The sequence below is a fragment of the Lycorma delicatula genome, chromosome 2 (assembly GCF_047948215.1).
Source record: "Lycorma delicatula isolate Av1 chromosome 2, ASM4794821v1, whole genome shotgun sequence".
Taxonomy (NCBI): domain Eukaryota; kingdom Metazoa; phylum Arthropoda; class Insecta; order Hemiptera; family Fulgoridae; genus Lycorma; species Lycorma delicatula.
Genome location: NC_134456.1, coordinates 25,783,111 through 26,071,468, shown reverse-complemented (window position 1 = coordinate 26,071,468; position 288,358 = coordinate 25,783,111). Strand labels below are relative to the sequence as shown.

The following is a 288,358-nucleotide window of genomic DNA, read 5'->3' as shown; positions in this document are numbered from 1 at the left end:
TATCTAAGAGTCATTTGTATGAATAAATGCATTAAGCTTTTTTATAAAACAAGAATTTAAAAGAAACTAATCACTTTAAATGGAATTTTGTTTCCACAAGATTTGGGCAACTGTACAAGAGCAAGATTTTTTCAAAGCTAATGTGCCATTGTATCAGTGATGTGACATGTCGTTTTAACACTTATGCTAGACAGCAGTGTTCAACTTACAGAAAAAAAACACAGAAAAATAGTTAATTAAAATTTTAGGTCCCTAAATATCATGAATCAGAAAAAAATTAACATTTAGTCTCAAATACCAGCAAATGTTATTAAAAACTAATTTTCATATATTCAAACCAAAACACTGATTTTGATTTCACTTAACTTCTGTCATTTATCATAAAACAAAAATAAGTAAACTACCCTGATGGTATTATCATTTTCAGACTTTGTTATCTATCCAGTGGCTAGAAAATAAGTCTACAGGCTGAAGTCACTATCAGATAGACCCAGCATTTCTAATCTCCACTCAAAAGAAAAGAGACACAAACAAGACTAACCAAGCATTGTTTGTTAATTTTTTTAATCTTAATCCCCAAAAAATAATCTTTTATCCATTATTTTGCTTTTTTAAAATTTTACAAGTATACAGTAACTCTGCGCAGGACTGCGTTCAAGAATTATAGAGAAAATTAGCATAAATATTTTGGAATTATAATACCAGAATGTATATGCATATAAGCTTGTCAAATACATAACCTCCTCTTGTAAAGAGAAAAAGATAAAAAAAAAGAAAATAAATCACTAATAATAATTCATCAAATATTTTACTAAAATCAATTTTGTAACAATCTTGAACCACACAACCTAAACAAAAAATAAATAATAAATACTACGCTAGTGTTAAAATAATGTTTGCTCTAATTAAGTATAATATAAAACAAAGAATTTTTATTTTCTTAATTAATAAGAGACAAATAGCGCTATACTGAAATAATAGTTATATCACCTAAGGTAATAACAGTATATAATAAAATAAAGTTTCAGTGCCATAAACTTAATGAATCACATGTATGTAACAGCATTTATTTTTATGTGTGTTTTTTGTGTTTAAGTGAATATAGTATCTGAGATAAAAAATTTGATTACTTTAAGTTTAAAACAAAGGAGTATGGTAATTGCAAATTTTATGCATATATATATATATATAAGATGCAACTGAAAGTAAACAAATATATACATAAATTTTACAACAAAAGAATTGTATCTCTTAAAATTTGTTTAAATCTCAATTGCTGATTGTTTTCCTCTGATGTGGGAGTTTGTTTCATGTAGTAGTATTACAATGAAATACTGCAAAATAAAACACAATCACGAAATTAATCCGTTTAATTTCATGAAATGAATTAAGAAAATTTTTGTTTAATATTAAAGTAAGATACACAGATTTTGACCAATTGCAACAAAACAGATGTAAGATTAGAAAGTAAATTATCAACCTAATTGTGTTCCAAATTAATTAACAATGCAATTGTAGTTGGGATTACATATTCCAACAACAGAGGGAAACAGTCCATCTTATCATATATGATTTATTTTAAATGTTAACCTTTGTGCTGATTAAGTTATTATTAGTAATATACTGTACAACCAGTGGCACTAAATATGATTATTTTCATTCAATAAGATCTTTATAGTTTCAGGTCTATCTTCAATTGTATTTAATTATTTTTTGTATTAAAAAAAAACTACACATAAGTAGTGTATATTCTGCCATTTCATATTGCATTCGTGATTTTTTTTTTTTGTATGCAGACAGCATGCAAGTAAGATTACTGATTTCTTTTTCTAACACAATTATAATTTTTAAAAATTTACTTAATTTAACAATATGGTAATCAACACTTAATAAATACAATAATGTAACATAAAATAATGGCAGTAACAATACAATATGTAAGACTACAATAAAAAATAAATATTATGAAAATAAAAAAAAGTGGTAATCAGAAGACGTTCATGGACTAGATACCTATAAATTTAAAATATAATTATTTTCCATCTGGAAAGTTCTTTGATCTTTAATGATGCTGCCTTGAATTATTTGGTTGAGTCCTTCTATCTTATTACACTATTTTAAATGAGTTCTTATCACTTTATTTGTAATTTTCTTTTATCTGAAATAATTAAAAATTAATTTTGGATTGCGATCATGTAACTGATGTCTAAAGGGTAATGATAGTGTGTGTACGTTTCATCTGAAGATTCTAAGTTTAATTCTGGGTAAGCTTGGTATTTTTCAACAGGTATGAAATCCATTTCCTATCATTGTTTATAATTGTAATTGGGCAACAGGATGTTGTTACTCAAGAAAATAAATAAATGTTTATAACATATTTAAATATTGTTTAAATTATCACAATGATCACAAAATGGTTTGAAATTAATTAACTTTGAAACAGTAGTAATGACATTATGCTCCTTATTGCATACACTACAACATTATAATGATAAAATATATAATTAGTCTACAAATAAGAAAATATGTGGAATACTTATTTGACAAAAGCTTTTTAAAAACTTTTTTCCATAAACAATCCTAAATGGTCTCTTTTGTAATGCTAATGGCCTGTTAAGAAGTGGGCAGCATTATCTTCAGAAATATTTAAATTCCCTAATTCAAGAATGGGAAGACAGTTCTTTTTAATGGTGGATCTAAAAAAAATTATTGTCTAATGTTTAAGTAAATATAAACCATTGCTTGTTTTCCAACAAGAATTTTTCATCATATTACAAAAAAAAGAATTTATCTGATTCTCATTATAACTCTAACACTGTTTAAATCATGAGTATGGGATGTTTTAAAATTAATTTGAAACAGCAGTAATATGCTCCCAATTATAAAAAAATATTTTATAACCTCATGTACATCAAAGTTTATGAAGGATTTTACATAAGTTGATAACCAATGTTATAAACTATAAAATCAATATAAAAATATGAATATAACATTTTTTCTGGATTTTTCAACATTTATATATTTTCAATAAATTCAGGACTTGCTATTTTATTATTTTTATTTAAATGCTTCCAGATTTTAAAATAATCATTTTAACTATTTTTATTTAATCAATACTGTCTGTCTTTCTACATTAAACTTGCAATCAATTTTTCATATGCTTCTATTATTCAATCGACTTGAAATTTTTCATATGAAAACATTCATGGTAACTACATGATTATTACCGATATCAATTAATTAACAATTAGTAACATTATAATGAAATTTAATGTGGAATAGAATACACATTAAAAAGAGGGCATTTGATGCAGTGAAAGTGAAATAGAATTACATTTATGTCAAATTATGAACATTTATTGACCTATCTTTATTAAAAGATGATATTATGTGCAAATTCAGAATGGATCAATCATCAAATACTGATGGTTTTAAGTTGGCTGCCCCAGCAGCATAGTTGGAATGGACATATAAATTTATTATTTATTTCTAATATTTCTATATTAATCTCAATAGATCCATATATAATGATATAATTGGAAACATTTGAAAAATCCTTTTATTTATTTTTGTATCCCATAAATGTTCTTTTTAAAAATCTTTGTTTTCACCAGTTACAGATTATTTATTAAATAATACCAATTAATAGTTTTACCAATATAAATGTATTTATGATCATTACAATTAATTCCAATAATAACCAATAAACAAATTAACAGAATGTTTAAATTTTAATAAAATTACATTGTAAGATAAATCTATTAATAAAATTAAATGAAACGATTATAAACAGATAAACAGGTAAATTTTGATCATGATTAACTGACATACCTGTTTTAATAGCTAGTTTAACTGTGACCAATATTTAATTCAGTTTATTATGGCAACTATCAGTTGTTACCTGTAATGACAGCAATCTGATATAGTATTTATTACTATTGATGAATGAATCTTCATATATTTAAAAGTTATTACATAAAATGTTAAGCTTTTATTAGCTTGCTAATAATAATAATAATAATAATATATATATATAAGGTAATAAGAAGTTCTGTGTTCATTATGTGTATTAATAAGAAAACTGTATTAATCATAAAAACAAAGCTGATATATGTATATGAGCGATGATGATTTTAATAACATGGTAGAAAATTATTTTTCAATTCTTTGATAACCTTTTCTGACAAAAGATGTTGTGTTTTGTTTATATCCTATGCAAAATTTGCAATATTTGGGTCATGTTCCACAACATTTTTGATTAAACATTTAATTTAAGATTACAATGAAAAAAACTAGACAAAGATAAAAGGGCGAACAACATTATTATAAAAAAACATGCTGGATACCTACATAAATACTACATTAATAAATATAAACAAAGACCGGAAAAAATTACTAAGCAAAATCTGATGAAATAATTTTGAATAATGGCTACAATATTTACAGATTAATTTATAATCAGACTCATGAAAAACCAAATGATATTGCACTAGTAGCAATATGTTTTAAAACTAGTAATTCTGTGGTCAGTACATCAAAATATTTTGGATTGACTTTAAAAAAATTATATTTTATAACAAAACTAAATTAAGTCAAAACAGAATTACTAATAATTGATAGTGACCTATGGTTTAACCTAGCCAAAAATGATTTTACTGTAAAAGCAATATAGAAATGTTTGTTTTTATGAAACCAGACTTCACTGACTAATTGAAAGACAATATCCAGCCTATGTTTTTTTTTTAATTACTTTTTTACCTATTTTTTTCTGTAAATAAAAATATAAAAACATCCAAAGGGATGATGGTAAAATGAAAAATCATTTATTGAAAATCATACTACTACATCATGTAATACTTGTTCACTGTAGTACTGTACAGTAGTATGTAGAAGAGTGGTCTTAGAGAGAAACATTGGGTTTGAAGATGAGGTAAAAAGTGAAAGTATATTATATATATATACACATGTGTGTGTGTGTGTGTGTGTGTATATGCGGGGAGAGGGGTGTGAAACAGTATCTTATTACATGAAGGATCTTATGCAAAACCCAGATGTTTAATAGTATGTAGCCTCATATACTAATTAGTAATATCATGAGTAAGTCATGTCGAGAATGGAAGAGAAGCCACCTGTTCTTTCTGTTAAGAGTCGCTCAGTGAAAGAAAGTGAACCTTTCCTTTATCTGTTGCTTAAAAAAGACAACATATATTTTATAAAAAGTAATAACACATGCACTGTTCTACCTAATAACAAGGAACTTTCCAGGGATAATTTCACACATCATAAATATCTGAACTAAACATATGTAATAATAGGTCCATGGATATGTGTTAAGAAAGTTATATTTTGAGCTACTGTCAATACAACATTACTAATATTACATAAATCTAAAAGTAAAATATTTACAACCACCAGAGAGCAGAATAGATAAGAATTATCTTAGCTTATGTAATTTTAAATTTTACATTTACATTTATAATATTTATTAACTACATAACACAATTTAGTACACAGATAGCAGAACCTAACATGTTTCTAAATCTGACTGTTCCCTGAAATTGAATATCACAACTTTCTGTGGTTTATTAAATTCATGGGGTAACAAATTACAGTCTGCATCAGGCTGAATATAAAATAAACTATTCATTTTCTGATTGTAACTACATACAAACTTTGGTTCTGTTTCATATAATCTCAATCCTGTTTTCCAATTCCAGACCTCAAAAAAATTACTATAAGAAACAACTAAAAGATTGTTAGAAACTGGTTTAATTAAAATAAATTTATTATCATGTAATATTAATTTTCTTATCTTAACATTTTTCAATGGATCCCATACTGCTATTACATTTGAAGAAACAGTTAAAATTATAATATCATTAACTAAAAAACAATTAAAATAACAATAAGGTAAATTTAATGTTGATATTAAATTTCCATCTTCTGTTTTCCATACTTTAAGATAAATAACAGAAGATGCCATTGGGTCTTGAACACATACTCCAGCAGTAACTATATAATGATCACCAACAATCAAACGTGGTTGTAACATTAATCTTTGTTCTTCATTTGTAATATGCAGCAAATCCATTATCCAATAATGACTTTTCAGATCATAGATTTTTATAACATATCGTCTATCAATGAGCGTCACTAAATATATCCTAGGTAACTGTATTTTAACTGCAAATACACAGTCTACATAATCAGGTATGATAACTGTTTGCCTATTCCAAGTATTTAAGCACCAAACAAATAAAACTTCACCCTGAAAGACAGCAAGTGTTGTATTATTTAATTCTACTAATACGTAAGAATTCATTTCTTTTTCCCTAAGATGAAAGGCTTTTATAATGTTAGAGTATTCTTCAAACAAGTCATCCACACAATCACATTCAGACAGTCTTCTGTTATTAAAAAAGAAAATTTTTGACAAGTTAAAATTATTATTGCTATTTTTATGATATATCTGAACAATACTTCCAGACTCATATATTAAGAAGTTACCATTAACTCTCAAACAAAAACCATCCGTTTTACAAGTTATTGTTTCTAGTTCTTGTTCCATTTTTGGGATATCACAAATATTCCATATTCTAATTCTACATTTACCAGGAATAAGCATAGTTGTACCACATAATTGAACTTGTTCAATAGCACCATCATCTTCAACTGTATGGCAAACAAACTGCATATTTTGCCAATTGTGGATAGACCAATAATATTCCCGCCAAGATTGAATAGTGGTTTCACTGGTAAAATGTTCTTTAGTTTGTGCATTTAAACCTTTTCTCACACATAAATGACGCCATAATGATTCTTCATTTACAACCTTTTGCCATGTTTTACTAACCTTACTGCATTTCTTAATCTCTTCACCAGATAAATACAGTAAAATTTCTTCAATTACTTCCACTGGCAAAACAGACATAAAATCCATGTCCTTTTAAAACTTTTGAACGAGTATGTCAGATAAAACATAAAAATACTTTTATTTTATAAATTACGAAACACACTACTTTTATTTGCAAATCCGTTTTAAAGTTTTCTAATTAGCTCATGATAACAGCAAAAAACATCGTCTAAAACTGCTCCCAACCTTAATATGTTTCACAAATTCGATTAACACTAAAGAAGCAAAAGTTTACCTTTATTAATAATGATCATCCAGTTTGTGAATTAAACTAACTATCTTTGTTGAAGCTTGCTCTTAACGGTAGAAAGAATTAAAACGCACAATGATATAAAAATAAAATCATTTCAACAGGTTAAAACAACGAGGTTATCAGAATTATGACAGATGAACTAACAGCTGATTTTGCTACAGCTGATAGTCTGCGCACGCGTAGAAAGGAAAATGATCTTATTACAAGCAACTTTTTTTTAACCTGCGGGATCACCGTTTGATTTTGCTTTAGAGTATGAGAAGAAATGGAGCTTTTGTAGCATGTGAAAATACCATGCCTAACCGGGATTCGAACCCGGGACCTCCGGAAGAAAGGCCGAGACTACTACTCGCGCCAAGGAGGCCGGAATTACTAATAACAATAAGAAATTCATTTTATGCATTTTTATTTCTAATGTGTTCGTTGCGATCTGTTCAACTAATGAACAATAAACAACCCTCTACGGCCCAAAGAGACGAAGAGGATGATTTGTGTGACATGTAAATGAGGTGAATGTCGCATTGTCTATCAATCTTGACCAGGCCGACCAATCTTGAGACGTGTTAATCAAGTTTTACCAAGATTTGAGCCTTCGACTTCGAAAATCAGTTGATAAACAACTGATTTGCAACGAGTTAACCTCTAGACTAGTGTGGTAGACGTTTCACGCAAAAAAGATAGTTTAATCGTACAGGTATAAAAATTTAACGTTTGTTAATTTTAAGTTTTCACTTTTTACTACTAATGGTCGTAGTAAACAACGGAGAATATTTTGTACTTCTTAATTTATTTTTAAGTTGTGTTATTGACAGTAATTAAAAGACGTTTTAGAAGTTCACTGTAATTACACCCCTGGGAAGAGAGTGTAATAAATTATCAAACTTGAATAACTATTTGTACCATCTATTTGATCTGTTGGAAAAACAATTGTTCTTTATAGTGTCTTCAAATTAGATGCATAATATTTTTTAATTAATAAACATTTTTGTTAGAATCTTGAAATTATAAAAGAAATCACAATTTTAAGTTTAATTGATTCTAAAGTACGCAGATTGCTTCACGATTAAATAGGATTAAAATTCACCATTAGGATTAAAATAAAATTATTCAGGTGTCATATCTGTAAAAGAAGAGTAAATTTCACTTAGGTTGGAGAAATGAAAACCTGTATTATCATTTTAACAGATGCTTTATTATTAAAGTTGTTACTTTAACCACACCCCCTTTTTTTGTCTAATAAATTTTTTTATGTAATGAAGAGTCATTAAAATGCTATTTGAACATTTATCAAAATTCTTTTTTTATCCAAAAAATATAATTCATTATAATCATTGTTAATCCCAAACCAGTTTCAGAAAGCAGGGACGTTTTGTTTGTAAATTAAAAATATTTCGCAAGATGTAATAAAATTATTAAACAGGGGTTTTACTTTTGCATATTTGAAGTAACAATCATTTTTTTTTTTTTACCAATACTCGATTAATATTTTGGTTGAATAAAAAAACATATCTTGCGAGATACGTTTTGGTTCTAAATAAATTCTGAAAAAATTTGAGTATAAGTGCTGGAAAGAAATTGTTTATTTTTTTGAAAAAGAACATTCAGATTTGGGTATTGAAATTTTACTGTTTTGAGTTTGTAGAATGCTTCACAAAACAGAAAGGTTGTGTTTGAAAAGTTTCTTCTACAACCATTACAAAAAAGTGAGGTTTTTTTACCAGTAGGGTGAATATAGCATTTATTTGTTCTAAAATTTATGATTAAAACACTATTATTAATTTTAATTAAAATGGTTTACAAAGGTGGTTGTGAAGGAAAATTAGAATTTCCACATAACCTGCTCAATCTGTTTGAGAATAGTAAGGCACTTTATAGTGCTCACCTTTGTAATATTGGCACTGTATTTAATGCTTGTTTTAATTGACTACTCATTCTAATAGATGGTTGCTTGCCAATTTGAATTTTCCTGTACCTGCCCTTGTCCTTTACTATTCTGTTATTAATTGAAATGAAGCTATGTAAGTATCATATTTGTGTCATTAAAACACATTTTCCAGTTCCAACAAAACCTATTTACTGAGAGCTACTTTTGAATAACATTACGTAGCTAACATTGCATAAATTACTAATATTATGTACAACAATTTTTCATGAAACTTTCAATTTTAAAATGACTGCTGCTGTTTTATTAAAATAGAAATTGAGAGGCTCAGTAGAAAAGTTTTATTGCCAAGCTATCAACATGTGGCCACCCCCTCAGCTGTTGATGGTTCCCTTCATTTCCATTCTTCTCTCAATGACTACACATTATCTAACATTTGTCTCATTCATTCATTATCTTAGATATTCTTCTATTAACTAACATTTGTATCTTTCTTAGTGCACTATCAAGTTCTTGTTTTTAAATTAACTCATTTTTTTATTCTTTTCTCCCCATTCATCTAGTTTAAGAAAAAAAATTAGCCCAATGACAGGGGGGGTGATTTTCAATAAAGTTTTTTAATAAATTTAATTATATATAATCATTAATTGAATTTTTAGGTTTTCTGTCTTACATTGCCTGATTTTTTTTCTAAAATTTCAAAGAAGGAGCATGATTAACCCTATGTAGCTGTAAAAAAAAAAAGTACCTTCCAACACCTAATTTTTTCTCAATCTTAATAATAGTGAATTAAAAACAAAGCATCCCACTCCATTGCATCGTCAAAGGAATGAACATTGAATTGAAATCTGAATACTTTGAAAATTGGAAAAATCCACATTTTTTCCTCCGCAATTTTGGATTATAATGTAGTAAACAGTTGTTTACGCTATTTTTCTCCTCTTGGATGAGAGCTTTAAAATGCAGATGAGAGCTTTAATGTGAATGTACCTGGTGATTTTTGTTGCTACTTAAAAATTTGAAACTGCAACACTTACTCTATGTCCAAAGTATTTAAAAATGTCATTATAATCATCAAAAGGTAAGTAATAAACAAACTGTCCTTACCATTTCAAGTCTTCTTCTGATTCAGAAGGAAACTCTAATCCTTCCTAAGATTTTGATTTGTAACTTGTTAACAAGTAACAAGATCAAAAATTTGAATGTAAATTTGTATTTAGAAAAATAAATGTACATGTACATTTACATGTACATTATATATGTGTATTATGTAATACACATGTGTGTATTACATAATATTACATATACATTATCATACTTTTGTTGTATAAGAATATTACATATACTTGTATTATTCCTCCCTGTAATGGAGGTAACAGGGAAGTTTCATGAAACAGATAAGTTTCATGTAGTAAAATGAGAGTTTGATTCCTTTTATTTACTAGTCTCTCTAGTTTAAATGTTACTGATATTAAATGACTTGAATCAAGTTTTTTTAATTTTATGATTTTTCATAGCTAATTAGTGGTGCCTTTTTTGATTTGAGTTACTGGAGTGCTGTTCATAATGATGTTCTTAAATATGTTTTATTAGGATTAACATATATTTCATTTGTTACTTACCATTTTATTGCTAATCAAACATTCTATGATGATGGTACCTTGAAAATGTGATCGTTGACTACATAAAAATAAAAATTATGATATTTACATAAAATAAGTTTAATGAATATTCTATACCAATTTATAATATTATGTTTAAATTGGAAAATGAAGAGTTATGGGAAAAATAAGAATTCAACTACAGAATTGATTTAATATTTTTATTATATTTAAACAGAAGTTTTAAAATATATATTTTTTCAATATTAACAACTTATGAGCAATTAATTTGTTTTTAAAGATTAGTCATTAGAGATTAATCACGTTTTTGTAACAGTAAATATTTATTTGTAAAGCTCAATTGGGAATGTTTTTCTTAAAACATTTGATACAATTTAAAATGTTTTAGAACAAAGATAATTGTTACATTAATTTTTATTGCTCATCGAATTTATACTAAAGATCAGTTAAAAATAAATGCATGGTATTTTTATAACAAGAAGTGCTGGACATATTGCCATTAAGTTAATATTAGTAGAAACCTACAAATGAAAGACATGTTTGGCAAATTTAATAATGCTCTAAAAATTTGCACAAACAAATATTCTATACAAGAGCATAAATTTTTTCTTCATTACAATTCAGTTTTATGAATTCTACAAAAGTAAAATATTTACTGCTTTATTATTAAAACTAAACAGGAGTAGCTCATTTTCTATTGTGTAAGATTGTGTGAACACTGGTAGTTGAGTGCTATGCTAATTAATATTGTTACTTAATTGGGATCTGGGATATCTACAAATAGGATGCTGTGTTGGTCATTGTGCATTATTTTGATTAAAAAGATGTTTAATTTTTAAGTGTTTGTTGTATCTATCTACTAAATAACTTTATCTGTATAGATAATAATAACTTCTATGATGGAAGAAGAAAGAGGGCATCTAAAAATTATTGCATTATTGAGTTATGTACTTTGTTATTGTTTTGCAAAAACAAAGTTGGAAATTAATGTCTTCTAAATGAATTTAAACATGTACAGCAATAATTAATTATTAGAAAAATAAAATTTGTACTTTTGCATTAACATTATTTATTATAATTGTTATACAATCATCTGGCCGTCTGCATGTACATTGAAAATATACTATTATTTGTTAATAGTTATTTTAATAATTTGTCAATTGATACAGCTGCTTCATTAAAACATTGTTCTGGAGTTTTTTGTGCATCAATCTGAAAAAAATAGAAGTTTATTTAAATTAATTATATGATTAAATAACCCAAAGTTTCAGAGATGGTGGCTACAAAATTAACTGAATCTGACAATTAAACATTCAATTTAATTTTCTAACACTGCCTGCCAATAGTAGTAGTAGATGAAATATTATTACAGTGATACAGTTCATGTAAAGTATATTTTACTGGAATCATGTAAAATAATTATGTAAAACTGGACAAGTGCCTCAAATTCTTACGCACCATTATAAAAAACATATTATAAAAAAATTAATTCAGAAAAAAACAGTGCCAGATGAATGTCAGAATTACACTATTGGTTTAATCTCCATAAGTTCAAAATACTAATTTAGATTTTAGGCAAAGAAGACTTGGGTTTTACTTAAGTATCCTAGATTTTAGTTCCGATTTCAGAATAGAAAATGAAGTCCGATAGGCAGAGTTGAACTTCAGTAAAGAAACAGTTGCCATATTGGCTGAGAAAAAGGCTAACATTACAGAAAAATCAAGCCATGGCTGCTGAGACAATTCTTATGATACCAATGCAAGGAAATCTGTAGAAATACTAGGTCTACATATTGATGAAAATATTATTAAATGATGTAACTGCATCGATTATATTAATAAACAATTATCAGTGGCTACATGCTTTAACACATGTGTGATTTCGTGCGCCCGTAAGGGTACACAAATTGTTTTTTAAATTACATCATGTACTTGTAGGGGCGCACTCTGCCCATTAGTAATGTCTTGTCATGCACCCAATGGGGTTACACACATATTCACAGGTTTCTTATAGCATTTATTTTTAGTCTTGACTATACTGTAGGTGTTTAAAATCATACAACAGCATATTAGAAGTGTCATGAAAAGAACTATATGATACAAGTTTACAACTATTTTATTCTGGTAAATATATATATTATTCAGGTAATATTATATTCAGGTGCCTGCACAACTAGTGTTGTTCCTAGTGGCAGGCTCTAGGAATAACAGAGCATCTGTACCCGTGCAGGTGCATGACATCCAGGAGTTATATGTCATAACAAAGGTACATTGTATACCCAACAGAGTACACACAAAAAAAGTAAAAAACACATATGATTGGCGTTATTGAAATTATGCTTGTCTCATGTATATGTTATCAAATATAAACTAAAAAATTAAAAAGAAAATTTCCGGATTTTTATAAGTATATGTAAATAACTACAGCAAATAAAAAACCTATGTATTTTGGCAGCCGTCGTGAATGTATTAATATGCAGTGCTTATCACAAGTTAACAGATATCAATACTATGCTGACTATCTTGACTATTTCCAAGTATTATATTTTTGGCTTATTGATTCATTAATTTGTATAATTGTATGTGCTAGAAAACAACATTTCAAACTCAAAATGTTATGAATTCCCATTATAATTCTAGAGCCTTATGTACACAGATTTTTATAAAGTACAACAATAGTAACTTTTACATCTATTGTATGAGCTGTTTCACTATGTTCTGCATTACACACAATATTAGAGGAAAGAATTCATTAAGAAATCCTTCATACAGTGTAGAGGTTGAAATTGCATAAGACAGCCTTTTTATATGTAAAAACATTTTCTAAGCTTTATTATTGCTTTATATAGTAAAACTGTACTGCAGAATAAATTGGGAACCATCTCAGCTGCACGGTTTCTATCCCACATAATATGAATTTGGGGTGGGATTATGTGGTATGGGATATGGTTGTAACTATTAATTTTGTATTTATTATTTAGATGTGTACTAATGATTAAACGTAAATTTAAATTAATTAAAAATATTTAATTATGCAATTACTCTTAATGTAATTGTATATAAATATATTGGCTATTCACTTGAATGCAGTTACGACAGAACTCTGATTAATGTAAATAAAATTTTGTCAATAGAACCATCCCTTGGATAGTAAATTTAGTAATGCAAATAATGAGATAATATTTTAACTGTTTAATGCAAGAGTAACATTAACATAAAGGAAAATAGTAAAAACCAGCACACACACACACACACACACACACACACACACACACACACACACACACATATATACACACTTACTTGTAACATAACCTAAGAGAGAGAGAGAGAGAGAAAGAGATAGAGAGATACACACACACACACACACACACACACACACACACACACACACACACACAGACACACATATATACACACTTACTTGTAACATAACCTAAGAGAGAGAGAGAGAGAGAAAGAGATAGAGAGAGATACACACACACACATACATACACACACATACACACACACATACACATACATACACATACATACACACACACAAATACATACACATACATACATACACACACACACACATACACATACATACACATACACACACACACACACACACATACACATATATAATTACACATTTTGATATAGTATGCTAAAAACAATTTTAATGATTCTAGCATTAGTACTTGTATATTATGGTTCTGAATATCAAATTGATGGGACCATAAAATACAATGCTACTTTACTTTCATGTTTTAGATTGTGAATTGTATAGCTGCATCTCTTTCAGACTGTCAAAATAAAAATTGATTTACAAACAAAAATTTGAATACATACCGTAAGCATTTTGGCAGAATAATTCTTCACTATTGGGTCATTGTGATCATGGAATGTTTGTAATCGTTTTTTTATGGTTTCTTCGTTGTCATCTGCACGACCTGAAGTTTTACCTCGGTTGAGAAGCCTGGCTATCATTACATCATCTTTTGCATCAAGATAAATCACTAAATCGCATGGTTTTATCTGGAAAATTATAATAAAAAGATTGATTTTTCTAATTTGGTTGCTTTCTACAGGGCTAAAGTAAAAAATCTGAAAAAGTCTGAAATTTCAATGTTTCAGTAAAATATGAGCATAGTAGATAGTACTTATATACCTATATATATATATTCTCCTCAGAGATGAGGCTCTGGGGCTCCCAAGGCTCCCAACTTTTCAAAATAAATAATGAGCTGTAATATCATTGACTGTAATATCATTGCCTATAAACACGAATCATTTTACCAATATTTAGAAAATAAAAACTAACATATTCAGTATTCACACTTTTATATGAATGTGCAACGTTTGGTAAGCAATAAAAAAACAGTTTGTAAAAAGTAACAATATTAATCTCCATCAAACCAGACAGCAGAACTGTTTTTGCATTTCTGGTAAACAGTAATTTGGCTTATGAGAAAGGGGCTTCCCATTTTTAAAAGATTGATTTAAAAGGTCCTTCAATGTATTAAGAAAAATTAAAAGTTTGGTTTTAATAATACTTTTTGCTCAATATTTAAAACATTTCTCTATTAATTAAATAGAAGAATCATGTTTTAACATATTCATATTTATTATGTCTGAAATAATTTCATTAATTCATTCTGAGTTATACAATTAATTTGCTATTATTTCTTATATTTATATTTTTAATTATTAATACTCACTTAAAATAAACTGCATTTATTTTATCTTAATAGTTAATGTGAATTTTGTGATGTTCTTCTAATCAAGCTTTTACCATGGTTTCCCTTGATCCACTCAGGCAAAATACTTTTTTATATTTGTGGGCATAATTTACCTATCCATTGATGTAATGTTTAAAATTTATTATCCTGTATCAATTAGAATAAAATGTTTACTTATTTAAATAACTAAATTTTAAATACATTTATTTACTTTTATTTAGCGGTGGAGTTTTAGATGCATTCTTCCTTTGTGTCATTTTGTAGCAGTTTTTATCAAAACTTTTTTTATTTTCTTTCTTATATGGTCTAAAACTCCTTCAGAAAATTTATTCAGTTTTTTTTTTTACTGAATTTAAAATACTACAACATTCAGTCTTTTGAAACTCATAGTTGAATAAAAAATATCAAGACTAATTTTTAATTAAATACAATTTTTTAAATATCAGAGCAAAACATTTTTCCTGTTTTAAACATTGTCATGGATTATTACTACTTTAAATGTCCAGAAGAAAAAATGACTGAACTTTTATAATTGATATGAAAAAAATTAATTACGGTGTGCTCAGCCTTGGGAGAGAGTAGTGCTGTACAGCTGTAGTGAGAGTATAGCTGTTGAAAAATAATAACACAATTTGTTTGATGACCTAACAGAAGGCTTTACATATCAGTTTAACCTTGCTTAAAATATTACGCACTGAAATTATTCTTGTCCATGCCTATTCTCATTTCAATTTTTGGTTGAGCTTCATCACCTTCTGACTCTGATGTACTATTAGATGATGAAATGATTTGTAAGGCTCTCTATAGCTGTTATGCAATGGAGAGAATATCAAAACTGAAAATAAAATTTTCTATATATTTAAAAAACAAACAAATGTTTTATTTGTATGGAATATTAAGAATTGGCTTAATTATCTTAATAATCTTTAAGAGTGTTTTTAAATTTATGTTTAATGAACTATTTCCAGGATGAAACATGTTTTTTAATTAATGAGCCTTCTATCATTTATAGCTTTGCAATTCTTGAGTATATAAAATTGGTTGGTCTGCTTCTACTATTTTTAATAACTGGGAATCTAATAACTAATAATTAGAAAATCACAAATAATAATAATTATCACTAATTAACAGAATAATAAAAGAACTCATTCATCAATTAATGAAATTAATTCAATTACCAAGAAAAATTATCTTTTCTGTAAAATGTCAAGAAATCATTTTTCATTTCATTCTTTTGTCTTGTTTCTTTTTGCTTTGTTTAAACTTTGTCTTTTTTTCTTTAAACACATGCTAGACATGACAATGATTCCATACAGCATTCGTAGATTAATGATCTTTGTTTTGATAACATCATGTTTTGAATGTTTGCGTCATATGTTAATTAACTATTAACAATTTTATTAGTTTGTATTGTGAGTCACACATTTACTTCCATTCAGTGCCATGAATTTTATTAGTAAAGTGAAACAAGTTGCAAATGAAAAGATGCTCTCACTCTTACAGGAATACTGTATTGTACACAACCCTCTCATATGTCATGTGGTCATGACATGATTTTGCATTTGGATGCGTGTGATCGATGGACATGCCCCCTGAATGGTTGTATGGAGGAAATTTTTTTCTTGTTGGATCTAGATTACTGTTCCACAAAATTATGATTTTTATTTACTGCTGGGCTAAGAGGCTAACAACCATCAAATTTAGCCAGGATAATTGATGAGATAAACAATAATAAAAAAATTTGGTTGGTGCAACTATATGTGTGAGGCTTTTGTTTCTAAAGTATTACAAAACAATCCCTTAGTAATGGTCATGGACCCAGTTTAACAGTTGAAATTGATGAGAGCTTGTTCTCATATTGGAAACATAATATTGGCCAGGTCCCACCTCAGCAGTGGGGTTTCAGTGGTTTCTGCTGTGAAACCAAAGAATTTTTTCTGGTTGCTGTTCAGAGCAGAAGTGCAGAAACATTTCTAGCTCTCATGGTGAATTATTTTTGGCCAGGATGAGTAATTATATTTCATATGAGTGGCAGCGTACCATGGCATTTGAAACTTACTTGATAATTGTCAACACCAAACACTCAGAAAATTTCATTACCCGGAAACAGGAATACACACTCTTAAAGTACACGGATGTCCGCTAAACAACAGAATAAAATGACTGTGGCACCACTAGTTGAATCTTATCTCATTGAGTTTATGTGGAACCAGTGTTACCAAGATTTGTTTCAACAAGTCCTGAGAGATATTGCCACTTACTGCCTTCACAATGACATCTAAGAGCGATTTTGCATCTTTTTGTTTGTTAATCATATAATTTTGTAATTAATGAAAAAAATTTCTAGACACTTCAACAGAAAATATCTAAAAATTACAGTAATGTTTTACATTGTAAAAAAATATGAGTCCAGAAAATATGAATAAACATCACTATATATATATATATATATATATATATATATAAAATAAATAAAGTAAATAACTTACATGTTTTTCAAATTCTACACCTTGTTGGGCTTGTCTAGGGTAACCATCTATTAGAAATCCTTTTGATGTTTTTAGTTCTGATAACATTTTTTCAGCAATAAGCCCAAGAACAACTTCCTGAAAAAACCAATCAAATAGACTCATTCATTTATATTGGAACAGAATATACTTTGACAGTATATAATTTTGTTCTAAAAAATACATTATAAAGTTTAGATTTAAAAAAATAATTTGAATCTAAATGAATGCACATCATTAAATTTTTTGTTTTCATAGGTGACTATTTTGATACTTTATATGCCCATTATGATTTTGCAGAAAAAAGTCTTATCTGCAGGACTTGCGTTCATACCTATCAGATGGATAATGCATTCAATTTTTATGAATATGCATCTTCTATGTATATATATAAAATCGAATGTGTGTTTGAGCTGTATGCGTAATCTATACCATTCATCTGATAACGATGAAAGTTTGGTGAGTTGTGTGCACCCCCTTAAGGTTTCTGAATTAGTTTGGATCCCGCTAGATGGCGTTGGGGTTGAGATATTTGGAAAAATTGTATTTATGAACCATTTTAGCTCATATTAAGAATATATTAGTTACATGAAAAGAAAAAATTTTGCAAAAAACTATACCCGCTAGGTGGCGCCAATGTCAAAATATTTATGAAACAAATATACAAAAAGACTCTATAAGACTTCTTCTATAAATATATTATTTAATTCTTCTATAAAAGGCAATGTTTGTATGCGTGTCACTATAGACTAAAAAACTACTGGACTGATTTACATGCGGGTTTTTGAAAAATGGTCCATGTTGTCCAGAAAAGGTTTAAAGCTATTGAAATCCTCGATCTAACCAGTAGAAAGAAAGTTGGGGTATTTTGAACAGATCACTGTGTTTAGAGAGTATTTTATACAGGAAGAACAACATTGTGTGGCAGTAGACCAGTACTGCTTGTTACTCCGACCTGCCACTTTCATCATAGCCAGATATCCTTGTGTTTTTGAAAAGAAATCCCCCCCTTAAGCTATGCTTTATAATGTATTCAGTTAAAAACTTAGTGTTTCTAAAATTTAAAGTTTTTAACTGATATAAACAAAAACCCCATAGTTTTTTCTAAACATGTCTCCTTGAATGACTGGGAAGTAAAAAAATTACTTATTTAGAAAATAAACCGCTTACAACATAGTTATAACTTAACAGTAATGACTAAATAAATAAAAGTTAGAAATATAAAATAGGATGATCATTTATGTTCAGTAAATTTGGGGCTGAAATATATTTTATTGATGAGAGATATTTTGCTGTAAAATATAAAGTAAACAACTAGGAGATGACTATAATATGCATACATTTTACACCAATGAATACATTTCTGTTAATGCAAATGTAATCAACACTCTTTACTCCCTTGTACAAAATAAAGGAAGCAAATGAAAAATTTCAGTTTTCAAATTGCAATGGAAATATCCATTTTGACCATCCCTGAAACCATTTTGACTAGTTTCAGTGTGAAATCTGTACGTATTATGTATCTCTCATACAATACAATTAGCCATAGAATGTTGAAATTTTGGATTTAGCACTATTGTAACGTCTAGTTGTGCACCTCCCCTTTTGATTCCAATCAACTGTGTGAGAAGTGTCCAAAAAAGCCCAAAATCCAAATTTTTTTGGATTTTTTCTCCTGCAGTAATCAGCCCTCATTGAGAAATTTTCAATGATATATCATAAGTAGTACTTATTTTCATTGGCTCCAGAGTTATAGCCAAATAAAATATGAATTAATGATATATTTGGATTGTACAAGGAGAAGGCACATCGGTTTGAATCAGACTTAATTTCCTTTTTCTTTTTACATTTTTTTTTTTTTTTAATTTAAATTTATTAATTTATTATAATTATTAACCTTTGATTATAAAAAAATGTGTATATGTAATTTAATGGGCATACAAGGTAGTCGTGTAGTGTCCACATCAGATTTTCTTTTTGTAGAAAAATGTATATTTAAAATTTATAAAAAACTAATAAAAAATCTCGCACATGCACATAACAAAGAAATATAGAAAAATTTCAAGGCATTAATTGTTAGTTATTGAAATTACTGTTAGTTAATTACATTAGTTATTGAAAATTACTGACCATTGGCACTAATTCACCCTTTGTCATAATTACTTTAAGAGCTGCTCCTCTTACAGAACCAGATTCAACATCTGCTCTTAAGAGATCCCCTGATGAAATGTGAGTAAAACCATACTTTGCTACTAATTTATCACAAATTGTTCCTTTTCCTGATCCAGGTCCACCTGAAATTTTTTAAAACTAACAGAGTAAAATCCACTTTCTAAATATGTCAAATTGTGTTTCCAGTTTTTGAGATATTATGCAGCCAGCTTCTTCATCAGTAGTGTTGCATATGAAACTATTTCCTATTAATTAATTTACTTTACCTGAGAAAATGATTATTAAAAAATATTTTATTAGCTTCAAATAATACTCAAAAGATAATTAAAATAATGTATTCATGTTCATTTCTTTATACTAATACATAGATAAAACTGAGCATGAAAATAGGTTAAGTACAAAAAATGTTCAGAACAGTAATTAAAAATACAACTCATGAATTTTTTCTTTTATTTATTTAATAATTAAATTAAATAGTATAAGCAGGTTAAATTGTGTAGTGAATGTCAAAGAGTTTGTAATTGACTGAAATTCTGTGAAAAATGAGTAGAGCATTTCTACTGAAATTTCATTCAGATCTGTTGTGACATAATTGAATGTGTATTATTTTTCTGTTTGTAATTTTTCCTCAGGAATTCTGCAAGTTCTGCGGATTAATACAGGTTCAGAATGTAACCTTTCCTTCAGATCCATTTGTCTGCCTAAACATGACAGTCACAAATAATCAGATTTTCGTATTTATATTTAACAGAAGGGTTGTATTTTAAATAAGGTGAGCATTTTAAATAAGGTATTTTAAATAATATCTTAATTTCCTATTAAAGAAACTAATAAGAAACCTCATGTATTGTGATCAGTTTTGGTCCAGATATTGTGTTAGATATGTATGCAGGCCACATTATATAATGTCTTCATCACATAGCTTTGAGATCTTGTGATCATTAATAAATCAGATTTAGTTACAATGAGATCAGTTTTGATGAAAGAATACAATCACTATGACATTCAAATTTCTTTGAATAAGGGATGATTGAATCAAGAGTGATATTGTGACAAATAGGCTAAGCTTGTGACAAACATGTCAATTGATGGATTTATAATCTAACATTTTAATACTTATATTTTTACTGAAATTAATTCACCTCAGAAGCTTACAAAAGAAGCTTGTATGTAGGAAAGTGAAAATGGAAATTTGTAGCTTATGAAAAATGCTATGCTTGACTGGGATTTGAACCTTAGATCTCGCAGATGAAAGGTCAAGATACTACCTTTCTGCCACGGAGATGAGTAAAACATTTTTAATTTGAAGAAATTAAAAAAATTAAATTCATCCATCTGTGTATCTCATAATAACGTGCAAACTTGAAATTAAAAAATCAGATCAGATTATAAAATGAATGTATTCTAAACTTTGATAAAAAAATAAATATATATTATTTAAATACTTTACATGAGTTGGTCTGGATATTGGATGAACAGGTTGTATACTAAATGGGATTGTAGTGTTTATTAGTGTAATTTTATTAGCTACAAAAAATTGTTTAAAATTTTTTTTAAAGGACATTACAATTTTTATGATTGTTTTTTATAACTTGAGGTATTTTTAGGAGAGCCAGATTGCAATTGTGCCAATATTCACACACCATGTTAAAAAGTGATTTTTCAGAAGTATAAATAGAAAAGATTTTATTTTACTGTACAAAAATTTATGTGTAGTATAAACAAAAAATAAACTACATTGTTTCACAACTTTCTTTTAGAATAAAATTATAAAACTTAGTTTAAATTATTAGAATTTATATATTTATTGCGGATATTCTGTTTGGTAAAATATCTCAGTCTAATTAGGGGATAAAAAATGATGTATCAGTGATAAAGAGCACGTGTCAAATAGGCTAACCGAAAGCTCATAAATTATTCCTTGTTAAGGATTAATTTCTACTTGCAGCTGAAATCAATCTCACACTAACTTATAAATCAAGCAATTGGCAAATAAAAATTTAAGCTAAGGTCTTTAAAACATTTTATTTAAAGAGTTGAGTTGTAAGGCTACTTTAAAATAAAAATTTATACAGAGGTCACATACAATGTATATATTTTGTAATATGGTTATTAATAAAAATATTTTGGCTAAAGTTTATAGCTAAACTATGATTCTTTTCTGTCTGTGCTAAAATAGAACTGCAGTGTGTAATTTCATTATAATTTAATTGTATATTTTTTCAACTGAAATCATTTATTTTTTATTCAACTAAGCCATAAAAATATTTAAGGATTAAATCCTTGAACCCTGAAAATTATAATATTCGTGACTCAATTTTGCATATATTACATGAATTATAACCATCTTATGAAGGGGATTTGTTCTTTAGTAGCAGGGATCTCCTTCTTCCCATGAAAAAGGGATAACAAGATGCTGAAATACAGAGTGATTTTTTAGTCCTGTTACCCAATTTTAAATGTAATTTAAGAAAGGGAAATTTAGGTGGAATAAAAAAATGTATTAGCTACTTACAAAAGAGATTTAATAAAAAGCTATTACATAATTGTTAAAGAATTGCTCAAAATGCCTACCCCTTGCGGTTATACACGCACGGACTCTTTTCAGCATATTAGCAGAAACCTTTTTAAGAGTTGCATTGGAAATGTTCATGATTAAGTCTGTAATATTGACTAGGTTCATCAATAGTGTGAGGATTGTTTTTGAAGGCCTTGGACTTAATATAGCCCCACAAAAAGTAGTCAGGAGATGTGAGGTCTGGGGACCTTGGAGGCCATAAGCCCTTGCTTATTATTCGATCATCAAAGAGCTCTTGCAGAAAATCTATGGCTTCTCAAGACGTAGCGCCGTCTTGCTGAAACCAGCAATACAGTTCTTGAGGTTCCAGGAGGGACACAAATTGGCGCACAGTATTCCTGTATACGTCACCATTTACTATCTGTTCGAAGAATATGGGTTCGACTATACGATGACGAGATATCGCACACACCATACACCAATTTTTTCAGGATGCAGAGATTTGTCTTGTAAAAAGTTAGGATTTTCAACCGCCCAAATTCGACAGTTTTGACTGTTAACATAACCATCGAGATGGATGCAAGCTTCATCACTAAAGAACTCTGTTTAAAAATTCGATTCAGTTATCATTTACATGAGACCTAAAACAAAGGCAATATTGCAATCGTTTGTTTAAATCTGGAGGCTGAAGCTCTTGGACTAATCGTATGCGATACGGATAGAATTTCAAATTTTTAGCAGCTTTCTGAACACTCGAATATGACAAACCAACTTGCGTGGAAAGTTTTCATAAACTTTTCCGTGGAGAATTGAGCAATCTTGTTTTCACATTCTCTAAAACGTCATTTGTCAAGCGAGTTGGTCGACCACTACGTTTTCTGTCGCAAACACTACCTGTCTCTCAAAATCGGTTTGCTAGCCTAGAAATTGACATTTTTTCTGGCGGAGGAACGCCAACAAATTTAATTTGAAATGATTCTTTTACACTGGCATACGAGAAAAATTTTGTAGCAAAATATTGTTCAAGAATGAAAACTCGTTGTTCTATGGTAAAAGACATTCTGTTCGTATCAACTCACACTGCTCTATCTATACCGGTTGAATAGCGCTACCAACTTCATGTCAAAAAACAAGATTTCCCTTTCCTAGAAAAAAATTACCAGACATTATCAATTCGGTAACAGGACTAAAAAATGACCTGTAGATGCTAAAACGTTGAAATATTCTGATGCATAATTCACAATAATATACTAGTGAGTTGAGAATGTTATTGTTAGTAAAAATATAATAATCTCAAAATCAAATCCATCTGTAATAAATAATAAAATGTAAATTACATATGTAAGATTAATTTATTTTTAAATGGGTTTCTTCCATAGAGAATGAAATGCTTATGCTTCTTCTAAAATTAGCTAATTGTCTTTTATCAGTTAATTACATTTGAAAAGAAAAGTGGTCCAACAAAAGTTGCCCTGGGCAAGGCAGTGAATGGTAAACAGCATTACTTGCAGCCTGATAATATTACAACAACTAAGAATCTTACAGAGAAGTATCTTGGAAACAAAGAATTGCAATTTATTAAATACCAAAATTAAAAACTGAAGTTTGTGTACAAACTCCCAAATAAAGATTTAACACAGTAAACATTACACAGTCAATCAGTTTTCTAGAGAATAGGTGACCCCAAGATTTTGTAGCTCATGCTGTTTAAAGTCATTTTGTAGCTTATGCTGATAAGAGATAGAACAAATTCTGGCAGGTCTAATCACTCCTTTGTATTACAAAATTACAAAGGAAGTAAAAATATTACAGTTCAAAAACTATTTTTTTATTTTAAGTAACTTATTTTAATGTCTAATCATATTTAATTTAAAAGTTAATACATACCTAATATCCAAATAATTGGTATTTTAGCCTGTTTCAGGGCAGATGTATCTGGTATTTTGAAATCCTGTTGCAAAGAACATAATATAATTTTTAATTATTTAAAAATAAACAAATTTTTGAAGTGATCTTTATTAATTTTAGAAATTAAAGTTTTACATTGAAGTAAAACTCAATAAAAATAAATAGATTATAAAGAAATGATACTGCTACAAAAAACAAAAAAACAAAAATAATACTATTAACTATCTGGGGAAATTTTGTTAATTAGGTAATAAAATTAATAAGCATAGTTTCAGTAAATAAGACATCAAAAGCAGACTACACAAGCTAAGAGTGTCAATGCAGAAAAAGCCAGCTACTATCAAATACAGATTTAGGATTACAAGAAATTTAAAAACATGTATAAACATAGTGCTTGATGGCAGTGAAATATGCACAGCAATTAAATTAGACTGGAAAAGAATAAAGTAGCATTAGCAAAATATGTTAAACATTAAATGGTTTCAAAATGGATGGGTTTTATGATTAATTGAAGAAAAAAAACAATGACTATTTCATATTAGAAGAATGAAGTTAGTAAGTTGTACATTAAAGCACAGCCTGGGGGTTAGTTAGTTATTTAAAAGTGGAAGAATGTAGAAGATAAAAAATATGAAGAAAAAATTAAAATAGATAAACAAAACAATTGACAGTTTAAGATTGGCAAATACTACAAATTGTTAACAGATGATTAACATAAAATAGAAAGGAATGTTCAAGAATATATAAAATAATAATACAAAGATAAATAATATATACAAGGATAAAATTCTATCCGCATGCTTTCCCCCAATTATTTGTTATTTATACTACTTTCATTCCTTATTGTGAAATGTCATTACATAACTACTGGATTTTTTTGTTGAAGGCTGACTTGAAACGCAAGTGTTTATAGTCATTGTGACAACTGTACTTCTATTAATTGGTAGTTTGTTTTGTCTGATCTCAGGTATACATTGGGTTGTATGTTTCTGGTTTTAATTATTGGATGTCTATGATTATATTAATTTAAGATCATTGTATTTGTGCTATTTAAAATTTCATTTTTAGCATTTCTAACATAAATTCTAGTCTTGCTCCAAGCATACATACAACCCAGGATACCTCTGAAATTAAAACACAAAAGGAAGTAGCAGAAATAATGGTACACCACCAGCACCACAAACAATAGAAAAATATTGGTAAAACTACTGAACACTTAAGCTTTATTTGTTGGGTTTATTTAAAAAAAGATAATTCCTTATTCACATTTTGCACAAATTTGTTATTCACTATAAATATATTTACATTATGGAGAAACACTTTTAAAAAGTACTGTGATACAAAGTCACAAATTAGTACAATTATATACAGAAAGTTACATCAGAACCTTTTGTACACTATTTTAGTAGTTCTTCAATTTGATGCTAAAATCACTAAACTTAGATAACTTACTCTGGAGTAGGTCACGTGGAACTGGTTGTCAGAAAAACAGTCTTCTCTTGCATTTTTCTTTTACATCTTTTTCTTAAAAACTTTTCAGAATCTAGTGGTACTTTCTTATCAACTGGTTGTCAAGTCCTTTATATATTTATTTATATCGTGAAGCATTCATTGTAGCAGCTTGACTAACCCCCTAGTTGATGCCAAGATAGTTATAACACTTTAGACTTCTCTTTGAACTTTGCAGACAGAATAAATTTGTAATAACTGAGTCTTTTCTTCTGAATCTGGCAGAAAGCTCCATGCAAGTGATAAATTTACCCTGCACTTCAAAAGCATAAAACTCTCATTTATTTCCTGCTTAGCATCTAAAGATAACATCTAGAAACAGGTGTTATATTGTCAAATGCAATATGAATGAAGATGAAGAGATGGTGTGCTGGATGGTCATTTATAAGCAATTCATACAAAAGGTTCTAGTGGAGATTCCATTACAGCAGCCTCTAACTTGCAAGTGCCTCCGTAATTTAAATGATGGACATTTTGCATATATTCTTGGTGGAAGTTGAATAATCGTCACTGTTAACTCATTCCAGTTATATGACATTAAGTTATGATTGGTTTCACACACCCCTCTACACATCCATTAAGCATCATAAATAAGATAGGAAAACAAACTAATGAGATAAGACCTTTCATCAGGTCTTTATGAGGTATCGATACCCCATCAACTTTGATGTTCTTCACAGACATATTCTAAATCTACATCAAACTTTTCAAGACACCAACACTGTTAAAACACATCACTAATATTTAAATGAAAAAAAACAAAAAAACCTGCTATTTATTAACACCTGGTAATGCTAACAAACATTGCTTACCATGACTAACACAAACAAAGACTATACTAACATCATTTAAAGCTTTATCAATATTAATTGGCTCTAAAACATCACTAATCAACACTTCGTCTTCAGGGCAAACCTGAAACTGAACGTTTCACATCTAAGCTACTATATATAGAGTGGTGATGCAGCTAATGAATTTTTAATTACTCTCCCACTCCTACAGAATGTCATTAACTTGCCATTAATCAATCAGGTGATAGAGGGTGATTGGCTGATATGTAACTTTTTATACTAACAACAGGTGTCACAAAATGTATTGTAATTTACAGCTCTAGATAAACATCAGAGAGAACAAAGAAAAATATTATGTAAGGAATAAATCATTCTAACTAAATAAATCATTAATTTTAGAATATATCAACTTTTTTTAAATTTCTCCTGGATGACATGTCACTCCGTTTCACGCCTTCAGATGCAAGATTTGGAAAAAGCAGGCATTTGAATTTAGATATTTGTATAAGGAATATTTTAAAAACAGGCTCAAGTTGATATCTTTTTTAGAAGCTGAGAAAATTGAAAATACCAAAGTATCATTTTACTCCCTTAGAAGTTGAATTTTGCAAAAATACTTTCTTAGCACACCTCTACTAAATAAAACAGACATACCTTCAAAATTTTGTGTCTCTAACTTTAGGCTAGGTATTGATAAGTGAATGAATCAGTCGGTCAGGATATCTTTGTTTATAGGTGTGTATATATAGAGCATATATATATATATATATATATATATATTATATATATATGCATATGTACATATGCGCACGTGTTTGTATATGTACTTGTGCATGTGTGTTAAATTGTGTTTTAAAATCAAACTATGTTCCGTTCAATATCATGTGCAATACTATGCTATGATGTGTAACTCATTTATAATGTTAATTAATTAAAAATTTATTGTGCATATTATTTTTATAATTTTTAGATATTTTATTGATTTAAATAAATTATATAATTTTGTAATAATTTTCTATTATACGTACATTACATACACACACATTAATATAATATTCACAGTTGTATTGATAAACATTTGAAATTTGGATATCTTCAACACATTTTATTGCTCATAATAAAGAAATGTGTTCTCTTTATAATAGAAATTAATGCAATGAAAAATAAGCACATTAAATTGTATTAAAACAGATAACTGATATCATGTATTAATTTTTTTTTATGGAGTTGTTTAACTTTTATAGAAGCATCATTAGTTTTTGCATAAAAAACCCTAAAACTTGTCACTACAAATTTATTTAGACTTTGCAGTTTAATTTTATGAAATATACTTGAACAAGTTTAAATGTAATGCAAAAATTTTAATACCTTTTCCGTTATTACTTCCTAAAGAAAGTAAATAGATATCTTTGGATTGTAAAGTTTGCAAATTGTAATAAATGTACAGCAAAGTAAATATTATAAATAATAAGCAAATATACTGTACTATATACATTACTAAAATATAATAATTGTGCTATGTACCATATGCAATTAAGATTCAGAAAAAATTAGCCAGAATAACTATTTTTAAACATTTTAATTATAAAAACCTAAGATTAAATTGAATTCGGTAAAGGGCTAATAATTAATATTTAGGGCTAATATAATATTTAATTTTAAAATCTTTTTAAACTTTTAAAACTGATGATGCTTCTATGAATTTTTTAATTAAATTACATGTAATAATAAGCTGTTACTGTTATAAGATGTGCAACTGTTACTGACCAAGGTAGCCATGCTGTTTGTTATCAAATAGCCCACTTGATGAAAGCAAAAGAAGCCAGCGGTAGAATTTGTTGACTAACTGACCCGCCTCTCACAACCACGATCTGCTGTTCACCAAAATAACTTTTTACTTGCTGGCCACGGCCCGTAAAACGTCAGGTCACACATAATATCACCTCAGTCTGTCTATTTTTACAACTTTCATTGTTTATTATACAATGTATTTTAAAAATGTATGGTTTAGAATGTCAATAATTTTATGCTATATTAATTTTACTATTTTAAATTTTTTAAATAATAAAATTAAAAATAATATTAAAAAAGTATCTTTATTAAATATATTTGAAATAATAACTGATAATTCTATTTAGATAATATGATACAATGAAATTTAAGAAAAAATTCTAGAATTAAAATTTATTCAATTCCACCAGTAGTAATAGTAAATTTGGTTGTAAAAAATATACTAAGTAATTAGTACAATCTGTTATCCCCTGAATACACATTCATTCAGGATGAGACGGAAATAATTTGGGAACTGATTTTAGAGCTTGAAATAGTAAAAAGGTTCATACAAACATATTTTTAGATAATGACATGTATGAGTGTAAATGAAGTGTAGTTTTGTAGTCTCAGTTCAACCATTCCTGAGATTGGTGAAATGAGGTCATACCCAAATTTTTAAGGCGTTATATAAGGGGGTAAGAAACTAGATGGCTTCTTATGTTTTTTGACCTGAAAAAGTGATAGAACAGGTCCCAGAACTAAATCTTCCTTAATTTTCATGATATCCAAAGTAGAACAGAAAAATTTGATATCGAAAAACACGTTTATTAGGTTTGAAGTACAATAACTGTAAAATAACCTATAGATTTAATTCTGAGAAAATTGATGTAATACAATCTATGAAAAAAAAAAAAACTTTTATTATTAAAAACAAAACAGAACAAAAAACAGAAAAATGTTATGAATTTACATAAATTAAAAACAGCTGTTTTTAGTACATTAAATTTAGACCTTAAAAAAGTAATTTGTAGAATTTTTTTTAATAATTATCTTTAGAATGGTACCACTTCCCAGCGCTCATGTTTCATTTGCGCTTTGTTTGTTTACTAACCTTTTTCATGAAAATCAAGACAGTTTTAAGTAAGTATGAAAAATTTACTGGTAAATGTACTGAACATAGAGGACTGGCAAATTTGTTACCTAGATCACCGAACTTTACTCCCTTAGATTCCTGTAAGATTACTGATTAAGGGGATGGATGAAATGCGAGGTATTTAAGTAAAAGCATGTGATGAACTGAGTGCAAAAATTGTGAAATTATAGAGATAAGCAGCATTTTAGTGCTGCTTCCTATAGAAACTTCCTCAAGAAACACGAACGTATTAACTTGGCGACAGAAAATGTAAGGAAATGAGTTGCCTCGATGTCAGTGGTGGAATTTTTGAATACTTACTGTAAATTAGTACAGAATAAACCAGTGAGTATTTTTTAAAAACTATTTAATTTTTAAAAGGTCTAAATTTATTGTACTAATATAATAACAGCTGTTTTTATTTTTTACAATTTCATAACATCTTTTTGTTATGTTTTGCTTTTAATAATAAAAAGTTGACTTTTTTGTTTTTCATAACTTTATTACATTCATTCATTGTTTCTATATTAAATTCTGTATAAGTTTTGATATTAAAATTTATGCATCTATTGATCATTTAACAAAGGTTCTGTACTTCAAACCTAAAAAACGTGTTTTTCATCTCAAATTTTTTCTGATACAGTTCTGGTACCTGTATTATATAACACGTTAAAAATTTCATTAGGGGAACTGAAGTTTGGTGAAATTTTTCACTAGTCTACTCGTTTTTTGGCCATATGTCTAGTTATATGTTCTTTGAATATATATATAAGCTTTTTTTAACATATGTTTGTATGAACTTTTCCCCTTATTTCAAGCAGTTTCCAAATTATTTCCCTTTCCTCCTGAATCACTGTATTTTTTTAAATAATCAAAGCTTTGTCTCCTGGTAAAGCTGTTGATATATTTGCTCATTATCCCTAACTGGAGTTCAACTCATGCAGAGTACTCTAAATTCAGGGAGCATGCAGCTCATCTGTATGACTGGCAATTGATCTACTTAATAAAATTGACATTTCCAGTACTGCAGGTAGCTTAGAGTCCATGGAAACTCTACTCTGGGCAGCCCCTTGTCATTTTTTTTTGCCATACTATATTCACATGGTGTACTATGTAATGGTAAGCATTTTGTTCACACATTCTCAATTATCATAAATGATTGAGTGTTAGAAGATTAATTTCTTTACCAACTCATGCTAAAGAAATATGGTCCTCCCAAAAAAAATTATGAAATGGAAGTAAAAAAAAAAAGTTATTTTGGAGACTATAGAAAAAAATAGAGAATTGAGGTAATAAAAAAAGTGAAATTTGCAAGTTGGACTTACATGAATGTATGATGAAAGTAGAATTACAAGCAAATTCAGTGTAATAATTGTAGGGTACTGCAAGGGTAATATTCAATTTCAGAAAATATTTGGATCGACTTGTATAATTCAATTAATAGTTTATTGCAATTATACTTATTTAATAATTATAATATCGTTTTCATTAATATTTAAAAATCAAATCTATGTAAACAGTACTGACATAGTTTCAGGACTAAAATTATCTCTCAAGGACTAAATAATAAAAATAACACTGACAGCTAAAACTTTTAATATCATGAGAGAAGTGCCAAAATCTAGACCTAGATAACTGGAAAAAAAGTACTGGTGAGGGTAAGGAGAAATAAAGCAAATAGAGGATTAATTGTTTTTTTTTTTCATGGTTTTCATTAATCGATTAATTTCTTAATATAGTTGTACTCAATTATTTTATATGTATGTTTACTATTGGCTTTAAAATATTGAATTAGGGCATACATTTCTAAATGACCGTTTGTCATTATGCTTGTATATTATATTGAAAGTTACCTTTGCATGTTTTTAGGTTTAAAATGCAAAAGCCAATTTTGAATTTCAAGAGGCGATACCTATTATTAGTAACTTTTAAGATCAAAAGAAATTTTCAGTTTTGGACCTTTAATATATTCACAATTTTTATTTTTTATATACATTTTAAATGCCATGTAAAATTTAAAATCCATTACTAATTTAAAAATTTTTAAATAAATGTTTATTTTTATTTAATTTAATATGTTTTCAAATTTCTTGTGTTTGTTAATTTCTTATTATTGCTCATGTTATGGTTAACAACAAAATTTGTCCACTTGTCCTATTTCTATAAGGCGATTTACGAAGATTGAATCTGCTGCGTATAGTTTATGCATTATTTTCTTTGTGGATGGTGTGTGCTGTCCATCTGATGTATTTATCACTATAGTTTAATTTGGTTATTCCTATGTTGATGTATTTATCAGTGTGAGTTTTGTTACTTGTGCCATATTATCTTTTATATTTATTTGTTATAATTATGAATTTTCTTTTCTTAACATAATTAAGAAATATTTAAGCATTTTATACATATCGGCAGGTTAGATTTAATAATTTGGAAACAAAAATAAATTTTTTCCGTAGTAATTCATTTCTCATTGTTTCATTCCTTTCTTAAAAAAAAACTGTAAAAAATTTAGTATCCACAAAATTGGGATTTTCGAAGGATGTACTATGAAAAATTATTAATTGAGAATGTTATTAGTTAAAAAAAACTAAAACAACAATTTCTATTGAAATTGTAAAATCTTGTCAATTTATATAAAATTTTCTAAAAATTAATATTTGAGCATAGTCATGTTATAAGCAATCAATATATAACCAGAATACTAGCACTCTGGAGTTTTCAAATTTTTTTGTGAAAGGGGTATACTTTATGAAAATTCATATTAAAAAAAATATACTGAATTAAAACAAAAGTAATAAAAAAATAAATAAAAAATATGTATTATTTAGAATAATTTTTTACTTAATAAAGACAAAAGACAATGCCAAATATATATTGGAATTTTTCCCATCTGAACGTTTCATTAACGGCAATTAGACAGCGTTTTAGTTATTGCTTTCATTAGAACAATTTCATCATTTTGTTTAGCAATTAAGTGTAACTTTTTTATCATACAGGAGTTAAACTGATGTGTTAAAAATTACACATTAATTATTTTTTTTTTACAAGTTGGTAAATAAATGAGTTGGAGCATGAAACCACTTTGAATAATTTATCATATTTAAAACTTTACTACGATATACATTTAAATGGTAAATATTAGATTTTCCAATAAAGTTTAATCAGTAAATTACGGATCAAAACAGAGTAAAACTGGATTTCTTCCAAGGGCCATTAGGAAAGTTCTCCACCTGAAATAGAGATGCTGCAAGTATAACCAAATAATTATGATATTTGTCACGTGTGATTAGGTGGTCTACTACTAAGTTTCAGGCGTGTCTGTTTAGTTATTTGTTTGTGGCGATCGAGCAAAAGCAATTAAGTTTTAACAGTTTCTGAAGAATGGAAAAAATTGAAGTTAAAGTTGTTATAAAAGTACTTTGTTTTAAAAGGTTTAATCCCGACAAACAAAAGGAGTACCGTCATCGGGGAGTGTTACACGCTTACGTCTAGACCGATTGAAGGGTGCTACTATTCAGACTAAACTTCCACTTCCGGCCAAATAGAAAAGTGCTCTTTCATCACAATAATTTGCCTACCCACACATCTCAGGTTGTTGCTACAAAACTCCATAACTACGCAACGTTTCTTGAATCTATTGATTCCATTCCGATAAACAAAACGAAGCACGTTCAGCTGAACAGTTGACGTCTTGGTTTATTACTGAACAACGCCCAACGAACCCACAGGGCAACCAATTTAACGCCGAAAGAACAGTATGCACCACAATTCTAAAGTATATTGCACAGCTACTTTCCGAACGCTCTTTAAATATATATATATATGTACTAGCAGACCCGGCAATGCTTCGCTATTGCTAGATTTGAGTATATCTGTAATTGTTGGATATTTGTGTTAAAATGAATAGATTAAATGAACACAATTGAAAGTTTGATAAAACATTAAAACTGAACATATCGTAATTTCGCAAAATTTCAATTTTTCCCGTTCCCCTTTCCCTTTCTTCGTGCGTAAATCGGTCCAGACTACAGCGGTTCTTTAGTCTACAGCAGACACACATACGGTCATTGCCTTATATAAAGTCTGTATATTTGTTTGTTTCGTAAATATCTCGACGCCGGCGTCACCTAGCGGGTATAGTTTTTGCAGAAATTTTTCTTTTCACGTAACTAATATATATGCTGAATATCAGCCAAATCGGACCATAAATACAATTTTTCGAAATATCTCAACCCCAGTGCCACCTAGCGGGTCCAAACTAATTCAAAAACCTTCGAGGGCGTGCGCCTAACAATTCACCGAAGTTTCATTGCAATCGGATGAACGGTTTAATGAAGGCATAAGAGACATACATGCCATACATGCCTTCTTATGAAGGCATAAGAGACATACAGACAGACAAACATTCATTTTTATATGTATAGATTGTACGTTGTGTGTGCGCGCGCGCGAGCGAGTGTTGTGTGTAATCTATCTCTCTCTGTGTATGTGTGTAATTTTTAATACTTGAACTATAGAGTTATTAATTCGTAATTGTTGAAATAATTTATAAATTTTCGTGACGTGAATATATTTGTTAAACGATTAATTACAATACAAAGTATATTAGCTGCCATGCCGTCTAAGTATCGCGTCGGGTAAAATGCAACAAGCAGAGGGGTTAGCGTGTTAAAAAGCAATATTAGTATTAGTAAACACACGATACGTGTGCAGTTGTTTACTTATTTCTTTTCTTTACATTATAGAGAAGTATAATATTTACATCATTTTTAATACATTTTAATAAGGAACTTAAACATCGGTTAGAAAACAGTTCGGTTAAATGATTTATGGAAGCTTTTTACAGCCTTTCAGCCCGTTAACATTTTATTTAAAAAGGAATGCAAATTTAAAATAAAATATATATTAAAATATTTATTTAAACATATAAACAACTGTACGAGTATCGCTCCTTAATAGCGCTTTTATTTGAAACTCGTGCAGTCGACATTCTTGGCTTTGATTCAACTTAGGGTCCAAAAGAAGTGAAAGTTTTTATGGGATGCCACCACCAAATCATAGTCAAAATTTTTCATTTGATCATTTTTTGACCTAAATTTAAATTTATTAAAATATTAATAAATAACACAATTTCATATGATTTCGAATAATTTTTGTCTAAAATATTTTTAGACACGGACACATTGTTCTTAATTGAACGAAGTTTATTGTTGACTGTAGCATTCCATTCACTTTACCACTCATCATAAACCACAGTCTTCATAAAACGGACAAGATCGTTCGAAACAACGCGGTTAGTGAAAGGAGGGGGGCTGCAAACAAACCTCTTTTGCCGCACAAAGGTAGACAAAGTACTTCGACATAGACTATTATAATTAAACGTTGCATAATACGTATAATTATCCGTATAAAAATGTAATAATTATTATGAAATGTGAGGAAATACATCATTTCTGATGTATTTCTGAAGTTTTGAGAAAAGTATTTGATATTTATTAAAATCCCATTCCCGCAATTCTATCGAAATTTTCGGTATTTCTCTTGATTTTTATTATATTTTTTAGTTTTTAACACCATGATCTCTATTAAAAATAAAAAATAAAAATAGTCTCAAAAGTTGTAAACAATTTTTGCCACATGTGTATAAATTTAGATGTTTTAAGTGATTTTCAAATTTATTTTAATTATTATTAATACGTTGTTACCGCTAAGATTTTCGACTTAAGATATGTATATATAATCTTTCATTTTACAAATATTTTTTCACGCATAATTTTGTCTCTGTTTATACATTTTAATATGGTTTGTAAGTACTATGCCTTTTCTTTTGAATTACATTTGATCAAGGGAATTCGATGAATACGCATCCCCTGTGACTGTAGAACAGATTAATGTTTCTCCTGTTTTGAATGCAGTAAGATCCTGCTTTAACGAACTTTTTTGCACTCATCTGTTTGTATGGTAGTGACACACGGTTCCGGCCAAACACGATTTAGGATTTTTTAATGAAATTTTGCAGTATGATTCCTTGTTATTAAGCTGAACGAGTATTTGTAAAGATGTCGGGTAAAATTTTCCGAATAATGTGACGGCTGCTATTTTTCTTAAACAGGGACATGAAGAGTTGTGTTGGAGGGGAAAAGGGAAAGTTCCAATTTCCTAGCCACCAGATCGTATTCTTTTCACTCGTGACGTTATTACCTTTTGACGATCACATATCGCGTAATTTTTTTTTTACGATTACAAAGTTTGAAGCTTGATGGGAATACGAAATTGACATTTTGTAGCGTATGAAAAATGCCATGCCTCACCGAAATTCGAACCCGGGACCTTCGGATGAAAGGCCGATACGCTACCAGGTTTGTCTCATTATTAACGTAAAATATGTATAAGAATTTTAAATCTAATAATGATAATTTCGATCTAATAATAGAATAAAAACCACTCAGGTGCGTTTTAGTAATTAATTTTTCAGATATAAATTGAAGGATAGAATATTTTATGGCTGATAAGATAATGTTATGAAAGATCTTTTAAAAAATGTTCGTATGTTCCTAAAAAGGTACGCTTACCATTATCATTACTTTCTTTGATATTTGTGTTTCTAAATGCTTTTAAAGCGACTTTTCAAAATTTATGCTTTTACATTTCATATATGTATATCCATCAACCAAAATATACCGATCGGACTTATAGACGGCAAATTATTCATCGCAAATTACGTTAGCAGTTTGTTTCTTGTTAGGTATTTTTAACCCAGCAAATTTTTTTTAAAGAAAAGAATAAGCCTTGTGCATAAAATTAAACCGCCGAAAAAACTGAGAATGAGTATTTTTTTAATTTAAAACAACAAACTGAACCTAATCATATAATAAAACCATTTTAAAAAAGTTTACTTCAAACGGTTTCAATTTCTAGAATAAACTAAGTAAATAAATGCGAAAGTTTGTGACGGTTTTATCAATTTGTAACTGCATCACGCGAGAACCAACGGACCATTGCTTTTAACATTTTCAGCAGCGGCGGATCCAGGGGTGACGATCGCACTCGACCCAACCGGTGATCTATTTTAAAATAAATTTTTTAGATCCTTTTAAAGCCTTGAGTTTTGAAATTAGAAGAATAATATGGTTGAATATACTATTGATTCTTCAAAAAATAAGCTTTGAGAGTGTTGAAAATCTTTGAGACGCATAAAATCGTGGTTGAGGTCAACTATGACTGAAAATCGATTAGTTGGTTTGGCTCTTATGAATATTCATCATGATGTAAAAATAAGCGTGGAAAATGTAAATTGACCGTTTCTCGAAAACTGGAAATCGACGCTTACAATTTGAGTTGTAATTTTATCTGTACTTTAATTTTAACGTTTACTATATTTCTTTTGTATTCATTTAAAATTACATTTATAATAATTTTACGTATTGTATTTATGAATAAATTAGTTAAATTTATTAAAAATTGTTGTGTTCCTTGATATTAGGCCATGTGTTTTTTTTAGTTTTAAATATAATTACCTCCCCCCCCCCCCCCTTATGAAGCTTCTAGAGCCGCCGCTGATTTTCAGGATCGATTCGTATTATTCTAGAGAAGGTTTTAAGCTTTAGTTAAATTTATTAAAAATTGTTGTGTTCCTTGATATTAGGCCATGTGTTTTTTTAGTTTTAAATATAATTACCCCCCCCCCCCCCTTATGAAGCTTCTAGAGCCGCCGCTGATTTTCAGGATCGATTCGTATTATTCTAGAGAAGGTTTTAAGCTTTAAATCGAGGCCCTGGGTCCCCTCGGAACGAACTTGAGTATTTTTCTCTTGAACGACGACCGAATACCGTTTTTGATTTTGTTCTTCGACGTAAAAATAATAGACTATGCGTTTTATAACATATCAGATTTTCATTTCTACCTTGACCTCTTTCCGAGATATAGGGTATTTTAAGGTAATGGAAAGGGGAACCAAAAGGGATATGTACGTCTACAGCAGGAGTTAGAGCTTCTGGGTGAAGAACGAGAGAAACTTTGGTGGAAAAAAAAACTTTTCACTCTTTAATTGTTATTTATCAGTATTATTCTCATAGTCATGAGGATAACGAAAACAGCAAAAGAACAAGACTGACTGGATGGAAGGGCGAGCGATGCGAAACCGGCTTAAAAATTAATATTATTAGCCAACTCATTTTGGATTTGCATTATAAAATCTTTATTTTAATTTTAAATAAGGATAGGCTTATGAAAAAAAAATGAATGTTGATTTAAATAAGAAAAAGAATGAAAGGAAACGACATAAAAAGACTTATCTTTCGTGCGGTTTTTAGAATGCCGAAATATTTATTACGTACGTACTATAAGTTTACTATTAAATTTTTTTTGCGCGAAAATACTGTAAATATCAGGATAATATCGGCGTAAACATTATTATATTATAATGGATCCAATAGAAAGCAAAAAATATCTTTAAATAATCTACGTAGACTAAGAGATTTTGCGTTAAAAAATGTAGAAAAATATTGTAACGGAACCACCGCCACAGGAAGTTCCTCGAATAGTAAAAGAATCATTGAATTCATGAAATCATGAAAAGTTAGCTTTGAAGGCGTAATAAGAAAATACATGCGGCTTAATCGAACTTTCTCCTTTTTAAAACTGGTTTCAGATTCATACATGGACTTAAGACTTAAAAGGAAGAAATTCTTCAATGTATTTTGTCAGAGATTATTAACAAAGGAAGTGGAAAGGCAAAAAGTAGACTGTTTTAAAATTTGAATTTTATTAAAATAAAGAAAACCTCTTAAATTTATAATACAAACTCGGTGTGTAAAAGACTTTCCTTTCAAAATCTTTTTTTATCAAGAAAAACAATAACATATTAACTATTACTGATTTTTTGGAATAATTAAATAATTCAACATATATTTAATACGTTCAGTATTTACGTTGAACCAATAAAAAAAGTTCATTGTAGTAAAAATATTTTCTTATCACTTTCTCATACACATTTATTTACTCGTCGTTAATTTTACGTGATGAAAGTAATTTTTTTATCTACATTAATTAATCTTAAATAAATCTGCATACTGTCTGTATAAAAGTAAAAATTTTATGAATTTTTTAAAAGTTTTTTATTGAGATTAAAGAGCAGTACGTGATTCACCCTATTCCGCTCCCTGTTTAAAATTTCATCTTTTATTAACTTCAGATCCGCATATCTTATTATTGACGTTTTTTCTAAAGCGATTATTATTAACCCATCTCATACGCCCTTTTATACTTTATTATTTGATAGAATAAGGGGAATCGATGCCTAATCAATTTTTTAATTAGATTTAGTTTATAAGTTTTAAGTTCAAGCAGTCCTCGTTTAAAGAACATTCATTTTATTAAAGTCCTTGGGATATTAAAAAAAAATTAATAATCGATGCCAACATGAGATTTATTTAAAGAAAACTGACTATCAGCAAAAGTTTTTATATAAACTGTTGAGTTTTTATATAAAGAACCTTTCTATATGAACAGTGTTAGTGAAAGCAAAGAAGTATGCAAAAATAATTCAATTTTTTTTCATTAATAAGTCTTTTTCTACATGGAGCAAGTTTTGAACATTTTTGTACTTGTAACTAATAAAAATTTAAAATAAATTATACTTCAGTATTATTATTTTCTATTAATTATACAAAGCGATATAATTTATTCAGCGTATTTTAGATATTAATAACAAAAATAACAAAAGCACTGTTAATTACATGCACGTTTTATGTTGAACAAGGCATTTCAAACAGTTTTGTTTACAAAACTTATTACCTTTAAACAAATTTCACATGAACACCTTTTTTAGCGTAAAATGTCACTAAAATATGAAGTTGTGAATTTCTTCTTCTGGATGATTACCTAATACAGTTTTTGATTTCGTTTTTTGGCGTAAAAATAATAGACATTTTATGAAGCATATCTAGAGTTATACCATTAATTACTCTGAAACGTTTTTCTTAATCGATCCACAGAGACGAGAGCTCTACCAGCACCTTTTTTGTGTACTACACTTTCTGTATCCTTAAAACTGCCGATATCAACGTTTAATAGTCTTTTATTAGGAGAATCAGGGACGTGTACTCTAAATGAAAACGTCTGCGAACTATAATAACAGATCCGATTCTATGAAACCGTAGTACTCGCATTGATTTCTCCTGCATGGAGCCTACTGACGATCCCACTGTCGTTACATCGCGCCGGTGTGTTCATTCAAGGTAACTCTAGATTTATACTAAAGTTTGAAAAAAAAATTAACGAGCGCTATATTGCTTTATTAATTTTTATTAACCTCTAAAATGCGCTGAATAATTTTTGTTCACTCTGTACATTATTATACTGCAGTCCAATCATAAATTGAAATTCCATTATTATTTAAATAAAATGCTGAATAATTGTTGGGTTTTTATTTATCATTTTTAATTTATTTTAATAATTGATACTTAAGTGACACTTTCGTAAAAACAGTTTTTCTTGGATATCGCATAGTAAGTAATAATATCACGGTTGTCTTTTATTTTACGTCAACTTTCATTTTATATTTAAAAATATTACAATAAGTCAAATTAAAATAAATATTTTTCTGAATAAATTTCTATTTTACGGAGTTAAAGCTCGTAACTATCAGAGAAAACTATTTGGGCAATCTATATTTTATTAATACGATTGCAGATATGCTATACAAATAGCAAATGAGTAACTAGTGTTGGAAGATATTAAATGATCATCATTGGAGCATAAAGCCTACGGTGGGGAAGGTTTCTATACAGAATATAGAGGTGCACTCTAGTAAATGAAATGCCAGTGGAATTTACAAAAATTAACCGATATAAACTAGAACTGGTTACTGTTACAATTAGTACATGTGAAGCTGATTATTAGATAACGTCGGTTTTTGGCCGGAGAAGCAGATGGTCTGGATAGTAATACTGCTGGATACCTGACCTGAAATGACAATTTTTTTCATAACTCTAAAATTTTTCTCTCGTAGGGGGAATTGAAGAACCTTATAAATTTCGAGAGCAACCCGAGTATCTGTTTATTTCAAATTCATCTACTTATATGCCTGATAACAACGCAGAAATAAAAAAATTTTTAACGGACTTAATTTAATCGTACATTTCAACGCTAATTTGCGAGATGATGTAATCATTTTTCGTCAAATTTAAAACACCTGAGTTATGTTAGAGTAACCGAAGCAATAATCCAAATGAGTGTTGAATATCACCGCTTAGTGACATTGATGTTAGTTTTTTATATTTCATTTCACACTGTAAATAATCTAGGCGATCTACTCGTTTAAAATTCAGTTAAGTTACAGGTCGTTGATGTAACATTTCAAAGATTGGTAAATAGAAAACCTTTCTGCAGCTGCATATCACACAGTTGCTGAGACTTCAAGTAAAAAAAATTTGAGCGGTGTATGTTCTAGGAAAAATAAAATATGTAATACGGTTAGATTTTTTTACTGATATAAAAATTTTGTAATTGCTACGTGAATTTAAAATGACTACAGATTTGGAAAGCAAAATCCATGTTTTGTAGATAATCTTTTGCTATTTAATCTAAACAAAGTGATGAAGTGAAAACGTGAAAAAGTAGAAACAGTTTTAAGGAATCTGTAGAAAAATCTTCAATTTAGGTACATAAATACATTTCTCATATAAAAATTTCAATTTCGGATAATACAGTTTATAGATGAGATTCTTTATCTTTAATGAAGACCCGAGTGAAGCAACGAAGATTAATAATGATTCGGAATTTGATTAAATTTCCAGCGGGATGAACTACGCTCTTTCCTCTAAAGCCTTTCTGCACTTAGAATTTTAACCTATTGTGATTTGTAAAGTCATTGTCTCAAGAATTTCGTATTTCTGTTTCCGCGAACATTTTTAAAGAAAACGTTAGTAAGCCGAATACGCGTTCCATAGATGCGATTCGATGCACTGCGAAACAGGAAGTTGTTATTTAAAGGCAGGACCTTTATTATTTAAAAGCAATGTACAAATTGCAAAACAAAAGTAAATGCACCTAACTCGTTTGTGGTAAAAAATGTACGATTATGCATTTCTTGTGGGATAATACAATGTTGTCGTACATTACATCGAGGAGTGTTTTTAATATGTACATGAAGATTCTTTAAAAAGTTACTCAAGCTTGATAGCCTGCAAAAGTATTGCACGTAAATAATTTATTTACTCCGTGTATACGTGTATAACAAGTAAAATTCGTTCGTTTTGTGTTGATAAATATAAGACGTAGTTGTTGGTTTGTTTTGATTTTTTTAATGATGAGATATATGGAGATGTTTCATATGTTGTATCGTAGGAATACGTGCACTAACACGTATTGTTCATCAAAGATTAGAAAGCTAAGTTGACGTACAGAGTGGGGATGGATTGCTGAGCCGGCGATCGGCTTCTTTCTTCCTACGACCTCCTGCTACGATACACTAACCCTCCAATATATTATTAGCAATGCCGACTCTATTTAGAAAAAAATATTACTATTATGAATCTACGTGTTTAAAGCTTTCTAAACTTTGTAAAAGTAAATAATATGAAACCTATGTAAAATTATTCCCGGAGGCCAAACAGGAAAAAAGGGTAAATTCTAAGTAAAAATAATTAGTATGAATATACTAGATATATTGTGGAATATCATATAAACTTAACGTAAATATTTTATTTTATTTTTTTTAGTTGTAATTAAAGATACATTAAATAATAAGTAGCGAGCCTTTTGCGCACGAAGTTTAGATCATAACCTAAACATCATCACCGAACAGTTTAAACCAGTTGGAGAAAGCCGGTTACAAAAAGAAGCTCGACCTTTGGTTAGCATATGAACTGACTTAGAAACGTTTATTCGATCGAATTTCTGTCTGCGAATCTGCTGAAATCTAACGAAATCCTAATAACCTAACGAAATGTTTTTGAAGCGGCTTATCACGAGTGACGAAAAGCGGATAATCTACGACAACAGTGTGCGAAAAATATCGTGGTCGAAGCGAGGAGAAGCTCTACATCAGTCCGCACTGATGCACCGTCAGACTATCATTCGTTTCTACAGAAGTATCTGACTGGTGTCAGTTTCAAAAGAGGCCTGTGAAAACCACTTGTAACAATTTTTTCATCAGAAACCACTAAAGTTCTGTAGTTCACAAAAATTCTATTATGGCCTTGCCGGAAAAATGGCAGAGAAATCATCGAAAATAGTAGTGCATATTTGGTCTCATTATGTTATATTCTAATAACAATAAACGTGTTCTCAATTTTAGCTTCTAAAAATTCATACTTTGTAGAGAGCCTGATATTTATATTATAATATCAGACTATGTTTTTATTTTATTAGGTTCAATTATTTGATTTAATTTTATTTTTGTTACTAATATTTTTAAATTTTATTTTATTTAATCTAATTATTACAAAGAAAATTACCGTATTTATTTTAAGACTAACTAATTAATGCTAGCCAGCCAGGGAAACTGACCGACTGTGACTAGCCTGAACTCTGTTGTATTCGTTATCCTCATGGTTGTGAGAATAATACTGATAAATAACAATTAAAGTATATAGACACTTACAAATACACTTACACTTTACAAATACTTGATAAATAAACTAAAATTAAAAAACACAATACTAGTAATTATAGTAACTGAAGTACACTTTTCCGAGAAAAAATTCATCTCCAAAGGGGCTAAGGACCTCGATCTATAACTTAAATCCTCTTGGTATAATACGAAAATATCTTTACAATTTTAAAGCAATCGGTCTGGTTGTCTTTGCTTGATGCTGTTGCAAACGGACAGTCAGAATCCGCCACAAACTTTGGTATTTGTATATTAGATATATGCCTGGCATTTGTATATCTTAATTATACAAACGGTAATAAAAGTTAACTATTAACAGCGAGAATTTTCTTTGAAATTCCACCATAAGAGATTATTAGAAAGTAGAACTTATCTGACTTTTCCCAGCCCTACATTCAATCCGCTTTTTAACTCTATTCTATTTACTATTTGTAGAATTTTCTACAACATATCTCTTTTAACATGTATAACATATTTCTTATGCAGCTTAACTTTTTTAACATAGCAAGATATGCAACTTATTGTCTTTTTAAAATTTATGTTTCCGTTGAGACCATTTGCCTCAAGTCGAGTTGCAAAACTTTGTTTTGCAAAGTTACTTAGTAGTTGTCCTGATAACTTAAGTATTATTAGGTCAATTTTGATTAAAAATATCATATAAACTCTAATTTTTATTGTTTACCGTATAGCGGGCGGCGTATAGCACATTGCGTGCGAGGGAGATAGACTGATAGGACAAAACAGTTTTTCTTTTGCCTGTTTAGCCTCCGGGAATTACCGTTCAGAGGATGAATGTAAATGAAGTGTAGTCTTGTACAGTCTCAGTTCGACCATTCCTGAGATGTGTGGTTTATTGAAATCCAATCGTCAAAGAACACCGTTATCCACGATATAGTATTTCAATCCGTATAAAAGTAACAGCCTTTACTAAGATTAGAATGCTGGAAACTCTTGACTTCTAAATCAGCTGTTTTGGGAAGACACTACATCACAAGCGTTCACCACTAGATCAATCCGGTGAGCTGGTTGGAACAGTTAGATAGCCATTCCTCTACGAAAACATCTCGTAAGGAGCTGTAAAAGATGTTTTCTGTATGTTACTGCATTCTTTGTACTTATACGGAGTGTATACTCACACAGTACACAGTACATGTCAGAGTTCTTCAGGATAGTTAATAGCGCGGTAAGCCAGCCGTCAGCCTAGGTGCACAGCAATACGCCGGCCGCTATACTACGTGATTTAAAGTTTGCGTACAGTATTAAGATTTGCTTATGATTATTATAAAAAAATCAGTTATATTTACCTTAAAGAAACGTTCGGTAAGCTTCCTGCATTTTCATTTACTGTTGGTTATATTCATAGTTTACTTGACATAAAAGTGAAAGATCAAAAAATAGAAAGCTTACAATTTAGTTTCTCATTTCTATAAACAACTGTCCATTTTACAAAAAATTTTACGTATTTATGTTATGTATTTGTGTATGTATATGTGTGTTGTGTATTGTGTATTGTGTATATACAAGTATACGTGTATACTGTATATACATTATATGTGTATTTTGGAGTGTAAAATTTTTTTGTTTGTGTGTGCTTTATGTTTTTGTTTGTAGTGTTGTAGTTAAGAAAACTTGTGTGAGATTCTTAATCGTCAGCTGTTACGTCAAAAAATAATTTTAAATAAATGTTAAAAATTAAGGATAAAATGACTTCAAAATTAAAAAAGATATACTAAAAGAAATTGTTGTTATATTTTATCAATTATAATATAATTTGGGACCGTTTTGTAATTTTTAGACTAGAAACGAAGGATAACTGTTGTACATATTTCTATTTTAAAGTTCTTAAAACTGAAGAAGAAGAAGAAACGTATACTAGTACCATTATCTATTTTTTTTGTTCCACGTGGCTTTTATGTTAATCGATAAGTTTACGAGATTTTATTTTTTTATAACCACCTTCAAGTAAAAATATGAGACTTTCAATTCAAGCCGTAAGCATTTTAAAGCTTTACTTCTTATCCAAGGCATTGATTTAGAGATTATTTTATTATTTTGTAGACAAAATTCCCCTGATCCAATTTTACTTAAGTAGAAAATTTATTGTTTGAATAAATGTATAGAATAGATAGACGATTTCAATTTTTTAAATTGTTGTTTAATATTGGACTGTTATAGCGGATTGATGTAACAGTTCAATATTAGGAATCGGGTGATGTTTTTTATGGCCATCATCCTATGTTTAAGGGGGTGGTATTAAAAAATATTTTTACTTGTCAACTAAAGTATGAACAAATTCCAAGAAGATTTGTAAAGGTGGCGTAACCAATGTTGATGCTTTGAGCCACGACAGCGACAGCCGCACTTCAAATCATTCTACTATCCTTTTAGCATAACATTTTCTTCAATACGTTACAGCGAATCGGCCGTCGTAACATGTATTGAAATGTTAATATTGGATCTCAGAACACATTTTTTTTTTTGAAATTTTCTTCACTTCATATGTAGCTAATATTTTGAACATTATTACATTTATAAATTTAATTAAATTAAATTTTTTATGCATATATGTCAAATTTAATTGGTTCACTGAAAAATGATTAATTAATATTCGACCATTTTCTGGGAAAAAAATATTATGCATTTTTCAAAATGGTAAACGTGACAAGAATTACAGAAGCGCTATGTGAAGCTGGGAGTTGTACAATAGAAGGATTATACACAAAAAAAGTATAACATGCAAATCAAAATGTGTTTACCTTTATTGAGTACTGACTGGTGTTCCTTTTTATTTTCAAACAGATATTCAAAAGTTAATGCAATATAACGGTTAAATACACTAAATAATGGAATCGGAAATTACAACAGAAACAAATTATTTTTAAGTGTTAAAAATAATAATAGTGTATTAAAAAATAACTATTTTAATTAAAGAGGGTGAACGCCATTCATTTTTCAAGAAATATTAGAATTTCTCAGGTTACTGTCATCAGAATCATCACGTCACTTTTACTATCTTCTTGTAAAAAAATAATAAACGATTTCATAGTATTGTCAACAATGTGTTCTTGTCGCATATATTCAGCTTCTGTTTCCTTAACTTTATCGCAATACATCTTCCAATTTTTTTTCATTCATGTAGGCCGCTCTATTTTCAAATATCCTTTGAAAGTCACTGATATCAAAGGTTTTGTTATGACTTGCTACTATCCTTTGAGTAAACCATCTAAAATGTTAAGTTTTCTATTTCTGACCAAACCATCTCGATAGGATTTAAATCCGAGTGGTACGGAGGTAGTCGGAGAACTTCGTGACTTTTTTTTGTAAAAGTTCGTCAAACACGCAGACAAAATTTTCCTGTTTACTTTTACCAATTCGTACAACTGTAGTTTCAGCATAGAGGAAAAATGGGAAACAGAATGCTTCTGCAACCATTTTATCATATCGTCTTTTCTTGAATTGGAAATTGGTGATTTTTCTAAATCGGTATCGTGATAGGGTGCGTTGTCAGAGATTGCCGAAGAATTATCGGGAAAGTTTGGAATTAATATCTCTTCTGTCCATTTTAAGTAATTTTCCGCTTTCACTTGACCTCTGTAATCGCTATTTTTGAGACTTACTTGCCAATTTTGTAAGGCGTTTGGTATAAAATCCATTTTTCCTCCGTCGTGCACTATAATATGTATGCTGCCTTTTGAATAAGGACCTTCCAGTCCGTCACCTGAATCACTATACTACGGATTATTTGTAATCTGAAAAGATATTATATATGTGAATCCTCGAGGTGGTACACTATCGGCCTATTTTCGGTTCTGAATATTTTTACGGCAGTCAGATACTGAATACGCTTAAACCTTATGTCAAGTCGTTCAGTGAGAACCTTCCTTTTATTTTGGGATTTTCTCCACCTAAAGCCCAATTCTTTTATTATTATTCTCAAACTCGTCTCTTTTTCTGAATAACCAATCACATCTTTAAGCGCTACTATTATTTTTACCGTCAGCAGTTTATGAATTTCGTTAAATTCGTTTTCAGTTCGTCTCACCATACACTTGTCAAAATCATCTAGTCCCGTTATAGGATTTTCAAGGGGTTTTTATTTTATTGGAGGAGAGAAAGAATTCTGACGGATTTTTGGCTAATTTTTCTAGCAACCGCTTTTTCTATTTTCTTACTCTTTGGACTTGGGATCGCGACACCCCACACGCAGCTGCTGTACATTCCTCACATTTTTTAACGGGAATTAGGTGTTTATCTTTTCCAACTTCGAAAATCGATCACCTTCTTGTTTCATAAACTCATAGATACTATTTATTATTTCCCCGGCCTGCCGTCTTAGTTTTTTGTTTTTACGGTAGACTTAATTTCACTCGTAATTATAAAACACTAAAAATACACAACCGATTATAGAACGTGACTACCTTTTCGCAATCAAAACTCGAATATAAAGGAACGGAAGTCACACAAATGCTCTTACAGGATCAACAAATACAGGACTTGGATTATATTCAAGCATTCAGTAACGTAGGCTTAAGGGTAATTATTTTTACACTGGCCTGGCTGTATTTGAAAACCATGAGCACATAGTAAAAATTATAGCAATGTTGTTTCTTGATATAATTCTAAGAAAGGCGACTCATTTCCTGAATTATAATACTTGGCTTATCCGTGTTTATTTTTACGATAAATAAAATCACGATAGATTATAAACTATGTTTATTATAATGCTAGCTGATTTATCATTTAGCGTTTGCCTGCTGACGTAATAATATTGGTTGAGAATAGGCCTAACATTTTTATAACATTTAAAAATGTACTATAATATTTCTTTTTACGGCAAAATACTTAATCATTTATTAAGTATAAACTGCAGAATAAGAAAATATTTAAAAGTAATCCATAATACATAACATCCAATAACAAAAAATAATAAGTTGTATTTACATGAAAACAATTTGCTTCTGCGCGTGAAAACTAAACTTAATGTTTTCGGTTTGGATAACAGGCACCTTTTAGCCGTCGCGTCGTAGTCCAAGCTTCAACCTTCAAGATTCATTACGGTACCTATACGAAAAGTTAAACTAAGAAATAATTATTCTTGTATTCCAGACTCCCTTCTTTTAGTTCTGATTGTGCTCTCCTGATTAAGTGATCCTTTTATATTAAAATTTTACTTTTAACTTAGCAGATTTATCAGTTCTGTTTTAAGTTTGCATTATTTAATAGATTTTTTAAAAGGGATTCATACTGCCCGCATTGCGGACAGAATGAATATTCGGTGGGTTTACAAATGTATTTTCTATTTTTTGTATTTCAAACTTAACATTGCAAATTTGCCATTTTTTTAGTCGTGAAATTTCTTATTGTTTTTTGCTTTTAATGAAAATCCATGTTATCCACTTTATTATAATACAAACCAATCCAGTTAATTACTGGAAGCGCCCCTCTTCAGTAGGTTTTATAATAAAGCACGGTCATCCGATGCTATGCTGTTTGCGATTGTTTTAAAAATTAAAAAAAAAAATTTAGTGAAATATTTATAACTTCTATAATCGTGACAAGTTTTCGTTAATCTTACAATAAAAAAAAGAGAAAGAAAAAAGGTATTTCTGCCGAGTATAAAATGAAAGACAATCACTAGTCTGTATAGGCGCGATGTTTTTCATTGACACTGTTGTTTAAATAGAGAAGATTTTAATTATTAGGTAGTCTGAATGAATATTAATGCTTATCTGTGAATCAATGAATCAGATTGTTCGAATGTTTGTATATGTACACTGACTGATGCTTGTCTAATTTGCGATAACAGCTTGGGGCACTCGCATTCTAATTATTGAACTTTGAGAAAAGTTACCGGGGTAAATTTATCCAGATAACTTCCTTATTAGATGGGTAGTGAGATTTAAACCAAGAAAGCGTGTCGTACTTTACAGTGAAATTATTCACTTTGTATTATTTTTAGTCGCTGACGAAATCAGTCTCTTTAAGATGGGTAGCTATGAGCTATATGTAATTTCCATATGTTAATTCATTTCCATATGTGTAAATATGAGACGCATTCAGTTTTATTCTTGTACTCGGATAAACTATTCTAGAGATATAATTGATTTATTGAAAAATTGTATTACTTTAAATGTTAGATTTTTATCTTTTAGAAGATTAGGCGTAAGTTTTTCAAGAAAACCCCATAATTGGCCGAATGGTGCCGTATTATTCAAGCGCACATTTATCTTTTTGCATGTAATTTGAGCATATTAAGTAATTTTTGTGCAGAAATATTGTGAATCACCGATTAAGTTGCATTCTGTACAGATAGTTGCACAGTTTCTGCGAATGATATTTAATAGATAGTGAAAATTATATTTTTATTTATCAAAATAGAGAGTAAAAGGTCAATCCGTAACCCTTCTGTTGAAACCTTTTTCTATTTACACGCACAGGATGCATTTTAAAGAATTGCAATGGAAGAAATAAAATTTATAATATTTTTTTTTTATAGTAGAACTTCACAACGGTAGTAATATTTTATAACTGTGAGAATTATACAGAATGATTCAGGAGGAAAAGGAAATAATTTGGGAACCGATTCTAATACTTGAAATAAGGAAAAAAGTTGGTACAAACATATATCCGAAAACGCTGTGTTATCGAGTTTCGGCTAGCGAAAAATTTCTCCCGAATTTCATTCCCCCGGTGAAATATCATATTGAAAAGTATAAAGCATTATATAAGTGATAAACTTAATTGTTTCTGATGTTTTTTGACCTGAGAAATCGAATAAAGCAGGTCTCAAAACTAAATCTCTCGTAGTTTTCATAATATCCAACGTAAAATAGAAGATTCGGTGACTTTTTTTTAGGTTTAAAGTGCAATAACTTTGTTAAATGACTAATGCGTAAATTTTATCATCAGAACTTATGGAGAATTTAATTTTGAGAAAATTGATGTAAAATAATCTATGAAACAAAAAAAAAATCAATTTTATTATTAAAAACAAAAACAGAACAAATGTTATGAATATGTAAAAATTAAAAAAGATATTTTTAATACAAAAAATTTAGACCTTTGAAAAATTTGGTCGGTAACACTAACTGTATGCTTCGAAATTAATTTGAATACTATTCATTGTTCTCATAAAACTGTGCTTATGTGTTAATAATAAACTTTAGGCGGTTTAGTTGTTTTTCACATTATTTTAACTGGGATTAATTATTTTTGAGAATCAGGTTATGTAATTAGTATTTTTGTGTCTGTTGAACTCTAAACTGTTCCTACATTTTTGTAACTGAAACTGAATTTAAATAAATTGATGTGGACACTACATGACTTCCTTGTACGTCTATTAAATTACATATACACTTTTTTGCTGCACTTCATTTAAACATACTCTAATTCTTTAAAAAAGTGGTCAGGTACACAATCGCATTGTGGTGGACACCACCTTTCATCACATTTTTTTGTGGTGCCCGTATCAGCATTTTATATTACTTTATATATCAATTTTGTTTCGCGTCGCTCAAATAGTTATGTAGTGTAAGTGAGCACACATCGGTTCGAATCCGACTTCATATACGTGTATTTTTTTTAATTTAAATATACTGACTTATTTATTAATAATTATTAATCTCTGTAAAAAATGTTGAATTAAAATGAAAGCTACATAAAATTTTATTTCACAAATAACTTCTGATTTTTTTCATATATTTTTTTTTATTATTGAATTATTATTTATTGTAAACATTTTCTTTACAATCAGAGGATAATAATTAATTATTAATAAATCAATATTTTAAATTAAAAAAAAATTAAAAAGGTTATTAATATATATATATATATATGAAGTTGGATTCGAACCGATGTGCCTTCCCATTGTAAGACCAAATATTTCATTAATTAAAATGTTATTTGGTTATAACTCTGGAACTGATGAAAATAAGTACATTTATGATATATCGTTGAAAAACTCTCAATGAGGGCTTATTACTGCAGTTAAGAAAACGTCCAAAATCCAAATTTTTGGGATTTTGAGATTTTTTGGACACTTTTGGTCCAGTCGATTGCAATAAAAAAGGTAGGTCCACAACTAGATGTTACAACAGTCTTAAATCCAAAATTTCAACATCCTACGGCTAATCGTTTTTGTGTTATGCGAGATACGTACGTACAGACGTCATGCCAAAATTAGTCAAAATGGATTCAGGGATGGTCAAAATGAATATTTCCGTTGAATTTTGAAAAACGAAATTTTTCCTTTACTTCATTCAAGGAAGTAAAAATGAAATTTCCTTTTGAATTCTTTGTTTTGAAAAATGCCGCGTTTCTTCATTCATACAGAATACACTGTTATGATTTTTGTGACGGAAGTGCTCCCTAGCTACGTTTGAAGAATATCGATGTAGCTATCCTGGACGAGTAGTTCCACCGTAAAGTATATTTTGTGGAATTTTTCATAATCTTCGTGGGAATGGTACACCTCTCAGCGCTCATGTTGCATCTGAACGTTAATCGGTACATGGTGATGAAAAGTAAAACATTTTTCAAGTGATACAGTTTAGTCCTACAACGAGCACGCGAAGAATTTCTACTCGAATCAAAATTCCAAAAAGTACAGTATGGAAAACGACGATTTAAAGTACTTTTAATTTACTTAAGAAAATATTCATTGTGCTCTACAGTATTAATTTATAATAAATAATTATTCGAAAATTCCACGATTGATATCGATGCACTTTTCAACTCTTTCCTTATATTTTCTGTCGTCAACCTAACGATAATTTCGCGTTCCTTGATGAGAGCAGCAAGATTGAAAATGCGAGCGATCAGTTCATCGCGTGCGATCAGTTCATCAGATGTATATCTCAGATTTCATCTACCTCCATAAACAATAATCTAAGGGAATAAGGTCTGGTAATCTAGGTGGCCAATTTACCGGCCCTCTACGTCCAGTCCACATACATACTAGTAAATTTTTTTTCTAAGAATTGTCTTATATCATTCGTGAAATGTGTTACCGCTCTATTAAGTTGATAGTAGATTTCAATTCATTTCGGCACTGAGAAATTTTTAATCACTGTAAAAAATTGTTTAAAAATTTCAGATAATTTCTTCCCGTGATACGTTTTGTTCTAATATGAAAGGACCTATTAATTACAGTTGTGTTTAATTTTTATAAATTCATAACATTTTTCTGTTACGTTTTGTTGTTTTATATTTAATAATAAAAGTTATTTTCTTGTTTTTGTTTTCCATGGACTTTCTTACATCAATTTTCTTAGAATAAAATTCTGCACAAGTTTTAACGATAAAATTTACACATTTAAAAGTCATTTAACAAAATTATTGTACTTTAAACCTAACAAAAACTTGTTTTTTGTCACCAAACTTTCCTGTTTTATGTTGGATATCATGAAAACGACCGGAGATACAGTTCTGGGATCTGTTTTATTCGTTTTTTAAGGTCAAAAATACATAAGAAACTATCAAGTTCACCCCTTATATTACGTCTTGAAAATTTCAGTGTGACCTCATTTTACCGGGGGAGCTGAAATTCGGGCAAATGTTTCGTTAACCGTAACTTGATAACAAACCTTATTTCAAGCGTTTGAATCGGTTCTCAAATTATTTCCCTTTCCTCCTGAATTACTTTGTATATCAATGAAATTTTGTTCATGTACAACAAGCAGTTGATTTATTAATTTAATTAAACTTGAGGGGAACTTGACCTCGTACGCTTTTGCATACTAATGCTAAAGCTAATGTATATTAAATTATTTTGGTGTTTCTTCTAGATGCATCCTTTTCATAAACTATTTTTTTTTCCAAAATTTATTATCTTTGTTTACCTACTCGTTACCGTAAATCAGTTACTAAAACTATTACTATAAATTACCAGGTTTTAGCCCACTCTCTATAGGACTTTCCACGTAATGTTACGTTCATTGAAATATTACATTTTTTATAAACTACCGCTTTAAAAGATTAACATTCAAAAACAGTTTTTTTTTGAATGAGAAATATTTGCCGTAGTGCACTTTTGAAAAAGAATTTGATCAGCCAGAGTCGTAAAAGTGGTTTTATGTTTTCATTATAGCGCTGGTTTGTTACTTTTGTGTTTTAACGTGGTCTTTAAAGAAAAAAAAAATACTCTAGATATTTGGTGTAGAAAGAAAAATTAATAAAAAAAATGACATTAGAACTTTAAATCAAAACTTTTTCTGCGTGAATAACAATATCGTTTTTTTTTTGTCCAGTCATTTGACTGGTTTGATGCAGCTTTCCAAGATTCCCTATCTAGTGCTAGTCGTTTCATTTCAGTATACCCTCTACATCCTACATCCCTAACAATTTGTTTTACATATTCCAATCTTCATCTATTTGCCGCAATAGCTCTTCATTTGTCACTTTATCCACCCATCTGATTTTTAACATTTTCCTATAGCACCACATTTCAAAAGCTTCTAATCTTTTCTTCTCAGATACTCCGATTGTCCAAGTTTCACTTCCATATAAAGCGACACTCCAAACATACACTTTCAAAAATCTTTTCCTGACATTTAAATTAATATTTGATGTAAACAAATTATATTTCTTACTGAAGGCTCGTTTAGCTTGTGCTATTCGGCATTTTATATCGCTCCTGCTTCGTCCATCTTTAGTAATTCTACTTCCCAAATAACAAAATTCTTCTACCTCCATAATCTTTTCTCTTCCTATTTTTAGATTAAGTGTTCCATTTACATTATTTCTACTACATTTCATACTTTCGTTCTGTTCTTGTTTATTTTCATGCGGTATTTTTTGCGCAGTAATTCATCCATGCCGTTCATTGTTTCTTCTAAATCCTTTTTACTCTCGGCTAGAATTACTATATCATCAGCAAATCGTAGCATCTTTATCTTTTCACCTTGTACTGTTACTCCGAATCTAAATTGTTCTTTAACATCATTAACTGCTAGTTCCATGTAAAGATTAAAAAGTAACGGAGATAGGGAACATCCTTGTCGGACTCCCTTTCTTATTACGGCTTCTTTAACAATATCGTTAAAGTTTCGAAAATGTAAACATAGATGCGCGGAATTTCTGCGCATATCTAGTTCTAGATGCGCGGTACCTGGACTTCCTGAAGTAGTGTTGACATTGCTAACACAAAAAAACACAAAAATATGTATGGTCCCATTTGGAATGCCCTATTTTTATTTAACTATATTTTCCAAAATATTACACACATATATATATAATAGTAATTAGTTTTTTAAACCGTTGGTTTTTAGAATCGCTAGCTATAATTCTATTTAACTTCTCTGGTGCTATCAAGGCAATAGATAATTGGATGTCGTGAAGTATGAATTAGCTAATAATTGTATAAGTAAAGTTAAAAAAAGAAAAAAAAAATCATACATCATAATTAACGAAAATGCAGTTCGCAAACAAAATATTTAAAAAGTGAAAACAGGGTTTCTTTTCGTAATTTTGTCTTAACCGGCTTAACTAATCTTTGGATGATTTCATCATTCCAAACTGCTCTTTGATACCGTTTTATCGGGCACGGTGAATCTCCAATTTTCTAAGTACTTTATTTATCTTCTTTGAAGATTTACTAAAATTTCCTAACATGATTGTTTATGCTCATATTCTTTTTTAAGTTATGTCCAGCTCCCGTTTTTACTAAAAATCTTCAACAAAGTTTTTCATAAAAACAGAATAAGGATTTTGTTAAAACTAGTCTATGATTTATAAAAATTACACCGCATAAATTTTTAAAACAATACCGATAGTACCTTGTATGAATATAACAACAGAAATATTATGTTCTTATTTATTATTATAATATAACCTATTATATATTCTGATAAACAGTTTGTTTTCGAGGGTTGCTAGTGGTAAAAATGTTTGTTACACGCGATATCATTGATATTTTTCTAAGAGCATGAACAGCGTTGTACAAGAAAAAGGAAAAATGTTCAATTTATTAGAAACTGTAACAGATATATGCAAAATACCACGATGTATAAATACTGGTATACAAATTTTGTTCCAGGGCAAATAAAAGTGGTCTCTATAAATATTTTTTCCCTTGAATTCAAAAATGTTAACAGAATTTTCTATCACCCTTAGTTTTTAAGTTACACCCTGTTCCGTGTTATGTACGTTATGGAAATTATGCAATTATGTTACGGTATTACGCATTGATAGTACATAAATTAACAAACAAAAATGTATTGATTAAGCATTAAAAATGATTTGTTTATGAAAGAAGTTCTGTAATGGCATAGAGTAATACAAGTAGTCATAACTGCTGAATACTGCAATTGTAAAATGAGTCAGAAGATGGCTTTCTCGCAGACTTAGTCATCGTTGTTTGTCAAAGTGATGTCACAAGTAACATTTCTTTTAATTATATCTGAGTTACTGGTTCAAGCCATAGCCAGTCTGTGTTCCGTGTTCACTCTGTTTACATCTGTACATCTTCCGTGTATATGTGGTGATATAATATAGTTCAGTGTAAACGTTTCTCAGTTACGACGCATTTTAAATTTACATTTCATCTTTTGAATTCAAGACGTGTAGTGAATATTTTTTGTAGTGCTTGCGTATAGTGCGATTTTGAAAATGCCTAGAAATTATGTAAACCCCGCCCCCCCCGGACAGCTTTTGCTACATTTGTGGTGAGGTATTAAATTTCAGAAACGTAGTTTTACTCCCATCTCATTAAAAAAAGATTTATTAGGTGAATTGGAAGAGGTGGATCGATTCCCAGACTACCCAGATCGCCAGACATAACCTCTCTGGACTTCTTCTTCTGTAAAAATATATATGAATATATTTTATATATTGATATAAAATACTCGTATATTTTTATATATTTTATGAATATATTTTATATTACATATATTCATATATTTCTTATTTCTGTTTAAATAGTTTATTTTGTTGCAAATTTAATATTCGTTAAATCAGTACGTGTTATTTTTGATAAGTAATGCGAATTTGGTGACCAAAACAAACACTGGGCCCCTCACATTTGTCGTTCTACTTGAGTCAGATTCCTTTCAAGATTCTTCTCGACGCATGAACTTTGCTGTTCCAATGATTTGGCGGGAATCAAAAGATCATACCACCGATTGTTACTTTAGTTAACTTTTCTGGCATTAGTTCACAACCAAAGCACACTATTTCATACCCTAATCTACAATCTGCAATGAGGCCTGTGGCTCACAATGGAGAAAAGAAAATATCATACTTAGCGATGATCGACAACACAAAGATTTGTCAGAGGATGATGTAAGGGTTGATCCGAACTATGAAGCTTTGTGTTCGTCTGATGAACCACATTTACCATCACAAGGGGATCTCAATGACCTTGTACAACATTTTAATTTATCAAAAAAGGAGGCAGAACTTTTAGGCTCATGATTAAAAGGTTGGAACCTCCTACACCGCGAAACAAAAGTATGTGCTTTTAGAAACAGGTATAATGACTTCAAGAATTTTTTTGTCTTTGAAGATGGACTTGTTTTTTATAACAATATTTTGTCTGTAATGGAATTATTTGGTCGTGACTACAAAACAGAGAAGTGGCGTTTGTTTATTGATTTGGCTAAAGCTAATCTGAAAGCCGTACTTCTGCACATTGGGAATGAGTTTCCATCAATGGCACTAGTTTACGCTACGGATCTGAAAGAAACTTACATGAACATGAAACCTCTGCTAGATAAAGTAATGTATGTAGAATTTCACTGGAATATCTGTGTTGACTTGAAGTAATTGCTCTGCTGTTAGGTCTTCAACTTGGTTTCATCAAATACTCTTGTTTTCTTTCCGAATGGGACAGCAGAGACTGAAAAAATCATTAGTACAGAAAGAGTAGCCAAACCGAACAGCATTAACTCCAGGAAAGTATAACCTTGTTAATGCATTACTTGTTTATTCAAAAAAAACTCCGTATAAAACTGGGGGTTATGAAGAACTTCGTGAAAGCATTGGATAGAAGTGGGCTTCGATTCGCTTACTTAAAAAATAAGGTTTCATAGATCAGCGAAGAAAAACTCAAAGAAGGAATCTTTGTAGAACCTCAAATTAGAGATTTATTTAAAGATGACAACTTCGATAATTCGTTAATTGAGGTGGAGAAAGCTGCATGGAAGTCCTTTAACAGCATTTTCCAGAACTTCTTACGAAGCCATTAAGTTGCAAAATTACAAAGAAATTGTGGATGATCTTTTAAAATCTTATAGAACCATGGGATGTAACATGTCACTGAAGATTCACTTTTTGGACTCGCACTTTGATCTCTTCCCATCAAAACTAGGAGTCCGCGATGAAACTGGTGAACGGTTCCATCAGGATATTTTGGATACGGGAAAGCCGACACTATGTTACTAGGGCAAGTGGTGTCCGAGTATGCTAGTTGACTATTGTTGGACTGTAAAGAGAGCGTTCATGATGCAAAATATCGTAGAAAATCAAATGTTACTATTTTTTAGGTGATTATGTTATTTATATACTAAGAATGCATTTTAAATATGCAATATTGTAAAATTAGAATAGTTGTTTCTAAAAATCCTTAAATTATATCTGAAACCATATTTGAATTCAGCGTGAAAAATGCTATCAGATTCACCCGTTTTCACTTTTGGGACAAAAAATAAATCAAATTTTGTATACCAGTGTAATTTATTGCGACTTGAATAATTTTATTATCTGTAATAATAAACGATTCTGAAAATGAATAAACAGTTATACATACATATATGTTAGAACTACCGAATTATTAATTAATTATTTCTATTCTTTATTAATTATTCTTGAATTAGTAATTAATTATTTCAATTTTTTTATTTGTAGAAGATAGTGAATATATTTTTTATTTCTGTTTAAATCGTTTATTTAGTTGTAAATTTAATATCCGTTAAATCAGTAAGTGTTATTTTTTATAACTAATAATTAATTTCATTATATCTAATATTGTTTTTACTCTTTTCTAAATTATTATATATGTTGATTTAATTTTATTTGTTACTTTTATGGGAAATTTTTTTATTATTATTATTATTAGTAATACATAAGTACAATCAAATTACGCTGAGTCCAGTGGTCTTCGTCTTCGTAAATCAGCTGATTTCGAAGTCGAAGTTCTTAGGTTTAAATCCTAATAAAGATAGTTACTTTTATTCGGATTTGAATATTAGATCGAGAATACCGGTTTTCTTTGGTGGTTGGGTTTCAATTAACCACAGATCTCGGAGTAGTCGACCTGAGTTTGTTCAAGACTACAAATTTACCGGTACAATTACATTACACTGATAAGTCGCTAATAACTTTAATTGTTGATGCGACTATAAATAAAAGTATTAAAAAAAAAATTACGTTGAAAATGTTACAAACGTTTTAGATATTTTAATTTCATATTTGTGTTTAATGATAATTAAAAACCTAAGTTCAGTTTGTTAGATGAAATTAAAATGTTTAATTTTTAATGTTATTTAAAAAAAAAAAAAATACATGGGTATTGACAAAATGTAGGATTTTTTAAACAAAAAAACGTTTAAAATTACACGGATATTAAATTCCATTATTATTCTTCTTGTTAACATTATTAATTTTATTAAAATAACATTAATAGAACGATAAAAATGAAAAAAAAGAAACAATAAAAATTGTTTCTGATGAAGAACGGTCCGGATAATGTGTTTTTTTTTTGAAATCCTATCAAGCTGAATTTAATTCCTGGCAAACAAAAGATTTTTTGAGTTTCATTGAAAATAATTGAATCGCTTAGGAGTGATACTTTTAACTGTCAAATTTAATTCATGTAAAGTAAATATTTATTTATGTTACACTAAAGTAAATCCTAGATATAATTAGTTAATTTATGCATTTAATTTGTATTAAAGTCAGAGAAAAATGAGTAAAATTATCTGTAAGTAAATAATGTACTTATATTACAGTATTTATATTCATAAACACGAAATTAGTTTCAGTTATTAAAAAATCTGGCAATTGTATCTCAATAATATATAAGCAGTAGTAATATAAACTATTAAGAAGAATTAAATAATAAGAAAATAAATTTTACAAAAAAATGAAATAATTTGTAAAATTTTAATATAACAAATTTACAGTTAAACAATTAGTTTTTTAAAAATAAAAATAAAAATATAATAAATACTGTTTTCTTTCTAAAATTATTAATATCTCACATAAATGTTCACATTTATTTTTTTACCTTCGTTAATTTACGTACTATTAATCAACCGAACTGTCAAAAGATTCATTAGTAATTCCGTTTTAATTCTCCTGTTAGCAAATGATTTGCATAATTAATATGATTGATTAAGTTATCTGTAGAAGCAAGATTAATTGAAACTTTTTTTTCAGTTTTATTCGCTGATGAATAGTTCGTTATTTTTTTCTAAATCAGATTTCCTTTTTAGTATTATATATTTTATTGATTTTTTAAAATTTTATTTTCTATAGAAAGATAAAATAATTTTTAGGATTAGGCCACAAAAAAATTCTTATGCTTTTTTTAATTGAAGAAATTATTATAAAAAAAATTAAGTTATTGTTATTATTTATGTAAATCAAATTTCACTCATTTATTTACCCTAGCCGATTTGTTAGTTCATACCAATATTACCAAGGGTTGATTTTTTTGTTTTAATAAAAAAAAATTAAGTTATAATAATGATTAATAATTGTAGTTACGATAAGATTACAGTTTTAATTCTGATTTACAATTAATATTAATCATTTCATTAACTTTAATTTTTTAATATTTTATTAATTTAATTAAAATAAAATATTCTTTAAGAATAAGCAAACACCAAATTACAGTAACCTTTATTATCGAAATTAATTTTTTAACTAAAGCTAAATGCCAAATTTAATTGGGATTCGGTCCAAAATCTACTAGATGAGACCCTACAAAAAAAAATCAGTAAAATAATAAATTAATACACTAATGAAATTGGCTAAGGTAAGAAAAGATTAAAAAAGTGTATTCTATATAACTAATAGTTTAATGATTTTTCAAAGCATAATTTCATTATAATGGCGTAATATTAATTGTAAAATTTAAATGTTATTAGTTGCATTCGTATTATGAGAGTTATAGGTATAATTTTATATCCTATTAATAAAACGTGAAAATATATAGGTCACTTTGAATATTTTTTCTTTTATATATTATGATTTATTAATAAACAAATTATAAATTAATGTTATTACTTTTAAAGATGTTAAGAATTTAATTTCTGATATTTTGCTTCTTTTCATTATGAATTACTGGCAAAAAAGAATTTTTTTTTTATGAAGTTTACATGTACGTTCTACCATGATAAGAATGCTTATATATTAAAATATAAAATCATGAAGTTTTTCAGGTAAAGTAAACAATATTAAAATAATTTGCATTAATTTATCAAATAAACAGATATACTATTTTATGGAAATACGGTTCGTGATTTTTTTTATTTGTTGAATGGATTATTATTATTAAAATTTATCAATCATTTATATTACAAATAGGATTCTTAAAAAATAAAGAACTATTAGTAGTAATTCATGAATAAATTGTATATCATAGGTATTTTGATATACTGTTTAACTGTAATGTAAAAAATAGGAAAATAAATATTTAAAGCGAAATTTATGCACACAAAAAAGTATAATTGATTTTTTCTTACGATGCTGTTAAAAAGGTTATTTTTTGTTAACACAAAAATTTTATTTTAAATATTTATATCATAAATTTTCTCTACAATGTAATACTAAAACCGTTCATTAAACTTGAAATTGGGTGACCTGACTGACGATACATATGGAGAGGTGCCAGAAGAGTAGAAGTATGATATTCACAGCTAATACTGTTGTCGCCACGGATGGGCTCTTGCGCTTGTGATGGCCTAGGGCGCTGTGTGCTCGTACAGTGAATCGATGTAGGAACAACAGCGAGTTCTATCGACGATTTCGCAAAACAGATATTACCTCCACCACTGCAAATGTTACACTGCATTTATTTCAACGATTTCAAACAGGGTTTTTTTATCTCCTCGCTCAAGAATGATTTGTTTACGCACAAAAATAACGGCAAGATGCCAGTTGTCAAACGTATATATTATTGTGTTTACACAAAATTAATCTTATAAATAAATAATAACGACATAATAATATTTAATAATTAATTAATTATTACAAGTTCAAAGCGTTTTTATTAAATAAATTATTGGCTGTAAGTATCTAGTTTCTGAAGTTTAAAATTTTATTATTATTTACGATTACTTCACGGCTATATTTTTATTACCGTGCAAAGAAATAAAAATGTTATTAAACGAAGTGTTATGGGTTAATTTGGTTTAACTCGTTTCGAACGGTTTAAATGCTTTAATATAATGAGTTTATTACTATTAATAAACTGGAAGGAAATAATAGGAAGTGCAATAGAGCCAATTTAAATTAAACAATATTAAATTTGCTAATTTATCTGTGGAGGAAACGGTTATTTTTTTACAACCAACACACGAGCGCGTGTGCGTGAGTGTAATAATTAAACAATAATTTTGTCAACGAAGTGTATTACTACAAAATAAAAAAAAAATAGCATTTGTATGTATCAAAAGATTGTTATAAAAAGCGTAGGAATTTATTTATCATACGTCACGTAAATCAAAGATTAGCAAAATTCAAAACTTCTACTTTCCCGTCTAAATAGCACTATAGCTCTAGAAGGGAAAGTATTGTATCGGTGCAATTAGGGCATAAGCGGTTTTCAACGGATCTTGACGTTTTGACACCTAAGGAACCCAAAAATCTGGATGAAAATTTTCCGGATGTTGATGTTCGTATGTGCGTGTGTGTGTGTGTGTGTGTGTGTGTTCGGTGTACATTGGGCATTAATGTCATTAAATTTTCAACGTAAAAGGTCAAAAAGGTGAGGCTGTAGAGCTAGATCACTCTCAGTATCTCGAGATTTTGCCTAATTAAGGTCACATTTTTCTGAAACACATTCGTTAACAATTAAAAAATAACAACAATATTTGCAAATCAAAATTTTTGCAAAATCGCTTCTCCACCCCAAAAAATGCTCTAAAATTATGACGCCACAGGTGAGCGGTAGAATTAAATAAATAAATAAATAATATTTAAAGTGTAAAAAAGTAAATCGGTCTGGCTGGGTCTCGAACTCGGTCTCCTGGTTGGCTCGGTACCTGGTACGTTAAGCCTCGCGGTTACACCAGTCTGCCGACCGTGCAAGCGAAATTTATTCTATGTAATTTGTGAAATTACGTTAGTTTATATTCTATGCAATTTACGTTAGTTTAGTTAGTGCCGACCGTCACCGCTAGTACCGCCACACCCACGCGATTTAAATACGGTATGCGCGCGCGCTTTAATTAGAATCATTGAATTAAATAAGAGACGAGAAAGTTCTACAACTGTGTTGTCAGCTTTATCGTATATATTATTTTATTTAATCCAGACGTTCCTGAGGATGTGATGATTACTGTCACAAACAATCGCTTGTCTTTACAATCTTTTATCGTGTTAGTCCTGGGAATAATATTATGTAGTGACGGTAGGACAGATTGTTGAATTTGTAAAACATTCTTAGATATAGGTCTGTTCCTGAAATATTTTTATCGCTCTGCTATCCTATAACAAAATTTACCACGAGCCTAGAACGCTGTTCTTATAAAATTACCGTTCAACACTTCGTATTCTTGTTTTGAAATACACAGTTAATTATGTCACGTTTCGGGAAAAATTTGCGTAAAGTACGTCTACGTATATTGATTCAATAAATAATTTTTAATAAAAAATAAAAATAAAATAAACCCGTTTTAAAAACCGTAATAGAAAGAATAAAAAAAAATATTTAAAATTTTAATTAAAAAATCAATTTTCTAACTTCGGCATCAAATTCAAAAACATACTAAATTTAATTCAACATTGACTTCAAAAAGTCGATATCTAAGGAAGATTGGTAAAGAACATTATATATTATGGTTTTTTAATATTTTTTTTTATTTTTTGATTCTTTTTGAACACAGATGATCTACAAAAATACTTCCCGTTTGAAAATTGTATAAAAGTCGATTACTATAAGGGTAAAACTACGAATCATTTGTATTGATATAAACAAGAAAAGGTTTGTATAAAAACGAGGTAAAAATAATGCTAACAAGCGTGAAATAAGTCTCTCTGTATTATGAATATATATGAGTTATTTTTTTAATCTTTTTCAATCAATTTTCTTGAATTTTCGAGTAAAAATAGTTACATAAGAATCATAGCTCATATATACATAATGTTACGCTACAACCACCCATTTTAAAACGATGATGACAACAAAAAAAAAAAAATGAAATGTTCTTTAAATGTATTATGTACGCATAATGAAATCCTTCGTAGGATGATGTCCAAAAAAAAGGTTATCAGAGGTAGTTCTGTTAAAAATTTTATTTTTTAATTTTTAAAAAAACAACATAATTCCAATTTTGGCGATTTTAATTTAAGTGAAATAAATGGTTGAATTAAAAATCTCACAGACGTTACAATGAAAACAAACCAGTTATTTGATGTAACCCACCGGGTTGGTCTAGTGGTGAAGTCGTCTTCCCAAATCAGCTGATTTGGAAGTCGAGAGTTCCAGCGTTCAAGTCCTAGTAAAGCTAGGTGGTAGCAAGTCCAGTATTGTTGTAATAACCCACCGGATTGGTCTAGTGATGAGCTCGCCATCGCAAATCAGCTGATTACGAAGTCGAGAGTTCTGAGGTTCAAATAAACCTAGTAAACGCAGTTATTTTTACACGGATTTGAATACTAGATCGTAGATACCGATGTTCTTTGGTGGGTTGGGTTTTCAATTAACCACACATCTCAGGTATGGTCGAACTGAGAATGTACAAGACTACACTTCATTCACACTCATACATATCATCCTCATTCATCCTCTAAAGTATTATCTAAACGGTAGTTACCGGAGGCTAAACAGGAAAAAGAAAGAAAAGTTATTTGATGTAATGAACTTTTTAAATTTAAAGTCTTTCGACCGCGTATTGATTTCGTTTGATAATTCGTTAGATTTGATATTGATTAATTAAATGAAAAAATCATAAACAAGTTGAAAATAAACAAGTTGTTAATCATTAACATGTTGAAAATCACCACAATTTTATTTTGGTTTCGGTTTTTTCAATTTTAACAACATATTGATTTTTTGATGAATTAAATGCTTACAAAAGCTTACAGAAGTTTATAATTTGAGCCGGGAAATAGGATAAAACAGGTCCCAGAACTGTCAGTCCAGTAATTTTTAAGATATTCAACGCAAACACAAAATTCTGTGTCGAAAAACAAGCTTTTTAGGTTTATAGTACAATAATTTTGTTAAATGACAAATAAATGCGAAAGATTTAGTAAAAAAACTTGTAAAGAGTTTAATTGTGAGGAAATTAATTAAATACAGCCAGTAAAAAATAAATAAAAACTTCTAAAAATCGGTGTTTTATTAACATAACAGACGAAAAGTAGACAAAAAAAAGTAAAAAAAAAACCGATTTTGTGTTTTGCGTCGGATATGTTAAAAACTAATGAAGTTCTGGGACCTAGTTTATCCTATTTCCCAGATCAAAATGCATAAGAAATCGCTAACTTTACTCCTTAATTTGGATCCAAAAATTTACAGTGGAGTTTATGTTTATTAGAAGAACTGAAATCCGGGCGAAAATTTTCGCTAGCTGTAACTCGAAAACAAAGCGTTTTCAGACCTACGTTTATATGAACGTTTTTTAGTAGAACATGTCCTGAAAGTTTTTCCGTTTCTTCGAGGGGACACTCTGTATTAATAATTTTTGAATTGTGTTTTTTTTGTTTAATAGTAGTTTTAAAATCTTTCTGTTAGCTTTTGCATGTAATCTAAATAAAAAAAAAGAATCGTGGAAATGTCTGTTGTAAAGAGTAAGATTTAAACTTGCATGAAAAAAAATATGTTAAGAGTATGCTCGCTCCTTCAGTCAGTTAAAAATATGGCACATTCATTTTTTTATCTATCAGTGACTACTGGTTTGCTTTAACTCATCTATATATATATATATATATATATATATATATATATATATATATGAAACATTTCGTGAGTTCATAATCAACGCTCACTATAAAAAATGAAAATAGTTGATTGAAAATTTCATCACTAAAAGAATTAGAAATCACTAAAAGAATTACTAACATTCTTTTTAAGGTATAAATACACATTAAGAAAGGATTTTTTGAAATTCCGAATTTGAAGGGCTAAAACGGAGTAACAATGAAACTTACTACTTTTTGAATTTCTTAATAAATGATGTTATCTACTTGATTTTTGGAATATCAGAATATCTAAAAACAATTTATAGATTTTTTGAAATTCCAAATTTAAAGGGTTAAAATTAGGATAATTAAATTTTATAATTTTTGAAGTTCTGTGTAACAAATGAAGATATCAACTTGATTTTTGGTGTGTGTAATCTTCATAGAATATTAATATCTTTTTTCAAGAAAGGTAAAAAAATTCGAACAATGATTGCAAATTTACCCCAGTTTCGATTATACTACACGAGATATTCACTTGATTTGGGCTTGCAAATACTCTTCAGATGTATGTCTAAAAGCCATTTTCGGGTTTTTTGAATTATATATAATTTTTATTTATCATTATTATTCTCACTTAAGCATGAGGTTAATGAACACAGGAAGATAAAGCCCTGACCGGCTAAATATCCCTTGACCACGACGGGAAACGCAATTAACCATACTGCGCGGGCGAACCCGCGACGGAGATGTTAAATATTTTATAAATAAAATATCTAAGTTTTTTATTGTGTTCAGTTCTATCTACATGTCAATAAAAATATGCAAATTATGAATAAAGAATCTATAAAATTATTGAACTCCAAAATTATCTCATAATTAGCAATTTCGAAAAATGTTCGTCTGTTTGTTTTTCTTCAACTTTTGTCTTTATACATTTTGTAAAATTAACTGGAAATTATAATTAATGTATTCATTTTTTTTTTCATAAGGTTTATCTACATAAGTTTATTCAAATCAGTTAGCATTAATTTCTAATAAACTTACGAAGTAATTTTATTTAATATTTATGAAATGTTTGTAAATCAAAAGAATTACTTAAGAGGAACTGTGGAAAACAGCAAATATTCCGAGTGAGGGAAGGATAACATGCAGATTTTAAGGCGATATTAAACGAACGAAAAACAACTAAAAAAATGAAATTACTTAATTACAAGAGATAAATATTTAAAATTAAAAAACACTACGGCAAAAAAAATCATTGCTCTTTAATATAGGATAGTTACTAATATAAGATAATTAAAGAGCGTGCGGGTGATAATTATGTTTATAGTATTTGCATATAGTATAACTTTTTTCAAATTTATTTAAACATATAAATAGCGTGACAATGTATATATAGCATGACACTAACGTAAGGATTCCAACGCGGAGTTATACATCGACTACGGTGGAAGCAACAAACAAACATACATACATACATACACCCTAAATTCATTACATTTTGGGCAAAAAATATTTCAAGAACACATACAGTTTTATTAATGTCATTAACATAAATGAAAATATAAAGATCACATTAATAAATAACACTTTTTCATAAGTAAAAGATGCCTCGCACGCGGTGCTCGCATCAGCTCACCACTCTAGCCTCACATGCAGTCCTCTTCGGAAGTCCATTATTATTAAACGGAAATTTCTTAAATTTATTTAATATTATTTTATTCTACTAACCGTAAATTTAATTTTATTATTTTTGTAATATTATTCATTCAAGAGGTTCACAGTTTACAGTTCATTAATTCAATTCATTAAAGTTTGTGCTTCAACCGGCAAATCTCCATATATTATACTATACTACTATATATACATTATACATATTTATATAGTCTCTAATACTTCCGGTAACGTAGGGATTCCGACGCGGGGTCATACATCAAAATCGGTTCAGCCGTTGAGCTGCTACGGTGGAACAAACCCTACATACATTACACTCCTTTTTGGGCAGTCGCGTAAAAAGTACTTAATCATTATTTTATATAAAAAATGATGAAATGTAATAAGAAATCATGTTTTTTAATTATTCTTTTTAATTCGATTTGAAATAATCGTTTACTTTTGGAAAGAAGTCGCAGGTATCCGCATTTCTCTTTCCTTCTATGATTCTCAATTTTACTGCTACAATTTTGAATTTCTTGAATTTATTCAAGAAAAATCTGTTCAATAATTCAGTAAAAATAATAAGAATTTTTTATCAGTCTTCGAGTGATATGTGATAAACTGCAGACGATGTAGATTTTCTTTCTTATTGGTTTTCCTCTTACGTTCTCTTCCTTAAAATTCTATAAATGTAAATGAGAATTTACATTGAAAATCTAATTGGAGAATCAGTTTTGTAATCTTTCACAGTGATCACTTATCTGATAATAATTCTGTTAATTTGATATCATCGACAAAAAAAAAACTGGCTACATGCGGATTCAAAAGAATTAAATTAATTGAAATTAATTTTGCCATTTTTTCGTAGTTGAAAACACGAAGAAGAAAGTATATAAAGTATAGAAGAAAGTAAATCAGAAATGGTGTTTTAGACTCAAGTAATTTTTTTTTAAATTTTTAAATCTGTAAGCTTGCGTTAACAAGCATGGGGTCACCTGATCGGTAGACTTGCTGCCTAACGACCAGGGGTTGCATACTTCCCATTCTGAATGAATTTTATTATGTCCTGTTTACCTAGTATTGTTCATTTCAAAAAACAAACCATTATTATTATTATTTTTTATACGCCAAAAGATTCATCAACGAAAAGTAACTGTAATCACGCTTAAGCCAGTTGTTTTGAGAATTAATAAATAATTATTATTTTATGCTGCTTAAGGATATTTGTATTTCCAGATGTCTATAAAAATTTATTTATTTATTAGTTTTTTAATGAAGAAATACTATCTTCAGAAATTCATTTCTTCGAAGGCCGGTGGTATTTCACTTGATGAAATTCACTTGGCATCTTCTCTTTCAGTTTATTCCTTACTTATTTATTGAAATTCTTTTTATGTCTAGTAATCATTTTTTATTTCCTGACATTGTCATCCACACAGATCCCACACCGTAAAAATCATTCGCACACGTTTTTTACCTCCTTTTATGCCAAGAAAATTCTCTATCTTCCTTGTATCAGGTAGATTTCATAAGAAAGCTACCTATTGTAATGAGTACCATGATTAGACATCCGGAAAATTTCGACATATCTTCGCGTTTCACATCCTCCAGACCTCAAAACCACCGTCAGTTCAAAAGTTTATATATACATTTATATAGATATTTCACTTTCTTGTGGAAACGATAACTGACGTAATTTTTCGTTAATCACTTTCAAATTGATACATAAAATATAACGACCCAAAATTTCGGTCGAGTTCGTTATTGGGAAAAATCGGACCATGGGGATGGAAATGAGGGGACTTTTCAAAAAAAAAATATCGCTATAACTTTCTTATTAAGTAAAATATCAAATTCGTTTAAAGCCCCTACTATTCTTTGGATAAGAACCTAAAACGTATTTAAGTAAGGCTTTTTGATACCACCAACCATTAGCCCAGAGGATGGAAAGATGAGGTTTCGAAGACAAAAAATGGTACCTCCCTTATTAGACAAAGTATCGAATCGGTTTGAAGTGGTCGTTAGTCCTGTAAACATTACATAAAACTTTTGTCTGAAACAATTTTTGATATGACCAACCCTTACGGCAAGGGATGAACAAAATGTTGTTGGAATTGTAAGATGGGACTTGTCATATGCTAAACATGTGAAACTTTTTTCACATGCAACCATTGTCGTATTGAGTAAATTTAAAGTTTTTCTTAACTTTAAAGTGGACATTTTTTTATCCTCTACTTAGCACCGGTGAAATCTATCTCCTCCTTCCGGCGTGCCGAAAGAGATTTTTTTTTTCTTTATAGTTGGATCAATGTTTGTTAAAAATCGTTTTGCAAGGTTAAATTTAAGAGCGTTATGAGTTTTTTCTATTGGTCTATTTTTCTCAACTTCATTTCATTCGCGTCATAGTAAACATACTGAAACGAAACTGAATTATTTGAATTGGAACTAGAAAAATCACCTTCGATTGAATTAAATCTTTTTACCTTTTGCTTTTTATTTTATAATAATTTTTGAACTTTGACCGACCGATTTTTTTTGTTTATGAGTTTTCTAGATATATTATTATTATTATACCAAATTAACATACCTAATACGCATGAAACAATGTTTCATTCAAAGGGGATAATAGTGTAATTAAGGTATATTTTAAACGAAAGCATTATAATAATTTTTAATAGTAATATATGAAAGGAAAAAGACCAAAAAACAGAAAATAAAATAAAAACAGAACCGAATTAAATATAATAAATTATTTTTATAGTTTTCTAATTGAATTAACTACCGTAATTAATTTATCATGCGTGAAATAGGCTTAATATAAAGAATAAAATTTATCTTTATTTCAATAATTCATATTGGTATTGTAGACTATCATATTGCATGTTACTTCCTTTCAACCGATCTCTCTGAATCAACAGATAATCGTCCTTAATTATCTGCTGCTGGAACTAAATTTGAAGAAGAATTAGACTAATAACATTCTTATGAATTAACTAAATGGAAGAATCTCATATCTTTAAAATTGACTAAATTTTGTTATTAAACTTCTGTCGAATATTCCAACAAATAAAGTATCAAAAGAAAAATTATATTATAATAAACACACGATGAAAAAAAAATTATTAACAATAATGGATATATTTGTATCTACTTTTAATTTTAATTGCAAATAATTAATAAATATAACTTTTGTTAACGTATAGAATATGAAAAATAATGCGCAATACTGTTGTATTATATTTCTAAGGAAATACGTTTATTAATGCAACATTTGCGGAAATGTTTTTTAAAAACTAGTATGACATCACTCCTCCCAACGTTCGTAACTAGCAGAATCTACAATTGTTAGATAAATAACAACTGTCTAATTAAAAACAACTACTACATTTCTGACTAAATTGTGAAGTAGTGTAATATTATTACAAGGATAGAAAAAATTATTATTGTATATAATTATTATTTTATCGAATGGTTTTCTTAGAAATGGAAACAGTAAGTGATAAAAAAATAATTTAATAATTATATGAAAAGAAAATCATAAATACAATGTAGAAAAGTGTTCACCATTGTTTTTTTTTTACCGATAATTATGATACTAAATAAATATTATTCGTTATAATATAATTATAACTGGATTACTTGGATACATCCAGTAGTATTCATTGTGTTACTACCGCATTCATGTCATGTTTAGGGTAGATATTATTCCGAAAAAAATAAAATTTTTATGATTTGGGATTTCTGATATAATTATTATATAAAAAATAACTATTAAACGGAAATTGTTATTGTATTTATTGGTAAATAAGTACTGATTTCTTTGAAATTAAAATGATTTAAAATTATTTTGTTTCTCGTTGTAGTTTTAATAGAATAATTTTTTTTTTAATATTCTGATTGGAAACGAAAATAATACAAGTAATCTCTTTTGTTAGCTAAACAATTTATTGTTTTATAACGTCAGTATTTAAATTCAGGAAAAAGATCATTAAAAATAAAATAAAAACGCTGATACGACACTATTACTACTTTTATCTTTTCTAACTTAATAAGCTTTTACGCTTTAATAAAGAATTTGATTAATTTTATCTAAAATTCTAATCTTCAAAACTTTTACTCAGTCAGTTCTGCTATAGATTTCTCCTGGACATAATTTCAAATCGAAGCGCAGTCACTCTGTGTTCTGGGATAGTGAATTTTTTTGTAAATTTTTTAAATGTAGTCTATTTTAATTAGAAAATTACACTTTAAAATTTTACAATTCCTTTTTTCTCTCTGTATGTATATCTTAAGATTTTAGGGCGTTTATTACTATTATTATTCATATTCTTTTTTGTTAATTTTAGAGCTGTTGTCAATAAAAGACAAAATGTTACATACAATAAAAAACAAAAAAAAACATTTATTGAGATCACTGAAAAAAATCTGTTTACTAAATTTTTGCTGGTAGATAATTTATAATAAAATAATGTTAATATATTAAATTATAAAATAACCTTTTTTAAATAATAAATATTCTGTTTTGGATTAAAAGTAGTAAAATTATCAGTGGAAAATATTTTTAGAGCTTTAATAAAAGGTACTAGAGTTTTAATGAAAACTGCCTATCAACTTACGAAGAACATTTACAATAAAAAATCCCAGTCGTATAACTTCAAATTGAGGCACTATAAAACAGTAGTCCTACCAGAAGTACTGTGTGCGGCAGAATGTCTGCAGTGCTTTTTAGAACAAGAAATAACAAAAACAGAAAAAAAGATCTAAGAAAAATTTACGGAAGAACATATGAAGATGGGATTTACAAATTGAAAACTGAAAAAGAAATTTACAAATACCCAGAAAAAAATCCTTTTCGGCGCGCCAGAAGGCAGAGGTAGATTACACCGGTGCTAAGTAGGGGATAAAAAAGATTTCCACCTTAAAGTTAAGAAAAACTTTAACGACAATGGTTACATGTGAAAAATGTTTCACATGTTTAGAATACGACAAGCCCCATCTTCTTACAATTCCAGCAAAAGCTTTGTCATCCCTTGCCGTAAGAGTTGGTCATATCAAAAATTGTTTCAGGCAAACGTTTTAGGTAATGTTTAGAGGACTAACGACCACTTTAAAACGATTCGATACTTTGCCTATTAAGGAAGGTATGATTATTTTTTGACTTTGAAATCCTATTTTTTCAACTGCCTGGGCTAATGGTTGGTGATATCAAAAAACTTTACTTAGATAAGTTTTAGGCCATTATGCAAAGAATAGTAGGAACTTTAAACGAATTCGATATTTTACTTAATAAGGAAGTTTAGCGATTTTTTTTCGTAATAACGCCCCCATTTCCACCTCCATGGTCCGATTTTGGTCGTTAACGAACTCGACCGAGATTTTGGGACGAGCTTATTTTTAAGGAACAATTTGAAAGTGATTGGCGCAAAATTAGGCAATTATCGCGGCCACCAGAAAGTGAAATATATATATATATAAACCTTTGAGCTGACGGTGATTTTGGGATCTGGGGGATGTGAAACGCGAAGATATGTCGAATTTTTCCGGAAGTCGAATCATGGTACCCATTACAATAGGTAGCTTTCTTATGAAATCTACCTAAAGTAGGGGACTTAATCAGGAAAAGAAGATTACAATTTTATGGACATTTATGCAGAACGCACAACCAAAGATTGAAAAAAAAAAATATTTGATTTCTACATAAACAGAACCACGAAGACCAACCGATTTCAAAAAATGAAACAAATCTAAAAACATTAAACATTTGTAAGAATTTGTGTAAAGACAGAGATTAATTTAGAAAAGTGATTCGAGAATCTAAGTTTCCAGACAAAAAGAAAAGGTATAAACCTGAATAGATGGACGGAAGAAAAGCGAAAACAGAGCAAAATAATGAAAATCTTTTGGGAGTCAAAACTATGCAAAAGTGATCCGTAGTGGTCGAAACGAAAAGAAAAAAGTTTTAGTTAAACAAGTTTTCTTTCTTTTTTAACATAATTTTTTCACGTTACAGTTATCAGCAATATGAAATTTAATAAATCTTCTATATTTTATGTTGCATTCAAATGCCTGTTAGTCTTAACGAAATGCAGGCCAATAAAAATCCCATTTCAGCCTACCATTAGTAGACGGGTTTTTGTGTGTTAATAAATATTTTATTAAAATAATAAAGCTTAGTTTAGTGTGAGGAATTCTTAAAATCTAACCATGGCTGATTGTATAATAATGATGTACTTTACATTAACACTTTACCTAATGGTAAATACCATTACATACTAATGGTACTACTTAACTTTAAAAATGTGATTTAATATAATAATTAAAAATACAGTAATATAATTTATATTAAAATATATTTTAAAATACAAACATTTCTAACCCCAAACCATAAGATTTTACGTCTATCACACGCATAAATGAACAGATAAAAGTTATTTGGTAACATTTCTACACAAAATAAATAAAAGTAGAAACAAGCCAAAAAGACAAACAATATATAGTACTTCAACATGTATAAAAAAAGACTAAGAATATAATTTGAAAAACATCATTTATTACAGTATACTTTGTCGAACAGTAAACAAAATTAATTATTACACATAGAACACAATCACCAAAAAAAAAAATATAAATAAATAAATAAAAAATCATAATGCTCCTGGAATATACGTATAAACTAAACTGTCCCAATTACAGTGTTCTACATAGTTCAAACAGGGCACAGCTTAATAAAACACAATTAACATATGAAAGCTCTCCAGAACAACAAAGCGTCAATACTTTTCTACCATGTCATAAATAAAAATCATAAATTCATTAAAATCTTGGTATTCTATATCTACACAAAAGGGATCACATCTTAACTCGCTTGAACATTTTAAAATATACAGTGTCCAACTTAAAAGAGGCACTTAGTTTAGTATATAAATAATAGTTTTGGCAATAACATGCGTAATAATTTACAGGTGTTGAAAATGATGTCCATCCGCTTCTAGCAATGGTCAAAACGTTTGACCGTGTTCTTGGCTGCTCTTGTTAGGTGAACCCATTCTATTTCCTGGATGGCATCGGTAATGTTACCGATGCCATCCAGGCATCGATAACATATAATATAAAATAAAACAGTAATGTTTATCTTCAATTCCTGCAGGGTGTGTGGGTCGTTCTTATAAACAATATTTCTTTAAGAACCTTACAGAAAGAAGCCTGGAGTAGTCAGATCGGGGGCTCTTAGTGGCCACAATCCTTTAGAAATAATTCTTCCACCGAAAAAATTCTGTAACATCTCCAAAGTAAATCGAACTGTATGGAAAGTGGCGCTGACCTGTTGCAACCAGCAGTCACGTTCACCCTCTTGCAGTAAGGTATGAACTGTTGGATAATTTCTTGGTAGACGGTTGCATCCACAGTTTTTTAAAAAACAAGGGTCTTGTTGGTCGCCTTGAAACCGCACACCAATCACCTATTATATACGGGTGTAGGGGGAGATTAAAAGAAGTGGGTTTTCAGTACCCCAAGTCCGGTATTTCTGACTATTAACATACCCACCAAGGTGAAACCGCACTTCATCTGTGAAAAACACCTGATCTAAAACGCCAATGTTACCTGTAATGAAGTTCTTGAACCGTTGATGGTAGTGAACTTTTTTTTTTAGCATAATCAGCATTAATTAGCTCATGGAAAACCTGCAGTCGATACGGATAACATTTCAACATTCTTCTCGCTGTAGTGTGAGCTCAACCTATTGAAATATTTTTCCAGCTTAATCTCCGCAAAGATTAACGATGAGATCTTGTCGCTTTAATATCCTGTACGAACTGCGTTTTTAAAACTGACCTGTGTCGGACACGTTTCTAGTCTAACACCGAACCTGTTTCACGAAATTTTTTAACTATTTTTTTGAATAAAAATTTTCAGTGGTGCTTCTTTTTTACAAATTTCTCTCTGAACTTTCACTGGCGTATAAAGATAAGATTTCGTCTCTAAATAAGTTTACCACTACGAATACATGTTCCTCAACAGTTAACCGCATTTAACAAACACAATCAGACGACTATCCAACCTTGTTCAAAAGACAGTGCTCGACACAGACTGGCAATACTCAAACGTGTAGGCAATAAACAGTTCTCCCTACTCCAGCTCCAGTCGCACCAACAGCTTTCACATTATTTTACCCATATCACACTAATATATACAATTTAACAAAAATATTTATTTAGTATAGACTACTGAATGATGGGACCTCTTTTAAATTGAACACTGTATAAACGTACAAGTTATATACAAAGCGGTAAATCATAATTTAAATTACTGAGATATTCTTTTCGACTACTCTTAAATGACACTACCTAATTAAAAAAAACAAAAAAAAAACAATATTAGCTAATTAATTTTATTACTGTGTGTGTGTGTGTGTGTATAGTAATCAGCTGATATTGGGAATAGAACAGCAGCACCAATCACTGAAAATGGTTACAAAGACGACTAAAAATGTTTTAAAGTAATTTATAAAAAAACACTTTATTATAAATTTTAGTTCGTTACAAGAATTTGCATTTTAAAATAATTCTCATGCTCGAAACACAGTAAAAGAAAAAAAAAACTCCATTATGGATCTATTAAGTTACATTAACATCAGTTAATGCATCAAAAATACAGTGAACGTGGGTCTACTGTTAAACTTATTTACAATTAAGGTCACTAAATGTAAATCTACCGATTTTGTATTCGATTTTGAAAATTATTTCTTGTTTAATAATTCTTTTTTCTCATTAATTTCTTTTATGTAAACATTTTTTTTATATTTGCTTAACGTTAAAAATTTTGTTATTAATTAAATAATTGCCGTTATTCAAACATTTTCGTGTTCCGAATTACTTTTATTTTAATTAGTTTGGGAAAGCGAAAGCAAACTGCAATTGAAAAGAGAAGTTTAAGTGTAATTTACATTAGTATATTTGATAAATTTTATAATTCTTAGGGATTTAATTATCGTCTCTAAACTGTAACTCTTTCTGGAACTAAATTTAATAATTACTTTTTTCTCATTTTATTTTTATAAACTGTTATCACTTATTCTTCCGTAATTTATTGAAAACAAATACTGAAATAATAAGTTAAATAACACGAAATGAAACTGGAGTTTAGGTGTTTTGCTTTAAATCATAGATTTTATTAGAGGATTTCCAAAAAAAATTGAAAATGTTTACTGCGCCCAATCATGTTTATATAAATATGTATGTATAAAATGTCTTCATCCACTCTAACGGAAGAAAATCTTAACCGATTTTCACGAAACTTGGTGGGATGATGTAAACCTGTTGAGAATAGAGCCGTATTGATTTTCAAGCGAATCGGTTCTCAAGAACCGGAGTTAGAGCCAACAAACGAGGTTTTAGGTTATATTTTCAGCTTTTTTTCGTTCTACTATTAACAGTTATTAAATCATGCACTTAAAATAATATTTTCATGAAAACTACTTCTCCATTTAAGTATATACGTATTAAATATTAATTTGATGATTTTAAAACGTATAAAAAACATTATATTTAAAATTATAACAAAAATACAAACAGAAAATCGCAAAAATATAACATAATATTTAAAATAAAAATAAAAAATAGTAAAAAGTATTTTAGAAAAAACTTTGGTAAAATGTACTTTCAATAAACCTGTACATGCTGCGATCAACCTTATTTGATTTATACTTAAATGAAGCTGTAGTTTTCAAGAAAGCATTAATTTAGGTACATGATTTAATTCAATGGTAACAGAATACGGAGAAGATCCAAAGGATCTTCTGTATACTTTTATTTGAAAAGTCGGTAAAAAGAGGTCAATTACATAAAAAAAAGCTAATTTTACTTTAGCTCCTTAGTTTAATAATAATACAAAATGTGATCTGGTATGAAGGAAAGGGATTGGTATATAAAAAATCAGTTTTGATGTTTTAAACGTTTTGAACACATGATACTAACATAACGTGAAATAAAAAAAATAATACCAAAAGCTAGCTAAAACACCGAAAACAATATTAGTTTTAAAATTAATTACAGCAGTGTAACATCCTTTCTATTTAACTGAAACCGGAAATCCGCCTTTCTGACGCACTTTCTGCGAAACAGTTTTTTTTAAAAATTAAAATAAAACATTTGTTTAAAAAAATATTATAATTTATTTATACGATAGTTTTTGAAAAGTAAGTAGACTTTCATTGCCGGCCCCCTGGGCGCGAGTGGTAGAGTCTCGGCCATTCATTCTGAGATCTCGGGTTCGAATCCCGGTCAGGCATGGAATTTTCACACGTGCTACAAAATCATTTAACTCATCCTCTGAAGGAATACACCTAACAGTGGTCCCGGAGGTTAAGGAAATTATATAAAAAGCTACTGTAATCATTAAAAAAAATTATTACAATTTTTTTAAATTAATAAAGTTTAATTTATAACGTATTGTTCTATTGCTTTTGAATAAAAAAAAAAACTTATGTAATTAATATTAAAAACAAATATTACCTGAAAGAACTGAATTTTATCGCTAAATTGGATTATAATTATAAGTGCAACTTTTAGAAAAGCAAAGAGGTTCCATAAACTTCCGTTGTATTTCATACCGTGAATCTGAAATCAATAATAAGAAAAATTATATATTTTCAACATATTATAAATACTGTAACTGACCGGGTAGTCATAATATAAACTACAGTGTCGGATGAAAGCTATAAATAAATAAATATGAAGCAAATTTTAACTCGCAGTAGACCTATCTAAAATTAAAGAGATCAACTGCAATAACGTTTTTGTGGTTCCTGTAAAAATATAGGAATATTTTAGATTAATATCTTCGTTAATGAAACAAGAGAATATATTGTTTTATCTTCTTTTCTATAATAATATTACCGTATTAAAATAATTTTTCTTTACAGTAAACCGTAAAAATAACGATTTAATTTATTCTTATCATTTAAAATTGTTAGCTTCTGCATTTTAATGACGATTCAAATTTCTTGAATTGTTTGAAATTCGATTTATATATTTATTTAAATTTGTTTAAATGTGAAATAAAATTTATTTTTAATTTAAAAATTAAATCGATTATTTGATACGATGAACTTAATTTTTTTATTACTTTCCATAAAAAAAGGATGGTGAATAGGTTTGTTTGTTGTATGTGCTCACATTTTTATTTTAGCTGCTATTGGCGCAAAGCGAACCAATGGTAGTGCGCCGGGCGGCTACGCGCAGCACACGAACGATTTATACTTCTTGATACGAACGGTTTACCTGAACTTATATTTGTGTATTGGGGATAAAAAAAAATTGGGATTAGAGCTGTGTTAAAAAATTACACTCAAGAAACAGCTAAAAAGTTCAGGGTTTTGAAGCTTTCGTTGTAAAAGCTTTTGTTGTTGTTAGTACGCTAAATTCGCGAACGTTATTTAGTTACAATTGGCAAAAACGTTTAACAAAACCAGGTCTAATGAAACATAAACATTTTCGCGGCGCCTTTTTTTAGTAATTATTATTAAATAATATTATTATTAATCTGAACAACGGAATAAATCTAATTTCAACAAATCGTAGTTGTATTAAATAAGTACGAATCACTTTAAATGATGACTAGAGACATTTAAATGGCCTCCGTGGCGTGAGTGGTAGCGTCTCGGCCTGTCATCCAGAGGTCCTGGGTTCGAATCCCGGTCGGGCATGACATTTTTCATACGCTACAAAAATTCCATATTCCACGCACAAGCTTCAAGCTTATGCGGTGATATGAAGCAAAAGAAAGAAGGAAAAAATTAAAAGTAAAAGATTAAAAATCGTTAAACAACAAAAATATTAATCAGTAAGCCTGTAAAATATATCAAATATATCTTGAAAAAAAAAGAAGAAAGCCGTTTGAGAAAAGGTTTGTAGTTTATAAATAATAAACTGATAAGGTAAGAAGTGAAGTGATTTAAATATTATACTGTACAGACTTTTATTTGTAAACAGCATGGATAATCAGCAGTTATTTATTACACGTCGGCAGAAGGAGGTAACACGAGATCTTCCGTACTAGGTACTGCGAGCTAATATTTACTCCCATCCCATTATCCAATATCTAATTAGCTAGATTTAGTTATAAGTAGTAGTACAGAAATTAGAATATTAAAAAAACTAATTATTATTAATTATTTGTTACTTGGTATGCTTAATTTTTCGAGATTAAAGAAATATGTTACTTTATATTTTTTTGTTAATAATTACTAAAAAATTTAACATTTCCTTATCGTACAGCTGATTTTGTATGAAAGTGGTCATTAGAGCGTAACAAAACATTCAAACTAATTTCATAAAATTATGGAAAAGTTTCTCGTTTTTGCTACTTACTACTCAATTTATTAATAAATGTAGTAAGGAAGGTTTTCCCAAGTTAATGGTGATTAACATTTCCAGAATAAATATTATTACAAGCGAAAAAATAATTTTAAATTTCAGTACATCGGTTGAATTCGGGGGTAAAATCTCAGTTCACTAGGAAATATAATACTGAGAACTGGAAGCATTATCAATTTGTTTTTTGTTTTATTTTTGAGTTCTATGACTAATTTTACTCTTTATTAAGTTCGTTTTAACTACTGATGTTAGCTGTTGTTACCGAAGTGCTCCGACGGCATGTGGCACTTTAAAACCTTGTGGTAGCCCTGAAAAGAGCTGTTAGGGATTTTTTAGTGTTGGCCCTGAAAAGAGAAGAGCTGTTATAAGTCCTATCGCTGGTCATCGGCGATGTCGGGTCGGCTTAACAGGTGGTAGTCGGGGAATTGCCCGTTTGAAACTGATCGAGCTTCCCTTCAGCACGTCGGCATGTCCCACGTTGAGCCGACCAGGGGACTTCTTCCTTCTTCTTGGTCTTTTCTTGGAGGTGGTCCATGAACGAATGCTCTCGCATTGCCTTGCTGCTGTTTATAAAGCCGCAGTGCGTGATGGGGTGAGGGCAGCAATGGTGAGCACGTGGCGCGGTCAGCTGGCTAGTTGCGAAGGAATGCGTTTGCAGACGCTAGGTGGATTGCAAGTTTCCCCTGACATCTATCATCTAGCGTCGCGCTCGCCGATAGCAAGCACAACATGTAGCAACACAATAATAATCTAAATGCATATTTTTATTTTGTGGAAACGTGCATATTCCTGGTTGTTTTGCTCCAATTATTTTCCAGTGTTCTTTCTGTGCATCATACTGATTGATTAATCATAAGGATTGCAAACGATACATGGAAAGTTTATTTTACAATGAGACGTAACAGGATTCATTGAGGTTAAATTACTATTTGTTTTTTTTTTCATTTTTATTGCAAATATGAGTGATTCATATGATTATCATATCTGTCTATGAATCATGAGACTTGCCGATGGTGAGGGGGTTTGAGTGCTCAGTGATACAGAGTAGCTGAACCGAATATGCAACCATATCGGAGAGGTATCTGTTGAGAGCCAGACTAAGAAATTATCCCTGAAAGAGGGCTGCAGCTCTTTCAGTAGTTGTTAAGGGCGAAGGTCAGGAGGATTTAAACGGGAATATCAACAACACTCAATGTTCTGAGTACTGCGCAGCCGAAAGGAATAGAAAACTACGGCTGTTTTTTTTCCAAGAAAATGTATCTCTCTGCATTTTCATTTAACAAAGATGGAGGCGCATTCCTTGGTAAAATATTCAGATAAACTAGTCCCCCCGTTCTGATCTACGGGTGAGAACTTCTAAGAAAAGAGTCACCGGAAAATTAAAAAATAACATTCTACGAGTCGGAGCGTGGAATGTTAGAAGTCTAAAAAAGGTTGGTAGGTTACACAATTTAAAAAGGGAAATGAATAGGTTAAATGTAGATGTAGTAGGAATTAGCGAAGTTCGGTAGGAAGAGGAAAACGACTTTTGGTCAGGTGATATTATAATAATAACTTAGCGTCAAATGTAGGGCAGACAGGAGTAGGTTTCGTAATGAACAAGAAGATAGGGAAAAGAGTAGAGTATTTCAAAAAGCCTGGCGATAAAATCATTGTAATAAGGATAAAATCAAAACCCAAGCAGACAACGATTGTTAACGTCTATATGCCTACAAGTGTCCATGATAATGTTGAGGTAGAGTGTATATACGAAAAAATTGACAAACCAATTAAACACATAAGAGGGAATGAAAATTTATTAATGGTTGGAGATTGGAATGCAAGCATCGGAAAAGGCCAGGAAGAAAATACTGTGGGTGAATACGGGCTGGGCAAAAGGAAGGAAAGAGGAGATCGACTTATTGAGTTTTACCTGAAGTGTAATTTAGTAATAGCCAACACCCGGTTTAAAAATTATAATAGAAGAATATACACATGGAAGAAGCCAGGTGATACTGCAAGGTATCAGGTAGATTGTATCGTGGTTAAACAAAGATTTAGAAATCAACTCGTCAACTGCAAAGCATATCCAGGAGCAGACATTTATAGCGACCATAATTTAGTGATAATGAAATGTAGATTGGAGTTTGAAAACCTGTAGAAAAGGTGTCTGATGAATCGGTGGAATTTAGAGAAGCTTGAGAAAGAGGAAGTAAAGAAATTTTTGAGGAGGATATCGCAAGAGGTCTGAGTAAAAAAGATAAGGTAGAAAATGTAGAAGAAGAATGAGAGAATGTTAAAAAGGAAATTCTTGAATCAGCAGAAGCGAACTTAGGCGGAACAAAGAGAATTTGTAGAAAACCTTGGATATCAGAGAATATATATTGCAGCTGATGGATGAACGTAGAAAATATAAGAATGCTAGCGATCAAGAAAGTAAAAGAAACTATCGACAATTAAGAAATACTATAAACAGGAAGTGCAAACTAGCGAAAGAAGAGTGGATTAAAGAAAAGTGTTCAGAAGTGGAAAGAGAAATAATCATTAGTAAAACAGATGGAGCATACAGGAAAGTTAGGAAAGATTTTGTGGTACATAAATTAAAATCTAATAATGTGTTAAAAAAAGATGGTACACCGATTTAAAATACCAAAGGAAAGGTCGATAGGTGGGTGGAATATATTGAAGAGTTATACGGAGGAAATGAATTAGAAAATGGTGTTGTAGAGGAAGTCGAAGAGGATGAAAACGGAGATACAATATTGAGATCTAAATTTAAGAGAGCATTAAAAGATTTGAATGGCAGAAAGGCTCCTGGAGTTGACGGAATACCTGCAGAATTACTGCGCAGTACAGGTGAGGAAGCTATAGATAGTTTATACAAACTGGTGTGTAATATTTACGAAAAAGGAGAAGTTCCGTCAGACTTCAAAAAGAGTATTATTGTCATGACACCAAAGAAAGTAGGAGCAGATAGATGTGAAAAGTACAGAATAATTAGTTTAACTAATCATGCATCAAAAATCATAACTAGAATTCTGTACAGAAGAAGACAGTGGAAGAAGTGTTAGGAGAAGACCAGTTTGGTTTCAAAAAAAGTATATGGACAAGGAAAGCAATTTTAGCGCTCAGATTAATAGTAGAAGATTAAAGAAAAATAAACTAACACACATAGCATTTGTAGACTTAGAAAAGGCATTTGATAACGCAGACTGGAATAAAATATTCAGCATTTTAAAAAATTTAGGGTCAAGTATGGAGATGGAAGAACAATTGCTAACATTTACAGGAGCCAAACTACAACAATAATAACCGAAGAACATAAGAAAGAAGCTGTAATAAAAAAGAGAGTCCGACAAGGATGTTCCTTATCCTCATTACTTTTTAATTTTTACATAGAACTAGCAGTTAATGTTAAAAAACAGTTTAGATCCGGAGTAACAGTGGAAGGTGAAAAGATAAAAATGCTACGATTTGCTGATGAAGTAATAATTCTAGCCGAGAGTAAAAATGATTTAGAAGAAACAAGGAACGGCATGGATGAAGTACTGCGCAAAAAATACCGCATGGAAATAAACAAGAACAGAACGAAAGTATGAAATGTAGTAGAAATAATGTAAATAGAACACTTAATCTAAAAATAGGAAGAGAAAAGATTACAGGGGTAGAAGAATTCTTTTATTTCAGAAGTGGAATTACTAAAGATGGACGAATCAGGAGCGATATAAAATGCCGAATAGCACAAGCGAAACGAGCTTTCAGTCAGAAATATAATTTGCTTACATCAAATTTAATTTAAACGACAGGAAAAAATTTTGAAAGTATATATTTGGAGTCTAGCTTTATATGGAAGTAAAACTTGGACGATCGGAGTATCTGAGAAGAAAAGATTAGAAGCTTTTGAAATGTAGTGTTATAGGAGAATGTTAAAAGTCAGGTGGGTGACAAATGGAGACCTGTAGCGGCTAATTGATGAAGAAAGAAGCATTTGGAAAAAAAAAGTTAAAAGAAGAGACAAACTTATAGGCCACATCTTAATGCATTCTGGAATAGTCGCTTTGTTATTCGAGGGCCAGGCAAATGGGAAAAATTGTGGAGGCAGGCAAGTTTGGAATATGTAAAACAAATGTTATGGATGTAGGATGTAGGGGTATACAGAAATGAAACGTCTGGCTCTAGGTAGGGAATCTTGGAGAGCTACATCAAACCAGTTGCATGACTGAAGACAACCCAAAAATGATTATCCTGAAGGACAACGGTCCACAGCTAGGATCTAATCTTTTCACTGTTAACTGAATGACATTTGAATGTCCTATTCTTAGTGTGAGGCTAGAAACCGTATCGCTTATCTTAAATGAGATAACGGTTTCTCATTTACGGTAAGGTTTGTGGCATTATCCATCCTACTGGTATTTGTGGAAGACCTTCGATGAGATCGTTCATTTATTTATCATTGATCAACTATCATGAATCATCTTTCCTTCTTGAAAGATGGATCCAGTCACCCATTAAGTTGTATGCAACCAACCTATATATATTACAGCTGAGGCATATACTAGCTGGCATAAGTGATCACGCGGTTAAAAGAAGAGTCGGTAAACCGCTCTAACTATTTAACGAAAGGAGTTACTGCGAAATTACTTTAATTCTAATAAAGTTGTATTTTTATTAACTACTATATTTACTTTAATTATAAATGACGTGAATAAGAAGGATGCACACTTGATTAGGATTTAGCAGTCCGTATCCATCCTGTAACCTATTTTATACTTTAACAAACGTTTTAAATGTAATTTTATTGATATAACAGTCACTAATATTTTAATTAGTAAGAGTGCCTAGAAGCAGACTTCCGGTCTACGCCATCAGGCAACAGAAAGAGGGAGAAAGGTATACCTCATCGGTAGGAAGGTGACAGGAAAAATGCTAGTTAAATATCAGTTCTTTCAACCTTCCAGAAAATGCGTGTAGGTAGGGGATGTCTCTACTTACACGATTTCTTATTTTAAAAATCATACAGGTTTTCAAAAAGAGTTTTACCAGCAAAAACAATGTCCTCTTTTTTTTAACGTAGTGAAAGGCGTTTTTCTTTTTCCTGTTTAGCCTCCGGTAATTACCTTTTAGATAATACTTCAGAGGATGAATGAGGATGATATGTACGAGTGTAAATGAAGTCTAGTCTTGTACAGTCTCAGTTTGACCACTCCTGAGATGTATGATTAATTGAAACCCAACCACCAAAGAACATCGGTATCCACGATCTAGTATTCAAATCCGTGTAAAAATAACTGACTGCAGTGAAAGGCTTGAAATAAAGAACTTAACGAAAAATTCAAATTCGTTTTATTAAGAAGGTAAAATTTTACATTTTTAATTTTTGCTTTGTAACAGTACAAGTAGTTCTCGGTTAATATATTATTCAACATATTGGAAGCCACGAAAAGTTAACTTAACGCATGCAATTAAGCAAAATCTTTATCGTGTAACATTTAAAGTAAAAAGTAAGCATGCAAAGAATATTTTTTATAAAGTTGATGATGTTAAGTTACATTTTTTTTTCTTTTTAAATATACATTGACGTTTTTTTCATAATCACAATATTATAACAATTATAAAATATAAACTTACCATTCAGGTTTCCATAAAAAATGTACAACTATGTAGTTTGATTTATTTGGCATAAAAATCGTATTTTCAAGGTCATGATTATTTTTTTGTGATTTTATTCGAGTTTTAAGTAAAAATGATACACACATATGTAAACTGCTTAACGTTTGATTTAAATAAATAATACACAAATGTAAACTGCCTAAAGAAAAACGAAAAAGTTTTTTAAAAGGTAAAAAAAATAATAAAAACACTGTAAGGTCTTACGAAAATGTAATCAATCTACCGAATTTAAAAAAAATTAATTAAATTTAAAAATTCTTAATAGGTTACGTAATAGATTAATAGGTATAGATAAGTAAGTTTATTGATCTTCGTATGAATTGTTAAAAGAGAAATATCTTGATGGATTTTAATTGTTTGTTTAAACTACTTTATATGTTTTTAATAAACCTATTATATAAAATAATTATTAACATGCTACTACAAATAAATAACTAAATTATTTATATTAATTATATACTTACTGCACATGTAATAAGTAAATAAAATATAAAATTATTATTGGTAAAATAAATAATTGTCAAATAATCATTATTTAGTTTAGTAGTAAAGTGGTCAAGGAAAATTATTCGAGGAAGATTAATCAGTAGAAAAATATTTCACCTTGACATAAATCAATGCGGAATGACGAGCCGTTAAATTTTTCATTGTATCCGAACTACCGATCATATTTTTGTAACGGTTTTTTTAAGAATACGACCATAAAATTATTCTAAATTAAGTACAAACTATTCAATTACGAAAATCGTTCAATAATTAAAAACACAAATGACTAGAAAGATTATTGTTTTTTCAGTGAGAATGAAACTAAAAGATAATTTTCAACTTATTCCCGGGTTATATTTAGGTGCTTCTTCGATATTTTTGTGAACTTTCTTATTCCAGCGGTAAGAAATTGTTGTTCACTTAAGTGTTTGAGCTTCTTATTCTGAATTTTTTACCTGTTCATTGTTGCCGAACTTGATGCTAAGTAAAAACTCTTTGAGAGAAGTAAAATAAACTAGAAACACAGTTGTAGGACTTTCCCGTCACGCGGTTATTTTTAAAATAAAATATAATTAATATATTTAATGATATACTGAAAAATTTCACGTTTTAATTATAAGATAACAATATTGGTTTGAGGTTAAAAGCGCAAATTTCAAATCTGGTTTACTAAAAAAAAGCTTCTATTTCAACAACTTTAAACATTAAAATATTGGGATTTGGGGCTCCCAATTTAGTAAAAATTGCCGGCTTCCATGGCGTGAGTGGTAGCGTTTCGGCCTTTCATCCGGAGGTCCGGGGTTCCAATCCCAGTTATGCATGGCATTTTCACACGCTACAAAATTGTCATTTCATCTCATCCTATGAAGCAATACCTAATGGTGATCCCGGAGGTTAAAAAAAAATTAAAAATTAAAAAAAATAGTAAAAATTAATTTATATGTGTAATTAGACGGTAATAGAAGAAACCACAATGAAAAACAACCATCATAGCGATTACAACAAAGTTTCAAATTTTATAGTATTTTTTGTCGGATACGATTTTGCAAAAGTTTTTTTTGCAAGTAGTGCTTTTTTTTAACTGTTAACTAATGTGCTTAGGAAAATTATGACCTTAATTAAGCGAAATCTCGAGATACTGAGGGTGACCTTGCTCTACATCCTCATCAACCAAAGTACTTTATAAGTTGAAAATTTAATGGCATCAATGTCCCATATATAGAAATAATCTGATCAAGTTTTGTCAAAATCGGTCCAGCAGTTCTGGATATATAAGGTGGTTTAGAAGCTGACACCGAACACACACAAGTACATACAAACATTAACATCCGGAGAATTTCCATTCGGTTTTTTTAATTTTTTGTATCTTTAGTTATTAAAAGTCAAGACCCCGTGAAAATCGCGTATGCTCAAATTCTACCCATTTTAATGCTTTCCCTTCTAGAGTTATAGCTCTGCTATAACGCTATCTAGATGAGAAAGTAAAAAAAAAACTGAAAGTGCGACATCGACACTGTAAGGTGGATGTGGCAACATCTCCTGACCTAACGTTTGAATAGCTTCCCGTGACTTTTGAGCTGTACGGGCGGGGGATGCAGAAGAATTATCCCTTTTGAGATTGAACCGAGACATTTTCTCCTAATTGCGAATTTACTATATTTTATAACATATCATAACAATACTCACAGTTGATTCTTCCAAATATTCGCAATAAATTGGGCTTTCATAATCCCCAAACACCGGCTTTACCGGCTGGCGTTGATTTTGATTTTTTCCTAGCGAGCGAACCGGGTTGTTTCCATTCCATACAAAAGTTTGAAATCCGACTCAAAATGATGAATAAAAGTTTTATTACGAATTATTATGCTAAAAATGCATACCTTCACCAAAAACCGTTGTATAGCGGACAGCGTATTACTGTACACATAGTTTGACGGCTGGCTTACCGCGCTATTAACTATCCTGAAGAATTCTGACAATGTACTTCATACTATGAAAGTATAAGGAGTTATACGAGATGTTTTCGTAAAGGAACGATTTTCTAACTGTTCCACCCGTCCCATTAGTCCATGTTTCTTGCACGCAATGTGCACAGCTACACGTCGCCCGCTGTATGAGCTCCGTAAAAATGTGAATTTTATGTGAATCATTTTAGCTCCGTAAAAATGTGAATCTTTATGGTTTTGAGTCAATCTTCTCGAAACACACCTCGAGTTTTGTGATAATTCAGCTAATCATGGTTAATACTTACATTATCGATTCTAGCACTAAATCTCAGCAATTTATAACATTTGTATGCGTCTGTTTTTGCGAATAAGATCACTAATACGATTTTACAAAGCGTCAGTCGAAATTTCCACTGGTCTTACGCTACGATGAAAATCGGACTTGTTCTATCCGATTTAAAATGTTTGATTCATTAATAAAAATTTACACTGTTACTTTTTACCGTAGTGTTTTAACATCCGAGAGTGATTTTCTGCCGGTTTTATACCATCAGAAAAATCTTATTACAGCACATTTGTACACGTTTCAAGCGGAGCCGATATTTTGAAATAAATAATGAAAATTCTTTTCCAAGATTATTTTCTGTCAGAGGAGTCAACTTAACGTCAGACAATTTCAGTTTATCCTACTAAATAATAGTTTTTACGCTAATTGCCATTTATCTCTGTAGTTATTGAACAAACGTCGTAATAAACTAGTAATATTAAAAATGATAAATATCGGGTGTCTCAGTAATTATAAAAGGATAATTATTTTAACGATTAGAGACATTAACGTTATAAATTAATCATAAATTCTTTGTAATGAATAAAAACCTTTTAAAAATAATTATGTTTGAAATTTTTGTCTCGTACTTTGTTGGTTATAGTACGTTACTTAAATTGTTTAAATGGTAAAAAGGTCCTAAAAAACTATTTTAAAAATGTTTACATTAATATTACATAAAAATAATAATAATAAATAAATAAAAAAACATAATAATTAGATGTCACTTTTATTTTAGATATTCATTGATGAAAGGCATTTTTGAATAAATTCTTCCGTGGAAAATATTCTGTTGAAGTTTAAAGAAATGAAAACATGATGTGCGATAAGATTTTGGATTAAATGATTTCTGCAGTTGAAAAATATGTTAGAATAATAGATTTAGGAGACGGTATAGAGTTTTAAATATTAAGATATTACCTACCATTTCATAAAAATTAACAATTTTTATGGGTAGAAAAAGTTTACCTTTGTATGCATTAACATACGTATATAAAACATAATCGTTAAATAAAATAATCCGTTTTAGATTTTATCGAGTACTGGCCGACGATGAGAACATCACATCTGGATTCAACGGATCGGTTTGGAGATTGACACTGATGTAAACTATTTTAACTGCTATAAAATACTGTAATGAATAGAACCATTTACCTATTACACGTTGAATAAAAATACATGCGGCTCACTGTTAAAAATACGACAGTCATTATAACTGTTACATTTAAATAGTTGTGGGCGTCGGTTTTTTAGTACGTAGTGTTGCATAATTCTTTTTATTTATTTTTAAATTATTTTACAATCTTAATACGGTACAATAATAAAAAGAAAAAAAGGAAAACAATTTTTTTTTTCATGTAAAAAACGTCTTATTTGTCAAAGTAAAATTAATGTATTATTTACAATAAATTGAAAACATAATAATGCACTTTAAACAGAATCAATAGGTTTGTCAATAAAATAATCAACTTTATTTGTTGAACAATTACAAATAAATTTTCATTTAAAAAATCTGATATGGACACCCACACCACTTCCTTGTACGCCTATTAAATTACATATATTTTTATTAATTTTTTTTTTTCGTATTTTTTTGTTCTTATTGAGTTATTATTTATTGTAAAGGTTTGTTTTTACAATCAGAGGTTAACAATTATTAATAAATCGATATATTTAAGTTAAAAAAAGGAAATGAAGACGGATTCCAACCGATGTGCCTTACCCTTGAAAGATCCAAATATTTCACTAATTAAACTTTTATTGGGCTGTAACTCTGGAACGAATGAAAATAAGTGCCACTTATGATATATCGTTGAAAATCTCTCAACAGTCTTATTACTGCAGTTAAGAAAAAGTCCAAAATCCAATTTTAATTTTTTATTTTTGGTTTTCTTGAACACATTTGGTGCAGTCGATGCAATCAAAAGGGGAGGTGCACAACTACATGTTACAACAGTTCTAAATCCAAAATTTCAACATTCTAAGGCTAATCGTTTTTGAGTTATACATCCGTACGTACGTACAGACGTCAGGCCGAAACTAGTCAAAATGGGTTCAGGAATGGTCAAAATGAATATTTCCGTTGAAATCTGAAAACCGACATTTTTCGCGATTACAATACTAACTTTTGAAATGTATATTGAATGTTTTACTTTTTACTTAAAAAAGATATACTGAAGTTATTTCTTCTCCTATGCTCACATGCAATTTTCATCATTATGGTCATTTATATTACAATTTCATTTGTATTTTTTCCACGACTTTCCAAAGCAGATAATCAGCAGCTGAATCTCTTCGTCCATTAGACAGTTCCAAATTTCAGTTCTCTTTAAGTTTCTTCTCTTTAATTCCTTAATGTGTTTCATACTTCATTTTTCAGCCATTATTTCTTCGAAAATTTTATTTGTTAGTGTTATAATAAATTCTTCATTTTGTTCTAATCGTATATTTTTACTTCCTTGTATGAAGTAAAGGAAGTATTGTGATCGCGAAAAATTTTGGTTTTCAGAAACGGAAATATCCATTTTGACCATCCCTGAATCCATTTTGACTAGTTTCGGCGTGACATCTGCACGTACGTACGTATGTATCTCGCATAACTCAAAAAAGATTAGCCGTAGAATGTTGAAATTTTGGATTTAGGACTGTGGTACCATCTATTTCTGCAGTTCCTCTTTTGATTGCAATCGACTGAATCCAAAGTGTCCAAAAAAGGTCCAAAATTCAAAAAAATTGAATTTGGTGAACTTATTCTTAATTGCAGTAATAAGCCCTCAATGAACTTTTCAAGATATGTCATGTGGCAATGATTTTCATTGGTTGCAGAGTTATAGCCAAATAAAATTTGAATTAATGAAATATTTGGATCTTACAAGGGGAAGGCACATCGGTTTGAATCCGACTTCTATATATAATTTTTTTATCTTTTTTTTAAAATTAAATATATTGATTTATTAATAACTATTAACCTCTTTGTAAAAACATGTTTTACGATAAATAATAATTCAATAATAACAATAACAAAAAAATATCAGAAGTTATTAATGAAATAAACTTTTTTGTACTTTTCATTTTAAAAAAATGTGCATGTGCAATTTTTTAGGCGTACAAGGAAGTTATGTGTCCACATCAAATTTTTTTACTAAATTTTTCATTGAACTCAGATATATTCGATAGGATTCAAGTCGGTCGCAGTTAATTGGTACCAGTCTTATTATCCCTTGTTTCTCTTCTTACAAAGATTCATCGAAAGATCGATGTTGGAGAATAAATTTAAGTAAGTTTGCTCAAGCCATGGCCAGATCTTTTAAAATTTTATTTTTTTGACAGCTACTTATGTATTCCGGTCATCACGCAACCCCCTCCGTACCTAGCCCTGATGGGCAATACCGGAGGTTATCTTCTGAACCCACAGACTGAATAACATCACTCAGTTAATAGCTTGACCTCCGTCAGGATGCCACCGATGTAAATGCCACGAATGACATTTCCATCGCTGTAAGAACCTACTATCAATAAACACAAAACAAAACCAAAAACAGACTACTCAAACGAATAGAACTTAGAAATAAAATTTAAAATTTGAATTGTAGCTTTTGTATCACAAAATAACAGAACAAAAACAAAACTACGAAGCGCCTTACTGGCGACAACAGAACTCCCCAAAAAAGACATGAACGATGGTAATAAAATTACGACTTTGTAAATGGTAACAGAAAAAATCTGATGAAAAAAAAATGATAAGCGCTTAACAGCAAAAACAAGAGATCCAAATGCTAGGTGTAAACTCGATATTATTATTTGAAATTTATGTTGCGAGAGTAAATAGCTATTAGTACACATTTTTTCTTCATGTATATCATTTGTAAACTAATAGCAATTTCAGTTTTAATCTGTCTTACGGGTCACTGACATCATGTTTCTAATAAGAAGTGTTTGTAATGTCTTCAAAAAAGTGTAACGATCTACTAGAACAGTCCAAAAAAGAGGAAAAAAAATTATAATAAATTCAAACATGCGACCTATATGAGTTATAAACGTTACAGAGACCTCTAATTCATTATTCTTTATTGTTTTTTTTTACAATTGCAAAAAAATTAACCATTGGAATAAGGAAGGATAAAGGTAGACCGAGGAAACATGAATACTGAAACAGGTCTAGGTGGACTCTTGAGAAATTATCGTTTAGATTTATCTCGGATTTAAAATTTTCAGAAGTAAGTTTCTTTATCGTATAATAAAGAAACGGGATTAAATAACTCGTTTATTCTTAGTTGCAACTAAATTATTAAAAGAAATGAAGAGTTAAAATATGATGAACAAGAGAACACAAAGTGGGCTTATTAGTTATTTAAATATATTATGGATAAAATTTCAATGGTCGACAGTAAAAAAATTAGTGTCAGGAAAATACTCTTCGCTGAAGATTTCAGATTCAAAACCAGCATAAGAGTAGCCTTGTAATACGTTTAATGTTTTGAATAATTTAACTATTATAATCCAGGTATGAAACTTTCTTAAATATTCTTTATAATAAAATTTTTAATCTGAGTTTTACTTATTAATTTTTTTCTATTTTTTCTCAGAATTAAGTTTAACGAAAGTTTTATATATATACAATTTTTTCAATAAATAAACTTGTCTGAAAATAAAATTTTATATATTTCATAGATAATAGAAAATTTGTTCATAAAAAATACTGACTGGTGGAGCATTATTATTCTTGTCGGGGTTTTAAAATAAAATAAAAAATAATTAAAATAATTGTCAATTTTATTAACGTATTTTCGATGTGTTTAATCGTTTTATATTATTATTCATTATAAACCCAAAAACATGAACCGTTTATTCGACATTTATGTTGTATTTAAAAACAGTACAACGCATTGAACAATACGTTTTACTATTTGTAAACATACTTGTTAGCTAGCGGTTGAACATCTGCTACGCGTCGGTGTTGCTTACATCATTAAATTTATCGTATTATTAAAAGTCGATAAAAATAATATTTCTTATAATGGAATATCATTAATATATATATATATATATATATATATATATATATATATATATATATATATATATATATATATATATATATTATTAATTTACTAATTGATGTTTACAGGAAAGGAACGTGTCTTTTTGTTAAAATGTTTTCATTTCTTTTAACCGTTTTAATATTGTATTAAAAAAAATATTTTAAAACTAATTATAAGTAAATAGTAATAGAGTCCAGTGGCTGCTGGTAGCTAAAATTAGTGGTGGTACTGCTCAGAAAACCTTTTTCTGGGCCTTTCAAGGCCATGGTTAAATCTTTGTGTAAAATAAAAGAACCGAAAAAAAATTAATCAAATAGAATAGCTGGAAGTAGGATAATAATATAATTTTACATTTTATCAAATTCAAGAATATAGTACACGGTTTTTAAGCATATTATGCTTAAAACCCGTATTTGGTTCAACCGAATAAATAAAATGTCAATATAGATAATTTTTTTAGTATTATTAGATAATAACTTAAAAAAATTTCCGCCTAAAACACTATAGTCCGATAGTGATTAATTTAAATTTCTATATACACAGAAACAAATGCATAATTAGGTTTTACTAATTACCTTCTCATTTGCCTTTCCATCGTGTTTTTAGATAGATTTGGTAATCGAAGAGCAGTGTTTTTGGACAGATTTGGTGAAGTTGTGAATACTAAACCACTTTCATATTCCTTCCACCAAATTAGAAAAGGGAACGAACAAGGAACGTTCCACACACACACACACACGTGGAGTAAATTAAAAAAAAGTACCTTCCACAAGCACGCCAGATCGGCACTGCGGGAGCGACAGTTCTCTCGCTCCCTCGCGTGTAGCTTCTTATGTGTGCATGCACACAACAGCCAAACACCACGCCGTTGTAATTGTGAAGCACAGAGTTCCATAGAACGTTTTTTGTATATTTTTCATAAACTGGGGGATAACTACCAACATTAAGCTGAAGGAATATTGTACAAGTATAAAGAAAGTAATAAAGAAAAAAGGACCCATTATATTAAATTTTATCGATAATATCAAGTGGAAGCAGTGAGTGCTGCAGTTCCACAGTGTCTATACGCGAGCCGCAACTGATAATGTCACATGCTTCAACACAATTAAACTTTAAAAATGTTTTTTTTATTCATTCATTTTGATTAGTTTTATATGAAACAAAACAGAATAAATATTTTATTTTTCAGCCGTAAGTTGAAGTTATCTGATATTGAACGCTTTGATATAAAAAAGCACATTTATTTTAAATGCGTATCTTATTACATTACTGCATAGCAAATTTTTACCAATAATTACAAACTGCTGGTATTATACTTTACGTTAGTGTTTCTTAACTCTTTGGTTCTTTGCTTATCGTTCTCAATTCAAAATAAAATTAACTCAATATTTAAATAGAATTAAGTAAAAAAACAAAAAACAAACTATTATTACACGTTATATTAGAATATTTAAAAGATTGTACAACGTACCATCTTTGAGTTCTTGTATTGAAAAGTCGAAGAAAACGTGTTTCTTTACTGCCAACCAGTACAAGACTGGTGTAAAAGAAATATGCAATATTATTATACTCAGATGTTATTTTCAAGTGTTCACTGTGTCAATAAAATAAGTGTAAAAAATAAATAATGAGTAAATGTACATTATTATGTTATACACTGAAGTTTTTTTCTGTATAAATTAAATGTATAACCAAATATTATTGAGTATTATTTATTTATATAACAGCAACAACAAGTTAACATTCAATAAACGTTATTATGGTGTAAGAAAATGAACTTTGTAGCGCGAATTGATTATTGGTCTATAGATCAATTATGAATTGATGTTTTTACATGCTTTTCTTTAACTAACAATAGTTCAACCGTGTCCTCAAATCTTGCAACCTTAATTAAACTCGTTTCTCGACGTGATACAATGGTAAAGATTTTACACACGGACGTAAAAATTCAGTTAACAGTACAATATTCCATTGTTTGTTGCTTCTTGCATGGGACGTTGGTTTTGTTTGCTGTATGTGCTCACATTTTTATTTTGAGTGAAGCACTTCTTGGCAAAATGCAACAAAGTAGCGAACTGCATTTGTTTGCAGTTTATTTTTTTTGGAAAATTTCCTTTTTCGTGTTGAAAAATAAATCAAATTTATTGCAATTCTTTTTTATCATTTTTTCATTGCTGTAGCAATTAAAAAAATTATTTTGAAGCTTTTCTTTGTAAAAGTTTTTGTTGTTAGTACGCTAAATTCAGAAACGTTATAATTGGAAAAAAAATTATTAAATCATGTGTAATGAAACATAAACTATGTACCATTTTTGCAGCGGTCCATAGGCTCGCTATTTTTCTAGTATATATGAATATATCTGTATATAATACAAGGGAAACATCTTGAGGAAGGGAGATAAATCGATATGGAGTAGCCTTCGATCCGATTGAATTTGACTGTCAATTCAGTATGAGTAGATCAGGTGGCTAACCCATCGAGGTGGTCTAGTGGTGAACTCGTCATCGCAAATCAGCTGATCTCGAAGTTGAGAGTTCTATGTTCCTAGTAAAGGCAGTAACTTTTATACGAATTTGTGTACTAGATCGTGGATACCGATGTTCTTTGGTGGTTGGGTTTCAATTAACAATACATTTCAGGAATGGTCGACCTGAGACTGTACAAGACTACACTTCATTTACATTCATACATATCATCCTAATTCATGCTCTGACGTAATACCTTACAGTGGTTCCGGAGTCTAAACAGAAAAAAGTTTAAGTCTAAAAGATCAACTGGCTGTTTAAGCGGATTTAAGCTAACTGGTGTAAATTAACTTCTAAAATTTTTGTACGCTAATCATCTGCTTTAGTTGTAAATAACACCTAAATTATAAATTTTTTTATATTAAATTATTTTATATATTAATTATAAATTTATATATTATAAATGATACCAGGTATCATTTATAAAATAATGAAAATTAATTATCAAGGTTGTAATATAGAGTAAAACTTCATATAAATATTTTTATTTTGTTTGCTAAATATTTAAAACAACTAAAGGTAAAAACTTACACGTCAGTTTAAATACTTATACAATTAAAAACAAAACAGTAGTAGTAAAATTACTCTTGCGAAAGATTTTATAATTTAAGAGAATTTAATTTGTTCAGATATAATTTCAAACAACTCAGTTTTGAGGAGGAAATAAAAAAAGGAATAATATAATTCCTCAGGCATTTTTTTTTTTTTTTTTTTTTTTTTACCTCCGGGTCCGTAGTTAAGCATTACTGCAGAGCATGAGATGAATGATTTGTATTGTAGCGTGTGTGAAAAATGCCATACCTGACCGGATTCGAACCAAAAAAAAAACGCTCCTGTAGCCGAATGGATAAGACCTTTTTCTCGAATATCAGATACTATTTTAGAAGTGTCGAAACACACACGATTAGAGAAAGCGCGTCAAAAATATTAAGAAAAGAAAGTAAATGAAGATAAAGAAGCCAAACGAGCAAGATTCATAACCAATACAAAGCGCAACTGAGAGCTACCGAACATCAGAACAGCGTGAATTTCGACTGCCACTTCGACGCCAGCGCGAATCGCAATATCGCGCAGCAGAGACACCTAAAGATTGGGAAGCTCGTTTGGAAAGTCAACGCTAGCCCTATTTAGAATGCAGCGTAATATAGAGGCCACAACATGAAATTACGAGTAGTTTAGAGCATAGGCGTCAACGACGTCATGGATGCAATGCTAATCTTTCAGCATTCGAGAATCAACACATTTTGCATAGTACCCGTGAAATTTGTACAAAAAAATTATGTTCAAACCAGGTTTCAATTTCAATTTACAGTAACTAAACCACGAATTAAATAAAACCTTTTTTTGGTTTTCTAAAACGTTTTTCTCCAAAAAATAGGACAAAAAACAAAACAATTCGTTATAAAAAGTAAAAAATAATTTTGTTTTCAAGAAAATTTGTTTAAAAAGAACTTTCTATTTATACATGACTAAAAAGAAAATCGTGGAGAGCGGCTCTCATGTACAACCACTTTATAATTAGAGCGTGCCCCACGCGTTTCTTTATAGTCATGCATAGACATAAAGGTTTTTTATGAAAATTTGTTTAAAAGTAATTTTCTTGAAAATAAAACTATTTTTTACTTTTTAGTAAGAATTTTTTTGTTTTGTTTATCACATTATGTCGAAAATATGTAAGTATATAGATTTCTTTAGTTGAATAAAACCGAAAAATATGTAATTTAAAAATCTTGTACAGAAGTCTGACATCATCATTGAAATTATAAAATATTCTCTGTGCATTTTCTCTATGTTTTTTTTAAGCCTCCGGGACCACCGGAGGATGAAAAAATAGTTGTGGTCCCGGAGGATGAGTTGTGGTCCCAGAGGATGAGATGAAATAACAATTTTGTAGCGTGTGAAAATGCCATGCCTGACCGGGATTCGAATCCGGGACATCTGGATGAAAGGACGAGACGCTACCTCTCGCGCCACGAAGCCCGGCGCATTTCCTCTACATAAACCGATCAAAGGTCGGTTCAAGAAATTTGATCAGGAGGAGAGTGAATTTAAATAAGATCTGATAAAAATTAAACTCTGGCTAGTCATAATATTTTAACAATAATGCCGTAAACTGACTATAATGTTCTTAAATATGATCGCCATACAAGTACTGGCGGTTATTGAAACTCCCATCAATGACTCCCTCCCCTTTCTTGTAAATAGGTTTGTATTTCCTTACTACATTACAATAGAGTAAGAATAGAAAAACTGTATATCTTTTCAAAGCTGCTGATATTTATAAAATGAAAAAAAGAGTGGAAAAAGAGTTACCCGTACGTTAGTACGGATAACTCAGCATGAAAATGACAACGAAAAATTATTAATAGTTCCGTGAATGCATAGACCTCATTCATTTTGCTATGAATTTCACAAGTTTATCTTTATAAAGAAATTGAATTAATAATATGAAAATAAAATAAATTACAAACCATTACTAATAATAAATGATACCAAAGAAAGCAGGGGCAGATAAATGTGAAGAATACAGAACAATTAGTTTAACTAGTCATGCATCAAAAATCTTAACTAGAATTTTATACAGAAGAATTGAGAGGAGAGTGGAAGAAGTGTTAGGAGAAGACCAATTTGGTTTCAGGAAAAGTATAGGGACAAGGGAAGCAATTTTAGGCCTCAGATTAATAGTAGAAGGAAGATTAAAGAAAAACAAACCAACATACTTGGCGTTTATAGACCTAGAAAAGGCTTTCGATAACGTAGACTGGAATAAAATGTTCAGCATTTTAAAAAAATTAGGGTTCAAATACAGAGATAGAAGAACAATTGCTAACATGTACAGGAACCAAACAGCAACAATAACAATTGAAGAACATAAGAAAGAAGCCGTAATAAGAAAGGGAGTCCGACAAGGATGTTCCCTATCTCCGTTACTTTTTAATCTTTACATGGAACTAGCAGTTAATGATGTTAAAGAACAATTTAGATTCGGAGTAACAGTACAAGGTGAAAAGATAAAGATGCTACGATTTGCTGATGATATAGTAATTCTAGCCGAGAGTAAAAAGGATTTAGAAGAAACAATGAACGGCATAGATGAAGTCCTACGCAAGAACTATCGTATGAAAATAAACAAGAACAAAACAAAAGTAATGAAATGTAGTAGAAAAAACAAAGATGGACCGCTGAATGTGAAAATAGGAGGAGAAAAGATTAAGGAGGTAGAAGAATTTTGTTATTTGGGAAGTAAAATTACTAAAGATGGACGAAGCAGGAGCGATATAAAATGCCGAATAGCACAAGCTAAACGAGTCTTCAGTAAGAAATATAATTTGTTTACATCAAAAATTAATTTAAATGTCAGGAAAAGATTTTTGAAAGTGTATGTTTGGAGTGTCGCTTTATATGGAAGTGAAACTTGGACAATCGGAGTATCTGAGAAGAAAAGATTAGAAGCTTTTGAAATGTGGTGCTATAGGAGAATGTTAAAAATCAGATGGGTGGATAAAGTGACAAATGAAGAGGTATTGCGGCAAATAGATGAAGAAAGAAGCATTTGGAAAAATATAGTTAAAAGAAGAGAGACTTATAGGCCACATACTAAGGCATCCTGGAATAGTCGCTTTAATATTGGAAGGACAGGTAGAAGGGAAAAATTGTGTAGGCAGGCCAGGTTTGGAGTATGTAAAACAAATTGTTGGGGATGTAGGATGTAGAGGGTATACTGAAATGAAACGACTAGCACTAGATAGGGAATCTTGGAGAGCTGCATCAAACCAGTCAAATGACTGAAGACAAAAAAAAAATACTAATAATAAATAATTGCGTTCGTTTTAGAGTGAAAATTGGTGTTACTGTATTTTCAATATCGTTTCCAAGGGGGGGGGGGGAGAAATTTTTGAATATAAAAAAATTGGTTTTAAGAGCAATATCCTCAAATCAGCTGTTTTTTTGTATTAATTTTTTTTTAATATAGCATTCACAATAAACATACATTAAAATAAATATTTACAATGTTATACGTGTAAGGGATCCCTGTCGGACGTTGGGATTCAGTAAGGCCATTGACACACATACAGATGTTCTAACAAAGCCAAATGTTTTGACGAATTGCCAGTCGTGACGATATGGCATTCAATTCTTTTGCAACACAACGAAACGGATGACGTGTTTGTAGGTTTGTTTGTACCGTCAAACACAGCAATTTTTTCGGATGTTTTTGTTATTTCTCATATTACATTTTTAAAATTAAAAATTCTTTGAATTTCTTTCGTTAATACATTGTTTTTTTTTCCAAATTTGAACGTATTTTTTGTTAATTTAATTGTAGCAATTAAAATCACTGAAAGAATGGAAAAAAGTGAACGGGAAACAGTTAATTCAAGTTATTTTTAATAATCATTCTTGAAACGTAGCTGTTAACATCTAAATAAATCTGTAAAATTCATTTTCATCTTTCTTTATGCAGAAAAATAAATTGCAACATTGATCCTTTGTCTGGTCTATCTTTAAATTTGTGTGTAATCTCCATTCTTGGTTTTTTTTCTTTTTATCCAGCGATAATATAATAATTATACAAAAATTATTTCTGTTACATATTGTCATACATCTTTATATCTTTCCCGGAATTTTTACACACATTCTTTCCTTCCACGATCAGACAGACATTGTAACTCGACACGTTAAATGTAATTATAATATTATTGCTATGAAAAAATTAGTCTATAAACGCTTCAGTCAAAGTAGCTGTATCTACGGTTTAAAATAGGGTTAACATTTTGCGCTCTTCCCAACAGCTGTTTTGAAGCTGAAAATTTTATGAAAAATCGTTATACAAATGACGTTCCCACCAATACGAAGTAATTTTTCGTGAAAATTTTCATAATAATCGGAAAGAGCATTTGACCGTAACTACATCACAAATACATAAAGTTAGTTGTTACTAAAAGGTCGAGTTAAACAGGTCTGATGCAGAAAGTATAGTTGTAGGTTATGATTTACTTCAAGAAAAGGTTGAAAACGATTGATTAGAAATATAATTAAAAACCTATACATGGGTATAGGTTTTTAAATAAAACCTATACATGGGTTTTTTTAACTCGTTAAAAAAAATTAATAGAAATAGAAATTAGAATCTCCAAAATTTTTAATTGACTTAAAAATTTCAGTATTTCGTGTTTGTAAGTGCATACCTCACAAAAACTTCCAGATAGATGGTTGATTGAATATCAAGGAAATTAGTAACGTTTTTCTTTGTCTTGGTAGGATGTAAATTCGCTGGAGGAGAAAGTTGGCCGTAGGGTTAAAATAACCGTTACATACAAATTTAGCCTGTTTTATTCTAAACAAGAATGGCAAATTTTTCTATAAGTTACAAAAACTGTAGAACAATCTTTTCACTTAAAATAAAAACGTAAACACACGTAAAAAAAGTAATTCTAAAATCTTTATATTTAACCATGAAGGTAATTAGTTAATTAGGTAATTAGTATAATGAAATTTCCTTATTCTAGGCATAAACCCGATATGAAAACAAACTAGAACAGTACTTAAATTGAACTTAGGTATGAAGCTTACTTGTTACTTAATATATAACGATTTGTGCTACTTTTAAATAAGAATAAAAATTAGATTAAGAAATATTTATATATACTTTACTTCCCCTAATAATGCCGATCTCCGTGGCGGAGTGGTAGCGTCTCGGTCTTTCATTCAGAGGTTTCATTCAAACAGGGTTCGAATCCCGGTAAGATCTGAAAATTTTCATACGCTAAAAATTCCATTTCCATATCCCACACTCAAGCTTCAAGCTTATTTGGTGATATAAACAAGCAAATAAGACCCTCGGGGGCCCAGGAAAACCTCGGAGCCACTCAGGAATGCCTAAGACCACAGAGTTCGCTACGCTTGCCATTAGCGTCTTGCAAGGGCGCCCCGCTCTCTTAAACCTCCGAAGAGCTTGCTCAGCTCGCTCCCATTCCTGTCTACTCACAGGGCTTCGCCCCACAGTATTCATTACCCTTATGTTTGTAATAATAATACTGATAAATAGAAATAAAAATATTTACGCTTTATAGAATTCAAAAAAAAATTCTATACAATACAATAATACCTCCTCTATGGATCATGAGACCTTGCCGTTGGTGAGGGGGCTTGAGTGGTCAGGGATACAGAGTAGCTGGACCGAAGGTGCAACCATATCGGAGAGGTATCTGTTGAGAGCCAGACTAAGGAATGATTCCTGAAAGAGGGCAGCAGCTCTTTCAGTAGTTGTTAGGGGCGTGAGTCAGGACGACTTAAACGGCCGTATCAACATCACTCAGTCCTCTGAGTACTGCGCAGCTGAAAGCAATGGAAAACTACAGCTGTTTTTTTTTTCCAAGAAAATGTGGCTCTGCATTTTCAAAAGCAATAATGGAGGCGCCTTCCTTGGTAAAATATTCCGGAGGTAAAATAGTCCCCCGTTCGGATCTCCGGGTGGGGACTACTAAGGAAGGGGTCACCAGAAAAGTAAAAAATAACATTCTACGAGTCGGAGCGTGGAATGTTAGAAGCTTAAAAAAGGTTGGTAGGCTAGAGAATTTAAAAAGGGAAATGGATAGGGTAAACGTGGATATAGTAGGAATTAGTGAGGTTCGGTGGGAAGAGGAAGGCGACTTTTGGTCGGGTAACTTTAGAGTAATTAACTCAGCGTCAAATAATGGGCAGGCAGGAGTAGGTTTCGTGATGAACAAGAAAATAGGGAGGAGAGTGGAGTATTTCAAGACGCATAGCGATAGAGTCATTCTAATAAGGATAAATTCAAAACCTAAACCGACAACGATTGTTAACGTCTATATGCCTACAAGCGCCCATGATGATGATGAGGTAGAATGTGTATACGAAGAGATTGATGAAGCAATTAAACACGTAAAAGGAGATGAAAATTTAATAATAGTTGGAGATTGGAATGCAAGCATTGGAAAAGGCAAGGAAGGAAATATAGTGGGTGAATACGGGCTGGGCAAAAGGAATGAAAGAGGGGACCGACTTATAGAGTTTTGCACGAAGTATAATTTAGTAATTGCCAACACCCAATTTAAAAATCATAATAGAAGAATATACACTTGGAAAAAGCCAGGCGATACTGCAAGGTATCAGATAGATTATATCATGGTTAAGCAAAGATTTAGAAATCAACTCGTGGACTGCAAAACTTACCCTGGAGCAGACATTGATAGCGACCATAATTTGGTGATAATGAAATGTAGATTGGGGTTTAAAAACCTGAAGAAAAGGTGTCAGATGAATCGGTGGAATTTAGAGAAGCTTGAGGAAGAGGAGGTAAAGAAGATTTTTGAGGAGGACATCGCTAGAGGTCTGAGTAAACAAGATAAGATAGAAAATGTAGAAGAAGAATGGGAGAATGTTAAAAAGGAAATTCTTAAATCAGCAGAAGCGAACTTAGGCGGAATAAAGAGAACTGGTAGAAAACCTTGGGTTTCAGACGATATATTGCAGCTGATGGATGAACGTAGAAAATATAAGAATGCTAGTGATGAAGAAAGTAAAAGGAACTATCGGCAATTAAGAAATGCTATAAACAGGAAGTGCAAACTGGCGAAAGAAGAGTGGATTAAAGAAAAGTGTTCAGAAGTGGAAAGAGAAATGAACATTGGTAAAATAGACGGAGCATACAGGAAAGTTAAGGAAAATTTTGGGGTACATAAATTAAAATCTAATAATGTGTTAAACAAAGATGGTACACCTATATATAATACGAAAGGTAAAGTCGATAGATGGGTGGAATATATTGAAGAGTTATACGGAGGAAATGAATTAGAAAATGGTTTTATAGAGGAAGAAGAGAAAGTTGAGGAGGATGAAATGGGAGAAACAATACTGAGATCTGAATTTAAGAGAGCATTAAAAGATCTAAATGGCAGAAAGGCTCCTGGAATAGACGGAATACCGGTAGAATTACTGCGCAGTGCAGGGGAGGAGGCGATTGATAGATTATACAAACTGGTGTGTAATATTTATGAAAAAGGGGAATTTCCGTCAGACTTCAAAAAAAGTGTTATAGTAATGATACCAAAGAAATCAGGGGCAGATAAGTGTGAAGAATACAGAACAATTAGTTTAACTAGTCATGCATCAAAAATCTTAACTAGAATTCTATACAGAAGAATTGAGAGGAGAGTGGAGGAAGTGTTAGGAGAAGACCAATTTGGTTTCAGGAAAAGTATAGGGACAAGGGAAGCAATTTTAGGCCTCAGATTAATAGTAGAAGGAAGATTAAAGAAAAACAAACCAACATACTTGGCGTTTATAGATCTAGAAAAGGCATTCGATAACGTAGACTGGAATAAAATGTTCAGCATTTTAAAAAAATTAGGGTTCAAATACAGAGATAGAAGAACAATTGCTAACATGTACAGGAACCAAACAGCAACAGTAGCAATTGAAGAACATAAGAAAGAAGCCATAATAAGAAAGGGAGTCCGACAAGGATGTTCTCTATCTCCGTTACTTTTTAATCTTTACATGGAACTAGCAGTTAATGATGTTAAAGAACAACTTAGATTCGGAGTAACAGTACAAGGTGAAAAGATAAAGATGCTACGATTTGCTGATGATATAGTAATTCTAGCCGAGAATAAAAAGGATTTAGAAGAAACAATGAACGGCATAGATGAAGTCCTACGCAAGAACTATCGCATGAAAATAAACAAGAACAAAACAAAAGTAATGAAATGTAGTAGAAATAACAAAGATGGACCACTGAATGTGAAAATAGGAGGAGAAAAGATTATGGAGGTAGAAGAATTTTGTTATTTGGGAAGTAGAATTACTAAAGATGGACGAAGCAGGAGCGATATAAAATGCCGAATAGCACAAGCTAAACGAGCCTTCAGTAAGAAATATAAGTTGTTTACATCAAAAATTAATTTAAATGTCAGGAAAAGATTTTTGAAAGTGTATGTTTGGAGTGTCGCTTTATATGGAAGTGAAACTTGGACAATCGGAGTATCTGAGAAGAAAAGGTTAGAAGCTTTTGAAATGTGGTGCTATAGGAGAATGTTAAAAATCAGATGGGTGGATAAAGTGACAAATGAGGAGGTATTGCGGCAAATAGATGAAGAAAGAAGCATTTGGAAAAATATAGTTAAAAGAAGAGACAGACTTATAGGCCACATACTAAGGCATCCTGGAATAGTCGCTTTAATTTTGGAAGGACAGGTAGAAGGGAAAAATTGTGTAGGCAGGCCACGTTTGGAATATGTAAAACAAATTGTTAGGGATGTAGGATGTAGAGGGTATACTGAAATGAAACGATTAGCACTAGATAGGGAATCTTGGAGAGCTGCATCAAACCAGTCAAATGACTGAAGACAAAAAAAAAAAAAAAAACAATAATATATACTATACAATAATTTGAATTATTGTAACTGAAGTATACACATCTTTGACGACTAAAAATTCATAACTTATTCCTGTTACCATGGTGACAAAAGTATAAAAATGAAGTAAAAAGATTAATCTTTTTTTTCTTTAATGAATATCTTTAATTCACAACTTCACCGCTAGGAGCTCGGTCTATGGCTTAAAACCTTCCCTAGGATAACACGAATGTATCCTGCGAATTTGAAAGCAATCTTATTATAAACCAAATTTTCGGCTTTATATATAAAATATAACAGTAATTATTATATAAATAATTATAGAATAAATAAATTTATTTCTTATATTATATAAATAATAACACCATTAACAGCATTACACTGATATAGTTAAAAATATAAACAATTATGAAAATTATTAATGAATTTTAAAATGTTCTGCAAGGTAAATCTGTAATTATATTTGTCTAAAATTTCTTGAAGCACAAAAATGATCAAATTTCACTATGAATAGCCGTGCATTCAATTTGACCTTTACATGTTGCTTAATTGGCTAATGGTTGTATAACCATTTTTTTATATTTGTTATTCTATACATGCTTCCAATAACACTTAATGAATAAATTTAGTTGTGTTAAAAGTAGGCTAACAGAATTAAAAATTATTTACACAGTAAAAAATTATGTTGTTACAGTAAATTCAAAGAAAAAACTACAAGATGGTTTATTGTAAGGATATTTAACCGTCTAGAATAAATTAAAAAAAAAAATTTAATCAATTTTTGTTTTTAACAAATAATATTTTAATTTTATTTATTTATTATTAAGACATTTCAACTTTCATGAATTACAATTTTTTAATTTTATTTTATTCTTCAATCACGGTTCGTTCAAGGCCACGCAGGACACTCACATGCCTTCTGCTTTTCAAGGGTGAAATGTCGCAGTTACATTGTTGAGGACCAGCTAGTGACATACGTTTGGGTGAAAAAACGACGACACACTAATCAAACAATGCCACAAATAAAAATAAATGCATTTCGTGAACGTTTTAACATAAACCAACTTAAAGCATAAAAATTGATCGGTAGGAACGTGCATTTGCTTCTGGCAGTGGTTAAACACAGGCCGCGTAGTAAACGAAAGAAGATGCGAATGCAAACATGTGTTACCTGTACATATTCCTTTGAACAGTCTCCAATTCAGTCTATTAATAAACGAACGCAGTCAACAATTTATAATCATATTAAAAAAAATAAATAAAAAACCATATATATAAAACCATCACGACCAAATTTTTTGAATTATTTATCTGAAGGAGATATTGGGCTGCGTTTTGAAGCCTGTTTTCTTTCTTTTTCTGTTTAGCCTCTGGAACCACCGTAAGGTATTACGTCAGGGGATGAATGAGGGTGATATGTATGAATGTAAATGAAGTATAGTCTTGTAGCCTCAGGTCGACCATCCCACCGAATTGGTGAACTCGTCATCGCAAATCAGCTTATTTCGAAGTCGAGATTTCTAAGGTTCAAATCCTAGTAAAATCAGTTACTTTTACAGGGATTTGAATACTAGATCGTGGATACCGGTGTTCTTTGGTGGTTGAGTTTTAATTAACGGCACATCTCAGGAATAGTCGACCTGATACTGTACAAGACTACACTTCATCTACATTCATACATATTATCTTCATTCATCTTCTGAAGTAATACCTTACGGTGATTCCAGAGGCTAAACAGAAAAAGAGTGGGGTCGACCCGAGATATGTGGTTAATTGAAACCCAACAAACAAAGAACGCTGATATTCACGATCACGTATTCAAAAGAGTTTTGAAGCCTTTTATTATCAAAATTTCCAATCGCGGTGATCTGTACAATAGTTTTTTTGTGATGAATTTGCAATTTATCGCAGATCACTACTCAACAATGTATTTTTTTTTTTGTAAGGAGAATCTTCATTTCGTGAGGAATCCACCACATATAGTCCAACAAGCTCTTAAACTTAGAAAAATAATAATAAACAAAGTAACTGTATTTGAGGATATTTATTTATTTTAAAACAATTTGAAATGATAATTTTTTGCATTTGAAATATGAAACTTTTAAAACATCATCACACAATGATTAAATGTAACATTTTTTTTATTTTTATTCAATATAATAGTTACTAAATAGTTATTAAAGTAACTACAAAAGTAGTATAAATGGGCTAATAAAGTACTAAATAGGCTTAATAATAATATTTTGCGGAAAAAATTAAACAGAATTCTTCTTCTGTACGCTAATCATTCAGTTATTATTATTATTACTTTCATTTGCTGAATGACCGTATTATCATACGGCGTGGATTATATTTTTTGTTAATTTGTATTTAGTAAAGTCTACTATGAATTGAAACTATGAAGGAAGTTTATATTGGAGTTTTTAAAGCAAAATAATATAGTCGTAAACCGTGAGATAAAACAAGAGTAATACAGTTTATTCTTGTTAAATGACAAATTTGTCGTTTATATCGACAAATGTTTCATGTAAATGATTTAAAAACGTGCGAATGTTATGTCTCGCCTCCAGAACTCATAAGCGTTGAAATAGTATTTCATTTATTTACTTAAATGTTAAAATTTATATTAAAAAAAAAGCTTTACCAACATATAATCAGAAAATTTTTCATTTTGCTAGAAAGATTGTTTTGTCAAACCGGTCGGTGACCAGCTGCTGTACAAAGTTTGCAATTGTTGAAATTTCATATGCATGCTACGTACAGATAAGTTTCGGTTAGCTCATAATGTAGTCTTGAAATTAAAAGGGACAACGAACTTGAAAAGTTAAACATACACGAAAACATAAAAACGGGCACTAAAACTAAATCCATTAATACAATCATTCTGGCGTTCGCAAACAATATTGCAATATTCACAATGGATTTAGACGAGGCTAAAATTAAAATGCATAAAGTAAGCGAATGTACAAGCAAAATTGGTTTTCTAATTTGAAGATTGGAAAATTGGTTTTCCAGTGACAAAGAGAACATAATTCAAGCCCTTAACATTCCCGAAAACAAAGAAATAGGTAGAGTTCAAAAATTTAAATATTTGGGAGAAATCATAACACCGATTATAATTGAAAGAAATGGGATGAAGTACGAAAAATGGGAAACTATAATCTCACGAAAAACATTTACAATTGAAAATCCCCGTCATATAACTCCAAATTGAAGCACTATTAAACTGTAGTCCTATCAGAAGCAATGTTCGGGCAGAACATTTAAAATTTTTTTCAGAAGAAGAAATAGCAAAAGTAGAAAAAAGTTTTAAAAAAATTTATGAACCAAAATATGAAGATGAATTTACAAATATACAAAAAAAATAAGGGAAGACTTAATCATGAAAAGAAGATTATAGTTTTATGGACATTTATGCAGAATGAACAGCCAAAGATTGACAAAATAAATATTTAATTTTTACATAAATAGAGCCACAAAGACCAACCGGTTTAAAGAAATAGAAACAGATCTAAAAACATGAAACATTTCTAAGGATCTTTGTCAATACGGAGATGAATTTAAAAAAGTGATTCGAGAATCTAAGTTTCCAAAGAGAAAGAAAAAGAAGGGTGTAAACCTGAATAGATGGAAAGAAGAAAGGCGACAACAATAGAGCAAAATAATGAAAACTTTTTGAGAAAACAAAAAGAAGTCAAAAATATGCAAACGTAATCCATAGTGGTCGGAAGGAAAAGAAAAAAATGGAAAATTTGCTTTAAAATCTTATTTCTATATTAAAGTGCTTAAAAGAATAAATTTAAATAAAATAAATTAAACTAATGTACTTTTGTGTATATATATATATATATATATATATATATACACACACACACGAGAGCTATTCAGAAAGTAAGGAACGTTTTGGAATTTTAAAAAACCAAGTACAAGAAAAACTTTTTATTATATACATGTGAAATAGGGACTAAAATACTACTTTTCAACATAATCACCATACAAATTCAGGCACTTATCATAGCGGTGGACAAGCTTTGAAATTCCTGTGTCATAGAATTCTGCCGCCTGTGATCTCAACCACCCAGTGACGCATTTTTGGCACCCATTTTGCACAAAATTTGTGGTAGCCTAGGTTCTGTGAAACAATTTCAAAAAATAATGTCCGTGAAACTTGTGGGAAACATAGAGAAAGCTCAGATATTGTGAAACGGCGGTTTTCACGAATCTTTTCATCAACTTTGGAGACCAGATCGTGTCACAATGCTCGGACGTCCACTCTTCTCTTTATCGTGAACGTTTGTTCGGCCATTTTTAAACTGAATGCACCACTTCCTGACAGAACTTTCACTCATTACGTTGTTCCCGTACACTTCACACAGTTCCCGATGAATTTCTATTGGTTTTAAGTTTTTTGCCAACAAAAAACGAATCACAGACCGCACCTCACAACTGGCGGGATTTTCGATTGCAGCACACATTTCAAATTTGTATATAAAAAAAACGGGCAGTGCGGAGATGTTCCCGTTGCCACAGCTGGACGCTGACTGAGGTGCCGAGCACGAGCACACCAATATATAAGCGATTGGCGTGCGCCTGGCGGCGTCAGGTGAAAACGTTCCTTACTTTCTGAATAGCCCTCGTGTGTGTGTGTGTGTGTGTGTGTGTATATATATATATATATATATATATATATATATAATTATTGTTATTATTTAGTTCTATATATCTAATAAATTTTATGTCATTTCTATCATGACATCATAAAATATAGAAAGAGAAAGAACATAGATTACATTATTATATTATGTAGATATTTAAGTCCTAATTTCATAAAATATATTGATATATAAAAAGTCTACTCTTAAAGATGTAATACTCATTTAAATCCATGCAAACTAAATATAAATTAAATTTATCTGAAATTAAAAAAACAGAATATTGTTAACGAAATTTAATTCAATATAAGTTTGTATTTTATAAAAGTACTAGTGACAATATTTCATGAAACAAAAAATGTATAATGTAAACGTTTAAATTATTAACTGTTAAAATTTTATGTGTTATTTTTTGTAATTATAACTTTTATAATTGTAAATTATTAAATTTATAATAACAATATAATATAATATCTATAAATATAATATTTAATATGTAAAGGTTTTTTTAGGTAGATTTCATAAGAAAGCTACCTATTGTAATGCCCCGATTCTTCTTCTGATCTCATTTCTCACGCACTGCATTCTTGAAACACCGCAACTCCTGTGTAGCAAATCCATCTTCACAACTAACAATCTTTCATCATCTCTTTTTCTAATTTCTGGTATAAAAGTTTTATTTGTTAGAAAAAAATGTGTACTTCTAGAGTTTCAACAAATTTCATTATAGGAGGTTCACAATTCGATACGTGTATTTTTCTTTAATGTATGTTCAAGAATTATTCATAACTAAGAGACCGATTTCAAAGAATTATTATTTTTTATGTGCTTTTCTTTAAGTCAATGTTTTTTTCATGTTTGTATTCAAATCTTGTATCCTTAATTTAACATACTTTACATTACCGATCGATGAAATTTTGCACAGTTACTAAGGTCGAGTGAAAATACAGTATTCAATCATTACTTTTGCAAATATTCCCCCCATACGGGGTAAATTAAGGGTGCAGGTGTAATAATTTAACATACTTCCTGACATTGCCTATTAATGAAATTTTGCACAGTTTCTAAAGTCGTGTGACAATACTATATTCCACCATTCCTTTTGCAAATATACCCCCCGTACGGGGTAAATTAAGGGTGCAGGTGTAATAATTTAACATACTTCCTGACATTGCCTATTAATGAAATTTTGCACAGTTTCTAAAGTCGTGTGACAATACTATATTCTACCATTCCTTTTGCAAATATACCCCCGTACGGGGGTAAATTAAGAGTGCGGGTGTAAAACGTTTCAAAATCGGCAAACGGCTGTGCGGGGTTTTAATGATATGATGTTATCTTTTGAAATATAGATTAATCTACTTATTAAACTAATGAAATGTATGATAATAATTTAATTAAAGTATGACTAAAAATATAAAGAAAGTTTTTAAACATTTTGAAAGATTTTTTAATATTTTTTTTTTTTTAGATCAACTTCCTCCGATAACTTAAGTGAATCACTTTTTCAGTGAAAAAATAAATCGTCAACATATACGGTTTGACAATATTTTTGTAGGCTTCATAGGTTAATATGATAGATTGTCATAATGTAATATGTAGCCTGGCATGAATTATTATAATACGAGTATTAAAGTAATGTCATCTGCGAAAATTCAATAAATGTTTTGAAAAATTAAGGTAAAAATAATGTATATTTCTGGATTTATAAAAGCCTTAAACTCACTTTTAGTAAAACGCCACTTCTTTACATCAACTTTTTTAACTTTTTATTGATATGGAGGTTTTTCATCTTTGCGTTAATTTTAACATTTTTGTTTTAGTACGGAAATGCAGGTCTATTTCTCTCCAATAAAAACGCATGGTGCGTTGGTTTGTATAATTAACAAGATAATAAATAAAACAGTTTAAGTAAAAAATAACTTTTTTTTTTAGTACGGACAGTGTTTTTGTAGGTCTATTGCTCTCCAATAAAAACACATGATGTGTTGGTTTGTTTTATGTGCTTACATTTTTATTTTGGCTCCTATTGGTGTAGAGCGGACCAATGGTGGTGCGCCGGACAGCTGCACGCAGCCGTTGTTGAGCCCTACCATCTAACGGAAAAAAATTGATTAACAACTGTATAATAAATTATATTGTATACTATTACATAAGTTTTTTGAAATTTATAAAAATAAATAAATATAGAAGCACCATGTTTCTTCGTACGAACGGTGCATTATATTTATATAAATGTATTAATACTTTTACTTCATTATATTTCTGTCACCAGTACAAGAGAAATATAATTAAATAAAATTAGTAATCTTTTTTTGTTTAATGAATATCTGTAAAATATTTAATATTCTCAGAAACATGAGGATACGAACGCGTTGAGGATCCATCTGGCAAGGCGGTCGGGCGACGAAACGACACCTGACCGGCTAGTAAAGTTAAATAATAACAAAACTAAAAAATTAGACCCGAAAAAATTATCTTTACATTTAAACTTCTTAAATCAAGGTCAAATTAAGAGTTATTAAAACTTTGATAGTTTTTTTATTTTTAATCTGGCATCGACTTCAAAAATCCGAAATTTAACTAAGAATTGGAAAAGCTTTTGGTACGGTTTCTTTTAATCGCGTTTACTATTTTTAAAGTTTCTATGTTGATTATTTTATTATTGTTGTAAATATCTTACAGGTATTACAATTTTATTTATATATTTCTTAGCATACGTATCTTATGTTCGTTATAAAGAACATAACATTTTTGTTCACTAAAAGGGAGTGATTGTGATTAAAAAGTGAATTAAACTAAATAAATAGTTATAAGAAATTGATATTTGGTTGAGGTTTGATTATCGATTAAGATTTGGGTTTTTGTTGGCATGATAGAACTTTTCAAGATAAGACTCACTCTTTCTATCGATAAGATCCATTCTATAAAAAAGGGTTTCTAATTTTAATTAATTTGAATAAAACTCTTTTTTTAACGAAAATAATATTAAATTTAAATCAGTAGGTACTTAAATAAAAAGTGAGGGTTCTATCTATTACGTCATTTTTTAAAAATTGCCCTGCCTAATAGCCTTACAAAAAATAAGTAGCCTGTAAACTTAATTAAAATTTACAAAAAAGAAAAAAATTAAATACTTAGTTTAGTTCTTCAGGATATATATATATATATATATATATATATATATATATATATATATAAATATAATATTTTAAACTTATTCTATATGTAAAATAAAATTGTATTTAATTACCTTGCACAAAATAAACCAATTGATTTGTGTTAACTTAAAAAAAGCAAGAAAAATATCTAAGCGTAAACATTATATCATTTAAAATATTAATTTTATTTTTTAAATAATAACTTCCAGAATATAAGAAGTAACGAAGGTATGTGGAATTCTAATTTGTTATAAAAATATAGGCTAATCACCAGATTACTTTACCTTTATGTGTGATGTGTTAGCTCAACAAAAACCGAGTTACTTGTTACTACTTGTAAAGAAAATTGATCGATTTTCATCTTATGACCATACAATCGTATTGTTAAAATTGCGAACCTTCCTTTTTTTGAAGTTAAATAATGAAAATATTTAATGATTATTTTAACTTTTCTACTTGTAATTTATTTTCAAATTAATAAGAGTAATAGATTTTTTGTTGAATTTTATTTGTGCTGTTTGTGCTCATTAATAATATTTCCAAAAAAGATTATACATCCTTAGTAATAATTAGTTTTCATTTTAGGAACGTGCTAACTCATCCAAATGTTCTTTACACTCCTCTAAGCAAAAAGTTACATCTTTTTCTCCGTTTACCTGTAAAATAAAAAAAAATATGTTATTTGAATCTAACATTTTTAATTATTTTATTTTTTTATTTATAGTCGCATCGACAATTAAAATCATTAGCGACTGGAGTGTAACTGTAAATGTACCGGTAAAAATGTACTTTTGAACAGACTCAGGCCGACCATTTCTGGACGTGTGGTTAATTGAATCCTAACCAACAAAGAACACCGGTATCTAGTATTCAATCCGAATAAAAGCAACTTCCTTTACTGGGATTTGAATCTAAGAACCCACGAGTTATACTACTAGACCGATCCGGTGGATTATTATTCATTTTTAATTTAAACCTTTTTTTATACTTAAATTTAACATTTCTATTTACTTGGAATAAATAAATAATAAATACAATACTGGCAATACAGGAAACTTTTATATGTACTTCAATTAAATAAATGTACTTCACATTTCATACTTTTGTGGCTCGTGCAGTGTACTAACTTTCAGTATAACACAGAAATTTTGAATAATTTATGAGTTTCTAAAATTAATTAATAAAGTTCTACTTTATAGGAATTTATATTTATTTGAAATAGAAAATTCGTTTCCAGAATTAGTTCTGATTCGCAGTTCCAGATGCAAAATAGAATGAAATGAGGATTAAAAAAAAATTTTTAATTTATTGGCATAAGACTTGGGCTTCATTATCTTTACAGTCGTAGAAGTTATATAATTTATTTTATTTTGTAAGTTTGGATTTATTGTTAATTTAACGGGTAAAGTAAAACCAAGTTTCTTTTTCATTGTATTCGTTATCTTACCTGAACTGTAAGGTGTAATAGGGGTTGTAAAAATACAACTATTTTTTCAAGAAACAAAGGGTTGAAGTTTTCCACCTGAAGATACATTTTTTGTAATGTTAAAGGTAGTATAATTTTTTGCATAGAAAATTATTAATTAACAAAATGGCAAACTAAATCAAGTTTAAGTTTAACAAACCTTGCTCGCTTACAACAAAACATTTTAAATTACTTTTTTGTTATTAACAATCACGCTAATTTGAACTGCAGTTTTAGCTAAAGTTATTGGGGTTGTTTTTGAAGTCGAAAAGACATCGCTTAGGATGGTATCTGAAAAGTATTACAATTTTAACCGTGTTTTGTTTATTCTTTTAGAATATCGGTGTTATATGTTTTCATTATAATCAATTGTGTTAAAATTTATTCATGGTTTATACATGTTCAGAATATTTAGTTTTTTATTTATCATCGAACTGCGTGCGGTGAGTTGTTCTCATAAGGGGTTGAAAAATACAAACTACACGTTAAAATAGAGTTCTCAATGTGTTCATTTATCTTTAAAACTATGCTCTCGTTGCTGACTGTAGAACTTGTGCAGTCAGAGCATTTTATTTTGTTAAGGTTCATGGACACTATGCTTATTTAGTGTTTGTGTTGTGAAAGTTTAACTTATTCCATTCATTTTTACAAAGGTTTAATTCGTTTGTAATTTTATTTTTTATGAATCTTAATATATATATATTTATAAGTTATTATATTTAGTATATTAGATTCAGGTCTTATTTGTATAGATTCGGTCTCGACCTATCTCAAAATTGTACGGAGTGCGAGGTGGAAGAGACCCTCGGACATGTATTCTTTCTGTGCCCGCGATTCGCCATAGAGCGTAGAGAGATGCTCGGCAACCTGAGACGTGAGCACATGTTTTGCCCTGAAGATACCCTACGAATCCTATTACAAGGTGAGGCACAGTGGAAGACTGTGGAAAGATTCGTCAGGACGGTCATGTGGAAGCTGCATTTTGCATTTATATGAGGAGACCCGCAGAGGAGAATGGCGCCGGAGGGCGCGGGGGTGGACAGGTTCTCGGCTGAGTGCCTAGGGGGTCCCCCGTACATGTCGGGGTCGCCTGGGTGCGATGAGGCCGGGGACATTCTGTTCTGCTCGCGCGTCTGATGGTAGCCACTGGTAAGTGGTGTGACTATTTGAGATTTCTCTCTTGACTGCTGTGTGGGTATGTATCGTGTGGGTGTTGTGGATGTTAGAAGCTTTGTCCTGTTTTCTGCAGGACCTGTTTGTCCTGAGTTCTTGTGCGATTTTGTTGTCGGTGTTTGTATTTGACATGCTGTATGTGTTGCTTCCAGTGGTGTTGTTTGTGTGGTGTGTGACATTTGTTGGTTTGTTATGACTGTGTGTGCGGGCGATTCCCCCTTCTTTTGATGAAATGTTTTGGGGTTCCTCCAATTCTTAAAAAAAAAAGAAGTGAGGTATTTTTTGTTTTAGTTTTCCTCGTTATCTTATTTTTTTAAGGTTGAATCAACGGGTACAAAGTACATCTACTTTGTTGCGGTCTAGATACAGAACAAAGAATACACAAATCGATATTATAATATATTATATTTTGTTTCTTATTAAAATATGTTCTCAGAAATTTTACATATGCATTTAAAAAGAGATAGATTAATCTATCTCTTTTTATACTTAAGTATAAAAAACACATGTAAACCTTCCCTAGAATCAATCCCTTACAGGCATACTAACTACAGAGTGAGCCAAAAGATACGCAGCCTTAAATTCGAAGACATATTGCAGAGGGAGATTTAGTTTTTTGCCAGCGGGAATGTATGTGTTGGCAATGGGTTATCTTATGGTAGATAAGATTACCCGTTATCTTATCTATAATAAGATTGGCCACGATAGCCAAGCGATTTTCCTCCTTTTTGTCGACAGTGATGTGTAAGCTGTGAGCTAACAAATATGAGTTTTCCCAGGCTCAACCTGCGTTCATTATTGAAAGTTAGTTTAAAACGCCATTCTTAAAATTTCAGGAAGACTTAAGTGTAGCTTTTCCTGAATGAATGAGCAGTGCCAGGCCCGGCTATGCCGTTCCCAGCTGCCCCCCCCCCAACAGTAGCCGGACTCGGTCCTTTATTGTCACTGCCTCTAACAGGGGCACCCCGGAGAGGGCGCCCCCGCCGGGTCTCGATCTTTTCGGCTCGGGGATCAGGCAGGAGTCCCCCTATTTCCTCGACGCCGCTCACCCGAGCAGGCCCGGACGAACAGCGACTCCACAGAGGGCTTTCCCTCAACCCCTCGCTTCCTAGTCCTTTTGTCGCATTATCCCGGCGACGTAACGTGAGATAGTAGAGAACCGATGTTTACTCGCTAACATCTTGCTAATAATGTTCTCAGTGTTCAACGGACTCACCAGCAACTCGCATGCCTGATGTTCACCGGCCCACCTGCCACGCTTAAAAATTAGATCGCCAGATCTAAATCCCCCCGACTCTTTACTTTGGAGACATCTGAAGGATAATGTCTATAAGAACAAACCTCACACAATCGACTAAATCAAGCACAACATCGAAGACGAATTATCCCGCATAAGTACAACGACCGTCCGAAAAGTAGCAACTGACATAAAGAAACGTGTTGAGGCATTTGTAGTAGCAGATGAAGGACATTCCAGTATCTACTGTGAAAAAAATAAACAAATATAAATCCTTTTTTTCATCTAAAAAATACAGTAGAGTATATTATGTTAATAAAGATTTTTTTAAGAATATTAATTATTGTATTGCGTATCTTTTGTCTCACTCTGTATAACACCAACTGGGGACGACCATTGAGTTCTACAAGAAATTTTGTAAGCCTACATTTTTTACGTAATGATTGTACTATACGTAAATGATGATTTTAATAGTTAAAAAGAAATTATATGATTTTTACTACAAGTGTCTACATAATATTTTAATAAATTTACCTTGATTGCTTTTTTATGTTTAGTTAATGGAATTATATTCTTGTAAAAGTTTTTTAACTTATTCCTGACTGTAGTTTCATCATCTCCGTTTGCGAGTAACATACTCTTCAGTGCCGTACAACGTATCTCCATGTATATTATTAATGAAACCGGTCCGATCTGTAAAAAAAAGAATAATGGAATTTTATTTGAATTTTTTATACGCTAAATAAAAAGGCCAGCTCACAGAATTCATTAAGTTACCTTCGTTTAAATGCGTCCATATTAATAGAATCAAGTTCACGTATTTTTAACAGTAATTTATTAAAGCTCTTTAAAGTATTCTATATTTATCCAATACATTCGATGAATACTCACTGCTCTCTACTGCTTCCAATTTAATCCCACATCTTTATTTTTCTTTTTTGAAAAAGAAAAATAAACATTATATTTCTTTCCTTCTGCTTCTCGTTTTACTCATTCATACGTTTCCACCAATTGACATGAGCTATCTTTATTAAACCTGAATTCATACTTTGAATTTTTCGCTTTTCGGATTGGCATCTTAGGAACACTTCCAAATGATTTCTTTTAATAACTATTAAATTATTTTGATACAAGTATTATAGAGTAAAAATGAAATATTTATAATAAAAGAAAATGAAGAAAACCATATTGTTTCTGGCGAAGATGTTTATTAGAGATACACGAATCTAAATAATTTTTCAAATCAGTTTGTAAATTCCAAATACATGTAAATTCAAAATTAATTTAAAGAAATTTTGATACGTTTATAGTCACAAAGAATGTTTATTTAAGTAAATTCAATAAGTACACGGATACGGTAAAAATCGTTTACTGAAAAAAAAAAAAATCTAATAGGTTTGCATATTTTAAATGTAAAACAATCGTTAGTAATTATAGATAAAATCATCATAAAAAACAAATAAAAAAAAACGTTCTCTTAGGAGCACTGTGTACCTACCTAAACACACGCATACACGCGCGTACACACACACACACACACACACACACACACACACACACACACGCACACACACACACACACACACACAAACACGTTTTAATTATTTAAAAGTAAAAATTAATATTTATATACTTTTTTAATTTAATATTTTATCTCATGAATAATATCAGAGATATGATTACACATCATTGAGCAAATGATTAAATTATCCCATTAAGATTATTATTAAACTTACTTTATACGTTGTAAAATTTAAAACAAATACGCTATTACGTGAAGAAATCAATAAAAATATTCATTCATTAAATTATATCTTTGTTAAAAATATAAAATAAAATTTTAACAAGTTCAAGTTACAAAAATAATTATCTTATTTTCTTAATAATAATAATAATAATAATAATAATAATAATAATAATAATAATAATAATAATAATAAAAATAATAATAATAATAATAATAATAATAATAATAATAATAATAATAATAATAATAATAATAATAATAATAATAATAATAATAATAAAAAAATAATAATAATGCCCCGGAAAAACCCAACCTCCATGTCTGTGCAATAACATTAGCGCGCACATCTGAGGCACGCAACGATATCTTCACTTTTGTTGGCCAATATGGCCAACATGGTCTTATGGTTATGTGCTCAGGAGGCCTCCTGTGGAGTACGGAATTGGCGATCCCGAGCTGTCCGAGCTGGTTGCGGTTTTGTTTTTCGATTTCACTTTTTACAGCGGTGGCGGTAGGCACGATCGTGATCCGTTTTGCCGACACTGGGAGGGGGCGTGCTCATCTCTTTTTCTGGTTGTGGAGCTGGGTTAAGGATGGGCTACTGTGAGCTTGCTCAGCCGAAGTCTAGCTCAGTATGAGTCAGTCTCTTCGCCCTTGGCAGGGATTATCCCATAGGTAAGGGAATCGGAGCCCTTACTGCTACGTGCTAGCCCTGGAATGTCGGTATTGTGGGTGAGGCAGCACCTGACTCCCCGGCCCGGGTTAAATTTGTGGGAGGCAGCTGACTGGGGGAACCCAGGCAGCATGAATGATCCGGGGCACACACCCAACCGCCTCTTTGCCTGCATCTTGTGACATATTTAGGGAAACTATAGATTATGGAACCCTCAACTTCCACAACTTCCATGGCAAAAGGTCCACATAAAAACCGTCGACTTAGAGAACCTCTTTCTTCGGAAGCAAATAGAAGGAAAAGTGTCAAGTTTATTGATAAAGAAGAGTACAGAGTTTTGGAAAAAAAGGATCGAATCAAGTTTGGACCGAATAGTGGAGGACCTATTCCTAAATATCTTGTAATCAAGAAACAGGAATGCGATTTTTCGAAGATTGATTTTTCATGAAGCTCAAGGCATCACGGAAGCAGCTGCTGAACCTGTTAAAGAAACAAGAAAGACTGCGACAGGATTATTTGTTGATGCCTTAAACGACCTACAGTCGTCACGGCTACTTTAACCAAAGAAGACGAGACTCATCGACATTGAAGTTGTTCCGCATAGTTCTTTAAATATTTCCAAGGGTGTTGTCGTGTGCAGACCTGCTAAACTATACAGAGGAAAAAATTGTTGAAAAGATTGATCCACAAGGAGTCGCGTCATGTTAAAGATTGAACACATGATGCAATGAGATGTACTCTCCGCGACTCATGTCCTAACGTTCAACCGACCCAGCTGTCCGGAGAACATAAAATCTGATTTTCATCGATTAGATGTTCGTCAATTCATCCCGTTGCGGTGTTTTGGGTGTCAGAAGTTTGGATACACAGCGACACGATGTACAAGAAAGTAAATCTGGGTTTGTGGTGAGCCGTTGCACCCTGATGACCCATATAGGGACCCACCTGTGTGCGTCAATTACCACGGACACCACTCCGCAAGATCGCGTAACTGTCCATTCGTAAACAAGAAGTAGCTATCCAAGAAGTGAAAACCGTATAGACGGTCATCTAATACGAAGGGAAGAAAATTGTGACAAGTAGATCGCCTAAGACTGCATCCTATGCTCAGGTTGCTGCAGCTTCGGCAGCTCCTGTAGCCCCCTTTAGAACAGAAGACGTGATATCTGAACTGGCACCGGCATTAGCGAAAGCGGTCGAATCGAACATATCTTTCACGAGAAACAGAAAACTAGATCAATTAAAGAAACAAGTCTTTACAGAAAACAACGGATGTTACTAAAAGAACAACTTCTCCACCAAGGTTTGGGCCTTCGAACAGTTCTAAAGTGAAACCAAATGAAATAAAAGCTCAACGTAAGTCTGAGTAAATTAAATCAAAAATTAAAGTTCAGACTGAGAAAATCCCCACGAGGGATCTGAAAAGACGGAAGTAAATATAATAGATGAAACGAATTTCGAAAAACGAATAGAGCCACTGAAAGCAAGAAGGCCTTTAAATGAGAAGGCGAGCATTTCGATCGCTTCACATGTTCTAGACGTGAGTGGAGTGAGTCTTGAGAGAAGTCCTGCTGATCGCACCATCTGAGTCGGTATTATCTGATGCCGGCAGCAGGAGATCCTCCGTGATTTACTGCAAATGATCAGAAGAATCCATATCCGAGGCCTCTGTCAGCGTGGAGTTCGACATCGAGGTCTTGAGTAAGATAGAAATAAGAAAGAAGAAAGGATGGCCTAAGGGTAAACCTAGGTGAAAAAATATAAGAATAAATTTATTTATTTGTATTTAAAGAACTCACTGTCCTTGATTGTTTTTGAAAACATTTCTTTAGAAATGAAGTTAATTGTTTTTAACTAATTTTGAAATTTTTTAGTGTGTTAATTGAAACTGTTTTTAAGTTGTAAGGGCCCTTTACACTCTTGTCATCTTCTGTTTAATTGGGATTTAAATATCTCTCGACAAGTCTTTTTTTGGACGATCTGTCATGGTAAGACTAGTCTCTAGACTATGTCGCTAGTGATTCTATAAGGGAAGGAATGAAAATGTTTCTTTTTTCTTTTTCTGATGTGGAAAGGCGCTAATGAACACAGCAGTTGACGCCTCTAAAACTTAAAAAAAAAGAAGAGATAAAATAATAATTATGGTGTAAAGTTTATTCCGGATTAGTTTTTATTATTTTCATGGTTTATTGTGAAAAAATGAACTTTTTGATCTAATCTTTATGTCTTACTAATAGTTTTTTGGCGCTTAAAAGTTTGGTATAATTATTTACTTCAATAAGTTGGTTCAACTTGGTGCAATGCTATTCAACAAGATTAAGAAAATTATAGTTAAACAAAATAATAATAATAATTATGTATATATATATATATATATATATATAAATACCTCTATATATAATCATGATACCTCTCATGATGACCCTTTATCCGATGCGATCGGTAATCAAGTCAAAAAGCTGGAGTTTATATAGCCAAATATTTTTTTCAAATTTCAAATTTTTTGGACAACAAATTTTCGAGATATGAGGTAAAAATTTTTTAGAAATAATGTTGAATATTTACCCACGTCTAAATCCGACTGAAATATTCGATTTTTAAATAACTAACAGATATCTACTTTAATAAAAATTACGATAACTAACTACCCCTCCTTTTTTTTAAATTTTATCCAAAATTTAATTTCATTAATGCCCTATATATAGACATCTTTTGAGACATTTTAAAAGAATTTATGTTGAACCAGTTCAGATATATTAATCAAAATACAGGCCAACACAAATACCGAGGTACCTTTCGGAGATTGTGTAATTTTTTTGTATTTTTTGGACCAAAGGGGTTTGAAACGTCGACATTTGCAAAAACTCCAATACCCAAATTTATGGCCGATCGCTATAATTTTCCTTTTCTAACTCTATGCTGCTACAGAATCAATAGAGTTATATCCTAGAAAGTAGACTAATTAAAAAAAAAAAAAATTAGGAATCTCTGCTACTTGTGAAAAACGTGATTATTATAAAAGTTTCTAAAGATTTTACTATTATGCTACAGCACCCATTTGTTGTTCCATACGAATAAAATATTGTAACAATTTCATTCTTGGAAATGTGGAGGTAATGTCTACAATAAAAATTAAAATAAGGAAAAATGAATTGCTAAAATGCCAGAAAAACTGATCAGTAAAAGTGGTTCACAGCTATGTTAAATCGTTTAGTGTTTTAATTCTATTTTATACTGTTATGGAAAAATGCATGAATACTTTTTAAACGTTATTTTACCATTTTTTCAAGAATGTTGCCTTGTGATTTACAGCTGGGCACACCAATCATGACAACGCCTCGTATCTCGTCGATTTTTGATAAGAGTACTTCTGTTACCAAGTCTGTCAACAGTTCCTGAAATTATACAGGTAAAATTGTTAATTTACATTTAATCACATAAAATAACAATTCTATTTCGTAAAAACTATTTTATAATACAATACAATACAATGTTTTATATTCAAATTTTTAGTGACATAATTAAGATCGATTTAACAAAAAAAAGTATTTGAAAATATAAGGGTTATATTCAAAAACAATACTTTATGTCATGTATCTATATACTCGTATGTTTATAAATTATCGTTCAAACTTCATATCATATGTATATACATTATTACATTTAAAGTGATACAGTTGTTGTTTTTTTTTCAATTCGTTAAAGGAATCAGAAAGCGTGTATATATAAATATATATCGATTTGAATGTCGTTGAGGTAAGGCTTTGATTATGAGAAAAGTTATGTTCCCTTAAAACTCCTCATAATTGAGTGCGTAGTCTGTGAATGCTGGCCTGCACAGTCTATGGCCTGATGTAATTAGTGTTTTAAGACCGCCAACGAAGTCTGTGACTAAATTACTTACCAAGTTATTACAGAATAACAAAATTTTTTTAATGCATAGACTATTTTGATACTAAGTAAGGCTTAAAATCAGTTTAAAAAGAAATAATATTACAAATATTTTTCAACATTTTTAAAAACTTGCTTTATACTTTTAGTCACACTTTAATCAGATTATTATCATACATTGCATGAGTTTAATTAGTCGGTTAATTTGGATTTCAAAAGATAACATAATATATTGAAATTTCTAATATATTTATAAAATATCAAACAAATTTTCAATCAAACATTTATTATAAAAAGTAACGAAATAGTGCAGTTTTTATTTCATTTACTTAATTAACTATTACAATTTTCGACAAACGTTTTTAGAGTTTTTATAAAAGATTTTTCAAACGACTATCAGATTTCTCATCTGCGATCCCAAAAACCCTGGATAGCCCTTTTGCAAATTTTGCAATTTTTTACACCCGCACCCTTAATTTACTCCCGTACGGGAGGATGTTTGCAAAAGTAATGGTGTAGTGTTACATTGTCACCCGACCTTAGTACCTGCAAAATTTCATCAATCGGCAATGTCATGAAATATGTTAAATTAAGGATGCAAGATTTGAGGATAAACATGAAAAAAAAAACATTGTGGGTTAAAGAAAAGCAAGTAAAACGTTCTGTCGAGGGAAGATATAACTGTTGATATTGTACAATCAATTCGAGGTTTAGGAGCTGAACCTTGAATTTTGTACAAATTAACGCAGGTTTTTGTACAAAAACCTGGGTCGAGAGAGGGGTCAACCTCACTCAGGCCTATATGTTTGGTTAATAATTTAACGAAACTGTACGAGACGACAATAGAGGCCAGGCTTTGGAAGAGGTCATCAGAAACGGAGACTTCCACGAGAAAAAATTCGGTTTCCGACAAAGGTGGTCGACGGTTGATGCGGTCGACGAAGTGATGAAGACAGTGGACTAAGCAGCAAGAAGTACCTGGAGAACGAGACACATTCCTATAATTGTGCTCCTGGATGTCCGCAACGCCTTTAACTCCCTCAATTGGAGCTTCATCTTCCGAGCATTGAGCAAGTGGGCCGTTAGAGGATACATGAGAAGAGTAATTGAGGACTACCAGAGTGAGCGGAGGTTAATATACAGGCTTGGCTCCACGGACTTGTGGTTTCAATCAACCTGCGGGGTGACCCATGGCTCTATTTTGGGGCCTCTATAATGGAAGATCATCTATGACCGGGTTCTTCGTCTTCGTTATTTGTCAGGAGTGGTTCCAGCGGCTTACGTGGATGACCTGGCCTTGGTGGTGCTAGCAAAAACTAAGGAGGAGTTGACTCGGGCGGCGAACGCTGCCTTGCCTTGGTCAGTGAATGGATGGAGGGAGCCGGACCACGGTTCGCATGAAAAGTCATTGTTTGTCCATTTTTTGGCAGGGAGAAGGCGGTTGGGGCCCTTCCTAATAACAATTGATGGGGTAGCAATCCAATCCCGAGAGACTGCCAAGTATCTTGGGATATGGTTAGATAGTAAACGGTCGTTTACGAATCATGTACGGGTGACATGTGAGAAGGCCGGACGGACCGTCAAGAACCTCATTAAACTGATGTCAAATGTTGGAGGACCTCGAACGGGCAAGAGGAAGACCAGATGGCCAACTCGGTTTTGCTTTATGATGCACCGCTTTGGGCAAGGGCGGTGTTGGTAGAACGTAATAAATGGCGCTTGAAGAGTGTTCAGCGTCGGATGGCCCTAAGAGTAGCATCAGCATACCCCTCGGGGTCTGCAGAGGTGATGTTGGTGATTACAAGCATGCCGCCAATGCAACAGTTAATGAAAAGGCTAGTACGATGAGTTATCAGGGGAAGCCTAAGGAGGATATAAAAGCGGCTGTCGCCAGAGACTGGCAGGCCAGGTGGAATGCGTCCACTACGGGGAGGTGGACGCATCGCTTGATTCCATATATAGAGCCGTGGGCTGGGAGGAATGTTGGTGAGCTGGAGTTCTGGCTCACCCATTTCCTGACTGGGCATGGAGCCTTCCGTTCCTATCTACATGGAAGAAGAAGAGCGGAGGATTCTCTGTGCCCACATTGCCAAGAACTTAACACTCCTGAACATGTCATTTTCAATGCTTGAGGTGGGAGAAGGAACGTTGCCGCTGCGTTGCAGTCACAGGGCAGATTATGGCAAATAACATTATAGACACCATATTGAAAAGCGAGGACCACTTTGAAGATTCGTGGCAGGGATCCTGCTAATCAAAGTCCGGGAAAAGAGGACCTGATGGATGCTTCCAGTGGATCTTCTAGACAGTACCACAATACAAAGTCCTCAGACTGAGGCGGGAGAACCTGACCGGAGGAGGGATGAAAGCTCTATGCGGAGCCGTTGTTGGTCCGCGGTGGTGTGGATGGGCGACGGTGATAAAGCACGGTGACTCCGTGCTTCGGAGTCCCTCTGCCCCTCAGGCACCTCCCGGGGACGTGCAATGCTTAATTGTGAACCTGACCCCGGGAGGGGAGGATCGGTGAGATATGAGGTTTGGTCGGTAGGTGCAGGTACACACGCTCTCTTCATAGCATGTAGCGGAACCTGTTAGCGAGTCCGACACCACTCCGTCCGTAAATGAGGACATTTACGGACGGAGTACTTTGACATTTTATTTAACCGAATAAATAAAATGTCAATACAGATAATATTTTTTAGTATTATTAGATAATAACTTAATGAAATCTCCGCTTAAAAACACTGTCCAATGGTGCTTAATTTAAATTTCTGTGTACACAGAAACAAATACTTAATTAATTTTTACTAATTACCTTCTCTTTCACCCTTCCAGCGTATTTTTTGACAGATCTGGCAATCAAAGAACTCTTGCTTCCCGCCACCTTCTGATCGCTACTAAAAAAACAACTAAACTTTCATATTCCTTCAACCGAATTAACTAGAAAAGGGATCGAACAAGGAACGTTCCACACATGCACGTGAATTAAAAAAAACTACCTTCCAACAGTACGCCAGGGTCGGCACTGGGGGAGCGACAGTGCTCTCCCTCCCTCGCAGCCGCGGGTGCAGCTTCCTTTGTGCGCATGCACACAACAGCCAAACACCACCCGCTGGAATTGTGAAGTGCACAGTACCACACAAAGACTTTTGTATCTTTTTCATAAACTAGGGCATGGCTACCGACATTAAGCTTAAGGATTATATATTGTACAAGTATAAAGAAAGAATTAAAGAAAATAGGACTCATTATAATAAATGTTGTCGATGATATCAAGTGGAAATAAGGGGTGCTGCAGTTCCACAGTACCTACACCCGAGCCGCCGCTGCTCAGCTCTTAACTATTTTTATTGATGCTTAATAATCCGTTTTTTCTTTTTTTGAGGAAATTATTTCTTTTTTTTAGTTTTATTAATTAATTTTGAATAAAACTAGGAATTCTATACCTAAAATCGTTAAAAAAACAATTTTTCAGTTCTTAGATCATACAGTCATATTAAATATGACTAAGAAGCTCACCGGTTGATCGTATTTTAAAAAAGTTCATTAACAAAACGACTAAAATACAGAGTTAATATTTTACTTTTTCATCGGGTTCTGGCTATAATTTGTAGTAATTCTCGTCACATTAAGAATTCGGTGCAATTTTAGTGTAATGATATTTTTTTGTTTCTTAATATTTATAGATCTTAATTACGAAAATTTGAAAAGCCGTCGTAGAAAATTTGACCCATAAGAACTAAAACTTTTTCTGAAAAATTCCAGCCAATTCGACCGATCGTCCTTAAATTATAATGTAGGTATGGAAATAAGCAAGTTAAAACAGTGAAGGCAAAGAAAAGTAAAGCATCTTAACAACCAACTATAAAGCAATGAACGATTAGTAACATATTTTTATAAAAATTAAATGAAAACAAATTAAAATTTTAAGAATTTGTATATAAAAATGTAATTTACTTGTTCAATAATTGATTTTACGAGTAAAATATTATCTTTGATTTTACTTACAGGTTACTTTACACCGTCAAATCAACTAACAATGCTTGAGTTAGCAAAACATATAATTTTAATTGGCTTACTTTTTTCCGGATTTAAATTTTCCAAAAAACATGTTTTTTTCTCCATTTTGTTCTAATCAAAAATATTTGTACTGTAAAATTTTCAGCACTTGTCTAATTTTTCTGCTTCTCTTAAAATAAAATAAGAAAATAATAATAATAATAATAATAATAATGCATTAATAACTAAAATGAAAAATTTATAATAAAATTTTAAAAAGTGTGGGCGTAAAAATGTACGAAACATCCTATCCATCTCTTCTACTGCAAGTAAACATTTTGATTCGATAGAACTAGTAGGTTAAAGTAAGCGGAAAGTTGTTTAAATGTTTTAATAATGACAGTAATTAATTATAAGTAAATTTAACAGTAGATAATTTAAATTTCAATATTTTATGATATAAATTAAACAATAAATAATTATAACTGACTGGTGGTAGATCGTCTCCGTCTTGAAGTATAGAGTTGACAAGAGCTCCACGTTCCGTTTCTAATGCACTTTCTGAAGTAGTTAAATCATTTGCAGATATCAGCATAAAATCACAGCGGCTTGCAACAGCGGAAGCTAGTTCTCGAACAGAACCTGGAGTTGCTCCTGTGTAAAATATTTTTAGATATTAAACACATTTTATATGTATAAATAGCATCCCAATATTTATATTAGTCGCGGTATCGTCCCCGCTATTTGGTTACTTGCATTTCCCGTCGCAATCAGGGGATGTTTAGCCGGTCAGGAGGAGCGAAGTGAGCCCTTCTCGACTAGCCAGGGGGCTCTACCCTCTGGATCACACTGTTTTTATTAACTCATGCTTGTGAGAATAATAATGATACATAAAAATTAAAGCCGATTCAGTTTATAAAAACTATCATTGTATTGTAATTTCTTCAGAGTAACAATTTGTTCAGTATAGGACAACTTATTGGGTTTTAGACTTCCCGTTGCGGCTTCCCTCGTGAAATACATAATGAGAGTTAAAAATATAAATTACCATCACTACATTACCAAATCTCATAAAAATTAATTCAATAGCGGTAGCGTAAAAAGAGAAAAATATAAAAAAAATTATGTATTGTTACCCCTTAAAATATTAAAATTAAAAAAACCAGGAAATCGTTTTTAAATAGTTATCTGAACAATAATTTCAAGCCCAAATCGAGTGAATATCTAGTTTAGTACGTCAGAATTAGAGAAAATTTGCAATCATTGTTCAAAAGTTTTTTACCTTTCCTCAAAAAAGATATTAAATACTCATACGAAGATTACTCACTCCGAAAATCAAGCTGATAACTTCATTTGTTACCGAGAAATTAAAGAAATAGTAAATTTGATTGTTACTCCATTATTAAAGGAACTCGGAACTTCAAAAAACTTTTCTTAGTGTAAGAAGAAGGTGTATACAAATTTGCATCAATCTTCGGTAGTTTTCGCTGGGAATTGATACACTAGCATCCACCCTTATTGTTTGATTCTTATATTTATATATATAAGTTTATGTCTTGAGTGGAGTGATTCATAATCAACTCCCAGCGAAAGCTACCAAAGATTGATGTAAATTTGTGTACACCTTCTTTTTACACTAAGAAAGGTTTTTTGAAGTTCCGAGTTTAAAGGATTATAATGGAGTAACAATGAAATTTAGTATTTCTTTAATTTCTATATATCTTTATATATATATTTCTTCCTCCTCTATGAATCACGAGACCTTGCCGTTGGTGAGGGGGCTTGAGTGCTCAGGGATACAGAGTAGCTGGATCGAAGGTGTAACCATATCGGAGAGGTATCTGTTGAGAGCCAGACTAAGGAATGATTCCTGAAAGAGGGCAGCAGCTCTTTCAGTAGTTGTTAGGGGCGTGAGTCAGGACGACTTAAACGGCCGTATCAACATCACTCAGTCCTCTGAGTACTGCGCAGCTGAAAGCAATGGAAAACTACAGCTGTTTTTTTTTTCCAAGAAAATGTGGCTCTGCATTTTCAAAAGCAATAATGGAGGCGCCTTCCTTGGTAAAATATTCCGGAGGTAAAATAGTCCCCCGTTCGGATCTCCGGGTGGGGACTACTAAGGAAGGGGTCACCAGAAAAGTAAAAAATAACATTCTACGAGTCGGAGCGTGGAATGTTAGAAGCTTAAAAAAGGTTGGTAGGCTAGAGAATTTAAAAAGGGAAATGGATAGGGTAAACGTGGATATAGTAGGAATTAGTGAGGTTCGGTGGGAAGAGGAAGGCGACTTTTGGTCGGGTGACTTTAGAGTAATTAACTCAGCGTCAAATAATGGGCAGGCAGGAGTAGGTTTCGTGATGAACAAGAAAATAGGGAGGAGAGTGGAGTATTTCAAGACGCATAGCGATAGAGTCATTGTAATAAGGATAAATTCAAAACCTAAACCGACAACGATTGTTAACGTCTATATGCCTACAAGCGCCCATGATGATGATGAGGTAGAATGTGTATACGAAGAGATTGATGAAGCAATTAAACACGTAAAAGGAGATGAAAATTTAATAATAGTTGGAGATTGGAATGCAAGCATTGGAAAAGGCAAGGAAGGAAATATAGTGGGTGAATACGGGCTGGGCAAAAGGAATGAAAGAGGGGACCGACTTATAGAGTTTTGCACGAAGTATAATTTAGTAATTGCCAACACCCAATTTAAAAATCATAATAGAAGAATGTACACTTGGAAAAAGCCAGGCGATACTGCAAGGTATCAGATAGATTATATCATGGTTAAGCAAAGATTTAGAAATCAACTCGTGGACTGCAAAACTTACCCTGGAGCAGACATTGATAGCGACCATAATTTGGTGACAATGAAATGTAGATTGGGGTTTAAAAACCTGAAGAAAAGGTGTCAGATGAATCGGTGGAATTTAGAGAAGCTTGAGGAAGAGGAGGTAAAGAAGATTTTTGAGGAGTACATCGCTAGAGGTCTGAGTAAAAAAGATAAGATAGAAAATGTAGAAGAAGAATGGGAGAATGTTAAAAAGGAAATTCTTAAATCAGCAGAAGCGAACTTAGGCGGAATAAAGAGAACTGGTAGAAAACCTTGGGTTTCAGACGATATATTGCAGCTGATGGATGAACGTAGAAAATATAAGAATGCTAGTGATGAAGAAAGTAAAAGGAACTATCGGCAATTAAGAAATGCTATAAACAGGAAGTGCAAACTGGCGAAAGAAGAGTGGATTAAAGAAAAGTGTTCAGAAGTGGAAAGAGAAATGAACATTGGTAAAATAGACGGAGCATACAGGAAAGTTAAGGAAAATTTTGGGGTACATAAATTAAAATCTAATAATGTGTTAAACAAAGATGGTACACCTATATATAATACGAAAGGTAAAGTCGATAGATGGGTGGAATATATTGAAGAGTTATACGGAGGAAATGAATTAGAAAATGGTTTTATAGAGGAAGAAGAGGAAGTTGAGGAGGATGAAATGGGAGAAACAATACTGAGATCTGAATTTAAGAGAGCATTAAAAGATTTAAATGGCAGAAAGGCTCCTGGAATAGACGGAATACCTGTAGAATTACTGCGCAGTGCAGGGGAGGAGGCGATTGATAGATTATACAAACTGGTGTGTAATATTTATGAAAAAGGGGAATTTCCGTCAGACTTCAAAAAAAGTGTTATAGTAATGATACCAAAGAAATCAGGGGCAGATAAATGTGAAGAATACAGAACAATTAGTTTAACTAGTCATGCATCAAAAATCTTAACTAGAATTCTATACAGAAGAATTGAGAGGAGAGTGGAGGAAGTGTTAGGAGAAGACCAATTTGGTTTCAGGAAAAGTATAGGGACAAGGGAAGCAATTTTAGGCCTCAGATTAATAGTAGAAGGAAGATTAAAGAAAAACAAACCAACATACTTGGCGTTTATAGACCTAGAAAAGGCATTCGATAACGTAGACTGGAATAAAATGTTCAGCATTTAAAAAAAATTAGGGTTCAAATACAGAGATAGAAGAACAATTGCTAACATGTACAGGAACCAAACAGCAACAGTAGCAATTGAAGAACATAAGAAAGAAGCCATAATAAGAAAGGGAGTCCGACAAGGATGTTCTCTATCTCCGTTACTTTTTAATCTTTACATGGAACTAGCAGTTAATGATGTTAAAGAACAATTTAGATTCGGAGTAACAGTACAAGGTGAAAAGATAAAGATGCTACGATTTGCTGATGATATAGTAATTCTAGCCGAGAATAAAAAGTATTTAGAAGAAACAATGAACGGCATAGATGAAGTCCTACGCAAGAACTATCGCATGAAAATAAACAAGAACAAAACAAAAGTAATGAAATGTAGTAGAAATAACAAAGATGGACCACTGAATGTGAAAATAGGAGGAGAAAAGATTATGGAGGTAGAAGAATTTTGTTATTTGGGAAGTAGAATTACTAAAGATGGACGAAGCAGGAGCGATATAAAATGCCGAATAGCACAAGCTAAACGAGCCTTCAGTAAGAAATATAAGTTGTTTACATCAAAAATTAATTTAAATGTCAGGAAAAGATTTTTGAAAGTGTATGTTTGGAGTGTCGCTTTATATGGAAGTGAAACTTGGACAATCGGAGTATCTGAGAAGAAAAGGTTAGAAGCTTTTGAAATGTGGTGCTATAGGAGAATGTTAAAAATCAGATGGGTGGATAAAGTGACAAATGAGGAGGTATTGCGGCAAATAGATGAAGAAAGAAGCATTTGGAAAAATATAGTTAAAAGAAGAGACAGACTTATAGGCCACATACTAAGGCATCCTGGAATAGTCGCTTTAATTTTGGAAGGACAGGTAGAAGGGAAAAATTGTGTAGGCAGGCCACGTTTGGAATATGTAAAACAAATTGTTAGGGATGTAGGATGTAGAGGGTATACTGAAATGAAACGACTAGCACTAGATAGGGAATCTTGGAGAGCTGCATCAAACCAGTCAAATGACTGAAGACAAAAAAAAAAAAAAATATATTTCTTGTGTGCGTGTGTATGTCACTGAACGCCTCCTAAACGGCTGGACCGATTTTGATGAAATTTTTTGTGTGTGTTCAAGGGGATTCGAGAATAGTTTAGATTCACAATTTGGTCCACTGGAAAATGTTTTTTTAATTAATTTTTTATTTATAAGTAGTTGATGATTTTGAGATGTTTTACATTGGATCCGGCAGACTGCGCTACCATCGCAGTATCGAATATTCAATAATATTCTATTTTAATTTTGGTTTGTCCCGACAGTTGGTGCTGCGATCAAATTGAGAAAAATATTTCGTAATTTTGTGTTATTATTGTGTTACAAAAAATCGTGAGAAAACCGTTTTTTAATAAATAAGAGGCTAATAAATCAGATGGAAATGTAAACAAAGGAAAACCAATCAGATCAATGCAAGATGGCCGCTGTCAAACACAACGATCAATCACAAAGAGCCCGTATGGCCATTGCCAATGTAAACAAAATCACAACTGATTAAGTAACAAGTACACAGCACTGCGATCGCGTTTAGAATTGTGCGCGTAATGAGAAATATTATATTATATTATTATTTATTGAAATAACGTTTTAATGTGTAATTAAAAAATATACATTGTGCAAATTTGTAAGGTACAGTATTGAAGTGAAAATGTTTTTTTAATTTATTTATGTGTTGTTGATCTTGGGATGGTTAAGGTTCACAATTAGGTCCGGTAGGCAGCGTGTGGGTCCGGTTGGCAGAGCTGCGATCGCGTTTTAGAAGTTTTTTTTTTTTTATTTTTGGTTTATCAGTCAAGCCCGGTAGTTGGTGCTGCGATCGGATTCTAGGAATTTTTTTTATTTTGTTGCTTTTTCAGTTATCAGTTATCAGTTTCATGTTATTTTTTTATCAGTTACTTGCGTCGTAGCTTAGTGTTGTTCTTACATTAAAATTCGTATTTTTAACGGACTACGTGTTTAGAGAATAGTTTGAATTAAATCCGATAGGTAGTGCTGTTCTGACAATTGGATTTAATTACATTCTGAATTTTATAAAGTTAAAGGTGAAATTTGATAAGGTTCCGTAATGTTTTGTAAGTTTCTTAATGTTCACTATTAATTGTAATGATTTTGCAGCCACAACACTTTTCGTTAAAAAATTATTTTTCACCAAATACTGTGATTAGAGAGTGGTGTGAATTAAATCCGATAGGTAGTGCTGTTGTTTTGCCATTTGGATTTATTTACATTCTGACTTTATAAAGTGAAAGGTTAAATTTTGTTAAATTGCTAATCAGTTTTTTAAGGTTTTATGAAACTTTCAATTGTTGTCATTTAATCTGTATGTATACTCAGATCTAGCAATAGCGAAGCATTGCCGAGTCTGCTAGAATTGCGCGCTTATTGAGAATATTATATTATATTATTATTTATTGTAATAACGTTTTAAAGTTTAATTAAAAAATGTACGTTGTGCAAATTTGTAAGGTGCAGTATTGAAGTGAGTATTTTCATGGTTTTTCATGAATTTTAATGATGTATACACGTGCATTCAATAACAATCAACTTAACCTACAAATTTAAATTGTCAGTTCTCATTTGATTCTATGCAACTTATGAATTATTGAACGGCTCTTTGAAAATAAAAATTTAAGTTTGTAAAATAAATTATAACATTTATAAAATTAAAATATAAGTTACTTATAATATAGTTTAAAGTATATTTAAAAAATTAAATTTATAATGTTTTAGCTGATTCATTTTATAAAACGTTTCCTAAAATTATTTTTAATTTACAATTATCTAAAATTTGGTAAAATAGATGTTAAAATAAAGAATGAGAAAAATGATAAAAATTTCTACTAAAATTTTAACTACGTTGATTTTTTACAGTGCTTTAATTTTTTTATTAATTGATTAATTAAGCTGTTACAGGGTTATGAAACATCAAAATTATTAAATAAAAAAAAAATATGTAGGAGGTACTTTTTTATAATGATATTAAGTGAAAATTAGTAGTAATGTGGATGAAAATTTATTAATTACACTAATTATTAATTTTACGACGTTTCGAGTTTTTAATTCAATTTTCATCGGACATCTCAATATTTAGTGAAAATAAATATTAACCATACTACTCATAATTAATCAATAAACCCATTACAATAATACAACAATCACAAACTGATAATATCATACTAATAGTCATTTTAATGAAATTTAGAACACATTCCTGCTAATTTTAACTTAATTAAATTACTTATATTTATGTGTGTGCATTTATTACAGAATAATGCCGCGTCAGGACAACGTCTGTCGGGTCCGCTGGTATATATATATACTAGCATCCACCCATCGCGGCTACATGGTTACTTGCGTTTCTCTCGCTGTCAGCGGATATTTAGTCGTTCACGACTCGCTTCGCTAACCCTCCCCAATCATTTCCCAGAGGGCTCTGCCCCTTGGACCCCGCTGTGTTCATTAAACTCATGATTTTGAGAATAATAATGATAAATAAAAATTACAGCCTATTCAATTTATAAAAAATATCAGTGTATTATAATCTCTTCAGAGCAACAGTTTGGTTAGAACAGGACCCAAAACTTTGAGTGATCTGAAAAATGAGGGTTTCAAAATAGTCGGACTCTATCTTAAAAATATCAGTTGTAACTGGTTACTCATACGTACTTTTTACTGGTAAAAATGTATTTTGCTCGGTTGTGAGCGTTACCCAACAAACACCACTAGGAGGTAACCGTGTTTCGTTTCTAATTTTAATAAATTTTTTAATTATTTTTATTTTAAGTTTTTTAGTCAAGTAACCGGAGGAAGGTGCAGCCAGTCGGGTCACACATACAGTAACAGCAGCTGTACTGGTCGCACCTCTTAAAATATCGAAATTCAAAAAACCCAAAAATGGTTTTATAAATATTTATTTGAATAGCATTTGCAAATCGAGTGAATATCTCGTTTAATGTAATCGGAAATGAGGAAAATTGGCAATCATTTAAAATTTTTTACCTTTCTTCACCTTTTTCAAGGACGAATTTTGAAAAATCTAGAAATCGGTTTTTAGATATTCACATTAAATTAGACACACAAAAATAAAGTTAATATCTTTGTTTGTTAAAGAGAAATTTAAAAAAAATTGTCGGGTTTCAAAAAATTCAAAATCCATTTAAACTTTAAACTCGGAATTTAAAAAAATCTTGAGATTTGATTTAGATATTCACATGACGATTACACATACCGAAAATCAAACTTATATCATAATTTTTTATCGAGAAATTAAAAAAAATAACAATTTTTATTTTGACTCCATTTTAACCTATTAAACTCGAAATTTTAATAAACCCTTTCTTAGTGTGCACTTACAACGTAAGAAGAACTTGTATAGAAATTTCACCAGTCTAGCTTCACTAGTTTTTGCTGGGCGTTAATGAATCAGCCAGTCAGAACAAACTGCTTTTTAGATACAGATATACGAGAATAACTCGCCTTTTTTTTATTATGTATTAGTTTACGTTTAAATTCACTATTTATCGGTTTCTTTTAATGATTGAGATCAAGGATGTGCTAAATACCAGTTAAATTAAATTCAATTTTGCTACATGATTATAAATAAATTATTTTTCAAATTAAATGATGGTAACAATTTTCAGCTTGTACTACTTTTTTAACGGCATGAATGCTGCTTGATGATATCCTGTCATACTGTAACAATTAAATTATGTTGGTGTGAAGCAAAGAATATGATTTAAAAAAAATGAATTTTTTACATTTCATATACAAGATATACCATTTTATTCAATATTTATAAGATATTAAGAAATATTTTCGGGTACGCGAATGGTTTATTATCATCAATCCAATTCTAAGAAATTAAAATAGTTCTCAATAACTACAGTTGTGAAGATGTGTAAAATATAACTGGAATAAACTTATGAGGTGATTAATTAATAGATATTTGATTGAGTGTTTTATAAAAATCAGTGTTATTTATCTCACTCGCCTATCGAAAATTTCATTTATTGCATCGAAATTGCCTTTAAAAAATATTCGGTATGAGGTTTTGCTTTTATAAAAATCGATAATGCAGAGTTATAATGGCCAGTCTTTGTGTCCGTGTTAAAACTTTATCGTGTATACTTATGTTGAGATTATGACACACATACACACATTCTCTTCCTTAGTAGGAAGAGGAAAAGAGAGAAAGAGACTTGCAGGAGAGGTTAATGACTTGGTTGGCTGCAACTATTTTATTTACCTACCGATATAAGTAAATTTTCGTACGGTCACCAAAACAAGTCAAACTATGTACCTCATAAAAACCACCTTTTTGTTACATACAAAAACGTTTTGTAAAGTTTCAAAATAAAACTCCATTTATATGGTAAATAAAATAACCATGGCCAGACATTAAACGGTAAACGGTTACGTAGAAGATTTTAAATTTTATTATAATAACACAAATAAGTACAGATATTCTGTTCAGGTATAAAATATTGACCGGCTTATTCTTAAATTATTGAGCAAGGTTTAATACAATGAATGATACATGTCATGTATATTTCATCCTACCAATCTATTGATTACTTTTTGAACGGAATAGGACAGAGGTCATTTTTTTTCAACCGAGTCAATAAAAATAATATAAATAATAAAAAAAAGGAAGATAAGTTGACTATCGAATAAATACAGTATGTTGTTAGGGATATAATTTTAGTATTATGATTAATCGTAAGTTTTAAAAAACAAATTCACTTAAACGTTTCTGAAATTAGTTAATAATGAAGTTGATAAAACCGGACATTATTTTAATATTGTTGACACACGTGAGGTTAGTAAAAATTATCAAATCTTTTTTCCTTCATAAACAATTTTATTAACCTTTTTGAATGAATATTTTATTTTCATATGCACATTTCTCTAGAGGCCTTGCACATGATTTCTAAACCTAAGAAGTAACGCATGTTTATCACATAAAGTGCATCTAATCAAATACATACAATGGCAAAATAAAAAGTTCAAAAAATCATTTTTAAACTTGTAATTTAATAATTATAAATAACTATAAGAAAACTTCTTTGTTAAAGTAGTTTAAAACCATTTTAAACTACATTGTTTTGTTACCTAGTTTGCATATGTGAATGAAGATAATCGATGTTAAATGAAATTAGATAAAAATCGGTGTATCATAAGAGAAACTTAGTGTCCTTATGGATAAATAACAAAATTTTTAACGGTAACTAGGAAATAAAGAAAAATTATGGAAATTATATATTTCAGAGAATAACGGCTTCTGTGTACATTATCTTTTGTTTCGATATTAGTGATCTTTATCACTTACTGAAAAGAGGCCATTTAAAAATTGCGTGATGCCCTGCGGGAAGAGAGGTAGTGACAATGTATCACGCTTTATCTAGCGTGGTGTTGAGGGTTAGTATATCACGTAATATTTATGAAAATTTTCCAAGAAATATTATTATTCTACACGTAACTATTTTACATGAATTTTTTTTTTCACAGAAAACTATGAAGAATGATTTACGCTTATATATATATATATATATAAAACGCAATATACTTTATATGAATGAAAAACTTTGGATATTATTAAAATACATTCTCAGTAAATTGCTTTACTTCATGCCATAAAATTATCCCTTTAATTATTATAATTATAAATATTCATTCTGTTTATGTATAGATACGGTCTCGGCATTTCATGTGGAATTCCAAGTTTGAATCCTGGTCAGTAATGGCATCTTTTCAAACGCTACCAATTTCCACCGGGCTAATGACCATAGCTATTGATCGCCACTCACAAAAAAAATATTTTTTTAAGGAAATAGCTATATTTTATTTGAATTTTTAAAAATTATTTTATTAGTTCATAATCGTAATAACCTTGTCAAAATAATATTTTTTTCTTCTTTTTTTAGAAAAATAATGATGATTCTCATAGAGTTTTACTTCCTTGTACGAAGTAAAGGAAGTACTGTGGTCGCAAAATATTTCGGTTTTAATATTTCAACGGAATATCTATTTTGAGCATCCTTGAATCCATTTAGCACTATTGTAACATCTAGTTGTGCATCTCTCTTTTTGATTGCAATCGAAATTAAAATTTTAATTAATGAAATATTTGAATCTTAAAGAGAAGGCACATCGGTTCGAATCAGACTTAATATCCGTTTGTTTTTTTTAACTTTAATTTTTTTAAATTTAAATGTATGATTTAATAATTATTAACTCGTGATTGTAAAAAGAAGTTCAAGAAATAATTCAATTCATTGATAATAAAAAAAAAAAAAAAGTTATTAGTGAAATAAAATTGGAAGTAAAATAAAATTAAAATAATAGATTTGGTAAAACATCTGATTATTTAATATTAATTAAATAATTAATATAATTAATTAATTAATTAATTAATATAATTATATTATATTTTAGAATCATTTAGTATTATTTGTGCATTTTTTAGAAAATTATTTTAAAAATTGTATATTTATTTTAAAAAAAATCATTTTATTTAATTATTTGACAGAAAAATAAAATACATTTTTGAATTGTATTCAGTTTAAAGTGATTGTTAAAAATTTTTTTTTCACTTGTTCGTAGTATGCACAAGACTTCTCGTGTATATTTCAGATTTCGGGTGTATCGTAGAAATAAAAGTTAATAATAATTAAACTATTCCGTTTAGTGAACTCATGTATGTTTAGAGTAATGAAGGGACTTTTACTCTAACCCAATATTTCAGGTAAATTGTTGAATTAATAATAATATAAATATTTGATGATAATAAAAACTAATATTTTAGCAGTTATGTAATTGTCCACTTTTATTAAAGAAGTGGAGAATCGTATCTCACTTTCAAATGAAATAAGTTTAAATGAAGTGCAGCAAAAATGTATATATGTAATTTAATAGTCGTACAAGGAAGTGATGTGGTGTCCAAATCAGATTTTTTTAGAGTATAATAAAAATTTAGTAATATAGAAATTACATCGATTTAAATTTTTTTCATAGAGGACATCTACATTATCACGCAATTTTAGGGGGAGGGATGGTGTCCTGAAAAAATCGTTGTATATATTAAGAAAGTTCGAAAAGGTTAAAAAATTGTGAATATCAAAATTTGTGAATAGTCATTAGAACAATATCTATTACGATTGAATCTCTCCATAGAATTCCATCTAGAAGGTAACAAACAGTTCATTTTTCTATATTTTCCAATTGAGCGAGTTTAAAAGAATGGCGTTATAACAAAAAATATTCAAATCAGAAGTAAACAATAATAATTAGCTTGAACTTATATTAAACTAACAGATAATTTCGATGTTTTACTTGATAGAATTAATAACAACAAAAACATAAAAGTCTCATTTTGTTAATCAGTAGTATTATCATTGCATGTAAAAGCAGTGCAAAACAATACATTTTATCTATACTATTTTATAAAGAGGAAGAGGTTTTTTTTTGTTTGGGATAAACAAAAAACTATCCCATCTACCGCCATTAAATTTTTACCCAAGTTTCTTGGCATAACTGAGAAGGTTTTTGGATATATTTCATCTGTAAAGAAAATATATGTAGTAATGGAGGTTTGCTGGTTGAAGCAAAAACTTTAATGAATTGAATTAATGAACTGTGAACAGGGTTTGAATTAGATGATTCGAAACAATTAAATGCATAATATTACATAATAATAGAATTAAATTTACATTAAATAAAGTAACCTATATCTTTACTTTATATAATCTAATATCTATCTTTGTATAATCTAATCTTTATACATAACATATATAAAGAGGAAGAGGGTTTCTGTTTGTTCCGGATAAACAAAAAAACTACCCGATATTTGGCAACTAAATTTTTACTCATGTTTCTTGGCATAACTGTGAATGCTTCTGAATACATTTCATCTCGAAAAATCTCTATATTTGCCGATTGAAACACAAACTTCAATTTATGAATTGTGAACTGTTAGTGTCTATCACTGTGTGAACTGGGTTTGAACTAATTGATTATGAACACCTAAAAATCAATTTCTAAATTTTTTGAATTTCATTACTATTTTCAAAGGTTAAGGATTAAGGGTTTTTGAATTTTTTTTGAAACTGTTATTTTTTTAATTTCTCGGTAACAAATGAAGAAATCAATTTGATTTTTGGTTAGTGTAATCTACATGTCAATAAACCAATATCTAGATTTTTTTAATTTGACCTTGAAAGGTGATGAAGAAAGGTAAAAGCATTTTTGAACAATGATTATAAATTTTCAGAATCCCAACTATAGTAAACGAGATATTCAGCAGATTTGGGCTTGCAAATACTCTTCAGTTAAAAATTTTAAAATCATTTTCGGTTTTTTTTAATTCCGATTTTTTTAAGGGGTCGAAGGTATACGGCGCTGTTGCTCAACTATCATAGCCACTGACACCGTTACTGTTTTTAATATTACTATTGAAAAACGATGTCATATTTTACTGCAGCAGTTGTTGCATTATCATTACACACCCGAAATGAATACCATATCGGCAAATTCCTCTGTTGTGAATAAGTACTACATTACTTCAATTGCAAATCGATCTCAATCTAAAATTCACAGAAAACCTTCGCCAGCGACAGCATAGTTCACAGTACCCGATAAATTTAATATACTTTACATAATGATTTAAACACTAATACAGTATTGCGCATTGTTGATAAACTTATTTTATTTTCAACTTTGAAATAATAATTTTTCAAATAATTTATTTATTTCTGTCATTATTAAAAATCTATTATCTAAGTAATTTTGATTCTTTTATTTTTATTTTACAATTGTTGCGTAATTTCCAATTATTTTAAATTTTTTAACAGTAAATTTTGTTTTTAAAAACTTTTCAGATCATCAAAAAAGTATTTGGTTTCTGCTTACATTAAATAAGTACTTTTCTGATAAATGTAGTAATGTTCTGTTTCTAAATAAAATTCGAATTTTTCTAACGTTTCTCTGTATTATTCAACTTATACTACTTTGTTCATAATTAAATTCTCTAAAGGTTTTGTTTAAAAGTTTTAGTTGTTTATTACCCATTTAACAAAGTTACTATACGTCTTAAAAAAAAATAAACAGTTTTTTTATTCCAATTTATTGGTTTTCACTCCAGATTTCTCAAAACGTACTGGAGATACGTTTCTAGGACCTATGGTCTTCGATTTTTCAGGTCAAAAACCAAAATAATTCGTCAATTCTGCCACTTAATTAACGTCTTAAAAATTTTAGTACAACCTCATTTCACCGGGGTAGCTGAAATACGAACGAAATCTTTCTTCGTTAACTCGCAAACGAAGCATTTTAGGATATATGTTTATATGAAATTTTTCCATTATTTTCAAATAAGTAGAATAGGTTATGAAAGTCCCGGGAGAACTTCGTGATACACTATAATAAAAAAAAAATTTGTTTTAATAAAATTGTAAAATTGTATTTATATATAAATGTATTTTAAGTGAATGGTATTTTCGTACCCTTCATACCTTAAAACGCAAAGAAAATTTAATTTCTGTTTTTGTGAGTCCATAGGAATTAATAAGTAAATTACAACATTCATACTTCTATAAAATATGTCACTGTATAAAGATCGAACAATCCGATCGCTAGGATGAACTGAATAATTAATTCCAGGTCACTATTATTGCAGTATAACTAATCAAAACGGGTGATACTATTTTTACAAAGTACTAAGATCAATAATATGACCTAGTTCTCCGTTATCTGATGCATAATACATTTCTTCGTGGTGAGTAAATCATATTCCTAGATTAAAACAAAAATATCTTTATATATTCTTAAGATAAGTGAGAATAGTCCTTTAAAAATCATTTTTTACTTACTTTTCTAATATTTTCATCTTTAATTACTTGCTTTTACTTTTTTCGTGTTTTCCTCCGGGAATCACCGTCGGGTACTGCTTTAGAGGATGATATGTACGAGTGTAAGTGAAGTGCAGTATTGAACAGTCTCACGTCGATCATTTCTGAGATGTGTGGTTAATTGAAACGCAGCCGCCAAAGAACACCGGTATCCACGTTCTAGTACTCAAATCCGTATGAAAGTATACTTGGTCAAGGAGTCAAGTATCAGTACGAGCTTGTGACGTTACGAGCAGGCTGGGTATTACTACTCGGCCTGAAAATAACAACTCCGCGTATCGATTCGAAGTATTACTTATTATCATGTTGTACGCGGTAATAACTATCATATTTACATTTACTAATTATAAACAATGCGTAATTAATTCTTTTATAACTTTTATTTGCACTAAATTATTAATTTTTAATAATAAACAAAAGCTTACTTGAATTTTATTCATGCATCTAATTCAAACTTCTAGCAAGTTCACCATCCTCGCTAAATGAATCACTATGACTGTTACTTTCACTCTCAGGGTCTGCACGTATAACGATATAACGTTCTGTCATTTCATCAATCAGAGGTTCCAGTTTTTCACACTCTTTTCCAATATTTTTTACTTTTTCACAATAGGGTTTCCAGTTATCTTCATTCATGGAATTAATTTTCTCCGTAATTAATTTTTCAACATTTGTGAAAGAAAATGCTGTGTTATGACTTGCCACATGTCTTTTTACGACTGACCATACCATCTCGATCGGATTCAAATCAGGATGGTACGGTGGGAGTCTAAGAACGCGATGCCTATGTTTTTTCAAAAGTTCATCGAAGTGTTATTTTTGTACTTTAGTTTTATGTAACTTTACTAATTCATATAACTTTGATTTCAGCATTTTTGAACTATACGGAATATGAGTTTTCTCCAGTCAATCGGTCATATCTTTTCTTCTGGGGTTACAATTTTTTTTTATCAATACTTGTATTGTGATAAGGGACGTTATCAACAACTACTACTGACACTGGTGGAAGAGTTGGAATCAATTTTTCACGCGCCCATTTCATGAAATTGTCTGTATTCATGTTGTCATGGTAGTCGCCACTTTTCGAACTTGTTTTTCCAAGTTAGTAATGCGTTCGGAATAAAACCGATTCCTCCTCCAGCACGAATTACTACTAAACGGTCACTTTTATCAATCGCACATGAAGTCCTTCAACAATACCATCAGACCACGACTTTGTTGAACAATGCGAACTTAAAACATACGTTTCATCCAAATAAACAATTGTAGCATTGCTTTGTCTGTACTTAGACACTAGCTGCAAATATTCAATTCTCTTCCACCTGATACCGGATTTCTCAACTAAAAGTTTTCTGTTATTTTACGTTTTACACCATTTGAAACCTAACTCTTTCAAAATAACAGCTAAAATTGATTCACTGCTTTTAAAATTAATAGGTGACTGAAGTTCTTGCCTTAATTTTTTTAAAGTAGGTAATTCATTCTTCTTTGATTCTTTGAATGAAACTTATTAACTGTTCTTTTAAGTACACCTAAATCAAAACTGTCCAGTCCACTGACAGGTTTCGAACGTCGTTTATACTTTTTCGGAGTACTGAAAGAACACGATTGGGGTGTTGATTGAAGAATCATGTCTTTTTTTCTCTTCTGAGTTTTTGAACCTGTGTTCTTGATATCCCACAAGTAGCAGCAGTTCTTTTTTCGCAATTTTTAATGGCAATTATATATTTTTCGTCAGTAAATTTACCTACTTTAGAGCTTCTTTTTTCATAAAATCATAAACATTATTGGTAATGTCACTTGTTTGACTCCTAAGTTTTTTTTTCTTAACTGTGGATTTAAATGCTCCCATAACAAACCGCATTAATAACACACGAAAAGAAATAATATAAAAAATAATATATTACCAAAAATTTGGTAATATATTACCAAAAATTTGCGAAAAACAATGAGTAATTATAAAATAATATGACCGCACAAAAATACTATCCGAATACCTTCACTGAACACGATATAAACTGGACTAACGTGTATTTCTTTATACACCCATTGTGTACTACGAATGACGGATCTAAATATAATCGTGACGAAAGACATAATTTCTAAATGCACGTATACATTTTTATAGACCCGTACATACTAGCAATCAGAGCATTATTCATTGGTTAAGAAATTATTATTGTTTACAAAATTGAGTCATTAAGCATTTTTATACATGTAATCAACTCAAGTGGAAAGAATTGAACACACAACAACATAAATTTATTGTTGTTATACGGGCGCCCGTATTGTTTGTAAGTCGAAAAATGAAATAAAAATAATAATTACGCGCAAAAATAATGTTTTAGAAAAAAATAATATAATGAGATGTCAGCACGTGATTTCACAAGCTCGTAGATTCGCTGGGGCAGTTATAACTGTCTTTACTAGGATTTGAACGTTGGAACTCTCGACTTCGAAATCAGCTGATGCGTTCACCACTAGACCAACCCGGTGGGTACATGTTTTTATTAAACTTACTTTTAGTTAATTACTTACTTTTTTAATATCTTTTTTCTTTTAATAATTAAATTTAACCTTAAAATAATAATCTATTTAAAAGTTATCTTTTATCAGTAAATAAATCAAAGTGAAATAATTAAAATAAAAGTAATAAATAATTAAAACAAATGCAGTTAAAAATAAACTAATTCTTTTTTTTAGTTTTATTCGGTATTAAACAGAAATGTTATTATCAATAACAAAAAAAAAAAAATTAATAAGAATTCTGCAGTAAATTAATTAAAAGAGTTTTTAATACAACGGTAAGGTTCTCTAACGGTTCTGCAGTCTTTATCTACACCTAACCTTGCAAACTTCTGTCAATCCATTGTGATCCTAGCTTAGCCGATTGTAACACAACATTCACCAACCCACTTTTGTAACTCACATACTCATCAGCAGTAATAAATCTGAAGTACGCAAAATTTTTATATAGACCGAAAAGCTATCTAAATCTAATTAATTAGCTTTTAAACTACTTATCTGTGTACTTAAGATTTAAAAAAAATATATCTTTTCAGACAACAATACTTGCCAAGATAAACAGTTTTGCCTTTATTTAATCCAATTTTATTTTTGTTTTTTATAGGGTTAAGTGGAGTCCAATTAGCTTTTGAAATAACTACTTATCGTAATTTGTGTTATTTATAACGAGTCTGCAATGAAGAATAAGACAACCATTGATAAAAATGTAGATTCTTCGAACATTAATGTTAAAATTCAAGTAAGATCTTGATCGTTTCTTTCAATAAAAGTTTATCTTAATTGAATAATTATTGAATTTAAGCAAAAATGTTTACAGTTATTCATTTTGGTGATAAGAAAAAAAGTATTTTATTAACTTTACAAGGAAATAAATTTTGGATCAAATTAAAAACACGGCTAAGAATTATTGGATGCTTTTTTATATTAGATAATTTTACATAATCTGCTTAAAAGTTTACTTAAAAAATAATCCTAATTAATACTATGTATTAATTTAGAAACAATTTGTCGGAACCGCAAATGGGAGGCGGTAGGGAGGGATATTTCTGCTACAAATGCAAGAGTAAAACTTTTCTATTTTCTTGGAAGAAAACAGAAAAATAATGTAAATTATTTCAAGGTAGTTGATATATCCTTGTGTTGATTGTTTTAATTATGGATGTAGATTGTTATTCACGTTAAAATGATTAATACTGGTTTTTATTTAGAAATATCAACACATTAAATATACAGCATTTAACTAGCGACATTATGCGACATAATAGTCAGTATAGTAGATAATAGATAGTGAGTCAATATTATATTATAACTTTATAACCTTTCAACCTTTCGCATTATCAAATTAAATTTTTGTTTATTGCTCATTTAATATTTTAAACGTTAGAAACTCAATGAATAATTAATAATAAAGATAAGAATTTCGCTTTTAAAGATGACTAAAATTTTCAAACAAAAAGGTATTGTTGTTTTATTCATTTATTGATTAACTCATTAAAAGAATAAATTAATTATTCTGTTAGATTAAAAAAAAATGTGATCACATCACATATTGTTTTATATGAAATAAAATCTTGCTGCAAAATTAATCTAAAAAAGAGGTTGAAATGAATATCTTATGATGATACAAAAATCTATCGGAAGGGCTTTATTAATCATTCCTCTTATCCTCATCTGAAGCAATACGTTACGGTAGACCCGGAGGTTAAAAGAAATAAAAGTCTAATATATGTAACCGCTTTAACCGCCTAACATTTTCGCCGTTGTCCAATGGATTATCAGCTAGATAGTTTACGTGGGCATTATATTTTATCTTATTCTTGGTTTCTAATCGACTGACTTCTTCCCGAACTTTTGTTAACCCTAAGTACTCGTGGATTTCGGTGTTCTAAATGAACTATGCGCCTGGATTATGCATCTCGCAATTTTATTCTTGAAGCGTTGAATAGTCTCAATATTATTAGTACTTGCCTTATCCCAAAGTTGGAATTTCGTATGTCGAAATCGGTTACAGAATCACTTTGTACAGTAGTAGCTTGTCAGTTACGGACAGTTGCAATTTCCTGTCTATCAACTAGTATAGTTTCTTAAATGTAATATAGTTGTTTTTTTAGCGTCCTATCACAGTGGGCTATTCCCTCCTTTGTAATACTAATTGTGCCAACACTACTTATAGAGAAATATTATGTGAATTTAAGTGTTAACGCTTCTAAAATTTGAAAGTAATAAATAACGAAAAGAGAAAAAAAATTGTCGAGACAAAATTGTCCTGCTTCTGTATAATAGTAAAGTAGGATAATTTTGTCTCAGCAATTTTTTTCATTATTAAAAACGAAATCAGTTTGTAGCCGTGGCTTATGAATAGAAAGAAGTGTGATAATATTTTGCAAACACGAGGTTTTTACCGAGAAGGGAAGTAACGAAGCCAATTCAGATATCGATAATAGTGACGAAGAACATTGCCCACCCCTAATATTTATTTTACATATAATTTTGTCTATTAATTGTTAAAAAAAAAAAAACACTTACCGAGCACCCATATATGAATCAGTTTTTTTGTTCGTATAGGAGAAGTATCATACTTTTTTCTAAGTTTACAAAGTTCATCCTGGAAAAACATAATAAGAATAAAATGTGACGGTAAATATGAATGACAAACATATTGCGTCGGATTATGATTATTAAAATTTTATGTAAAAATTCATTAATAGTATTAAAGAATAATGTCAAACTGAAAATTTTTCATAGAAACGTTTTTCCAACATAGGAGTGCATTACATTCTCCACAAAACTGGGGCCCCACCAAGCGCATTCCTACTTGACCGAAAGGCAATGAAACCGAAAGGTCTTCAGTAGACTGATTGAAGGGGAATCTCGTTGGGATAACGCAAAAATTTTGTTAATCTTTCAAGGAATAAATAATCTAAATAATGTACCGATCTAATGATCGAAAAAGGATCGGAACGCAATTCCAAACTCCATTTATTTTTAAAAAAATTATATAAAATATAAACCGCAGTAAGAGGAAACACCTGTCAAATAAATAGAAAGATCCAGCAGCCAAGACCAGGTGTTCAGGCTCTGCAGTAAATAGTGGGATAAATCATTCCCTGGCATACTTGACTTCCGATCCTAGATTTCAAGAAAATGGATGTGATTGATATATTTGAGGGCAGTCAGTTTTGGGGTAAATAATGTAATAAATTCATCCAATGCTCTGTGAGGGAATTATGTGGAATACAAGGTAACGTTTTTAAGTTAACATACTTCTTCCACGAACAGATGTTGGGTGCTATGAAAGAAATGTGTCTAACACTTAAGACTAATGACAAAGAAATTCAGTGTTGCGCTTGTAATATACCCGCATTCAGTATCCACTATATTCTACTTTAGCCTTTTATTTTGTAAAACAAATTTAACAAAGTAGAATATACATTGCTCAATTTTATTTTCAGAAATACCAAATCAAGATTAACTTAATTACGTGATATAATAATAAAGAATTGCGAAAATTATTATTAAAAAAAATTAAATTTTAGATAGCTGTATTGGTAACTGTTAGATAGATATATTGTTTTAGAAATACGAAGTGTGATTGGAAAGTTTTAAGATAAGTTTTAAGATAGGTGATTACTGCTCAACAGGAGGTGGTAGGTTTTCCCGCGGATGAGAAAGGGGACGCTTGTTTTTTGTTTAAAACGATCTGAAAAGATGATACTGATATCTTTGTTCAGTAGAGAGTGAAGTGTTATCCTGGTAGTGAAGATATGTTTTCGGTTCACGGCGGATTATTTATTTCGCACACTGGATGAAAAACGGAAAAACTAGTTCGGGTCAAATTTTGTTTGAAAACCGGGAAATCAGCTTTGGAGACTTATAAATTATTAAAAAAATAAGTCGGCGAACATTCCACCGGAGACATTGTGAAAGTTCGCGATTTAGTGCGGTCTGTCCGTAAACTTACAATTATGAAGATATCTGTTGAACTGAATTTAAATTTCTATGCGGTTCAGTAATTTTAAATGAAGATTTGAACATGTGTCGAGTGCCCAAGAAATTCATTTTGAAATTGTCAGAACAGCAGAAGCAACACCGATTTGAAATATCCCGAAAACTGATTAATCGGGCCGAAACTGACCCAAATTTGTTAAATAGGGTCATTACAGGCGACGAATCATGTGTTTATAGGTATGACCTAGAAGCAAAGACGTATTCTTCACAGCGGAAGGTCCAAGTTTCGTTCGATCGAATGTCTTCACATTCGATCGAATTGAAGACATTGAAGAAACCGTATAATTGAAGAAAACCACCAACGTGGTGGTTTTCTTCAATTATACGGTTATCGTGCGTCACGAATTTGCCTCTTGGGGACAGACAAGTCAACCAGGAATACTATAAAAGTGTTCTTCAGCGTTTTCGCGAAAATGTGCGAAAGAAAATGCCTGCTCTCTGATTAGACAAGAACCGGCTCATCGTGTGTTCACGATCGTGGAATTTTTGTTCAAATTCCTGTGCTTCCTCAACCTTTAATTTTGGCCCTGCCGACTTCTACCTGTTTCCTAAGTAGAAATTAACACTGAAAGGGAACCGATTTGAGTCAGTTGAAGACATCCGGGCAAATACGGAGAGGGTACTTAACAACCTTAAGAATAGACATTTTCAGGAATGCTTCCAAAAATGGAAACACCGTTGGAGTCTATATGTTTAGTCAAAATGGAGATCCATCGCTTTGAAGGAGATCTATCACAATTGTCTGTAAGTATTGCCATTTTGAAATTACATGCCCTGTCTTAAAATTTTTTAATCACACCTTATATAAATCAACTGGACCAAAACAATTTAATCTTATAATCTGCTTTGATGAAGGATTTAAAAATTATTTGTAGGCTATTTTAACAACTTTAAAAATTTTCTTTATACTTTTAGTTTACATCTGCTGAGTAATACGGAAAAAAGCATGTCAGTCTATAAAATTCATTAGAAAAAAAACAATTAAGATTATTTCATTTGATAGATATATGTTGTAGTATATAATAATTAAATTAAGTCTACTTATGCGGAGTTAAATATTAAAAATAATTAAATTATCTTTAATTTTTAACTATAATTAATAACAGCCTTTGAATTGATTAAATTTAGAATGGTTCTTGGAATATAATTATAAAATTAAAAAGAAAACGTATTGTTAATAATTGTTAGTAAGATCACAAATTTTATCGCGCGCACGTTAGCCAAAATAATAAACATATATTATTTTATCCATTAGTTGTTTATCATTCGTGTGTTTTTGTGAGTAAAAGAGGTAAAATGTCAAATCCCAGTACCTTTGGCTTAATTTATACCTTTCATCAGCGTTTACTTTCTTGACCTTTTATTCGAATACGGTAACACTGGGAAGGACACAGTCAGCCTTAATTTCTGCTACTTCATACTATGAAAAATAAGAAATCAACTTAATATATATATATATATATATATATATATATATATATATAGCATCTCGGCCTTTCAACAGGAGGTCCTGGGTTCGAATCCCAGGTTTTAGCTTAACTTAATATATATATATATTTATACTTATTACAATGTATTTACTTTTAAAATGGAAGCGCAATATTTCCTAGGTTGAAAAACAATTCTACTTATTTAGACTTAATAATATTCGACAACTTATAGATAAAAGGATACTAACTGCAATCAATAAGTAAATACTATTTAATTGTAGTCGTACCAATGACTTTACTAGTATTAACTGACTTTACTAGTAAGTTATATGTAAGCAGTTTGCAAATGCGAGTGTGTATGTGTGCATACAAAGGACTCGCGCATGCGAGTCCTTGCAAACTTATGTATGAGTACATATATGTAGTATATATTATATAGGTGGAATAAACATACTAACTGTGATTTATTAGTATTACAATTGTTGTTTATTTATGATTGATTTGGTGGAAAAACCTAGTTATAGGTTAGTTGTTGAATATTCTCTGCATTCAGAAAACAGGAACATACGCACACAAACACGCATTTTACATCAATGAGCTAAGGAAGTACGGATTATAGTTCTACATATGATGACCTCGTTTTATATGTGACTACTACCTTTAATGTCATTCTATCTCTAATATATTCTATCATATATATATATATATATTTAAGTTCTCAACTTTTACCTTAAATAGTTTATTAATTATAAAAATAAATATTCTTGTATTATAATTTTATATAAAACTGCCAGTTTCTTCATGGTTCACACCATGAAGAAAGTTATAGAAAATTAAATTTAAACAACCTTTACTTCAAATGGATACAAAAACAATTCTAAGACTTTTCAACGGAAAAAGTTAGTGTTTCAACTTATATATTCGTTAAATTAATATAATTTACTGTTTCAGAGGATTTAAACTTTATTTCATTTATGTTCCTTCCATAAAATCCAATAATCTGATAAAAATTTAAGTAGAAAGAAAAACTTTAATTTGCTTAATGAGAAAGTAATCTTAACACTTTAATTAAGAAAACAACATCATTCTTTTGTTACTTTTTAATTAGCTATTTTGAAAAATAAAGATATATCCTGCAAAAACCCCTTGAAAAACTTTTTGTTCTTAAAAAATAATGATAAAACAAAAATATTTCCGTTTTATTTTAATATTTTTTTAATAGTATTTTATACATAATAAAGTAAATAACTCCGATTTCATTTACTGAAAAATAACTAACAATATCTCTAAAAAAAATAAATTAGAATGAAAATATGTTAAATTTAAAAGAATCGGTTGCTTTTACATAATTTATATTTTATTTTTACACGACTGCCCAAAAAGGAGTGTAATGTATTTAGGGTGTACGTTTGTATAATTATGTATTATTAATCATCATCATTAATTATGTATTATATATATAACTTTTTTTTTTAGCTGTAATTAAAAATAAATACATACGCGAGAAACTCTCAAGGGTTCTTTCGATTGTAATGAACCACAGAACATTATTTTATCAACATCTCAAATTCAAAGATAACCAAGATTCATTCAAAATTTACTGCTTAAACGTAAACTATACATGTATAAGATATGTTTTGGTTTGTTTATTGTAGGATATTTTTATTCCATTTCTGAATTTACGAAGTCCGTAGTTATTTTCAAGCATGTACGTGAAAGTCCTGGTTGGGGTTTGTAAACGTTCCTATGTTTTTTATGTTTTCCAAGGAATTTTCCAAGGAATCTTTAAATTGATCTTAACATAACAATAATTTTTCCTTTATAAAAAAAGAATGTTAATTTTCTCTTCAACTATTAAACATAACATTTTAATGCATGTCCAAGGTTTCCGCTTATATACATAAATGACATTGAAAATATTTAAAACAAAACTCATCTTCTACAGAGTTATATATAAAAATGTTTTATCATATAACAGAATTTACTGTTTTCTGAATATTAAAAACCTTTTGGAGTTAATTGTTATGCATTTTTTCGTTCCTGTAACATACAAGTAGATATTATTCTGTTGCGCTGAAAAAAAGTAACAAAAATTAAAAAGTTACCGTATTGAATTTGAATTTTGTATTTAAATTAAGGTGTAAAGAAAGAAAAGTTTTAAATAATCTATTACTTATAACGTTCTGCATCTAGCACTTTAAACGGATAAAAAATAATTTGTTTAACTAGAGCCCGTCAACATCTCAGAACACCTTTCATGAAATCTGTTCGGCTGTGATACAAAAACAAACACCCGTTTGAAAGATCGAAAAACTTAATTTCATACTTACATATTTTGGGTATAATTTTGATCTATTGCATCCCATGATGATGACGACGACGATGTCAGTAAGGTGCCTGTATCACTACTGTATGATGACCGCAGTTACTTCCGGTAAACAACATGTAGGTGACGGCGAAACACATCAGATTTTCTCGCCGGTCATCCGTTTGTCTGCATCTATATTCCTAACCAGAGACAAATTATCGTGTATCGGGAAATTACAATTTATTGTAAGAGTGTTATTTCTTACAACACCTTTTTTATCTTGGTGAATTTAATGTATTTTTACTTGTGGTATTTTTGTCATTTTAAATTTTCTGGAAATCGGTCATATTTTCCATATTCATTCCATTCATATATATATATATATATATATATATATATATATATATATACAATATTATGAATCACTAAAATAAAAATTAAATTATTTATTAATTAAATATTTTAATGTACCTTCATTGACTATTATTATAATAATACATAACAAATCTTTAATTTCTTTATACCTTGTAACTACTCAAAATTATTTCGACAATAGTTCTAATTATAAGGAATAACTTTAATGTTTGTTGAATAAACCCATTTGGCGGTTCATAAATATTAATGCTTATTAATTTTCACGAGAGGGAAAATGTTCAGTTTAACAACTTATATAAAACGTATACGTTGAAAAAATATCTTATTTATTAGAAGAATTACAAGTATTTTTCTAATGGCTTAACATGAATATATTCAGGTTATTTTGAAAGAGAAAAAGATCCTCGTCTTATCTAAATGGTTCATGTAAGATAAAAGAGAGAACAACTGAATATTAACTTTAAGGAAATACACTGGTTGCTTAGTAGGAGATTACAACTTTCACTATCTAAGAAAGAATTTTTGTACACGACTATTCTGAAACTGATTTGGACCTATGATTAATAAATTAATTCACCTGTGAATACAACGATTCCAAAACAAATTACTGGGAAGCATAACAGAGCCGCCTTGATTCGTAAGAAACAATGAGATACACGAATATCTGGATTTACCGTACGTTCGAGAAGAAATGTATAAACTGCGGGTTGCGCGAAGTATTTAGCTATTATTCCTTTTAAACATTAGTGGAGATGTTGGAAGGCTACAACGACATATTGGACCTTGGTGACTTTAAGTGATTTGAGTTTGAACCGTATAAACTGAGCGTTACCCATCAATTCATTATTTTATCACTTCGTTCAATTTCATTTATTATTTTTTCATTATTAATCTTAGTTTTATTTTCATTTTTTCTCTCAGCGTTTCATCGTTTTCCTTGTTTATTAATCCTTTGTTTGTTTTTGTTTTGTGTTGAAATACAATGATACCGTTCGCTGACTTAACTTTATGTGTGTAAAAAAATTAACAATTAATATAATCCACCTTACCAGCACGTTGATAAGTTCTCTAGATTTTTCGGCTTTCTTTGGAAGCCATCATCAGGAGCTAAAATTAATGCATTAAAGTCAAAGTTTAAAAATCATAGTTGAATTTAAAAAAAAGTCACGACTGTTTTTAAATTTAACTATGATTTTTAAACTTTGACTTTAATGCATTAATTTTAACTTCTGATGATGGCTTCCAAAGTAAGCCGAAAGATCTAGATATCGTATCAACGTACTGGTAAGATGGATTGTATTATTAATTGTTAATTTATTTATTTAAAATATCAGCGGTACCATGTTTGAGAAAATAATTTTGTGTAGCTACATTGATTGTTCTGTGTAGGAATATTAGATGGTAATTTTTGATGAGTTTCGATGGAAGCCTCTCTACAAAAGATTGTATGTGATCATATTTACTATGGTTTCTTTACTATTGTAACTGATTGTAAATTTTATTTTGAGACAAAAAAAAATTAGTTGTGATACTGTTTAGTACATAATCATGAATTAAGTTCATCAGTAAAAAGCGTGTCAAGATATATTAATCACACAGCATTAAAATTTATGTTTAATTATTTAAGAAGTCTAAATTATTTTTCTATTTTTAATATATTTCTGATAACGTTAAAAAAACACAAAATTAGTAGTTTATTTTGTTTTACTCCACATACTTCTGCTTTTTTAATTAAAATAAGATGGAAATTTACCATATTAAATATATTTTTTGAATCGGCCACAAAAAAATGCGTTTAATTCTGTTGGGTAAATCAACAAACAAATCGTCTTTATAATCAGATTCTTTTGTCCTCCATTATTCTTGAATAACTTATAAATCTCTATTGGAAGGAATGTGACATTATCTTGGTCTAAGATTAGAGAAACGCCGGCCTCCGTGGCGCGGGTGGTAGAGTTTCTGCCTTTCATCCGGAGATCCCGGGTTCGAATCCCGGTCAGGCATGGCATTTTCACACACGCTACAAATCATTCACCTCATCTTCTTAAGGAATACCTTAAGGTGGTCCCGGAGGTTAAACAAAAAAAAAGTTAGACAAACGTGAAATATAAAAATGAAACGTTGAAATAAAAACGTATAACCTGAAGAATCGACTCAAAATTCTATACATTATATTCTCGCGTAAATCAAAATTATCAATCAAAGAAAAATTATCAGGAATCCAGGTATTTCAATAAAATATTTTGGGAAGGATAACTGACACCCTTATTTAACGATCTCATGTTACAATCAGATGTACCGATTATAGAAGATTCCAAGCACTTTATTAAATCAGATAATTCCTAGCAATTAGGAGATTACACCGGAACAAGAGCTCTAGAGGCCGTCCGTCAAAAGTTTCTTTCGCTTAATTTTAATATTTGAATTTCTAAATTCAGTACCGATTGTAATACATGAATGAACATATGAATTAATTTCTACTAAAATAGATTAAAGTTTTCCATTCATTAATGAGAAGTTTCAAGTCATATTTCATGGTCGCATATAAGTCGCTGGACGCTCCGCTTCTTCAAACAAACTTATCTACTGTTTGTAAAACATTGTTTTTTAATGAGTATTATTTCTACTTCCTGGTTGTAGATATATAATAAAGATTTAAAAAAATATATTTCTATTACATAAAAAAAAAAGTCGAATTGACTTAATATAACTAGGAAATGACGGATCAATAACAAAATGAAGGAATGGCAGAAAAATAATTTTATTTTTAAATTGATGAAATCTATATTATATTTTATAATATATTATAATTTAATATAATTATATTTGATAATTTATATATTATATATAATATATATCTTTTTTTTTAAATGAAATACATTGAGTTTAATCGAAGCTGTTAATTAAAGCTGTAAGCGAGTAATTAAAGCTGTTTATATTTTGGAATACAGAGTTATCAGGTGTACTTTCTTTTTTACTTCCTTGTAGAAGTAAAGGAAATATTGTGATCGCGAAAAATTTCGCTTTTCAGATATTAACAGAAATATCCATTTTGACCATCACTGAATAAATTTTGATTAGTTTCGGCGTGACGTCGGTATGTATGTACGTATGTGCGTGTGTATCTCGCATAACTTAAAAACGATTAGCGTAGGATGTTGAAATTTTGGTTTTAGGACTGTTGTAACATCTAGTTGTGCACCTCCTCTTTTGATTGCAATCGACTAAACCAAAAGTGTCCAATAAAGCCCAAAATCCAAAGACGTTTTCTTAACTGCAGTAATAATCCCTCATTGAGAACTTTTCAACAATATATCATAAGCGGTACTTATTTTCATTGGTTCCAGAGTTATAGCCAAATAAAATTTTAATTAATGAAATATTTGGATCTTACAAGAGGAAGTCCCGTCGGTTCAAATCAGACTTCATTTCCTTTATTTTTAACTTTTTCTTTTAATTTAAATATACTGATCTATTAATAACTATTAACCTCTGATTGTAAAAAAAATTACAATAAATAATAATTCAAGAATAATAATAAAAAAAAGAAAAAAATATCAAAAGTTATTAATGAAATAAAATTTTATATACTTTTAAAAATGTGTGTATGCAATTTAATAGACGTTCAAGGAAGTCATGTGGTGTTCACATAAGATTTTTTTCTTTTTTTTTAGCCTCCGGAACTTACTTCAAAGGATGAATGAAGATGATATGTATGATTGTAGTTTTGTACAGTCTCAGGTCCGACTATTCCTGAGATGTGTGGTAAATTTAAACCCAACCACCAAGGAATACCGGTATCCACGGTTTAGTATTTAAATCCATATAAATATCAGGTATATTAATATACTAATAAAATAAAAAAATAAAAAAACAGTTATAAAGACGGACTTTTTATTCATACAAATAGTAAATTACAAATCAAAAAACAATTAAGGTGCTAATAAGTTTTTTTATATTTTATAAAATCGTTTTTAATTAATAATACTTATTAGATTTTTCAGTAGATATTTGTGCGTTAATAAATTATAATTTTCATTATTAAAAAACAAAAGATAATTTTTTATTCGAAAAAAGTTGATTAAAACGTAAACTATTTTTGTTTTTGTTAATTTTTAACAAAAATAAGTGAAAAAAGGTAGTGCCATATTACTAAGAATGCAATTTCAACGGTATAAAAGGACAAAACAATAATTATATACGTGTTCAAGACACGCTCAGGCATGTACGCAGAACACCACACAATATATCAATAACTTTCTTCAATATTCTTTGACGCCCATAGAAAATACATAAAATATAACTATAAATCATCAATTTTCTGATAAATTAGTTTTCATTGACTTATTTTTATTCATAGACCTGCTAGGAATAAAAATAAATATTTACGATTAAATACAATTTTATCTAATATTAAGAAATTAATTAACTAATTGTTACTACCTTATAACACAAAAACTACGCATTAGATTAAATTTAAAACTTATTTTTATTTAAAACAATATTCAGATAAGATCTACAAATATTATTTTATTATTTAACTATATTTCTAAGCAACTAGTTATAATAACAATTATTATTTAATTATTTTAATATTTTAATATTTTAATTTTATTTAATTATAAAAATATATGTGGGTGCTTTTATAACAATAGAAAGATAAATAAATTAGCCCACACGCACGGGAATATTAAAAAAAAAATCAATACAAAGTAAGCTTTATAATATTTTTAATGACTTATAAACCATCAATACGTAGTTTCAATAATGGTGATTATTACTAAGTGCAATATCTTTTTTTTCTTTTCTTTTTTAAACAAAAACTATAAGGCACATTTTCTTTTAACAAGTTTTATTTCCTTGCATAATAAATCGCTTTTTTACAAAAAATTATTTTCATATATAAATTGTTCAGAGTTCTTTAATCAAACGGCTTCCTTTTAGTTCAAATTCCAATCAAGAGTATTATATATTTCATCTGTCTTCTAAAAACCGATTTAACTGAAACTGACAAGTGCATTAATACACATTTATCAAAATCACAATCATAACTTATCTATGTTTTAAGTTCACCAGTTAATATTCTCAACTAAATTTTATATCACGCGTCAGAATTAGAATTGGAACTGTATACGCCACAATAATTTAAGCTTGGCACAGATATATATATATATATATATATTTTTTTTTTTTTTGGGTCAATTTTATAATAAAATCCTGGACTGGATAATTTCTATAATCTCTCAAAATATTATGTAATATCTTAATAAAACTTTGAAATGTAGATTACTCTCCTTTTTTTATTATGATGATCCTAACTATTTTTTTTTAGCTTGTTTCCTTACCACCCTGGGCTGGATTCACTGTGAAGCATAGCAAAGCCCAGGAAAGATGATCCTTCTTTCTTTCTTCTTCCTGTTTAGCCTCCGGTAACTACCATTTAGGTAATACTTCAGAGGATGAATGAGGATGATATGTATGAGTATGAATGAAGTGTAGTCTTGTACATTCTCAGTTCGACCATACCTAAGATGTTTGGTTAATTGAAACCCAACCACCAAAGAACACCGGTATCCACGATCTAGTATTCAAGTCCGTGTAAAAATAGCTGGCTTTACTAGCACTTGAACGCTAGAACTCTCGACTTCCAAAATCAGCTGATTTGGGAAGACGCGTTCACCACTAGACCAACCCGGTGGGTAGGAAAGATGATCCTAACTTAATCTAACATAACCTAACCTAACACACTTTCCCGTTATCTCAGTCACTATCAATTACTCATTTTATATTTAACTATTGATTGCAATCTAACATAATTAATCAAATTACGTAACTTTACCTTTCTAAAATTACCGGATCCTATTTTCACAAACACTATTCCAATAATTGCTAATTAAAAGTAACCGTTGTTAATGACTCTACATTTTCGTTACGTTAAAAAATATTTTACAACCGGATTAATGAAAAAAAAAAAAAATGCAAATATTATTAAAACATATTAAAAAAATCATAGATTGTAGCGTTTAAATCATTTTGCTAAGTAGCTCAAATAGGTAAAAATATATTAAAAAAAACACAAAAAAAATGATTACTATAAATCTGTTCTGAAAGGATATCTTTTTCGTCATCAACTACATGAGGAAAACTGGCTCAAAATAACTAAAAATTTAGTAAAAAAAATTAGGTACTTTCTTTTTATCTGCAAAGTAGGCTGAATAATAATATATATAACAGTTTCAACAGATAGGAGCATATCATTATTTAAGAAACCAGTCAGTTAATCTTAAAAATTTAGAATTAGACTAAGAAAAAAGGTTACATATAAACCAACTAATCAAATGAATGCGAGGCAGTAAATTAGAAATTAAGAAGTGCCAAATAATGTGCATAAGTGCAATATTACTAAGATAAAAAAAATATATTTTTCTACAATTAAACTATATTATTATTATTTTTTAATCTATACATACATAAGTAAAGATATTTGGCATCATAAATATTTTAAATTTTAACAATTTAATGTATATTAATGAAATATGTATAATATATCTTATATATAAACAGTTTTCTACTTAAATAATTTTGATGTACAAAATAATGGTACTGGTATATTTCTTAGTTAAAATACTTACGATTGCACAATAGCAATATTAATTGCTTAATTATGAAATAAATAAAAATATATTTAATTTTCTAGACAGAAAACAGATACGTAGTAAAAAGAATAATAAAACAATATCAGTACCTTCTTCACAGCCACTATAACTTTCCCATATCACTCTTTTTACTACCACTATTTAAATATATACAGTCTCAACATTATTTATGGAAAAAGAAAACTAACAATTTGAGATTCCATAATTTTTATAATTTCAGGAAATAATTTCTGTTTGAGGAAAACTGATGTATCATATTATTGAAGAGTTATAGTTGGGTTTGAATTAAGACAAAAAAAATGATTTTTTTTACGATTGTATTATAACGTTTGAATTATTATGAAACAAATTTTAATGACAAAGGTGTTCAATCAATCAAAAGCCTACACTTTTCAACCACTGACTGTCAGAAACGGGTATTTTTTAATTTATCAGCTGTTTTTTTACTTTGATTTTAATTTTATTTAGTAGTTTGCAAGGAGAGGTTAATTTGAAAGTGTAACAATAAATAATTATAAATTTCTATATTATACTATTTTTAGTTTTGTTAATTATGTCAGATTCTAAGGAATTGTCTTTAACACCCTTCGATATTAATGAAATGACCAAAGGTATGACTAATAATAACCTATTGCCACAGAAATGCGTTCTTTAATGTATTTTTAGAAAGATTTAAAAAAAATATTCCTTTAACAATGTATTCTATCATTGATTTAAGTAAAAAATCCCAACATTTTCTCAGCTGTAGAAAAAATACGATATGCAAATCTCGATAATAGTTATTAATTCACTCTTGCGAAGTTTATCACACTCGTCAAGTCTACTGTTGTAACTTCGCACTCGTGTGTTGACAACATCGTTACAGGCTCTTTGTATAATGTACTATTATAAATTTTAACGTATCGCATTACGTAATAATATTAAAAAATCATAATATGATTTGTAATGTACAATTATCGTCAAGTGAACGTTAAACCTAGACACCTTCCCCCCTCAAAAAAAGCTGTTAGATCTTGTTTTTGAAAAAAAGATTCAGTTAAAAATATTCTGTACTTTAAATATATGAATTTAGATAAATATAGTTTAGAGTAAATTTAAAAAAATTGTTAATTTATACGCACATTGGTATGACAACGATTCATGGTTACACCGATAGATGTAGTTTCGTTGATATACCAGGGAATTCATTCATTCATCTGAAAAAAATAGCACAAGCCTTGTTTAATTTTAAAGGTATCAGAGAAATAGTTAATTATATTAATTTCTATTACTTTACATCCAGTCTATATTTATAAGTTGAAGGACTACTTCTTTAGATGTTCCAAGTAAAAATCTTTAAGAAAATTTGGAATAATCAATTTTTTTTGTCTGTAATTAAAATTGGAGCTGTTGAATGAATGGGTAACTTGAAAATAAATATAATTAATTTATTTCAAGTATGTAATATTGTAAGCTAAACGTTAAGCTACCTGGGAAAGTGGTAACTTCGTTTTTCATCCAGAGGTTCTGGTTCGAATCTCAGTAATATATAGCGTTTTTCATAACATGCTATTAATTTCCATACCGCATTTTATCTTGTTAGTTGGCATCAGGAAAGATATCTGGCTTTAAAATTTCTATCAAATCTTACTTTCATACTCTAGAAAAATACGGAAGGATAGGAAATTAAAATAAACTAAAAAAAAATAAAATAAATTTATTGTAACCAGGAGTGCTTTGGTGCCGGAACACTTTTGCTTTTTGGCAGAAAGTGTAGTGCTTTTTTGTAGATAAGTATTCATTGTTATTTTTCTTAGTGAATAAAGAAGGACACAGGTGTGGAAGAACACTAGAGTGTCCTAAATTATAAAAATCAGACTGTACGAAAATGGTTCTTGATTTTGCATATCCGTAGGCAAACGGCCACTAAATAAGTCACTAAAAATCTAATCCACGAAAAAATTAAAAAATTTGTCATAAAAAAAAAAATAAGTTTTGCCTCTCATCGATTTAAATAACGTAATGAATGTGCATTTTTCATAAAATTGTCATTTAGTCAGTCGCCTGTGGCTCTGGATTCACTCTTGCGGTCTGCTAAAATACAAAATCAGACATTCCGATACTGGAAAATTTACGACTGGATCCGTGATTGTAACTAAATGAGAAATATTTAATTTATAATTAAAACATAATGTGTACATTCAAAATTTGCATTTTTTACTTTTTTCCAAGGATTTTCTACTGAAAAAATTGAAAGTTAAAAACTTTTCTGAAAAAAGAGTAATGATTTTACTTGTGTATTGATTTATATATAAATAATTCAAATAATTTATTAAATTATGATTAAGATAATAATTATAATAATGTATTCGATTCGGCTTGATTAATAAATAATTTTGTATTTTTAATAAATTTTAATTGTTAGCTTTTTTTTTAATGCGAATAAAAAAAACTTAATGTATATAATAAAAGTACATAATCAGTTTTCACTAGGCCTCTTTCACTTTGTAGTAGTATAACTCATTCATCGAATATTGTTTCACCGCGTAATAAACAGAAAATTCGTTTACCCTTATAATTAATATCAAAAAACTTTTTCCATTTTTTGTTGTTGAAAATTTTGATTTAATTACCTAATCTAATTTCATTAATACTATAAATTATGGTCCCATATATTTGTGTCATTTATTTTATTTATATTATTTATTAACGAAAATAAATTCATAAATATAAAAAATAAATTATTTTTATCATAAATTCATATATAATGTAAACGTATATATTTTAAAAATAAATATTGATAAAAACAACTATTAACAGATAATAATAATAGTAATAATAATAATAACTTTGGATTTAAATACAGTGAATGACTAATAAATGATTTCTAACGATGTGGCACAAAATTCACCTCAGTTTTATATTAAACAACTAATATGTACACGAACAATAAGCAAAAATTATTTTAATGATTAAAATAATGTATTTGACTTAAAATAGTAATTAAAATATGAAATAAGTAATTCCTATATAACTATATTATAAATGTACTTAACTAAAAATAAATTAGAATATTAACGCTTTACTACAGCGATACAAAATATTAATAATTAACTATTATTAATATAATGAAGGTTCTGGATTCAATTACCGACGACGATCTGAAATTTTACCTTGAGATAGAATTGCTCCGAGTCAGCCAAATAAATAAGTTGCTAATGATAAATATAAAAAAGGTTACAAAATCTAAATAAAATATGCATTTAAAATATTTAACTTTTAAATAACACATAAATAAATAGATTTTACTTAAATCAATGTATGAATCTACTTATTCATCAATTTCAAACATTAAAAAATCTGTAATTAATTATATAATTATCTGATTAAACATCTGTAATTTAACAATTATTCTCTATAAAAAGTTTAAAACTGAAGTGTTAAAATTTTTAGCTTATAAAACTTATGTTTATAAAATAATTTGTGGTATAATTATTACGAATGTCGTATACAACGTAAGCACTCGCATATATATATATATATATATATATATATATATATATATATATATATATGTGCTTACGTTGTATATAAATTATTCTTCTAAAAAAAAAAACATGTTGTTACAATTGGTTACGTTACGGTAGTTACCAGAATGAAGTAGCTGCATTAAATAGTAATATAATTTTAAAATTATGACAGCATCTTAAAAATAACTGTAGTTATGAGTTTCTTAATGAAAAATTTTATTTTTGGTATCTCCAGCAATATTCAAAAATTGCAATATTTCAAAAATTCCAGCAATGTTATAAAAATATTTTATAATATTAGTTTAAAAGACTTATCATTAAAACATAGTAACTGTTTTATGTCGTTTAAATATGGTACATCGTAGATAAAAAAATTAAAATATTTAAATCTATTTTTTAATGTAAAAATATTTTAAATCAAAACAATTTTTTTCAAATAAAAACTTTATTAGGACAACTATTTTAAAGAATAAATAAAAAAAAAAAAAAAAATTAGATATAAATTACCGTAATAAAAAAAAAAAAAAAAATATTAATTACAAGTTTCAGTCAATTATTTTGCAAATTTTCCTATTATTTTCGTAAAGTTGGTAATGTCTCCATTTCTTGTTTACGTTGTGTACAGCATGTTCGTGATTTTCTAATTAATTTTTTATAATAGGTTGTGTGGTTTTGTTATTTATTTTCTCTCACTTCATTCATAACAGTTCTTTCACTTTCTATTATTAGTAATTATTTTATTTGTTTCTTTGGGTTCAGTAAATGAACTGCCAGTGAAATTAGAGCTAGAAAATTCTGGAATTCTTGATGTGAGAATAATGTAATTTCTTCAGTACTTCCCGTGAATCTTCTTTATTAAAAAATGTTAAAATGATTCTGCTTATTTTTTTAGAATATATAACATAATTCTACACAAAATTCTGAAAATTTTAATATAATATTCTCATGGAAACATTCTTTTCTTCCTCGGCTATTGAATTTTACTTCTCAAAAATTTTGAATTCATTTTCCCGAAAATCAACATTTCACAAAAACGGATTTGAAAAATCAATTAAAAATTCCATGTTTATGATAGGAGGCTGATTTTAGTGTCAAAATTGTCAGAATTCTATGTTCTATTAGTAACACTGAAAACAAGAAAAATTGTTTTTCCTACTTATGGTCCCTACTTATGGACCATAATGGTTTAATAAACCATAATGGTTTTATTAATTAAACCATAATGGTTTAATAGATCGCATCACATATAATAATTTGTTAAAATTTTTTATTTCTATACTTTTTGTATAACAATTTTCTTTTTTCAATTAATTCTTACGTATTATAAATTGTATAAAAAAAAAAGGAAATAAGTTCACGCACGTTTTTGAACTTAATTCCAAAATCACTTAATTAATGATGTTGTACTGAAATTATTGAAAAATCGGTAAAGAAAATTATTTTACTACAGTTATTTTGAAAAATAATTTTTATGAAAATGACAATAGAGGAAACCAGTCCTACTTTGACTGTAACATTTATATTACGAGATATAATAAGATAGACTAGTAACTAAGAAAGAAAAAGAAACAAAATTTGAGAAAAAAAATTATTAATGATAATATTTTATCCAATTTTACTGAGGGAAACATAACCAAAAGATGTATACAAACGTTAATTTATGCTCATAATAAAAATAAAGAAACAAAAACAGATAAATTTCTTTCGTTAAAATTCATTTTTTAAGAAAAAATCTGTTTAAGTACCGCTGAATTTAACTGCAATCTTCCAGTTTATTTCAATTAACGATTTTATAGTTACCAAGTAATACAATGTCAATTATTATTTAATCTAAAAGGCACATCATAAACTACATATTAGAGTCCATAGGATATCTGCTGAATTGAGCATTATAATTGGATGATTTATTTTGTGTCGGTAATGTTGGTCCACCAAAAAGTCCACCGTTTGCTTGATTAGTTCTATTATATTCAGCGAATGTACGTTCGATATCGCTGACTCCTGTAGGTGGTCCGTAACCGTTAGCAACAGGATGATGCACTTCCTGCCCGTCATCTTCTAAATCCTGAATCGTTGTATTATCAAATCTTAAATCTCCATTCGGGTGGTGCGGAGATGCCGACATATCACCTTTCAAAATTTTATCCGCTTGCTGTAGTAACTTCTGCGCAAACTCATCTTGCACTTGAACCGAGTCTGTATCTCCATCGATCTGGAAAATTAAAGAAAAAAGTTAAAATTTCGATTGACTGTTTCAAATAAGTTTTTTTGGTAATGTATATTTTTGAGGTAAAGAAACCGTTCACATCTATCCAATAAGTGTTATCAAGGACTCTTCTCCAAGCTAATTTTACTACGCGTAAAAAGTGATGCTATGATAATTTAGCTCAACAAACTAATTAATTATTCGTGTTATAATTAATATGTGTATTAATTATATATTAATACACATATTAATATATTCCGTGTTTAATATTCGTGTTTAATATGTTTATCTTCATTTTATCTCGCTGTTTATTTTTCATTTCAGTCTATACAGTTGAAGGAAGGTATTGAACAAAGGTGATTTAATAAAGGATCAGTCCCTCAATTTCTCCACAACTCGGTAAAGAATCAACATGCAACTTCTTATTTAATGGAACCGGAATTCAATTTATTTACACAGTTCAAAGGGATCGTCAAAAAAATATATATAAGAATTTTATCATCTTCGTAAAAAAAAAAACTGACCACTGTAACCGGGTTTGTTGAGTAAATTTATAAATAAATTCCAGATTTGGATCTCCGGTTAAGTGAGAAGAAACTCAACTGAGGCATTGTAAAAAGTAAATTTGAAATATACGTCCAAGCGGAAAGTAACTGATGCCCCACTTAATCAACCGATGATACTCCCCAACACTATGTAGGCTTTGCAAAGTAAGTAATGCACCTTTAACATACGAAAGTAGGATCGTTAATTACTCTGCCGTTAATAATTCCTAGGATACAATTTCCTTAAAATTGTTCCATAATTATCTTAAAATACATAAAAAAATATAAACAATATTATAAAATAACAAAATTGTAAATTTAAACATCGACATACTTAATACACAGTATTATTAATGCTTATTAAATAAAACACAAACAATCGTTTAAAGTATAAAATACACGGGGGTACCGTATTTATAACTCATATTAAAGTATAATAATAATAAAATGTAATAATAGTAACATATAAATAATATTTTCGTAAATAAAATTACGATAATTTGTAGAAAATCCTTACTCTAAAGTACTTTATATCACACAAGTATTACGTTCATATCGTTATTTAACGAAAAATAAATTAAATTTATAAAATTTACAATAAACGTACAATAATTAAGCGATTTTGGTCATCCAGCGTTTTGAGCATCGGTAATGTCTGCTCACGGAAGAGTTCCAACCGACGTCGGAATGCTGCAATACTGTCGTCGAGACGCCCGCGTCCCAGTTGCAGTTTGGAGCAATCCAGAAGTATAATAACCGGCTCTTGTTCGTACTGAAAATTCATGAAAAACAAATCGATATATTTATTAATGAATATATTTTAATATACACTTTTTTTTCTATAAATTAATAAATTTAATTCCCATGCAGTCGAAAGAAGCAACTATATTTTCTGTAATACAGAAGGGTTAAATATATATTTAAAAACATGTATTTTGTAAAATATATATTTATTTATTTCCAGGAAATTTTTCTACGTTTATTTTCTTATTTTAACCAAAGATAAGTAAGTTTTGGTTAGATCTTATCATGCAGATTGGAGATGAATACAAAGAGTAAGTGAAATCCATCACAAAAAAACAAATGTAAATAAATTTAATTTTAATAATATATAAGCTACGAAATTTAATAATAAAATTCGTAAGAGTGAAATAAAAAACTGTTTCATTAATTTATAGAAAAATCTATAAATTTTTTACTCTTCGTGACAGTCAGCACTGAAAATAAATTAAAAAAAATTTAATAGAAACAGTTCAAAAATAAACAAAAAAAAAGAAAAAATTCTTGTGCAGTTCTGCGCAAGAATTTTTTAACGTTATTTTATACTTTTCATTATTTTATTTTGTTTAACATTTTTTTTGTGTAATTTTTGGGGCAAAAAATTTACAGAACGAATTAAATGAGAAAACTAAAACAGGTATAATTTAAAAAAAAATTAATATTAAAACATATTTTTTGCTTACAAGAAAACTAAAATATTATAACCGTAATTTGATGAAATAATTTATTAAAAATAAGTAGACCCTGCAGACAAGGATTAGTTTAAACTTACCACTGTGACTTACTGCTAATCAAATATAGAACAATACAAACTCAACATAACCTCAAATTAAGGTTATGATGTTCATTATCGAACTTAAATTTAGCGTATCGGTAACTGAAGAACGACTTAACCAGTCTTCATGTAATTTTCACATGCACAACTTCAGATACACTACTACATCGTATGAAATTGATCGAGTAGCTTAGGAGATTTCCGAGCTATAAATTTTATGTCAGAGATTACCCAAAAGTAGACGTATAGTCCGGTTTGATGTCAGATTGAGTGATTGGCCCATTTTTTTTTCACGAGCCTACTATCACAGGGAATGTTTATTTCGACATGCTACATACAGCTGTACGTTTTCCCGCAAGTTGACCAACTGAATAAGAAAGTAACATTGCTGTAATGTTTCAACAAGATGGTGCACCCTTACACTTTATCCTAGGCGTTCGTCGCGCTTTCAATGAAATATTCCCTAATCGTTGAGTTGGTAGGGCTGGTCCTCTGCTTTGGCTTCCGAGAAACTCAGATTTGACCCCCTAGATTTTTTTCTATGAGAATACATTAAAAACGTTGTCTACAGTGAAAAATCAGGAATGTACAACATTTAAGACAATGGATCACCGCTGCTATTGTCACAGTTACGTCTGCCATGACCCAGCAGACCTGAGCGGAAGTCGATTATCGGCTGGATGTTTGCAGAGCGACCCACGGAGCTCATATAGAAACATTCTAAGGTGTGTAAAAAACTTTTTGAGGTGGTGAATTTAAAAAAAAATTACTCTTATTGTCTTTAGTAGTTTCTGAGATACAATTTTTTAAAATTGTTGTCACCTTTTTCGATGACCCTAGGCCTATATGCTATATATATAGGAAATAACATTTTAGACGAATGGTATTTTCGTATTCTCATATTTCAAAACGTAAAAAAAAATTCAATTTCATCTCCCAATCCCACCGTGCGTTCCTATTTTTTACCGTACCTTTATTCGAAAGGTGGTTAAAAATATTAATACGCAAGAATTTTACTTAAGAATTTGATTTAGCTTATTACAAATAATTCGGTGATCTAGTGTTGTACAAGTCGCCGATAACGGCTCCCCAAGTGTACGTGAAAATGTTCCGACACAATTAACTGTTATATTTTTTATTTGATCCTGGTCATTACAAAAATATCAATTTGTTAAATTTAATGTTCAGTTTAAAAACTACATCATTAAAACAAATTTTATATTTAAATAAAAACTTTACTTGCATTGTTATTACTATTACTATATCGTTAGTGTTATTATGATTGCAATTATTATAATTATTATCAGCCTGTATTCTTAATATTAAAGAAATTATACGTTTTTCAGCCATGATATTCTGGTTTAATGATTGTAAATCATCGTATTAAAGCAACAATTTTAATAGGTTACATGTCAGAAAAACATTGATTTAATTTTAAAAGCTTAATTGTGTGATTGATGCACTGATAATTTCTTGATAATGCACTTTTTTCAGGAAAGAAAGAAAATGTCCCATAATTATTGGCAGAACAAATTATCAACAATCCTAAGCTCCAGTATCAAACCAGTAACAAATGATAATTACCATTAACGATTCAAACTTACCTTTGAACAATCAATAAATGCATTGATAATAGCCAAGTACATTTCTGAATAGTTGTATTCGTAATTAATAATTAATTCTAATTAATAATAATATTATTTATTAATTATGCTCATGATTTTGAAATACTGCCAACAAATCTGTATTCTTTTTTTAATCCCGAGCAGTTTGCGAAGGCTGATTGTTATAAATAAATCCTAGTTAATCGGAAACTAAAAGTGGCACTGGCAGTGCAGTTTCGTTTGATTAATTAATATTGTTCTTTAAGATTGATAAAATGAGTAAAAATGGTGCACTGCTTACATAGCTTATGTTACTGACTCCCCTTCCATTAAAATACTTACCCAAATGAGATTTAATATTAAATAATAATAAAACAATTGATATTAATTTTTCACTTTTGAATAATTTTACACAGCGACTGTTACTGTTGATCATGTTAACAGTGTAAAAATGAAGCTTCCTTCAACAGGAATGGTGTTCAAAACTACCACAACCAGCGTATCTGGAGCGACAAGAATCCTCATGGTACCTTCCAAAGTAGCCATCAACAAAGATTTTCCCTAAACATATGGACAGGTATTTTTAATGACTATTTTTTCAGTCCTGTCATTCTACCAAAGTGTTTAAATGGAGAAAATTATCTTGCTCATTTAACCGAAAATCATCCACATTTTTTGGAACATCTACCTCTACAATTTAGAGGAAATATGTGGTTTCACCGCGATGGAGCTCCAGCACATTTCAGTCAGTTGGTATGAAATTTTCTGCATGAAGCTTTCCATGAAAAATGGATAGACCGCGGGGGCGCTGGCCCCCGCGGTCTATCTCTCTATAGAGAGTCTATCTCTCTCTCTCTCTCTCTCTCTCTCTCTATATATATATATATATATATATATATATATATATCTTATCCCTGTATTGGGGTTTTTCATTTGTTCTCAATAAACGCGAAAACTACTGACCCAGTCATTACAAAATTTTAACTGTAGCTTTCGTATGAGCTCCAGAATGTTCACGATAGTTCAAATTTCAACAATCTCAATTACATGCAATATTATTATATATTACACCAGAATATAAAATTATGCAGTTAGCAAAATACAATTTACTGAAAAGTAATATTAAAAAGTAAAATTTAAAAATTTATTACAGATGTAAAACCAATTATGATTAAAATTAAATTAAATTAAAATTTTAGGTTTGGAAAGTGAATAAAATATATTTTTTTAATATTGATAAACTAAATTTAACCAAAGAGAAGTAAAAATAGTATTATTTACAAACTTAAATTTCACAGGTTATGTTAGAATTTTTATTATAACTTTTAAAAATCGTGTTCTAAATCTAACGAGAGTAGATATATAGAACTGATAGCAGCTATTGACAAGTTAAAAAAGAAAAGTTTTTCCTGAAGACTAAGAAACTTTAAATGTTGAATATCATATTCTATTGGAACACTGGTAATCGATTGTCATTCAAGAAGTATGGCTGAATGTAGAGCTAGAAATATAGCTTTATTTCATTCCGCATCTTTAAAACCTTTTCCTTTCATTTCTTTGATTGTCTTACAAAATCAAAACAAATAATTATAAATTTCTCTGCGGCTCACATTATTTTTATCTTGAAGCATCTTCAACTTATAGTTTAGTAAAGTTTTAGAATTTTGTTTTATACATCGAGTCCAAGCATTCTCTTCAGTTATTGAAAGCATCTTTTTTACAGTAAAATATATACAAATGGTGGGAGTTTATTTTAGTCAACTGCAACTTTATGACAGGTCTGATATTTAAGCCATGGATTTCTTATTTGTAAGATCCATTTGATTATCGCATTTGAGAAAAGTTTTCTCTTAATGTAAAAGTCAAGATGCTGTTTTAAATGATAATGGAGATACCTAATGATTGACAAATTTTTATTTTTCCATCGGACAACTCAGAAATTATGTTCAATTTATGCTGGGCGGTTATATAAATTAAATTAAATTATATAAGATAATAAGATAATAATTATATAAGATTATAAATTAAATTGTCAAGTGTAAACTTGAGGTCGCCAACTTCACTAAAATTAAATCTTTAAACTTTTATGAATTTTTAACTGTCTCTAAATTCGATAGCAATTGAAAATAAGAAAAAAAATAATAGTTCTGGCATACATAGAACTATGTGTGAGATGGTTAATAAATGGGATGCAAATGAGACTGAAAAGTAAGAAAATAATAATGACTTGAAATTTAATTTCAAATAAAATAAATTTAAAAAATTAAATATATTGAAATTTCAATCAAAAAATTAATATTTGATGGCAGTTACGGTAATCGTGAGATAAATACTAAATAAATATATGAAATGAAAAATTAACTGTTTAAATTTCAGTAACCGAAAAGTATTATTGTTAAAAATATTGACCGACTTAACTTGATAAAAGATTCAGGCTTTGAAGTTAATACCCAACAGATCTGATAATTGACCCAATCACCATTCTTATTAATTTCAGAATATTAAAAGCTCGCTAACACTTTAAGGTTAAATAGAAGCATTTTACGTTATTTATACTAGGGGACCCGTACTACTTTCATCATCAGTAAATAAATCAATTTAAATTGTAATATATAGTTTATTGTGTGATTGATAAGACTTCCTTCCAGACAAAATTAATTGTGCATCGACCCTTAGGTTTCATCACTTTCACATTTTAAAGAGATTTTGCGCGTGATAAGGCAACGTACAATTGTCCACTGCTAAAAACTGGTTCAGGTAGGTAGATTCCCACTCGGTCCTTGCACCTTTTTGATGGTCATACAAAATGCTAACTGTGTAGGAAATTATCTACATTTAAAAGAAAACGGAACAATAATATCTTGATACAAAATGGAAATGGAAAGTAAAATTGAACTGAATTTAACGCCGTTAAATCAATTCGAGGCAGAATTACCCGTCGCCCAACGTACACATCTGATATAATTTCCACGTCCAAACTGTTGTCATATATTTTTCTGACTATCAGTCTCATTCCATTTAATAATCCTCTCACTGGATTTAAATTTCGCAGCAATATTAAAATAAATAAATAGAAAAGTGGAAAAATACGAAAATTCCATCACCAGTTTCAACAGACAACTTCTACTCGACAACGGGAAGAACGCTACTGAAAAGGAAGATCGCTAACAAAAGTATTTAAAGCGATGCACTTGTTCTGTCATTTCTCAGTGCGTTAAACCAATAAGAGAGTAGATAAGAGTATACCTGCTTTTTTATTTGTTAATACGTCAATCGAATAAGATTAGGTAGCTGTGAGTTTGAGGGAAAATTTAGGGATCCTGTGGAAAGCTCATTTAATTTTATACAATTTTCTCAGTGTTTTGAGAGGGAACACATTCTTTGTCTTATTTAGTTGCTGAGATAGGGCGCGGCGGTTTGAGTGTATTTTTAAGAAAGACAAAATGTGTATATCCTCTCAATACGTTTATCGGAACCGAGTGAGCATTATCGGTGTGGGCTCATTTGATGTGCCTGACGTTGTGAGTGTTTTAAGACTTCAACGAAACTTATACTTGAATAAGTTGGTATAATATCTTGTTTTGAATGCCATTGTAAGGAAAAGTTATAATTAATTTTCGAAAAAATCCTTAAAATGTTGTTTGATCTCACTAAGAGTCTAAATCCTTTTCATAAACAATGGAGAAGAAAATAGGTTAAGCATTCAATAACCACTTAAAGGAAGTTCATTATAGTAACTTTCTTCTTAATCTACTAATTAAAAATAGTTGTATTGTAAAGTTTTTATAAATCATAAATATTTTTTTATTTTTTAAAATTTATTTTATACATAATTCTAAAAAAGTTCTATTCCTAACGTTTGTGGGTAATAAACCAACAAGTAGATTTTAAATATTATCAACGATTAAATCTCAGATTACAGTCGAAATTTAATAAAATACAACACGTTTATTAAAGGAGTAAATAATTTGTTTTATTCTAACAGAAAATTCAAAAATACCGAATAAAATACTGAATAATTTTTTTGCTTTTCAGTTTCATATCTTATTCATAAAAAAGAATTGAATCACTACATTCAAAAAAGTAAATTTAAGTTGTATATTCAATTTATAAATATTTACCTTTTCTTCAAAAGTCTGAACCTGAGACATTTCTCTAGGAAATCCATCAAGAATAATTCCTACGGCATGCATGTTTGATACAATTTGAGAATCCACTACTTGCATTACTACTTCCTACAAATTGAAAGAGAAAAGCAGTTAGACCAATAGTAATAAATGAATAAAAATATAAATAAAACTTCTATACGTATATATATATATATATACATTACTACAGTACTCATAGTTAGAGATCGTTATAACATCAATACTCTCATTTTTTGTTTAGCTTCCGAAACCACTGTAAGGTATTACTTCAGAGGATGATATGTATGAATGTAAATGAAGTGTAGTCTTGTACAGTCTCAGGTCGACCATTCCTGAAATGTGTGGTTAATTGAAACCCAACCACCAAAGTACACCGGTATCCCCAATCTAGTATTCAAATCCGTATAAAAGTAACTGCGTTTACTAGGTTTATTTGAACCTCAGAACTCTCGACTTCGAAATCAGCTGATTTGCGATGGCGAGTTCATCACTAGACCAATCCGGTGGGTTACTACAACAATACTGGAAAATGCAAACCGCTTTGCGTAGTGTAATAATGTCTACCTTTTACCAAATATTTTTATGCTATAATTTTTGAAAAATAATTTTAAATCTTAAATTGTATATTTCATTTTTTTTTTGTTGAAATTCCAGTACCTGGTTTTAATTATTCTACAAATTTATTAAAATAGTAATGAATACAAATAGTCTTTATATTCTCCATCTAATCTACAAAGTTTCCAAAAAATCCCGGTACACAGTCTTTTTTTTTTTGACAAAGATACTTTATCAAAAATCATATCAGCACAGTTTTCATAACCGAAAAAGATAAAAAAAATAATTTTTTATAAATGTTTACTAGGAAAAAACCACTTTTGATTAATGTTTAAATTTACCCCTAACTTATTATTATTCTGAAACGCGTCAACATACAATAAAAGAATGAAGCTAAGAAAGGTATACATTACTCATCATACAAACCATAGTGTTCTTAGCAGGAAATATAATAATAACTATTATCTTAATAACAACAATTTTATTAGAAAAACTCAAAACTTAGAGGAAAAACTTTAAAGTTTGAAGAGTAGATCTCCCATGACCTAAAAACTCAATTAACAGTAGATATTGACGTTTTGTCCTCTTTTAAATTATACCGTTTATATGTCCGGAAAGTTTAATATAACCTTAATTCGATTTGAAAATCAGCTTAGAAAAATTTAACACTTAATAGTTCTAAAAAATCCATTAAAACGGTTCAATGAACAATGATGCACTATTATGTATAACGAGAAAAAAGATTGCAAATTCAATTTTTTTTTTAAATTTTGATCAAGGTATATCAATTAAAATTATTTATTTTTTAATAATTAGTAAGTACTTGACCAGATTATAGTTAGCGCGGCGAAAATAAATTTTTGTAGGGTATGAAAAAATACAAAATTTTGGTTTGGGTTCGAATTCAGAATCTTCCAAATGAGAAGCAGATACGCTACCATTCTACCACGGAGGTTTAGGTCGTTGAAGTCTTGGCTAACATTTTATAATGTACACATTCTACACACAATGTGTAAAATTTTATTTTAAGCCTTAATTATTATTTATTTAGCGTCATTAACAACTCTATTAGTTTTTTTTGTACCTGATCATGATTGTTAATCGATCCTGTTCTCTGGTCAATATTTATTTTTATATCCGCTTTATTCTATTTTCACAGAAAAAGGATAGATATTATTTATATGACACATCTTCCCAATAGTCATTTCATTCCAAACAGAGAGAAACGATTTCATATTCTGTACTAATTATTCCTGTTTATGTTGTTAATGTGAATACTGCTAAACGATACGATGGTATTTATGAGAAAATTACTTTACTGCCATTTTTACTTCTTTGTACGAAGTAAAGAAGTATTGTATTGGCGAAAAATTTCGGTTTTCAGATTTCAAAGGAAATATCCATTTTGAACATCCCTGAATCCATTTTGACTATTTTCGGCGTGACGCCTGTACGTACGAACGTTTTCCCGTTAAAGCCCAACAGGGCAAGGAACGGCGGGGTGGTGTGCCGACCAGAACGTCACTAGGCGTTCTAGTCTTCCCCTACGGCGTTGGGATGTACGTACGAACGTATGTGTCTCGCATAACTCAAAAACTGTTAGCTGTAGAATGTTGAAATTTTGGATTTAGGACTGCTGTAACATCTAATTGTCCACCTCCTCTTTTGATTGCAATCGACTGGACCAAAAAAGCCCAAAATCAAAAAAATTTGGATCTTTGACTTTTTCCTAACTGCAGTAATAAGCCGCCAGTTGACAGCTTTTCAATGGTATATCGTAAGTGGTACTCATTTTTATTGGCTCCAGTGTTATAGCCAAATAAAACTTTAATTAATGAAATATTTGGATCTTACAAGGGGAAGAATCAACACATCGGTTCGAATCCAACTTCATATACATAAATTTTTTTTTACATTTTTTTAAATTCAATATATTGATTTATTAATAATAATTATTATTATTAAATAATAATTCAATAATAACAATAAAAAACAAACATATGAAAAAAAATCAGAAGTTAATAGTGAAATAACATTTTTTTGTACTTTTCATTTTAATCAAACATTTTGAAGTTAATAATTATTAATAAATCAATACATTTAAATTAAAAAAAAAAAAAAAAGTTAAAAGAGTTATATGTATATGAAGTCGGATTCGAACCGATGTGTTCATGGTTACGGATCCAACACGTTCTCACACACCGCATAACTACTTGAACGACGTGAAATAAAATTAATATATAAACTAATATACAATAGTGATACGGACCCCACAAAAAAAAAAATGTTATTCAATGTGGTGTCCACCACCCAAAATGCAATTGTGTAACTGTCCACTTTATTAAAGAATTGGAGAATCGTATCTCAGTTTCAAATGAAATAAATTTAAATGATGTGCAGCCAAAATGTGTATATGTAGTTTAATAGGCGTACAAGGAAGTCATGTGATGTCCACATCAGATTTTTTTTTTAATTAGGAATGGAAAAATAATATATCTAACAACAGAATTCAGTCAAATAATGTCACTGAGAAGGAAAAATGTTAACCATTTCAGTATAAAAAAAAAAATAAATAGAGTGCTAAGTAAGTGTATTGATTATATAAAATGTTATTGTTATCAAGAGAAGCATTTTTGCAACGTAGATGTTTTGTGCGATAAAATGTTAGGGGACTGTTCATATGACATTTGTACTGTATTATATTACATTATGTTATTACTATAATTGAAAAATTACACATTATATATGTGTGTGTGTGTATTATTATATCATACTGTAATAGTTATAACAATAATAATAATAATAATTCACGTTTCGTTAAATTAAATTTTTTCATGGGGTTTTCAAGGTATATTAAATTAATATTTAATAATAAAAGCTTGTATCGATGTTAAGTGATTTTCCTAAATATATATATTTTTTATTGAAGGTTGCTCCCTCTGTTTCAGAAAGTATTCATTTTCTTTCTTCACCGTTTCTAATACCTTAATTTTTTCTGTTTAATACTTCAACAAAATTATTGGAACTTTGTATTTCATTGTAATATTAATAAATTACTAATAAAATTTGCAAATTTTATAAACCCTGAAAGAAAAAAAATATGAAACCCTATTTAAATACCCATTTGTCAATAAACTTATTCCGTTTGGGTTTAATTGATAATTCTTTTTACCATAGGAACAGTCAACATATATATGTGTGTGTTAACATATCCACATACACACATATGGAGCGAATTGAGAATCTTCCTTGTTTTGAAGTCTGCCAATACTTGAAAGGATGATACTGTTTTCATATATATCTAATCAAAAAAGATGAAATAAGTCGGAATGAAATCACTAAGTTTGATAAAAGTTCTGTACTGATTTGTGAATTAATGATATTAGTTATTAATATTAGTGAATTAATGTAATTTAAAATAAATCTTTATTTAATATTAAAATTTAAATGTATTTCGTCTTTTTGCTAAATTATGGATTTGAAATATATTTAGAATAAATATTTTCTCTATAATACAAAAATGAACATCTGCCAGATACTTAGTAGTTCATTTCTGAACGGTTAATCCGTTTTTAAAAAGTTAATATTTAACTGATCTTGGCCTTGATTCAAATTTAAGTTAAATATAACATTTAAAAAAAAAATATGCAGCTCTGTTTTGATATTTTATTATCGTTTAAATAAATATACTGTATTTATTTTAATAAGAAGGTAATTCAATATTTTTCATATATGAACGGTGACAGCGTGTAAAAATAAAGCCCATTACTTCCGGTAGGTGATGAATATTAAACCAAATGATCAAGGTATGGAAACGGCTTAATATTTAAAAACTAGGGGTATTAGCAACAGAAACAAGTGCGGATCTACTTTACAAAATTATTACTTTATGATATGTTTGAAATTTTTACCCGCCAACTTCGATCCGCTACGTTTTAATGAAACCTTTTTTTAATGGGAAGGTGGACATAAGATATACGATTTTAATATAAACTAATACAAGAAAAACGGTGGCTAAATCCATTTCTTGATTAACTCCTTCGTTTTCGAGTTATAAGCAATCAAATTTGCGAAAAGAAAAGTCGCGGTATTAATAAAACGAGGTAAATTTCCCCATAGTAACTTTTTATTTCATATTACCTTCAAAATTACATCCATTAGCAAATTTTAAACAGTTAATGTAGGAATTAATGTTCCAAACACTAATAATAAATGTATTCTCAATAATAAATAACAATAATACGCAATAAATAATAATTTTTAACACCACTACAAATTAAATGGCAAGACCAACTATATTATTTACTTCAATTATAAAAAATATTTAACTTTTTTAATTTTTCATATTTTCTTACGGCTGTAATGTGTGTAAAACATCAGATGCAAACGACACTGGTCACAGTCGGCTTCTCTGAGACAGTTAATATTAACTGTACGGTCAGTCCTTTTGGCGGACAGAATGACTCAAAATGTGTCAACCGAAGATCTGAATATCACGTTCATTCTGTGGGCTGGTCATACAAATATACTGTTGAATATATTCGTCTCGGTGATAAAGGTAACTGGAAACTACTTCACTCCTTATATTCCTTAGTAAGCCTGTCAAGGGAAAACTGATTATTCCTGATAATTTTTACAACTTCTTATGAATTTACTCATGTTTGGTCACAGACATATAGTCTAACCTACCGGGCTGATCTAGTGGTGAACGCGTATTCACAAATCAACTGATTTCGAAGTCAAGAGTTCCAACATTCAAATCCTAGTAAAGACAGTTACTTTTATACGGATTTGAATACTAGATCGGTGATACCGGTGTTCTTTGGTGCTTGGGTTTCAATTAACCATACGTCTAGAAATAGTCGACCTGAGACTGCTGTACAAGACTATACTTCACTTACACTCATACACATCATCCTTATTCATTTTCTGAAGTAATACCTGACGGTGATTCCCGGAGGCTAATCTGAAAAAAGACATATAATTGACTATGTTACCTAATTAATTACATAATTTAATTTTGTTCTGTGTTGTCCATGATTGTTGGTAGTGATGTAATTTTTAAATATAAATTCTGTATTAAACAGAGATCAAATTTTATAATACAATCTTTTCTATCGCCTTTGGAATCAAGTTACTGAAGATAGTCGCAAATATGTATGAAAACGTTTTATGTTATTTGGTTTACTTTTACAAATGTTGTATTCTTAGATTAACAAAATTTAATAATGATATATGTTTGAGCGAATTGTTTTTTTTTTAATTTTAATTTTCTGTATTTCGATGAATTTTATAAATGCCCGGTCATTAATATTATGTTTAAGACGGAGTCAAAACATGACTTTTTTAGTATGCACTTGCACCGTAAGTAGATTCAAGTTTTCACCAATTTATCTTCAGTAGTTTTTGCTCGGCGTTGATGAATCAGTCAGTCAGGACAAGTTGCTTTATAGGTACAGATACACAGAATGTAACATAAATAAACTGAAAACTTAATTTAAGTTCGTGGAATCAAATATGTATAAATCTTTCTATGTACGATAAAGCTTTGATTTCTGTCTTTATGTTTTCCTTAACAGAAATTTATATCTCAAAAACAGATTATTATATTCTACTAAAATTAGGTATATAAATGTTTACTGATACCGCGCTATAATGGATGATTACAGCCTACCTTGCAACAGGCAGTCTAACACCCATCTTGTTAATATCTATCCTGTTTACATCAACGTTGTAGAGTCTTACAACGCAAAGTATTAAAGCACAAATAAATACGTGCTGTAAATGTTAATATTGATGAATCTTCTTCTTTTTCCTGTTTAGCCTCCGGGAATTACCGTTCAGGTATTACTTCAGAGGATGATATGTTTGAGTGTAAATGAAGTGTAGTCTTGTACAGTCTCAGGTCTACCATTGCTGAGACGTGTGGTTAATTGAAACTCAACCACCAAAGAACACCGGTATCCACGATCTAGTATTCAAATTCGTATAAAAGTATAAAAACCTTTACTAGGACTTCAACACGGGAACTCTCGACTTCCAAATTAGTTGATTTGGGAAGACGCGTTCACCACTAGACCAACCCGGTGAGTTAATATTTATGAATCTTGTTTACATCATGATTCCGATTACTGTATTAAAGGTATACTGGATAAAAAACAAATATGAATGATGAAAATATTGGAAAAATTTGATTTTTCAGTGATCAGATTTTAGAAAATGCAATATCAATACAATGTAATTGGGTATTGTAACAGACTTTTACGTAATTTAATTTTATTTTGTTTTATAAGGTATAAAAAAAATAATAAATTCTTATAATGTATAAAAAACGAAATTATTTCCATTTCTTCAGCAGTCAATAATCCGGTCGAATAGATTTCATCTTCAGTATCGCTCCTGGTTCCAGCAGTTCTTTCAGCATTCAGATTTATAATCAATCTATCAATTTCAATATCCATGGCAAATTCCTTATTCCAAAAGTGGTTTTCAGTTTCAATAACATGCTGAAATAATTTCGACCACATATAAGCATCTATTAAAAACAATCACTTTTTCGGTTAAAGTAATTATACCTCCTACATTAAGATTAAATAATGCCATTATAATTACTCTATAATTAAGTCTGAGTGTTAAGGAGAGATCTAAGAATAAAAAGAGAATTCTGTAAATTCTGTCAAGAGAGTAGTTTCAACCCGATTAGGTAATCCGAATTAGATTAGATCAATCGAAGTAACTCTGGCATAAACAAAATCTTTCAAAGGAAATATCTATATTCTTTAGCCACTTCTGCATATTCGATCTCAATAAATAAATGCAACAAGGTTTTCTGAACTCCTCTAATGAAATGGTAACTTTGCTTTTCATTCAAAAGGTTATGGATTCAAATTCTGGTCATGCTTGGGATTTATCATACGCTACAAAAGGCACCTCTCATAAAAAAAAAAAGTACACTGGACGTCAGTATATAATTAATTTTGAGCAAGAATAATAATGTAAACAAACGTGCTGGACGGTTGTACGTACAGACATATGTATGTCGCATAACTCAAAAAAGATTAGCTGTAGGATATTGAAATTTTGGATTTAGGATTGTTTAAAATCTAGTTAACCATCTTCCTTTTTGATTGCAATCTAAATTAAAATTATAATTAATGAATATTTGGATCTTAAAGGGAAGGCAAATAGGTTTGAATCAGACTTCATCTCCTGTTGTTTTTTTTAACTTTTATTTTATTTATTGTTTTTAACTTTTATTTTTTTTTAAATTTAAATGTATTGATTTATAAACTCGTGGTTATAAAAAAATTACAATAAATAATAATCTACCGATAATAAAAAAAATTATTAGGGAAATAAAATTAGAAGTAAAATAAAATAAAAAATTATAGATTTGGTAAACATCTGATTATTTAATATTAATTGAAAATTATAATTTAGAATCGTATTATTGTTGGATTTTCTTAGCAAATTTTTATAAAATTTTATATTTATTTAAAAAAAATCATTTTATTTAATTATTTGACAGAAAAATGTAATATATTTTTGAATTGTATTCAGTTTAAAGTGATTGTTGAAAATTCTTTTTCACAGTGCGTAATATGCACAAGATTTCTGGTGTGTCGTATAAATAAAAGTTAATAATAATTAAACTATTCTGTTTAGTGAACTCCTGTATACTGGTTAAAAATATTAATTTTGACCTTACGGTGTAGAATAATCAGTTTTTATTATTGGATTATTTGGTAAACAATTTATTTAAAGAGTAATGAACGGACTTTTACTCTAACCTAATATTTCAGGTAAATTGTTGAATTAATAATCATATAAATATTTGATGTTATTAAAAACTAATATTTTAGCAATCGTATAACTCCAATTTATTAAACAAGTGGAGGGAGAATCGTATCTGACTTTTAAATGAAATAAGTTTAAGTGAAGTGCAGAAAAAATGTATATATGTAATTTAATTGACGTACAAGGAAGTGATGTGGTGTCCACATCAGATTTTTTATTTGGTGGGAGGGAGTCATTGGCCTGCATCCTGCCGGCGCATCACGTGGTCAGCTCTCCGCCAATAGCAGCAGCTGGACTGGCAACTAACACAATCTCATACGAACACACACAAGACTAAACGAAGAAGATCTCGTCCCCAAGCCAACTCCCTGTTATCATTATGGGTAGCGTTAAACATTATATTTCTATTAAAAAACTATTAAACCTTCTACTCACTCCTTAAGCCTATTTTAAATATAAAAACACCAAAATGTTCAGCAAAATATACTCTACACACTAATATTTCTTTTCTTAAAATATTTTTGTAAAATACGTAATATTCTCACAAACATGAGGATACGAATGCGTCGAGAGTCCAGTGGGCAGAGTCCCTTGGCTAGACGGTTGGTCGAATAAAGCGAGCCCTGAACCGGCTAGTAAACATTATTTTTAAAATTATAACAACAATATACAGACAAAAAGCGCAAAATAATAAGCTTAATATTTTAAAAAAAAAAGTAGTGAAACATATTTAAGAAAACGCTTTGGTAAAACGTTCTTTCAATAAAAATGTATGTGCTGCGTGCAGCGTAGAACCGTTTCATTCAAAATAAAAATGTGAGCTCATAGAACAAACAAACGACGCCCCTTGCGTCTTGATATAAGGGAAAAGGTCCATTTTGTATAATGGTTAACTGAATAAAAAACTTAGGCTAGTGTCTATCTATCTATCTATATATATATATATATGTGTGTGTGTGTGTGTGTGTGTGTGTGTGTGTGTGTGTGTGTGTGTGTGTGTGTGTGTGTGTGTGTGTGTATATATATATATATATATAAAAGAACATGTCCTGACTTAGTGACTACTGATTGATTCATCAACGCGTAGTAAAAACTAATGAAGCTAGATTGATGAAAATTTGTGTACAAGTCCTTCTTACGTTGTAAGTGCACAATAAGAAAGGATTTTTTAAATTCCGAATTGTTAAAGAGTTAAAATGGAGTAACAATGAAATTTACTATTTTTTTTAATTTCTCGGTAACAAATGAAGATATAAACTTGATGTTTGGTGTGTGTAATCTTCTGAAAATCAAAAAAATTAATCTGTAAATTAATTTTGGAATTCGACCTTGAAAGGGGTGAACAAAGATAACATTTCGAATAATGATTGCAAATTTTCCCCATTTCCGACTAAACTAAACGAAATATTCACTCAATTTGGTTTTTTAAATACTCCAGATAAATATCTAGAAACCATGTTTAGTTTTTTGAATTTAAATATTTTAAGTGATAAATAACAAATTGTTCTTTACAGTTAGGACCGTTTTATACTGTCGCTGTTGAATTATAGCGGCCAAATCGGTATCATTGTAATGATAATTTATGTTTGTAATTCTGATTATGCATTTCGCGAGCGAAGCCGCTACCGGAAATCTAAAAACCAATCAGTGGGTCCTGTACTGACCAAACTGTTGCTTTGAAGAAATTACAGTACCGTGATATTTAAAAAAAATTGAACAGGGTTTAACTGTTTTTTACCATTTTTTTCTCACACGCATGCGTCTAATGAACACTCTAGGGTCCATGGGACTGAGCTCTGACCGGCTAAACATTCCCTGACCGCGTTGGGGAACGCAAACAACCACATAGCGTGAGCGAAGCTGCGACGGGGATGCAAGTATATATACATATATATATTTATTTTGTTTACTATCTTAGTTTTCGCTCTTATAACAAAATTCTTTTCAAAGAATAGTTTTGATTATAATGTAGGAAATTTAATATTTATTGTCTGAATTAATTAATTCAGATAATAATAATTATAATTATAATTCACATAATTAATTCAGATTTAATTTTGATTAAATAATTTTTGTTTTAAAAGAAAGTTGAAAAAATTTGACTTTTTATTTAATCTTTTTTGATTAATTTTCAAGATGGGCGAAGTCTACAAAAAGATGGGCAAGTCTAGTTTTATATGCCTAGAGATATAACTATTAGTACACAAACAAATATGTAATCATCTATTACCATATCGTTTTATGATAGAAGTTCACGTAACATCTTCGGAATATAGAAATTTCATATAATAATTTTGAATAAACGATTCATATCTAAAATTTAGAGGAATATATGGGTTTAAAAAAACCATTCTATTCACAAAAAGTAAGTAAGTAGCTGTATATTATCTGCAACTAAAAAAATAAAAACAGATTGTTTGATAAAAAGAGACCTGTTAGTTTTAATTGAAAAAAAAAAGACTAAAATGATGAAAAAAATTGATTCTTTAATAATCATTTACCAAGAAAAACGTCTAAAAATGTTTAATGAAAAAATAAAATAGAAGTATACCAAACGATATGTAAACATAAGAGATAATAGTAGATGGCAAGTGGGTTGTAAAAAAGTACAATATTTTTATATAAATTGTTCTTTCTTTTTTAATTTTTAGTATTATTCCAAACATCCACTTTTTCCTGAGCTGCAGTTTATTGAATATTTCATTAAGAATTATGATTTCCCAAATGATAATTGCCTCTATGAATAACCTAGTCAACAAAAATAAACTTTATCGTCAAGATTATCTTATAACTAAGATAGATGAAACTATGTATAACAACGATATCCAGATTAGAAATCCAATAGATGATTTGGAAAATTCACCTTTGGTGCCATTTCTCCTGCAGCTATGCTCTGTCTTAATTGTAAAACAACCTCTTCAGATAGCGTGTTAGGTTCTTGGCCTTCTGCGATTGATCTAAGTAATCTTCCCAAACTTACATGCTCCCAACCGTCTAATTCTTTTACGACACGTTGACATAATTTTGATTTGTTACTCCCAGGTCCACCTATATGAAATACAAAAATAATTTTTTTTAATTGCATAAATATAAAATTTTTCAAATTATTGTTTTGCTTTTATTTAACTGTATGATAGAATTTAATACACAATTCTATTTGGAATGTTATCGTATGTTTTACCTTGCTTGTTTGTATCTTAATTGGATGTAGTTCATTCTAAGTTAATTATGTGCTGATTAAAACTTTTCCATTTTAATTTATGATTAAAAAGAATTACTGTAAAATCTATATAATAAACAGTGACAACTAGTATTTTAATTCTACAAATGTAAAAAGCCGGGAAAGAGTTGCATAATTTTCCCGGATTAGCAGTTGACAGATTTTTATTTCAAATACGTCAAAGTTTTCAATAGCATAAATAGAGTTTTCAATACTAATAATTTAATTATGCAATATTTATATTACAATTAAGAAAGAGTTTGAAATGTAAATAATGTGAGTCCAATCTGACTGCTTTGATCAAATTACATTTTTACCCAAAAAATACTATGCAGTATGTAAAATACAATTAAGAAAAAATAAATAAATTGGGGTCCCAGTTGATTTCTTGGACCATATGACGTTTTTATTATCAAAACACTGTATTTATGTATAGTTATTGAAAAAAAATCTAAAAACGTTTTTAGTGAATAAAAGATTAACGACCTTGACCTCCTTGTTCAACAACTTCATGTAAAAGGTTTTTAATTACGCCCACAACTTGAAAAAATGGCAGAAATAAAAAATAAATAAATAATTAAATTGAGTCCCAACACACTTTGTTTTTTTTTTTAATTCCGACGTCGTCTGAATTAATACTAAATAAAATTGAATTTTCAATCTTGAAAATTAAAACTTAAAAAAAATTATATTTTAAGTAATGGTTCCATTCAGCCCTTATGGTTTATAGGGCTTAAATTTTTATTTACTGGAAAAACTATTTACTTCAATAAGTTGACCCAATATGATGCAACGTTATAAAAAAAAAACATAATAATAATTACTTTAAAAAAATATGGGTTCGTGATGCCTTTTATCCGACGAGATAGGAAATCAGGCTGAAGCTGGGATATATAAAATCAAATTTCAATTTTTTTGGCGAACGGGTTTTCGAGATATGATGGAAAATTTGTTTAGAATAAATATTGAACATTCTTTGTTCCTAAATCCGATAGAAATAAAACTTTATAATTTTAATTAAGTACTTTCCTCTTACTAAATTTTATTTTTTTTACATCCATTGTACAAAAAGTAAAAAAGAATTAAAAATAACGAATACAATGTACATATACATGTACAATACATGTACATCCTCGAGAAATTTCTACAGATTTTTTTTGTATTGTTTTGACTAAGGGGGTCTTGAAACGTAGACATTTTCAAAAATCCCGATACCAAAAATTTGGCCGTTCACTGTACTTTCCTTTATAGGTATGCTGATGCAGCAGTAATAGAGCTATAACTGAGAAAGTAAAAAGAATGCACATTATAAATTAGTCATTGAAACATTTAAATACTAATTAACTTGCATTTACAATAAAAAAAAATCCGGAATAAAAAAAAAGTAGTTATAAAAGAATCGATAACTTACCTATAACCCAAATAACAGGTGGATATTCGTTGCTGTCATGACCAGCAGGGGGGTTGTAAACAGAAACAGCTGTTGTGGGAGCAGGCATTGGCGGTACTCCATTGGACAGAGGCCCCAGGATGCGAAGAACAGCAGCCCGGAAGTCATTGTACACCTCAGCAGGATTCCGCTCGCCGTTCACCTATACCGTTATAAGAGGAAATTGAATTGAAGTACAGAATAAAAATGTTTCTACCAAATTATTTATTCTTACTTATGTATAAATATTTCATTACGACTTGAAAATGTTTTCATATATTTAATAAAAAAAAATATAAGCTCGTTATCGCTATAATTTTCCACCTGGATTGACCGTTACGCGTTATTGTGATGAATCTATACCCACATATGTACCGAAACCGAATTACGGTATTTTGTGATATTTCTGATGCAAGCAATAGTTTTATCCACTTGTATCATTCCTATTCGTTTAAAAATAAATGTTACAGATTTTATCACCATCTAGTATCATCCATGAAACAGTCATAAATGATATGATACAAATGTCAAAACCAGTTTTAGATTCTCCTTTTATAAATTTATATTTTATTAGACCCGCACTTAGATGTTAATTTGTTATGTAAAGTTACTTAAAGAATAAATAAAGAAATAAAAGAAACAGTACGTGTACACCTGTGTCTGTATAATATCAGAATTAATTTATTTATAACCTTCCAGTAACAAGTAATTGATAAATCCTATATAATTTATGAGTAAATAAATAAGAATGATTCAGGTTGATTAAAAAGTCCCTAGAATTAGATTTATTTTTTATTTTATTTTATATTTTTCAAGTACAGGTAAAATCTTTTGTTTCGTGTGTTTTTTTAATGTTATTTTTCATTTAATAATTTCGATATTAAAGAATTCGAGACAGACCCAAAACTAATAAACCTCATCAAACAGACTCTCACAGACACAAAGTTCAAGATTAAATATCTAAAAGGGAAATATCCTTTTGGAATCAAGATAGGAGTCAGGAAGGGAAACAGACTATCTTCTCTTCTCTTTAGTGCAGTCTTGGAAAAGGTATAAGAGAATGGAGAAATGCTTGCGAAGATAAAGGCCTGAAGGAAATCAAATTGGGATGTGCGAGGAAGAATCTGAACATTGATTTTCTGGTCTTTGCAGATGATCTCGTCCTCTTGGGAGAAAATATAAAAAAAATTATTAAAAACGCACCAAAATTGTTACGGATAGAGCTAGGAAGATTTAAAAAGACGAGGAAATTTAGATGCTTGGCTGATATTATCTAACCAAATGGAATGGACAAGGAAACAAACATCGTCAGGATCAATAAGATTCTAAATTCCTATGGCCTAACGAAGGACGTGTACAATAGAAAACGGATCTCAAAGATGGGCAAGATCAGGCAGTACACAATGGTAATCCTACCAGGAGTTTTATACACGGCAGATTGCATAGCTCTGAACCAAGGGAAATAGATAAACTGGAAATTGCTGAAAGGCAGAACTAAGAAAAATGCTAGGGCACAGAAAAGCTAACTATGGTTGGAAATTAAGGAAGAGTGAGGAACTTTACCGGGAATTAGATAGAATCACGGAAGCGAAGACCGACATTCTATGGACATCTCAAAAAATGGATCAAACAGGCTTATGAAGAGAAGTGTAATGGTGATAAGACGAACGTGAAATGGTTCAAGCAAGTTAAAAAGGACCTAAGGGTAGCAAACAAACATGATGGACTTAAAAGACAGAAGGGTGCTTAGAAAAAAATCTTAGAATACAAAGGGATCCAAAAGGAGAAGAAAGAATGCGTTAACTTGTGGTCGGAAGAAAGGAGGAAGCGGCGAAGTGAAAGAATAAAATACTGGAGAGCTAAAAGACTAAGCCAGAAGTTAACTATTCTACGTTGTCCCACAGTGACCGGTGTCAAAACGAAATATTACAATATCACTGATAACTAAAAATATTTACTTCTTTATTTTTATTTTGAATAAATGATTCTTAATCATAATCTTTGTATGTGTGTACGCGCGCACGCGCGCATTACATTAATAGATTGGCTTAGCTCCTTCTGCATCAAAAATTTCTGAGTCTTCATGAAATTTTGAAGTTATGGTTAATCGAAATCAAGAGACAGCATGATTATTCTTTTAGTAACAAAATAACATTACCTTGATTTTTAATAAGTGCTTTTGTTTTGGATAATTTCTGACCAAATTTATCTGATATGATTTGTTCTATTTCAGGTGACAATTTTTATAAACGACTAAAAAATCGTAATTCAACAATAAAGAGTACACTTTATTTAAAGTATGAATAAAATATAATATTAATTAATATTCAAGTCGATAGAAATAAGTTACGATAGGTTCATATTGAGGCAACCTCAAAACTTATTTGAAGCGGACGAAGTTGTATAAAATCATGTTATGTTATGTCCAACAGTGAAAGATAATAGAAATATGGTCTTGTATCGCAGATTAATGCCCTTGTAATGTCCGTCAGGAAACTTTTCAGCTTTACTGAATTCTAATTATTTGATCGATTTAACTAAACGTTTACGTGTCTTTTGTACTACTTAGATAATAAAACATAATGTATACCAAAGCATCTAAATAATTACTGTTAAAGTCCTTTATAATGAATAATAAACTCGGTTTTAAAGCCAAATATATATATGTCTTGGCAGCTGTTTCATTTGGTAGTAATCTACAGAACGCATACCATTACTGATATCACTTGCGTGACTGTAAAGTTTATTACTAATTCTCAGTAATATACTTCGGTATGAGTATTGGTCGATAAAAAACGAAGTAATACACAAACAGATAAATGACCTGTGACAACTTGATTACACCAAGTTATGCCTTGATCTCTACCTGTTGTAATAAATGTGTATATGTGGATATATCTGCGGGCGCTTCCGTGGGCGTGTGAAATTAATAATAAATTAATTTTAATTGTTTTTTATTCTTTAATATTCTTGTTTGATTACTTATTCACTGAGTCACCTAGCCTAGATAATCCAACAAATCATCCTTGACCCTATAAGAAAATTAATATTTCAAAAGCAAATGAACTTGGATATTTAAAAAAAGGAGTATAATTTAGAAGTTCTAGTAAATTTTATGAACATAAATTATTATTTAGATTTGTTTTATAACAATTATTATTTAATTTTTATTAAAACTTAAACGAAATTAAAATATAATCAATTAATATATAGCAATCAAACTTCAGAACGTAATTTTTTTTTTAGTAATTACCAGTCGCATTTTTCGTTCTTTTTATTAGACCCGTTAAAAAATTATTTATTATTTTAAGTTTTCTATATTAATATAAAAAGGGAATAAAAATTATCAGGAAGGAAAATAAATTTTTTGTTCGGTAAGTATGATAATAATTGTTGTTTATCGCTTTTTACTTCCTTGTACGAAGTAAAGAAACTACTGTGATCGCGAAAAATTTCGGTTTTCAGATTTTAACGGAAATATTCATTTTGACTATCCCTGAATCCATTTTGAGTGACGTCTGTACGAACGTATGTGCGTATGTATAACTCAAAAACTATGTATGTACGTAAAACAGAAAATCGCATAACTCAAAAACGATAAGCTGTAGGATGTTGAAATTTTGGATTTAGGACTTTTGTAACATCTAGTTGTGCACCTCTCCTTTTGATTGCAATCGAATGGACCAAAAGTGTCCAAAAAAGCCCAAAATCCAAATATTTTGGATTTTGGATTTTTTCTTAACTGTAGTAATAAGCCCTCATTGAGAGATTTTCAACGATATATCATAAGTGGTACTTATTTACATTGGTTTCAGAGTTGTAGCTAAATGAAATCCTAATGAACTATTTGGATCTTGCAAGGGGAAAGCACATCGGTTCATATCAGTCTTCATTTATTTTTTAACTTATTTTTTTAATTTAAATATATTGATTTATTAATAATTATTAACCTTTTTGATTGTAACAAATTTTTTACAATAAATAATAATTCAATAACAACAAAAATGTATATATATGAAAAAATATCAGAAGTTATTAATGAAATAAAGTTTTATTACTTTTCTTTTCAAAAAAAATATCATAGACGTACACGGAAGTTATATGGTGTCCACATCAGTTTTTTTTATAATTAATTCACCATTCTTAAGCTCGGGAATATTGGACTGAAATTTTTGTAGCGTATGAAAAATGCCATGCCAGGCCGAAATTAGAACTCGAGGTCTTCCGGATGAAATACTTACTTCCAGATTAATTTACCTATCTAAAAATTTTTTTTTGTAATAAAAGGCACGAAAAGCTGATCTAATTCTTATTAATTTAAAGCGATATTTTAATTTAAAAAAAAAAAAAATTCAAAACTAATTGTTAACTGTGATATTTTATTCATATAAACTACATCAATTGCCGTCGTATGGCGTAAAATTTAAGTAATGAGAAAAAAACAATGAAAATTAATAAATAATTTCTGATTGATTCTTCAGCACCAATCAATCATTAAAAATTTTTTTTTGTAAATTTAAAAAACTGTTATTTGAATTTTTAATGTAAAGTAGGCTAATTTTTTTATAACTCAAAAGAATAATTTGTGTAAAATATTAATTTACAATATCATAATTTAATTTTTGTGTCTAAATTCATTATGATTAATGCTAATTTATTGATTTGTTAAAACAATAAAAGTGATTTTAATAATTTATTTCACTTAAAGGAAATTAAATTAAAGATTATACAGAAAAGATCTTATTTATGAAATTAGCGCTTAGAATTTGTTACGTCTTTAATTAATGAAAGTGAAAAATAAAAGGATAAAGAATGAGAGAAAAAAAGGGGAAAACAGATAGAATTTATAATAGAAAAATAAAAGAGTGGCTCATCTTGAATAAATTAAAACAAACTTTAATTTTTTAAATAGATTTCAATGTAATTTTAACTGTCAAATAGTAATTATACTTTTCTAATCAAAATAAATGATAAAATAAAAAAATGCCAATACTTTAAATAATGTTATAGATTAAAATATATCATCTTTTAGATACGATGATATCATTTTTTAAAACAAAATATAGGATCTATGTACGAATGACCTAATTATATTTTATGACATCAAATCTATAGAATTAACAGCTGATTGTTTTTATAATATTAAAAATTTGTCGTAAATTTGATAATTTTGAAATAAAAAAATAAATGGTTGTGAATCATAGATTATATCGGGTAAATATACGGCCTAGACCTGTGGAGTGGAGGCCAGCCGATGCATTCTGAAATTGATTGTCGATCAATATCGCACACTGAGAAGAGTCCACGGTCAAGTTAGAGTGGCGTGGGTTGCTTGACGGGAACAGCCTAAAGAATGTTTTACTGTTATTTTGTAAGAAAAAAATCAGATTCCACTCAAGTAAAAATTAAGATTTTTTAAATAATTAATATTTTTTTAAATGTATAATTTAAAAAAAAAAAAACAAAAAAAATCATATGTAAAGTAGTTGAAGATATAGAATGTAGCAAATAAGTTAAAATTAAAAATAAAAATAAAAAATAAAATTGATGGAAATTACAATTATAAATTATGTTTAATCTCTAGGATATTTTGAGCAAAGCCCCAAAATATTTTGAGCTCTAGGTTATTTAAAGCAACTGCTTAATCACAGATTCGTTTAATATGCTTGACATAACATTATTTTTTACGAATTTATTCTAAATACTGATTATCTTTTCAATTTTGTTTTTTTTTTATGATATATAATCAGATTTTATGCTTGTAGTATTTTTTAAAATTCTGTCGTTCAGTATTTGACTATATTTTTCCACGTACATATATTTTCCACCAGTAGTGACAGTATATCTCTTGAATTTCTATGTATTATACCTATGACGAAACTTGATATTAACATTTTTTACTTTTCTTTAATTCAGACTATAATTTTTTTAAATTTTTTGCTGAAATTATTTACAATCAGCTTTTCATTGAATCTATAAGTAATTTTTATGACAGATTATTACTTGAAATATGGTCATCCAATGATAATTCTCACAGAGTAAAAAAACAATTAATATGAATAAATACAAGTTAAGTACTGGTAACTGTGAAATAACATAATATTTGATAGCGTCTTCGAATATAATTGAATGTCTTCACAACATTGATCAAGTCGGGTACGTAAATAGAACAAAATAAATAAAACATTAACTTTAAATGGAACAGGAATAAATGCAACATTATCTTTAAGATAAACGTAGATAGATAATAAACGTAAGCATCCATAAATTTGAACAACCGAAAATAAAACAAAAATAATTATAAGTGTTTTTTACAAGAAACCAGATCATCATAACGGTCCATCAACTAGATCAAGCACATAGAGTCTTTTCAGCCTTCTAACGTTCTCACTGTTGTCAAATAAATTCAAAGCTAGATGATTAACATAGGCGAGGCGTTCAACTTCTCGAACGTATGGAATGCCAATGTAATCGTGGATCTCTGCATTCCTCGCGAACCACAGCGCTTGAGTTATGTTCGGTAGTATTTTATTCTGGAACCGTTGAATGATCTGCAATTTGCTGTTACTGATTAATGTTAATTTATAGATTCGTTTACTCAACGCGAAGAAGTGATTTGAATAATTTATTTCACTTAAAATAAATTAAATTAAAGTTTATACAGAAAAGATCTTATTCGTAAAATTAATGCTGAAATGTTACTTCTCAGAAGAGTTCAATTCCGTACGTCCATACAGGCTAAAGAAAGTTGAGATTCCTTACCAGTTCAGTCTCAGTTTTTTTTTTAAAACTTAATGTCAAGCAACTTTCTTTACTTTCTTACATGATCTCAAGTTAAACGGCGATCAAGGAAAAAGCCTAGGTACCTTACTTTACTGGCATGAGATATTCTGAAATCGTTTAAATGAACTTCTTTTCTTCTCATCGTGAATGTTACGTGACTGCACTTTGTCGGATTTACCTTTATTCTCCATTTATGCAGCTAAACGCTGATGGTATCCAGCGCAGATTGCAATTTCTCCTAGGTTATATTCGGGCTATCATCAACCGCCAAGATTGCCGTATCATCTGCATATGATGCAACTGTAACACTGTCTGGATTAGGTAGGACAGCAATATCGACCAGTAATAGAACCGGTCCCAGAATTGAGCCCTGTGGAACTTCTGAGTTATTGTCGAAAATCTTAGACTTCTCTTGATTGTAGTTAACTCGTAAGAAGCGACCATCAACTAGGTAGCTGGACAGGTACCTAGGATTAAGCAATAAGGTTGTAGAAGGCACGATTTTAATTTGAAAAGAAGACAAGGCAACCAAACTTAATATTAAAATGCTAGTCAAATGCTAGTTCTAAGTCCAAAAAGGCCACCAAATAATAGTTTTTCTCTTCTAGACACCTGACGATAACACTAGTAACTCTATCGGCTTGTTTCACTGTTGAATGACCACCTCTAAAGCAGAATTGATGGTCGGTTATCACTCCTTCGGTTTCTAACATAGGCCATAATCTGTGCAGGAACAGCTTCACAAACATTTTAGATAAAATCGGTAGTACGCTTAGAGGTCTATACAAAGGTACTTCCTGCAAAGGTTTGCCAGGTTAATTTAACATCAAAATATTCTGTTAAATTCACTAACCTACTCTTGTACACACTACTTTCAAAACCGTATTTTTTTCAAAATTGGCGGATTTATACAAAAGACCTAATCTCTATTATAATAGTCTGAAACCAATGTATTTTAAACAGAGAAGCTCAGTTTAAATACCTTAGTTTAAGTTAAGTATGATTTTAAAATAATATTTTTAACAAACCCTTTTTTGTAATGAATAGACTATTACGTTTTGTTTAGAAATTCAATTTTGAAACTAAAAAATTAAAACTTAATATTTAAAAGATTAATTAATTAATAAAGTGTTTTTCGTACAAGCAAGACTGAAATAGAATAGAAATCATTTATTTAAGTGACTTTCATTGCATTAATTTTTATAAAAGGGTATACATATATATATATATATATAAATAATTAAGATTTTTTATATTTTATAAGCTTACAAAATACTCTTCATCAATGATATTTTATTAAAATGTCTAAAATGCAGTACACACCGGCAAACAATCAAGCTAACGCTTTTACTGTGATATTAAATCAATATCCTACAATGTATTATTACGATGTCAAATCTATGTATGCATGCATGCATATTTACATATTATAATTATAAATGTGTTATCTAACTTTAAATATGTTTTTGAACTATTAGTCGCAGGAAGTATTTGTGAAGTTGATGGTACAGCTGAAAAGGTATTATTGCATTAAAAACATTTTAATTATCTAAATTTATAAAATGAAGTTATTTTTCATCCATCTTGTCGTTCACTTTTACTATTAATGCATTATATGTTAGTCTAGATATGGCATATTTTGCGTAATTATAATTATGGCTAAAAAACTTAGTTTTTAAACTATAAACAAATGTTAAATTTATTTACCGCTATAACCATTCCGCGTTGATCAAAATAATCGGCGACTGGCATAACATTTTTGAAGAAATTTGCAAGCTCCATTTTTGCTAAGCTTAGAACAACGTGCCCAAGTTTAGCTCCGTAATCAATTTGTCTTTCCAAAACTTTCTGTCTCCATGCAACAACAACCACTCCGTTTACTGTCTGGATCTATTAACAAATATCTTTTAAAAAGTACGTAATAATTATAGCTACCTTACCTTATATTAGTAATTAAATTCTTATATTAATATCATGAATTTTTAATAAAATAAAAGGACCACTCAACATTTTTATATATGAAATCGTCATTTGAGATCGTATCGTTGACTTATATCTAGAAGAGATTTGATTCCGGTCACAATTATGTTGAACGATCTCCGAGTCTTCAGTAACTGGTGGACGTTTATATATGGCATTTGGTGAAAGAGTTTAGCATTTAAAACCAACAAATTTAGTTAATCAGACATTGGAAAAAAAGATCTCTAACGCCTTTATCCGCTTAACGTCTTACATTTATTCCCAAAGAAATCGTAAATAGAACATATTTTAAAATGTAAAAATATTTAAATATTAATTTTTGGACATGCTAAGTATGACTAATAACGGCAATTTTAATAATAACGATACTATTGTAATCTCCGACTGATTGCTCAAAAATCTTACGCCGTATTAATCTAAAAAGCTCTTCTTCCAAAAGCTCCCATGATAACTTGCATAATTTGAAGCTTGTTCAATGTTTTAGAATATGAACACTGCCTTTATTTTAGAGGTTGAAGGTATAGTAACGGATGAAAAATTGGTATCGTTGATTACAAAAGAAGATTTAAATTCTATTGAGGCTTTAGGTTGAGTTTGTTGAGAAAAATAGGAAGCTTAAATTGGAAATTCGGCAGACCAAAGTGTAATAAGATTTCGTAAATAATTGCTTAATTGAGTTAAAGTAATTTAAATAACTCGTCTCCAAACAACTCTACTTTTAAGAATTTGAACTGCAGTAGTAATATAGGTCTTAGACTGTTGTTAAAACTTGTGCACAGATTTTTTATCATTAGCGAAGGGGTAAATTTAAACACGGCTCATTTTTTGGTAAGAAGAATACTACTATTATTGCTTATACGATGAGGAAAAAATGAGATATTTTGAGCAGAACCGGCAATCCCAACAAGCAACTAATTACGCTTGCTTCAGAAACAAAGAACGGCCCTTAAACTTACCATTTGGATATTGCATAGAAAACATTAAATTTTGAGGAGTCGCTTTTCAAGGGTAAGAGTTCACGGGAATTTTCTGACCTCCAGGTTCGGAAATGATTGAAATCAGTTGATTTCAAAGTCGAGAGTTCTATTACTTTTATACGCATTTGAATACTAGATCGTGCATACTGGCTCTGGAATCGTTAAACTGAGACTGTAGAAGATTACACTTCAATTATTTCATTCATCCCTATTATCCCCTCAAGTTAAGAGTATAGTAGCTTTTTTCCGAGAAAATGTAACTCTGCATTTTTGTAACAAAGATGGAGCCTTCGTTGGTAAAATATTCCGGAAGTAAACTAATCCCCATTCGGATCTCCGGGTGGGGACTACTAAGGAAGGGGTCACCAGAAAAATAAAAAATAACATTCTACAAGTCGGAGCGTGCAATGCTAGATGTCTAAATAGGTTGGTAAGTTAAAAAATTTAAAAAGAGAAATGAATAAATTAAATGTAGATGTAGTAGGAATTACCGAGGATCGGTGGGAAGAGGAAAACGACTTTTGGTCAAATGATTTTAGAATAATTAACACAATTTCAAATAAAGGGCAGGCAGGAGTAGGTTTCGTAATGAACAAGAAGATAGGAAAGAGAGTAGAGTATTTGAATTTGTCGCATAGCGAAAGAATCATTGTAATAAGGATAAAATGAAAAACCAAGCAGTCAACGATTGTTAACGTCTATATGACTACAAGTGCCCCCCATGATGATAATGTAGAGTTTGTATACTAAGAAATTGACGAAGCAATTAAACACGTAAAAGGGGATGAACATTTAATAATAGTTAGAGATTGGAATGCAAGCATTGGTAAAGGCAATGAAGGAAATATTGTGGGTAAATATGCGCTGGGCAAAAGGAATGAAAGAGGGGACCGACTTATAGAGTTTTGCACGAAGTATAATTTAGTAATTGCCAGCACCCAGTTTAAAAATCATAATAGAAGAATATACACATGAAAAAAGCCGGGTGATACTGCAAGGTATGAGATACTGCAAAGTTTACCCTGGAGCAGACATTGATAGCGACCATAATTTAGTGATAATGAAATGTAGATTGGGGTTTAAAAACCTGAAGAAAAGGTGTCAGATGAATCGGTGGAATTTACAGTAGCTTGAGGAAGAGGAGGTAAAGAAGATTATTGAGGAGGATATCGCAAGAGGTCTGAGTAAAAAAGATAAAGTAGAAAATTCAGAAGAAGAATGGGAGAATGTTAAAAAGGAAATTCTTAAATCAGCAGAAGTACACTTAGGCGGAACAAAGAGAACTGTTAGAAAACCTTGGATGTCAGAGAATATATTGCAGCTGATGGATGAACGTAGAAAATATAAGAATGCTGGCGATGAAGAAAGTAAAAGGAACTATCGAGAATTAAGAATTACTATAAACAGGTACTGCAAACTAGCGAAAGAAGAGTGTATTAAAGAAAAGTGTTCAGAAATGGAAAGAGAAATGATCATTGGTAAAATATACAGAGCATACACGAAAGTTAGGGAAAATTATGTAGTACATAAATTAAAATCTAATAATGTGCTAAACAAACTGATTTATAATACGAAAGGAAAGGTCGATAAGTGGGTGGAATATATTGAAGAGTTATACGGTGGAAATGAATTAGAAAATGGTGTTATAGAGGAAGAAGAGGAAGTCGAAGAGGATGAAAACGGAGATACAATACTGAGATCTGAATTTGAGAGAGCATTAAAAGATTTGAATGGCAGAAAGGCTCCTGGAATTGAGGGAATACCAACAGAATTACTGTGCAGTGCAGGTGAGGAAGCTATATACAAACTGGTGTGTAACATACAAAAAAGCAGAACTGTGTCAGACTTCAAAAAATGTGTTATTGTCATGATACCAAAGAAAGCAAGAGCAGACAAATGTGAAGATATAGAACAATTAGTATATAACTAGCCGTGCATCAAATATCCTATGTAGAATTCTGTACAGAAGAATTGAGAGGAAAGTGGAAGAAGTGTTAGGAGAAGACCAGTTTGGTTTCAGGAAAAGTAAAGGACAAGGGAAGCAATTTTAGCGCTCAGATTAATAGTAGAAGGAAGATTAAAGAAAAACAAACCAACATACTTGGCATTTATAGACTTAGAAAAGGCATTTGATAACGTAGACTGGAATAAAATGTTCAGAATTTTAAAAAAATTTAGGGTTCAAGTATAGAGATAGAAGAAAACTAACATTTACAGGAACTAAACAGCAACAGTTGTAATTGAAAAATGTAAAAAAGAAGCCGTAATAAAAAAGGAAGTCCGACAAGGATGTTCCCGTTCCCCCTTTCTTTTTAATCTTTACATAGAACTCTCAGTTAATAATGTTAAAGAACAATTTAGATCCGGAGTAACAGTACAAGGTGAAAAGATAAAGATGCTACGAATTAGTAATGATATAGTAATTCTAGCTGAGAGTAAAAAGGATTTAGAAGAAACAATGAAAGGCATGGATGAAGTCCTACGCAAGAACTATCGAATGAAAATAAACAAGAACAAAACGAAAGTAATAAAATGTAGTAGAAATAATGTAAATGGACCACTGAATATAAAAATAGGAAGAGAAATATTACGAAGAATTTTGTTATTTTGGAAGTAGAATTACTAAAGATAGACGAAGCAGGAGCGATATAAAATGCTGAATAGCATAGGCGAAACGAGCCTTCAGTCAGAAATATAATTTGTTTACATAAAAAATTAATTTAAACGTCAGGAAAACATTTTTGAAAGTATATGTTTGGAGTGTAGCTTTATATGGGAGTGAAACTTGGACGGTCGGAGTACCTGAGAAGAAAAGATTAGGAACTTTTGAAACGTGGTGCTATAGGAGAATGTTAAAAATCAGATGGGTGGATAAAGTGACAAATGAAGAGGTGTTGTGGAAAATCGATGAAGAAAGAAGCATTTGGAAAAAATGTAGTTAAAAGAAGATGACTTATAGACCACATATTAAGGCATTCTGAAATAGTCGCTTTAATACTGGAGGAAGAGGTAGAATGGAATAATTGTGCAGGCGGGTAACGTTTGGAATATGTAGAACAAATTATTAGGGATAGGATGTAGGGGGTATACCGAAATAAAACAACTGGCACTAAATAGGGAATCTTGAAGAGCTACATCAGAGAGCTTGGAGAGCTACAAAAATTATATAGTCAACCGGGCTGGCCTAGCGGTAAACTCGCCATAGCAGATTTTGTTTAACATCTGATTTTCGAATCTTAGTAAATTAGTTTTTACGGATTTTTTTACGGATTTTTACGGATTCGAATACTAAACAGTGGATATCAATGTACTTTGGCGGTTGGAGTTCAATTAACTACACTTATCTAGAGCGATCGGCGTGACTATGTACAAGACTAAACCTCATTTATACCCACCGGGTTGGTCTAGTGGTGAACGCGTCTTCCCAAATCAGCTGATTTGGAAACCGAGAGTTCCAGCGTTCAAGTCCTAGTAAAGCCAGTTATTTTTACGTGGATTTGAATGCTAGATCGTGGATACCGGTGTTCTTTGGTGGTTGGGTTTCAATTAACCACACATCTCAGGATTGGTCGAACTGAGAATGTACAAGACTATACACTTCATTTACACTCATACATATCATCCTCTGAGGTATTATCTAAACGGTAGTTACCGGAGGCTAAACAGGAAGAAGAAAGAAACCTCATTTATATGTCATACATATAATCCTCATCTCATTGGGCAATCGGACGGGAGGGAGTTGCTTATTGTTCAGTAGCTGAACAGACTGCAACGTACAAATCAGGAATAATAATATATTATACATATAATCTATATATATATGTATTTTATAAATCAGTTATATTATTATATGTTAGGTGGCTGACGATTCATTTATTATTTGGGTTCATTTTCATTTAAGATTTATTTCACAACAGTATGTGTTTTAATAGAAAAAAACGTGAATAATCGTAAAAATACGCACAATGCATGTGCATGTATGTTAAAATTTTTTATAAATCAAAACTGAAGTGCCTGGATAATAAATTTACAAATTTTAAGTAATTCGGTATAATAGATGAACTTTTGCTCTTATTTGATTTTGTATCTTTACGATTATCTTAATTATATATTTAAGAAAATATTTCTTAAAATAATGGCTTTATTATAAATAATTATAATGTTATTACACGGTGTTTATACTTTCATGGGTTTACAGTAGTAGAGGCATTTACTTGATACTCTGCCGCTTATGATGATATTCGGAATGTATACAAACTATTTCGTTTTACCTTTTCCACTTTCTACCGAAGTATGATTCTTCCTTTAAGAACAGTCTTGCATTTAATATCTGTTATAAAATTGTTTATTAGTATGAAAATCATTTCGATATTTCATTAAGGATTGGAGATTAAGTTAAGATTAAGACATAGGTTCATGTTATATTTAAACCGCATAAACTATCGAATTTTTTTATGAAATTCTAGAGACCAGATATAGGATATATAAAGGCTCCAAAAATAGTTTTTCCCGCGTTTTTCTTAAGAATTTAATCATCAAATTAATGGGTATTTGAATAAGTTCTTTATCAAATAATATAAAAATTAAAAAAGAAATGGTTTGATGCATATTATGTTTTTTACGATGATTTACTGAGAAAAAGATTCAGTTTAAGTTCAGCTGTATTCTTTGATTTTCCATACTGCAGTTAGGTATTATTAAGTTATATTAGCTGAAAAAAAAAAAATGTGTATAACTGTTCGATTCAAAGAACGTTGCGTGCCACAATAGTTTACTTCAGCTAATTGTAAGTAGCGTATTGCGTGCTGTTTACAATATACGTTCATATTTCCGGTATAGCTGATTCATAGTGCTTTAATTAATTTGTGTAAACAATACATTTCATTTTTATTTTCTTTAATAATTTATAACACATCTATCTAATCGTTACCCATTCTTTAATTCGAATAATTTGACTTTATTTTTATTTGTTAAATAAAAAAATAGTAGTTAGATACTATTAGATTATTAGTTTTCGTTACGTATTTTAATAAAAATTACGTTTAATATTTATATTAAGTTACTATTAACTTTCTCCCTCATTACTTTGTGGTAAAACAAAATTATTCGATTTTTTATACAAAAATATTTTTCTAATTGAAAAAATATAATTTTTTATATTAAAAAAAAGGAAAAAAAGAAAAAATGTTAAAAAATGCATGACTTTTGGTTGTGTTGGCCGCTTGGTGGGGTTTGGGGCTCCAATTTAGTAAAGATTAATTTATGTGCGTAATTAGACGACAATAGAAGAAATCAAAATGAAAATCAACCCCCATAGCGATCACAACAAAGCTTCAAAGTTAAAAACATTTTTTGGGATGGGGTGAAATTTTGCAAAATTTTATTTTGGGAAGTTTTTTTTGCAAATATTGTTATTTTTTAATTAATAAATGTGCCTAAGAAAAAATATGACCTTAATTAAGAGAAATATCGAGATACTGAGATGATCTTGTTCTATAGTCTTCCCTCTTGACATTTTAAGTTGGAAATTTAATGGCATAAATGCCTCATATGTAGAAGTAATATGACCAAATTTGGTCAAAATCGGCCCAGTAATTCTGGAAATATAAGGGGATTTAGAGGCCGACACCGAAAACACATACACACACACACACACACACACACACACATACACATACACATACGCATACACATACACATACACATACACATACACATACACACACACACACACACACACACACACACACACACACACACACATACACATACACATACACATACACACACACACACACACACACACACACACACACACACACACACACATACACATACACATACATACACACACACACACACACACACACACACACACACACATACACATACACATACACATACACATACACATACACACACACATACACACACATACACATACACACACACATACACACACATACACATACACATACACATACACATACACATACACATACACATACACATACACATACACATACACATACACATACACATACACATACACATACACATACACATACACATACACATACACACACACACATACACATACACATACACATACACATACACACACACACACACACACATACACATACACATACACATACACATACACATACACATACACATACACACACACACACACACACACACACACACATACACATACACATACACATACACATACACATACACATACACATACACATACACATACACATACGCATACGCATACGCATACGCATACGCATACGCATACGCATACGCATACGCATACGCATACGCATACACATACACATACACATACACATACACATACACATACACATACACATACACATACACATACACATACACACACACACACACACACACACACACATACACACATACACATACACATACACATACACATACACATACACATACACATACACATACACACACACACACACACACACACACACACACACACACACACACACACACATACACATACACATACACATACACATACACATACACATACACATACACATACACATACACATACACATACACATACACATACACATACACATACACATACACACACACACACACACACACACACATACACACATACACATACACATACACATACACATACACATACACATACACATACACACATACACACACACACACACACACACACACACACACACACACACACACATACACATACACATACACATACACATACACATACACATACACATACACATACACATACACATACACATACACATACACATACACATACACATACACATACACATACACACACACATACACACACACACACACACACACACACTCTCTCTCTTACATACGAATATTAACATCCAGAAAATTTCCATCCGTTTTATGGTTTCCTTAGATGTGAAAATGTCAAGATTCGGTGAAGCCGCATATGCTCACATTGGACCGATTATGCCTTATTATTTTGCCTTCTACAGCTATAGAGCTATTTCTACGGGAAAGTAAAAAAAATTTAAAAAATGTTATTTTCATTTATTGTCTCATCAACACTTAAAGCCATTAAAACCAATTAAGCAATTAAAGCCGGTACTGTAATCTACCGGTAAATATGTAATCTTGAACAAACTCAGGCCGACCATTCCTGAGACGTGTGATTAATTGAAATCCAACCACGATACTTATTTTCATTGGTTTCAGAGTTATAGCCAAATAAAATCTTAATGAAATATTTGAATGTTAGGGGAAGACACATTGGTTCGAATCAGACTTCATCTCATTTTTTTAACTTTTTTTTATTGGAATATATTGATTTATTAATAATTATTAACTTCTAATTGAAAAAAAAAGTACGTTGAATAATAATTCAATAATTAAAAAAAAAACAAATATCAAAAGTTTTTAATGAAATAAAATTTTATGTACTTTTGATTTTAAAAAAATGTGTAAATGTAATTAATTAAGCGTACAAGAAAGTCATGTGTCGTCCACATAAGAGTTTTACATCTGTAATCATTGCTTAGATTGAAAATAATGTACATATAATAAAAGATTTGAATGTTCATTACAGAAAAAATTGAAAATAAAATTAAAAAAAACGATACTCTAAATTTTTAATATGAAAATACAAGTTATAGATAATAAAATAAAAATCTTCACCAAGAAAATTTATCATGAAATGGATATCACATAAATATGAAAAGTAAAGAATTATGTTGTTATTCCTTGAACCGGTTTTAGAATTACTTAGAACTATCATCATCATTTTTTTCATTAATATTAATTTGATTTACATAAAAAATTACATTAAATTCTTATGAAGATTCAATTAACGTACTGCAACCTGTAACTACATTTTTAAATACTGACTTATATATCAGTCGCGTGACTTAACATATTTCTATAACTCTTAATTCCCTAGTCGTCTTAAGTTAATGAGACTTATTTCATTAATTATTCATAAATTTTGATGAGTATAATGTTTATTACTTATTCAATAAGTCATAAACGGTTATTTAATTGCTCGAAAAGAATGAGGACGCTAAGTATAGTATAAAGGCCACAAAACTATTGAAAGCAATTTAAAATATTAATTGATCGATTTCATACAAGAATAGTAGTGTAACTTCTTTTTGTTCAGGATATATAAAAATCGTTAAACTGTAAAACACGCAACAGGAGTAAATACTTATGAATACCTGTCGAGTTATCTCTGCGACACTATAACTCAAAGGTATTATAGACATGGCTTTATATATATATTTTTTTGTACTTTCATTTTTCACATACTTTGCTTTTAGAACTGTTATTATTACTACAGATAACATTCTGATCGATTATTCTAAATAACTAAATTGTAATTCATACAAACATTCTAACTACTCAATATAAAACTTATTGTACATCATTTTTTCACACATTCGTCTGATACGATTTATTTGAATGATGTAATATAAATATTGTGTTGAAGGTATGACTAGTTGCATGTTCGCGTGAGTAATACATAATATATAATATTTTTTTATTGATTTATGAGTCATCTAATTCGGGGTTAATATTTCTTGGAACATACGATAGTTTATTCAATTTTTTAAACCGCATTCGATGAAATTAAGTTTATCATTATTAAAAATGGCGTAAAATTCTAGACGGTTTCTATTAATATTATTACTATATCTAATTCAGTTAGCTTATAGTGTTCAAGTAAATAGACTGCGTGTACGAGTGTTCAGGTGGCCGATTCACAAGCATCTCCTGTAAATCCTTTTTTTTCCATTTGTTAACGGTGTTGCGGAGAAATACAATTTACGTACACCCCCCTCCCCATCAAGTTGGGGAGTGTCGGACTCGTACGGGTTCGGCTAGATGTTATTAGGAGCCTATGTGTGCCCGCATCCTACCGACTGAGACTTCTATTTCACCGTTCCTCTCCACCCGAGGTCAGGTCCGCAGTTAGGCAATACGCGACCCCGGGAGTACCTTTGAGCTCGGGGGTCAAGAGCCAGTGTCTCATCACCATCGCCCATCCATGCAAGCGCGGACGAACGACGGCTCAGCAGAGGACTGTCTATCGCCCCTTCGCTCTCCGGTCAGTTCTTTACCTGTATTCAGGGCTTCATTCTCTTTAACTCTCTTTTATCTTCTTTCTCTTCTCTCTTTTCTCTCCTACTCCTTTATTTTCTTATTACATCAGTTTATGACTTTGCTAGAACATGTTCTCAGGACTTCTTTCTCTTTCCTCTCTTCTCTCATTTTTCTCTTCACTCATTTCTATCACTTCTTTGCTTTCTCTTAATAGATTAGTTTATACCTTTAATGGTACCTGCATCGGTATTCTATTTTAGTTTAAACGTCACCCTAACGGACCTATGGATTCCCCGGGCACTCATTGGAACCGACACACCTAGGCATGCAGGCCCTTACGACCGGGGCTGTCCATCCTGCCCTATCCTAAATCCCTTAAGCGGCCCTCTGCATTCTTAGCGCGTATTACTGCCGTAGAAAACGCGTTGAACGCTCTCCACCTTTCTTCCGCAGACAATATGTGCTGAACCAAGTTATCAATATTCAAATCAGACTAACCGCGTATATTCCGTAGACCATTCCATGCAATGCACGCAAAAAGAGTATGTCCCGCCGTGTCAATCCCAGAACAAAATATACATTGGGGAATGACACGCTACCAAATCTGAATAAATACTACTCAAAAGCACCATGGCCAGTAAGCATCTGTGTGGTATAAAAACCCACTTCGCCATGGGCTCTAGCCGGCCACGCTTCCAGATCATTAACAAGCCTCCTTGTTCACGCCGGGCTGATTCCTGTCTTCTATCTAGCCTTCCAGTCATTCATGACCAATACGTCGACCTCTGATCTGTCCATCCCATTATATTTTAAGTTCCGTGCTTTAATCTGTAGGTCAATGGGCAAAACCGAATCTATGACACAGGCTGCTTCATAGGATACGGTCCTGTATCCTGAAATCACGCCAAGTAGGGTGCGTCTATGAATCCCATGTAACCGCATGAAATTCCTTTTCACTCCAACCGCAGCCCCAACACTGGGGCTGCATAAAGAAACGTTGACGTGACGGTGGACATCAGCATTCGTCTTTTGGAAGCGCGCGGGGCCGCCTGAGTTGTCAGAAATTGGTTTAACGCCTTGAGCGTCCTTTCGGCTTTGCAAACATGTTGTGTGAAGCGACAAGATCTGTCTGTGTGAATTCCCAAGTATTTGACGCAATTCTTAAACTGTAGACGCTGATCGCCTAGCTTTAGATTTATCTGTCCCACCACTCTCCTTCCAGTAAGAGTTGTATACTCGTATTTATGTGGAGCTAATGTAAGGCCATGCTCTTGCATCCAAGTGTTAATCATGTCTAGTGCCTCATTTCCTCTGGTCTCCAGCTCAGCCTCCGTCCTCCCACTAACCAGTACGGCAATGTTATCAGCAAAAGCAATCGTCTCAGCACGTCCGGCAGAGGAAGGCGAAGCGCTCCATCGTATGCCATTAGTCATAGCAATGGGCTCAATACTGATCCCTGTAACACACCTGCTGAAAGCTGAATTCACAGGGCCCCTTCTTGTGTTTTAGCCGTCACCTAACGGTCGCTGAGATATTCCCCGACCTGGCGTCTCAGGTAGTCGCTGATACCTTTGTTGCGAAGCACAGACATGATTGTCGTCCACGGCACACTGCATTGCGCACGTCGAGCATAATGAATAACTGTATGCACCTGGTCCTCCACGTCCCCTGTGTCGTGGCGATCGCCCAATTGACCAACTTCGTTACTGCCTGTACTGTTGACCTTCCTGGCCAACATCCGTATTGGTTGGGGTGGATGCCGACGCCCGCCTCCAACTCCTCAACTATGCGGGACGTCAGAATCCTTTCGACTGATCTGGCGACATTGTTAATAAGACATAACGGGCGATACTCGACACCTTGACCTTCTTTAGCTTGTTTGGGGAGGAAGACCAGGGCGCGATTCCTCCAACAACCAGGAAAGGATTTGTTCTCAAGACTGTAGTTCAGTACATCTGTCATTTCCCGTGGCACTTTCAACATTAAACTCTTCAAAAAACCGCCGCCGGGATGCTATATGGGCCGGGACTCTTCTTGTTGTTCAATCTGGCTATAGCCTCAGACACCTCCTCTTGTGAGAAGCGTTTTACCTCGCAATCAATAACATCAGTAACACCAATAATAGCACGGGAAAAAGTTTGGTAATCTGTTCGCTCCCTTGCTCCTTCGTGAGGACGGGCAATCGTCTACCGAAACGCTTCACCGCTATTTGATAAGCCCGCCCCCACGGGTTTGCATCTAAGTCTCCGCATAGCTCACGCCATTTTTCAGTTTTAGCCTGTTTTGTGTCATAATTGAATGAACGCTTACAATTCACATAATTGAGCGCTGCCTCTTCATAGGCCTCTCCCCCGGCTATCCTAAGAAGTTGTTTACGACGTCTTAGTCGTTGTAGTTCCTGTCTCTTCGTCGCGATGCTGTCAGATCACCAGTATGCATGTTTAGATCCTCTATTTCTGATTGGCATCTGAGATATCTCCTGGATTATCAGTTCTTGCAGAACATCTGGGATGAGTGGTCTGCCGTCACTGAATTTGTCCGCCACTTTCGCGATCACTATAGCCACCTGCGTTTGTGTCAATCTAGTGGGTCTTTGGATATTAACCGTATGAAACAATACATCGTCTATCTCCAAAAGCGTGGCCAAGTGGTCTCTTACGGTCTCCTCACTTAAGACTCTCCGGTGACATCTATTATGGTCCAGCCCCCTCAAGGATTGTTAGATCCAGCACAGAAGCATGGCCTCTTGCCTCGTAAGTGGGCGTGTGATCATCGATAAAAAACATTCCTGTCATTTGAATTAGGTCTGCTAGCACCTCGCCTCTTCGATTGGTGTACCGGCTGTCTGCAACGACTGACTTGCAATTCATATCACCCATCAGGATGACCTTTTTACGCGACCTTATTATGGTCTCATGTAACAGTCATATGTTCTTCAAACTCGACCAAGTCACAATTTGGGCTGATGTAAACACCAATGAAAACTGAATTCGACAATTCGAGGGCAAAGTCCTGGAGCTCTAACAAAAAGCTGGCATCCCAACCAGTGACGTTCTGTACCACAACGTTATCCTTCACATCGGTACTCCAATCGCTCCTGGCTGCCGTATGTCTAATCGGCTCTGTAGTAATTAAAAAATCTACACAGAGATCTCTAGCCACCTCTCCCACCAGATCGTGAGAGAGTATACTGCGATTTGCGTTGTATAATATTATCCTAAGCATTGCAAGCAATGTTAAACGATCAACAAATATAATTTCTTACCTTGTCCAGCTCATCTGATAACTCAAAAACTCACTTTTATTCATTAAAATTGTTTACTGTTACGTAGTTTCCTTGAGGTTTTTAAGAATTATGAAATTTCAACAGTCCACCAACAGTAAAAGTTCACTAATACTTTAGATTAAATTTAATTAGATTAGATAATTTAATTCTTAATTTTTTAATTTTTTCTATGACAATAAATAATAAATTCGATTTGTTATCTGATTGCGAGAAATCCGTAGTGCTGTCCGTATTAAGAGGTACAACGAGAGGCTCAATTTTTTTTTATGACATCCAGTTCTCAATAATTCGGTTTAACAGTATCCGTTACATGTTTTATATAGTTTTTAAATTCCTTCTGGTCCGTTTTATCGATGGCTTTTAAGCATGCATTTTTAACGTCAGATATTTTAAAAGTAGTATTTTCTGACGCTAGGTAACTTTTGATTTGTCCCCAAAGCAACTCAATCGGATTGAGTTCACAATGATGGGGAGGTAATCAAAGCACGGTTTTATGAATGAATCTTGTTAATTTATCGATTAATTTTGTATACATTAAAAATACTTTTAATACGCAAAACCTTTTGCAATAACTGGACCTTAAGTTCATCCTCTTCAAAAATCACTCCTTTTCAACTAAGCCAGATTTCGATATGGTTCTTTATCCAAGACACGACTGAAAGTTTTTCCTTTTTACATGAATGATAAGGGTGTTGTCGAAGACAATAACGTAATTGTCTTCCAGAAGAGGTAACACACATCGTTAAACAATTTCTCAAAAGACATACCATTCATCTCGTTATGATAGTTTCCTGTAAACTTAGATTAAAAAATCAAGAAACCTCCATTGACAAACCCGGTATCACTGCCGATATGTGTAATTATGAGACGCCTACCTTTATCCGTTGTAGCCTTATTACCGGTTGATGAGCCGCATAGAAAGGCTTCTTTTGACAAATTCACATTTTTATCTTTCCAAAGTAAATTTTTCTTATGACTTCGCTGACCCAAGTTTCATCCATATTCTAGAGCCTTCTTGCCTCATTTTATTTATTTCAGTAAATGTCTTCGTCATATAATAAAATCATCGCTATCAATTAATGACCTTTCCCGGACCCTTTTTTCGAATTTAAAATTCATAATTTTTAAGAATTTATAAAAAGTTGTTTTTCGAAAATCTGGTTCATTATCGCCATTTGCAACTCGTAACACTTTGTCTACTGTAGACAGTTCCTTTTGAAAATAAAATTCGTGCACTTTTTTACGAATCGTTTTTTTATCGAAATCGTCTACTTTTTTTGAATTGACCTGTGGGTTTTGTTTTCTTAAGCGACCGTAATTCATTGTAGATTTATACTCCCGAATCACATTGTAAACTTAAGCAACAAAACTTCCACTTTTGTTAGACATTGGATTACTCTGTAATTCGCTTTTGTAAGAATTTAAAATGATGTATCTTTCCCTACGACTTAAGGGCATTTTTCGTGGCCTTTTTTTCGGAGGAGATATCAATAATCATCAGCTGAATCAGTATCAAACATGACATTATATAAACGTTTGATTACAGGACTACTATATGACTAATTATACGGTGAATAATATACGAGTAATGATTATAGTGTTGTATACAGATATGGCCGCGTTGTGAGTCGGCACTTATACATAAGACTCGACTCGGCAGAATTATGCCGAACGAACTCACACGAACGCGACTTTTATTTATTCTTCACTCAATAAACTAACTGAATACAGTATACTCGTAGGAAAATGATCCGTTCATTGTCAAACATTATATTACTTAATACGTACCGGTACCTTAATACGTTATAACTATTTGTCACTTTTCTGGAGTCATAGAACTAGAGATATTCTGCAGAAAGGAAGTTATGGTAATCGGTCAAATAATAGTGTATAGGTTTTTTGTATTTCTCGACGTTTCATGAAACAGGAACCCCATAAAATAACAAAGTGGAGGTAATATTCGTAGGTAAATGAATTTAATAATTAAGAAATTTGAATCTTAATAACTTTTGATTGGATAAACCGATTTTGATGAAATTTGGTACAGAGACTCCTGTGTATGGAGTATTTTGTCGGTAAAAGTTTGGGATCAATATCTACAAGGGATGGGATACATAATTTCTTTGAAGTCAATTTTTTTTTTTAATTTTGCAAACATAACCTCGCTTTTTATAATAAGCTCAGTACACGTGCACGTTTATCTTGGCATTCAAAAAAAAAATTTTGCTCCCAAATTTTCTCCCTTCCCCAAAAAGCAGATAAGCTATTTTTTTATTTATTACATATTTTTAATAGATTTTTTTATGTCTTCCTAGGCATAGTAGTAGTGAAAACGGCTCCCAAAATATCCTTTGGGATAATATTAGGTCGGGGAGCCAATCAAAGTTTAAAAATATAGATTTTTGGAATGTTTTATTACCTTTTTGTTGTTTTTGTTTATTTAATCATTTAATAACGATATTACAGTAGATACCCTTACCCACAAAAAAGAAATCTTAGGTAAATTTTTATTGATTGTACATTTTTCAGTGGACATTTTTTTTAGTTTCTTCCATTTAACATAGTAAACAGAGACAAATCATTTTACTGGGAGGTGATTTTGAGGGTGGGGGAGTGGAAAATAATAAAAAGATACCGACCTTTTTTAATTTTTAAAATATAAGCTTAAAGGAATTAAATAAAGGAACTCTCGAAACAAAATCAAGTCACTATAGTATCAATATTATATTCGGAAAAGGAATCACAACAAGAAACGTTAAAGGCTATTTAAATAAACTGAGAATTCTAGAAAACACTCTTACTACAATCCAGATTTTCATAGTGTTAAAAACATGCAGTATAGTCAGACAGTTTCTAAACAATCAAAGAACCAATCTTGACTTTACTAGTACCGTCATGATAGATACCTTCCGGGAATGAGATCGAAAATGGAAAAAAATAGTAATAATATATAATTATACAATATTAATAATATATGTGCTTGTTGTGATACACTGTATCCGAAGGACCCGTGCAGAGATCCATCTATCTGTGTCAATTGTCATGGTCATTACCTAATAATCTCTCGAAAATGTCCATTATATAAGGAAGAAGTAGAGAGCAGTTCAGAAGTTAAAGTTCATATAAAAAGTGAGCTACTTCCAAAAAAAAATAAAGTTGCAAATACTAGCTCGCCAAAAGCAACAACGTCTTATGCACATGTTGCTGCGGTTCCTGCAATTATTTTCAAACCAAAAGACGTAATCTCTGACCAAACACTAGTCTAGCTAATATGGTTAAACGCAATATCAATGAAAAATTGAATAGTCACTTAACTAGAGAAAGCAGCCCAAAACCGGCATAGAAAAAAAATCAGGTATCACTAAAAAAGAGTTCTTTTCAAAAAGGATGAGCCTACAATTAATCATAATGTGAAGGAAAATGTAACAAAAAGTCTGAGCCTAATAATTGGGGCTCTTTACATCCGTTTTTACCACATTTTCTTAAAAAGTGGGTTGTAATTTTGTTAAGTTGCAAGGTCCTCTCCACCGATTATCATTTTGTGTTCTTTTAGGATTTTAATGTCCTGTGATGTCTGTATCTAGAATAATCTGTTTGACAAAACTGATCTTTTGACTTGGTTGCTATTTTTTATCAGAATGGAAAATTTTTTAGCTTGGGATAAGGGCTAATGACCATAGTAATCGATGCCCGCTATAAAAAACAAAAAGAAAAAAGTAATCACAGTAATGAGCAAGTTTTAATTTATAGCGAAATAAAAATAATTAAATGTGTAAATGTTATACAACCAAACTGGGCATGATATTTGTTTACACGTTCTTACATGGAGGGAGTACAAAGTGCATACTTAATCCTTGAACGGTTTCTTAAAAATAATTAAAAGTCTGCAGCATTGAAAAACTCCAGCAATTTTAAATATCATAACTTCGTTATTGATCAAAAAAAGTTTCAGATCCTTGATGGAGAATGCGCGCGCGCGCAACACACATACACACACGCGCGCACACACACATACGCGCGCGCGCGCAGGTAGATAGATAGCTAGAGAGAGAGAGAGAGTGTGAGAGAGAGACACACATACAAATATATGCGTTTATATCTAAAATAAGATAATATGGTATAAAAAATTAACTTGTTTTGTAAAAATCTAAACTACGCTTATATCGCGTCATGAAATCTACGAATAATAATAATAATGTTTGACACAACCGTTTTATATTAATGTTTTATTAAGAAATACGATGATGAAATTAATACGGTAGTTATTCAGAGAAAAAACATGGATTGATACCTTTTCCATGAAAGTTTTTTTTATTAATATTCTATTAAATCATATACGTGAGAATTTTTTTCACTTTTTCAACCGTTAACTTGAAACTACATACGTAAAATAACTTGAAATTATGTTGATTTGAATTTAGAGAAATGTTGGAAACGTTCCCCAACTAAACAAACATACAATTTTAAATAAATGGAATTATGATCTAAATAAATATCTGGAATTTAGAAAAAAAATAGATTCTAAGTAAGCCTAACGGAAATAAAAATGTGGATAATAAAAAATTATCATATAGATTATCACTATTATCTAAGAATTATCATTAAAATTATCTAAGAATTTCCGTACTCTTACACATTGAAGAGATGGACTATTAAACAAATAGGAATAAAAATGAGTAGCTTAGATTTTAAATATGAGATGTAGAAAAAAAGCTGACAACACGACAAAAAAGCTTTCCCGCGTACCGGTAAAGTCCTACAACAGTGAGTTGTTTCTGATCCACGGCTTACCCAATTTAAAATATTTATTATTTTATTTAAATATAATATTTTTTTGTTTATTTAATTCAGTGATTCTAACTAATGCGAGCACGCATACCGTATTCGCGCGGGTGAGGCAGTACTACCGGCGACGATCGGAAGTAACTAAACTAATGTAATTTCACAACTTACGTAGAATAAATTTCGCTTGAACGGTAGGCAGACTGGTGTAGCCGCGAGGCTTAACGCATCAGATACAGAATCAACCGGGCGATCGAGTTCGAGACCCAGTCAGACCACGTTTTTACACTTTACATATTATTAATTTATTTAATTTTACCGCTCACTTGTGACGTCACAACATAGCAGAAGTTTAGAGAATTTTTTTGGAGTGGGGGTGCGATTATTTAAGTTTTTTCCAGAAATTGTTATTTTTTAATTGTTACCAAATGTATCTAAGAAAAATGTGACCTTATTAGGCGAAATCTCGACATACTGGGGGTGACCTTGCTCTACATCTTCATCCCCCTAGATTTTTTAAGTTGAATATTTAACGGCATCAATAGCTCATATATAGAAGAGTAATCTGACCAAGTTTGGTCAAAATCGGTCTAGTAGTTCTAAATATATAATGTTATTTAGAGGCCAACATGCTATTTAGAGAATAAATGTACATACGAACATTAACATCCGGAAAATTTCCATCCGGTTTTTTTTGGTTCCTAGGTGTCGAAACATCAAGATTCGGTGAAAATCATATATTCTCAAATTGGAATGATTACAATACTTTTCCTTCTAGAGCTATAGCTCTGCTGTAGTGCTATGTAGACGAGAAATAAAAGAAAGTAATATCGAGTAACAAACGAGTCTGGAAGGTGACTTCCAGGTAAATTTAGAAAAAGAAAAGTGAAGACCTTTTCCGCTTTTCTAATTTAACTATTGTTCTTTTTAGAATATATTAGTCACGCTTGTGCAGTTTAATTTCTTTTATATAAGTAATAGAATAAATATTTAATCTTTACCTTATTTGAATATTCAACGACGTCTCTCATATTCCGGGGGTATCCTGAAACTAAGTACGTCTTGGCTGCTGGTGACATTTTCATTTCAAGCATCAAAACTTCAGTTACTGTCTTACTTGATAACTGACTAAAATCTTTCATGTCTGCTGCAACATAGAATAATAAATTCACAGAAAATTAAGCATTCTTATCGCAAGTATTTATTAATATTTCAAAATTCAAATTACATTTTACTGTCAAAAATGATTCAAAATTTTAATTAGTTTCTGGCTGCTCTTTGAAATATAGAATTCGCTTATGTGGGGAAAATGTATATCGTTTACATTTCTTGGCAACATAAAATTACAAATCAATTGTGTTATAACATTATTTTCTTCCTTCTTCCCTGGACCGGACCTACGGTTAAGTATAACTCAGTCCCGGGGAGTGTCGATTACCCTAACGAGCCTCCCCATCTACCACCTATACGTCCGGCATGGTAGGTCAGCTCGCCGGTAGGATCTTGTTATTGTGCCTTGCCACTAATCACCAGAATTGGGATTCCGTCAGGCCCCGGCTATGCCGTTCCAGGCCACCACACCGTAGAAGTCGGACTCGGTCTTCACTGCCTGCCTCTGATCGGGTTCCCCTTCTGCCTTAACAGAATGAGAGTGACAGGGTCTAGAGTGACAGGGAATACCATGCTGTGGGACAGCGTCCCACAGCATAGTATTCATAAACCCAAGAAACTCCGCTGGAGCCACTTCGACTATTATCCGGACAACCTCTACTGGGATACCGTCCAGATCCGGACTCTTATGTAGGGTCATCTTTCTGCCCGCCGCAATGAGTTCACTTATCCGAAACAGGTTCAGTTCCCCAGCAACAATCTCTTCTCTCCGAGTCTCGTCGTGTATCGGGAACAAACCTCTCACACAATCTCTGAGGACAAGGTGAGAATCTTGTCCTCTGGAATACAAGCCTGCGGCCGAATCTCCCAAGCACTAATCGATAGCCCCTGCTCCAGGGGTTCCTGTCTATATCTTCACAGTTATCTTTCCAGGACCTACTCTTCGCCCGCTTGATGGCGCTAGCGTAACAGCAAGAATGCCGTTTAGCTGACTTGCTAATCATCACCCCAGAGCTCCTACATTCATCAATTACAATATAAATGAGTTCTTTCGAAGTCGTAACCTGAGCCAGCTTTCTGCCGATTACGCTGCCGAAGCAGGCGCATCAACTTTTCGATGTCACATATCTCACCAGGGGCGAGAGATCCGTTTGCGTGCCCGTTTCGTACACCACAAACATGTGATCGGACAAGCTTTTCTCGTCTAAGATCCTCCAATTCTTGTGTCTGTGCACATGTTCAGCTGATACAAATGCGAGATCAATGGCCGAACTAGCATTATTACGTTTGAAGGTAGGTACGTTCTCGTTTATGCAAACTAGCCCCAACGTATTGACTCGGTCGCTAAGGGTGGTGGGTTGCTGGGATTGTGCACTATCAGTACTGCGCACAATCTCAGCAAATTCCGGTGACTTGACGTTGAAGTCCCCCGCCCTAGTATGTTTTTTCCCCGGTTCCTAGTTATCTCTGAATCCAAGTCATCAAGGGTGAAACTGTCAATCCTGGCAATGAGCCAGTGATAACAAGAGGATGTTTGAGAAAGACAGGAAAGAGAAAGGCGGGTTTGTACAGAGACAGTAAGCATGCTCACGGCTGATAATGTTATTCAGTATTCACATTCTACGGCTTATCGTTATTGAGTTATGCGAGATATATGCGTACGTTTAGACGTCGCGACGAAAACTAGTGAAAATGCATTCAGGGATGGTAAAATGGATATTTCCGTTGAAATTTGAAAACCGAAATGTTTTGCGATCACAATACTTCTTTTATTTCGTTCAAAGAAGTAAAAATACTTCCTTTACTTCGTTAAAATAACTAAAAAAGTATACAGGATTACAGTAGGGGCAATTGCATAATTTCAATTTTCTGTGCTTAATAATTCAAAATTTGTCATGGTTTATAAAAAGCTGTTATTTGAGGAATTTAGTGTACGTTATGTAAAAGTTAAAATTATTCCCCAAAGATTTATTCTCTAACAAATATCTTAGTAAAAAAAGAACTTATCTTATACGAATCATTTTATAATAATCTAATCGAAAAATTTTTAAATATTAATCCTGATCTTTTTAATAAACAAAGCAGCTTTTTTTTATGAAATCTAATTCTAAACGTGATTGAAATAAAATTATATCGTTATTTATTGTTGTAAAACCATGGAAACAAAAAAAAAAATTAATAGCTATATAAATATAATATAAACAGAACTACACAGACGAACACAAATAAATAGCAAAATTACTTATTTTTGTTTCTAAATTTAACATTTTTTTTTAAAAACAAATTTTCTGTTAAAAAAAATATTGTTAATAAAATTTTTTTTAACACAGCTCTCTTCATATATTTTTTTGTTCAAAATTATGAAATTATCTAGATTGGTTAGTATATATGCTGCAGCGTTTGGACCTATCCCACGAAAAATTAAGGGTGGAAGATCCAGAACGATTACACTACAAGAAAGGAATCCTCCTTTCTTGTACGGCGTAACATCAGTAACATCAATAACAGTAGGATGTTATGCCGTACTGGAGCAGCATCCAATATTTGCTTCAGTTTTTAAAAAACTAAAATCACTTATTGGAAAATAATTGCAATAAGTCCAGCCCATATTAACATGAGTCCAGTACAGTCCAGTCAAACCAAACCGGTCATTCCAGTCCTTTACAGACCAAAACCAACCAGTTCATTTCCATCCAGTCCAAACCAAACCGGCCATTCCAATCCTTTACAGAGCAAAACCAACCAGTCCATTTCCATCCAGTCCAAACCAAACCGGTTCAGGTGAGTCCAGTTGCTACCAATCAACCTACAAACACTGGTCCGAACAACCATGGTGCCATTGGATAGAAAGTGCAAATGATGTCTTATTGCAACATATTGCGTCTGTAGAGTAGAGTGTCAGAAGAGCATATGAGCAAGATAAATATACAGAATATTACATTAATAATAAGTAACATTTACGACCATAATATTGATTGCAATTTAAAGCAAATTAATAAAATACAATAAATATATTAGTGTAATATTAATTAACAAAATCATTTTAACAATATTCTCAATTTGTAACATGTGAAGTATTTTTTTTTATTTCAAATAAATAATATTCAATTAATTATCAGACACTGGCTGCAAACAACTTATGCGCAGGTCTTCGGGCTGACCATCAGCAGACTTTAAATCGACTCGTACTAATTAGTCAGGACCTGGAAAAACCTTAGTGATAATTCCGAATTTCCATTGCGCGGGTGAACAGTTTCCCTTACAGATTAATACTAACTCTCCTATAGACAGATTACGCAAAGGAAAACACCATTTATTTCTCTGCTGGAGTTAATGAAGATAGTCCTTAGACCAACGATTCCAGATGGGTTGGACGAATTTCTGGAGTAAATGTCAACGATCAAAAAATGAATTTCTGTGTGTTCAGATTCAGGTAAAGACGTAAGTAAACAACCAATAAGAAAATGAACAGGCAATAGTGGTTCTGGGTCTCTATGATCTGTAGAAACAGTAAAAATGGGACGACAATTAAGACAGGCTTCAACCTGTGTTAAAACCGTATAAAATTCTTCAAAGTTCAAGATTGTTTATACTACAACACGACGTAGATGACACGCTCTCCCATAAGCCACCGGAATGGGGTGGCGAAGTGGGTGCAATGAGTGACCACGACATGTTTTGATTGGATGAAAAGACTTGAATGTTTCAATTTAGATTTTCCGAATTTAAGAAGTCATAATAATTTAAGAAGGTGAATTATGCTCAGAAATAATAATTAATTTAGTTATATTTGCTTTTGAGTGTATGGGTGGATGTTTAGGTTGATAATATAATAAGAGTGTTGAAATCTACTTCCCGCTCTTAATAGTCCTAAGTAATTCAGAAATGCGTAAAGTGAAATGATTTTACTTTGGTTTGAAATAATTTGATTGTTCTTATGATGGACTAAAGCCGTTGGTGTGCCTTTACGTTTTTTTGTAATATAATTCCTGTAGTTAACAGCTTATGTGGAATGCTGGCGAATATATCGAGCCCTCGCTCTTCGCAGCGCAGGCTATTTGTACACGTAGTTAATTCAATGCTGTTGTACCGCGTTTCTGTTTGGAGAAATGCACTTGAGGTTGAACAATATAGACGAAATTTAGATAAATCTTCTAATGCAAAGAACGAATTGGTAATCTGGTACTATTAAGAGCAAAAACTGTAATGAAAGACAAAGGTCAAAATACACTATGCAAACAACTGTTGATGTAGGATCTTGGAAATGCTATAAATAGAGACCGGATTATATGTATTTGCATATTTGCATATGCAATATTAATGGGCATATTAAGCCCATTCTCACCGGCTATTGCATATTTTCCTTAAAATTTAGAGATGATGCATATTGTCGCTATATTTGCAATATTTTTCGGTAGGGTACCTTGTTAATAAATGAAATCTTAAGTTGTAGCCGGCCAAACCTATTAGCCGCACGTTCTTAGAGCACACTTAGCAGCCGCGCGAATATTGTTTTGGTAGGATAATATTATTTTGGACCAAGTAAACCACAGACTCACGCGAGACAAGGACGGACGATTCCATTCTCCGTCGCGCATGTCTATTGCAACACTCTTCCCACTAGGTAATAAATTACTCGTTTTATTGTTGAGGCGTTTATTGCATCAGTTTAGGTTTTTATTTGTTTTTGTAAAGATTAATGTGTACCATGCCTCCCGAAAAAAAGTGTTTCTTCGTAGATAGCTGACTATTCTGAAACGTTTACATACGACGGAAATGTTTTATATTGTCGAGTTTATGAGAAAATATTTTGTGTACAACAAATAGATATGCATATCAAGATAAGTCTTTGTATCGCAGGATTGCAAAAGAAAGACCCTCGACAACATCTTATAACAGCGGCAAGTAGCAATGATTTCGCTTTCAAATGTAAACAAAAAACCCACTTAAGCATGGATTTATGTGAAGCATTGTTTACAAGTAATATTCCTCTTCACAAACTTACAAATCCTACCTTCAAAGATTTTCTGCAAAAATATTGCTTGAATCATAATATATCAGATGAATCAACATTGCGGAAAAATTGCATACCAACAATTTACCTGCATGTGCTGGAAGAAATACACAATGAACTCAAGGATAGCATTATTTCTTTTTCTGATGACGAAACTACCGACACTTGTGGCCGTTACATTGAGAATTTAATTGTCGGTACATTAAAACTAGAGCTCTATTCTTCCTATTTGGTGGTCTGCAAACACCTTGAAAAGACAAATCATTCTACGATCGCCAGATTTATGAATGAGGGTATTAAAAAAATATTTTCTGTATCTTCTGCAGATGAAAGAGTGTTTATATTTCCCTCAGATGCTGCTCCCTATATGATAAAGGTAGCCAAAGCTCTCCAAGTATTTTATCCGAATTTAATTCACGTGACGTGCTTTGCTCACGGAGTAATCAACTCGCTGAAGAAGTACGATCCACGTTTGGGAATGTAAATAAACTGGTTTCATCAACAAAGAAAGTGTTTCTTAAGGTACCTGCTCGCAATATGGCCTATAAAGAAAAACTGCCAAATGTTCCTTTACATCCCGAACCAGTGGTAACTCGATGGGGAATGTGAAGTGAAGCTGTGCTTTTTTACAATGAACATTTCGAGGCCATCAAAGGTGTAGTAAACGACTTCGATTGTGCAGAGGCTATGGCAGTTTGTCACTCCAAGGAAGCATTTACCGATTCTAGTAAAAAAAAAAAAACGTAACTATGATTAGCCCTCATTTTTCCCATTTACCTGCGAGTATTAAAAAGCTTGAAATTCAAGGTTTGACGTTGACTGAATCTAGTTCATGAACGTTATCTTCAGTTCATGAATAAAATCCGTCAAATGAACTCCTCATTGCCAGAGGTATTCCCTATAATCTTAAAGAAAAATTTGAAAATATTTTGGAAAATAACCCAGGCTTTGAACCTTTGTGTCAAATTGATAGTTTTATTAATGGAACGGGTGAACTTTTGCCAGAAACAATAAGTGGCATTCAAATTCAAATACTGCCCAGTTACCTCAGTGGATATGGAGCGATCCTTTTCCACTTATAAAAATATTTTGAGTGGTCGAAGACGCAATCTTACTACCGAATATTTGGAACAGTACCTGATTGCGTTTACAAAAGTAACAAAATGTTAAATAATTGTTAATTATTGGATTTATCGATATTTTATTCTACTACTTACTAACTATATGCTGATTTTGAAATAAAAAAACTAAAAATTACTATTTTCTTATTAAAGTTGCATATTTCGACACTTTTCATGCATATTTTACGCATTTATCAGGTATATTTGCCTGCACTTTTCAAGCTTTTTATGTTGCATATAATCCGGTCTCTAGCTATAAATAATGTACTTTGAATAATTAAAAGGCTGGCACAAATCATAAACGAAAGGATAAGTGCATCAAAACAATAAGATGACTGAAAGAATTGGTACATATATTTTTAATTGTAAGATGATAAAAAACAAATTATACCTCACTAATTAATAATTCAAATAAATAACAATCTATCGGACTTACTTTTATCATAATTCTATTGACTTTGCTGATGATATAGTAATTCTAGCCGAGAGTAAAAAGGATTTAGAAGAAACATGAACGGCATAGATGAAGTCCTACGCAAAAACTATCGCATGAAAATAAACAAGAACAAAACAAAAGTAATGAAATGTAGTAGAAATAACAAAGATGGACCACTGAATGTGAAAATAGGAGGAGAAAAGATTATGGAGGTAGAAGAATTTTGTTATTTGGGAAGTAAAATTACTAAAGATGGACGAAGCAGGAGCGATATAAAATGCCGAATAGCACAAGCTAAACGAGCCTTCAGTAAGAAATATAATTTGTTTACATCAAAAATGAATTTAAATCTCAGGAAAAGATTTTTGAAAGTGTATGTTTGGAGTGTCGCTTTATATGGAAGTGAAACTTGGGACGATCGGAGTATCTGAGAAGAAAAGATTAGAAGCTTTTGAAATGTGGTGCTATAGGAGAATGTTAAAAATCAGATGGGTGGATAAAGTGACAAATGAAGAGGTATTGCAGCAAATAGATGAAGAAAGTAGCATTTGGAAAAATATAGTTAAAAGAAGAGACAGACTTATAGGCCACATACTAAGGCATCCTGGAATAGTCGCTTTAATATTGGAAGGACAGGTAGAAGGGAAAAATTGTGTAGGCAGGCCACGTTTGGAGTATGTAAAACAAATTGTTGGGGATGTAGGATGTAGAGGGTATACTGAAATGAAACGACTAGCACTAGATAGGGAATCTTGGAGAGCTGCATCAAACCAGTCAAATGACTGAAGACAAAAAAAAAAGCACAAACACACGGAAATGCAATAATTTTAGTCCTGTATCTAATCCCTGAAAAGACGGTATGTGCTTAGATTATTATAGTATACAATCCTATCGTTTGCTTCACAAAAGCCACGTAAAGAACATGATTACAATGAAAAAACTATCGTAATAGGAATTACTACAGTTTGGATGTTTAAAATAATACAACACAGTAAACCACAACTAATGTTACTTATAAAAAAATATATATCTTATAAATGAAATATTATTAAATAGCTACCTAAACATAACAAAAAAGAAACTTTTTAAAGAATACTCGTACCTTAGAAATTATCTGGTTCAAGATCAGAACTTAAATCTAAGCCACATATCGCAAAATAGTCTGCAAATCTGTTACTAGAGCCGGCAATTTTCATTTTATTTGTTTCCATCATTATTAATTTTCCACTATTCTCACGACACTTTGGTCGACCGCTACATAAAGAAAAACAAACTCCTCGTTTTACACCTGTTCTGAACGAAACTCAGCCGCGATGCCCGTAAAAAGAACACCGAAAGTAAGAATAAGTTTCAAACGTCCACTACAAATCTACAAGCAAAATAGCCTACCCAGGTAAGTTGGCCGTCGAATAGGCTAAAACTAAAAAAAACTTGACAAGCCTTTCATTCCTAGCCGTAAAATTCTAAAAATGGATGAAATGTACGAAATAAATTCTTTTGAAAGCAAGCTAATAATTACAGTAAAACTGATAAATATAAAAATTACTTTCATAAATAAATAATATAATTGTTAATCATATTAACAGCTATATCATTTACAGAGAAATAAAGATAAGTTTATTAATAAAACAAAACTTGGAAGAAAGTTTTTAATAATCAATTATATATAGCATAGGAAGTTATAATTAGGGGAGATATGTTGGTTTTCAAGAGAAATAAACAGTTTTAATGTATCTTAAATAGTAATCTGGTATTTAAAGGGATTGTAAAGGTTACCTTTAAGTAACGTAAGTCTCTCGCTACGTGGGCTTATGATGTAACATATAAAACTGCCTTTCATCTTAACTAAAATATTAATGGAGACTAGATAAAATATTTGTCTAGTCTGGTAACAATCTCGGCCTTTCACCCGGGGGTCCCGGGTTCGAATCCCGGTCAGGCATGACATTTTCACACACGCTACAAATCATTCATCTCATCCTCTGAAGTAATTCTTAACTGTGGACCCGGAGGCCCAAAAAAAAGATATAAATATTTATTTTATTATAAAACAGAAGAAAGAAGAAAACTGTTAAGATTCATTTTCTTTCTTTTTGTTTTTAATTGATGTAAATAAATAACTGTTATGTTCCTCTTATTCACTAAATAAAGATCGTATATTATGTTAGCTTATTAAACCAGCTGATGGTTTAATATACACCTATACATATTATTCTATTTTAACGTAATGTATTGCGCATTATTAGACTGGTAACGTACACATATAAACATGTCTAGTTAGACAAACTTCTAAACCATGAATTATTAATATAATTTTAAACTTAAACTTACATTAATTAATACGAAATTATATAAAGGTAGATGTAATAAAGTTAATAAAGATGTGACGTTTAAGTGAATAAAAAGTGTAATCATTTGAATTACCGGCATTTACTGCATATGTAAGATAGTAAACGTAGGTACTGCACCGAGGCTGTGATTATCGTAAAAAAACCATGTAATCTGTGAAGGCAAAATTCTGTACAGTAATTTTTTTTATTTTCTAATCCAAATATTTAGAATTAACTGAAATTTAACGTAAATAACGATACGGTTAATAAACTGAAAACTAGAGGCGCATTTCTTCTTTCAGAAATCAGAAGAGGAAATTAAAAAAGAAAATTATAACAAATAATATAAATAAAAGAATGTAAAAAACATATGGAATCTTGAGTTCAATAGCAGATAGAAGGCACCTGACCTCTCTCCAAGTGACAGTAGCCATGTCACAAGGACCGAAGCAACCCACATTTCATTTCAAAACTAATACTTTTTTCTTTCCTTCTGACCGTCCATGAATTCGAATCCAGATGATAGCATACTCTATAAAAGGAAATACGGTAAATTCTTTCTTCACTTTGATCAGAACTCTTCTTTCCAATAGTAACCCTTTCAGCTTTTCAAATGCTTTTTAGTTATAGATAATTTCATGACTACGAGAGTTTTCTTTCGGAGTTATCAATACCTTACAGATACTTGGATGAAATTGTGTTCTATAATTTTTCCATCAGTAGTGTATTATAACCGAGTCTTCTTTCTAACAAACAGTGAACGCTCTCGTTTTTCTTCGTTCCAAAGTTTTTTCCATTCTTGGAATCCAGTACTGCTTTGTCATCTGCGTTCTTGATAATCTTTATTCTACCTCCTTTCACTTCAATAACTCTATTTTTCAAATTTATATTTATTTGTAACTTATCTAACTCTCATTAATATACTGATGATAAATGTGTTATGATCGAAATTGCGGATCTAATTTTAAATCTTTTGAAATAATTTATTTTTGGAAACGGTTTTTCATTGTTACTCATTATAATTTTAATATAATAATCATTTTATATAATTTTTTTAAACTATTTACGAATTTTCTATGAATCAGTAAATTTTTAAATTCAGGTGAAACCGAATCTCTCCGTATTATAAATTAAAAAAAGATGTAGTTATTCATCATCTTGAAAACAGTAATGAACTTTAGTAGACAAAATACCTTTCTTAAAATTCAAACTTTAACAAATAGTAATTTTTAAAAAGTAATCTTTTAAATATTTTATTAACTGTACTATAAATATTGCTTATTTTTAGACTTTTTTTTAGATTAATTAATTTATAAAATAAAATGAAAGAGAATTATTGACATCTAAAGTTGTGTGTAATTTTTTGTTGTAAAATTAGATGTAGCAGAATATAGATGCGGCAAAACACGCAAACCTCACCAAGGTTATTTATAATATTTATTTGAACACATCATGGATAGGTAAAATTTTAAATGTGTCTGTGTGTGTACATGCACGCTTGTGTACATTTAGACGTGTATATTGATAATGCGTGCAAGAGAGAACGTGTATACATAGAATTTTCTTATTTATAAGATCGTATAAAATTCTGTAAATATAGGAGTTAAAAATTTTACCCTTATATATATGAAAACACTGTCACTCACTGGGCCACGCATGCAAGTAAAACCTTTCTCCTATAATAAATAAATCTTTTCTCTAAACTTATACGCATACAGTTTATTATTATTGCTTTCTTTTCTTTGTGGTAAATAACTTGGACGCTTAGAAAAAATTATTTCTTATTCGGGTATCGACAAATTAGGGTAATGAAATTTTTTGAAATAATTAATTTCTTTCTGGAAACTGTTTTTCATTTACATCAGCTTATTTTAATAAAATCTGAGCTTTGTAGAAAATTAATTTAAATGTCAGGAAAAGATTTTTGAAAGTGTATGTTTGGAGTGTCGCTTTATATGGAAGTGAAACTTGGACAATCGGAGTATCTGAGAAGAAAAGGTTAGAAGCTTTTGAAATGTGGTGCTATAGGAGAATGTTAAAAATCAGATGGGTGGATAAAGTGACAAATGAGGAGGTATTGCGGCAAATAGATGAAGAAAGAAGCATTTGGAAAAATATAGTTAAAAGAAGAGACAGACTTATAGGCCACATACTAAGGCATCCTGGAACAGTCGCTTTAATTTTGGAAGGACAGGTAGAAGGGAAAAATTGTGTAGGCAGACCACGTTTGGAATATGTAAAACAAATTGTTGGGGATGTAGGATGTAGAGGGTATACTGAAATGAAACGACTAGCACTAGATAGGGAATCTTGGAGAGCTGCATCAAACCAGTCAAATGACTGAAGACAAAAAAAAAAAAAAAAGAAAAGAGCTTTGTAGCCAAATTTAATTATTATAATCTATTTTTAAACTCAAGAAATAATTTAATAACATTTAAATGTAATAGTAGTTTTTTATCGAAATAAATATCACGAGCATCACTTTCTATTTTAAAATTTAAGTGTCTAGCCGTTTAGAATGAAAAACGGGTTGCAGGAAACTATATGCCCGGCACAGTAATCGAGCCTTTCACACGATATTCCATGAACAAAGTTTAGAGGTTTAGTCGATCGGAGGTTTCAGTTAAAACTCCATTTATTCTTAAAATATTGTGTTTAATAGTTAATTTTGTACTAGTAACAATTTCAAGTAAACAAACATTAGTTAGTTGAGGTGACATAAACAAAACAAATCACTGTGTATGTGTATGCGAATGAGAATAAATTGAAAGTTTATGGTACGGTAACTCACCGTTTCCTATAGTATATTGCTGTAGCAAATCAGTCATGTTAATATGCACAATACCCCTCTTCTCTTGCATCAAATTATCACAGTGGGTCACCTTACCGCTGCCTGGCCCACCTGAAATTAAAATTAAAAAATTTCATTTTAAGTTTTAAAAAAAACGTAAATGTGCATAGTAATATGTAGAAAAACTGAGCTCAGAGAGGCATTTCTCATTTAATCTAAAAAAAAAATTAAAAACTATTTCACCGTGTTTCTTGATAATTCATCATAAAATATCTATAAGAGTGAGATTTCATGATAGTGTACACATTCAGACGGAACGTCGAACAACCAGAATATTCTCATAAGGACTGGAGGATCTTAGAAATTTTTAAAATTAGAAAATTAAATCTTCTTAACGAGGAAAAGGGATTATTTGGTACAGCAAAAACAACTTTCGCTTAAAAATAACATTAATTTTTTACAAATGCTTTCTTCTAAATACAGGTGTCAGTGTCGTACAATAATTTTGCCACAAACTTTATTTGAACGCTATACATATTTTATTTGAACACTATTATTAAGGATGCAAAGATGAGTCGCATTCAAGTAATGCTTTTCTGGGAGTTTCTATAAACTCTCAGAAATATACGCTATACGCGTATAGAAATTCAAAAACTAGAAATTTTTTTGTTCCAATTTTAATCTCCAAAATTGGAAGTTTTTTAATAATTACGTATATGTTGGCTACTGCACTCAGAGTTATCATTTCACTACTTACCGGATAAAGTAGATTAATTTGGATGAATAACAACTTTTCACTTTTTAAATGGTCACCCCTTCAATTTTATTGTGAAACAAATTTGTTTTTACGTATATTACGATAATAATAAAACTTAATCTTTTATGTACGGTGACATTAACTTTAGTAAATCATATAATAACTATCTGAAGAAGTCGATACTGCCATATAAAATGATAGATATAGGCATAAAATGATAGATATATGCTAATGATGAAGAAAGTAAAAGGAACTATCGGCAATTAAGAAATGCTATAAATAGGAAGTGCAAACTGGCGAAAGAAGAGTGGATTAAAGAAAAGTGTTCAGAAGTGGAAAGAGAAATGAATATTGGTAAAATAGACGGAGCATACAGGAAAGTTAAGGAAAATTTTGGGGTACATAAATTAAAATCTAATAATGTATTAAACAAAGATGGTACACCAATATATAATACGAAAGGTAAAGTCGATAGATGGGTGGAATATATTGAAGAGTTATACGGAGGAAATGAATTAGAAAATGGTGTTATAGAGGAAGAAGAGGAAGTTGAGGAGGATGAAATGGGAGAAACAATACTGAGATCTGAATTTAAGAGAGCATTAAAAGATCTAAATGGCAGAAAGGCTCCTGGAATAGACGGAATACCTGTAGAATTACTGCGCAGTGCAGGTGAGGAAGCGATTGATAGATTATACAAACTGGTGTGTAATATTTATGAAAAAGGGGAATTTCCGTCAGACTTCAAAAAAAGTGTTATAGTTATGATACCAAAGAAAGCAGGGGCAGATAAATGTGAAGAATATAGAACAATTAGTTTAACTAGTCATGCATCAAAAATCTTAACTAGAATTTTATACAGAAGAATTGAGAGGAGAGTGGAAGAAGTGTTAGGAGAAGACCAATTTGGTTTCAGGAAAAGTATAGGGACAAGGGAAGCAATTTTAGGCCCCCAGATTAATAATAGAAGGAAGATTAAAGAAAAACAAACCAACATACTTGGCGTTTATAGACCTAGAAAAGGCTTTCGATAACGTAGATTGGAATAAAATGTTCAGCATTTTAAAAAAATTAGGGTTCAAATACAGAGATAGAAGAACAATTGCTAACATGTACAGGAACCAAACAGCAACAATAACAATTGAAGAACATAAGAAAGAAGCCCTAATAAGAAAGGGAGTCCGACAAGGATGTTCCCTATCTCCGTTACTTTTTAATCTTTACATGGAACTAGCAGTTAATGATGTTAAAGAACAATTTAGATTCGGAGTAACAGTACAAGGTGAAAAGATAAAGATGCTACGATTTGCTGATGATATAGTGATTCTAGCCGAGAGTAAAAAGGATTTAGAAGAAACAATGAACGGCATAGATGAAGTCCTACGCAAGAACTATCGCATGAAAATAAACAAGAACAAAACAAAAGTAATGAAATGTAGTAGAAATAACAAAGATGGACCACTGAATGTGAAAATAGGAGGAGAAAAGATTATGGAGGTAGAAGAATTTTGTTATTTGGGAAGTAAAATTACTAAAGATGGACGAAGTAGGAGCGATATAAAATGCCGAATAGCACAAGCTAAACGAGCCTTCAGTAAGAAATATAATTTGTTTACATCAAAAATTAATTTAAATCTCAGGAAAAGATTTTTGAAAGTGTATGTTTGGAGTGTCGCTTTATATGGAAGTGAAACTTGGACAATCGGAGTATCTGAGAAGAAAAGATTAGAAGCTTTTGAAATGTGGTGCTATAGGAGAATGTTAAAAATGAGATGGGTGGATAAAGTGACAAATGAAGAGGTATTGCGGCAAATAGATGAAGAAAGAAGCATTTGGAAAAATATAGTTAAAAGAAGAGACAGACTTATAGGCCACATACTAAGGCATCCTGGAATAGTCGCTTTAATATTGGAAGGACAGGTAGAAGGGAAAAATTGTGTAGGCAGGCCACGTTTGGAGTATGTAAAACAAATTGTTGGGGATGTAGGATGTAGAGGGTATACTGAAATGAAACGACTAGCACTAGATAGGGAATCTTGGAGAGCTGCATCAAACCAGTCAAATGACTGAAGACAAAAAAAAAAAAAAAAGATATAGGCAATGACAATAAATTTACTGAAAGAAATTCTAGGTTAATTATTTTTTAACATTTTTTTTTATTTATGGTTTATATAGTAATGCGATTGGTGAAATTATAACTATGGTCTAAATTCCGAGTCGTAAAAAAACAGTTGAAATATCGAAATGATTAGTTCAGTAGGTTTTCGTGGTTATCGGGAACAAACGAAAGAGACGTCTCTTTATATAGAGGTGAGATTATAATTATAAATTCTATTAAATAAATCATCTTGTACGAAATATTGAGATAAGACATATCTTAAATTAATTTTTCGTGAACGTACTTTCGCGGGATCCCTCAACCTCAACCATGATTAAAATAATATTCGTTATGCCAACCGGATATTATTTTAATCGTGACTGAAGTTGCGGGATCCTTCGAAAGTACTTTCATGAAAAATTAAAGTAAGCTATGTCTTATCTCAATATTTTGTACTAGGTTGTTTATTTAATAGAATTTAAATATAATTTACTAGAGGAATAATATGAATCTTATAAACATTAATGTCAGTAATATGTGTGCGTGTATGTTAAAGTAGTTCATCAAATCTATCACATTGTCTAATATCGTTAACCCAAACTAATTTTGTTAACTTATAATCACAGTTAAATCTAATTTATTTAGCTTACTTTTATTTTCTTAATGTGTACTTGCAATCTGTTCAATCAGTGAAGAATTAGCAAACCCCCCTCTAATGATTATATGTATGACATATAAATGAAGTATAGTCTTGTGCAGACTCAGGCTGACCGTTCCTGAGATGTACGATTAATTGAACCTTAACCACCAAAGTACACCGGTAGCCACTGTATAGTATTCGAATCCATATAAAAGCAACTAGCTTTTATTAGGATTCGAACTTCAGAACCTTCGATTATCTAAAACCAGCTGTTAAACAACTGATTTGCGATGACGAGTTAACCAGTAGAGAGCTGGTCTTATTGTTCACTAGTCGAACAGATTGCAAAACACACACTAGGAATAATAGATATAATTAGTTCAGAAAATAGTTTTATTTGTGCTATTTTTATTGAAAATCGATCAAGTAAAACATCAGTTTTCTGTGGATTATCAGTGATCTGAAAAACGAAATTAATAACAAATATAAGAAGATTCCACTATATCCTTTTATATTCACTATAAAAAAAGTAAAATTGTATTATAGATATAAATTTTTCTGTAATTTTGGAAATTTTTTAAGATTGATTAACAGCGATAACAGCGTACATTTTCAGCTCTAAGTCGTTCTTGGCCCTAATGAGGATGAGTTTAACAGGCTTTTATTGTTTTTTTATATTTGTAGATTATAGTTTTAAATTTTTGGTTATTTTTTTCTTTGAATTTCTTTCTCTTTATTTGTGCTCTTCTGATTATAATTGTTTAGGATTATAAAATTTATTCATTCTAAAAAACTGAATAATGTTTCACAACTTGAAAACTTGGTAGTGGATTCTAATAATTAATCACTAATCACATCTTATAACTTTGTATTTTCACTGATTTCTTTATTATTTTGAAAAAAAGGATTACATTGCTTTCTGAAAAAATGAAGAATTAATTCATGTTTGAGTTTGAAAAAAATTTCAACTTCAACAAACTTAGTAAAAATTTTTATGATTAATGCAGAAATTTACTCGTCTTACTGTCCTTAATAAACCGTTGAAGATCTTAATTTTTGTTTAAATAAGAAGAATTTCTTTTCTGGTTTTGGATAAAGTAAAACTATTATTGTCATTTTCTGTTCTAATAAAATAATGTTTTAATTTTATAAATAAATATCTTACAGGTTATACTATTACATTAAGTTCACAAAACAAAGTGAGAGTATATTCTAAGCACTGCTTATTAATTAACAAATGGATTGTTAAGCACGTATTAGTGCATTCATGAATTTAAACGATTTTTGAAAAAAAAGTGTAAAATTACTAATAAGTAACCTTTATATCCTTCGATTTCGTCTTAGGTTAAAATACGAAATAATTAGGTTAAATTTCGTATTAGGTTAAAATATGAAAATTTGCCCTATTAGGGACATCAGGAGGTGGTAGCGGAGGACCCACGGCACTCTAGATTTTCAGTTACACAATTCCTGGCGGGTCATGGGGGATTCAGGTCATTTGTACAGATTCGGGCTCGACCTGTCTGCAAATTTCCTGGAGTGCAAGGTAGAAGAGACCCTCCCCTAACATGTATTCTTTCTGTGCCCGCGATTCGCCATAGAGCGTAGAGAGATGCTGGGCAACCTGAGATGTGAGCACGTTCCGCCCTGAGGATACTACAGATACTATTACAAGATGAGGCACAGTGGAAAGATTTGTCAGGACGGTCATGAGGAAGCTGCATTTATATGAAGAGTTCCGCAGAGGAGAATGGCGACGGTGGGCGTGGGGGCGGACAGGTTCTCGGCTGAGTGATTAGGAGGTCCCCCACCGTGGAGGTCACCTGGGCGCGATTAGGCCGGGGACACTGCTCGTGTGTCTGAATTGGCCATCGGTACGTGGTGAGACGTTTGGAGTGCTAGTGTGTCTGAGATTTCCGTCTTGACTGCTTTGTGGGTGTGTATCGCGTGGGTGTTGTGGATGTGAGAAGCTTTATCCTGTTTTCTGTATGGATCTTGTGCAATATGTTGTTGTCGGTCAGCGTATTTTGTGTTGTATGTGTTGATTCCAATGGTGTTGTTTGTGTCGTGTATGATATCCTGTTGATTTGTTATGACTGTGTGTACGGGCGATTCCCCCTTTCTGATGAAATGCTTTATTAGCGGTACCAGGTAGGGGGGAAGCCAGGAGTGGAGGTTTAGACGGTAGTACGCAGGTGCATATCCACTCTTGGTTATAACTGGTGGAACCTGCTAGCGAGCCCGACACTACTTAGGCGCCCGTAAATGAGGTTCCTCCATCATACATTTTTAATATTTTAAAATATGAAAATTGCGAAGAAATATTAATTTTTCGTTTACAAAGGTATATTTCTGTAAATTTGGCAAAAAAACAACGAAATTCAATATCGGTAGGAGAACCAAAAATTTAATTATTTAAACATTTTTATTTATTTATTTTTTTTATTTTACATCATTTTACGGGGTAGGAAATTTTCTTAACATTTTTCCTTTCCAATGTTATAATAAATTTTTAGTTATAGTATTCATTTTTTTGTGCATATCTAAAATTTTAGCATCATTTGATGTCATACAGAAACTGTCGGTTCTCACAGGAATAACGACATATCATCTGACAGACTACGGAAATTAAGTATCTTTTGAATTAAATTGTGTTTTTCGATAATTTTTTAAGATTTTATTCAACAACTAACAGTAGAACCGATATGAATGAATTTTATTAAAATCTTATTCCAGGTTCATATGTACTAATTAATTAAAAGCAATTTAAAAAATCTTTATTTTCTTATTATATTTCTTAATATCATTTGTTAAACATAAACTTCAGATACGGAGTAGTTTTCTAGGTCAAACCGGTTTCTACTTATATGCACAATTTTTTTATTATTTACTTACTATAATTACAGCTTTTTTAACTTCCAATTGATTTCTGAAATAAAAGCCAGCAATCTACTAGTCAAGTTATTGTGATGAAATAATTATATAATTACGTAATATTATTTAGAAATTAATAAATAAATTGTTCGCAATTAGTAATCGATTACAATTATAACAATTAAAAGGTGTTTCAATTAAAATTAGTAGTAATCGCTTTTAATTTATAAATGCATCTAATTGTCACGTAATAAGACAAAACATCTAGTATCCAATTATCAATGCATGAAATGTTAATTCAGGCTCCATTTATAATTTTCTTTTGCAATTTTAAAACAATAACAACAATTACAAATTGTTGTACAACTATAGAAACACATTTTCATACGGCAGTTGTAGTACGCCTTTTACAACTTAATAGAAATACAACTTCAACTTTTCAATTTTTGTCGAAAAAAATTTAGGGTACAATAAAATTTGTGCCAGATATTCCTCATAAACTATCTGTAGACAAAAAACCAAAAAAATAAAATAAAAATCTTCAAAAAATATAACTATTATTTAAATAATTGTACCAGAAAGAACTCTGAAGTAATTTTCTGTGGCTGCATAACATATTTAAGTATTACAATACTCGTATTATATTGTAGCGCAATAGTGCAGTTCAAACAAAGAAAACGCTACATAGCAAACATTTTCAACCAAGTTGAAAATGTTTGCTATTGTTCATTCGTGGTCGAACGGGTTAACCGGTTTTTATTTATTTTTTTAATTCGTTCTCTGGAGAAGCACTCAGCATTCTAGCAAAATATTTCAACTTCAATATTAAATCGAATAAAATTTGAAACAAGTATTGTAAAAAATATTCTTCGATATTAAATTTGATTAGTAGTATCTGTTCCTTTTTGGGAGAAATTACTTTTTTTTTTTAGACACGTTAACAATGAATTTAAGTAATATATATATAAATATATATGGCCAAAAATTAAATAAGAACTGCCGTATGAAATACGGCAAACCTAATTCTTAATTCTTAAGTTTGTATTTGGATTCACTTATTTATTTATTGTTTTGAAAAAATATAATTTCATTACTCGAATTCAAAAAAAACTTCACTCTTTTTGCTTCACTTTCCATCATCGGTGGCCTTCAAGCTAGTTAATATTTTCCACCGTGAAAAATACGTTTAATAAAAAAATTCAGGTAGGTCGGTGTATATTTTTACATAGGTTTATAATGAAACTAAAATGTGATATCAGTGAGAAAATAATATTTATTTAATTGAAATTTACAGTTTCAGTTAAATAAATATTTTTTTCTTACTGCATCATTGCTCTCTTCCTCAGAACTACAATACACCTCTGAGTACTCCTCTTCAATATCGTAGAATGCACTTAACATTTACTGCCCTCTTGAGAGCGGTCAATGTTAAGTGAATTCTGCGGTATTGAAGTGTGAATGTGTGTTGTCATTGGTTTAATTTTTATCGGCTTTCCTATTCTGGTAGGGTAGTTACTGAAGTAATCTTTCAGGGCGGTGAATGTTAAGTATAATTTGCGATATTAAACAGTGAATTTGTGTTGTCATTGTTTTAATTTCACTAATAGACAAAAAAAAATGTTTAATGTTTCTCTAAGTATACCATTATTGAATTGCTTCTTTGCGTACATTAAAGATTTGTAAATACAATTTTTCTATCACCCTTAGTTTTAAATAAATTACGCTTCAAAAAAAATTATGGGAAAATGTAATTAAAATCGGTAAAATTTATAATTTTACATGGCCACACCTGTCTTAGAATGATTCCTTCTTTAATATATTAAAGAAGTTGTATTCCTTCTTTAATTTTTTCTTCCCTTAAATTCTGAAATTTCTGCCTGATGTACAAAAATCCGGGACTATCGTTCTTCATTGCTTTTATAAAATTTTTCATTAGTCCTAGCTTGATATTGGGAAAGGGGAAAATATATTTTTGGGTTCTACTAAGGGCTCATGAATAATATTTTTCCCATTTGGAGTTAAGCTGTCCCGTTTCTTCCACACATTGGCAACACCCCAAACTCGGCTGTCCCATTCGCAAAGAAAATACATGCACTTAGTATAGCCTAACTGCATGCCTAAAAAAATAACTATAACTTTTAAATCACCACATATGTTCCAGCTATGTTTTTTTTTTTTTTTATAATTTATGTTTTCAAGAACGTCTTTCATCACATCGTATGTCTCTTTCAAATTAATACCATAAGCGATTGGTATCGAAGGATATTTGTTCCCGTTGTGTAGTAAAACCACTTGTAAACTATACTTAACGAATCTGTGAAAAGACGCCAGTCCTCAGGTTTATGAACTTGTCCTAAATTCATCAATATTTCTGCAATAAACCAAATTATTTTCATCAATAAAGTACTGAAAAAGTTCTTTTTGTGCACTTCGAAAGCCGGAAATTTTTGTATTTTTTTGAAGTAAATTCCAATCTTGCACTCTTGATCCTAACAGTTCAACTTGATTTTTTTGATAAATTTGAATCGCTAACGAAGTCATTTAATTCACCTTGTGATTTAATATGTGTTTTATTGGAAGATAATTCAAAATCATTAATGTCTTCTTCAGTACTGCCTCATTCTTCATCGCTGCTTTCGAAACATACATTCACAGGTGGCTCAGGTACTGGAATAATTTGACTGTGAGGTACAGCCTGATTGCAGATTGCAATGAGGGATATTTTACAGTACGTTTAGATTTTTTAGAAAATCTATACACACTTGTTAAACAAAAGTAATAATTGGTTACATAATCCTTTGGTTCACGTCAAACCATAGGTAACCAGATGGCAAAGCCTTCCGTGTACCTTTCAGCCACTTTCTTTACAGAACAATTAGGACATACTATATAAGGAGCCCATGTCTTATCCTGATAACCAATTTTATAGTGCAAACACAAATAATATGCTTTTTTAATTAAAGGTGTAATGTTTTTTCTATTTGATTTTACGGTAAATTTACCCCATACATAACAAAAGGCATCAGCATCATTTACACAATTTCGAGACATTTTGATATTGCTCTGTTAACAAACTTAAGATAAACAATAAGACTGAACAAAGTTAATTCATTCCTAAATCCAGTGTTTCATGCAAACAACACAGCTGTGTTTTCAGCTACATGTTTTGACCTGCACAGACATGATTAATCTTGTCCATGAAGGCTCACTATTCAGTATTAGATACGATATCATATCATATGATATGATAATATGACTATTATGATGTGATTTTATTCTCTTTCTGGTATTGTTTATTTATAGCTTACAAACTATATTAACAAAGTTAAACAACAAAAAATAAGCTATCAAAATAAAATATAGGAGCGTAAAATGCTAACTGTACGTTAGAAAATGAAAAAAAAAAATTAATTAAAATTTAAAAATGTTTCAAAAATGTGGATGATACAAAGATTCTGAGTTCATATCCGTTTTCAGCATCAAAAAACAGATTAAAATCATGTATCACATGTTAGGAAACAAAAATTATGTTTATCAGTGTTATTAATCGTGCTGTAGATTTCAAAAAGCAATTAAATAAATTAAGACAAGTTTAGTAAAACGCGTTTTCTCTAGCGTAAATTAGCTAGGTAATATGAAACTCAGTTCTATAAAAAGTATTCAGTTAAATTTTTTTATTGGTCGGTGCATGTATTTAGAATTATCGTTGGTAAGTCCGCGTTCGAAACATTAATTTTGTCAGTTAAAATCTGGCGGCGTTAATAAAAATGTGGGTAACTACGTATTATTTTTTTTTAATTGTTTAGATAAAAGATTAAAACAAAGTTTTGAAAAACAAAGTATGGAAGGAAGCAAAAAATATTGTAATAACTAGATTAGAAGCAACATTTATTAACCATCATTTTATGGAAAATGATAAAAAACGCAGCAAACAATTGTTTAGAAGTATTAGAAACAAATCTAACATTTATAAATAACACTACTTTATAAGATACTGAATGAAGAACATTGGAAAAAATATTAGATTCTTTAAACGCTATTTGCTGTTTAGTCTTTAACGTAGTTTTAAATTATTTAACTAGGTAATAAGGAACGGGAAAAATTATGGTTATGCATTAAATTACCTACAAAGTCGGGAAAAAGGTACAGATTAGTAGATTTTATTTCTGATTCTTTTTCTTTTAATAACATATCTATATTTGGTCGATGTTATTAAAAAAAAAAAAATTAATTAAAATGTAGTGTATTATAAAAGAAGGTAAAACATATTACACTAAACATATTCGCTTTTGTTTACAATATCAAATAATGTAGATGTACAAAAGAATTTCAATTAGATGTATCTAGAAAAAGGATAAATATTAATAGTAATCTAAAGATTTTTAGCGAAAAAAAGAAATCGAACCCTTAATATCTGGAATTTTCAATGTTTAAAAGAAAAGAAAAGAGGTAAAAGATGAAATAGATTTTCTAAAAAAGAAAGATAATTTTATGGAGAGCATCGAGTCTAAAATATAAAAAATTTAACTTGACAGATAATATACGGAATTGGAAAAAAATTGTAGTTTCTAAATTTGAAACCTGTTGGAAAGAATTAAAGAAAAATTCGGAAATGGAATTTAGAAATTTCTTAATAAACGATTCTATAAAATGACTGCAAGTCAAAAGTCAGGTCGAGTAGAATAATCGGTATGTTTGTTACGTAAAAGGATTTCTAAAGAATAAAGCTATTAAATTCGCGTAAGATAATGAATTATTAAAGAGAGAAGGATTTCTTATACTTCCTTACACAAACCACATAAATAATTATTATAGGCCACAAGCGTTTTTAAAATTTTACAATTACAAACAAAAGATGAAAAATATTATAACGGAAACGTGTTTATCTTGTGAAGACGAAACTGAGAAAATCAAAATTAAAAAAAAAAATTGGATATCGCGAGAGAAAAAGATAGTTTAAAAATGCAAAATATATACTAATAGAAATCGGTCAAAAATTATAAACATTTAGAAAATTTGTAAGGTGTCGTTAGTTTAATTATAAATGTAAGGAAGAAAAACAGGTAGAAAAAGGTATATATTTTTGATAAAAGGCATATAAAAGGTAAGGATAAGAATGTATGTAGGGAAGGTAGAATGTATGGGAATGAATTTCTTTTACCTGTCTGGATAAATGATATTCTTTTATTATTTCTGAAAGAGCTTTTAAATTTAATATAATTTTAATATAATTTTTATATTAAAATAAGAAACAATATTATTAAAATCTTTGAAAAATTTGATTAAAATTTTCTCTATAAGATCGATTATTTAAAGATTTTGAGTTATTTTCGCTTTATAATCGATTATTATTTTAAAAAATTGAGTTAATTTACTTGATTTCAGTTAATTTCCGAGATTTCACGACTATAAATATTTGTGTTTTTATGTTGATCGACGACTTACTTGGGCGAGACATCACATCTAAGCGGGAACAGTTGGATCTAAAGTTTAAACACATATACTGGCTGATTATAAGCTTTCAGCAGAAAGTAAATTATTGATTTATAAATCCGTTTTGAAGCCTTTTTGGACATACGGGCTTGAATTGTGGAGTAAGACATGCGATTCCAGTATTGACGTACTTGAACGCTACCAGACAAACACTACGGATAATGCTCAACATACCCTGGAACATAAGTAGTAGCATCATGTGCAATGATCTGTACAATGAAGTTGCGAACCGTTCGGCAGGAAATCTGTCTGGTTAGCCTACGGTATCAAAATAGTTTGGACCGGCATCCGAATTATTTAGCGGTCAATTTATTAGATAACACGATCAGTGATTTTTCAAGATTTCTGAGGAACAATATTCCTGGTTTGCCTTATCGTTTCAATTAGGTTACTTTATGGTGTGGCCGTACGGAGTGCTCTTCTATTTCATTATTAAGTCACAAGCCGCTGGGTCTGTGGCTACTTAATGTTAGTTCAAATAGATCTTATTTACTTATTGTTCAATTATCTTGCTGAACAGATTGTAAAGTTACTATGTCGTTATAATAAAAAAAATAAATTTACCTTATAAGATCGATTATTTAATCATTTTGAATTAATTTTCTCTATAAGAGTCAGTAATGACAAAACTGAAATCAAATTTTGTACCAGAACTTACAAAAAACATATATATATATATATTTGTGTGTGTGTGTGTGTGTGTGTGTGTATGTGTGGGTGCGCACACGCGTGCGTAGATAATGCCAGTTTGACAAAATTAAAGCACATAGAGCAGTTCAGATGAAAGATAGGAGGTACTATTAATCCAGGCTTCAGAAGTTTGTTTGTAATACAAAGCATCAAGACGTTTTCTAAATCTAAAATTTTTCAGCTTCCTTTTTAATATCTAAATCTTCTTGTTTAATAATGGAGGTAATTAAACAAAAAACAGTGTCAATCAAGATTTTCTGTCAATTTTTCATTCCAAATAGCAGAATATTATTAATTTAGATAGTATTATACTTAAAATTACATTTCCAGTGAAACGTAAATATATTCTACTCTAAACATACGATTTGAAATTTAAGTACTAAAGCACAGATTAGTCTTTTATAAGAGTCCTGATCATCTTGGACGATAGATTTTGAGTTGAGGTGATATAATAACATTGATTTTATTAGGAGGTAAATTTAACCTACATTTTGAACTCCAATAACGGAAAACATAACTAAGCAAGGAAAGCTGAAGAAGACGAAGTATTTTGTTCTTAACAAAACATAAAAGGTTTTACGTACTGTATTTAATTTTATTATAAAATTAATAATTACTGGATGAAAAAAGTGAATATTGATTTATTTTAGAAAACCAGATCAGCAATATCACAAAGTGAAAAATAAATTTGAGGTAAGTTGAATCAATAGAATCCAAAAAAAATTGATCGCTTCGAATTTCATTTGATAATTGTGTAATAAACTGTACTTAAAAATTTTTCATTGCAGCATAGATCAATTTTTCAATGGAATGATCCTTCAGTTTCATTATAATTCATTCAGGTGATCGATAATTATCATCGAACAAAACATAGGTAAATCTGTCTTTAAAAAAATATATTTTTGCACGGTCAGCAACTTAATATTGTCACTTAGTATCGCTTTATATTTAATTTTAACAATTTTTAAAATAATATTATGTTAATAAAAGTTTAATTTACTTATCTTTTAATAAAACGTTAGGTAGAAGAAAGGATGCATCAAAATTGATGCACGGATCGTCGATTTTAAATGTTATATAAGCACGATCGTTGCTCGATAAGGGGTTTCATCCCTTCGTGTTCGTAGTGAAATAGCAAAAATCTTTTTATTATTAAATTAAGGTTTTACTTTTTATATTAGTAACATATTTTTTATAAAGTAACACTGCAAATAGTTAACGTAAAAGAAATGGAACAAAAAAGTTTCGATTTTATTTTTCCCTGTTCTGGTTGACTACACGATGCGATGCTAGATATAATTCTCCCTTTCATTTATTAATTATGTTCAATAAAAGGAATTTCGAATATCCAAACATAAAAACTGACATATTCCTTCCGGTTTAAGTCCGTAAAATGTAAGGAAAACGGGCGAAACAATTTTCAAACATTTTTATGAAATGAATAGTTTATTCCAAATTTTTACATGCGAGTGAACCCAGTTAATTATTTGTATTACAGTAATGAAGTATAAAAAGTCGAATAAAACCTTAGATTTAATAATAAAAGTCGGTCGCCTAATTGATCCTTCGAGGCGCACACACAAATGGTAATACAATAGTTAAAACTTGATTTTATAATACTTTCTTCAAAGGATTCGAAACAAACAATTTTACATTCGTACAGTTTTGAAACCTACAAGGAGTGAAATATATATAAAATCTGTAACTCATTTTTAATTGTATACACTCGTATATTATTATGCCTTTCAGTGGGTCAGACGTAACAGACTTCTCCAAGACACTAGGTGCATCCAACTTTGCACTATGATTATATCCAGATATGTTTAGATGGAATCCTATATGAAGAAATATCGACCAGAAATACAACATTAAAAGTCCTAGCGGGTTTGAAATTAACATATTGTCAATGTTGTTAAATTGATACATTTAGTTTAGTGTTTATTTGAAAAGTGTTTTTCAACAAAAAATTGGAATCGAATGAAAATATGAATATCCTATTTAACTACAAAAAACTACGATAGTCGTAAAAGACAAGGCAATATTTTCAACTACTAAAAAAATGACATCCACATCTTTTCACATTCACTTCTTATATGTATTCTCGGTCCTTTGCTTTTTTTTATTCTTTATTAATGATGTGTCTCAAAATCTTGTACCATTCATTGTAACTTTTTTTGCAGACGCATAAATTTATGTTTAAATATTTAAAAGGAATTGAAAACTTAAAGATGCAGATCAAAAAATAATTCACTGGTTGGATTGTGACCATCTAACTTTAAATTTGGATTAAACCATTGCATTGTGTTTCTCGGGTAGACTAACATTGCTGTGGCGTGGATAAAATTCCCGTTAGTAATAAGAATAATATTTCTCTTGCCAAAAAGCGAAATTTCTGGGTGTTTTTTTAGTTCGATTTATTATCGTTTCTTTATTTCAATTTTTTTCTATTTTTTTAAATTTTTTTGCAGTCATGTTTTTAATTTTTTTATAGTTTTTTTTTTTTTTATTCTCAGAAGTGCCTTAATAAAACGCTAAGATTTTCATTATTGTTAAATATTTATCTAGTCTAAATACATTCCAGTATAAAGTTTAATATCTCTTGGGGCTTCCTCAAAATATTAAAAAGAGTTTTTAAGATATAAAGTGGACTGGATGTCAGATCATTGTCTGGTAGCATGAGTCATGTAGACTGATATTTAGAAAATTAAATATTTTAACTTATCCTTGTGTTTAAATTTTTTATGGACGTGCAATCTTTGCTAACAAAAATAGTCACTTATTCTTAAATAACAGCAATATGATTTTAAGAATTATTCTTAAAATAATTTAATCAAAAAAGAAAAAAGAAAAAAAAATTAATTTGCTTACCCAAAACGAATATAACAGGTACAGAAGGTGGCTCAAATTTGACTGGTCCCGCATTCTGCATAGGAAATTGTCCATCTGGAGGTGTAACAGCATTTGCATAACGAAAATTGTCCCCCTCTTCGCTAAGCCACGCCCCGCGTCCTTGTAGCTCAAATTCCTGTGAGCCATTTTTTTCTCGTTCTGAAACAAAAAAAAAAAAAACAACAATATAATAGCATTTTTTAAATCATAATTTCATAATAAATATCATTAGACAACAACGATATCTGTTTTTTTTCGGAAAGTTTTACTTTTGAAATATCATCAGATAATAAAATGATTTTTTCCCGCATCGTTGATTGATTCTATTGGTTAATTCCTGTTCATATGACATGTTTTATCAATATATATATATATATGGCATCCCGGTCGCGGCTTCGCCCGAGCTATATAGTTAATTTCGTTTTCCGTCGCAATCAGGGGATATTTAGCAGGTCCAGTTTTCCCGTCTAGCCAGAGGCCTCTGCCCCGTATGTACCATCCCTGTGTTCATTAAATTAAAATCATGCTTATGAGAATAATAATGATAAAAATTAAAACCTATTCAATCTATAAAAAATATTAGCGCATTGTAATTTCTTCAGAGCAACAGTTAGGTCAATACAGGGCCCCAAACTTTGAGTGGTCTGAGGAATGCGGATTTCAAAATAGTCGGTCTTATATTAAAAATACGGGTTGTAGCTGATTATCCATCCTTACAATTTCAAATACCGGTTGCCAGGTCGCAATACTAATTTTTAAACGTACGATAATCTGAACCTTAAAGAATATGGCGGTTTTGCATCAGAAGGCGTTTTATTTCTAAAATTTAGCATATTATAATCGGTACTAACAGTGGTCTGAGGAATGCGGATTTCAAAATAGTCGGTCTCATCTTAAAAATACGGGTTGTAGCTGATTATCCATTCTTCGTACGGTGAAAATGTATTTCTCACAGTTGTTAGCGTTATCCGACTAACACCTGTAGTGTTTTTGATTTAAAAAAAATCTTTTTAATTTTTTTTCTTAGTCAAGTTATGGGAATCAGGTGAAGCTAGTCGCGTCGCACACACAATAACAGTGGCAGTGGCTGTATTGGTCGAGCCGCCACACCGTACGCCGTCGCACCCATTAAAAAATCGAAATACCAAAAAACCTGAAATTGTTTTTAAATATTTATCTGGAAGAGTATTTGCAAACCCAAAGTGAATATCTCGTTCAGTATAGTCGGAAATGGAGAAAATATGCAATTATTGTTCAAAATGTTTTACGTTTCCTCATCCCTTTTAAGGTCGAATGTCGAAAAATATGGAAGTTGGTTTTTAAATGTTCACATGAAGATTAACACAAAAAACATCAAGTTGATAGCTACATTTGTTTTAGAAAAATTCAAAAATAGTAAATTTTATTGTTGCTTCATTTTAACCCTTTAAACTCGTAATTTCAAAAATCTTTTCTTAATGTGAACTTACATCCCAAGAACGTGTATACAAATTTTCATCAATTTATTTTCAGTGAACATATTTTAGTTAGCATAATTTTTGCTGGACGTTGATTGTGAATGACTGAATTCGTTATTTTATATGTATAGATATGTACATATTTAATTCTCAATTCTCTTCATTTGGGAACATTTTTTGAATGACGATCATTTCTAACATACAGCCATGACCGACTGCAACACAACACGTTTAATATAATAATTGACGAAAAGATGAATAAAACTTCATACCACAAGGGAATTTCGTACTAATCGCATAGAAAATATGAAATTTTTAAAAACCATAATATACGTATTATCATCTATTTAATAACAATAATCATTTCATCATTTCAACCAAACAGTGTTTCTTACAGACGTTATGCTTCACAGATTCTCTATGTACTTATAACAAACCACATATATATAATAAAGAAATATCAGATGAAAATCACGTTCCATAGATTAATCTCTTAACAAACCGATTCTAAATTTGAATATTGAAAATTCTGTACAGTTTGAGATTAGTATTGTAAAAAATAAAAATAATCCCAAATTATAAATTAGATTAAAGATACAGTTAAATATACAGTTGTGCTGTACTATAAGCATACGTCTGATTTTTATTGTTTTGAATTTTTACCAGACTGTGTAACGGAGAGAAGAAGAATAATTTAGTTAGATTTTGTGTTTGTATAACTCTTATCAAATCTATATCCAGATTCAAACTCGTACTCATTTTCATGAACCAGGTATAAAGCGATTTATCTGGATCAAACGATTAATAATATGTGAAATAATAATAATTATTACTTTTATTATAATGTCCAGGATAAATCCAACCTCATGTCCGTGCAATAACATCTACATACTCGTTCGGGGCGGGCAACGACGTGATACTTCGGTACCTTCACTTATGTCGGCCAACGGGGAAATGTCTTGCTCCTCGTGGAGTTCGGGATTGGCGGTCTCGAACTGTCCAAGCTGGTTGCGGTTGTGCTTCTCGGTTTTTCTGTTTGCAGCAGCGATGTATGATCATGATCTGTTTGCTGACGCTGGGCGAAGTGAGGTTGGGGATTACCCATTACCCTTCTCGATTGTGGAGCCGGTTTGAGGATGGGCTGCTGTGAGCTTGCTCTGCCGAAGTCTTGCGCCTTCTGATGTGAGTCTGTGAGTCAGTCGCTTCTGCCCTTGGCAGGGATTGTCCCGTGAGTAAGGGTATCGGAGCCTTTACTGCTACGTGCGAACCCTAGGATATGGGTATCGTGATCAGGCAGTACCTAACTCCCCGGTTTGGGTTAAATTTTTGGGAGGTGGCGGAGTGGAGGAACCCAGGCAGGATCTATGATCCAGGACACGCCCAACCGTCTCTCCGCCCGCACCTTGTGACATGTCGACTGGCAAAAATTTAGGCTATGGATTTTTCAACTTGCACAACATCTGTGGCAGAGGGTTCACGAAAAACCCATCGTCCTGGAGAGCCTCTGTCTTCGCAGGTGAAGAGGAGGAAAAGTGTCGAGTTTAACGATAAATAAGAGTTTTTGGGAGAAGATGGATCGATCCAAGTTTCGACCGAAAGGCAAAGCTATATTACCCAAAATATTTGGTAATTAAGAGACGAGAAGGAAATTTTAGCAAGACAAGTCCTTTCGTGATAGCCCGAGGCATCAAGAAAGCTGTTGGTGGACCGGTAAAGGATGTAAGGAAGACTGCAATAGGACTGTTCATTGAAACGGTCAACGACCTACAATTCTCACGGTTGTTAAAGGCGAAGAAGATTGGATTATTAGACGTTGAAGTATCACCACACGGAACATGAATATGTCGAAGGGTATGTAGTTTATGCAGGGACATGCTGAATTGCACCAAAGAGGAGACCGTCGAGGAACTCTGTGAACAGGGAGTTATAGTTTGTCGTCATTTGAACACCCGGTGCAGTGAAGAAGTACAAACCTCTACGTCGCACGTATTAACATTCAACAAGCCAATGTGCCCGGAAAAGATAAAGGCTGGTTTTCACAGAGCAGACGTCCGTCCGTTTGTCCTGACACCATTACGATGCTTTGGATGTCAGCGGTATGGACACACAGCGGCACGTTGTACTAAGAAACAGATCTGTGTTTGTGGTGAACCGCTCCATCCTGATGATCCACGCAGGGATCCACCTCTGTGCACCAATTGTTAGGGGGAATCATTCGGCAAAATCTAGAAATTTTCCAATAAATAAAGAAGAGGTAGCAATCAAAGAGATTAAGACCACTTTAAAGGTGAGCTACGTCGAATCGAAGGAAATTGTTAAAACTAAATCGCCGAAGACAATGTCTCATGCACAAGTTGTGTCATCTCCTGCAGCTTTTTCAACGTAAAGGATGTGATTACGGAACTGGCTCCAGCGTTAGCAAAGTAGATAATCCCCGCGTCCGGAACACACCACCTACGTTCCACGTCTAGGGCGGCAACAGATGTACATACGTATAATACATATAGCTAGCTAACAGGGCTCCGATTATTTTCCTCGGAAATGTGATCTTTTATTTGACCTGTCTTCCACCTACATGTTACTAGTTTAGATTGAATTTTTCGGCTACCTGTAGATCATGTACATTCAAAATGATCCGGAAATGGAATCATACCACATTTAGAGGTGGTGTTGTAGCGGCCAGGGTCAATGTTATTGCAGGTGTAACGGAGACCCTTTCATTGTCTACATGCCCCCTACAATAGCAAGCATATAGCGAAGGTGCCCATGTATGTCGGTGCATGGGAGCCCTGAAAGCTTCGGTGAATAGGAGCCTGGGGTCAGTGCAAATATTGCGCATCCGCTTTCTGCCAGGCATATGTCCTGGCAGAATCCGGCTCCATCGGAGTACCGGATCGGACCTCCAAGGTTAGGAGCCCTGGAGTGGAGATGTACCCCGGCGGCTAGCCTTGCTACAGAAGGGATCAAATACACTGCAACAACTTGAACAACAAAACGTGGCAGAGGGTGCACGTAAACACTCTTGTTTAGAAACAGCCGATTCGCTACAAGCAAAGAGATAATGTAGTAAAGAGACAGAGAAAATCAGAAAAAATACTGACAGAATCAGTAGAGATTTGAGGAAAACCTTGTTTGGCAATAATGCGCCCAAACCTTCAGTCATTACAAGGGAGAATGGAAACTTTCAGCAAATCAGCTCAATCTTAAGTGTCAGAGAGATTACTAATTGTGCTGATGGTCCTGTCAAGGATATTCGAAAGACTTTTAATGGATTGTACCTCGAAACTGTTACGATAATCAAGCCAAAAAGTTTAGTCGCTGAAGAAGATCGGTGAGTTCGCGGTGTCTGTACAACCTTATATTTCGCTTAACTCATCGAAAGGAGTCGTTTTTTGCCGGTACCTTCTTAATTGCACGGTAGAAGAAATAGTACAGGAAATGTCGAGTCAAGGAGTCATTCAATGCCGCAGGTTAACCATGAGAAGAAATGGTGAGGTTCTTCCTTCAGCCGTGCATGTGTTGACCTTCAATAGGCCCAAACTTTCGAAGAAAATAAGAGCTGATATACATTGGCTAGATGTACGTGCAGTCATCCCGCAACCTATGTGATGTTTTTAGTGTCAACGTTTCGGACACATTGCGGTAAAGGTCAAGAAATCTGCGTGTTTGGAATGAAAACACATTAAGTGATAATTACACACATTAGGTGTATAAATTGGAAACGGCCATTCAGGAGGTTAAAACGCTGCAATAGGTAAGCTATCCTGAAGCGAGAAAAATTGTTAACAATAGAACGCCTCGACCGACAACTACTTATGCAGAAGCAGCTTCTGCCCCTTAGTCATCTAAAGTTAACGTAGAGCGGTTACTTACTACGCTTACACCAAGTCTTGCTACAATGTTAGAGAAAGTCATTTACACCAAGATTGAATCTATTCAATGGAAAGAACCGTTAAAACCTGTGAGAACTCGTTCCCAGATGGACATTATTGACACAAGGAACGAGTCTTCTCAGCGTAAAAAAGCAGCAAAACCCGTGACCATGACACCACCAATCGATGTTGTACGTAAAGGTAAGGAGATATCTGACAAAACTAAAAAATCACTTCGTCCAGTCATAAGGTAAAGGATGATGTGGCAAGAATACAGAAATAATCTGAGAGTAGTGCAATGGAGATGCAAGTAATAACAAAGAAAGCGCCGGGTTTAGATGCTATAAAACTCGCACCTATGGAACCTCCAAAAGCCCAGAAAACAGGTAAGGAGAGGGCGAGTACTTCAGCCGTCCCAAGTACATCTTTGGAGATTGAATTGAGTTCTTCAGCCGCCGAGAATATACCACTAGCGATCGCATCAAGTCTAGATTCGATAATAACGATGCTAACTACTCCATCTAAGTTGTCATCACCTGATTTCAGCCGCAGAACATCATTGGTATAAAAAGGGAGGAAGATGCCATATCCAAGGCCTCAGATACTTTGTCATCAGTAGTCGAAGCCTAAGAAGAATGGAAAAAAGGTGCAAGAAAGGAAGGCCGAAAGGAAAGCCTACGCGGTAAATAGATAAATGTGATACGTTCAAGAATCTAAATTCATCGTGATTATTTTTGTATTTATAACAAGCAAGAAAGAATTAACTGTTCTATTTTCATTGGAAGTGTGAAAAATTTAAGTTTTTTTTTCTTTTAAAGTGGAAAGGGGCTCATGACCAAAGTAGTTGATGACCCTGAAAACCCCCCCCAAAAAAAAAAAAATATATATTTATATGTATTATCATCACATTGATTATATTTCAAATGACCTCATTTCTAACCTAATTTAGAAACGTGGTCTTCTTCAAAATTTCATTTCGATTCTATCCTTCATTTCATTTTAGATGATAAACTTCAAACTTTTGAACAAAACGTGTCACACTATTCTCAATGAAGATATCAAACTGGTGATCCTTCATTTTGCAGTCCACACATTGATAATCGCCTTTCTTTTCTCAATTTTATTTAAATTTAAAACCATCGATATCGAGATTATATCAAGATCGTTTATTCCTTGACTTTTTTATATTTCTCTGAATAAGATAAATATAAAAAAAATGTGCATGAGGTAAAAAGGTACAAATATAAAGAAGGTAAATGTTATACTCCTTCTCATTTATTTATATATATATATATATTTTTTTTTAACTAATATACAATTCCTAGTAAAGTATTTTGCTTAATTTTCACTTTCATATTATTAATTTGATATTATGTTCCTACTTATACTATTTTAAGCGTCTAAGATTCTAATATTCTTAAATTTTATAAGATTCTTATTTAACAAGTTTGCTTGTATTTATATTCGTACACCTGTATTCAAGTGCAGTGAGCAAGAAGGGAATATATTTGAATTTTTATCGTTATTTAATGAGTTGTATGAAGGTTATTACAATAAATAAAAATATTTTTATATGAATTTCTTTTTTATTGAAATAATAATAATACAAAGTACTAACTACTTTCAATGTAATTTTGTTATTTACTAACAACAAATAATTTACATTTTACTTAATTCGCGTGTCTATTGTGAAATTTCTTTTTCCAATCAATAATAATTCTATTGGTCTAATGGCGCATCGAATATGTTTAATTTTTATTGTCAAACAACTCGCTAACATTCTTTTTGAAGTAGAAACAATTCAGTCAATTATATCAGATAAGTACTATTAATTACATTAATTGAAATGAAGCAAAAGAGTAATTTTTACGACATTATTCTCCAATTCTAATTTGTTTGCTTTTAAAAATTATTGGTGTAAAACATGAAATAGATTGAGTTTTCTTGTATTTCTACATTTTTATTATCAATATTGTCATTATTATGCGATTAATTTCCGATAGCAAAGTTAAAATTGTTTTATAGTTCTCTGTTTAAATTGATATTTTTTTTCTCTAAGCCGGGACGTCAAGGTCATCAGGAAATATCGTGATCTTTTTTTCTCTCTCTGTCATGTGTAAGTCTATCATAATTATTTCAAAAAATTCATATACTGTAATAAAATCTATCTCAAGGTCTAGTTTCTTTGTAAAATAACATGCAAACTTAAACGTCATGTTATCATTTCAAGAAAATAATGGTTAAATTTTCAAATAAAAACGCAGTAAAAAATGTATACAAAAACTTAAAATGCCAATTTCCCCTCCTTTGTAGATAAAAAACCCAAGATCAAGTTTATTGAAGGAGAATGTATATGTAGAAAGTACTATACGTCATAAATAAATAATAAAAACAAATCAGATTGATTTTCTGTCTACTCTACTCATACGCAGTGCATGAAATACTGGAAATGAAACCAGAAAATTTAATTTGCAGATCGACTATTCTGACGTAGATAAAGGTATCCAATTTTATAACAAATTTATTAACCCATTAGCCTACGGACATAAAGATACGCAATTTTTTTTAAAATAAACCCTTTATTTCATCTATTATTAACTATATAAAGCTAGAAATAATTTCATATCAACAAAAAAATCAATATCGCTCAGGAATAAAATGGTTCGTTTACGTACCTTAGGCAAAAAGCATGCAAAAAAATGTCATTTTCTGAATAATATAATAAGAAGACATGAACAATTTATTAAACTAAAAGTATTACAATTACAAATAAACTATTTTAATTTTGTTTGTTTTTTAATAAAAAAAAAATTTAGCTTCTTCGCTGCGAAAAAAACTGTTGAAAAGACTTTGAACGTAGTGGAATTGACATTTTATACACAAAAAAAAATTGTATGGATTTTGCATAGCTTACATCTTTGTCTAGCTTTTTTTCACATGCTCTGAAATAACGAACGGACGACCCTTGGTTGCCATTGATGGTGAAGGAAAATTATTTACTTTTTTCTTCATTCTCAGCAATTTTTCGTTGTATTTTTTCTTCACTTTTTAAAAATGTGAACATGTAATTTAATATGCGTACAAGGAAGTCATGTGGTATCCACATCAGGTTTTTAGATTACGTAGTCGTGTATAATTTTAAAAATATAAACAGTATAAATCCTTCTGATACAAAAAATATTACAAGAATCAGACTTCTTTATTTTAATATGACAAGAGGATGTGTTTATTCATTTAAATTACGTTTTATAATTATAGCTGACAACTTATCTAAAAAAAACGCAAAATTTTAAGTAATGAAAATGGGAGGGATTTTAAACACAAATTCGATGATAAGAAATCCTGGAAAATTAAATTAAAATCTACTTTAAAGGCTTTAGGAGATTTAGAGGAAGGTGAAATCACCAAATATATCAAAGTTGAAATCGTTTAGAATTTCGGTATTTTCTAGAAATTAGTTTATTAGGTCAGTAGTACTGTTAAACATAAAATAAAATCGAAAATGAAAGTGAACCTTTATCAAGTAATTCAAGCTTTAATTTTAACTTGTATGGAATAAAAGCATCGAAGAAATGAATTTATTTTATGAAGATAAAAACCAATGTAAATAAAATAAATGACGTCTAAATAACTCAGTTTTCTAGTCCTTTTAAATAACACAATATCTGTAACTGAAAACATGTGTTCAACATAAATAATAGTAACTCTCTTAAAGTGAACGATATTAAGTTGAATAAAATTAATTCTAAACGGGTATGTACCAGTAGTTCCGTGACCAGTAGTAGAGTAGGCAGCTGTCGTCACGATTAAACTGTTGGATTGAAATTCGGCTTTGACAGATACAATCTCCAAGAACTCATTTCACCGGCAGACTTCTACAAACAATATAATATTTTAGATCGGTAATTTCCTTAGGTATAATTTTTAATTATATTTTCATATCCGTGGTGAGATGCCAATCGTGATAATATTTAGTCAAAATTAAGTACATTAATAAATATAGATGAGTTAGAAGTTCAGTAAAGTTTAATATTATAAGTATAAATGAATATCTATAGTGATCTAATAATCTTATAAAAATAATTATTAATTAAAGAACATTCTGCTAAAGACGCAAATCGTAATATTAAAAAAAATAATAATATAAAATTTATTAAAAAATAATAAATTTGTATATTTAAGGGATCACAAACCATTTCTAAAAAAATATTTAGTAAAAACTGATTTGAAATTGATATATCCTTTAAGGGAATGCAAGGAATTACAAAACATTATTCGAGGGTTACGAAACAAAAAAGTATAATCTCTTTCGTCAATTCGCTAATAGTAAAAATGAAGTTTTTTCATTAAATAATAAAAAAATTTAACATCATTACTTGAGATTTTTAAGACGAATTCAAACGAAACTACGAAATTTCCCTTATTATTAAATGTTTGTTCCGTTGCTTTTTAATTGTAAAACCTTTTTTAAAAATTAATTACTCTTGCTACTATTTGTCGTATATTATTAATCTACGAACGTAGGATTTTCTATCATAAAAAATATAACTTACTTATAATATCAACTTATTTGTTTACAATTATTTGAAAAATAAATCTTGAAATTAATTTTTTAAAGTTTTAAATTTGAATAAGGATGAGGAACATCAATTATCCGAAATTCTTGATAAAAAAAAAATTGGGGAATATAAATTAATTAAGACTCGGGAACTTTTAAGGTCCTACGAAGAAATCTTGAAATGAATAAAATAGTTTTGTCAAATATGTTTGACAAAAATAATAAACGGTGAAGATTTACGTTCTGAATACACAAATTTATGTACATATATGAATTCAGACGTCCATGATTTATTTTATGGAGTGTTAAGTAATTCTATAAAAACTGAAGATGAGATGTAATAAGACTGAAATTAAAAGGAGGGAAAAAGCGAGGATAAAGTAATGACATATACAATTATATCAAAGAGAAACTAGGATAAAAATACGATAAGCCTAACAATTGTAAGATAAAGAGACTCTAATGAACGAATCATCCAAGAAAAAACTGAAAATTAAGAAGTATAAAACTGGCCGTATGAATGATAAATTTTTAAAAAGTAGATAGAGAAAAATTCAAGAAAAAAGAAAACGAGATCGAAGGATATGGAAGAATTTACGTTCCTTCGAATATTTCTGACATTTACCGGAGCAGATTTATTAATCAGCTAAATGGTGAAGAGGTGGCAGAATATAAAGCAAATTTCTAAACAAATATAAAGTTATATTTTTCGGAATGTTTATGAAGTAAAACTAAATAAAAGAACGCTCTAAAATAATAAAAAACGTTTTCAACTTACATTTGTACAATTACATGTACGAATAACAACTGGAATGAACAAAACTAAAAGAACTCAATTGGGAAAGACGTATGGAAAGCTTGAGTTAAACAGCCACCTCAGCATTAGATGAAATTTAGTGACCTATGAAAAAATCATTTTGCTTAGATTATTTCTAGACTTAGTTAACTTAATTTGTATGACAAAAAAAAAATGAAAACACCGATTCACTTGCGTATTCATCAAAATATTATCTTGAACGCCGTAGCAAAATATGAAATTAGAATTTAAAAAAAAAATGTTTTATTCGTGTAATTACGGACGATTAATTTTTATTAATAATAATATTATTAAATTATATTTTGAAATACTTCAATCGACAACTTCATTTACAAAAAATATTTGGTAAAATTATTTATATTAAATAAACTTTAAAGTTTTCTTTTTGACTCTAATGTTAAATACATATATTAATAATGTCCTTCATTATGTCCATTGAAAAATAAGTTACTTGTATGCGAAATAGAGCACTTTAAATAAAGAATTAGACAGGAATCAATATTTATCAACGTGACATGTACAAAGAATAACGAGAAAAAACGTAAAAAAAACAGATGTTACAGATTTCCATTAAATACACGCTATCTAATCGACAATTTCGGCATAAAACCAATTAAGAGTGTCACGTATCATAGAGATCTTATCATTTTTAAATGTCCATGCATAATTGTAGCTAAGAAACTGCAAAGAATGAAACTATAACATTTTTTTGCTCTCTCTTGAAGTACGATGCATCTAGGGGAAAATTTAATATTTTCTCCTAGTGAGTGGAGACAGATTTTTTAATGTATCCGTTCTCATAGAAGGTGATGTAATAACTTTTAATTTTTTCACTATTTATCCAAATCATTATTTATAGCTGTGATGTCTGAAAAGCAGTTGAAATGAGAACTAGTCATAGTAGATTTTTCTGAGAGTAATGATGTTCTTCATACAGTCGGTCTCTACAGTAAAAAAAATTAATATTTCATAACAGAACTGCGTATCGCTTTCAACTCATTACCGTGACGTGCTGATATGAATCAGTATACGCTACCGAGTGAAGGCAAAGTAACATCACTCTGTTTCTGCACCCTAGTAAGCCTGGTACGGGATACATTTAATAACGAGATTGGTAATTTGATTAATGGAAGTGCCTGGTGGCCTGTAACAATTTTGTCGTAAGGAGGATGTCATAGTGTTATTTCAACGATAGGAAAGATGGCTACCCTTTATGAAATTTATTCACTAAGAGATCTCCACAGCAAAACGTGTTTTTTTTTTAACCTTCGGGACCACTGTTTAGGTATTGCTCAGAGAATAAGATGGGTGACAATTTCTGTAGCGTGTAAAAAATGACATGCCTGACCGGGATTCGAACCCAGGACCTCCGTATGAAAGGCCGAGACGCTACCACTCGCGCCACGGAGACCGGCGTTTTGGATTGTTCTGCTCGATACCGATTTACGACGACGTCTGTAAGTTATAATAGTACAGTCAATATGTATTTTTATTTGAAAATCCTTACCTACCGATTGATATTTTTTCCATATGTTACGGGAGATAAGGGAAGCTTAACTCCAGATTTGTAACATCCCCCTCCCATAGATTTTTGAAAAACCCAAAAAGTTTTTGACATGCGTTTTTCTCTGAATCTATGTATTTTAGAGAAACGTTTTTCAAACAAAAAATGTAGAGGACATTCTCCTCTACAATTAATTTCGTTGAAGTTATGCCGTATAATTTGAAATTGAAATATTAGGTGACGCTGAAGTTGTAAAAAACGTGTTTTTTCGGTTTTTCACCGGAAAAAATTGTTTATCGTCTGTATTGTATTTGGAAAAGTTGTTAATCTAAAAAAAAGACAACTTTTATTTAAACAATTTTCTTGTACGACTTACCGTTTTGGAGCTGTAGCTTGTGAAAATGTTGCTATTAAGATTATTAACCTGTGAATTGGGCACGTGCTCGAAACCGGTCTAGTCGCTGAACAATGCCGATCTCCCCGGCCACAGTAACAATAGAACCCATTATACGCTGCGTTGCCATTGTACCGCTATAACTCTGGAATGCTAAGTCGTACAAGAAAATTGTACGACTTAGCATACAACTTAGCGTACGACTGAAAATTGTACGAGAATAAAAGTTGTCTGTTTTTTTCAGATTAACAACTTTTCCAAATACAATACAGACGAAAAACAATTTTTTGCGGTGAAAAAACCGATTAAACACGTTTTTTACAACTTCAGCGACACCTAGTATTTCAATTTCAAATTATACGGCATAATTTCAGACATTAATTGTAGAGGAGAATGTCCTCTACATTTTTTGTTTGAAAAACCTTTCTCTAAAATGCATAGATTCAGAGAAAAACGCATTTCAAAAACTTTTTGAGTTTTCAAAAATCTATGGTAGGGGGATGTTACAAATCTGGAGTTAAGCTTCCCTCATCACCCCTAACGCATGGATAAAAGATCAATCTGTAGGTAAGGATTTTCAAATACGGCCTATTTTGATGACAAATTGCCTGTACTATAAGTAGTCTGCATTTTTTGACGATGCGTTAGAATAGATTCGGGATAGAATTATGGGAGAGGGCAATAGATCTTCCTCTTAATGAGATCAACAAGTTTTAAAGAAACGTGAGCTCTATATACACATGGTTTATTGAAAAGTTTCGTTGCGGAATATTCTAACAGGGCCAGGATGAACATCAGTTAAATTGTAATCAGAACGTTGAATATAATTGATGAAAGAAGTTCTTGAGTAAATCTTTTAGTTAAAAATTGATATTTAAGCATCGTATACAAGTGATTTGAACAACGATACGGATTTGTTGTTGGAAAATTAAATGATTTGCATAGTATGTTATTTAAATTAACAGGCAGGGAATGGAAATGAAATTTATTTACCTTACAAACACTATACCGTAGGCTTCGTGAACCGCTAGTATTTTATGGCACATTCTTTCGACTGATAGATTGAATCCCGTTAGTTATAGAAGGATTTTACATCGTGTACAAAGACTAACACTAATTTCAGTTCCTATCATACAGTTATCAAAATGGGAAATATCAGGATATGTCTAATTGATCTAAAGCTTCTCTCACTTAACAACACGTAAGTTTATCAATGTAGGATCAGTAGCAGGTCGGTACAATACAATACTAGACAGGGCTGCAGAATAGGAAATGATGAATTAAGCAGGACAGGAAATATGAAACTACTATTTTTAATAGTTACGTTCTTCGCCTAATACTTTCAGAGATTCGCCATCTTTCAGAGATTATCAAAACGTCGGTTGAGAATTTGTCATTCGTTGATAGATATTCGATAAATTCGTGAAAATTTCAATCAACAGTGGAGAAAATAAGAATTGTCGATACTATTTTTCCCCCAGGTCATACGAGGGATGTGAAGATAAACCTGCCGTGCCATTTTGATTTGTCAATGGATTTAAGATCACGACTGAATATCTCCGAGGGAGAACAAATAATACTGCAGATAATGTTCCGTAGCAGGAATATATTCAAACTTTGCGCGATTTCATAAATCAGGTGTTGAAGCGGTCGGTGTTACTTGGATTTTTTCATAAAATCCGTTTAGGAGAAGCATTTTTTTAAAAAGGAGCACCACACAAAATCACAATTGTCATAAATGTGACAATTTAATTATGTGTTGATTAGATCCTTTTGTTGTAAATTAGCGGTTTAATCCTCAAATTGATAGCATTAATAGAATGGACAAACTCTTTAACTGCATCGATTGAAAATCCTGTTTGTAACTTTATCAGATCCATTCTTGTTCTTCGAGTCTTATGACACTGAATCACCAGTGGATTAGAATTTAGTACTGGTGGTTAGATTAGAATGCAGTGGATTATGAATTTAGGGGGTTTATCTTAAACCTACCTACTTGCGTCAATAAAAGATAACTGCATTTATAGCCGACAAGCTAGATACGGTAGGGGTAGTCGGAGTACAACTAGAGCTGTCGCCTACAACGTGCATATTCTCCTTTGGTTTACAGGTAATTAGTTACCTGTAAATAGTTACTGACAAATCGGTACGCTCAAGAACTGTTTATAAAAAGTAAAAATAAGTAAATGCATTTATTGACCGCTAAACAATCATTATCATAAAATGTAAGAAGTTACTAGATCCCATTTGATAAAATTCTTTCTTAAATCATAAATAGTGTTAACAATCTCACGCGCTTGATTATTACGTTTTTTTATTCTTAATTACCAATTTAAATTCTGTCATAACAAGCCAAAAACAAAAATATTGCTAATAATAACAATATTAAATAGAAAACCAACAATTCTGGAATACATTTTAGTGTTTAAAACAGAAAAAAAATTCATAAAACCTTTTCCTTTTTTATCTCCAAAACACAAATATAATTATAGATAAATCGTTCCTACAAAGAAGTACAAATCGTTCGTGCGCTGCGCCCAGCTGCCCGACGCACCACGTAATCCGCTTTACACGAAAAGCAGCTAAAATAAAAATGTGAACACATACATCAAACAAAAAAACCCACGCACCATCATTTTTTATGGGAAAGGATAACCGTAGAAAAATTATCATAACCATATGTAAAACGACTTTTTTTGTTTACTTTTCATTCAATAATTGTTTTATTTCCTTATTTTTAATGTCTATCCATAAAAAAACTAAGATTAAAGAATAAGCTTACATGTTACTTTAAGTTTTATTTTTATGAATATGACTGGTTTAAACAAAATCTTGCTTTATCCTCAAATAAAAAAAAAAAAAATGATGATTTAGGTTATGTTAATGATAAGAAAGTAAATTCAGTGTAGGAGGAAATAAAAAACTTGCCAAATTGGTCTAGTAGTGAACGCGTCTTCTCAAATCAGCTGATTCGAAAGTCGAGAGTTCCAGCGTTGAAGTCGTAGTAAAAGCAGTTATTTTATACGGATTTGAATACTAGATCGTTGATACCGGTGTTCTTTGGTTTGTTGGGTTTCAATTAACCACAATCTCAGGAATGGTCGAACTGAGACTGTACAAGGCTACGCTTCATTTACACTCATACATATCACCCTCATTCATCCTCTGAAGTAATACCTGCACGGTAATTTCCGGATGCGAAACAGGAAAAAGAGAGAGGAGGGAATAAAAAGGGAATCAAGCGAGTCAAATGAACGATGCTAAAAATAATTATGTGTGAAGATATTATAAAATAAATAAAACGGGTTTTTATTTTGTAAAACATCCGTTTCAATAAAAACTATATTTTAAATAATTAATTAAAAATATTCTTGAAGTGAACATTTTGTTTCTAGAGATCACAAAACCTTCTGATGACAAGCTTATCTCAATTTTCAATGCGTTTCAATCTATTACTACCAGTAACAATAATTATTGTCAATCACCAAAAATGCAACTTATGCATATGAAAATTATTACATTGAATTAACACAGCATGTTGAATAAAACGAAGTTTGATTAAGAATGTATTCCGAATACTCCAGTGTTATAAAATTAATAAATAGAGTTTTTGCCCTATTTCAGTAAAAAAGCAAATCAAAAGAAATCAATATAAACATTCTTTTATGTCGACAAATGTTTATTAACGGTCTGAAAAGCTAGATTTAATGTTAAAGACACATTCTTCTTTTGTATATCTCTGTTAATCAACTTTTACTATAGAAATAAAAATTGATTTTTTTTCTCATAACAAAGAAACAATTTATCATAAAGATAATTACAAATGTTCTACTATTTTTAACAAATAACATTTCCTATTATTTATTTTTGTCAAAACAAGTGCATATAAGTATTGCTCTTTTTTAAATTATCAATTCTTACTATTTTATTTATTAAGACATTTTACTGATAGAATACATCTTACGCTTGCATACTTTAAACATTAACCAAACTAACATAATAGGTCAGGTAATTTTATCCCTGTTTTTTGGTTTCGCTGAATTTCTCTTTCTTTTAAGTGTTTACTCAATGATGTACGGTAATGATGATTTTTTTTGCAAAATAGCTTAAAATAAACTAATGAGAAAAACCTACGAAAACTGAATTTATTACAACATTAACACAATTAATAACATCCCCCATGTCGGCTTCACCGCGCTATAAGCGTAGAGAACTTTAAAAATTGGAAATAGTATTTTTATAATTATGTATGCACGCTTGCTCTTAGAATTATCGCTAGTAACGCTATTCTTATATTTCTTAAGGTTGAACTCGATTTTGAGCTGAGCCTATAAGTTGTTCTTTAAGTCTTTGAGAACGCTCAAGCGTAAATTCACAGTGTCTACGATCATAAATTCTATTAGGCATACAAGTTCTTCTTATCTGTAACCTCACTGACCTTGGCGTTTAAAAATATTAATATCAGATTGAAATTCGAATCTATGTCGATTGTGTGTATAGCTTACCCTGATGGAATTTCTTAGTTCAGTATACAAAAATCTATTGAGTGTCATTTAATCGCGTGAGGATGAGTTCTCGCGGTCGTCGTCGCGAGAACCCATTGGGTTGGTCTAGTGGTGAACGCGTCATCGCAAATCAGCTGATTTCGAAGTCGAAAGCTCTAAGGTTCAAATCCTAGTAAAGGACTTTTTTACGGATTTGAATACTAGATCGTGGATACCGGTGTTCTTTGGTGATTGGGTTTCAATTAACCGTACATCTCAGGAACGGTCAACCTGAGACTGTAGAAGACTACACTTCATTTATATTCATACGTATCATTTTCATTCATCCTCTGAAGTAATACCTTACGGTGGTTTCGGAGGCTAAACAGAAAAAGAAAGGATCGTCGCCGATTAGACAATTATTTAATTATTCTTAGTGTGTATCTTGCAATCTGTTTTACTAGTGAACAATAAGCAAACCACCCCCGTACCCAAAAGAGATGAGAATGATATGTATGTTGTGCAAATGAAGTATAATTTTGTGCAGACTGAAGTCGAGCTTTCCTGAGATGTGTGGTTAATTGAATTCCAACCACTAAAGTACACCGATATAGTCTGTATAGTATTCAAATCCGTTTAAAAGCAACTAAATTTTACTAGGCTTCGAAAATCGGCTGTTAAACAACTGATTTGTTACGACGAGTTTAACTAATTGACCAGCCCGGTGGGCAAATTAGATAATGACATTAAATTTAGTAAAATACATAACCGTCAGGAAAAGTCGGTACCGATGTAAACAATGATCAATATAGACAATGATAATCGTTATATATATATATATATATATATATATATATATAGGCAATATCTGTCGATATAGACAATTGAATTCGGTAAAAATTCAGTTATTCATTTATTTTTTATTTAAATAGTAGTGAGATTGGTGACGTATGAACTGTGCTAAATATTCCGAGGATGATAAGAAAGAAATTCGCAATTATCAAAAACAAACTATAAAACCTTGATTTTTTATAAAGAAGTGTGATGAGTTAAGTTGAACTATTAAAATAAACGCAACTTTTGTAAAATTCAGATACGTAAAAAAAAAAGTAATATTATCCTGATTTATAAGATTGTATTACAAGATTTTTTAATAGCCGACGCAAGGTAGTACATAGGTTACTGATGTTCAATAATATTATGCTCGTCTAAGCATCAATAAAAATTACGTTAAGAAAATGTTTTAGCCGACGTTTCAGTGGTAATGCGTAATATATTCATAATTTTAATAAGATTTTAATTTTTTTTCGATAAATTAATTTTATTATTTTCTTTGGGTTTACGTAGAAAAATTTCCCTTTTATCTCATGAAAATTATTTTTAAATGTTTTTTTTACACGATAGCCCTAAGAAAAAGTGTAATGTATTTAGGGTTACGTATGTTTGTTCCACCGTAGCAGCTCAACATTGGAATTCTTACGTTGCCGGAACTGTCGTAGGTTATATACATATATATATATGTTTAAATAAATTTAAAAAATTAGAAAACAAAGTTATACCATACAAATACTTACAAAGTTGTCACCCGAATAGTTTATGATATTATCATATATGAAAGAGCAATGTTTGAAATGAAAGATCAATATTTGAAATGCAAGCGCAAATTGTTGCAAATAATAAGAAGGATTATGAGAATGAATATGGCAGTTTACTTTATAATATGTATGACGGTGAAATCATTATCATTAGTATAATGTCAATTGACACCGTTATACCAAATACGTGCTCTATTTTATCTGATGTTACCCATAACCGTCCGATAGCTATTTATCAGTTGAAGCGAAAAACAGCTCCTCCCATCAGCATTATGAGAGAGAAAAGGGCAGAGAAATTGGCAGGGTCAAACTGTTTCCAGACGGTAGGAATGGGTTCAGAGAATACCGGTTAGAGCCCATAACTCCACTTGACTGCTTCCAATCAAGGCTAATAAATAACGAAAGGAGATTACAAACTAATGAGTTTTACACTCTTCCGACTATAAAGTTACATAAGGCTCAGCAAAATGTTTCTGTTTGTGGTCGCTTACGCCAAAATGGACTGAGTCTATAAATGTTGCTCAAAACGTTCACTTTGTGGTGCGTAATATTTAAGGGACTGTCATATCAGCTGGCGTAAAGCCTTCACGGATCTAATGGCAATGGTCCGAAATTTTGGGCTCCGTACTTCTACATTACACTTTCATGTAGTGATCTGCACTGCCGGACATCCATTTTTTTTTTTGGCAGTCGTGTTTTTTAATTTTTAACAAATTTAAAACTTGTTCATTAACTTTATATTGGAATATTCAATAATTAGTATTCAGGAATGTCATTGATGATAATAATAAAGATAAGAGAGAATTTTAGAAATTTTATCAAAGTTTCCTAAATATCATGTAATTTTGTTCTACGATCAACCGGGTTTTGAATTACTCCTAGGTAGTGTACTTTTTTAAAGGTCGTCTGAGTTAAATTCATACGCTAAAATATGTTTCTTAGTTTACTTCAACTAGAGAAAACTGAAAAAGTAAACTGCTAACTGGGATAATACATCACAAACAGATTAATCGGACTGATAATGTACGACTGATAAAAAATATCAATTTCGATTAAATTAAAAATTTTAAATTAATATCTAATTATAAAATCACATTATGAAACTAAAAATAAAATAAATAACAACAAAAAACACCCAAAAATAAAAAATTCTTAAAAAAATATTCCTTTGTCTTTTTGTTTTTATATAATAATATATGCAACAATATCAGATTATGGTTTATGAATTTTTGTTAAAATAGAAATATCTTCAAATGATTTCAAAATACCGTTCACTACCTCAAATAATACTTTAATACGGTGCTATAATCGATAATGTTAAACGAGAAGTTGTGTATTTTACATTTACTCCAACTGAAGTAGAAATTCAGCCTATTCCAGCGTTGTAGACCTTTTTTCCTCAAAAAATTAACTAAATTAATTGTTATTTTTTGAGTAATACTCTCAGAGTGCGTTATCTAATTCAACTTTGTAATCCCATTTACATAAGTATTTTTTTTTTATTTTGGTAGAATACTTTTAAGTAGATTATCTAGCGTCAAGAAATAAGGAATTTTTTTTAAATTTATAATTAACATTGCGACTCTACAAATAATAATGGAGTTAATGATTTTTTTAATTGAATAATTGATTTACGAAATATTTTTATAACAATCGAATACTCGTAATAAAACGAGTATTATTACGTTTGATTGTTGTGATTATTAAATTAACAGTATTGCCTTACGGTTAGCTGAATGAGTGAAGATGAAAGAAAATTTCTAAAATGTTAGTTTTACAACAATTTTTATAAATACTGTAGCGTCCCCGTTGCGGTTTCGCCCGCGCTGTATAGTTACTTGCGTTTCCCGTCGTGGTCAGGGGATGTTTTTACATTTATTTATTTAACAATGTATCATAAAATTAAAAATAGATATTTTTACACGAAAATGTGAAAAAAAGAACTCGTAATTTTGATTATTGTTTTTCAATAAAAAGTAACTTTTTTATCAAAAAATTACAAATAGAACTTTAAACAAACATTTAAGCGTTGCCAGCTTTTTTCAAAGTTTATCTTACTGTATATTGACTTTAATTTTTGTTTTTTACTATTGATTATTCTCTAGTTTTATACTTTTGCTTTAACATTTCTATGGTTAAACTTTATCAGGGATAGAACGATTAAAACAATGTTTAGCAAAATATTAGATGATTTATATTATTACAATATAATTGAAATATTTAAAGCTACAATACAGTATTAAAGGACACATTAATGCACAGATAATGAGAATTCTTCTTAATAAATAAGTTGAATATAAAGCTGGAGAAAGGAAATTTATAATTTTTACTTTCCCGTCAAGCGCTGTAGCACAACTATAGCTCTAGAAGGGAAAGTATTATAATCAGTCCAGTTTGGGCACTTTAACACCTAAGTAACACAAAAAAACCAGACGGAAATTTTCCAAATTTTAATGTTCGTATGTACGCGCGCGCGCACATTTGTATATGTTCGGTGTTGGCCTCTAAATCACCTTATATTTCCAGAACTACTGGACTGATTTTGACCGAAAGCAGTCAAATTACTTCTATATATGAAGCATTGATGCCATTAAAATTTCAACTTAAAAGGTCAAGGAATGAGTCTGTAGAGCAAGGTAATAATCCTCAGTATCTAGAGATTTCGCCTAATTAATATCATATTTTTCTTAGGCACATTTGTTAACAATTAAAAAATAACAGTATTGACAAAAAAGAATTTGAAAAATCGCACCTCCACCCCAAAAAACGCTCTAAACTACTGCTATGTTGTGACGCCATATGTGAGCGGTAGAATTAAATAAACGAATAATATTTAAAGTGTAAAAAAGTAACTCGATCTGGCTGGGTCTCGGAACTCGATCGCCAGGTTGAGCGATCGAGTTTAGCCTCGCGGCTACACCAGTCTGCCGACCGTACAAGCGAAATTTGTTCTATGTAAGTTGTGAAATTACATTAGTTTATTTAGTGCCGACCGTCACCGCTATTACCGCCCCACCTGCGCGAATTAAATACGGTATCCGCGCGCGCTTTAGTTAGAATCATGGAATTAAATAAACGACAAAATATTATATTTAAATAAAATGTTAAATATTTCATTTAAGTTGGGTTTGTATGTGTATGTAAGCCGTGCATCAGAAAAAACTGTATTGTCACCTTTTTTCCTTCAGAAATACGTTATTAATTACAACAAATTTAATCTTATTTGTTTTTAAACGAAAATAAATCGAGTGTGAAAATGAAGAATATTGTTCTTGTTTAGAAAAAATTTAAATACTAATAATAAATTTCTACAAAATTCACCGCCCAAAAATAAATGGTGAATAACAATGCTGACAAAGTTCTCAATAAACAAAACATTATAAATAAATCAGAAAAATATGGTAACGGACTTGCAAGTTGTATATTTTATTAATGGCTGGAGGTTTCTTAAAAATTTTATAAAAATTAATATGATTTACCTATTATAGCTACCTACAAATTATAAATATTGTGAATTATAAAAAAGAAAGTTGCTGCATATAAAAGAAGGAGGGTGGAGCGTAAAATTGATTAAAGATCGCTACTGTGAATGAAAGAAAGTGGTTTTTCCCTCAAATATTGCATCCTAATTTATAATTCACTCAAGGTCGTCGGGAAAGATGGATTCCACCCGAATATTTCTCCGCCTAAATGTCACTTCCCTCAAATGCAAAATGGATTTTCAAGCCGTGGAAGTCAATTTCCACTGGCGCCCACCCATAAGATCCGCCACTAAAATTATGACATATTTCTTACTTATTTTTTACTTAAACGCCATTAACCTTCATAAAGTTTGTGAACTTCATTACTATTATTATTATTATTCTTTTATTATTATTATTATTATGATGCCATTAAAATACCTTCATTATTATTACGAGGTATTATTATTATTATTAAATTTAAAGTTTATATTATAGCGTAACATCAATTTTTTTATGAAGTAGATGTGTGCGAAGAAATCAATCAAGCCGTATTATATAGACGGTTTTATATAACATATTATAATAATACACAATAAAACGGCATCATATTTGTGTGATTAATAATACTTTTTAAAATTACAAAAATGATGTTTCTTTAGTTTATTCTCTTCTCCATCATATTTAATAAACACGTTTATACTGTTACCTAACTTCTAAAAATATCAAAGAATTTAACTAAGTCTATAAAAAAAAAATTAGTTAATAAATATGTATAACTGGTAGTCATACTTAATGATATATTTTCTTTAACATTTAAGCAGATAATTAAAATTTGTATAAAATTAGTATTATAATGATTTCATGCAATATTGATTCGAATTCAGCTCAGTATTATTAATTTAAGTAGTACATATCTATCAAATCCAACCGGTTTTAATGTCTAAAAATCTTACATAATTAGGTGACAAATTTTTTAATCTATTTTTATGTATAAACTGTACAGTTTAAAAAAGATTTGTTTAGTACTAAATTCTATGCAGTTATAACATTTAAATTATCCGTTAAAAAAATAAATATTTATCTATTGTTTGGAATATCACATGATTAAATTATTCAAATAATGTTATCGTAAGAGTTCATGAATAAATAAAAATTATGTTTAATACACGATTATGTTTAATACAAGTATATCTGACATTATAAAATAAAAGTATTGCAAAGACCCCTCTATTCTCTTTGAGAGACCTCTCTTTATTCTTTGACACTATCATCGCAGAGTAAAATGAAAAAAAATCTTTAAGGGGTTAGGTTACACCGAAAAATTGAGAAGAAGTTTAAAAAACAATATATCGTCTCTTTTCAAAAGGAATGGAGAGCCGATGTAAATTCCGGATAACTGAACACACTAATGAAATTTATAGATTTAATGAACTTTCCCATCAGCCTGTACAAGTGTAGGAGATGTGTTCTATTTATTTTAACCTAACAGAACCTAGTCGTTTGACGAGACTTGTACATTACAAAACATAAAACACAAAAGAATCTGTGGACAGTATGACATAAGTCAGCGAATGCAATAATTGTTTTCCTTTCATTAAAAATTTAACATTTGGTGTTGCTAAAGCGACAGTCGGTTTTATTAACTGATAATATAGTTAATGTCACGTTCTTAATGAAATTGGAAAAATACCTGGAAGATTTTCTTTAAATAATGAAATTCTTTGCCGAACACATAAGGCACTAGAAAAAATCGCAGCAGTTGTAGAATAAAATCAAAAGAAACCTGAAGAAAGTTTTTATGGCCACAAATCAGAACCAAAGTATGATAAGTTCTGAGTTGTTACTAAATGCGTTATTATTTATTATTATATTATTATTAATATTTTAATAATATTTTTACAGCATTTTTATTTTCTAATACTAGTTTTCTGCGTCGCAAGATCCAAAAAAGCTACGCTTCAATATTTTAGGGAGTTTTCTGAACGTGTTTTATTAACACCTAGCACGCCCGGCAATGCTTCACTATTCCTAGATTTGAGTATATACACGTATAGATTAAATGAACACGATTGAAAGTTTGATAAAACATTAACAAAATGAACATTACAGATCTTCACAAAATTTAACCTTTCCCTTTCACCCTTTCTCCCTTTTACTCGTTCTCCCTTTTCCCTTTCCCACTTTCCTTATTTCCCTTTCCCCATTTTCATTTTGACCAAATTACCTTTCCCACGTTTCCCCCTTTCCTTCCACCATTTATCTTTCGCTTATTACCTATCACCTTCCTCCTTTCCGCTCTGCATTTTTCCCCTTTTTAATTTTTAAATTTTCCCCTTCTCCCTTTTTCCCCGCGCGTAAATCGGTCCAGCAGTTTTTTAGTCAATAGCGGACACACATATCAGAAACATTGAAATGAATTCGTAAAATATTTAGTATAGCATGTGTAGCTTTTACGTCCAACAGATACAGCTGTTTTTAAAAAAAAGCATGTTTTAACTGTCACAGATGTGACATCTATATAATAGTAGGTATATAAAAACACGCGCGTATTCGAATGCAACGTTATGTCAAAATTTCAAAGCAATCGGTGAAGAAGTTTTGGAGATTAAGATTTTTAACAAACGAACATTTACATTTTTATTTATATAGATTAATACTGATGTATTAAGATTTTTTTACATTATTATTAAAGTTACTAAACCAGACAAAATTAAACAACATGAAAAAAAAAATACCAATGAATTAAAGTATTATTAAATAAAGTAAAGGAATTCTGAAAGTGTTATATTAATAATTCTCGAAGTTTTGAGAAAAAGGGATATGATTTAGCCTAAACCTACTTAGCAAAGTTTACGCGTACGTATTCTTTAAAAAAACTTTTCTTGTGGAAATTCAATGTTGAAGTTTAGAGGTTTACTTCCTTAGATAAGGCATAAAAAACGTATTTGTTAACTTCTTCCAATTATTTTTAAAAGCAGATGCAGCCAGCGGAATAGAATATCTTTTAACATAAAATTATAGTAATGAAAACGTATAATTTAATAGTAATAAAAAAGAAAAAATGTGTGTACATCATTCTCTCTCTCTCTCTCTCTCTCTCTCTTCTATATATATATATATATATATACATTAGTAGTAAGGGTAATTATTTGGAGCACTTAAACTTTCTCTTAAAATAATTTTGACATCTTCACATCTTTTTCTTTCCACTTAGAATTTCCTTAAAATAATTTCAATAGACGGCAGCCCATTAAAAATCTTTACCTCATCATTGTAATAAAACAATCATTTATGGTTAATAAAATCATGTTTTTTTGAACACAGTTATTCAGAGATAACGTTTTAATATCATTTTGAGTGTATTTATATTCTAAAGCAAGAGGATTATCGTATTAATTCTTTAAAGAAGTATTATTAGTTTTAAAAATTTCTAGATAATGACCTTTATTTTTTTTAAATTCACGGTCAAAATTGTTGGTGTCTGTTGCTTAGGAATTAGCAGTGGTTACGTTATATAAAAATCCAACATCATCTGTAATTAATATGTTTTTTCTCGAATCAAAGATATCCAAATATCAGTAAATCAAGTTCCAGTATGTATATATTTTTTTTTTAATAAATTTTATTTTGTTTATTGATTAATCATCCGAGTTGGGACTTGTTGGTTGATAACATTCTATAATCTTTTCCATTTGTGTTTTATTATGATCTCATAATTCTTTAACAATTTTCAGACACTTTTTTCTAATAGCTAAAGCTTCTTTAGCTTGTTCTAAAGATGTATTTTTATTCTCGTACACCTTCTTTCCTAATAAAAATTCTTCTTTTTCTTCCTCTTCTTGTTTCCCTTTCTTTAAGCAAAAATTTTAGGTTCTACAAGCGTGGTCGCTTCTTGCACGTTGTAAATATTTAAGTTGCTGTTTATGTTTAATCTTTTTCTGTTTACAAATAGCATGCGTTTTTCTGTATCTATTAAACCTCTTTCTGCTAAATCTATATCGTCTGGTATAAATGTTAAACAAACTTTTAGATTTAAAAAAATATCTGTTCTACCGGATTTAATGTAATCTCTATGCAGAAGTTCTAGTTCCTTTTTAGGTTCAGTTAAATTTCTACCTAATCTATCGGTAAAAGATTAAAATTAAACACATTAATAACAAAATGGATTATTTTTTCTCTTTGTTATGCATTTTCTGGAAGCTTTATGTTGTAATCAACATTTTCACCTGTTTTACTGTTAACCCAATGCGCATATTTTAATATGTTCTTATAAATAATACAACAGCTACTTGTTAAAGAGTTGGAAATTTTTTCCACTGTTCTACAAGAGGCACAGAATAAAACGGAACATCTTTAAAATATTCTAGATTGTTCGATTGATCCCAGTCAGGCATGGCATTTTTCACACACGCTACAAGATATTTATCTTATCCTCTGCGGAAAAAAATGCTTAACTGCGGATCCGGAGATTAAACAAAATAAAAAAAAGATTGCTTCTTAAAACTTATACACAATCTCTTAAAGGATCTAACTAAACAGTAATATTTTACTTCAAAATCCTTGTTATAATTGCTTCCAAGTGTGTTATTCCACGTTTCTTGAATTTTTCATTTTTAAACGTTTCTCCTTCTCTTTTATCCGGACAGTGTAAGAAATTTACGATGTAGTTACCTAGCATTTTATTTACTCCAGCAGAAGTTAATTGACAAACAAACTTGTTATAAATCTTAGTTCTTTTGTTGGAATTATACCCCGGCCATTTAGTTTTGGCAATTGGACGCAGCTACGTAAATCGTAAAATTACCCCTTCCAAAATGAGGAGTACGCAAGCGTTTTCACCAAGGATAAAAACTTAGCTACAGAGACGGTACAGTCATAGTCACAATTATTGATAAAGAGCTTCTCCAGTTGCATTCACTATGCATTTTTTTATAGCCTGTGACGAAAAAGTTATGCTATTACTTTGACTAAAAAATAAAAATACTTTTCTGTAGACCTAGTAATAAATTACTTTTGTAATTACGAAGTAATGAAATTTAATTTCTTACCTTTTACATTACCCTACATCACATTTATATTTCTACTCTTAAAAGTGACAGTTTTAAAAAAAATGTACAACAATAAAATTATTAATTAAATTAAACGTTTTTATATTACACAGTGGTGGTGTTCAGTAATTTAAAAATTGATAATTTTATGAACAACCCACTTTTTTATAAAACGAATAGAGCCTACGTCGCTCAGTCGCTGTCAATGATCATTTCAACTCCCGACATTTATTCATTTTCATCCTCCGAATTAGTAGTATCGGATTCAGAATCATTATTCTCTTGCAATGTCAATTACGTTACCTAGCAGGCTTTCTGTTTGTATACAATCATTTTCAATTGTTATGACATGATTACATTTTGATTCTCATTGTTCTTTAGATATTATTTCTTCTCATAAACGAGCCACGTCATTAGTGTTAAAAGTAAAATTTCTGCTTCTAAGCCAAAATTTTAAATCGAACCAAATTAATTCAATCGGGTTCAGATCAGAGTGGTATGGCGGCAGTCTTAGCGCGGTGTGCTCTTTTTCTGCCAATAACTTATCTATTTAAAATGCCTTATGCCTGGGTTTTTGAAGTTGTACCAATTCATTTTTCAACATCTCTTGTGAATATGGTATTTTCATTTTTGTCAACCATTCTTTCGTTACAGCTTTTGTACACGATAATCTAGGAGCTTTGTTAATTTCTTTGTTATAATAAGAAGCATTATCCATTACAACAACACTTTTACGTGGTAAATTTGAAATTAATTTTTCCTTTAACCACCGTTCATAATTATCAAAATTCATATTATCGTGACAATCACCGGTGGTCTGATTTGATTTATATATTAACCAAGCATTTGGAACAAAGCAATTTACACTCCCTGCGTGGATTATAATTAGTCTCTGGCGTTTGATATAGGAGCAGTAAAACCTTCAGGTGAGTTGTCATGCCAGTTTTTTAGTTCGGTGTGGTTACTAAGTGTTTAAATTTCGTTAATGTAAATAATAGGTATATTTTCTCGGCGGTGTTGTAAATATTTAGGTCTATTTATCGGTGGTACGGTTGAGTTAAGTACTGTATGCGTTTTAATTGTGTTTCAATGAAAATTTTACGGTTTTTTTTTTTTGTTTTACCCAATTAAATTCCAGTTCTTTCAAAATTTTATTAAGACTAGTAGTTTACCCTCATTGAAAATTAATAAATTCTCCTAAAATTGGTAACAGATTTTTTAAAGTTCGTACAATCTATTGTTCAACGTAAAAATGATGTACTGCAGGTCTGATTACGCAGTCGAAGTCTTCAATGTTCGTTATTCGTTTCGGTACGTTGTGTTTTTTTAAATGGAGTATTAACAAATGTATTTATGCCCTTTTTCACCAGTTTTTTTTTACTCTTTTATTATTCTACAAATGGGATTATTTTGAAATACCAATGGATTGTGACGCGCGTTCACGAACTTTGTTACATATATTACAAATCTTCCAAAGTCTGCTACCTTCTTCATAAACTCATATACATTTGCCACTATCTCTCTAGCTTGACTACGAAGAGTTTCATAGAGTATGTTTAATTTTTTAGGGGGCATATCTTTCTTTCTTTCTTTTTCCTGTTTAGCCTCCGGTAACTACCGTTTAGATAATTCTTCAGAGGATGAATGAGGATGATATGTATGAGTGTAAATGAAGTGTTAGTCTTGTACATTCTCAGTTCGACCATTACTGAGATGTGTGGTTAATTGAAACCCAACCACCAAAGAACACCGATATCCACGATCTAGTATTCAAATCCATGTAAAAATATCTGGCTTTACTAGGACTTGAACGCTGTAACTCTCGACTTCCAAATCAGCTGATTTGGGAAGACGCGTTAACCACTAGACCAACCCGGTGGGTTAGGGGGCATATCTACAACTTGATATAAATAGAAAACATTTATGTTATAAAATACACAATACAAAATATACAATATAAATACCCAATATAAACACAGTTACACGGTAATTCGCGTCTCACTTTCTGTGCTGACTGTACAAGTACTGACGTTGACAGAACGAACCCAGCTGCAAAATGAAATGCGCACGTGCTGCTATTGCTAGCCTCTAAAGAACGCCTTAAAGCAAACTGTCCGTAGCCTTGTGCCGAGAGTCTGTCTAAAATCGAGTTGCCAAAAACGAACGGCCGGGGTATACCAATTGTTAAGCAATTTAGTCCTACAGTGTTGTAATTTTTAACAATTGTTGTTAACGGGTGTAGTTATCGAACTTATCCCTAACCGTGGAAAAATTGTAATTTTCATTTAAAAATGTTTCCATTTTTTTTTCATTAAACATCCCTGTAAAATCCCGAGTAACATTCGAATCCAAAAGAATATAATTCTCTTCAAATTTTATATAAAATTCTAGGTAAATATTCTAAAAGTTGTACTATTATAATGTCTGCAAGTTTGTGTATAATTATTATAAATTCGTCTTTGCATCAGTCGAAAATAATATCCAGTTCTTTTTTAAAATGTGTTTTAATTTTATAAGGTCTTGGTTGCAGAAAAATTTTAGGTTTTTTAGCCTTGATCCTATGTCCTGCTAACTTCAACTTGGAGAAGTGACCAGGTAAATACATGTTACAAGATCTACAAACTTCTTTTTCAACCATTAATATTCCGTTTTCATGAACGCCATCTTTAGCCTCTAAAATTTTTAAGATCATTTTATTGTCGAAAAAAATTGTTTATGATAGTTGTAAGTATAGTTTATACCCGCTATATCTGTGACAAGATGTTCCATATTTTCTGTTAATTATTCTAACATTATTACTCTTTTTAAAGCCATTCCAAATAAATCTTTTATTTTTGTTTCTCGTTATTTTTACTACTTTTTGTTCATTCATATTTTTATTTCTTTAGTATAATAAAACATTTCTTTAACACTTCTATCTATTTTCCAACTACTTTCTCTTGTTTTTCCTCAGTTTGCATTCTAACTACTTCTTCCTTCCACTTATTTTTACTCTGTTTGTGTTGTTAGTATTATTAGATTTCTGTGATTAATTATTTAAGTAGTTGAAAACTAGTAGTTCATTTCAAACGTCAGGGCCATGTTTACTAATTTTAGGTATGGAATTTTATAATACACTGTTGGACGATAGACTCGAAGAAACAAACTTGACACCACTAAATGATAATATAGTACAGATGACGTACAATTTGAAAGATCACCTTATAGAAGTTAAGGAAACTAATAATATGTTTATCTGCTTTCACTTTACTTAATGCAAGATTGAGATCGTACTATATGTTGGATAGAATTATGAGAATATAGTTTACTATGGATACACATTCAGTTTTATATATTGATGTAGACAAAAGTACAATAGAGATCGGATGTGTGCTTGGTGAATACAGATGAATTAGGAGGTGACGCTAATTTATAATTGAATTTGTTTCAACCAGCCCAAACAGTTACATTTATACACCTTTAAAAGGTAAGTGTGTAAATAAAATAAAAGGGTTTACTTTGAACTATACAGATTCAGAAGTGTTAGGTATTAATGTTACGCGTAAAATGGTTGAAAGAAAAAATCAGATCTGTAGCTTGTGATCAAATAACAAGAGAAGTAAAGATAAAACACCTTGTAATTAAAAAGATGACAAAGAAGTTTCAGTTTCATTATGATGAAAGAATGATACTATAAGAAAAAGATGGAATAATTGATTGATACCTTACCTTGGGGATACTAAAATGTAATATGTATAGTTTAGTTACATTGATAATGTAAAGGGTTTAATGGGCTGAGATCCACTGAAATTATTTAAGAAAATTCAGAGTAAAAAGAAAAATATGTGGGCACTAAAGTCAAAAATATTTTAAGAGAAAGTTTAGGTTGTTACTCCACCCTTACTCTTGTAAGGGTGGAGTTTTTTGTCTTCAGTCAAATAATGACTGAAGACAAAAAAAAAATCGCTTTCACTTATAGTCTTACAGTAACTTAGCGAACCATTTGTTGTTTTCATGTACTGGATTTACTTGTAACGTCACCGTAATTGCATCGAACCTAAACTAGAAATTCGCTACTTCAAGACCTCCTCGCGGAATACTCTCGCTGACTAACATCTCACAGACTGACGTCGTAACGTCTCGCTTAGACTAATTCGCAGAACTCACATAGCAGACTTCATCTCGCAAATTTAAACTGAACTGATTTTTAACTGGCGGCCTTCCCCGGAGTATTTATTCTCCTATTTTCTTTCCTGCCGGACCGGACCCATCTCGAAACGTGAGAATGATCGACCGAGCCCTCACATTTTCCTATGAAATTCCAAACCTTGGATCTTCTCACGGTACAAAAATTTGTTTATTATGTATCAGTGGGCAGTATTATGAAGGATCATTATTAAACGGACCTGTTACCTTTACTAAAAGAGTTTCTTTAGCCCCTTTCTGGATTCCTCTCATTATTGTATTTTCTACTTCGTTCTTCTTAACTGGCAGGAATCCGTTGCTCAGGTTCGCTAAACCGATCTTGTTACAGTATGTATGTATGTACTCGTATATGAGGTGTATGTTTGTGTGTGTGTGTGTGTGTGTGTGTGCGCGCGCGCGGGGGGATTGGGGGTGTACGTCCAAATTGGTGTACTGTTCTAGAAACGTTACATGTCCTGGAAAACTATTTGCAGAGCACAATTTAATATTGATTGTATGTATTCCTGATGACATTCATTTTTTTACCATTATATTATTTGTACGTCAAATAATTATTAAAAATTCTATTTAAAAAAAAAATAAAGAAGTTGTTCAGAGGAAGCCGAAAACGATCTATATTCTGTGTGTCAAAATTATTTCAAAATTATTTTATTTTGATATAGAGTAAGTATTTGTTAACTTGTAGTATTATTTAAAGCTTACAATTTTTTGCTTGATCTTTCTGGGATAGTTATAGCATTGAGAAGATATTTTCATTCTATCTTATATTTTATATTATTCTTCTATGAACACACTGTAAATGATTTATCAGTTATATCTTCAAAACAGTGTAATTTATTATTTTAATAAAAACCTACATATTGCACTTTTCTATTGATTGTGGATTATTAATTATTAAACTTCGAAAAGGCTTGTAATGTTTAAAGATGTTACATGTCCAAACATCGTTACTCAAGCATACGGAAATAAACCGAAATTTATACAGAATGTCACGGCAGGATTCTGCTAAACTTCATACGTGTATTTTTCTAATTAAAATAATGAAAAAGTTCATATAAACATGGGTTCGAAAACACTTGGTTAGCGAGTTTCGGCTAGTGAAAGATTTCGCCCCGATTTCTACTCCTTCGCTGAAATTCTGGGAAGATAAATTAAGGGGCGAATTTAGTGGTTTCTAATGATTTTTGACCTGAAAAATTAAAAAAAAAAATGGGTTCCAGAACTGTATCTCCATTATTTTCTACGAAATAGGATGTAATAAAAACACCGAGTTGAAAAACACAATTTTAGCTTTTGCGTAAAATAATTTTGTTAAATTTTCAATAAACAAAAAACTTATTGATTAAATCGATAAAAAATTTAATTCTGAGAAATCTGATGTAAATTATCTACCAACAACATCTCACGACTAAAATTTAGTTGTACTTTCATGGAAACAATAACAGAATAATTACGCTAATACGTATTTGTCTGGCTATAGTATTAGCCTGATAATATAGTATAGTATTTGAAGTCATGAATATTTTAAAAGATTTTGAAGTAAGATTTCATACTTTATAAATATTCATTTTGTGAGTGTGTGCATATTTTATTTTTAATTTACATATTTTGATTTTTGTCTGTGCCAAATATATATATATATATATATATATATATTTGACAAAAATCATAAATATTATATTATATTAATTTTATTAATTTAATATTATATATTAAATATGTATATATACACACACAATGAATATTTTATAAAGTATGAAATCTTACTTCAAAATTTTTATGATTTTTATCTATGTCAATTATATATATATATTTGGTACAGACAAAATCATAAATATTTATCCAAACAAAAAATAATAATAAAACTTCTAAGCTAAGGCAAAAATATTCATGCCATATCATAGTCTACAGCAGACGCAAAAACTTTGGCTCCGATAGTCAAGTTCTTTCAAACCAAACATAATTAAATTTTCTTAAGGATTGAGATTATTTAAAACAGATTTTTAATAATAATAATAGACCTAAATTAGAATATAATTGATTAAGTGGTAAAATTTTATGTATGAGTATTATTAAATAACCATATTTAAAAATTTTAATTCATATCATTTATAGTCTTTTATCCAATTTTCTAGTTACAATGATATCAAAATGTAAAACAGGCCTATTATAATCAGTTTCTTAGGAATAGTATCAACTTGTAGCCGATGCATTTAAATTGTCTAATGGTAATTAAAAAAATTCTTGGAGTTTTATAATATCAAAAAAAAAAAAGATCTCACTTAAAGACATATATTATTATCCTGGGCTTTAAAATCAAGCATATTTTTAATAAGTAATTATTTATGTTAAGCTACCTGATAGTTAACATTTTAAATTCATTAAAGTCTACTTCAATCTGGTATCGTCTTTATTTTTTTCTGTTTAGCCTCCAGAACCATCGTAAGGTATTACTTCAGAGGATGATATGTATGAATGTAAATGATGTGTTGTCTTGTACAGTCTCAGGTCCACCATTTCTGAGATGTGTGGTCAATTGAAACCCAACCACCAAAGAACACCGGTATCCATATAGTATTCAAATTCGTATAAAAGTTTACTTTACCTTTCCTAGGATTTGAATCTTAGAACTCTCGACTTCGAAATCAGCTGATTTGCCAGGATAGTTCACCATTAGACCAACCCGGTGGGTTAATCGGGTATCATCTGTGTTTATCTAAAGAAACTCATACTGTACATTTCTGGATTTTAAAATTGTTCTGCATGTGTGAATATTTTTAACGTATGCTTTCAAAAATGGTCTATGATACTTCTTAAGTAACCGCTCAACTGTGAAACACTAAAAAAAAGGTTTAGCAAATACCCTTACACTAAAACTATCTATTTTTCAGTTATGAGAACATTACTTGGAGTGGATTGTAGGCCGCTTTTAAAATTAGCCTCAAGTGATTAGTCCATAATTTAATAATTATTATCCAGGAGCGTAATAAAGGATTTTTATATTTTGTTTGTTATTATTTATATTTATTCTATAAAATTTTAAAATCAAATATTTAAGTTTAGATCCAAAGGTAATCTAAGTGATAATTTTAAATTTGGATTTACTATAATTTCCAAATATTTAATTCTGTCTAAGCTTTCAATCATATAGGCATTTTATACATACATGTTTATAAATAATATTTATAAACATTTAAATAATATTTATAGACATTTTATTACAAATAATATATCCTCAAAATCTCTATTTTGATCACATAACGTTTCTTTTAAGAAATCTTAAACTGATTTTATCTGAAAAAAATAGATATTTCCGGGACCACAAGTATTTATGGAATTGGTTCTTCCATTCTCTTCCGGGATAATTCACTGCGAATAATTCTTTTGGAATGATGAAAACCGGTACATTTAGTAAATAGTAAAGCTTGAAGGTTACCCAAATAAAACAACAGATAGAATTGTCAACCACCTCTTTTTATAGAAGTCGGTAATAAAACTTTCTCTAAATTAGTACTCCGGTTTTTAAGTCTATTCGTACAAAATTTAATATATAAGTTAATTAATAAACTAAATCTACGAAAATTGTATATTTTTATTACCTTTTGGTTTTTAAAGGAGATAACGGATTTAAATAAAAAGAAAAACAATAACAAAAATAATTATCGTATTATTTTTTACTAGTGTTTTCAATAATACAAGAATACTTATTAATCAGTACGTTGTTATTATTTTTATTCAGAATTTTAAGCTGTTACACTTTAAAGTATAACCTACCTAAGTGACATTCGTTTAATCAGAAGCAGTAGAAATAAGATATATGCAACGGCAATATTACAGCAATAATAGTATAACAAATATCGATTTACTGTTTTTATGTAGAAATTACCAATAAAAAAGAAGGTATTTTGACTGCCATAGCTGTTTACTCACTGCAAACTGTTATTATTTTTCTTAATTTAATAAAAAACCGTTTTTTTAATGAATTCCGCTTTAACAAAATATTATGGATTAAATAAAGAATATTACATAATACAGACATTAACTATTTCCAGCTTTTATTATAATTTTTTATAAATTTATGTACGTATTCACATGCTAATATATTAATATGATATTTATATATATGTAAGACTTAGTTGAGATACACTTAGCGTTTTATAGTATCTAAAAAAAAGATTTCACGTAAATATATATATATATTATTATTATTATTATTATTATTATTATTCTAGGTTTTAAAATCAAGCAGATTTTTAATAACTAATTTTTATTTTAAGCTACCTGATAGTTAAAATTTTAAATTCATTGATGTGTACAGTTTTTGCTATATGTGTTTGTAATATTACTAATTGCATTTTTTAATCTTTTAAGTTATACAAATAATATGACTTTTTTTGGTGTTTTTAAATATATATTAACATAAACTGGAACAAAACAATGAAAATAACAGTTAGTAGGTAGAAAGGTGCTCTATAGAGAGAGAGAGAGAGAGAGTGCGAGGGTGAGAGCGGGAGAGAGAGCACCTTTCTTCACTTTTCATCTTTTTTTGTGTATATATATATATATATATATATATATATAATATGTTACATATACATAATATTCACCTGCTTATACAGGTTGTGTTAATTTTTTTTTAATGAAAATTTAAAAAAAGTACTTGTTACCGATAGACATATATTCCCAGTATCTACACAAAAATGCTTATTTCATAAACCTCTGTTTGGTTTTATGACTTTATTCTCTATACATTTTAAATCCATTTTTAATTCGGATTTTTTAAATTCAAAAAGAAGCCGCAAAATGAAAATTATTCGTTCGTTACAGTATACATATTCTTTATATTCGGCAACTTAATGTTTATTTTTTTTACATTCAAGCCATATAGGAATAAATCTAATGTAGGTAGTGGAAATTTGGGGAAGATGAAATGTTAGATGACTTCATGCGTATATGCTATGAAATATTTTACAAGGTTAGGGATATTTATTTGTAATAAATAATCATTTGTAAAAAAAGTCAAATTTTTTATAATTATTTCGTAATATTAAATCATCACTTTGTTAAAACTTTCACGATTTATGGTGTAAAAGAAGTGTGTTACATTTGAGTAAAAGAAATCTTCAAACCCAATTGAAAAATTAAATCTCTCTTTACCTGTATCCAGACAAATGCCCATAGTCCGCCAGGGCTCGGCAGTCGAGGCACTATAAAGCCTATCCGGGATCACCTCCGTTCCACATTGCCCTAAGGATGAATCTTTAAACACGGTCGGAAGGTACAGGAGAAACGGTTTGAACTTCCACCTGATTTTCATTCAACTGACCGATACCCACAACCTGTTGTTTTGTATAATTGTTTGTTGCGTGTCCTTAGCCCGGTAAGCATGTCTGCGCAGACACACTGCCGTCCGTCCTTGGGGCGTCCTGTGGATGCGATCGTCGCCTAGACGACGTGGCCCTCACGCACGCGTATCACAACCGATCAAGCAAATGATTTTTACTACCATTCGATTGTTCATTATCGGTTAAGGTAGTATATCAAACCTATCACAATGTCTAATACGTTGCACCCGACTAATATTACAACTTTTCTTTACACTTTCGCCCACGCGTACGCGCGCACGCTTACATACAAACATACATATTTTTATAGGTAAATACATTCTTAAAATATGTAAGTTTATCTATATTTTAATTCAATTGCTTATGAAAAATACAGGTACTTCACGACGTGAAAGATAAAAATCCATTATATAAAAAACGATTTTGAATTTTAATAAATTAAAACTTATTTTAAAAAACCGGTTAAGAAATATACTTCAATAGCTGTCACAAGCTATTATAATTAAAATACAATATTATAATTGAAAATAATTTTCTTATAATAAATAATTTATTTATATTCGTTCTCAATGATACTCAATATTATATTAATCACGTTTAGGGTATTAAAATAATAACATCCAAGATCAAAATCTAACATTTTCTGTTTCGTTTAATATTTTTATTTCGTTATTTCTTCTTTTTTCTGAACGGTTAATCCGAAACATAAACTGAAAGCGGATACATGGGAGTATGGAAATTGTATAGTAAATGAAGAATAAAAAGCCTAACCGGGATTTTAACCAAGTATCTTCTTTTAAGAGAGGCTGAGACGCCACAGAGAACAGATTTAATAAATAAATATATCTAAACATCCGTTTTTATAAAACTATCTGCTTTTCGGATGGGCTATACGTTTATTTACAATCTTTTTTTTTACAATATCTCAAAAGGAATCCAGAAGATTTTCAATTCAATTTATTTTTCCCATTATACAATACATTTTATCGTTTTTAATAAAGCACAAATGATACGTAAACAAAAAAAACTCTTGTGCAGTTCTGCGTAAGAAGACCGACTTTTCGTTAATTTAATTTGGTTTTAATATTTTAATATTTATTTTTTTATTTTTTTAATATCGCTAACAATAGATACCGCAGGTAAAGAAATATCAAAGTTCAAACTTACAGAATCATAACGAACCACGCTTCTAACTTGCCCCGCTCAAATTTGTTCGACCTTAAGTTAAGCATAACTCAAGAACTACTCCCCCAGTTTTCATCAAATTTTTACACGCACAACCTCAGATACACAACTATAGCATACCTAAATTTCAATGAAATTGATCAAGTAATTTTGGAGATTTTCGAGCCACAGAATTTTATACAAAGGCATATATATTGTTTGTTTTCTCCAACCAGTTTTCCAGCTACTGCCAGGTCTCTCTCTCTCTTTCTGTATGTATGTGTGTGTGTGTGTGCGCGCGCGCAAAGGAGAAACTGCAATGTAAGTGTAACTGCACCGGTAAACATGTAGTCTCGAATAGACTCAGGTCGACCAACCTGAAACGTGAGGTTAATTGAAACCCAACCAACAAAGAACACCGTTACCCGTAGTCTAACATTCAAATCTATATAAAAGCAACTGCCTTTACTAGGATTCGAACCTTAAAACTCTCGACTTCGAAAATTAGCTGATTTTACGATGACGAGTTTATTTACCAGTAGCCATCTCTAAAAGTCGGTAAAAAAAAAAAAATATTTTTTAAATATTTAGGCGTTGCCAGTAAAAAATAAGTTTGAGCGATGGTAATAAGCAACAACCAAAGGTTAGAAGCAAAATGTATGAGGTAATTTATTAATGTTTCAATGATTACTAATTTGAGATTATTCATTAAAATAAATAAAGAATTAAGAAAATTCATTCCATTTATGGATTAAAAAAAAAAAATCTCCGGACATAATCCACTTCTGTTTGTTTTTTTGTAAATCATTGATTTAATATTTTATTAGTTATAAAATTATTATCTGAGACCAAATTTGTTAATTTATTACAACTGTAGAGGAATAGTCTTCTGAATATTGTCAAATTTGTACGAGAAACAGAATAACTGCAAAATAGACGTAAATTTCATGGAAAAATATAGAGGGATACAGAAATCTCTATTTTTATTTTTAAATATTAATACATTTTGTATGTATAGCTGTCTAGCAGGCAAAACTCTGAATTATCGTTAATAAGTTTATTATTTGGGTAATGTCTTTTGCCCTATCAAGTGCGGCTCTTAATGCATTCTTTGGAGTATATTTATTTTGTTAAAGTGGGTGTTTAATGTTCTCTCCGTACTCTGATTCCATGTTGAAGTAATAGATTTGACGTAGGCTGAATTTATTTTGGTCTTTAATATATATTCTGATTTGGTCAGTAAAAACATATTTAACCTTATGAGGCATATTATTAATATGAGTTTCCCATTTTAAGGGTGAATCCATAAGAGCGCCTAAATAAAGATTCTATTTACTCTTTCTAGTAAGGGACACGATTTATATACCGTTTTAAATTAAAATTCTCAGATATATATTTTTTTAAATTAACAAGAAGAATAAATTTTATTTATCTGACTCATCATAAAATAATTCATCAGCCAATAATTCAACAAATTAATAATGTTTTTATTACTGACATTAAAAATAGGTACATAAACCTACATTAAAAAAACTATTGATAACAACAACGCATTTAATACAGTGACAACATTTTAACAATCCCGCCACGCTTCGCTGTGGCACATTGTGGTTGCATGGATGAGAAATGAGAAACAAAACAAAGCATACGTTTCATAGAAGTTTAATTTTGCAATACTTGTGGATATACAATATTTTTTTGTTTTTCCACTGTCTGCGTAGATATAAAGGCAATGGTTTGCCGACTCGGAAACACGCAACATACAGTTGCCCATGTGAGAAGCAATCCGCATGTAAATCTAAACCACACAATTCTAAAGATTGACCTTGAGCTTTATTGATTGTGATTGCAATTGCCAATCGAATTGGGAATTGCAATCTTTTAAATTAAAATGGTGTATCGGTCGGGATTATGGGTATTCGAGGAATGAGGACATCTTCACCTTTGAAAGGCTCCGTTAAAATCGTTGCTTCCACTACGTTATTCATCAATTTCTTAACTGCTAGTCGCGTGCCGTTGCAGAGTTTTGGCTGATTAATATTCTGCAACAGGATAATTGTCATTTTTTGATCGAACCGTTGCTAGAATCAATCTAATGAGGAATGTTTTCCCAGTTCCTCCTGGCGCATCCAAGAAGAAGGTCCCCCCAACTCCGTCATTTATCATTTGCATTATGCGATCATAAATGCCTTTCTGTTCACAGGTTAATTTGGGAATGTTTGATTGGAGATATGACTGAAGATCACCAATGTTGTAACTCTGTTCACGGCGTAAATCCACATCAAATGAAGCAATCGCAGCTCGGGTGGGTGCTGGCATTCCCAATTGACTAAGAACTTTATTTGCAATAGCTAAGCACTTGTCTTCAATATTTATCAATGCTTCGTTGTAAATGCCTTCTGTAAATTCCATAGTAATATTGGTATTTTCTAGGCGTACACTATGCAAAATATCCTCAGCCATATGCGATCGATATCTTTCCCATAACACTGTGAGAGATGAAGGGAAGCAAGCGGTCAATATAATTGCGAATAATGCGCGAATTTGGTTTGGATGTGCAGTGTTGCACGCGTCATTAATACATATATCCCACTGTTGGTCGTTTTCTAATAAATTCAGAGCTTGGTAAAAGGCGCAGCTCAATCACGACACGATCACACAAAAGTAACTCGATTAAAGTGAATATTTAATTCAGATTGTATAATAATCTAAATCAGATGCAAGTGGATACTTTTTTTTTTTGTTAATAAACAATGTAATTGGGAACAGGTATTGTTTCACATGTGACCGGTTGTCGTTAGCTAGTATGGCGAGTGTTCCCCTCGCTTCCGGCAGATGGCGCGGTCACTGGTACACAGCTGACCGTTAAAAAAACTGTTTTCTCGCGGTCGCGGGTATGTGACTGATGCAAAAAATAGATAAAAACAATCTTTGATGCCGGTTATATATCGTGCTAAAATTTGAGCTCATTCGGTGCAGCACATTTTGAGTTTTTGAAGCGTACACAAACGAACTTAACATTTTTATTTATAAAGATTTGTGAGCTGCGAAAAAAAGCCCTTAAGTCGTGCGAAAAAACACATCATTTTAAATGCTTACAAAAGCAGTGTAATGCTTACAAATTGCAGAATAATAGAACGGCGTTGATTTCAGATATTAATAAACTGCTAACGTAAGTAGAAGTTGTGCTGCTTCAGTGTACAACGTGATTATCGAGTATGAATCTACTAATGAATTACGTTCTCCAAAGAAAACAAAACCCCGCAGGTCAATTGAGAAAAAGGTGAGATTTTGATAAAATCGCGATTCGTAAAAAAATTACACGAATTTGAATTATTTAGAAATAGTTTAGCGGTGTATTATGTCCTTTGGAAGAGAATTGTATTGTCTTCGACAACGCTTCTTATCATTAAACGAAAAGAATTCCAGCCGTGTTATAGAAAAACAATGATATAAAAATTTGGCTTAGTTCAAAAGGAATAATTTTTGAAGAGGTTTAAGTTAATGTTCAATCATTGCAAAGGGTTTCGCGTATTAAAAGTAATTATAGTCCGGATAAAATTGGTTTGACACACATAGCCATACTGGTAAGTCATGTTTTTATTCGGCTCCTAACGAATATGTTTCCCGGCCTCCGTGGCGCGAGTGGTAACGTCTCGGACTTTAATCCGGTGGTTCCGAGTTGGAATCCCGGTCAGCCACGGCATTTTCATACGCTATAAATCATTCATATCATCATCTGAAGCAATGCATAACGGTGGTTTCGGAGGTTAGAAAAAACAAAAAAAAAACGAATACTTAGTTGTGTGGTTTCAGTGTTAGCATTTGTGAATTTCGTTCTTTGCTTTTACATAGCAAAGAACGCTAAATGACCAAAAAATGATTGTTTGGTCATATATATGTAAAAAAATAACCTAACAAAGGATTTTTTGGTCATTATGTAGGGATATTATTTTCTATGTATTTGGTTATTTCGACTTTTTTTGTTTGCATAATCTTAAGTCTATCTGGGCTATAAGAAAGTTGGGTGTTTTAATTTATTTACTGTAAGTCATCCTTCTTGGTGGCTTTTCTTTTTGTTTTAGTGTTTTTTTTTTTTTTTTTTTTTTAATAATAAAATACAGATCTTTTAGCTGTTAAATATAATTCAAAGAAATTTGTTACTTAATCAGTTGTGATTTGGCAATTACTTAATCAGTTACATTGGCTGGTTACTTAATCAGTTTACATTGGCAACGGCCATACGGGCTCTTTATGATTGGTCGTTGTGTTTGACAGCGGCCATCTTGCATTGATCTGATTGGTTTTCCTTTGTTTACATTTCCATCTGATTTATTAGCCTCTTATTTATTAAAAAACTGTACAAATTAAAAATAGATATAGATTTATTAAAAATAGATGAAAACAATCTTTGATGCGGGTTATATATCGTGCTAAAATTTTTTTTATCGTGTTTTTTTTTTTTAATAAAATACAGATGTTTTAGCTGTTAAATATAATTCAAAGAAATTTGGTCGTTGTGTTTGACAGCGGCCATCTTGCATTGATCTGATTGGTTTTCCTTTGTTTACATTTCCAAATTAAAAATAGATGAAAACAATTTTTGATGCGGGTTATATATCGTGCTAAAATTTGAGCTCAATCGGTGCAGAACATTTTGAGTTTTTGAAGCCGTACACAAACGAACTTAACATTTTTATATATATAGATATAAATACAAAACAATACGTATTGCATAATGTTTGATTACGTATATATGTGTAGGTTAAATGGTACAAAAAGCAGTAAACTTAAACTAATCAGTAGATTAACACTCACAGAATAATAATATTTCTGTAAAAAAAAAAAACTAATTTATTTTTAGGCAAACTGATCTCTCTTTTCCTGTTTAACCTCCGGTACCACCGTAAAATATTACTTCAGAGAATGAATGAGGATGATATGAATGAATATAAATGAAGTGCAATCTTGTACAGTCTCAGGTCCACCATTCCTGAGATGTGTGTTTAAATGAAATCCAACCACCAAATAACACCGGCATCCACGATATAGTATTCAAATCCGTATAAAAGTAACTGCCTTTACTAGGATTTTAACCTTAGAACTCTCGACTTCGAAATCAGCTGATTTGAGATGACGAATTAACCACTAGACCAGCCCAGTAGGCTAGGTAAACTTGTACTTCGTACAAGGAAGTAAAATAAATTGTTATTTTAATAAATTAATCAAGAATCTAACAATTTTTCAGATCAGTTTACTTAGCCTACCGGGCTGGTCTAGTGGTGAACGCGTCTTCGCAAATCAGCTAATTTCTAAGTCGAGAGTTAGAACGTTCAAATCCTTTTAAAGGCAGTTACTTTTTTATACGGATTTGAATACTAGATGTATTTCGGTGTTCTTTGGTGGTTGGGTTTCAATTAACCACACATCTCAGAAATGATCGACCTGAGACTGTACAAGACTACACTTCACTTACACTCATACATATCATCCTCATTAATCCTCTGGAGTAATACCTGAACGGTAATTTCCGGATGCTAAACAGGAAACAGGTATAGGCGCACCCCGTCTGTACTACAATACATGACTTTCGCAAATATAAAATTTATCGCGTCAACTTAAATCTAAGCATAGCAATTCGCTGCCACACTTAGGTCACTGAATGCCAGCAATACCAGTCCATTATTTATAGCGCATTAGAGATACTGGCCGATGGCCGACCATTCCTCTAAGGTAGCCTCCTACAGCATCTCGGTAGGAGTCTTTTAAACTACTGATGCCGGTTGAACAGCACAACCCCAGCAAGGAACTTCCACACGGACCGACAATGCGGCTCACATCAAATTGACTCGCCGTTTGTGAGTGACCAATTTTCTCCTTGACTTCTAAGTTCCAGGATGGCCCGATTTCTGCCCCCCCCCCCCCAACAGCGGGGCAGTGGAACATCATATGTTCATTTGACTGGACCTCCTCCCAGACTCACAGTTCATCAGTTGCCAGGCGGAACCTGAACAGATATTGTCTCAAATTAACATGGTTGGTGAGCACCTGGGCTTCCGTTTCCCTTAAAAATTAACTTGAAGCGTACCTCCTCCCAGATCCTGTATAAATTTATGCAAGGATCGTTCCTTAGTCGTTGTGTTCCATTCCTACTGCCATGCTTCCATCGCGAGGCTCTGAAGCCTCTTGCACAGGCGGGAGTTGGGCAACTGTTCGAAATTTAGATCCAGTGCGTTGTGATCACCGTTCCGCTCTGCTACTGGCCCGGCTCGAAACCACATCCCAAATACCTCGGCCTCCCGCCCTCTTCGCAATCTCCATATTGCTGCCCGAACTTTCACCACTAAATCGATTGGAAGAGCCTTTCCCAATACAGTAGTAGCCTCATAGGAAGGTTTTTAAAAACACCAGTGCATACAATCATGGCCCTGCGCTAGGCACTCCTTAAATTTAGAATAAGTGCTCTATTCATCTACAACCTACGTACCCATACGGCGCCACATAAGTGGTCATAACTCTCCAAGACACCGCGGTACATCATGTATAATTGACGGCCAGACAGCCCATAGTCTTTCCGAGCAATCCTCCTAAGTTTGTGCATCACAGAAACGGCGTTCGCCGCAAAATTGTTTGACATGGTTACTAAACAGCAACCTAGATGTAAACAGTACCAAGGTGAGAAGTTGCTGTTTACCATCTTCTCACCAAACGAAACACCTAGGCACTTATGAACTTATCCGGCTTATTACACAGTCTTTATATTTAATGTGGGGATTTCGACTGTGTGATAACTTGTCTGCGCCCTTCAGAAGCATATACTTCGTCTTGAGCACAGAAATATTTAAATTTTGATTGTCCATCCAGCCCTCTACACTTGATAAGGCTGCTTCCCCTTCTTCGGTCGTCAATTTCCATGAACTAAAAGGAGGCAGTCATCGGCGAAAGTCTTGGCCATACTCCTTCTGGGAATGTCAATTCCAGAAATCCGTCAAAGACTAGGTTCCACAGCAGAGGATGAGAACGGAGCTCTGCGGGCTTACTGAATTTGCGGGGGTGACTGAATTTTCCACAACTAGGCGCGCTTCTTTGATCAGAGCCGTGAGTTTAGACAAATAGTCACGCACAACGGCTTGTAGGGCTTCGGGAACATTGCGATGTTCCAACTCATAGAGGACAGAACTCCAATACAAGGAAGGAAATGCTGCCTCTATGTCAATAAATATAGCAACACGTATTTACAGTCGGCGCTTTCCATCTCGGCAAGGGCATTTAAGATGCAATCCTCGGTGCCAACCCCTTTCATATAGTAAATCGAGGCCAATCTGGCCTCGATTTAGAAAACCGTTTGTCAATGCTTTCTTGGAGCCGTTAAACAACCAGCCTTTCTAGCAACTTAACTAAAACCGACAAGAGGCTGATGAGCTGATAACTGCCGATCTCACTCGGATCCTTTCCACGTTTTAAGAGCACCCTCACCAACGCAATCTTTCAGCAAGTTGGAAATACACCCCGAGAACAGCCTGCCAGGTGGTGGCTCTCTTATAACAGGCAGCAGATGGTATATAACATCCGGGTCAAGTTGGTTAATCCCCAGTGCCTTTCTCAGTGCCATTCGAGAAACCACCCGTCGATATCCGCGAGCTCCACAGCCCGTACGCCAAGGAAGGGTGTATACCCGCCTTAACGCCGACTTCTGCTTCACCTTCCGGAGCATATGGAAACAGAATATCAAGGAATGCCCGGAAAGTCGCCACAGATGTTAATGTGTGGTCTCGATCACCAAACCCACACCGAACACTGGATAGGACGTGCAATGGTTTGGCCGGTAACAAGATTTTGCAGGCTGCCAGGAATTGCGCTGCATTTTGCGATGGAGTCCTGCCAGCATCTGAACTTGGCTTCCTTGATGGCACGAACGTACTTATTACGAAAATGCCGGTAGATTCGGAGATATTCCGTCCGCACGTCATTGACGGTAATCCCTGATATGGGGAGACACTTGTATCGTTTCCTAGCGGATCTAACTCTTGCGCGCAGCACTCTATGTCAGAGAACCACCACCTTTTTCCGAGTTTCCGCCTACGGTTAGCAGACAGTCCCTCAGTAGCACTGGTCATGACGACTCCGAACACTCTGCGATCAGCGGACGCTGTAGGACAATGCTTTGTCCATTGACCTAGGCCGCTGTAAAACCTTGTCGCAACCAGTCATGATAGCCCGACCGAATTGCTCAGCCACCAATTCCACCTGCCGCTGCCCACCATACACCATTCCAATCCCCGTACTGCAGCTGCGCACTTGCGCCGCAACCTGTCTTTATCCAGGCCCCTCAAGTTATAGTGACCTGAATCTGAAGCTTTTGACCGCCTCCGTGAGCTATTTCATAGGCTGTAAGCCTATGACCGCTCACACTGGCCTCGGGCAAGAAGGTCCAACTACTGGTATACCTATGAAAGTCGCCCGTCACCAATTTTTGTGGAACCCAAACATCCTAAAATAAGAGGTAGTCTTAATCATATCATGCTGAAAAAAAAACTACAACAAAATACACGGCTTATCCTCTAAAAGATCAATATCATAAATAAAAGTTTTTGATTAAAATAAGTAAACAAATTAAACAAAAAGCAAATCAATTATAATATTGAAAAAAAGAAAATACAACAAAATAAAAAACAAATCATAAATACTACGAACTAACTAAAACTAAATCACCAGAAAGTAAACCATGTTGAGTAAAAGAAAAAATTTCAAAAAACTACAAGCAGAAAAAAATCACATAAATCTCAATCTTAAAATAAGCAAACAATCTCAAAAATAAATTTGATCTAGAACGAAATAAATATTTTTAATACAAAAGAGAAATATTAAAAAAGTAAATAATTTAAAAAACCTTTAACAAGTAAAAAGATCTTCATCTATCCAAATGATTATAAACACCAGTTAAGCAAAGCAAACCAGAAAAATAAAACTATGAACAAACATAAAAGAAATAGAACAGACCAAACCCCATACATTCTTGGCAGAACTATTAACCAAGTAGGAAATAGGTAAAAAAAAATTTTCAATGAGAATTGAAATATATTCAGAATGTTTAAAAATAAAATTGATGACTGATTGGTATATATATCATGAAACAAGAAGAAACTGAAATAGTACTAAAAGAAGAAAGGACAGAAAATTTTACAGGTCTTCTGTAAAGATTACAGAAGACCTGAACCTTAACCCTCTTTTCTTTCTATTTGTAAAACTATATCTATTAGGTATCGGATTTTGATTCTCATTATTACTTTTTGGGTTAATTTTCTTTGTTTTGAAGATTCTAGCACCGATTCATTTGTTTTTTGGGTTCTGCTAGTTTAGTCAGTTTTGATGTCTAACTGATGTTTTATTGCATTCTCTGTTCCCCCATTGATGTTTTTTCCTTGGATTTATTGGGGCTACCTGTTCAGTTACTTCTAGTCAGGAGATTGTTTCTTCTAATTATCTGTTATTTTCATATTTTTGTTTTTTTCTTTGTAATGTCTTTATTGTTTATAAATTTATATTGGTTGAGATTTTCTTATTTTTGAGTTCAGATTTTTTATTTTTTAATGGGGTAAATTTTATTTTTATTAAGCAGTGATTGGATCCTGTGTCTGTTCCTCTCAGGACCTTCACATTATATATAAATTTGCTTGCGGTAGCTTTTC

General features: G+C 30.7%; 3 protein-coding genes across 8 annotated transcripts; all 3 read right to left on the bottom strand.

Annotated features, from left to right (window-relative positions):
- Positions 1-11,714: 11,714 nt before the first annotated feature.
- On the bottom strand, positions 11,715-94,412 carry Ak1 (Adenylate kinase 1). Of its 6 annotated transcripts, none has more exons than XM_075358521.1 (7): positions 94,346-94,412; positions 77,564-77,668; positions 24,485-24,548; positions 20,038-20,201; positions 17,890-18,006; positions 14,511-14,696; positions 11,715-11,882 (listed from the first exon to the last, which is right to left on the bottom strand). In XM_075358521.1, the coding sequence occupies exons 1-7, from the start codon at positions 94,346-94,348 to the stop codon at positions 11,811-11,813; spliced, it is 711 nt and encodes a 236-aa protein (XP_075214636.1). In that variant the 5' UTR covers positions 94,349-94,412; the 3' UTR covers positions 11,715-11,810. The 6 variants fall into 6 exon arrangements, with proteins under 6 accessions (XP_075214636.1, XP_075214637.1, XP_075214638.1 ...); XM_075358522.1 differs by lacking the exons at positions 77,564-77,668; positions 94,346-94,412 and adding exons at positions 28,573-28,758; positions 61,128-61,319; XM_075358523.1 differs by lacking the exons at positions 77,564-77,668; positions 94,346-94,412 and adding exons at positions 28,573-28,754; positions 61,128-61,319.
- Positions 94,413-113,173: 18,761 nt separating this feature from the next.
- Positions 113,174-142,267, bottom strand: LOC142319851 (adenylate kinase isoenzyme 1-like). Its single transcript, XM_075357524.1, has 5 exons — positions 142,130-142,267; positions 127,268-127,431; positions 122,166-122,282; positions 117,002-117,160; positions 113,174-113,248 (listed from the first exon to the last, which is right to left on the bottom strand). The coding sequence occupies exons 2-5, from the start codon at positions 127,370-127,372 to the stop codon at positions 113,174-113,176; spliced, it is 456 nt and encodes a 151-aa protein (XP_075213639.1). The 5' UTR covers positions 127,373-127,431; positions 142,130-142,267.
- Positions 142,268-164,272: 22,005 nt separating this feature from the next.
- On the bottom strand, positions 164,273-277,471 carry LOC142320144 (adenylate kinase isoenzyme 5). The gene is made up of 10 exons (XM_075357825.1): positions 277,318-277,471; positions 240,762-240,941; positions 225,342-225,452; positions 213,541-213,686; positions 194,066-194,248; positions 185,558-185,738; positions 183,790-183,974; positions 172,548-172,661; positions 165,875-166,039; positions 164,273-164,728 (listed from the first exon to the last, which is right to left on the bottom strand). Exons 1-10 carry the CDS (start codon positions 277,337-277,339, stop codon positions 164,366-164,368), a joined length of 1,650 nt encoding a protein of 549 aa, XP_075213940.1. The 5' UTR covers positions 277,340-277,471; the 3' UTR covers positions 164,273-164,365.
- Between the last annotated feature and the right edge of the window lie 10,887 nt (positions 277,472-288,358).

Excerpts from the sequence above, each read along its gene's own strand:
- LOC142320144 (XM_075357825.1), bottom strand. The coding sequence starts at position 277,339 with ATGGGCATTTGTCTGGATACAG. Across the intron at positions 194,249-213,540 it reads TCGTTGAATATTCAAATAAG|ATCCAGACAGTAAACGGAGT; the intron begins GTAAAGATTAAA and ends ATTTGTTAATAG. Across the intron at positions 183,975-185,557 it reads ACCTGTTATTTGGGTTATAG|GTGGACCTGGGAGTAACAAA; the intron begins GTAAGTTATCGA and ends TATTTCATATAG.
- LOC142319851 (XM_075357524.1), bottom strand. The coding sequence starts at position 127,372 with ATGCTGATATCTGCAAATGATTTAACTACTTCAGAAAGTGCATTAGAA. Across the intron at positions 117,161-122,165 it reads GCAACATTCTTGAAAAAATG|ATCGGACCGGTTTCATTAAT; the intron begins GTAAAATAACGT and ends TTTTTTTTACAG. Across the intron at positions 113,249-117,001 it reads AACATAAAAAAGCAATCAAG|GTAAACGGAGAAAAAGATGT; the intron begins GTAAATTTATTA and ends TTTATTTTACAG.
- Ak1 (XM_075358521.1), bottom strand. Across the intron at positions 24,549-77,563 it reads ATAAAATTCAGTTCTTTCAG|GATTTCAAAATACCAGATAC; the intron begins GTAATATTTGTT and ends TCTTTGCAACAG. Across the intron at positions 18,007-20,037 it reads AGGGTGAATTAGTGCCAATG|GAAGTTGTTCTTGGGCTTAT; the intron begins GTCAGTAATTTT and ends TGGTTTTTTCAG.